The 288,358-nt window shown below is 48.3% G+C and overlaps 1 protein-coding gene across 1 annotated transcript; it reads right to left on the reverse strand.

Annotated features, from left to right (window-relative positions):
- Positions 1-3,906: 3,906 nt before the first annotated feature.
- On the reverse strand, positions 3,907-138,110 carry SHB (SH2 domain containing adaptor protein B). Its single transcript, XM_032418301.1, has 6 exons — positions 136,828-138,110; positions 89,094-89,214; positions 51,393-51,608; positions 34,062-34,233; positions 28,532-28,651; positions 3,907-4,746 (listed from the first exon to the last, which is right to left on the reverse strand). The coding sequence occupies exons 1-6, from the start codon at positions 137,539-137,541 to the stop codon at positions 4,563-4,565; spliced, it is 1,527 nt and encodes a 508-aa protein (XP_032274192.1). The 5' UTR covers positions 137,542-138,110; the 3' UTR covers positions 3,907-4,562.
- Positions 138,111-288,358: the final 150,248 nt, after the last annotated feature.

Below are 288,358 nucleotides of genomic sequence, written 5' to 3' on the forward strand. Positions count from 1 at the left end.
CCCCCTCAGCTCCTGGCCCCATCCTATTACACCATGTGTAGCTACCTGTTTTTCCCCCACAATGGAAACTTCCTGAGGGTAGGGTCTGGGTCTCATTCTCCTGTGTATCCACCAGGTCCAAGTACTAGCAGGGACTCAACAAATGTTTGCTGAACAAATTAATTTGTTTTCATTTAACGAGCTCATTAGGGCTCTATCTTCCTCTTAATTAGGAAGCAGGAGGTTCTGTTTTTCCTATAACAATTCACCTTTGGGGGATGATGGCAGAACCTCAGCTTCTGCAAGCAGAAGGCAATCAAACTAGATTTCTAGGGCACACGGTTGCATTACAAAGAAATAACACACGTGTGCTCAATGAGGTCCATTTAAACAAGACAACTGTATGTTAAAACTTCACATTAAATATACACATTATTATACAGCTTATCACACAGAATTAGAGCTTTACAGGACACTTTTTTAGCAGTAGGTGGCTGGCACAGGCTCTTGGCAGTGACCCACAGCCCTGAAGAGAGGGGAAGGATAGGCTGAGGGCTGCTACCCGTGCCCCAGGGGCACCTGAGTGGATCTCCATGGGGTTCTGGAAGGTGCTCCGACAGCTAAGGTTCTGGGCTGAGCTGGCTCCTTCTGGACATCTTGGTCCATTCGGTCTGTGCTGGTAACTAAATCTGGAAGGGTGAAGAGACAGACATGGCAGCTTGCTGGATGGCCGCCCGATCCAGCCGGGATGCTTCATGGGCATCTATGGGCCAATTCCAATGTCAGCCTGCTCCATCTGCCAGGTCTCCCTAGGGTCTGTGAGAGCAAATGGCAAGCCTGGCCGTCTGTCCCTGCTAGGCCCTTGGACAAGAGACATCAACCGCTTTTGAGAGAGTGTCCTGGAGAGCTTGCCAGAGCTTGAGGTTAAAATCTTAAAAAGGGAATCTCCAGGTCCTGTGACCGCAGTAGAAGCAGAATGCTTGCCAAGGGCTCTACCTGTTGACATGAGGCCCTTGCTAGAAGCTAGATAAGGATTCCTCTTTGCTCGCTCACTGGCCACAGAGGGGCACCAGCCCTGAGCTGCCCTGGGAGGGGATGCATAGCTCAGCTCCTTTTGGCCCCACCTTCCTGAAACCCCAGACCCTTTTCACCATTTTCCTTAGAAAGGTTGCTCCATGAAGCTCTCTCCTGACAGGCAGGTGGGCCCTTTCTCCCCACAAAGCGTCCTTTCTTTCTGTGGCCACCATCTTATGGTGGGGGGTTGCTAAAAAGGCCCTTGACTCCTCAGGGCTCAAGGATAGAGCTGCTGAAGTGGTAAGGGCATTATGGTCAATAATGAGGCCAGCAAAGAAGGCAAGGAAAGAAAAAAACAAAACAAAACAACCCAGTCCTGTGGCTCTGAGCAACGCGGCCTGTTAGTGGCTGGAGGTTGTGTTCTGAGACAAAATGCTGAGGGCGAGATATTGTGTGGCAGGGAGGCTTTTTTTTTCCCCTCAAAGAAATCCAGCTCATTTTTTCCATTAATTGGCAGCAGATGAAAAAAAAAAAAGAAAGCCAAAACCAAAACCAAAGCAATGCCAGTAACCTGAATGTGAGTGTTTCTGAAAGGGAAAAGCCGTTTCAATTGTTAGATATCCAAGAAAACATGAATACACACCGACAGAGGAAATGGTCACAATTAGAGGAAGAAGAGGGAGAGGTTCGTAAAATTAAGGCAAAAATTCCTTTTGGCAGCTCCCATCCTGTAAGCTGGCTCCTCTGCCGGCCTCTGTCCCTAAGGCTACTGGAGGTTGGGCCTCCCAGGGAAACTTCAGGAAGATGAGGGGGGGGCCAGGGGGGGGGGGGGCGGGAGGACCCAGGAATCCCTTAAAAGAGCAAAGTCAACAGCAAAGCAACCTAGCTCCTCCTCAGACAGGCACAGAGCCTTTTCTGACGAGGAATTTGTTGTGGAAGAATGTCTACCGAGAAGGTTCCCACAGCTCCTGTACTGCCGCAGCCTGCAGCCTCGGGGTGCCCCGGGGGCATCTGGGCCTGTGGGTGGGGGAGAAAGCTAATGCTGGCTCACCCCACCTCAGCTTGAGGGGCTGCTCCCATGTCCCCAGCCTCTAAGTGAATCCTTGGGATCCAGTCTCCTTTGGCACTTGTTTGGACAAGTGCCAATTCCTCACTCATTTTCTCATTCACTAAAAAAGAGAGAGAAAGAGGGGGGGAGAGAAATGTGAATCACTCCAGGTACTCTCTTGCCTCAAAGGATGTCTGGGAAAATGCAAAACAGACAAAAGTCGGGATGGCGTCTTTGGAGACCAGACCCAGGCCTTGGCCTAAGTGGTAATCATGAGGCAGCTCGGCCTGTGGGATCCGCAGGCGGGAGGGGCTGCCGAGACCCACAGCCCCGGGGAGGATGACCCAAGGGCTGGACTGGGAGGAAAGACTGGTTGCCAAGGAAACAGCTTTGGCCACAAACCTTGGCAATCCACGGCAGCCCCCTAAAGGGGCATGGCTCTCAGTCCTGCTCTGCCTGGTTTGACAGGCGACTGCAGCGAGTCCTTTCTCTTCGCTGGGCCTCCGAGGCTGCATGTGAACAGTGTGCCAGAAGCATCTCTGAAGCCCGGGCGGTACTGAATGTCTAGAACTGCTGGTGATGTTCGAACTCAGCCCCTCGTGCTGGGGACTATGGTCACCAAGCTTCCATTCCATTCAGATCAGCTGGGCAGGTAGAAAGACGTGGCCTGTTAGTGGCTGGAGGTTGTGTTCTGAGACAAAATGCTGAGGGCGAGATATTGTGTGGCAGGGAGGCAGGTAGAAAGACACTGCAACTCATGCTGTTATTTGGACCCTTGTACCTCCGTCGGTAGATGGAAGCTGTGTCTGTCATGCTGCTGGGTGGGACTCTTCTATTTCTTTCTCTTTTTAAAAGATTTTATTTATTTGAGAGAGCACACACACAAGCAGGGGGGAGAAGCAGAGGAAGAAGGACAAGCAGACTCTATGCTGAGTGCAGAGCCTCACACAGGGCTCGATCTCACGACCCTGAGACCGTGAGCTGAGCCGAAACTGAGTCAGATGCTTAACCGACTGAGCCACCCAGGCACCCCGGATTCTTCTATTTCTTCCACCAGCATTTAACCACAGCGTGGAGGTGCGTGAGTGGGAGCGGACGGAGTGGGAGCTAAGAGCCAGCAATCTCACTGCCTTAGGAGGGTCTGCCCTGAAGAATGTGGGAAGACCCTGAAGGTGTGGGAAGAACCCCTGCTCCAGTCAAGGACAGAGGTAAGATAGAGATGGGGTGTGGCAATGTGTGTGTTTGTATCTGTGGGAAGCAGTGTAGATGAGCAAGAGAACTCCAGGTCCCCCGAGAGGTCAGGATTTGTCTTCCCCCAGGAGCAGGGTAACAGCAAGGCCGTGGAGAGCCAAGCACTGGCCTTGGAGCCTGCCAGTCTGGGCTCAAGGGCCTCTTCTGCTTATGAGCTATGTGACCTTGCGCAGGTTACTTTCCCTCTCGGTGCCACCCTTTCCCCACATTAAATGCCTCACAGGGTGGCAGTGACCAGATGATGGAGGAGCCCTTTGTGGACTGCTGGGTGCTGTGCAGACCTGCCATCACTGGTCTGTGGTAGGCAGAAGGGAGAGCTTGGCTGGTGGGTCAGCACCCGAGGCTACCTCTACTGGAGCCTGAATGCAGGGCATGGCTGCACCTTCCCGCAGGTTGGCTCTCAGGGGGCAAAGAAAACCCCTCTGCTCCACTGACTACCTCAGCCCTGAGCTGAGGGCTCTGCCCCCCACCCCCACGGCCTGTCATACCACACGTGCCCAGAGACATACCTTGCTCTGGGAACGAAACCAGCAGTGCTCCCCCTCAGACCCTCTGTGGTGTATTTAAAAAAAAAAAAAAAAAAGGATAAGAATATATATTAAATGACTATTTTATTTACACACCCTATTCATAAATAATTGAATCCTCTTTGTGACTGCACAATGATTCCTTGAAGATCTCCTAATGATTACACTGAAGTGACTAAAAGTGGATTAGTGGGCTTACTCACATCTGTGTGTGATCATGTTCTCTCACGTATGTGCTCATACTCACACGTACACACACACCAGAGGGGAGGTGGGACTCCTGGGGTCTTCTGGGCTCTCAGAGCACCCACATTTGTCACCCAGCACCAGCAGGGCCCTGGTGGGAAACCGTGCCCCCTCCCACAGGTGTGAATTCGTGACAGCTGGAGAACAAAGAGCTGCAACCCAGGGAGCTCCCGCCCCGCCCCTCGCCCCTCTGGAGCTGCTCTCCTTTGTTCATCCTGGAAGGCATCTCTTTGGATTTGCAAATATTTTAATTCACAGAAACTCAAGGAGGGGGTGGGGGTGGGGGCTGGGGTGGCGCATTGACTGTCCTTCTGTCTTTATCCAGGCTTTCTCCAGCCCCCATGAGTGGCAACAGCATTCTAGAGACATGCAGTGGTGTGCTAGTACCATACACACGACAAATCGGACGCGGCCCACAACTGGCCGGGCTGGTGGGCGGGGGCCTCTGGCTCCTCCAAGTCTGGGCCCTGTCACAGAGCTGCGTGGGGCCGGTCCGCTCAGAGGGTCCGCACAGCCACCGGGTAGAGGAGGGACAAGTGCTCGGCCCCTTTGATGGGCAGCTTTCTGGTGGTATAGTAGTGGATGACTTCCGGGACACTGTCGAACGGGGGGCTGTTCTGACCCAGAACGTACTTCTCTTTGGTTTTGGCCAGTTTCATGTGCATAAAGCCCTGGTTGCTCCTGTGAATAAAACACAGAGGTTATTAGGATCTGCAGAGTGACAAAGGCTGAAACAGCCATGCTGCTCAAGCCCAGATGAAATGTAGCTGCACCTCAGCTCCCCCAAGCCCAGCATGGACTAGGAACCAGCAACAAACACTGCTGGAGAGTCTTCTGGACCTCGAGAGCTTCCTCAGGAAAACAAACCCCCAGACTCGGCTCCTCTTCCTATTGCTGATACACAGAAGTATTTAAGGCTTGCATGACAGGCGCAAAGTATGTGTAAGTCCCCAATTCCCTGACAAGCGTGCAGGACAGGTTATCACCCCCAGTTTACAGATGAGGAAACAGTGTCGCAGGGATGACAGGTGAGCTGTTTTCCAAAAATTGATGCTCCCCTTTCCATAGTACTCTATTGTCACTAGGAAGGGGTGGCCCAGCCAGGGACTACATTTCCCAGCCTCCCTTGCAGCCATTGCAAACATGTAACTAGTTTTAGCCAATGGAACGTGGTGAGAACCTGTGTTCTTCCCCCAGCTTTGCCCCTATGCAGGCACTCTCTTCTCTGGGCTTCCTCCATCTGCTCAGTGAACTCGGCCTCCTCCTCCAAGGCCCAACCTGAGTGTTTCCTCTGCCAGGAAGTCTTCCAGGCTCCCACAAGTAGGGCTCCTTTCTTCCTCTGACTGCATTGAGCATACTCATGCCTCCATCAGCACTTACTTGGTTGAACTGCAATTACTTATCTTCCCAATTCCTGAGAGTTCCCCAGAGCAGGCCCAGTCCCTGTGCCCCATGCAGCCTGCTAGCTCTATCAGCACACTGGGGTGGCACAGTTCTCGGATGGCAATGGCCAACACTGCTTCCGCCTGGCCGGAGCAGACCCCTCCCACCTCCCACCCAGGTCTCTGGCCACATCGGATCACTCACTCCTCTGTCAATCTGCCTTTGTCCGAGCCGCCTTTTCCCTGCCCACTCAGCTCCAAGCCTGGCCTTTTATGATGTTGCTGCCACATCTGCTGATGCTTGGTTTCCAAAGCACAGTCCAATTTACCTCATGTTTGTCACTTAGTGAGAGAGCTGGGACTCTGACCTCCTGCTGCCTTCTCTAGACCCTGTCCCTTGGCACTGAGAACTTGGGACCAGCCCTGGGGGCCTGGCTTCCGGGACACCAAGGCCGAGAGGCTGGCGAGGCCGAGCTCCATGTGGACACAAGTTTGCAGGCTTCTCAGCTCCAGCTCTCTTGCTCCGGCAGCCCCCATAGGGGCAGTGGAGGGCTCACACACATCTTTTCCAGGCAGGACTGGGCTCCCCACGCTCACCAGCGCCTGCTCTATTAATCCGTCAATTTGGACTCCAGGACCATTTTCAAATGGCAGAGCAAATGCTTAATGAAGTGCGGGCACTGAGCAATACATCTGCTCATAATAATGTATTTAGAGATGTCACCCTCAGCTTAAAGGAAATCGTTCCGAGAGCAATTATGTTTCAAGAGAGAATAATTCCTGTAAAGAACTAAAATTTAAATCAAGATTTTTTAAGGCTGACAATGTTCTAATTACAGAGCCTGTGGCAAGTTCTGCTCCTCAGCGAAGGGTCATTTCATTGGAGAATTGCCTCGACACGTCTGCGAAGCAGGAGGCGCGCTTGCTTCGGCTGTTAAAAGGAAGCGGTGTGCACCACATGAAAAAGGTACAACCCCACTTAGGCGAAGACTAGCTACCCACCACACTGGAGAGAGCACAGGGCTGGGCCAGCCTGGAAAGCACGGGAATTGCTTGAACGGAGTGCTGAAATTGTGTGGCGAAGGAAACTGGGACTAGTTACAAAGCACTCAGCTCCTTCACCTGGAGAAGGGGTGTGACGGGCAGAGCGCGGGCTGGAGCAGGTGAGCGGTGGAGCGGAGCGATGTTTTGGGTGCCAGACCACTGGGCTTTAACGACTGTCACACATCTAGAGCTGGGGTGCAAAGCGTAGGATGTGTTCGCCGCAGGCCCAGTCAGAATGTCACAGCTGTGCCCGCAACACAGGTAGGAAGTTGCAGGCGGAGCGGATTTAATTTTTAAGGAGGTTAAGGGAAGTAACTCATATGGTTTAATGGGACGTTTTTACAGTGGCCGTTCTTAAAACATGCAGCAAGGGAAGTGGGCAGGAATGGTGAGAACAGCTGACAGAATCAGAGGCAGAAGAAGCCGCATGGTTCGCTGGACCTGAGGCAGTCCTTTGGGGGTGCTGGGCTCTGTCCCTGCATCCACTGATCTGTGGGAGAGGCTAACTGGATGACCTCTGAGGGTGCTTCTGGGCCTAAGGTCCTGGATCCCACGTGTATAAGCATAATTTGTTGCCCACTCTGTGAAGGCGTCCTGCAGGAAGGGGCCTGGAGGCAGTCTCATGCCCCATTCCACTGCTGCCCATGGCCCCATCTTATTCTCACGGGACACTGGCCCGAATGGTCAGCACAGTCAATGTTTCTTGAGCACTCCTGTGATCCAGGCTGTATGCTGAGCCCCGAGGCTCAGACAGAAAGTGGCCAACCCAGCCTCACACAGCAATCAGCAGTGGGGCTGCTCCCCTCCCTGCTGGGCCTTTCCCAGGGGCCATGCTCCTGACCTCAGTACCACCCGGCTCTAAGCAAGAATCCTACTTAGCCCTCTACACTCCACATGAGGCCAGGAAGGTGGTAGGGGAGAGACATTAGACCCTGCACAAGAGACTCCTTGACTCTGGCCTCAGTCCCCAGGTGCTTACCCCACAGAACTGATGGTGGGCCAGACAGGACAGGGTTGGCACGGAAAGGTCATCCCAAGCATTGGGGATGGCCTGTCCTGACTGCTGAAGCTCCCAGCTATGGGGACAGGGTGGTGACCCATTACATGGGGTTGGCAGGCCCTGAGGGGTGAGCAGGCTTGCTTTTTGAGACAATCTGTCAAACTCTGACTCACGAAAAGGTCAGGTAAAACCTTGTCAACACACACCTAAGAGATGTGTTATAGTAATACATCCTGATCGGTGAGCCACAAGGTCCCCCTGAGTGAGATGTTACCCAGCAATAGCTAAAGTTTTAAAAACAGCTGGGAAGGGATGGCTTTAATGACTCCCAACTCAGCACAGAAGACGTCTAGCATGAGAAGAGAAAAAAATGAGAATTTCTAGGGAGAACATAATGTGCATCAGATGACCAGCATGCCCGGGGATGCTGTGCCTGCTCTGGACAGAGCTTCTGGAGCTAGAAGCTGCCTGGGGACCATCTCCTCTCACCCTCTTGGGGAACTTGGGAGGAAGCTGAGGTTGGAGAGAGCAACACTCTGGCCCAAGGCACAGAGCAAGGTGGGCTGTAGCTGCAGCCAGAACCCGGAGCCCTTGCATCCAGGGAGCTTGGACAGGCTGCTGCCGCCCGCCAGGCTCCTGCATCCGTCCTGCCTCCTTTGATAGGACATCTTCCGATAGCAAAGTCACAATTAGGGGTGTCTCCGGTGGCTGACCTGTCTAATGAGTCATGTATGGCTGGCGGAGGCTAGGGGTGCTGGGGCTGTCACCGCGTTTAGATCGCTCATTAACATCACAAAAAGCACCTCCTCATCACCAGGATTATCAAACGTGCCTGGTGTGCCGGGCCTAATAACAGGCCCCACCTCGTCTCATAATCACGGGCTTTAATAAAACATCACTCAGCCCGCAGCTGCCGGCCCGAGCAGGGTACAAGGCCTCACCTCTCGCTTTTAGACCTAATTGCTTGATGCATATTTCATGAAGAATTCTGAGTAATAGTTATGTTAAATCGCTTCTTTTCATGATGAAATGACTTAAAAATACTTGCATATAATATTTATGCAGGAGAAGGCAAGGAAATTGCCTTTTGGGACTAGCATGTAGGACCTGGTTACAGGAATCTACACACAGCGAGGAGCTCTGGTTGCCTTCTGCTGAAAGGTGGTTGGGGAACCGCTCCCTTGACAGAGATGCTCAGAACACTGTCCCTCGGCTCAGAGCCAACCATGGCTCCCCAGTGCCACCGCATAAGGAAGGCGACCCACGCCGCTCACACTCCCAGTGTGCAGCAGGCATGGAGCTGAGCTGGTGCTACGTGTTAGCTCATGTAAGCCCACAGCAACGCGAAGTTGGTGTAACTACCACTGTTTACAGATGGGAAAACCGATGCCAAGTTCCACAGGACATGGTGGGGCTGGGATTTCACTATGGCTATCCAACTCTAAAGCCGATGTTCTCTTCTTAGCCTGAGGCAAGCGTTCAGGGATCTGAAGCTACCACTGCAGCCTCATCTTCCCCTGCTCAGCCACCAAACCAGATGGATCCAGGTGTCTACGTGGGCCTTTGGACTCCTTCTGCCTTGAGACGTGGGTTCCCTGCAGCTCTGTGAGCTCCTGAGGTCAAGAATCCTGTCTGTTCATTGTGACGTTCCTCAGTAGGCCAAGCTTTACTTCCCTCCGGGCCCTCGGCACCTACCTGGCCCACAGCTGGGTACTTGGTCCATCCGTCCATTATCCATCCAGCCATCAGCTATCTAGTGAGGGTCTGTCCTGAGCCAGCAACGAGGCCCTACATATCCTCCCCTCTGGACTGTAAGCTTCTGAGGGCAGGCCAGTGGCTGTCCTGCCCTGTCCCTCAGTGTGGCCCAGCCAGGGTAGAAACCACCGCCCCCAAGGCCGGATACAGTAGCTGCTCTGTTGGGAAAGCTAGGACAGCCAGTGAGGACCAGCTGAGCAAGCTTAGTGAGGGGCAGAGCCATGAGCGGCACCCAGAGGTCAGAAAGAGAAGTCTTGCCTGAGGGAGGTCACAAGGAAGAATGGGTCAAACCCCTCTTTCCCCCAGTTTCTATAAGAAATCCTTCCGGAGGCGACTGAGCCAGCCAGTGCCCCCTGCCCAGGCCTCAAGAAATAGAAGACACAAATAGGAGACAAGTTCCCTCCTAAAGTCATGGTCTTCCTGGGCATTTGAAATACCCTCAACAATTGGTTGCAGGATGATTCTCAGGGGATGAAGTGTTGCAGTTCCCCTGCCCTCTGTGAGCACAACGCCAACCAGTGTTCACCCGCAGAGCCCAGGCCTCTGTTGGGGCAGAGACGGACACAGATGTTTGTGCTGAATCAATGCGGGGCAGGTGGGACACCTGGGTGGCTCAGCTGGTTAAACGTCTGCCTTCAGCTCGGGTCATGACCCCAGGGTCCTGGGATCGAGCCCCACGTCTGGCTCCCTGCTCAGCGGCGAGTCTGCTTCTCCCTCTGTGATCTCTCTCACTCTCTCTCTCAAATAAATAAAAATCTTTTAAAAAAAACCCCCAAAACAAAACACCTGGCCCCTAACGCTGATCTGTTGTGACCCTGGGTGAGGGAGCCGGCCTGGAGGGTGACCATGGCAAGGTACCTCCTACCATCGTGGCCTCCGAGGGGCCTGCGAGAAGGCTGTTCCTGCCCTACCTCCGCCCGGCAGCTGGCGATGCTGCCCCTGCAAGCAGATGGATGGCTCTGTGATTCAGAACGTCTGCTCCCCGCCTAGCTTCTCTTTGACCTCCAGCAAGACTGGATCTGTTGCTGGGTATGTGTCTACACAGAAATTCTTGTCACCATACCTGTGAGCAGTGTGTAGCCACTCCAGAGAAACACGTTGTGAGAGGCCCGGGCCAGGTGGGAGAGAAATACTCAGAACTCAAGTGCCTCAGGGGACAGGAACCTGGCTGCCATCTCCCGAGGGCCTACTGTGTGCAGGCTAGCATCCGCAGATGCTGGGACCTTCCAGCAAAGGGCCCAGAGCCGGGCACACAGATGTACGACCGTGTTAGCAGTCCCCCTCGGTCCACAACTGGACCAACCCGTGGCTTCAGCAAGATGCTGCGAGGGCTGGCATTACCTGCATGACAGCCACGGCACAGATGAGAGGACCAAGGGCTGGAGGGAGAAGCAAGCTGTCCGGGTCACAGCAACAGGACATCAGGGTGTTCTGAGCCCAAGGGCCAGGACGCTTGCCTCTTCTACCCGTGTGATGGGGGTCTCCAACTGCAGTGCATGGAGCTGGAGGACCGGAGGCTCCCTCCAGCTGACATGGTCTAGGAGTCAAGGGAGCTGGGGGAAGGGGCTTAAAAGGTCACCTGGCAAATACCTGCATATACCGCCCACTGCCTTCGGAAACAGCCTTCACAGTGATAAGCCTAAGATGCACGTGCCAAGTTATGGCGAACAAACGTCTAAATGTAAATGCTGCTGAGCCCAACGACTTGATTTACAACCAAATAATTAGACTTTCAATAAATGCATCAGCAGCGATTAGCCTTCCTGGGCCGCCTGGGCATTTCTCAAGCTCTAAGCGGGTGGCTCAGGGTGAGGCCCTTCCGTAAATCATGACAAAGAGCCATCTGCAAGCAGGAGAGGTGGCAGGTGCCTCTCCCAGCAAACATGGAGAGGCATAACGTTTGCTTTGTGTCACACAAAGCAGCAGGTAGGCCAAAATGAATCCATTTTGGGCAATTTTCTCAGAAGACTAACAAAGTTTAGACAGGAGGATCTGAAGGATCAAGGCTGACAAGAGAGTGAGCCTCCTGTTACTGGAGGTGTGAAAGCAGGAGGGTAATGATGCCTGGGGGTCAGGCCAGGTGACTTTTGCAGGCCCCTTGTTGGGTATTCCCAGCGGTCCTCAGGCTCAGCCAAGCATACATGAAGACTGCAGGAGGAGGGGTGGAGGCAGGGGTGGGGGTGACATGTATGAAATGTGAGAGCTTTGGGAAGGGGCAAGACGGTCTAGCCTGTTCTGTTCGGTTTCCCCTTTTACTTCTAAGTGAGGACTTTTCTAGGAACTCGAATGCCTTTCTGTGTTTAGGACAGGTGGGGTTGGCGGGGTGGCTGGACCAAAGTCAGACCGGCCTGAGTTCAAACTCTGATCCCACTGATGTCATTGGCTGGGCAAGTCCCAGTGTCCCCATTTGGAAAAGGGGACTAAAGTTCTCTCTGGCATTAAAGTTCTCAAGCCAGTGAGGGACATCTCTAGGTGGTGGGGGCCACCCCAGCAGCAGGCAGGAGGACTAAGGCAGGGCAGGATGGCTACCCTCATGTAGGAAGAAAGGCCAGTAGAGCGCTGGGCACAGCAGATCCTCAGGCTTAGGGACGGCACGATGACAAAAGCAGTCCTAACGCCTGTGCCCACAGATGGACAGAATGCATTCGGCCCAGAGTGGTCTCCATCTGCCGGGACAACCCCTCCCCAGCCCACACTCTGCTCGGAGCAGTGCTTCTCCACCGAGGTGAGTTTACCCCTTCTGGGGGGGTATCCAGCAATGCCCGGAAACTCAGGTGCTGCTGGCATCTAGGTGGAAGCCCAGGGTGCTGCTCAAAACCCTACAACACAGAGGACAGCCCCTACAACAAAGAATCGTCCAGCCCCAACTTCCGCGGCAAGAGGTTAAAGCCCACACTCACTGTTTTCCAGTGCCTAAAAATCTGCATCTATGAAATGGGAATAACAGGAGTCCCCCCCACAGTAGTTATGAGGGTAAGTGAGAACGTCCTTGTAAGTGAAGTGTGAATGCCTGATAAAAAAGGTTACGTTGTCTGGCTCCACATTTGAGGGCTTGAGACACAACACAGAACTGGCCAAACAGCTTGGCTGCAAAGGGCTCCAAGCTGTTTCAAGGCCCAACCCCCCCCCCCCCACAACCAGCAGATCAGGGGGACATGCCAGCCTGAAGGAAGCTCTGGAACAGGGACCAGGCAGGTGGTGGGCAAAGGCAGCTGTGAGCACCAGCGGCTGAGAGGACTCAGAGGGGCACAAGGAAAGCAGGAGAGCTCCTGAAGGAACCACCGCTTGTGGACTCAGGGTCCCCCAGACCTGGGTCTGAGTCCCTCTCCTGCCACACCGAGCTGTGGTTCCCTTGGCCTCAGCTTCTGTATCTGTGGAATGGAGCTTTCATCCCCCAGCCCCCCGCAAGGGCTGTCTGAGGTCTGAGCTGGGCAGTGCATGAGCAAGTTTGGCAGGTGCTGAGGCTCGGGGTTCTGACATGGCTTTGTTTCCACCCGCTCTGTAGGAGCTGCGTACAAGTCACTGCCCATCTGGTTTGTCTTGCTGGCTCCACGCGGTCTGGGCTGAGCAGTGAACGTGTCTTCCCGTCTGTCTGGTCTACCGTTCATCGCCATGTCGGCAGCCTAGAAGCCATGGATGGCCAGGCAGACTCCTGGCTGCAGGACCACCTCCTCCAGCTGGGCAGCCCACCCGGCTGGGGTAGGAGGCCTAGGTTCTGGCCCCGGCTCTGTCACTAGGTGACACTGGGAAGGGTATACTTCCCTGACATCAATTTCCCCAAACATCAGGTGGTATTTCATAGCACTCTCAAAAGCACATTGTTACACACAGGGCTCCACATGAAAACAGAATAGGAAAGATGAGGAAAGAAATTTCTGTGCTTAAAAAATACTGGTCTGGGGCACCTGGGTGGCTCAGTCGTTAAGCGTCTGCCTTCGGCTCAGGTCATGATCCCAGAGTCCTGGGATCGGGCCCCACACTGGGCTCCCTGCTCAGCGGGGAGTCTGCTTTTCCCTCTCTCTCTGCCCCTCCCCCCGCTTGTGCTCTTTAGCGCTCTCTCTAAAATAAATAAAATCTTAAAAAAAAAAATACTGGTCATACATGATCTGTGGTATTTATTAAGTACCTATGATGTGTATTGCTCTGTATTCACCATTTCTGAGGCAGACAGATACCAAGCAGAGGCTTTTGAGACTATTTGGTTCTCTGCCCTCATTTTACAGATGATTTAGAGGCCCAGAGGGGGTGGAGGTTTGCTCTAAGTCCCCAGTGAATCAGGGGCTGGAATTCCCCCATACCCACCCCCATGCCATCAGGTGTAGGGGATGCTTGGCCACCACCAGTAGCCTTTATAGGCTCTCGTCAGCAGGGAAGGGGTATGGCAAAGTGGAGGGTGAGGATTTGGGAGGCGTCAGAGAGGAGGAGGGAAGCAGCAATCATCCACACCCTGAATCTCATCCTTCTCCTTAAATCATGGGGCTGGCCCCTACTAACCTCCCAACCCAACTCCTGTCCTGGTGGGGGCTTCCCTTGCTTACTGACAGAGGGCATCCATTAGCACAGCAAGGGAAGGGACTTGCCCACAAATCACCTGATCCAACCTACAGTTTTGCTTCAAAAAAGAAAAAAAAAGTAAAGAAAGAAAATCCAGAGGGTTCTTTAAAGACTACAAGTTAAAACAGATCCATCTGCTCAGTGACCCTGCACCTAACCTGAGAGTAGTTTTCTCCTCTCTGGAATTTCAAAGGCACACGGCTGACTGCAAGCCACCCAAACATCCTGGCCAAGGGCCTTTGCAAATCATATAAATGATAGTGCTTCTCAGTGGAAAAACTCCCAACAGTCCTTGGAATCTGGGCCTCAGTTTCTTCATCTGTGAAATGGGGAGTAGTTTTCAATGTTCCCTGAAGTCCACTGAAAGCAAGTGAAAAGAGCTCGGTACTAGACATCAGGAACCTGGTCCCAGCCCTGGCTCCTGCCCTCTCAGGCCTCAGGTTCCCCATCTCTACAATGAAGGGACAGGACTAGAGGACCCCTGAGGTCCTGCAAACCTGTAAACCTTTGAAGCTTGGCACGTAGGAGATGCTCACACCTCATGATGAAGAAGGAATGACTACTTGGATATTAAACAAAAGGACTCACCTTCCTTATAGAAGCCCCAGAGTCCCAGGGCTGGAAGAGGAGTGCATGTTTCTCAAACATAGTTTCTTCAAATGTGCCTCAGAATGCCCACATCACAGTCCCTCGAGACTTGTTAAACCTGAGGCTCCCTGGGCCTCTTTGGAACCAGATCTGTCTTTTTTTTTTTTTAAGATTTACTTATTTGTTTTGATGGGGGGAGGGGCAGAGGGAGAGACTCTTTCAAGGAGACTCCCCACTGAGCATGAAGCCTGATGTGGGGCTCGATCCCATGACCCATGAGATCATGACCTGATCCAAAAGTCAGATGCTTGACCGACTGAGCCACCCAGGCGTCCCTAGAACCAGATCTGCTTTTAATATGCTAAGAGATTCTGATGTACATTCAGGTTTCAGCACCCCATTCTAGTTCTATCCCATGATGGAAACACCTTTATAATATTCACAACATTTAGTGTCCAGCTTTTGTCCCTTACCCTCAGCACTGGGGAGCTTACTCCCTACCGAGACAACCCCTTCCAAACTTTGATGGCTCTGACCATGGGAAAGTCTTTCTTGGACTTAGTGCAGCTCATTGACCGTAGCCTCAGCTCCAAGCTCCGGTTCCTGCAGGCCACAGCCATTCCTTCCGCCCCAGGAAAGCCCCTAAGAGACCAGAAGACAGAAGAAGCACGAACAGACCCGGGGCTGCTCTCTCTCTCCAGTTGTCCTCACAGGGCAGAATCTCCTGTCCTTTCCCATCTGGTCACACCTGCTCTTCACTATCTCTCATGCACTGGGGTCTTGCAACTGGGCATTGTCCCTGGTGGGTCTTTCCAGCTTTGCCCTCAGCCCTGCTGTCTGAATATGACCCCACCATCAATGTGGACACCCCAGGTCTTTGCTAATCTCCTTTCTGGTGTCTGCTGACCTCCTGAGGCCACGTCCTCCAAGTTCCAAAGGAAAGGATCTTATAGACATGCAAGTGTTATCAGGTGAAGATAACATTCACTTCCTGACCAAAACCAAAAGGAGCACCAGGTCCAAGAACATTAAGAAGCAAAAGCCCACTGGCTTTGGCTACACTCGGAAGGTTTGCAAATGCAATTTTGAAAGGTCAGTCAGCCCTCAGTAATCTGGGCTCTGGAGGGTGAGTCCTCTGGTGTTGGGCATTCATTCTGGCAGCTTCTTGACAACCTCTGCCCACAGGGTGGAGAATTTTCTCAAAATTAAATCTCCAGCTCTTTGCTCCCTAATGAAATTGATTTCTGCCTTGATACACAACAAAGCTTTCATTTTATTATTTGGCTAGGATTTGACCACATTAATTACAGTTTTTTTCAGCATGGCTGCAAGTAATTGGGTTCCAAAAAGTTACTTACTATATGGAACTGATTGCTTTTTAAAAGCACAACTCCCACAAAAGTAAAACAGTCCACCCTATTTCTTCATAAATACTTTTTGGTTAAGATTAGAACAATTCAAGACAGAAAAGGTATTTTTCTGGCCCAAAAGTATGAAGTCCAAGCAGGATTATGCTAACATTTGAAGACTGTGGGTCTGAAATCTGGGTGTGCCCAGATCGCTGGCTCTCATGGTGTCAGAACTCCTACCCCGCCCCGCATTTTTCATCAGTTATTGGTATAATCCTGCCTGCCTCAGAGGACACTCTGCAGAGGCCCGTTCCAATCAGCTTCTCCTAGGTCCCTGGGGCTGCAAAGAGCCTGCTGGGCACTGTGTAAACGCATTCCTCCCTGGGACGCTACGTCCAGCTTGGGTGCGGTATACACCTTCAGTGTCAAGTGCGGAGGACAGGCACACGGCCTGCCCTTTGGCAAAGTGGGAGATCAAAAGAACGAAGACCTGGGAATGCGGAACGCTGGCGTGGCCACAGGGAAGTGCCGCATCTGGCTGAGCCCGTTTCCTTGAGGGCGAAGTGGGGATGCTGTGACTAGCCGGAGAGAGCTGACGGGACTTCAGAGTTTCTAAGGCATGTCTCTGTCCATAATAGTGCTGGTCACCTGGGCGGGGGTTGGGGAGTCCGAGGGCTCACATGGTAGGGACAACCGAAAACTCCAGCTGGGACCAGAGGAAGAAGGGATACTGCAGAGACCTCTCCTCCAATCCCAAACTTAATTAACCATCCTTCTACCTTCTGTTACTTCTCAATAAAAAATCATCCTCCACAGCCCTGATCCAATGCCAACTCCTCCAGGAAGCCTTCCAAGATGCCCCTAGTCAAACTTAACTTCCTTCCTCCTCCACTTATTATCTGCCACATCTCCCTATATCGCAGCACTCACCTGCCTGCTTGTCCCCTTGCCCAGACTACCAGCTTAGAGTCTGACGTGCCTTTGTCTCCCTGCCCAGTTAAAGGCCTGGCACACAGTGGGATCACAGCATTGACAGCCCTAGCTGACTTGTTTGTTGGCCCTGCCCTGAAAGTCTGCTGAAACGTGGCAGGCTGGTTCCCACACTGCCTGGGACCACGAGCAGCGTATGCATGTTCAAAAGGAAAATAGGAAAAAAAAAAAAGTTCTAATTAAAGCATTTCTAATAAGCTGGCTTTGCCAAACCAACTGTTTCTGATATTCCTCCTGGGTGAAGTAGTATTAAAAAAAGTTAAAAAGGCATTAAAAGTGGCAGAAATCACCCCTGGCTGGAAAGTAGACAGTGGCCGCTCACTCGGGAAGCTCCCAGGACAAAGGTTTGAGGCACTAAGAACCAGGGTGGGGAGGCCTCCGCCCCAGCAAAGTGGAAGGGTGTGCATGTGTGTGAGTGTGACACCGCACACACTCGTACACAGCAAAACATCATTTTTATAGTTTTAGCCTTTCACTGTGGGAGCAAAGACGAGAGCTATAAAATCTGACACCCGCTTTTATAAATCTGCCTCAAATACCAAGAACGCTTATGCAGAAAATGGGAGAAGAAAATACAGCGCTGTGGGTCTCAGAGGGTGACAGCACCTGGGCTCTGCCAGCGACTTGCCACAGGACTCTGGGGAGGTCTTTTTCCCTTCCTGGGCCTGTTTCTCCCATCCCAAAGCCAGGGTCTTGACCCTGATGATTCAAGACCCTTCTGACTTTAAGGGCCTGAAGGTCTAGGGAACAGCCACCCCACATCTTGGGATTTTACTGTACGAAGCTATTTGCTTCAAGCCCTGCCAAATGCCTCTAAGTGGGGGCTAATCGTTATTTCCTCAGGGGGCCTTTGAGTTATTTACCTAGCTAGAAGCAAAGTAAGACCACAATCCTTTCCTGGGGCAAACACAGAAGCTCTGCAAATAATCCCACCTGCATTAGCACAGCCTCTGAGTTGACAGAGAGCTTGCCTTCCTCCCACTGTGTTCCTGAGCCTCCGGGATCAGGAGGCTGGGAGCCGTGAAGCCACCTGCTGGGTGACCCTCATGCAAGGGGCAGCAGTGGCGGATTCAGGCCCAGGGCTTCTGGGCCCCCGCTGTATCCTTCTCCATGCTGCTGCCCCTTCACTGACGGCAGATGCGAGGTCTGTATCTGTCACCACGGATGGTCCCCGCAGCACCCATATGCCCTCCCCAAGTCCCCAACCAAGCCATTCCCAGATGGCTTTTGCAAAAATATTATTAAACAAGTCATATTAACAAGATGTCAGAAATATGATTGGAAAGAAATGTTTTTCTCATTTGGAGAGACCACCCAGTGCCTCAGAGAAGCTGTCCTGGGGCATGAGAGGTTTCCTGGCGACCGACGGGCAGTTGGAAAGCCTCCCCTGGCGGGCGAGCCACACGGGCAGATTTATGTGGGCTGATATGAGATAATTAAAAACCAGCTAGAAATGGAATCGGGGGACCAGGGAGCTCTCAGGGGAGCAAAAACTGCACGCGTGGCTGGGGCCGGGGGGACACCCAGCCTGTCAGTGGGCGTGCTCGGCACTGGCAGGCCAGCAGCCGCGCTGGAGAACGGGCTGGAGGTGTGAATGCAGGTGCCTCTCGCTCTGGGTTCTGGGCAGCAGTGCAGAGTGCGGCTGAGTTAGGGGGGCGTGTTTTCCAGGGTCTTTTAAAAACTGGCCACCCCAAGTCCATGTTGCAACTGGTGACACCGCTGCTCGTCAGTCATTCAGCAAGCTGGATGAGGTCCTGACTCTGCCCTCTCTCACCCCCATCAGTCCCACCACGACACGTGCTCCCCTCTCCTCCTGCTGCCGTAGTCCTTTACTGCAGCCCCCTATTAGCAGCCAGCCTGCACCCTGATCTGCCTTCCAGACACATCCATGGTCAGATGGGGCTTCTGAAAACCTGTCTCGCCAGCTACGGAGGCCACCATTGTCCCTTGAGAGCTGGCCTCAACAACTTCCCTCTCTGCCACCAGATCCCCAGATGCCCCCAGCTTCTGCTGCTTGAGAGTGGACCCAGAGAAGAAAGTGGACTCCAAAGTTGGGTCATGTATCCTGACACTGTGACTTCAGAGTCAGAAAACCCCAATGTTTTCAGATTCTCACAAGCCGAGGGAAGGAGCCATCTACACGTCACCCTGGGGAAGCTACCAGGCAATGGCTTTGTGGCCCAGGTCCTGCTCAGAAACTCCAGCTGTGGTCCTGGGGCTACAGATACCTGCCCGGGGCCCTGGCTGGGCTACTTGGGCCCAGATGGAGGGGGAAGGGTTGGGGGTTTCTGCTCAGAGAGGGTCCCAGAGGACAGAAAGAGGGCACTGGGATGGATTAAAGCCCAGCTCTTCACTTGCAGCGACAGAGTGAGCCCGTTTCTGCATGTGTAAGATGAAGGTAATCCTTCCTGCCCTTCTCACCTCACGCTAACTACAGGGCGGGAGGGTTTGATATGTAGAACTCGGAGGTTTACTGTTGTCGGTGTGTCCCCTGCAAGGAGCGTTTGAGGAGCCTCTGTCCGGCCTACAGTAGCAGCTCCTAACTGTGGCATTTCCTTTAAACCTTCTAGAAGGAGAAAGCACACTGCATGCTAATTGAGTAGAAAGTTCCTTTTTCCTCCATCAGCCCAGAAAGGAAGTGAAATCTTCTATATAGTGAGAGCAAAGACACAGACCTCCCCCAACTCCAGCCCTGTCCCTGCTGCCCTCTGTCTCAGCCTGACGCAAATGCTGCCAGAAAACAGGGTCTGGTCGGGAAGCCAGGAGGTGGGCAACTCCTTCCCCTTTCTGGGTCCCAGTTTCTCCATCTACACAGGGCATTGGGCCAGGTGATCTCAAACATCTTCTGGAGGCACCTGGGTGGCTCAGTCGGCTGGGTGTCTGACTCTTAACTTTGGCTTGTGAGACTGTGAGATTGGCCCGTGTGGGCCTGCATGCTCAGTGGGGGGTCGGCTTGGGATGTGCCCCCTTCTACCCCCATGCACTCTAAAATAAATACATAAGCCTAAGTTAAAAAAAACCCTCTTTCTGTTCCCCAAATCCCAAGATTTCCGCTTAGTGTACTCAGTGTACCAGAGCTGCTGCCCTGGCTTGCCACAAAAATGCTTTCCCATGAGAAAATGAGGAAATGCCTGTTGAGGTGCTCAACATCTTCAGCCGGGAGAGCAGAGAGGTTAAGTGACCTACCCAAGGTCACACAGCCAGGCTTTGACTCTAGCTCTGTGTGATTTGAAGTCTCAGTCACAGCAATGCAGGGTTTCGAGTTGCAGCCTGCATAAACTCTAAAATCCCACCCTAATAAAGGGAAGTGGATGTGGGCGTGGACAGAGACTTCTAGGCCAGACCCAGATAATCCACAAGGCTTTGAACCACACTGAGCTCTTTCCTCAACAACCTATAGCTCTCCAAAGTCTATAACAAAGACTGTGAGTTACCACTCACTGACTGACTGAGCACTTACTACATGCTAGGCACATGCTAAGCGTCTCACACATACTGTCTTTTCATTAATATATCTGTAATACCCACTTTACAGATGAGGAAACTGAGGCTCAGATATGTTAAGACCCTTATGCCCAAGACCACCTTGCTATTAAGAGGCAGAGCTGGTGGGGTGCCTGGGTGCCTCAGTCGATTAAACATCTGACCCGTGATCTCAACTCACGTCTTGATCTCAGGGTCATGAGTTCAAGCCCCATGTTGGGCTCTGCACTGGGTGTGGAGTCTACTTAAAAAAAAAAAAGAAAAAAGAGGCAGAGCTGGGGTTCAAGAGCCCATGTCTTCTGCTGCACAGAGCGTCATCTCACGGGGGCAGGAGAGGGTGCTTGCTGGTGGACAGGATATATTAGTAACTGTGCATTGAAAAGTAGGAAGCTTTTTCTCCTGTGCTGCTGTTTCCCCAGCAAGGGTAGGGCCTTACCCTGCCCACCCACAACTGCCTGAATCCTCCTTGGACCAGGTCAAAGCCCCCCTTCCCTCCCACCCTCCCACCCCCACCCCCCCGGCCCAGCACCTCCTGGGGTCACTATCTGCCTGACCACCTCTCTTTCTTCTGTAGGCCCCTCCTCCTCCAGCCCTCACACCCACCTGGCAGCTTGGAGAGGTGCAGAGTCAGAGGGTCCCTCTCATTAGAGCCGGGCCGTCCTCTGGGTGCACAACCCTGCCTTCCTTTAGGCCTTGGCCTCAGGGGCAGGGCTGGGAAAAGGGCACTGATGAAGTAAGTCCAGGCATTCTGGGGCTGGAGGTCATGCAGTGCAGAGAGCTCAACAACCACTGGGGAGGCCCTGGTGTGGTCGGAGGGACTGTTCTGGGGCTCTCCCTTGGGAGCAGGCAGCTACCCTGAAGTATTTGGAGCCTCAGTTGTTGAGCCAACAAGGGATGCTTCCATGGTAGAGGGAAGTGAAGTCTGTGCTCCTCGCTGAAGGCCAAGGACTGAGCAGCCTTTTCTCACCCCCCGCCCCCTCCTCACCCTGCAAACCTTTACTATTTCTTGCTCCTGGCTGTCAGCAGCAACAAACTAAGATTAATCACTCGCTTGCCTGCCCAGACCCAGACATGCCTTCTGCTTGAAAACTCTCTCCTTTACTATATAAATCAATGAAGGGAGAGAAGGAAGAAAAACAACTCTAACAGCAGTGTGCCCCCAGCACCCCTGGAATGCAACCCATCTGCTCCTCCTGGCTGGGCTACACCCACCACCCACTGCTGGAGCCCCGGGAAGCCTTTGTTGATGGCGACTGGCTGGCCAGCACGCAGCACAAACCTGCAGCTCCGAGCAGACCACGAACCAGAACCAGCCAGGTGTCCTTAAGCAATCAGAGCAGGAGACATGTTCTGGATAAATGGTCTGGCCCCCTCCTCCCCTACTTGGAGGAGGAGATGGGGCCCTAGTGTTCCCACCATCCTTGGAACCTAGGGGAAAGGCACCTCATCCTAACTGTGTGAAGCCCGTAACCTGGAAGCAAATTTACCGATCAAACCCCAGGCCTTCATTCTGTGGACGCAGGAGGCAGGCACCAGCCCAAGCACCCAGGAGCAGATACAGCCAGGCCACGCTCCCAGGGCTTCTGACCTGGCCCAGCACTCTGCCCAGTCTGCCTCCAATGTCTAATAAGCTCTGGGAAAACTGGGAGGAGCAGACACCGGCATTACACTGAGCACCTGCTGTGGGCCATGCATCGGGCCAACCCGCAGAGCCACATTACTTCTTACAACAGCTTTATGAGAGTGGCCCATTGTTTTCCAGGCAATGATCAGGGAAGCAAAGTCACCTGCCTAGCATAACACAGCAGGTAAAAGACGGAGCCAGGATTCAAACTCAGGTTATCTCTGACTGCAGAGCCCATGTTCTTCCCTTTACATCTCAAACAGGGCTGCCCTGGAACTGCCCGCCCCTGGGATGCCTGCCCACAGGCTGCCTGCCTCCCAGGCTCTTGGACTGTGCTAGCTTGAGTGGCTGTTTGTGGGCATGGGGGAGGGAAGGGGGCTCGGGAAGGCAGAAGCGGTGGTTTTTTCCTGGATAATACTCATGGTGCACCCTGGCTCACTAATGGCTCTAGAATCCAGCTCTGAGGACATGACTGCACCTTGCTCAAAACCTTCAGGGACCCCTGCTACCTTAGAGGAGAGGGCCCCAAGTCCTTAGCCTGGACAGTAGGGCCGCACCTCTCCTCAGTTCCCGTGGAAGTGTTATTTGTTGTTCTTACACAACAAATAGGGTCTGCACTTCCCTGCCTCCATGCATTCCTCTGCTTGGGCTGCCCTGTCTATAGGATGACCTGCTCACCCTCCAAATACCCCCTCTTCGGATGCCTTCCCTCTTTCACAGCCCTGAGCCCTTTCTGCCTTGGGTAACCCTACAGCACTCCTGCGAGTATATGAGTTCTGGTGTACATATGCTCTCCCCTTGGGCTGTGAACTCCTGGAGGGCTGGAATCCAGTACACAAAGGGTACTGAATGGGGCAGAGCTTATGGGAGGGGATCCTGAATGATCAAGACTGAGTTGCAACTTGAAGGAAACAGGCCAGACCCCAGAAGCATCTCCTGAGGTCAGAATCTGGGCCACATTTGCAAGGGTGCTGTGCAGTTTGCCTCTGGGGATTTGAAAGCTGAAGGCCCCTTTGTGGGGGTTCCTGGGGCCATGGCCCCCACTGGGGTTGGGACTCTCACTGCCTAAAGAAAGCTGGACCTGGGCTCTTGTCAAAGGAGTATTGGTGTCCCTGCGAGGACTTTTTTTTTTTTTCTTGAGAGAGGGGCAGAGGCAGAGGGAGAGAATCTTAAGCAGGCTCCACGCCCACCACAGAGTCCAGAGTGGGGCTCGATCTCACGATCCTGAGATTAGGACCTGAGCTGAAATCAAAGAGCTGGACGCTTAACTGACTGCACCACCTGGGAGCCCCCCTGCGAGGCCTTTAAGTGCCACTCTGTCTGCCTGCTCCCAGGGATGGGCCCAATGCAGGCAGAGCCTGCCCCGCATCTGGGGAGGGGAGCCCTGGCACTCACCCTGCCTCCCTGCCCCCACCAGCTGCAAACCCTTGTCTTTGAAGTCCTATTTCCCTCGTGTCCAGATTCCTTTGCAAAAACTCATGAAACTGGAACTTGCAAAAAGTCATTCGTAGTCCAAACTGCCTGAAGAACCCTTTTAATGAGATTTTTCAAGACTTTTCATCCCTTTCCCCTACTGCCTGCCTTTCCAGACAGGAAGCTGTTAGAGTGTGGTGTTTTCTTGCCAATATTTAAATGCTCAAACCCTTGCTTCCCTGAGGCTGGAGTGAGTGTTCTGAAGGCCAACGTGTCTGTTAGCAGCTGAGAGGGAGCGTAGTCAGGCTGGAGAATGGGAAGAGGGAGAGCTCTGTAGGGAGGAGGGGATAAGGGCAGTGTTCCAAAGCAGCTAGTCAGGATCTCTGTAAGACTGCTCCATAGGTGGGGGTGTCTGCCAGGGAGGGGATCTAGAGGCAGGGGGGTGGGGAGTGCAGGCACCATCTTGGATTGCCATGAGTGCAGAGGGCTTTTGGTGGCAGATGGCTGGCAGCGTGGGCCTGTCCCCCCACAGTGGGAAGCAGTCGCCATCTCTTGTCAGTGTGGTCTGGGTCTTAGTCTCCCCATCCATGAAGCAAAGGCTGGATTAGATGGGCCTCTAAGGTCGCTTCCAGATGACCTCTGACCTGGTATAATTGGGAGGGGTGGGAAGAGACCAGGCTGGGAGTCTATGGCCTCCACTCCAGTCTTGGAAGTTCATTCAGCTGCCTATACCCTAAAATGAAGAAGAGGATGATGCTTTTTGTCCTAGCCACCTGGTGGGGCTATCCTGGGGCAAACACATCGGCCTTCTAAAATGTAAGGTGCTGCAGATACGCAGGGAGACAGGGTCAGGAAGTGGGGCTTAAGCATAAAGGCAGGTCCCTGAGAGTGCACTTTAGTGGCTCCATCACTAAAAATGGAGTCTCAGCTCCTTTGTGAGGCACAGGACCCACCAATGTCTCTTCTGTATCTCCAGGGCTTTGCCTGGGTTGTCCCCTTCACCTGAGATTCCCCCCACCTGGTCCCTGCCTGAGACCACTTACCCTCTCTTTAAGGCTCAAGTGCACCAGGAGCTTCTCCTAACCCTCCAGGGCAGGGACTGGGCCCACCCCTGTGCCAACTCCGGGTCCCCAAGGCCGCCCGTGCAGACCTGCGTGTAAGACCAGGCTGAACGGGCCAGGCTGTGAGCTCCTGTGGCCTGAGCTGAGCTGTTCTCATTTCAGCTCCCTATGCTGCCCTGCGCAGTGCCTGGTACGGGAGGCTCTGATAAATATCTGCTGAGAGAAGCACAGACGGGGTGGAGGGCCCGTCCTCTGAGGCCAGATTCCCCCAAATCCTTTCTCCACTCTAGGACATCCTCACAGCAGGACCCAGGGTTCATATGAAAACATAGCTGGAATTCCAATGTCAATTTGCACCACGCTCCTGACAACACCATGCGTGGAGAATGCCAATCCTACCCTGCCCCCACCGCGTAGGCCTCGGGGATCTGAGAGACTTCGCACCTCCCATGGTGGCTGGCAAAGTTGGCACTCGGTCCAAGCAGCCGTGACGTTCAGTACCAGGGCCATTCCCTTTGTGGTCAAGGTGATTAATGCCAGGTATCACTCCCTGGCTGGCACCTGATCATCATGAACTAGGGCCACTCTGGGAAGCCAGCTCACCTCCCCCTAACAGACTGCCCTGCCCAGCCATAGGATGGCCTAGCCCACCTCCTCAATTCCGGGCTTCTTCAAGGGAAATCTGACTACGTGAGACCACTCATCTGGTCTTTGGGATCTCATGGCTTTAGACAAACATGCAAAACTAAACTTCCAGCACCCGTGGGCAGAGACCAGTCATCCAAACTCAGGCCTGATGGCAGATGTTCTTATCTGGGGTTCCGGCACAGGCTGCTGGCCCTGGCCCTCAGTCTCCTCCACCTCCTCCCTGGCTTGGGAGGTGCAGGGGATCTGGCCAGAGTGCTCCACAGACAGGGGGGGGGCTGAGTCCAAGGACACGGGAAATCCAGGGAGTCAGAGGCACCTTGATGTCAGAGGTGGAGGAATCCTTAGCAGTCATCAAAGTCCCCATGAACAGATGTGGATGCTGAGTCCCAGAAGGAAGGAACTTGCCAAGGTCACACAGCGAGCAGTGATTAATAGGTCAGGACTCTTGTCCAGAACTCTGGTCAACAGGTCCTCTCTGCTGCCCTTAAAAATGGCCTTTAATGAACCATTACCGTTTCCCAGGTTGGGAAACTGGGAAAGCAGGTTGGGACTGATATAAGACAGTGTTTACACTGCACTGGTTGGGCTAAAAGTGCTTTCCCTCTGGAAGAAGAGCATTGTCACCCCCTATGCACAGAAAAGGCTCCAAAAGGTGCTGTGACTGCCAAGGCCATAAGGCCATGGAGTGGGGAGGCCTGTCCCTTACTTTCTCCACTGCATGCATCCCCGACTCCTAGACTCCAAGCCCGTTACTGTGAAAACAGAATCAAGGTGCTGTCCGTCCCTCAAGAGCAGTCCAACCCAGGGAATGTGGCACACCCGGGATGAAAAGGAATTGCACTCTCGGGGCTGTGATGGAAATACTCTCCTGAAGACCCATCTCAGGTGGACTTTAGGCCCGTTTGCATCACAAAGGGCACGTTTCACAGGAAACTGGGAAATGGATCCCGCAGGTATCGTGGTATGGTCACTTCTGCAACTGGCTGGAGAATTCCGTATATGGTCCCATGTTGCTGCTTCAGCGGTGACACATCCTGGGTACTCAGGAGGCCAAGTTCCCTTGCAGGCAGAGCTGTGTTGGGGTCACCGTGGGGCCCCAGTGTCCAGCCAGGTCTGCCCAGCAAATAAATAGGAAACTTAGTGGGGCCCGGGCCCTCATGGAGGATCGCCGGGCCTGGTATGGGGTGCTCTATCCCTACTTCCTTGGTGCACCCAATTAGCCATTTTGGGAACACTCCTCTGGCCAGGCCCCAGACAACAGGATTCCAGGAGGAAAGAGTCACAGAGCAACTCCTAGAGTACCAGCACGAGGAGGGCCGCTCTGAGGAAGCCTAGGGGGTGGGCAGGCTGCCTCAGTCAGCGTGGAAGGGCAGTGACGCGGGAATCCTGTCTCTGATGTCACCTGCTTCCTTTAACCTCTCCCAGCCTGGACAGCACACTGCACCTTGAAGCTCGGGAAGAATCGCTCAAGAGCTCCTGGGTTGCTAGGTTACCTTGGACAGTGAGGGAGGAGGCAGGGCTGCATGGAGCAGTGAGCTGTGAGCCGCTGAGGACCCGCTGGTCTCTGTCAGCATGGCCCGCAGTGTGCACCTGTCCCCCACGGCCGCCCTCTCCTCCATCCATGATGGGCTTCTAACTCTGCTCACTTCCAGCCCAGCCTCCCAGCCCAGCTGCAGTTCAGTATTGAATTCTTCTCAGCTGAGATAACTGAACTGACTCTTCAAGCCAACGGTCTGACAGTGAACAACGAAGCACAGGTGCTGCTTGTCCTGAGTGCACTCCCAGCTGGTTAGAAATCCCCTCCGAGGGGCGCCTGGGTGGCTCAGTTGGTTAAGTGACTGCCTTCGGCTCGGGTCATGATCCTGGAGTCCCGGGATCGAGTCCCGCATCGGGCTCCCTGCTCAGCGGGGAGTCTGCTCCTCCCTCTCCCGCTCCCCTCTCTTGTGCTCTCTCTCTCTCAAATAAATAAATAAAATCTTTAAAAAAAAAAAAAAAAAAAAAAAGAAAAAGAAATCCCCTCCGTGTTCTCGCTGACGAGAGCCATCCAGCCCCAGTTGTACACCCCCAGCGATGAGACACTCACTACCTCCTGAGGCAGCTTTGGATGGCTCTAATTCCGGATCAGTTCTGCTTGTTAAAAAACTTTTGTTCTCACTGAGCTGGAATCTGCCCGCCCATAACTCCCACCTGGGGACCCCCAACCATAGCTGCTCCTTCTGCCCTGATCGTCCTGGAGCAATCTGTGGCTTCCACCATGTCTCCACATGTCCTCTGTTCTCCAGGCAGACTTCAGTGCCTCTGTTTGCTGCCCATGCACTGCAACTTGTCACGGTCCCTCTCAGGGCAGAGCCCAGCAGACAGGGTGGGGCCAGTCCTGAGCAGAGAGAGCAGGCCAGTCTCTCCTTCCGTGGCTGCACTGCTGCTACGGTCTACACGGCCGGCAGCCACATCCCAGCAGGCCCCTTCTCTATCACATGGCCTCTAGGAACGGTGATAGAGCAGGGAGGAAGCCAGGCAGAGGGCTTCATTGCTCCTGCTGGTCTGTGCTGGCCAAAGGGCCTGGGGTCCTTAAACCCCAATTCTGTCACTAACTTTGTGTCCTTGGGAAATCGCTCCTCTCTAGGCCTCAGTCTTCCTATCTGTAAAATGGGTTTTAGACAATCTGTTGGGTCCCATTCAGTAACAGCACTGAATGATGAAGCACTCAAGCAAAAAACCCTCTTATTTCAGGGCTGCCTATCAACAGCGATGTTTCATGGGTCAGAAAGACCCAAGAGTTTACAAAGCAGCCACAGATGACACCAGCAGGATTCTTCCTGGCTCTTCGCAGTGCTCCTCACAACCTCTGCGACACACATAAAAATCAGACCTGCCCCAAAAGCAGCCTGGGACACAGGGGAAGGGTTGTTCCCACAGAGGCAGTGGGCTGCCGTGGAGAGTCAAACAGCTGGTCCTGAGTCCTGGCCCTGCCCCTTGGGCCTGCCAATCCCCCCTGTGAGCCTCAGTTTCCTCACCTGCAAAATGGGGACAATATGTTTCTCATCAGAGGACTGTTGTGAGGTTTGAGAGAGGGATGAGGTATGCTCAGAGCTTCATTTGCGTCCTGCCTCACAGCAGATATGAAAGCTATTCTTGGGACGCCTGGGTGGCTCAGTTGGTTAAGCGGCTGCCTTCGGCCCAGGTCATGATCCCAGGGTCCTGGGATCGAGTCCCACATCGGGCTCCTTGCTCAGCAGGGAGCCTGCTTCTCCCTCTCTCTCCCTCTGCTTGTGCTCTCTCTGTCAAATAAATAAAATCTTTAAAAAAAAAAAAAAAAAAAGAAAGCTATTCTTGGGTATTTAATATTAAATCCTAGGAAAATGCCCCTCCTCTTCTGGGGCAGAGAACATTAAAAACCTCCTCTGTCTCCCAGGAGAGTAAGTTCAAATTGAAAAACTGAGGCTTGAAATAACTCATGCCGCATGTTCCCGGGGGAGGGGACACTGGCGATCTTGCTGCCACAGACACAAGAGCCAGGCAGCGCTTCACTTGAGGCTGCCGAGGAGGACTGAGAGGGTAGATGAGGCTGTACTCACTTCAGGGAGAGGGAATAGTCGTGCTTGCTGGTCTGGCTGTTCCGGACAAGGTAGCTGCACTCCTTGCAGAGCCGCAGAAGGTTCTCGGCGTCTCCTCGGCTGATGGCTCCATGATACCAGCTGGGGAGAAGGGAGAGGGTCAGAACCCAGCACAGACCTGACCCCCACAGCACTCGATACCCTTGCAAACTCCTTGGGGAGGCTCGGCTCCCTTGGAGGGCAGCTGGCCTGTCCCAGTGTCCTCGTCATGAGGCAAGGGCACGTGTGTGTGGGTGTGCATGTATTCAGTTCTTCAATATAGAATTATATGTCTGCTCACGTGCGATCCTGGGGAGAGCACAGTGAACAAACCGGCAGCCTCCTCCCTCACAGGGCTTACATCCCAGGTGCTACGGAGGAGACGAAGCAGGGTGGGGTGTGGTTTGGAGCTCGTGGTAGTGACTGCTATTTTAAGCAGTAGCCAGGGAAGCCTTCTTGAAGGAGTGACATTTCAGTGTGGACCCGCAGGAGGTGAGGGAAGCCACAAAGGCCGGTAGCTGGGACAGAGCGTTCCGGCAGAGGGAGGGGCAGCCAAGGCCCGAGGCAGGAGGGAGTGCCTGATGAGCCTGGGAAACAGCTAGGAGGCCAGCACAGTGGCAGAGAGCCCAAGGGGGTGGGGGGTGGGCAGTGCGACCCATGCAGCCACCAGGCAGGGCTGGGTCAGGGTGCCTCGTGCGCAGGGAGAGGACCCTGGCTTTCTCCGTCTGAGTGACACGGAGGCCATCAGAGGGTGCTGACAGGAGGGACACGTGCTGCCTCTCTGTGACATCTGCGGGACAAGTGGGTGGTGCTCATCACTCAGGAAAGCAGGCAATTGGGTGGGAAAGCCAACCAATGCTCCTGTCAAGCAAATCTGGCATCGGCTGGGAAGGCGGGAAGCCCGGCATCACTGTTCTCGGATACCACGCGGTCAGCGGCAGAATCCGAAGGAAGGGGTGCAGTGGCAGATGACCTGACTAAGGCCCCTGGCTGCAGGACAAAAGAGGAACACTGATCTTCGAGATTGGGAGAGCTGAAGGTAGAATTTTGGAGGAAGACTGAAGATCACAAGATGCGAGTCAGGATGCATTTTTGTTTACATTACGGTGCAGGGGCAGTGGGACGGTGGCAAGACGGGGCCAGGAAGAGAACCATAGGCGCTGGATGGCCACAGAGGCACAGACCACTCTGCCACACTCGCCAACCGGGCGGTCACGGGCAAGCAGCAGAACCTGACTGCACCTCGGTTCTCTCTCGAGTTAGGGTCACTCCACCCCCATTTTAGGGTGTGAGGATTAAATGGGAGGATGCATAGCAGGGCTTATGCAGAGCCTGGGATGGGTGAGTTTCAACAAACGGCAGCTCCAAGCATCGAGAGAGTGAATTTGCTGATGGCCATGGGTAACTCCCCCAACTGTCATTATTCAGGCTGCTGGCCACCCGTAGGCTGCATTTCAAATTCCCAGGTGTAAGCAGGGGTGCAGCCGCCTCCTAGCCCCGGCCCAGGAGGGCCCTGCAGACAGGGCCTCTGAGAGTTCTGTGATAGACATTCTGCGTGGGGACAAACAGGGCACTCCTTACCCTGCACCCTTTCTGCCATTTACAAGGCAGCGTTCTGAACAGTTAGCAGCAGTGGTGATGACATAATGATAACCTCAGAACCCAACCTGCTTCAGGAAAGCAAGGACTAGGGAGTAGATATGAGTGTCCCTGCCCACTGAGCATGGGAGTGAGTCGCTGACTGCCCGGGAGGTGATCGCTCACAGCAGGTGAGCCCTGGGGCTGGACATCTGGAGGGGAGACTCACCAAGGGAAAGGGTAGGAGGAGTGTAGACCCGCCTTCCTTTCTAAATGTACGCAGAAATGAAGAGGAATATGAAGTTAGGGATTGCAAGGGATCCCATAGTGAAAGCACTTCCAGAGATGTGAGGGCTGAAGTCACACGTTAGAAGGTATACACGACTGGAGTTTGGAGAAACAGCTAGACAAGGATGGAATGGACTTCAGAACTAAGAGTTAACAGATTTGGCAAGGTTGTTTTCTGGGAAATTTCACCCGTGTAACGCATACCCAGTGAGCTGACAAACATGTTGTTTTATTAGGAAAACAAGTTCCAGCCATTTGAAGCAGAGCCATCCTCAGGGAAAGGCCTAGAAGAGGTCTCCAGGGAAGTGCTGTCTGCCCTGCGCCTCTCGCTGAGCACAGGAGCTGAGCTGGTGGCAGATGGCCTCCAGAGGCTCGGGATCCTGGTGGAAGGTAATGCCTGGAGGGTCAACAGGATAAGCTGCTGGCTCCTTGCCTACTGCCCCAGCTACTGCACACAGAAAGTCAGGGACTTGGGTTGAGATTCACAGGAGACCCAAGCTAGTTTGGGAGAAAAGGGCCAAAGGACATGATCAGGGGACTGGGGCCAGCCACTGGCCAGATGGTTGGCATGAGGTTGGGCACCAGGAGACAGGGTGGGCCTGGGTGGTCCCGTGGGGGGCTGAGGGCCAACTGCTGGGCCCCAGCAGGCTCTACCTAGACTGAAAACAGAATCTAAGCAGGAGGCACTCTGGGGATGTGCTGGATTTTGCAGAGCTGGCCAGTCAGGCCAGAATTGTGGGGATTGAGAAGACCCAACCATTGCCATCCAGCCTATGCAGTACCCATTAGCTCACCCAGTATTTCCTCACCACTGACTACATCCTTGATCTCATGGGGCTGATGCAGGGAAGAGGGAGAGTCAATAAACAGATTTAGGACACAATTTCAGAAAGTGACAAGTGCTATGTAGGAATCCTGAGTTTGTGCTAGGCAGTGACCGGGGCAGGGAAAGTGCCTATGTTAGAACGAACAGACAGGGGAGCCTGCAAGGAGATGACATTTGACCTGAGAATCTGCATCGTGAGAAGGAGCCAATCATGTAAAGAGCCCAAGAAAACACGTTCTCTGCAGAACTAACAACTGCAAAGGATCTGAAGTAGAATGCACCGGGGGTGTTCACAGAGCAGAAAGGCAGCAACAATGGTCCAGCTCTGTGAGCACGGGGAGTGCTACAGGATGAGGGTGGAATGGGAGGCAGAGCCCAATTCCCTGAGGCCTGTGAGCAAGGGAAGAAGTCTGATTTCATTCTAAGCATAGCAGAGGGCAATGTGTTTTAAAAAGAGGATGTTACTTGCTCTCGATGGTCTTGCCAAAGGCCAACCAGGTTCTCCTGAAGAGGGGCCAGAGGGGAAGTAAAGTGGGAGACGAGCTAGGGGGCTTCTGTGGTGGTACAGATGGGAGCTGGTTCGGGGACAAGAGGAACAGATGGACTCAGCCTATATTCTGGGTGGAAAACTAGCAGAAGTTGCTAGTTTAGATGCATTAGATGCTAGTATAAGGTAAAAAAAGGGAATCCAGAGGACTCCAGATTGGTGGCTTTAGCAAGTAGGTACATGTGATGCCATTTATGGAGGTGGGGAAGCTGGAGGAGGAGCGAGTGTCCGGAGATCAGGAGCCCAGTTTTAAACACACTAAATTTGAGATGTCCATTCGTCAGCCAAGTGCAGATGCCAAGACAGCAGCTGGATGTAGGAGTTGGGGGTTCTAGGAGAGGTGGGGGCCGGGGATGTGCACTGGTGACTCACCACCAGGATCCTGAGGAGACTACCCAGTGAGAGCATGTAGCTGGAACCTGAGCCCCACACAGTCCAACTTTCAGGTAAAGCTGAGGTGAGGAGCCAGGAGGGGAGACAGAAGAGGTGGCCAAGGAGGCAGAGGAAAAACCAGGAGCAGAGTGTGTCTCCAAAGGAGTGAGCTGTCTACTGCGCTCGGCGAGAGAGAATGGGAGGTAATGGAAGGAAGACAGTGTTGACAGCTCTTTGGGGACTTCATCCATTTCCTGGACAGCACCTATTACATGCCAGGCACCATTCTAAAGCACCAAGGATTCAGTGGTGACCCAGAGAAGGTTCTGCCCTCACAGAGCTTATGTTCCAACAAGGGCAGGATGCACGCTGGATCCAGCCATTTCTGGATCATTATTTTGTTTGTTGATTAAAAAGGACATAGTGATCAGAAACAAGCAACACCTACCACCCAGTCTGGGTAGCTGTGACAGAAGGTTAGCAAAGACGCCCGCTGGGAGCACTCCCCCACGTGCTCAGTACAGCAGGCACGCGCTGTCACGAAGGAGGCTGAGGCCCTCCCCAGATGATAGCACATGCTGAAAGGGGGCACATAGCACATGACATCATTCGGAAAACCCTGCATCCTGCTCACCGAGTGAGCATTTCCTGTGAGGGATGCACTGCCGGCTATGCTGAGGCCAGAATCCCCCGCTGGAGATTAATATAGTACATGACACACATGGGACAGTCTCAGGAGGGATCGGCTTGCTGTCAGCTCATCTCCTGTCTTTATGGCGTGCCTACTCTGTGTCAGGCGTGTGTGAAGACTCAGGGAGAAGAGTGTGTATGGGGAGGGGGAGGAAGGGGAGAGTGTGGGGCCAAGTCACAGGGCTGGAGTTCCAATCCTACCTCTGCACTGGGAGCTGTGACATTCTGGCCAAGGCTCTGTGTCCCTTGGAGTCCCGACTTCTCATCTAAGTGACGGGGATGATAACCCCATTTATCGCCTATTTGCTTATTAAGAAGATGTTACACCTGAAGGTATCAGCACAAGATCTAGGACCTGCTTCATCAAGTCTCTAGACAAGCTGGCTGTAGTCCAGGTGTAGGGAATGGTGAGAAATTGAAAAAGCAGTGTGGGGGCAATTCACAGAGCAAGTGGCAGGCTGGGGAGATGAGACTTTATCCTGGAGGTGATGGGGAGCCACTGAAGGTTTCAGAGCTGAGCAGGGACCTGCGCACAGTGAGAAGGGAGGTCAAGGGGTGGGGTGGTAAAGGGCCTGACTGACAGTGTTGGGGAAGAGCAGGGAGGGAAGGAGGCAGCAGGGATGGGACTGGGCCACCGACTAGAGGTGGGAAATCTCAGGGGAAAGGGGCTGAGAAAACCCAAATGAAGAGCATCAAAGCCAGGAGCGTCTGGGTGGCTCAGCTGGTTAAGCAGCTGCCTTCAGCTCAGGTCATGATCCTGGAGTCCTGGGATCAAGCCCCATGTCGGGCTCTGTGTTCAGAGCGGAGCCTGTTTCTCCCTCTCCCTCTGCCCCTCCCTACTCATAGTCTCTCTCTATCTCTCATGCTCTCTCAAATAAATAAATTTTAAAAAAATCTTAAAAAACCCCAGAACATTTGAGTTAAGAAAACTCTCCCTCTGCCCCCCTCTTCTCTCAAATAAATAAATCTTAAAAAAAAAAAAGTGTCAAAGCCTTGCTCAACAAATACCAAGCAGATGTGAGGCAAAACTATCACTGTGGCTAACAAATCTAATTTATAGCAGTCAAAAGTAGGGGCGGCAATACGGCATGGAGGGAGAAAGCCCAGGGGTAGGAATCAGGAGACTTGACGGTGGCCTTGACATTCTCTCAGGCTTAACAGTGACTGTACAGACTGGAGCTGAGGCTGGGCCTTGATCCCTTAGAACTTACATTTGCTTTTCCAGTGGGACAGCAGGATCCACTCTTTCTCCCAAGATCCCACAGAACTCAGGGCTCCCATGCTTGATGGGCTTGAAGCCCCCTCCCGGAGCTCGAAGCTGGCGCCGCCGGTCCCGGGAAGGTGAGGGGGAGGATTGCCGTTTCTCGTTGCCGTTAAACTGGGCTGTGGGGGAGAGAAAAAGCACACGGTCACCAGAGCTCAGCCCGACGGATTACTGGGTGGTGCAGAGTGGGGTAATAGCCGATTGCTCCCCTTGGGGCTTTACGATTCAGAGGGGGAAGAGCTCCTGGCAATTAATGAACATGGCTCAAAACGCTTGAGTTTCCTACAGCAGGTGCTCTCAGAGCCAGATGGTGCATTCAAGGGGCTGGCTGAGTCTCCCTCCAGAGGCCACTGAGCTCGGCCTTATCCCCAAAGGATGCCCCCTGCAATCTCCAGCAAGGGGGGGGCACGGCACTCCCACTGGGGCTCAGTCCCCTGGACAGTTCTCAGGGAAGCAGCTGTTCCCCATCTTCTGCCTCCAAGTGGCTCCTCTCCTCCCATTCTCCCCACCGCCCCCCAGGGCATACTGGCCACATCTGCCCCCTTTCTCTTGGGATGACCCTACAGAGTTCCAATCAAGGGCCATGCTGCATCCCCCACATCTGCTCCTCTTCATTCAGTGCCCTCTGCATGGGCCCCACACGCAGCGAGCCCGGTCCCAGCACCAGGTGAGGCTGAAGCAGTGCGCAGCACAGTGGGCAGGCCCTGCCATGTGCCTCCGCCCCGCCCTGCGCCTGTGAGAGCATCGTTTACCTCCACAGGTTTGGGGAGGATACCTCTCGAGGGCAGGACCTCAAAGATAGCCCACAAAGAGCAGAAAATACTGAGCTGAACCTGGAGTTGCCAGAAGCATTCCTAGAGACCAGTTAGTCTACCTTGCAAGTTATCTCTCTGATGACTGTACCCACCTCATGGGGTTGTTGTGAGGATTCAATCAGGTGATGTCACCCAGATCTTAGCAGAGTGCCTGGCATGCAGTCGCTGCTCAACTCATGTTATTATAAATATTTACTTTTATTATCATCTCTGTTCAATGAGGACACGGTACTAGGTACTTCACATAAGCTTCCGAACCAACCTGAGTTCCTCTTCCAAGCTTGCCAGTAACTTGCTGTGTGCCTTGGCTAAGCTACTCAACCTCTCTGAGGCTCCATTTCCTACCTCACCACGTAACTGCGAAGATCAGATGAGAGAACACATCGTAAGGGCCCAGCACACAGAGTGCCGAGTGAATGGGCCAGGCCCTGCGGAACAAGGCTCTCAAAGCCAGGTCCGGTTGCAGGCCCACAGACACACACTGGCAGGAATCTCCTCTCCAAAGAGCAAGCACAGATGTGGTGAGCTGTCCTCTACCCTGGCCAGACACACGCCAATCAACCTCCCATTCACGAAGAGGGCGGGAAACCCCAGCCCGGACTGTGGTGGTGTGCTGTCTATGGGACTATGGAATGTGGATGAACTTGTCCTATGTCTCAGCTGCTGAGCAAGATCATCCATCAGGACCGCAAAGCATTTCCATCCCTCCAAGACACTCTTCTCCATTAACCACTATGGAAAGCAATGGGAAGGGAGGTTCCTGCCAACGGAAGGCTCTAGACATGCTGGACTCATGTGTGTGCGCTCACTCTCACGACTGAGGCAGAGGCCGGCGGCCTGTCCATGCACCTGCCCCACTCAACACTCCCTCACATGTGCCAGGCAAGCTAGGACTGGAGAAACAGAGAAATCCCTGCCTGTGAAGCTCCGAGTCTGAGTGGGGACAGACACAATAAATGCACACCAGCTGCAGTAACTGCCGTGGACAAACCTGCGGGAAGGACATTCCAGGCAGAGGGAAGAGCAAGTTCAAGGGCCCTGAGGTGGGAACGTGCCTCAGGTGACAGAAACAACACAGCCCAGGGGGAATGGAGGGCAGTGGGAGGAAACAGTACCAGGTCATCGGGCGCTGTGTCTTGCAAAGGACTTTGATTTTATTCTGAGAGAAATGGGGAGCCACGCTGAGGTTTTGATGGGGAGGGTTTTGACCCGGCATTTTCGAACAGGACTGCTGTGCTGAAAAGGGATGGGAGGACAGGGGTAGATGGGAACTCTCTGCACTTTCTGCTCAATTTCGCCGTGAACCTACAAATGCTCTTTAAAAAGTTTATTAATTAAAAGAGAGAGAGAGAGATGCACAAGAGCAGTGAGGATGGTCGTGCAGGCTTTGTCTGTGCATTGGGAAAGAGGATGGAGAGGCTATAGGCCTATGGCCTGAGCACTGGATGGATGGGGCTGGCATTCTTCAGGAGGTGAAGGTTCATAGAAAACTGTACTTAAAATTTGTGAGGAAGCAGGAGGGAGGCCAAACTCCAACCTAGAGACACCCCCAGCCTGTGAGGCCAGGACCAGCAGTATAGAGCAGGGACAGAGTGAGGACTCGCTGGGGACTCTGCCCTCTTCTCGGGCTACAGTTCTTTCCTGGGTCCCAACCACAGGGACACACAGCAATGACAAGGCCCTTCTAACATACAGGTCCTGGGGTTGGGTGTCTGAGAGAACCCTCTTCCATCTGGTCAATAACCTGGGCTTGCATGGTAGTAGTGAGAGAGTGAAGCCTAGAGCTGGGGCCCCAGCACACGTCACTGTGGGCCCCTGCCTGGCTTCCCAGCATCCCGGCTCTCCCACCAGGGCTCCTCCTGCTGAACCACACCAGCCCTGGGCTTCACCCAGGCAACTAGTAGCCCCACGGCAACTAGTCAAATGGCATATATGTTCTTGGGTAGGGGGGTTAGGAAGAGGTGAGCCATCTGTCTTGCAGAGTCCTAGATGGGTACCTTGGGCAGGGGTGAGCACTGGGATCAGGTGGACAGGTAAGGGCCCGGTCACACAGCCCTTTTCTAAAGAGCTGGGTCTTGATCCAATGGATGGGTCAGTCAGGGAATGTCATTCTCAGATTGGGTTTTAGAGAGGTCTCTGACTACTGATGGAGATGGGATGTGGGGGGCAACCAGGGAGGCAGGGAAACCAGTTAGGGAAGGTAACAGAGGCTGAATCCCTCCGTGATGGGAGGGATGTAGGAGGTGATGCCAACAGGACTCGACTACTCACGGCCTGAGCCAGGGAAGGCCCGTGTGATGCTCCACCGAGAGGAGATCTGGGGTGCAGCAGGAGAGGGGGGCCAGGGACCATGGGAACAGCGTGCACTTTTCCTCGGTCCCTCTCTCCGCTAACTTTCTGTCAGGAATGGAGGGAGGCTGCTGAGCAAGCCCCTGGCTCCTGGGGTCTATGAGTCCTGAGATGGGCAGTGAAGAGGCATGATGTGGGAAGGGGCTGGAGGGAGACGAGGTTCTAGGCTCGGTTTTGCCACAGGCTAAGGAAAGGGAGAGACGAAATGAATTGTAAGACATGTTCACCTCTAACTAAAATCAGAATTCGGAGAGTTCTGCCAATATAAAACCCCACACATACCTCCTGGCACAGAAGAGGGAGGACAGACACGAAACATGGAACACCATCTATAGAAGGAACCCAAGCTCTTCAGCACAGCCCATGACCCAGCTGCCTGTCCAGCCTCAGGCCTCACCACGGCCACTTCAAGGCAACGTCTTCTGCCTGAACTACCACCACCCCATCCCCTTCTACCAGTCTCCTCACCTAACTGACTCCACTTGCCCTTCAGGGGCCACCTCTTCCAGGAAGCCTTCCCTGACTTCACCCCCTCCCCAGACTCACCTTGATCTCGGTCTATGGCCTCCTAATGGCTAGTTTCCTGGTCTGGAGCGCCATGAGCCCCTCAAGACAGGGGCCGTACCACATATGCCTTTGCGCCCCTTGCCTAGCACATGCCTACAACCTACCAGGTACCCAATGAATGACTGAATGAAGAAAATTAATGAGCTGTTGTTTCACTTTATTGGAAAAAAATATCGGTTTTCATACCAGATAAACTCGATAAAACCTAATAACATCCCAGTCAACACTGTAATTCCCCACTGAATTAATTTATACATTCGCTTGCAAGCTTAATAATATAGCCATATATTTCAGAGGGAACAGGTGGTGATGAATGACAGGCTTAATTAGGCAAATCATTTCACCTAAAATAAAATACAAACTCCAAGTGCAGTGATTCAGCAGCAAAAGAAAAAAAAAAATTTAAGAACAAAAGCTCCAAACACAACTGCTTTCATTCCTTCTAATTAAGTTTCTCTTTAATCTGCAGTTTAAAATGGCAATTCTTTTAATTTAGTGATTTTCTGCAAAAGATAAAGACACAAACCCTCAAAAGAATATCTGCATTTAGAGAAAAAATATGCCACCCCTGTGAGTCATTAGAATGACAGAACCTAATTAATTGCACCTATAGGCAATTACAAATGGAATCAGAGCTGTGCAGGAGGGAGGGGAGGCTCAGGGGGCGGGACCAGGCCCTGGGAGACAGTGGGAGACATGGCCCCACTGATGTACCACCAGCCTGTCTCCAGGGCAGGTGAGGAGGCCCCTTCTCCATGCCCCAAATGTCCTTCCAAAAATTCCGGTCTAATGACAGGCCTCAGCCTTTAAAGGCCCAGCTCAGGTGCCCCCACTGCTGTCCTTCCAGGCCTTTTTTCCATCCACATTAGCATCCAACTTTGGTGGTCCCCTTCCTACTTGTAGGATAGATTTTATACCAATCGGTTCTGACGTTCAGTCACTGCCAATAATGGATGACAGCATCCCAGGTACCCACGTTGGCTCGGACTCTCACAATAGCCCCGCCACCCTGTGGGTGATGGGTGAGAGATGGGGACTCAGAGGTGAGAAAGAACTTACCTCAAAGGGTCTCAAAGCTAAGGGGTGGGGGAGACCAGGCTTGAGCCCAGGCCGTGGGTCACCAGGGTCAGCTCCCCCTCGGCCCCCTCAGGTCCCTGTGGTCAGGCAGGGGCTGTGCACCCCTCATTCAGTCTATGGTGTGCTTCCCACCTCTAGGCCTGGAATGACCACCCTCCCGCTCCATCCATAGGACATCTAGAAGCTTCCAAGACCTGGCAAAAAGCCACCTCTCCACAAAGCCTCCCCTATCCTGCCTGCTGAGAGCCCCTTCCTCCTCAGAAGCACTTGGCACTTGGCTTGCAGCTCCATGGCACCGCCTCCTACTCCTCCCCAGCCAGCCTGGGTGTTCTGTGGGGGCGGTGCCTGCGACTGATTTTCTTTCTCTTCCCCTCTCCAATCTGTTTGCCCCTAAACCTAATGCAGTGCTTGTTATGGAGACGGGTGTTCAGTAAATGTTTGCTTAGATGAAATAAATGTGTTCCTTCAGGGTCCAGCTCCTTCTTGTTTATCGTTCAGGGCTGGCCAGAGAAAACAAGTTCCAAAAGGCCAATGGGCCTCTAAAGCACAGCTTTGCTGGGCTCACAAACTCTTGCTGGCTCCCAGTGCCCCTGGATGGAGGGCAAACTCCTCACTCTAGTGTTCAAGATCCTCAGTGACTTGGCACCAACCCAACTTTCTGAATGCATCTTCCCTCACAAAATCCCTCTGGGGTCCACACCCAGCCTTAGGCTCCAGTCGCAAAGAATGGCCAGGCCCCAAATCCACAATCTGCCCCTAGGGCTCTGCTTTGCTTTGCCTGCCCCCCTGGAATCTCCTTCATTATCGCTGGGTGCCTGCCCTCTGGAATCCTTCTTCACTATCTCTGGGTGCACAAATCCTTGCTATTCTTTAAGGTTCAGCTCCAATGTTACCTCCTAGGGGAAGTTTTGCCCTAGATCCCCAGGTAGAATTCCCTTCTCTTCTGTGCCCTGCATCCCCTGGTCTATGCCATCGTCTGATCCCACCCCAGTCTCCAGCAGCGTGGTAGGTAGGTCTTTTCAGAACTGGATGGAAATGGGGCCTTGTACCTCAGCCTCCACTGAACCTCTCCTCATGGCCAACATGCAGCCGACAAGAAGAGCCTATGGGCTGCAATAAGACCAGGGAATGGAGGAACCACAGCAGCTTGGCATCATGGAAAGGGTATGGACTCTGGACTTAGAAAAACCCATGTTTGAGTCCTGCCTCTGCCATTACTGTGTGACTTTGGGCAAGTTTCTAAACCTCTCTGAATCTTAGCTACCTCTTCTGTAAAACAGGGTTGTCTATTCTTATATCATAAAGGACTATGGAGGTAGTTAGTGATAGATGACGTATCAAAGTCCAGGCAGGTCCCTGTAAGTGGTGACTCCCTCCCCACGGTCACACCCAGTGCTCTGAATACTCCCCTCTCATGTACTGAGGAGGATAAAGTGCCTTGCATCAGAAACCACATTCTTTTTCCGTAGCCTCTGCTGGGATTCCTGATTAAGCTGGAAGGTCCAAAGGCACGACATAGTCTGCTTTGTTCAGAGCTGAATGGGTGCTGAGAACAGTGCCTGACTTATAGTAGATGCTCAGTATCTACCGAGTGAGTAAATCTCCACCTGGGTCAGCAGGACCATAGAACCTCTATGCATCAATCAAGAAAGGAAACTTGGGAGCTGGACTATCTCTTCAAATTATTTTAAAACATTTTGTAGATGGCTTAACCTTCACTGAATGCTTCCTGTGCACGGGGAGGCATCCATGAGACCTGATGGGACATTCTCCTCTGACCCCCACAGCAAGCCTAGGAGACGTCAGGGCAATTTGTCCAGGTTTTACAAACAAGGCCTGATGCAGTCAAGTAACCTGCCCAAGCTGATAGGAGTGGCCTGCCACATCAGGCAGCCAGTCTCAGCCCCTACCCGTTCCCCTTCTGCTTTGGGATTTAAGCCCTGGAAGGCCTCCTCTCACCTGGGGGTGGGGGGTACCCTAGGAATACCTTTGCCTGGGGAGGGGCAGGGAAAGAAGTCAGTGACCTGGCAAACATCCTTCAGTCCTCCCAGCTGACCAAGGGTGTGGATGGTGGCCCCAGAGGACAGGGCCCATTCAAAGCCAGCTGGAAAGGAGCAAAGGGGGCCCAGGGGCTTTGGGCCCCAGGCGAGACCTGTGATGTGTTCCAAGCTCAGTGGCTGCAGCTTTCTGGCTGGCCTGGAGTCTCTGACCCACCAGTTATCCCCACAGGACAGGGTCCTTTAAGCAGAGGCAAGAAGGATTAGACAACTGAAAGCAGGACGCATGCAAGGAGCTCTCAGCCCACTGAAGAGGCTTCTTTAGGCCTTTTGCGGGTGAAGCAGAAATGAATATGGGGCACCTTTGCAAACCACATGGGGCTCACAGGAGGGGCATGCCCTATACTCTGAGAACACAAGGGCACAGAGAACAAAATGAAGGTGCCAAAGGCACCCCTTCTGCACAGTCCTCGGCACTGATCCCTCCGTCTGTGTGTGTGTGTGTGTGTGTGTGTGTGTGTGTGTGTGTGTGTGTGTGTGTGGAAGGGAGCAGGGAGGGCAGGGGTGGAGGGGCACATAAGGGGCTGCTGCCTAGGCAGTTGTGAGCCCCCAAGGGGAGCAAGGAGGGAGACAGTGCAGTGGTCTGGGAAGCTGGGGTGGACCACGTGATCCCTGGAGTCTTTGGAAACACCACAGACTTTCACGATAATGTGCAAACACCTGCAACTGACTGAAACTGTTCCCATGACAACGGCTTTGCTGCTTCGACTTTCTAAACATACATTCTGAGTTACCTCATCTGCTCCTCAATGCAAGATCAATATTAGAATTCCCATTTTACAGATGGAGAAACAAGCCCAGAGAGGTGAGGCCCCTTTCCCTTCCAGTTCAAAAGCAGGCCTCACTCTCCGCCTCCCCCTACCCGTCCCGTGCGTGAGAGCTGCACCTCCAGGTATTGTAAGACAACAGGCGGCTCAGCAAATGTTTGGTCTGTGTTCCAGGACTGCCAACAAGAGGCCTCTGTGTTCACCTCCCAGACACATGCAAGCCCCAGGGCACCACGCTGCCATATCTCGTGGGCAGTGCCGAGAACAGAAGTCTTCATTGTGAAAGGAGGCAACGGTGACTCCCCGAGAAGCAGGGCATTGGACAGGCTGTGAGGCAGGCGTCGGGATGCCGCTGGGGTTCCAGGAACACCATCTGGATTCCAGGAACAGCGTCCATGCATGTACACCCAAGCCTGGGCTGGGGAAGGAGGCCCTGGAACAAGGCTGGGGGCGGGGGTGTGTGTGTGTGTCTTCGTCCCCTTATTCTGCACCCACCATAGGAAACAGGCACCACTGTCTGGTGCAAAGACCCCACCCCAAGGGCTGTTGCTCCGCTATGGGAAATTGAAGGATAAATCCTGATGAAAATCGTGAAATGACCCAGATGCAGAGACCTTTACAGCTGCTGAAGCAAGCCATCTTTATTAACATAATTCATTTTACAGATGAGAATCAGAGGGCTGGAAATGGGACTGATTTGCCCCAAGTCAATAGCTAGATTTGAACTTGGACTTCAACCCAAGTCTTCTGCCTCCCAGAGGCCTTTAACAAGTTCAGCACAAATCCTGTCTATAGTGCAATATGTTGTCAAAAAAACAGTAGTTCACAACGACAGTGGTACCAAAAGCCGGTGTCCACTGAGCACTCACTGTCCCGACTCTCAGATCAATTTCCACCTCATTTTAAGATGAGGAAACAGAGGCAATTTGCCCCAGGTCACCCTGTTAGTAAATGGCAGCACAAGGCTTTAAATACAGATCCTGTGGCTCTGGCATCTGAGTTCATGTGTACTCTGGTAGTTCTGGGCCGGGCTCACCTGTCAGGTGGAGAATGCCTGCTCACGTCTGATGCAGCGTGTTTCCTGATGCTTACACCTACAGACACCCACAGACAATCACTTAGAATCCTAGGGCTAGACTCTTCCCCCATCCACAAGCCTCAGAGGACCTGCATGGTGGGCATCTGTGGAAACGCGTCTCCCCATCCAGGAGCCCCAAAGCCCCAGCCAAGCTGTGTATAGGTTTCTGCTGCCATCCCTCTGCAGAGGGCAGCGAGGGAAAGGAAGAGTGACAGGAGGGGACAAGCCAGGTAGATGGCTCTCAGGGGGCTGCATGCCACCCGCTAGCACACCACTCTCTCCACCTACAACATAGCATCTGGACGCCTGGGCCAATCCTCAGACAGGCGGGGACGTACTCGCAGCTTCTTCCTAGGAATTCAGACCAGAGGTGGCAACTGTGGCAGTTAACAGCTGTGCAAAAAATGCCCCTCCAGCTGCAGGTCCCTCAGCTTCCTTTGGAGAGAAGACAGGTGTATGGCATGAAAGAATGATATGAAAATAAACTATCCCTGTGTGAGTAGGCTGCATCATTACCTAGGTATTCTAGTGTCCTGAAGAAATCATGGGGTTGGTTTTCCTGAGACAGGATTTACTCAACGATTTAACACATATCTGCATGTTCATTATGTGCCAGACACGGATCTAGGTATAGGCCCAGGGGTGAACTAGGCAGGCAGAGTCTCTGACCTCACAGAGCTTAACCAATCTCTATCCACATGAAGATTTCTGCCCTGCCAAATGGAACAGCAAAGATTCTATCAAATCTTTGTGTTTTTTTTCATACAGGAAACAAAGGCACTAGAAGGAACATTTCTGTCTATCAATATAATTAGTAGACAAACCAAAGCTATTAAACACTAGTGTTTTTCTTTCTCTTTTCTTCTTTTTTTTGAGGGGGGGGCTACTAAATGAATTCATTCATATGTCAAGTAGAAAAACCGACTGGAAAAACCTGTCCCTCAGTAACATATTAGCCAAAGGAAGCGAGTGATCCCGGTTCTCTTCGTAGTCACTTAAACCCCCCTTTTCTCTGCAGACCTGCTGTTCGTATGTGTTAAACATTAATTACAACTGTTACTCATTACATAGCAAAAAGCTCCCCATACAAACAAAATTGTTATTTCCTCGCAGACCCAAGGCATTCTGGGAAGCTGTGCAAGGGACAGGAAGCATCACAGGAGCCCCACTGGGGCCAATGGGGAGGGCAGGGGGTGTCTGGGTGCGCCAGGTGATGGTGGCAGGTCTAAGACTCCCTGAGGAACCTTCCGCAGAGGCTGAGCCTGTTTGTTCTGAGGGCACGAGGATGAGTCATGGGGCTCGGTGGGAACAGCAAGCCCAGAGAAAGTGCCTGGTGCACAGAACATCAGCGCTCCCAGCTCCAGAGCATTTGCATTTGACAGTGACAAGTCATGAGGTCAGCACGGAGTGAGCGCCACTGCTTCTGCCTTCACAGTGACCAAAGGCACATGGCACCAGCACAAGGTAAAGGCAATGTTCCGACCTGCCCTTTCCTCACTTGAGATGACAAGGCAGCAGTGGAAAGAGCAAAGATTTTGCAGTCAGCCTGACCTGGGCTCATTAGCTGGGTGACTGTGGGCAAGGGGCTCATCCTCTTGGAGCCCGAGTAGTGGCATCTGTGTGATGACAATGAAAGCACACCCACCTTGCAGGACTTCATAAGTGGTGCTCACTAAATGTTAATTTCCTGTCCTTTCCCCATTTCCCCCCTTACCTTAATAGGATTATTTTAAATTAGCCAATTGAGCTGCTTTGGAGATGACTCACAATTGTTTAGGAAATAGACATACCTAGGACCTTACTTGCCCTCTCTCTGCCCTTTCGGCTTTACTTGATGAGGCTGGGAAGGTGTCAGAACTCAAGAGGGTGCCTGGCTAAGGGGGGACCGACACAGCATTAGCATCTCCCCTGCTAGTGTGTATCTGGCTGTTCCATTTAAACCAACACACCCCCCATACAGGGTGTGACAGGAGCACAGAGGGGTCCCAGCCCAACCTGGGATGAGGGTGGGGAAGGGACTGCACGTGTCCAGGAAGGGCTTCCTGGAGGAGGTGGTGTTGCTACCACTGAGCTGAGCTGTGACATCCCCTCTCTCTACCTCCTGACCCTAATACCTAACACATAACGTGTACAAGGTACACAGTAGGTGCTCAATGTAAAGTCCTCAGGTCAGCAGCATCAGCAATGCTTGGGACCCTGTTAAAAATGCAAATTCTCATGCCTCATCCCCAGAACCTACTGCATCAGGAACTCTGAGGAGTGGGACCCAACAATCTAATGTTTCCTTTGGGTGATTTCCCTACTCGCTCTGGGCCAGCAACCAATCCACGAGTGTGTCATGGCTAGAATGGGGAGGGCGACAGAGGGGACCCTCTCACACCCAGGGACCAGAGGCCCAATCTTGGGAAGGACTGAACAAAGAATGGGAGAACTCGGTGGCTCACAGAACTACTGCAGGAACGGAGACTAGGACCCCCTATGTAAGTACTGCTTCCCACGGCATCCATGCAGCTCGGTGCCAGGCGCAATGAGGAATGAACTCTCTAAGTGGGGCCTCTGTGCCTTCCAGGTACCTCTTCAGGGAGTACTGTTTTCATATTAAATTAAATTTTATTTAATACAGTAAGCCTTCCCTGAACACCAATAACCATTCTCTCATGTGTGACCCTTTAGGGCTTATAAAGTCTTTTCATCCAGGTCTTTTCCCTTGATCATTGTGGAGATACAGCGTGACAAGAGTCGTGAGTATCCCCCTTTTATAGATGGGAAAACGAAGGCTCAGGGAGACAGAACAGCCTGTCTGCGGCCCCACGGCTGGTGAGTGGTGAAGCCGGCATGTGGACTTAGGATTGTCTGACTCCTTCTACTGCGCCACGGACTCCCGGCACGCACAACACTGACCAGGGCTTTCGAGGGCAGAGCGCCTCGCTGAGGGGCTAGTGGGGAAGACGGACAAATTCCCAAAATAACTATGTTTAGCATTGAGTCATAGGTCTGTCTTCTATCTTTGCTGGGAGGTAGACCTGTTGCCGGCTGAATCCAGGACCTTGCCTGAAAAGTAGCTTCAATGGAGATGAATCTTCAGTGAGTGGAAAATGAAAAATGAGAAGACTTTGCTCCTTTGAAAGATTTCAAGGATGCCCTGCCGCCTGGCTGGGCAAGCACTCTGATCATTTGCTTCTCAGAGGCAATTACAAATCATTAAGGATGCGGCTGTTTACTCATTGGATTAAGAGGGAACGTTGATCTATCCTCTGTGTGTGGCCTGACTAGCTCTGCTATGAGGTCCCCGGGCAGTTCTCCTCGCCTCTCTGGGCCTCGGTTTCCCCAGCTGGACAAGGAGAGTGGGATGCCATGGTGTGGGAGCCCCTCCCTGTGCTGAATGGTGGCAGAGCATGACTAACCGTGGGATGGCTATGGTCACCCCCCCATCCTGGTGCGAACTTCCAGAACTTAGGCTCCTCCTGGATCCTCTGCTGGAACCATTCTAGGTGGGCACACACATCCCAGTAAGGTAGCCTCCCAGAGGGAGAAAGCTGTACAAGGGCAAATGAAAGGCATGTGACATTTCCCATGGACTCCACCCATATTTTGTGCAGCATGTTTGACAGCAGCAGGGAGCCCGGACATCCAGGGTTCGGGCTTGGATCTGGAGTTGGACTTCTCAAGTTCAAATCTTGGCTCTGTGGCTGACTAGCCATGGGCCCCTTCTCTTTGGACCTCAGTCTTTTTTAATCAGTAAAATGAGGAAACTCATTTCCCAGCGGGTTGCCGTGGGATTCGGTGAGACAATGCAGGCGGAAAGTACTTAGCCAATGGCCAGCACTTTCGTGATGCGGTTCCCTTAAGCCTCACTGGGACCATCTGCAGTGGGCACATTTCCCAGGCGAGAAAACTGAGGTTCCTACGACAGGTTCAATCCCTGTCCTCCCAGTGGCCCCTCAGAGATGTGAAGACACCTAATCCATGCCACTCTGAGCCCATGTCTGCTTCTCCAGGTTATGCTCCTAGCTCCTCTGCCCTTCCCTGTGTGGCCACCTCCTGTGCAGGCTCCTTTTGTCCATGTCACAGACCCTGCCACAACGCCCAGGGCTGATTAGACCCTCTAGACCCACCCATGCCTCCCCAAGACAGTGTGGAATCACCCGAGGCCGCTTTTCCTGCCCCACTACTGGGCAGAGAGTTCCAAAGAGCCATTGTGTGGGCTCAGAGCTGCATCTGGGGGCTTAGGGCTAGGCGGGAAGGCCATTTCTAGACCCACCTGCCACCTTGCAATTTGTTGCTGTAAAGACTCCCAGGGGGTGAGTCGAAGCAAGCCAGGACCTAAAACCACCAGCTCTGAAGGCAGGTGTCTCTGCCAGGGGGGAAAGGGGCTGATAGCTTGATGGAAGCCACACCACCTCTCCGTGCATGGCCCAGCTGCAGCCTGCCTGTTCCTGGTAGTCGGCGGTGCCAGAAACCTGACCAGGGGGCTGGGATCAACAGAGGCCACGTGTGTGGGAAGGGACTCCAGTGCTGGGTGACTGGAGGTTCTGGCTAAGGCCACAGTCGGCTTCCTGGAGGAAGAGCAGGCAATGAAGGCCCAAGGCTTTTTGGAGACCTTGTGGTATTTCTCACTCACCTGGCCATAGAATTCTAGGAGGTGGGAAGACTTTCATTCCTAAGAAGCCAGAACCACCTCACACCATGCAATAGCTGTTCTCACGACAACCAGGGAGTGATAATCAAGCCTTCCCGAGGCAGCAGCCCCCAGACCCTCAGAGTATGGCTGAGCTGGGAAGGGTCTGACTTCCATAAAGGCTGGTCTGGAGCCACTGGCTGGGAAGGGTGACTTCTATGGAGATGCCAAAGCCCGCCTTTGAGAAATGCCTCTTGCCATGAATGCAATAACTGAATCATGGAGATAATTCAGAGGCCTTCCCTTCTCCCACTCTATGATCAGCATGGTGGGGTGCTGAAACATGGAAGCAATCCTGGAGGTGACAGGCCACCCCCACACTTCTGGGCAAAGCCTCTACCAGCAATCCTGCCTCAACTGAGCTTCTGCTTGCAAATTCCCAATGAGGGGAAGCTCATATACTTCCAGGTATAAATGACATTCTTACCGCTCACCTGGATCCTAAATCCCCGTGGCTCCTTCTTGGTGGGCCCAGCTCTGCCCTTTGGGGCTCCCTCACAATCCACACCCTTTGGACATTTGAAAACACTGCCCAGGTTCCCTCATCCAGGCTAAAAATGCAGAACCAGAGAACATAAGGGGTGGAAAGAGAGAGTAATGATTTTGCCCAGCCAATTTTATCCCATACAGATGCTCCCCAGCTACAGATCCTGCACCCCAGACTCCCCAGGGCCTAACAGAGAGCTCCTAAAAGTCTAGAAAAACCATGTGGCACATTTCAAACAGGTACTGCATGGAGGACAGGGCCTAGCCAAGCACTGCCTTGCTCCCTGACAACACCAATGACAAAGCACGTGCGTTCGGACATAGCCATGCGTGTGCACAAACACTACAGATGCACGTGGGACATTGTCCTTCATTCCCGGGCAGCCACATTTCTGGGTTTACAAACAAGCCCATGGCAGCACTCGAGCTATCCAACTGCGCTGTTTCAACTCATCCTCCTTACCTGGAAGGTGGCCCATCCACCTCTCACTCCATTTTCACTCTGGGCTAGGATACTGAAGGGTGCTCCTCGCCTACTAACACTACATCAACAGGCTCTGTCCACAGACACGGGGAGGCATCCGGTCATGACTAAAGACTGGTGCTTACAGCATCCCTCCAGCCCGAGTGAAAGAGCTTCCTTCTATGTCCCAGAAACCAGAACCAAACCAAAAGCTTCTTGGGAAGAGGACAGCCAGTATATACTTGGGAGCAGGCCACACAGAACCAAGTGACCTGATGAGACACAGACGGGGACCTGATTCTGAGTCTGTCTTCTATCGGCAGCCTAAGAAGCAGATCTACAATGACACCTGTGACAGCAACACAGTGACATGAAGCCAAGTCCAGAATGGATATCTGTGGCCGAGAAACTTACAAGGAGACTGTTCTAGCTGAGACCTTGTGATCCTTTGTAAAGAATGTACAGGAGTTCTAAAACCCCCTTTGGGCAGAAGCGGGCAGGTTCTGGTCCGAGAGCCTTTTGAACAGTTAAGGTCCTATAGGTTAAGTGCATTTCACTTTAACATGCATGTGAATCACCTGGGGGCCTTGTTAAAACAGATTGACTCCGTAGGTCTGGGGTGGGGCCCAAGACCCTGCATTTCCTACCAGCTCGTAGGTGATGCAACGCTGTTGGTCCAGGGACCACGTTCTGAGCAGCATGGCACCAGACCAAACTAGAGCATCAAAGGTAACATCACCCTTGATTGACCTGCAGGTGGTCAGTCCAATGTGAGGCCCCATCACACTATCTCATGCCAAGGGCTCTAGATGTCTGGGAGAGCTGCCACATGAGCCCTTTAATCAAAATGGTGTTTGCAAAGAGTAAGCTCTTGGATGGCACTGGCCCCATTCCAGCTCCTCTCAAGCCCAGGAGGAGTAAAGCCCCTTATCAGCCATGCCAGGGGACAGGGGCAGTCCTTGGATTCCCTTGTGCCAGGGCAAGACAGGAGGCTATAAAATGCACAGGGGCAACCTGACCTTCAACCACACAACTATGTTTGTCTCTGGCTCTTGGCCAGGTGCTCACAGCTTGGCAGGCAGAGACCAGCACCTAACAGAATTAACCATATGATGAAAGAAACGTTCTACCAGAGTTGAGTGCAAGAAGCTCAACAGGCCCAGAGAGGCAGTAAAAAAGCTCTTGGGACACACGGCTGTGTCTCAGGGAGGGCTCACAGAGATGACAATATTTAAGCTGAGTCTGGAAGGAGGTACAGGACTTTTGCCATGGCAGGGAAGGACATTTAGGCAGAAGGAATGGGATTTGCACACTGCATACTACGTCCAGGGAACTGTGAGTAGTATGTGGCTGGAACATCAACTGAGGGGATCAGGATGGAGGTAGGGCAGAGGCCTCACTGCTGGGGGCTAGAAAGGAAGGGTCTAATTGTGCACGAAAAGGGGAGACCTCAGGCAAAAATGAATCTTAAATTAAAAATAAAAACTCCCCTATGGACCTGGGTGGCTCAGTTGGTTAAGCATCTGACTCCTGATTTCAGCTCAGCTCATGATCTCTGGGTCATGGGATTGAGCCCCGTGTCAGGCTCTGTGCACTCAGCATGGAGTCTTGCTTGGGATTCTCTCTCTCCCTCCCCCTTTGCTGCTCCCCCTGCATGCGTGCACTAAATAAATAAAATCTTAAAAAAAAGAAAAGAAAAACTCGCCCTTTTGGACCTTCAATGTGGCAAGAATTAAATGAGTCATTCAACGTCTCTTTTTTCATATGCCTTAACTCTTAGATCTGAGTTTTGCATCGGGCTTTTCACTTTTTTTTTTTTTTTTTAAGATTTTATTTATTTATTTGAGAGAGAGAATGAGAGACAGAGCACGAGAGGGAAGAGGGTCAGAGGGAGAAACAGACCCCCCGCTGAGCAGGGAGCCCGATGTGGGACTCAATCCCGGGACTCCAGGATCATGACCTGAGCCGAAGGCAGTCGCTTAACCAATTGAGCCACCCAGGCGCCCCGGGCTTTTCACCTCTTAACATTAAACAGAAGCATTTTCCTCAGTTATTATAAACTCTTTGTCAACATCACCTATTAGTGGCTGTATGGTATTCCATTTAACTAATCCCTGTCTACTGGACATTCAGGTTGTTCCCCACCTTTCATGATCATAAATAATGCCTTTTCTGAGTTTTCCATCAAAACCCTGGCATGGATGCTAAAGGCTGGGCTTAGAATCAAAGGGTGTGCACATCAGCTTAAGACCTGTAACACATGTGGCAGGCAGCTTTCCAAAAGGCTGTGTGAGAGGAGTTTTAGTGCTGGGACAGATATCCAGATTCTGCAGAACCAGTCTCAGAGCAAGGCAGAGGGGGGCACCTCAGTCATTCTTGGCCAGGGCAAGAGCCAGCTTGAGGTCAGGATGCGCCCATGCCTATGCTCCGTGAATGGCTTCATGCCCGAGCTGGGACAGGAGACGTGGTGGCCCTGGGTGCATGCAGGCCTATCACAGCTGTACAGCTAGATGGAAGCACTGGGCTCCCTCATGCCCAGCACGAGCTGCTTTGCAGATTGGTCTTCTTTTAGTCTGTAAGAAAATTCCTTCTGAAATCGGCTTCAGTGAATTAGAGCATTACCAACAGGACCAAGACAGAGTCAGACAATGAGATCATCTGGGCCGTCTGTGAAGACTAGGGAGACTGGAACTGAGGCCCTAGGGGCCAGACCCTGGATTTCCCCTTGGCCTGACTTGGCCTCCCTTCCTTCCAGGACCCTCATCATCTTTGAGGGGCCCAGCTGGACTAGAGGAGAGGACAGCCCAGCCCAAATGGATTATCAAACGAAGTCCTGTGGTTTACCTGAGCAGGAGGGACGGTGCATGTACGCCCTTTACCGAAGATGAGTATGGAGTGTGGGGTCAATAGCCCCCTCTGAGGGGGGCCACTGGCTCCTTACCTGCCAGAGCTGGGATGGTGACCCGGTTCCACTCCCATGGCTGGTCGTACTCGTCGGCAGGCCTGTCGTCATCCTGGGGCAGCTTGCTCTCCCGCAGTCGGGGGCTGACCGTGCTCTCGGAGTCCGAGTCGACGCTTTGGCCCTCAGGTTCATAAGGGGTGTCGTATAATTGGATGCCTTTGTGCTGGGACCGGACACTTTCTTGCCTCTGAAATTCTGCAGGCCAAAAGGAAGGAAGCAGAGATATAACAGATGAGCAGCATGTACTTCCTCACCTGGGATCTGCCAGGTGACACCCACAGGAGTTGTCACCAGCCAAAGAGGGGAGAACTGCACAAGAACAGAACCCTGTTTCTGAGCTTGAACTGCCCCTCCCCATCCCCTGAAGGCAGCGTCTCTGCTCTCACAGGGCAAGGCTTCCTCACACAGATCTCAGGTTCTTGGACCTAATGAGAGAACCAGAGGCTCGCCGCCACCACCATCTGCTCATTCATTGTAGTCTGCAAGGGCAGGGCCCAGATGTGCACATGATCTTCCAGGTGTGTTCTGACATCAGCTTGGGACACAAAGAGCCCTCACCCCTTTGCTTTATAGATGAATAGGGTCTTCCCCACTAGGACTATTCCCCATCCTCTGGACTTCCATTCTCTACCTGAAAAATGAAATTAGGCCAAACGATCCTCAAGTTTTCCTTCAGCTAACAAGTCAAGAGCCTTCCCAGGGCCACCATCTTCTCCCCTACAAAGCCCCATGAGCACCCCCTTCCCTGTGTTTCTGCCTCCCCGAGAGCCTGCCTGTCTTCTAACACACGGAGCACATCCGAGGGACTTGAGAGCACGTGTCCAGTTTCACTGCTGAATAAGGGGGGGAAACTCTTAATCCTCTGGAGAGGATGCCAAGGCCTGGCCCTCTGTGGGCTGAGGGGTGACCGCCTGTCTAGACCAGGCCCCAGACAGGGGGCATCCATGTCAGCTGCTGCTCATTTCTGAGAGGCCAGTGGTGGCTCAAAGATGGATGCCAGGGGGCGCCTGGGTGGCTCAGTCGTTAAGCGTCTGCCTTCGGCTCAGGTCATGATCCCAGGGTCCTGGGATCGAGCCCCGCATCGGGCTCCCTGCTCGGCGGAGAGCCTGCTTCTCCCTCTCCCTCTGTCCGCTGCTCTGCCTACTTGTGTTCTCTCTCTCTGTGTTAAACAAATAAATAAAAATCTTAAAAAAAAAAAAAAAATGGATGCCAGGATACTAGAATCAGGTGCTTCTGAGTCAAACAGTGACACTTCACCTGCTTGACTTTGTGAAGGGCCTGCGTGGGACACATGGAAGGGAGGGTTCACTGGAGCGGCTGCCCTCAGGAAGCCCACTGCTTCCAGAAGAGGTATAACAGGCACCTAAATCACCGTAATTCCCCTGGCAAAGGGGCTCAGTGCAGGGCCTGTAAGGGATGAGGCAGGGGGAGAGTGACGACACGTGAACTCCGACAAGTGAACATAGGAGGGTTGGCATTCTCTATGGTGGGACTGAGGCGAGCCAAGGCGGTGTGGCTGGAGTGGACAGACAGGCTCACTGCCTTTCAGTTTCACTGTGGTAATGTACATAACATCACTTCGTCATTTTAAGCATTTTTAATTATACAGTTCAGTGGTATTAAGTACATTCACACTGTTGTGCACCCATCATCACAACCCATCTCCAGAACTTTTTCATCTTCCCAAACTGAAACTCTGTACCTATTAAACACTAACTCCCCATTTTCCCCCTCCCCCAGCCCCTGGCAGCCACCAGGCTACTTTCTGTCTCCATGAATCTGACACCTTATATAAGGAGAATCATATGGTACTTGTCCTTCTGTTACAGGCTTATTTCACTTAGCATAATGTTTGTAAGGTTCTTCCATGTTGTAGCATGTGTCAGAATTTTGTTTCTTTTTGAGGCGGAATAAAACTGTAGGTCTATTCACTGTCCACTTTTGCTGGAGCACTGGGTCCAAGGAGGTGAGAGGGGAGAGGTAAGGTTTGACATTAAAGGGGTGAGGGTCGTTGAGAGTGAGCTTTTAAAAAAAAAAAGAGGGCGCCTGGGTGGCTCAGTCGGTTGAGCGACTGCCTTCGGCTCAGGTCATGATCCCGGAGTCCTGGGATCGAGCCCCACATCGGGCTCCCGGCTCGGCGGGGAGCCTGCTTCTCCCTCTGACCCTCCCCCCTCTCATGCTGTTTCTCTCTCGCTCGCTCTCTAATAAATAAATAAATAAAATCTTTAAAAAATAAATAAATAAATAAATAAATTAAAAAAAAAAGATTTTATTTATTTGACAGAGAGAGAGAGAGTGAGCAAGCATGAGCAGGGGGGAGCGACAGGCAGAGGGAGAGGGAGAAGCAGGCTTCCCACCGAGCAGGGAGCCTCATGTGGGGCTCCATCCCAGGACCCTGGGATCATGACCTGAGCCGGAGGCAGACGCTAACTGACTGAGCCACCCAGGCACCCCCTAAAAGGACTCTTGAGGCATTCTCCAAATCAGAGTTCCAACGGCATAAAGACATGGCAGAAGCCCACGGGACTTATGTGCCTTGAAGAGCAGCTGACAAAACACCCGGTGACGTCAGCCCATCTGAGCAAGAACATTGTTTTCAGGCTGGGCTTCACGTTCCAGGGCCAGCTCACGGGGATGACAAAAATCCCCACGCATACGCCCTGATACCACAGAAGCCAGCTGACGCTGTGCCAGTGCTTAGTGTTGACATTGACTAACATTACGGTAGTGTTTCCCAGACCTCATTAACTCACACAGCAACTTCATGATTTTGCTGTTTTCAACTACCGCTTGGGTTATTCTTTTCTATTTTTACTTATGTTGCCTCACTTTTTAGACTTAATAAATTTATGATAAAAATTTTATTATCACCACCCACGAGTTGTTATTATCCTTTACTACAAACAGTTGATAAGCGTAAAAAGAATGAATGAGAACAAAACCAAGCAGGTAGGTCCTCCGGCCCGCTGGGGAGCTAGCGCAAGGCCCGCTTTCCCTCCGCTGAGAAGGGACACGCGCAAGTGCTAGTGAGCCGGTGGGGGTGCAAGCAGCACACAGAGATACTTTCTTTGGCAAACAGTCACTTTCTCTTTTTAGAAAGAGAGAGGAACAAAATGGAAAAAGCCTTCTCGCTATATGGTTCTCAGGGCTCCTAAAATCCCATCCCCTCCGAGAAGATGTCCCATACTTTGGCAAAACATGGCTTTACTGGGTCCCCTGAGTAAACTGGGATCATTTATTAGTTTTAAGGATGATGTTTCCCTTTTTATGGGGGAGGGAGAAGAAAAGAGAAAAGCTGTAAATGGTAGGACTTGGTCACTTCAAAGTGAGTACCAACTGTAAGACACCATAGATGACTCTGTAACTCACTAAACCGACCAAACTAACTATCTGTTCTGTGGGGTTGTCATCCGCGTTACTCTCACTGGTTCTACGAGTGCAGTCTAGCCTCCTGTCCTTGGAAAATTCCAATGTCTGAGGACAGTGGGGCTGCAGCTGATGGGCACTGACTGACCCAGGCAGCCATTAAAATGATAAATCGGAAGATTATCCTTGGATAATCTGTCCTTGGAAAATTCCAACGTCTGAGGACAGTGGGGCTGCAGCTGATGGGCACTGACTGACCTAAGCAACCATTAAAATGATAAATCGGAAGATTATGTAGCTACATGGAAAAGCGTGCATGAAATTATGCTAAGTTAAAAAGTAAAATACAATACCTTCCTCTTCACCCTACTTTACAAGCAGGCCCAGCGACCAGTAATGCGCTCTACAGTTTACAAAGCACTTTGCGTGAGAATCACCATTTAATCTTGGGTACCATAAAGCAATTCACAGATGCACATCTGTGGGCTGCCAATAATCAGGTGTGCCCTTGCTCTCTCCCTCATCGAGCCTGGCTGCAAGCAGATATTCAATGAGTGTGGGTGGGAAAAATGAACGACAACTGACAGCCAGAAACTCACTCTTTACCCCCGAATTCCTGTTAATTTTTGGAAGTCCCTGAGAGCAGTGATAAAGTATGTGGAGCAATATGCCAAATGCATATAGTTTAGTATTACAGAATATGCAGAAGAGATGGATAGTCTATATAAACACCAGCATAAAAGGAAAACATGTGCAGTGAACAGATTAGCTATTAAATCAGAGGGACTTGTGCCTACACCTCTCATACAGAATTTATTGTTCCAAAGGCATCTGTGCCTTCCTAAAGCTGGGTTAGTAATGGCATGCAGTTAGGGCAAGGGATGTTATAATGGTAATCATTAAAATGAGCTTCCCCCTGTAGTACATGGTGAATTCAAATTTTCATTAAGGCTGCAACAATAGGGAACAGTTAAGTAAATTATGGCACGCTAACTAGATGGAATATTAAGCAGCCATTAAAATGATAAATCGGAAGATTATGTAGCTACATGGAAAAGCGTGCATGAAATTATGCTAAGTTAAAAAGTAAAATACAAGATTGTTTATGTGTTGAGCAAACTGCATAATGTGGGCTTTCTAAACAAGTCCTGGCCACTGCGGAGGAGGCCCCAAAGGGAATGCTACTCCTTGTTTAGGAATTACTGAGCACTGTCATCACACACTTTGCCCACAATACGCAGACTCTGATGACAGCAATGTTGTCAGTACAGCTACGCATGAATAAAGAGCCGACAACCTGACACAGGTAAGCAGCTACTGTGCACGGGGGAAGGAATTATTGCGCAATTATTTTTGAAAGTTGTTTTAAATAATGAATTGGGACGCCAGGAAAGAAAAAATGTAATTAAGACAGGAGACCGTGAAAGTAAATATGGTTTGAAGCAAGACTGGGCTTCCAGGAGCTATGTGCATTTCGGAAGCAGCTGCCCTTCCCTGAGAAAATGCTCATTTTGGGAGCATCTTCTGTCCCCAGAGAGGCTCGCCCAGGGCCCCAGGAAGTCAAGGGCCGCTGCACCAGGCCAGCTCACCAGACGTCACTGTCTCCTGCCTAATGACTGGGCCCACCCTCCTTATTACCCAGACTGATCTGTGAGGGTCGAGAGACTAATTTAATAGGGGAGCTGGTGACCATATGTTTTAAGTCACAAGTTATCTGGACATTACCATCTATAAATTCATGGAAAATGACCTTTAATATCAGTGGCAGGCTGTGATTTCATGCCTCTTCGGCAGGGAGCAGAAACATTAAATTGACAGGGTGGGGATTTCTGTTGACCTCTGGAATAGAAAGGTTGTCAAGTGGAATTACATATAGAGAAAGAAAAAAAATAATCACTCAATCAATTAATCAATTAATCAGCACTTTCTCTAGAATCAGAGTATGTTAGATCTGGAAGGGACCCTGGGAGCACTCACCAAAGGCATTGAGCCAGGAGGTGAGGCAGATGTGCTGACAAAGGGCTGCGGCGGGTGGAGAGGCAAGGGCCAGGGGATTGTCTGAGTGAGGGGCCCAGGACAGAGCTTGGTGCAAACTCCAAGGGACTGGATGAGGGTTTACAGTTCTCTAAGTCCACAGCAACAAGCGACACTTTACTCCAGGGTTCACCAGCTCTGTGCCACTGCGTTCCCACCCTCCTTTTCTTTGCTTTGGCTGCCAGGAAGCTCAGGGTTAATTTTGCTTAACTTCAGTGAGTATGTTGTCTTAGATACTGTATAGATTTATTCGCCCTTCCTTCTATATGGACTTTGATTTCTATTATAATGGCCTCATTATAGACATTTAAAAAAATGATGGACAACCTCAAATCTCTATTTTGGAAGCAGATAGATATACATCTAAATGAAAAAATGTGTAACACACTTCATGGTAAATATCTTTTAATAGTAAAAAAACTAGAAGAAAAGAAACCTTTACTTCTTTACCTTCCCTTGAGGAACAGGAAAAGGAGGTCTCTGGGAGATGGAGGCTGAGGAAATCCGTGTGCATCCCTGGTGCACCCAGCCTCCTCCAGCAGTGCTGGTATCCACCCCTCCTCACACCCAGCCAGGCATCTACCGAATGCCTGGCATAAGAGCCAGAGGGAGACACGATCCTGGTCTTCAAGAAGCCCTTGGCAAGGGAGGGCCAGAGCAGATGTGATTACTATCACTCAGCTGGGAGAAGCCTGGGAGGGACTTCTAAGGAATCTGGACATGAGGTCATAGCACAGTGGTGCGGCAGGGAAAGTGGACATTTGCTGGGGGAAGGACTGAAGCAAAGGCACAGGAGCTGGAAGCACAAGGTGTATGTGGGGGAGGGGACCGTCCAGGGGGCCTGGTGGGAGAGGAAGCTGGAGGCAGGTGGAGGTGTGTTCTGGATGCTCTTGGCTGCCATGGGATGGCACCCCCAAGAGTGTCTAAGGAGAGGTGCCTCAGACCCTCCAGGCAGGGTGGAGCTGGGCAGGGAGAGGCAGGCACAGGCGTGCAGAAGCCTAACTGGAAACGAGAGACGCTGGCCGTCAGGCCCCTCACCTCTCATTTTCTTCGCTGGGCTTGCTTGAGAACTGACACTCGATCCCAAAGCATAAGGGCGGCAGAGCTCAGTAGGGACGTGTGGCCCACGAGGCCTCCATTCCCAGGCCAAAAAAACCTCTACTCAGCCAGTGGTGGGCGTGCCTGGCTGTGCCACCAGACCTCTCCCACATCACGGCGTGGAAGCCACCAGGACCCAGGCCTGAGATGCCAGGGATGGGGGCAGACTAGACTCAGAAGTTCGGGGCTGCATTACTAGAACGATGAACCTTCCACTGACTGCCTGTACCATCCACCTGGAGGGAGGCAAAGTCCTGTCCGGGTGAGTGACAGGTTCCACAGCACAGTGTAGTGGCTGAAAACACAGATTCCGCCAGACTGCTTGGGGCCAAGGCCTGGCTCCAGCGGGAGGACCCAGGGCAAGGCGCCCCTGTTTCCACATCTCTGGAGGGCGGGGAATCCACCTTGGAAGGATGTTATGAGAGTTAAATGAATTCATGTGCATTCGGTGTCTAGAATGGGGCCTGGCGCACAGAAAGCACTCTGGAGATGTGGCTGTTATTCAAGTTACTACTACTGGGCTTCCTTGGAACACCAGCCCAAGACCCCTCCTCCTCGGAGATTGCTCTTCATCCCCCAAAACCATGGAAGGTCTGCTCCCTGAAATCAGACAGGCCAACCGTGCACTCGAAATGGAAGGGTTTTAACACCAACCTCCAAACCTACTTCCATTTCTGGATCCAAAACTTCTGATTTTCGCTGCTGCTTTGGCAATCTCATGCCTCCACGGGGTACCCCTGCTCCGGATCGACTCTCGTGCATCACATGAAGCACACAGGGGAGGTCTCAACAATCAACAGTCTAATCACTACATTTTACAGATGGGGAAATTGAGACCTGGGATGGGAAGAAAGTACCAGGGATGAGGTCAGGGGTCCTCTAAATCCTGGACCAGGACTCCTCCTCCTGCCTTTCCCAGACGCTTCCTGACATCTCTTTTATCAGACTGTCTAGTTCTTAATCTTCTGGAGGCAGGGGCATCTATTTCAGTCGGGTCTGAGGTGTTAAAATCACACCCAGCACCACAGACCGAGCGAGGAGCTACACAGGAGTGGCGGGGGGCTGTTCCTAATTAGGCATGCAGCTGAAAATCAGCCAAGTTCCAGGGCACCACATCAAAGGGAAGACAGGGGACGTTCATCCCCATCTGAACTGTTAAAACATTTGCTGGAGAAAGGCCCGACTCCCGACTGAGGTGCTTCAACGGATGTCGGAGTTCAGGTAGCCCTTTGAGGCTGAGGTGGTGGAATGGGGCAGCAGGAGTCGTCCTGCTGCAGGCCAGCAAGGGTGGGGCAGGGAGGCTCGGAGATGGAGCCTGGAGATAAACCCAGCACAACACACGCAGGAGGCCCCACCTCCTCCTCCTCTATCTAGTCTGGTTTCCGGAGCTGTCTAGAAGCCAGGAGGCTGACTAACTGGAGTTCTCTTACCATCTTTTCCAGACCTGCACAGAAACACCCAAGACGCGGAGGATGCGCTTTGCGGACGCAGGGGGCGGGGCAAAAGAACAATGGTCATGTTGGAGGGAGCAGAGAGGGCCTGTCGCTGCCCGCTGCCCGCCAGGACCTGCACCACTTGCTCTTTTATGCTCAGCCCAAGGGCGAGGGCAAGGCCCTGGTCTGAGCCAGGGTGCCCAGTTTGCTCCCTTCCCTCGGTCAGCTGCAGTGATGGGGTCTTCCCTTGAGGCCCTCTGTTGTGTGGCACCAGCGGGCAGACAAGCACGTGCACCTGGTAACACCACATATGCTTCCCTCATGATTTCAAAAGCCACGTGGGCCTCCTCCCAGAGCTCTCAGGCCCTCTCTGCAATAATGGCTGAGTCCTTCAGCCCTGCCTGTCACTCTGCGCTCTTCCAGGGACGGTTTTGGCGTGCCGAGGCCTCGGAGAGGCTGTAGGCCAGAGTTCTGTCGCCATCCCCTGTGGAGACTCACTGAGGCGAACTTGCTGCTCCAGGATCTTGGCTGCTCCTGGGCTCAAAGCAGTGCATAAACAAGTCACCATTTAGAGCGGCAACTTCCTCAAGAGACAGCTTTCTGACTCCATGTTAACTGCAAGACCCAAATTCACAGGCAATCAAGGAAGCCTGCCTGCTTTTCTTTCTCTAGCATCCACTGAGCCCTTACTGTGCACTAAGGTGGGCCCCAGGCCAAATGCTGAACACTCACAGGGTGTGAGACAAGGCTCCTTCCCGCCCCCCACCAGACCTCATGGTTTAGCAGGAGAATCAGGATGCCAACATCCATAAGCACTGAGTGATGAACAGTTATGAGTTACTGAGCACCTGCCTAGGCCAGGCACGGACCGGGGCATTGGCTGTATATCATTCCTCATTCCCACGGCAGAGAGAGGCAAGGGCTACCATATTTTACAATGCAGAAACCCAATTCCAACGGGCCCCAAGTACCCTAAACTGGTACAGACAGTGGCAGCTTCGTGGAGGCAGAAAGCAAATGCTGTCCCAGGGACTTTGTAAACCTTCAGGGAGATGGCATTTCAAGTCTTAGTGCAAGAAGGCCCCTCAAGGGCCAGGGATCTGCCTGGTCTCACAGACAGTGAATGGTGAGCCCTGGGTAGAGTCAAGGAAAGGACAGACAGGTAAAGATGAGGGGCACCAGGAGAAGGGCATCCCAGGCATGTCAAGCACCAGCAGTCGTGGACAGAGGAAAGCTCGAGGGGTTCTGAGGTAGAGCCACATATTGTGAGCTGCCTTGGGCTCGGTGCTCACGAGGAAGAAGGGACAGGGAGTGGCTAGATAAAGAGACTGGAGCTGGGCTATGGAGGGCCCTAAATGCCAGGAGGGGTGCATACTTGAAAGGGCAGGAAACTGGAAAAAGTGGATCAGGCGCCCTGAGCAGGTTTGCACTTTTACCCAAAAAGCCTTTTTCAGAAGCTGACAGGAAATACCAGGGTGAGGCAATCAGCTGCTGATGATCTGAGGGTCTGACCCTGCAAACAATTAGGGCTCCGCCCTTTCAAGAAGTGGTTAGAGGATGCCCAGTGCTCCAGAAAGACAGACATGCTTCTGGCAAACAACCCAAACGCAAGCATTTCCACCAGATGAGGGGCAGAGGTGAGGGTGGCACCAGCATTCTCAAGTCAATCCTGAGAGGGGCAGGTTTCCCTTGACCCTTGTGCTGCAGACAGAGGCCAGGGCCCTGCAGGGACCACCTGGGGCCTCAGCAAATGGAGGCAGACACAAGCCCCATCTTACGTCCTCTGGGTATTGAAGGATGGTACTTATAAAGAGGGCCCGTCACCCCCACCTCCACCGTGCAATCTTCCAGTCTGCTGGGTGCAGTGAGGTCCCAGCTTCCACAGAGGCCTCCAGCCACACACTAATGTGATAAAGCCACAGGGGACAGACTTTCACGCCAGACCAGTCATGGCTACATCCCTCAGCTGAGCAGTGTCTCCGGCCCATTTTCATGGAACCTCAGAGAGCAAGTCTTGGAAGGGCCATGACCAAACCCAAGCTCCCTCCCCACCTGACTGGTAAGAAATCTGCAGGTCAGGCGAGCTGACCGGTTCATCCTCGGTCTCAAAGGCTCCACTCTTTACAACGCATTCTAAGAATGACTGAGTGCTGGGAGCAGGCTGTGCGGAGGTGCGTGCTGTGTGGGGGGTCTGTGCTAGGTGTACTGCAGCCGGCTCCTCGTTTCATTCCCACAAGAGCTCTACCGGGGGGTGCTGCTGACATCACCATCTTAAAGGCTGTCACATAGCAAGCCAGTGATGGAGGCAGTCTGGGTCCAAAGTCCATGTTCTGAGCTGTGCCAACTGTTTACACTGCTTTTCCAAGCCAAGCCGGGGCTCCCTGCACTCCTCTGGGTCCACAATCGCATGAATGAGTTCAGGTCAGCAAGGGAAGCAAGCAGCAGAAGAGTGGAGTCCTGGCTCCACTGTGGCCGAGTGATGCCAGCAGGCCACTTCCTCCCTCTGGTCATTGGTTTGCTCACTAAGAAGGGTACCTGGGTCATCTCAGGGTTTATCTGACTAGGACCACACACAGGTCCCTAAAGTAATCATTGTGGTCAGGCACTTTAAGCAGAAAGCACAGGGCGGGGGCGCCTGCGTGGCTCAGTTAAGCGTCTGCCTTTGGCTCAGGTCATGATCCCAGGGTCCTGGAATGGAGCCCTGTATCAGGCTCCCTGCTCAGTGGGGAGCCTGCTTCTCCCTTTTCCGTCGCACCCCCCACCCCACCGCTCCTGCTCTCTCTCTTAAAATCTTTAAAAAAGAAAAGAAAAGAAAGCACAGAGAGGTGTCATGAGGAAGAAGAATGCCCATTAAAGAGGTATTCAAGTGCATCCTCATCTTTAGAGGGGTGGCCAAACACAGGCTGCTGGCTCCAGTCCGGTTGGTCCTAAGCAAGGTACAGGGTGCCGGCCTCCCAGGGCAGAGCCAGAGACTTCTTCCAGGCACAACCCTTCTCTCCACCTTTACCTGACAGCCCCCCTCGCCACATGCCAGGTTGGTAGCCAAATTGGTCAAACCTCACCCATACCCATCTGGTGGTGGTGGCAGCCCTGAAGCCAGCCATGGGGGTCACTGCCTCATGCTGAGGGGTGTTGCTGGCATTGTGCCCCGTGCCCGGTGCAGCTGCCTGGCCGGAAGCAACTTGCTGAGATCTGGCAAGCTCTCTGCCTTCGTCAATCTGGAACTGCTTCAAGAGGAACTAATCCCCCTGGGGACTTAGACAACCTCAGCCTTCTGGATGGTGATGATAAGGCGGCCGGCCTGGGACCAGCCTGGCCTCCGCTCACCAACTGTGTGACCCTGGCCAGCTGCCTGATCCATAGGGGCTAAGATTCCTACAGGTGAGGTGGGAGGGGATGATGCAGAGATCCTGGAGGCCTTTCTGGCTCCAGAGTCCCTCGGTCTTTTTCTGTAAGCGTGGATGTTCACACATGCTTCTTGTTCCAGTGCTGTGGCTTCAGCATGCCAAGAAGGGGACATAAACGAGAGTACCCATCGTACCAGTGTGTGGGGTCCCTGACCTTGGCATCCTAACTAACTTCCAGCAAACTCCTCCAAAATTCAACCACAATAGGCAATGAGAATCCTGCCACCGTGAGACCAGGAATTTTGGCAGGGATCCCTACCCGGCCCAGGAGTCAACCCAAATTCAATTTAAAAAAAACCAACAGCAAGACTCCCTCCTTCCATATAGCACTTTCTGGCTGTCCAAGCCCTTTGTTATTTGGTTCATATAACCACTGAACTGCAGACAGATCCTGGTAGGCAGAGCCAGAGCCCCCATTTAACAGGGCAAAGGGAGACCCAGGACGGAAGGGACTTGCCAAAGTCAGAGTGAGAAATCAGCATGATTCCCACCTGACTGGTCTTCACAACTTTACTGTCACATCTTGTATTTCTTGGTGTCACAGCACAGCAACCCAAGGAGGTGTTTTTTGTTTTGTTTGAAAGAAGAATGGGCAAGGGGAAGGTGTGTGGGTGCTGCTACACACAAGACTTAGCGACCTGAAAACCGCCACTGTGCAGAATTACTTCCAAGCACTGATTTCCACTGAGCGGCTACCACAGACTACACCATCCATACAGCCATCCCAAGAAGTATTTGGAAAGAAACGTCTGCAGAATGAATGTTTTTGTGCTGGGAAGCACAAGAACAGCCCCTCCTCAGGACCCGAAAAAGGTGTCCCCAGAGACTCCATACCGTGTTCACACAGGTGCCATCGACGCGGAGAACACGAGAGCAAAGGCACCTTGAGATGCTTGGTGGAGACAGCCACCTCACCCCTGGTGCCTCTCCCACCTGGCTCCCTCCGGGGTGCCCAGGCCTGCAACGGCTGCCTCACAGCCCCAAGTCCCAGGTGTCTGCTCAGTTTGGGGCACTAGGTACTGAACCCCCTCAGTGTGCTAGTGGCGGCGCAGCAGCTAAAACGTGCACCCAACCCTCTCGCTAGCACTTCCCTTCAAGAAGCTGGGAAGGGGTCCCTGAGGTCTCTTACCACTCCCCCCGCCCCTGCCGCCCCGCATCCTCAACGTCAGCAGTCAGCCCAGGGACGCTGGCACTCTCTACCATGGTTCTAGCCATTTGCATGCTCGGCTCCCATGCCCGCCCCAGCTGCTGAGGGCCAAGTTCAACTCCAATCCCTCTAGACACATCCCCTGCAATTCCTAGCACAGAATCTGGCTCTGCAGATGCTCTGTAAATACTGCTTGAAGGAACAGAAACAAAGCGCCTTTTGCAAATTCATGATTTAGCACAGAAAAAAAAATTTTTTTAAATATTTGTCTACCTGAGGAAAGGAACGTTATTCATAGACCGGTGGAGGGAGCAGAAACTGGAAATGGCCTTCTCAGAGATAAAATTGGTGGACATAACAAAAATTAAAGATCCCATGGCTTGAAGTTCCACTTCTGGAAATCGATCCTACAGAAATACCCAGACGCTCGTGCAGAAGTATATATACATGGGTGTTTGCTTCAGAATATAAGAACAAAAAACTGGAAATAAGTTAAAAGTCTACAAGTAGGGGAATGATGGAATACACTGTGCCACAGTCACAATAGAAATGCACTCAAAAGAAAGGACGACCTCATGGGCTCTTGGGTGGTGCAGTCTGTTAGGCATCCAACTCCTGGTTTCAGCTCAGGTCGTGATCTCAGGGTCGTGAGATCGAGCCCCAAGTCCAGCTCCACACTCAGTGTGGCATCTGCTTGAGATTCTCCCTGCCCCTCCCGCTCATGCCCTTTCTTGCTCAAATAAATAAATAAATGTTAAAAAAAGACAAAAACAACGGATGACCTTGGACAAGGTCTGTGACACAGAACCATGTTTAGTAGGAGAGCATTTATGTAGAAAACATGCTTGTAATATGCAGAGATGTGTAGTTCTGGAAGCGAATGGGCGAAGGCCAAACGAATACACAGGTTACTAACAACAATCTTTGTCTCTGGAGAGAGATTTCACCTTTTACTTCCTCTTTGCCTGTATGCTGAATCTTCTCACACAGAGCACATTATTTTTTTAATGTAATAAAATTTTTTTAATTTAAAGTTTTTTAAAAATTGAAGACATTTAAAAAGGAAGTTTCATGGGCCGATGTGGCACGTGAAACCGTCCTCTTTATTGTTAGTGGTGATGGGGATGACACTTGTTGAGGTCTGCTTTGCACCGGGCACTGTGCCAGGAGTTTTCCAGGACAGATGAGGAAACGGGGGGCATCGGGATGAGCAGGTAACTCGGGCTGCTCGGGGAGCTGGGATCTGCCACATCTGCTTTCATCAGAGCCCCTGCACGCGGTCCTTATCACTCGCTCCCTGCTGCTTTCGGGAAGCACCGGCTGTGGGACTCCCTCATCTTCTACTTAACATTCCGGTGGAACAGGCTTTAGATCAACAGCTTCTGCTTTTGTGACTGTTTCTAAACAATTTCCATTTCATGTCATGTTTACATACTTGAAGTTTAGGAAATACAGTTCAGAGGAAGTTCTGTCTCGGTTTTTCACTCTAAGATGTGCGTTTTAATTATAACATGACCCCCAAACGGAGCCCTGGTTGTCCACGGAGGCACTTGAGTTTTAAAGACGCAGGAAAGATCTGCAGTTACAGTCTGGGCATCACAAAAGATAAAAGCTTTCCCAAGACACACAGCTGCGAAAGTAGGTCTGATCGCTTTTTGGGGCCCATGGTTTCACTGCAAAGGGTCCCCACTCTCCCAGGAGTTTGTTATCCATCCTTCTAGGGCACGAGTCAAGGTAATTCCCGTCAACCAATGTTGTGATCAGCAAGCTGTGAATCCGAATCAACCCGATGGGTGATAAGCATACAGGTTGCCCTTTGGGGAGGGGGGTGTGCTCAGGGATGAATGGGGTTTACACCTTGATGCCCAGTTACAGAAGTGGTTGCTTCCTGAAAGATGGCTCCTTGCCGAGGGCATCAGAAGGGATTACAAGCAGTACAAGAGTTCTTATCCACAGGATTCCAGGTTCCAACACAAGAAACGTACTTTGGGAAATGGACTGAGAGCTGAGACTCTGGAAATCCCCGGGGCTAGAGGGCACGAGGGAGGAGGACCAGATATAGCAACTAGTTTAACTAGTTCGTTCTTTTACTCCCTTACCCTCCTGAGCACTTGTGTTGCCGGTTGATGGGGAAATGTTGGTCAATCAACCCTGGTGGCTGCCCTAAAGAAGCTCACAGCCTAAAACACAACCTTTTCAAAGTACTCCTAGCCTAAGAGGCTCACATTTTAGTGGTGAGGCAACAGGGCGCCGTCAAAGGCTTGGGAGACACCAAGTGGTGTGCAGAGGCCCCAGGTCTTTATCTCATGCCTGGGGCTGGGCTAGTCTGGTCTCCCTGGGCCTATTTCCTCAAGTTTTAAACTGGATTCTCAGTGCTGCCTTGCCACTGCACGCGGGCCAGGGCAGCGTAAATGAAGGAAACTGAGGCAATGTGATGTAACAACCACGGGTCCTATGGCAAGGGAAGTGGCCGTGAGCCAGAGTCAAATGTTACTGGTTCGAGAATGCAGACAGGGCCTAAGAAGCACCAGAGTATATAAAGGTATGTGTATGGCTGTGTGTACATTTATGTACGTACACGCACGCACAGAATTACACGCTCACATGTGAGGTGCTCTAGCAGCTTAATGCCGGAGCCCCTCGGACCCACCCCCTTCACTCTGGTCAGTAGGTTTTTCTGTGGAGGTGGGGTGGGGGTGGGTGGGATGCAGGGGCCGGAAGCATTTTTTCTCAGGTGCATACACATGTAGGGAGTCAGGGACACATGGGGTGCGTGACAGGTGAAGCAGCTTTCATAAAGTGATAAGCAGCAAGCCCAGGTCACAAGCAGCTACTCAGGGCTTGCTGAAGATTCTTCCTCTTGCTTTTGCCTACAGTGAGATGAGGCTGAGCACTTGCCTTTTGGATTAGGTTCTGTGACCCAGTGAATGAGAACTGGGGAAGGTAGGGTGGGAAAGGAAGCCTATTTGAGTGTGTACTAAATTGGAAGAGAAAGGAAATCACGGGAAGAAAAACAAAGCTAAAAATAAGGCAGTTCCAAATTATTGCTAGACAGAAAATATAACCCCAGCTAGGCGGGAAAACAAAGTGGGACAGAACAGAAAATATCAAGTTCCCGTCTAAAAATAACTGGGAGTCCTAATGCGGACTCACCATTGAGAAATATGGAACTTTTGATATGAGCTTGAGATTGCAGTCTCACTTGGTAGGGAGGGTTGCTGCAGTATGGAATGGAAGGTTCTCTTCCAACTGTGAAGCTGGCGATAGAGAACAGGATCAACCTCCGGAGCATGCCTACCTGCCAGCTCAAAGACCTACAGAAAACTCAGCACCCAAAGGTTTGTCTGAAGCCGAGACCCAGGAGCAACAGGTCCAACTTGGGGCGGGGGGGGGCCGCGCGGGGCAGGTAGGAGCCTGTCTCAAGCTCACTGCTAGCAGACCCCAAGCGGGCCTCTCCTCACTGCTTTCTCATCTGGAAAATGGCCCACTGATCTCAGTTCATTTATTTACTGAATCACCCCCTTTCCATTTTGTTTCTTCATATAAAATGTATTTCCATTTTATACTTCTATATGGTTGTGGCAACCCAGTACCACGGAAGAGTACAGTGTCCATGGGATCGGATGTCTACTTCTGACCTGGGTGACCTCAGTGAGTCCTCCAACCCCTCCGGGCCTCCAGCTTCTCAATAGCCAAATGATGTACTTAGACCTCACCAAGTAAGAATAACAAATGAAGAGCACTGTGCAAGCGTCTTCTGCCCCACCCCTCACTCTAGTATGTTTCACACCTTGACCATCTTGGAATAAATGCAAATGTAATGCAAATGATTAACTTCTTACGTTGCCCGAGAACACAGTGTGCTTCAATCCCAGGTACCGAATACATCAGCAACTCTGTATACTGGTATGCACATTCTGGAACTGGACTTGGGAGATTTCACTTCGAGCCTGGGCCCTGCCATTTACCAGCTCACACCCTGTGGGGAGTGACTTGTCCCAGCAGAGCCTCGGCGGCCTCAGCTGTGCGGTGGGGAGAATACTAATACCAACTCCATGGGGCTGTTATAAAATAAAACCAGACAAAGGATATAAAAGAGCCTTGTAAACCATAAAACCCTATGCAGATGTTACAGATTAGAGCAGCATACACATACATGTGCACAGATAGATACACGACCTGATTTTGAGCTGACATCTGGTATAAATGACTCGCTATTCAATTGGTTTATGTCCACAAGGAGACGTCTCATTTCATTTTTCTTTTGTAGTATCAGTCGTACACTGTGCCTTTCACTGAGGCTGAACAAATAGAATCAACTTCCATTTCGCTATTCAATATTTTCAATGTTTGCCCCCCAAAAGGAAGGACCCCGCAATGTGTGACAGGGTTCTGAGAAGGCACGATCGGATTCCAGGGTTCAGAAACATGACCCAGTTTTTGTACAGCACCTACCACAAACAATTCGCAAAGGCTCTGGGAAAAGGAGTGCCTTTATATCATGTGTAAACCCCCTAATAACTGGAACTGAAGCTTTCTTCCTGAGCGTTTCATTAAGTAGATCATCTGCTCGCGTTTGGCACTCTCCCACTAGCTGGGAACCTACAAAAACTGATGTGGTATGACAGCTGAGTTGGTGCTGCCAGACAGGCTTCCTTGCTCGGAAATGGGGTGGGGGCGGCAAGAGCCGGGAAGGAGTGGGGGGAGGGCGGCAGCTGTCACGTTACAGCCGCGCCACGCAGACACGCACTTCAGATTTCACTCACGTCCCCCTGACGAGGCACCAGCGACAGGCCGCATGACTGGGGACTCCACACGCTCGTCCTCCTAGTGAGACAAAGAGGCTGTGCCTCCCCAGAGAGGTCCCAGCCTCTCAAGGAATCTCTCGACTCCCCGTTAGTGCAAGCTCTCCTCTGGTGTTTAAACCTGTTGGCCTCTGGGCCGGATGTGTCAGCCACCTGCCCCCCGCTGCCTGGGAGAAGGCTCTGCTGTGCTGAGTCTCACTACCAACTCAGAGGGCTGGGGGCTGGCCGCGGTCTGGGAGAAGGCTCCTCCAAAGGCAGCGGTCAGAGTGTGCTCCAAGCCTGAGGCAGGACAGGACCTCAGGGAGCCTGCTGAGGAGATTCCACTCACCAAAGTCCACTAAAATCTCATTCATCTCCACTAGAAAGAAGGCTTCCTCGGCCTATCTTGCTTTCCTCAGGGATAATGTCGAGTACAATTAATGGTCAGAATAATAGAGTGGGGGGACAGGGCAGGAGTAGCAGAGAGAAGAGGGGCGCTCAAATCAAGAGGAGAACAAATGTACTGAGAAAACCCACAAGCACAGGCAGGGGCTCTAGTTATACACCGAAAGGGAGCCGGCTAATTTCCTGTCATTCTTATCTACTCTGTGGAGAAGGTCGCTGTTGTCAGGACCCTCAGTTGCACTCCCTTACATCTACCAGAGGGAACGGCTTAAGATCAATTACTCTAAGAGCCAAATCATCATCTTAGGCAGATGTCTTTCAACATCTAATTGGCTCACATCCAACAGTTCTATACAATAGGTCAAATCATTCTGTTTCCTGGGGGGTTTAATTTGCAACTAATTCTCTTTACAGGGTTCACCAGGAAGCTCCTGCTGTTTTAAATACGTACTGGGGTGCTTTATGAAGATTTTTCTTTCTGGTGGACAACCTGAAATGGCTGTTTTGAAAAGTGTCCAAGCTAGAATTGACTGCTGCCATTCTGTGTGCCCAAGGCCAGCCATGGTTTCCCAGTGGGAGCAGACACAGGGTGACCTCCCAACCACAGGCTTGGTTGAGCATCTCGATTTTCAGAATGCTCTGAAGCCCACCTCTGTCCCAGGCTCTCACCTCTGGTTCTCCTCACAACCTCTGAGCCCTGTTGAGGCTCCCAGGGGAAGCCTGCTCAAGGCAGAGCAGCAGTACGTGGACGATGGCCTTGCAGCCTGGCCAGCCCGGGATGGAGGGTCCCTAAACCAGATCCCAAGGCCTGGGTTGTGTGCAGAGTCTGTGATTAATGCATACAGTGTCCTGACTGCATAACCTTATTTTAAGTACTGCAATAGTTCTTTAATTCAACTAACACCTGGGTGGCTCAGTCGGTTAAGCATCTGCCTTCCGCTCGGGTTGTGATCTCGGGACCCTGGGATCAAGCCCCACGTCAGGCTCCCTGCTCAGTAGGGAGTCTGCTTCTCCCTCTCCCTCTGCCCCACCCCCAGCTCATGCTCTCTCTCTCTCTCTCAAATAAATAAATATTAAAAAAAATAAATAAAACTCTCATCTCTTCAACACTGGCTAGCTCCGCATCCCTTGAATGCTATACAGATTTGGAATCACAAACATCAGCACGTCACTCTGTGCCAGGCCCTGGGCCAAGGGCAGAGCCCTTTCCCCACCCCTCTGACCAGCAATGACCTTTCTTTTCAGCTCCTCCTTTCAATACCAAAGGCCTTCAGGGCTAGGCTTTGCCCCTTTGCTGCCCACTCTAGCAATGATTATTCGTCCAATTCATATGTCAATTAATCATACGAGGCCTTAAGACATTTCTTTCAGTGCTGGCTTTAACCTCCATGTGACTCTATGTCTCCAACCTCATTACCTGGACTAACTTTCTGACCTGACCTCAGTTTTAAAACAGAGGCTCTATGGAATCCATCTGTGTGCCCCAAGTGGCCCAGCGCTTACATGGTACCAGTGGGGTCTCAATGAGCTCGATGATTTGATTTAGCGAAAAGATAAGTTGATGGATGGGAAGTGGGTGGGGGCCGTTTACAGTTCAAAAACTCCCAACGGTCCCTGGGGTAAAGCTCAAACTCCTTCCAGGGGCTAGCACAGCCCTCCATGAATGGACGGTCAAACAACCTGGCAGCTGCACCCCTCCCCATGTGCCTTGACGCTGCAGGCACATTGGCTACTTGGGTGGCCCTCTTCAGAGAGACTTCTGGGCATGGCACAAGCTGTCTCCCTCTCCCCCGGCAAGGCCGTCCCCCCTTCTCCCCCTCCCCCCCCCCCCCAGAGCACCTGCCTCTGGGAAACCTGCTGCTGGGTCCCCAGGGCCACCATGTTGGTCCCCTCCTCCCCGCCTGCTTGTCTTTCAAGACTTAGGTCAAGCTTCAACTCCTGGGAAGCCTTTCCTGCCTTCTCCCTTGGAGCCTATATGATCACGCCATCTCTGGGTGGGGACCTGCACCTGACAAAATGAAGTCTGAGACACTTCGGTGCCTGACCTGGTCCACGGCTACCTCCCAGGGTCCCGTTTATGTTAGTGCCCTTGGTGCCTGGCACATGGGGGCTGCAAAATGATCACTGAATGGACCAGGCTCTCCTGGAGTACTGCCATGACACCCCCCAAATCATCTGTCTTTGTGGCTGACCTGAGAAGCCCCAGCAGTGATGTCCAGCTCCATCCTCCTCTTGTCTAGTGCCCGGAGTCCTGTGCCTTTCATGCCACACACAGAAACAGAGGCATCTCTGCTCCTTCACCCCAAAGCTGATAGTCAGTTTGTCCACAGTGGACAGAAGCTTCTCACTGTGACAAGGGCAAGTGGGAGAACAGACAACAGGGCCTTAGGGACCCCAGGTCACAGCAGGAGACCCTGCTGAGGAACAGAGGGTCCTGAAACAAGGGTGAGGACGAATATGAGCTATGCCTCTTCCTGGCTCATGGTGCCCACTGAATTCAACAAAGCAAGGAGAAACAGCAGGCGGGAAAGCTGTGAGACAGGCACTTCGTATTTTGCTGTGGCAGAGCTTCTTTCCCTTGTAAAGCAACACCCTGCTCACCTGCCTTCTCGTAAAGGGGAAGGCGATGGGGATTTACAGCATTCCTACTACTCTAAGATCTCAGATTTATAATTCCAAGGCACCACTGACCAACTAAGAGGGAGGAGGAAGGAGGGAAGAAGGGAAGGTGGGGGGGAGGAGAAGCACTAGGGACAGGGCCAGACCAGACCATTACCCTGCTGGCCTGAGCTTCCCAACCACGAATAGCTCCATAAACTGTAAACTTCCCAGAACCACAGGCGCCCTAGAGACTCACATTTCCCCCCAGAGCGAGACAAACCATCTCTGCATTGCCTGTTTTCAAATTCAGGAGAGCATGTGCTCTGATAGCTTCAACATCATTCCTTTTTCTGTGTGTGTGGCTCATTGTTCAGGGACAAACAGGAGATCCAAAAGTCCAACTGTTTAATATGTTTGCAGCCATTAAATCAACTTCAAAGGCAAGGCTAAGATGGATGCATTTTCACCCCATTTCAACGAGCTCTGCCCAAGTGTCAGGCCCCGTGCTGGGCTCCGAGGAACCAACTGACTCAGGCCCTGCCCATGCTGCTGGGGGAGACAGAGGCTGGCTCGGGACTTAGAAGAACAGGAATGAGAGAGAGGGAGGGTAAGTATTCAGTGAGCCGTGGGAGCGAGGAGCCTGGGGAAGGCTCCTGGAAGGAGGCGACATTGAGAATTGACACAGAGAGCAGAGAGCTATTGGAGGTGCTGCCTGGTACCCTGGGGCCCCGTGAGGGGGGGATACAGAGGGAGGTGTGGCTTGAGCAAGGCCTAGGAAGTCTGCACTTGGATCTGTGGGACCCAATGAACATCTCTGAGCAGGAGAATAATGCAGGCCATGCCTGGGAAAATCATCTGGTGACAATGAGGGGGAGCAATGGCACACGGCCCCTTCCTTGGTCCTTGAACCCCCCATCTGGCTTTGCTCCCCTCTCCGAGAGCCGCCCCCCATGAAGATGAGAGACAGTGGTATACATATGGGGTACTCAGGAGCTCAAGGGCTGCTCCTGTTGACAAGGATGATGCACGTGCAGAATGACAGCTCTTTAAAATACATAAGAAAAAAAAATTTTGTTAAGTAGGCACAGCGAAATTATGCTCCATTTGGAAGCAGTCTTCTGTGGAAAGGCATCCCCCAGGGAGTCTAGTGTGACTTTAGCTCAGAAACAGGTTTCCAGGGTGCTGGGGGGAAGCTGCCAACACCAAGTGTCACGTGCTGTGCAGAGGTCTGATTAGAAAGGCACCCAGGGACTTACCCAGACCCAACGGTCAGCACACGAAAGGCTTTTGTTTGTGGGAGTTCCTGTCTCTGAGCCGAGTAGGATCTGTGTGCTTCAGCGTGTCTCGTTGCCACTGGAACAGGTTAGCGCTAAAGTCACCTTAGGATCAGGTCAGAGCCTTGACGTTAGAAATGGGGACATTGAGGCCCAAGAGGGGAAATGCCTTATCCACGCTCAAATCAGGAATCAATGGATGAGCTGGGATGACCTGCTGAGATCGTGAGATTCTTCACCCTAACCATACCACAGCCTGCACCCAGGCCGCTCTGTTTGGCCGTTCAAAGATTTACAAGGTTCTAGCTATAAGATCACAGCTCTGAGAAGCTAACAAGGTGATCTTGCAAAGCTGGGCCCTCACTCCCACACTGCCAGGATGGGGGTTTCTGCTCCTCTCCAAAGGCCCAGGTGCTCAGGACGTGCATGGGGAATGTCAAGGAGACACCAGAATGCATGTCCATGCCCCTGCAATGGAGGCAGAAAGAGAATGAGCCAAGAAGTCAGGGAGAAGATGTAGCTGGCAGACCAGACCAGGGCATCAGGAATTTAAGGAGACCCTAGGTTAAAGCAGGGCCCCTTAAACCATGAGACCATCAGCCCCATAATCATGGAGTCCTGTATTAAAATGCAGATCCCGGGGCGCCTGGGTGGCTCAGTCGTTAAGCGTCTGCCTTCGGCTCAGGTCATGATCCCAGGGTCCTGGGATCGAGTCCCGCATCGGGCTCCCTGCTCTGCGGGGAGCCTGCTTCTCCCTCTCCCTCTGCCTGCTTCTCTGCCTACTTGTGTTCTCTCTCTATCTGTCAAATAAATAAATAAAATCTTTAAAAAAAATAAAAAATAAAAAAAATAAAATGCAGATCCCTAGGCTCCACTGAGAGCCTGTAAGGGGCAGAGCTAGGGACTCGTATTCTCCACATTGCCCACCTACCTCACCCTCGCTTCTCCATATGACTATGGTACAAATGGGTGTTGGAAGACCCTGCACTCATGGATCTTCAGGGCAGTTTGACCCTCACCCTGACTCAGGGTGGTGGACAGGGTGCCAGACTGACACTCCTTAAGTTTTAGAGACTGGCTGGGGTGAGGGGCCTCTGAGAGAGCGGAAGAGGGCAGATGGCAAAGGCAGGTGTCCCCCTGAGCCTCCACACCCCTGCACTGTGTACTCCTGCTCTGAAGCTGAGCAGACCACTTCTGCCTGTAACTTGCAGCTAACGTGTACCGTCCATCTGGGGACACAGGCACCACTTGCCTTCCAAACTTTACTCACCATACTCGAGGCCCAGAGTAAGTCGGGGGTACAGCTCACAAAAGGAACCACACAAAACTGCCCTGTGAGTGTGGAAGCCTGGCTTATGGGGACTAAAGGGGGGTCCCTTACCCTCTCTGAGCCTTCCTCTTCCCGCTATGGAACAGGGATGGACCGCATGCCAGGCCTACCTCCTGGCGGGGGGTGGGTGTGGGGTGAAAATCAAAGGAGAGCAGATTTACTCAGTGTATCAACGTGAAGACAATATTACTATTACACAGATTTTTTTTTTTTTTTAAAGATTTTGTTTGGGAGAGAGAGAGTGAGAGAGAGAGAGTGTATGAGATGGGGGAGGGTCAGAGGGAGAAGCAGGCTCCCCACTGAGCAGGGAGCCGATGCAGGATTCAATCCTGGGACTCTGGGACCATGACCTGAGCCAGAGGCAGATGCTTAACTGACTGAGCCACCCAGGCGCCCTATTACAGAGATTTTTGCTCTCCTTACGTATTTTTTTTTAAGCTTCAGGAGAAGGTTTATTCTTTTCTTCCAGTTTTAGAGATCAAGTCAACTCAGAGGTAATTATTTTCCCTCAGTAGGCAAGAAGGCACCTGCGTGGCTCACTGGCTTGCCCATTTCTCCTGGAAAAGAAGCCAGGGGTCCTCAGTAGGCAACTCTGAATGGCCCTTTATAATTCTGAAATCTCAAGTGAGCATGTATGTTTATGACAGTACTTATAAAGGCAGACAGAACCACCCATGTCAGGAGAGGAGATAATCGTCAAGCACGTTTCCCTGGCAGAGGCACTGTCATGTAATTAAAGATGATAATTATAGCTCTGCGTCTAGTGTCAAACCCAGGGCTCTTTCCAGACACGACTGCGGCTTTCTCACCCTGTGTTCGAAAACACACAAGGCTCTTTGTGGATGGGGAGAGTCTGCACAGCTCCACCCTGCAGCCAAGGGCTTCTAGGGGCCAAGCCCTTTGGATGCTTTTACCTGGAAGTCTCATCCAGGAGAGTTGGGCTAGATACGCTCTGAGCTGGGTCCTCTGCAGTCCTCCCTTGCTGGGGACACAGAGGCGACAGGCAATCCCTGACCTGAGAATAGGAAAAAGGACTAGCCAGCTCCAGAGGGTTGTTAGCTCCACTGAACACCACATGCTCACCGGCACACAGGGCTCTCTCTCCCCCAGCATCCACCAAGGACTCAAGCAACTCAACAGGTCCCCACACAGAGCTACTGAAGCCTCTGTAGATAAGAGGACCCCTTCCCATCCATTCTGTGAGTTCTGGAGGGCAGGAGTTTCTGTGACTGTCTTTAATCCCCCCTGAACCCTCCCCAAAAGACCTGGCTCAGAGACTGATGTGATACAGCAAAACGAGCACTGGACTTGGTGGGGGGGGTGTCACACCCCAGTCCTGCTGCTGGGTGACCTTGGGCGGGCTGCTGCCAGGGTTCTGAGGATGAAATGAGTTAATGTCTAAGAAAGCACCCTGCCATCAGTAAAAGGAAAAGTCAATATCAACTGTAATGACAATAACCCTACACATATAACCGATAGAAGAGGTCCTGAAAAAAATTAGAGAGAGGCCAACTAATCTGACAGCATTAATTAGAAATATACATAGACCGACAGATTTGCTGAAACAAAGATGCTTTCCTCCGACCCTCAAGCCCTGGAAGAGGAAAAAGACATCACTCCCTGCAGACCAGAAGGGGCTCTGGTAGCAGAGCGATGGACCCACCTAGATGGGGTTCCCAGAAGGGGACGGAGTGGGGGAAGGGCCTGCTTCATTCTCTCCCATGACTGGACAGAGGTGACAACTCCCAAGGGTCTGAGCATGGCAAAGTCCCAGGTGCATGAAGGAGAGAAGACAAGTGGTTTATAGGTAACAAACTCCCCAGAAGCAAGGGGACACTGGCTGCAGGAGGCCTTGACCAGTTACGGAACCACATGGTGGGGACCAGAGGGAGGCCTGGGCTAGGACTTCCCCTCTCCACTGCTCACCCGGCAGCCCCGGGCAGCCCCCACCACGCCCTCAGGCCTTCTGTTTCTTCATGATAAGACAAGGGGGTGACCACACAGTCCCAGCTCCACAACCCCCCCTCTCTGCAGGAAGATTTCTGGAGTGGAAAGGTCTCACCACCTGAGTACAAGCTTTCCAAACAGCGCCACAGGCAGTGTGGGCCACAGTCAGCAGCACCAGCTCCCAGGCCTCTAGGACACGGCATCAAGTCCCCCCATGGAGGCTGTGAGGCCTGAGAGCTTGAGGGAACCAAAGGCAACCCCACCTCAGCGTTAGTCCCAGAGACTCACCACCTCTGCCAATGTTTGGGACCGAGCGCAGGGCATGGGGCTGGGGCCCATAAAGGCAGCCCAGGGCTTTTCATTAGCACCGGGAGCCTTGGGAATTTATAGCAAATCTTGGTCCAGATGAAAACTAATTTCAAGGCTAGGGGGTAAACAGGCTTAGTACATTAGTAACAAACAAACCTTTCCTCCTAATCTCTGGGTATAAATCATGAAAATAAAGGAAACATGGCCTAGTTTCCTCTGAGGCTCCATTCAACAAGGCTCCTTTCCTTGAGCTGGGGCTGGGGCTGGGATGGGGCAGAGGTGGGTGAGCCAACAGTCGAAGCACCTGTCCTGGGGGAAAATTTTCTCAATGATAAGGCCCCCTCAGCACAACACAAGGGCCTCCCTGGGTCCTACTGAGGACAGTCCATCAGCTCTTCCTTCCAGGTCTACCCTTAGATCATGGGGCTAGGCCACCCCCTTTGCCGCCTCTGCTCTTACCACCCCTGCCAGCCCAGTCTCCAGATGAAGTCTGTTCTAACCTACATCCCCCAACCCAAGTGGACCAGACCATCCCCTCCCCTTCAGCCCCCAGGTACAGGCTTCCATGCCCACACCTGACCTACCTCAAAGACTGACTACCATTACACATCACATGGCCACCTCCCACTAGAATGACCCTCCTGGGGGCAAGGCCCAGGTGGGCTCCAGCTCCCAGCACAGCAGGGCCTCAACAGACGCTAGGCAAAGCTACCTCCTCAGCTTCACCTTGAAGGGCGGGGAGAGGAACTTGGGGTGGGCTGCCCCTTCTCTATTTGACTAGGCTCTGACATGGTCTCCAACCAGTCCCATCCCCTTCCCCCAGTGGTAGCTCAGCATTAACTCTTCCTTAGCAAAGACTCAGCAGAAGCAGCTGAGCAAGGGAACTGGAATAAAGCTGTAGAAGAGGCCGAGGAAGCTGGGGCTGTCACCCACTGGCTGTTTTTCAGTTTGGCTGGATTGTGAAGTTGCTGCTAGTGTGGTCCCTTGTCCCACTTCAGGGTTTTGCTTTTTGTTACTGGGGAGGGCAGGACTGGCCCCCATGGATCTAGCCCATCTGAGCCCACAGCTGCCTGTCCCTGTCACCACCATGCTCAGATCCACAGAGTTCCCTCAGCCTGGGATCCTCCTCCTACCCCACTGACCGCCTGACCTGCTCCTGCTTGGCTTTCAGAACACAGTTCCCAGGATGCCAGAAATCCTCCCTCATGACCAGAGCAGTTGCTCAAGCCTCTACTCCTGCTTTCTCATCAATGAAATGGAAACAGTCCTACAAATGGCCTCCTCTGGGCCTCAGGGAAGCGGAGGACAGGTGCTATGAAGGCAGGGTTCCTGAATGAATGCGAACTGGGCTGGTTCTGGTTGGAGTTGCAGGAGTGTGGGGAAACAGGGCAGGAGGACAGAAGCATGCAGAAGAACTTCAAAGGAAGGTGACCCTGAGCTGGCAGGCCAGGTGGGTTTTAGAAGGGAAAGGCAGAACGTGAGCAAAGATACGGGGATGGAGCCAAGTGAGGAAGACATCAACAGGGGAAACTCTCCCCGTGACCCCACGATGTGCCACGATTGTTGGCTGGGAAAGCCAGGTGGGGTCAGGGCAGAGGCTGTTCCAGCTTTGGCAGGCAAGATGCTAGTCTGAAGAAAGGCCTGGTGAAAGCTGAGGATGAGCAGGGCTCAGGCACTCGGCTAGAAGGGGACAGGAAGGGGAAGGTGGCGACACTGAGGGCCACAGGAGGGCAGTGAGGACAGTGCCAAGACTTGAAAGGACCCCCAGGCTGGTAACGGGATGCTAGAGACGGTGGCTTCATGGAGGGCTCAGTGGTTGGGGCTCAGGGACATGAGTGTCAGGTGCCAGTCCCTTCATGGGGACTCAAGGTGACAGGTGTGAACCTACAGAGGCACAGGCCAGCGGGCGTGAGGCCAGGACCCAAGAGAGGAACATGTGGAGTTGCTGGCAAGGACTGAGAGGTGAGCAGGCTAGGGAGACAATGAGACCCAGTTCAAGTCCCTGAGAGCCTTTAATCTTCAGGGAAGAGTTTACGATCATTTGCACAACACTCCACCAGAACCAGCAAGTTCTGACCTGGGGACATTCTTTGCTGGAAAGGTCCGGGCCAATATCTCAAACACTGGGCGCCGACAGTCTGGGGGCAAGAGTTCTAAGCCCTGTGGTCCTTGCCCTCCAGGGGCCCCCAGTCTGGCAGATGAATGATGCCGCCGCACAGTTTAAGTGCTGTATCAGCGTGATTGTACAAAGAGTGATCGTGGCAGCTAAAACAGGGAGGACCCACAACGATGCGTGGGCCCTAGGAGATGACCTTCTTCCAGTGCATCATTTTTTAGGTTGCCAGGTATAATTACAAGCCCGGGTTCTGGAAGGCAGAGAAGTGGCATTTTCTTTATTTATGCTCATGCTGCCTGTTTGGGGAAAGAACCTGAGGCAGTATACCACATTAAAACACCTGGACCAAGCCAGGTGAAAGAAGCTGAAAGGCAGGGCTACGGGGGGGGGGCGGGCGGGGAGCTAAAACAGCTGACCCCCCGCATCCCTCCCTCACACAGCCAGGCAGAGGCCCTGCAGGGAGAGGGGGTGCTCAGAATGGGGCACAGTTCCAGTCTGCATCCATGACTCAGCTTTCTCATCTGCAAAATGGAAATAATCACAGTTTCCTCCCAGAGCCTTAGGGAGATTCTTGGCATAATCTACAAAAGGTGCCCTTAAATACAGCCCTCTGTCATCTCTATAAGCTTCCAGAAAGCCGGCCTGAGCCCAAGTTAGAGGAGGGTACTAATTAATCAGCCAAATAATAGGGTGTGGGGCAAATCACTGAATCTCTTTCTTCAAGACTTCTGGAGGGACAGGAACCAGGGCCGGTGGTCTCCTTGGACAGCCCTTGCCAACCAGCTCCTCTCCTCAGGCCACTGGAGCACTTCAGGGCCCCTCTCTGACCTGACTCCGGGACCTCTTGAATACCTGAATGCACAAGTACCCACATCTGAATGCACTGACTTCTCCCCAAGAACTGTCCTCCCCCTTCTGGGGTAACCGACTCTCTCATCACTCACCAGGATCCCGGCCCCTCCCTTACCCACTGCACCCCAATGGCTGGCAAGCTCTTTCACCCCACCCCTTGGCCTAGATGACTGTTGTAGCCACACAACCACAGAACCAGTCCCTCTGCCTCTTGCTTGTCTCGGCTCTAATCCACCCTACGCACCCAGGGAGGCATGACTTCCTGAACAACTTCCTAACGCTTTTACACCTCTGCTCAGGAACAGGCAAGTGCTTCCCCATAGCCTCCACAGTCTGCCCCACACACGGGGTGCTGCTGGGGGAAAGGGTGCCAGGAGCTTGGCTGCCGACCCACATGAGTCTCCCTGAATCCATTTCTGGACAGGCATTACCAACAGTTTCTGTGCCTTCAGATCTTTTAATGTCTCTCTGGGATTCTGAAAGGCAAAGGGCAGGGGTGGGGAGGTAAGCTCCTCTATTTCAGGTTCCTTCTCCTTTTTTTCTTCCTGTGGGAGAATGTTGGCTTTTTTCTGAGCTTCCAGGAGAGAAAAGGGGTTATGGGCTATTTTCCTGGGGGTCTGGGCCCTTGTTGCCAAGTCCCCAGGAGGATATTAGGGGCCCTCACACCTATGAGGGTGGGTGCCAGCAGCATAGGACGACACTCACTGCTCTGGAAAAATCCATGGCAACCCCTAAAGTCCTGGCCTGCACCAAAGCCAGTAAGAGAAGAATACAGTTGCGAGCCATTGGGCCAAAGCGGAGCCCCTCATCCATGGAGACCATCCTGCCTCCTGAAGGTGGCCAGGGCCCTGGGGACAATCTCCACTCTGCTCTTGACTTTGAGCAAGCCTCTAACTTCTAGGCCTCAGTAACCTACAGCTGCTGTGACCAGAGGCAGCAGTGCCTTAGAAACAGACCTTCCCATATCAGCCATTTCCAGAAATGAGTTTATGGGAATAACAATTTGCTAACACTTCCCCCTTGATTCTCAAGTGTAAGCTTTATGAAAACAGGGACTTTGTTTTGTTCACAACCCCTAGAACACAGAACATGTACCCAGAAACACATAGCAGATGTCCACAAACACCCATTCAATGATTAAATGCATCACACCTTGTTCACTAAGGGCCTGTGACTTCATGCAAGTGATTCTTGGCAAAATGGGAAAAGTTGTTAACAGCGAGTAGTTTTTTACTGTTTGTTCCTTTTCTTTTCTTTATATATTCTTTATTCTCCATATAGACTTTTATTCCTACACTCAGTCATTCTGTTGATGAATATTTACTGGGCCCAGAGGAGATATGAAGATGGGTGAGACCCAGTCCTTTCTTCCAAGGAGCTCTCAGCCCAGGGAGGGAGGCGGGGAGAAGAGGCACTACCAGACACCCCCATGCAGTCCCCCAGCATGGAGACAGAGTTGGTCTCTAAGACAGAGCAGTGCCTGACTCCCACCCAAAGGCCAAATGAGTTCCTTTCCCAACTCCCCACCCATTTAGCAACTGGTTAAACTCAGACTTTCCAGATCTGGCAATCTTCCGAGGAGGGTGGGAGTTCCCTGGGATCCTGAGGGGGCCCCAGCATTGTCTGTACACCAGCCCTGGGCCCCTGGCATTGATGAACACACTCATGCACTCAACAACTATTTACTGAGCACCAACTTTGTGCCAGGCACTACTTTAGGTGCTGAGGTTCCAGCAGGGAGCAATGTTTTGCCCTTGTTAAACCCACATCTTAGTGGTAGAGAGACTATAAACAAGATAAAGGATAAGTAAATACAGAGTGTGCTAAATAGCGACCAGTGTTAAGGAACAAAATTAAACAGGGAAAGGGGGTGGGAAGTGTTGAGGATGGGTTGAAATTTAAGACAAGTGGCCAGGGAAGGACTTGGTGGAAAGGCCATTTTGAGTCAAGACCTTAAGTGTGGCCTTGCTCAGTGCCACCTCTCGGTGCCATCTACACTGGTCTTCGGGAGACAGTACTACCCCTTCCTCTGTCTCCCAGCAGGGACACTCCTCTTTGCCTGTTTTATACCACAGACATCAGTCCTTGTCAACCTCCCCCACATGACAGGGGGCACCAGGGACAATGTCTGGCACACGGCAGGTGTGCTGTCAGTAACTGTTAGCTTTCTGAGGCCTGTGCCAGTCCTGTTGCCAATTTTCCTAAAAAGGTGGGCAAGCTGAGTGTGTGTGTTCTGGGCGCGGCGGCGGCGGGGGGGGGGGGGGGGGGGGGGGGGGGGCGGTCAAAGGGAGAGGTGCGTGTGGAGTGAGAGAATAGGGAAGGGGCTGCCAAAGTGGGCCCAGTGGTCACCATGGAAACCCAGGCTTCAGGGTCCTCGATCCCCGCTCCCCACCGGGAAGCTCAGCAGGTGAGCACCCCTGGGCTGGGTGTGTGAGCCCTGCTGTTTCTCAAGAACAGGAAAGTCATCAGGTGACTAATACAAAATCTATTTACACTTGATTATCTCCTTCCTGTCCAGTAGGTAAGTCATTCTGGTAAATGATAGACCAGCTAGGGAACTCTGCATAATCCATGACAAGCCAGGCGAGAGGGTGGAAGGGCAGGTTTCAAAACATTTCAAAACAAGGCCCAGAAGCCCTAGGTTAGAAGTCGGGAGACCCATTCTATAGCTTGCTGATGTGTGACCTTGACCAGCTCGAGCTCCTCTGGGCCTCAAGCAGGAAAATGATTCTGGGTGGAAAAAAGGACTGCTCTTCAAGGACAGTTCTATCCTGACAACTCTCAACTCTGGGAGAGCTGCTGCAACCACCAGGGCAGGCTGAAGCCTGAGACAACATGGGGAGAGGGCAGAAGGGCTGGGGGTGGGGGGGTGAAGGGCCTGCAGAGGGTGAGAGGCGGGTGGGAGGGAGTAATTGTTTGGGGAGCAGAGCTGTGCAGAGCAGGCTAGGCGAAGAAGAGACAAGTGCATGGACATTCTGGGAGCAGAGTCCACAGGTACTGCAGAGCTGGGAAGGGCCTAGACTCAGGGGCCCAGCAGAAAGGCCCTTTACTTTCATAGCTATCAGGAGAAGAGGGAGAATAGTGCTGCCCAGAATCAGGGGGGCAGAGATGACGTCAAACACACGAGGAAGGTGGAAATCTGAGGTAGGGTAGCCAGAATCGGCCTCTCTGACACCAATCAAAACTCAAAAGCCCCCTTCTCTGAGGAGTGTTTGCGGGTCTTTCAGAGTACAGACCTGTAGCTCCCACCCCTGTCTGTCCTGAGAGTAGAGAGGACAGCATGCATGTTCCTGGGAGGCTGCTAGCACCAGCTCTTCCTCCCATCTGGCAAGGCCTGGGCTGGTGCCACATGGAAGTAATGGGAGTGGGGTGAGAGGACGTACAGTTCTGACCAGGATGGAGAAGCCCAATATGACCACAGCAGCAGGGAATAGAAGGGTTTATAAAGGCCCTCATGGCACCCAGGGAAGAAGGCAAAATCTGATTTTTCAGAGGAGGTAATGGAGGCCCAGAGAGGGGAAGCAACCTGCCTCAGGTCACACAGCAGACCAGGGCAGAGGCAGACCCCACTGCCCACCTCCTTCCTCCGGAAAACAGGTCACAGCTGGAACACAGAGACTTGAACATGGTACATACCCCCATTCTCAGAAAGCACACTGCCACTAGAAGAGGCTGTACCAGAGGATGAGAAGATACGGAAGGCTATCCCCACCTTGCCTTTAAAATCCGTGACTGGTTTTACCTGGGCGTACCTGCTAGCACATAGGAGAAGAAAGAGGAGCAGGCAAGTTGTGAGCAAGGAAAATGGCCATGTCAAGGAGGCAGGGTTCTGTGTGAAATGGCTTTCTTTTAAATTCCTCTTATTATGCTATAAAGTTGATTTAATAATAAAAACATGCTAAAGACTTTTTAATGTGTAATTGCTTATAATAATAAAAATTATGGGAAAATGCTTTCAATTAATGTTTATGTGATTCATCCTGTGAAATGATACTTTGCACATTTTATAAAGGATGATGGGGGAATCATACCTAAAAGGGGGGCCTAAGTGAGTGTACAATCCCCAGTTATTTCTGCAGACCCTTTGGGAGTACAGGATAGATGTATGTGTTTTATCTGCAGCTAAGAGCATTACTTCTGCCACTTACTTAACCTTTCTGAGACTCCGTAGACTTGTCTGTAAAATGGGGATGACAGAAGTACCTCTACCTTACAGGCTCCTTATGAGGAGTAAATGAACTAATCACGGTTGCGTCCTTGGAGCAGTGCCTGGCACCCAGACCTTCCATACAGATGAATGACCACCATCCCAGTCGCCACCCCTGCCTTGGGTACTTCTGAGAGCGCCTGGGCTGAAGGCCTGGGGAGAAAGGGTCCCGGTTGAGAAATATTCTGTGCCTTTAGGTCCACTAGGGCCTCATGATCCAATCAGTCTTTACAAGCTGTTGCCCCATGTGTTTTTTCAATCATTATCCTATCAAAAGCCTCATTTCCTGCCACTCCTCTCCAGCAGAAAGCACCCACGCCTCCATATGCCTTTGCTCCGGCCCTTCCCTCTGCCTGGGCTGCCAGCCCCGGCTCTCATCACCACCACCTACCACCTCTCCCCCCACCCACCTCACACAGAAGCCCTCGTCCCTCCTCTGAGCTCCTGGAGATTCACCCACTCATCTCCTCCGTGCACCCACCACTGACCACCCGGGTCCAGGCCCGGCTCCTTGCTTCATGGATGGGTGGAGGCGGTGGCAATATCTGCCTAGGTGACAAGGTCAAGTCCTCGGCACAATAGGGCGGGGCAAGGGCTCCAGGCTGGACGACCAAGTGCACTGCAGAGGGCCCGATTTCCACCTGCCCCACTGTCCTGCTGCTTTGGCCGCCCACCTCCAGGTGCGCAGGGGCCCCTACAGAGAACGGCCAGAGAACTCAACAGCACAGAACGCCCCAGTAACAATCTCCCGCACACATGCAAAGCTGTTCTTCCACCCAAGACTCACATCAGTGTTGCGTGCCCTATTTTACAAAGAGGATGCTGTGGCCCTTAAGAGGCTAAGCAAAAGTCAGCCTGACTGGGAGCCCAGAGCCCTTCTCACCAAATCAGCAGCCTCCAAGCACCTCCGGCCCTCAAACCTGAGATGAAGACTCAGGGAAGAGGGTAAGAATGGGCTGTGAGGTAGGGCTTTGGAGGGAGGGTTAACCTGGGGACACGAAAGATACTAGAAGTCCTCTGATTCTTCCGCTTCAATTGACACAGGAGGAATCTGAGGCCCAGGTAGTGTGGAAAAGGCCAAGGCCAGAATGTGACCTCAAGGGAGGGGCCAAGCAAGATGAAAAGGGGAACTAGGGCTGAACAATTAGCACAAGCCAGGTTGGTCTGAGAAGGGAAGCTGCCAGCCCCAACCAGATCCTCTCCTATTCAAAGTTGGTCTCAGGTACTCCCTTTTGTGGGCTGGTCTTGGGTGTCTAATGATGACGCAATGCACAGTGACTAAACTTCAGAGGTGGCTTGAGCCAACCACCCATGTGTAACCTAACTACCTTTGTCATCTCCTAATGCAGGCTGTCTTGCCTTGGCTTGGATACCTCTAGGGATGGGCAACACATGGCCTCATGGGCCAGCTTCATATTTAATCAGTGGGTTAAAAAAACATCTCAGGGATGCCTGGGTGGCTCAGTCTGTTAAGTGTCTGCCTTTGGCTCAGGTCATGATCCCAGGGTCCTGGGATCGAGTCCCGCATCGGGCTCCCTGCTCAGCAGGGAGTCTGCTTCTCCCTCTGTTCCTCTTTCTGGCCCTTCCTCTCCTCCCCTTGCTCCTGCTCTCTCTAAGATAAATAAAATCTTTGAAAAAATAAAAAAATAAAAAGCATCTCTACAGGATTATGACTTTTTTGAGTCCCTGTTTCTCTACCTATAAAATGGAAAGCTTGAACTGGGTCGCTAGCTTCCCCACTGGGTTCCATAAAGCCCTGGGGTTTTCAGGAGCTACTCTGAAGCTACTTTTGGGATGAGAGAGGCAATGGGGGCAGAGAATGAGGTCCAGGCAATCCATGGGCATCTGGGTTGTGAGTTTCTATGGACAGCTATACCTCCATCTTGGAGCTAGAACCTAATTCCTGTGGGTGACACAAATGGGCATCTGTGGAGAGGGAAACTGAGGCAGGCAGAGGGAAGAGATGAGAGGAGCCCCTGAGAAAATGGGCACGCTTCTCCCCACCCTCCTTTGTAGCCACAGCCTATGGGGCTGGGCTGAGTTCTCTGTTCACAAAAGCACACCTCCCCAAGCACTCCCTCTACGCCCCACCTGCTGCATGGAACCAAGGACACAAGAACAAAACCTTATCAGTTAATCACAGACCAGGTCAGCCACCCGGGGCGGGTGGGGGGGGGGGGAGAGTCTGAAAATCAAGCTGGGGCACCCCAGGGCTCAGTGCAGAAACACCACCTTGGCAATCAGCCCCACAATTCACGACCCAGCTCGGTTGCCTTGGGCTACTTACTTCTCTGTGCCTTAGTTTCTGCATCAGTAAAAAGGCACTACACTTTAAAGGGTGACAGTGAGGATACAAAAAGAATTCACATCAAGTGCTGCCAACGGGTGCGGGAGCCTAGCAATGGCCCCCACTGCTGTTGCTGTCATTACTGACCCATCATGCCACACGTAGGGAAAAACAGAGGCACGAACTACGCTGCCCAAGGTCACACAGCCAGTTTGCAGCCCAAAGTAGCTAGAATTATGACCAACTGCCTGCCCTAAGGCTACTGCTTTGTAAGGGAAACTGAGGCCCAGGATCATTCAGGTGGCAAGTGGCCCTCTCAGATCTGCTTGACTCCAGCCTGGGCCCCTTCCGCACCATACACAGAGGCATGCCATCTCGGGCAGAGAGGGCATGCTCTTCCCAGCAGGGTTATTCTTATCTACCAAAGATGCCTGCCCTGTTCCTAGAAGTTACGTGCACACATAAATGTTACGGCATCAAATAAAGGTCACCCTAAAGATGGAACGTAACTTGTTCTGTGCCGCCCCCGTGCTCCACTGCCCCCCTTCTCCCCGAGGACCTTCATGGCAGCTCAGTGAGCTGCTTCCTGGAACATTTACACGGCGCTGGCTCACCCCAGCCCCCCAGCCCTGCCATCAGTCACCGCAGTGACGTTACACACAAAGAATTTTGAGTCAAAGAGAGCTGTAGTGAGGTCGTTACAGCCAGAAAACGTTCTGTTTAACCACCTATTTCCTGAGAAACAGAAAATGTGAGTAAATTTGGGCATAGCCTCTAAGCTCAGAAGAAAGTCCAGAACAGCAAACGTAAGGATGCCTCTTTGGAGACAGAATGCATGAGATCTTAACAGATCTCTATTTAAATCAATCTGCCTTGGGCCTGGCCACTGTGGGTGTGTCTCATTAAAAAGCCAAAGTCCCACAGGACAGTTCTATCCAGCTAAGTGGCTAATCAGCTACTCAACACTGAGATCCATGGCAGCACCCAGGAGGAACCAGCTGCATTCTGAAGACACCAGGTGGTGTCCACAAAATCTGGGTTCCCAGAGGTCCCCTTCCCCCCTGGTCCCACGTTCTGCAGATGCAGGTCTGAGCCCCTCACTTCTACTTGTGTGACCCCAGAAGTGACTTGTCCTGTTTCTCTCACGTGGAAAATGAGACACCACTTCCTTTGCAGGGACATGGTGAGGCTTCAAAAGTATGTCTGTTAAAGGGCCCAGTACAGAGCCTGGAACCTGGCAAGAGCTCCAGCCTCAGATGGCTCCTGCATTTCCTCGTGTCCCGGATCTCCCAGCGTCAAGCACAAACATACACTTCCCCCGGTGCTCCACCCCACAGACTGCCCTGCCAGGCACAGGCCACCTTGCCTTTCTGCCAACTTACTATGTGTCTTCAGGGAAGTCCCTCTCCCTCCATAGACTCAGTTTCCCCATCTATCACACAAGGCTGTTGGGTTCGAATGACCTTGAAGATCCTTTGCTGCCTGACGTCTGAACGTGCCAGAGGGCCCCAAAGGCACTCTTGTAACCACCAGTCCTTTAACCCCAGGCCAACACCTGCCGACTGCAAGACTGGATGGAGCAGGGCCCCGGGCTGGCACCCCCCAGCACTCCCACAGAGCTGATGTTTCACCAAGCCTGGAAGAGGTGATGGGATGTGGCAGCGGGGGTGGGTGTCACTACAGTCCTGAGGTGAAGAACATCCCACCAGCAGACTTGCTTCCCTAAGTCACTGGAGGAGCACTGACCCCAGCCCCGGCTCTCTGCCTCTTGCTGCCCACAGAGGCCACTCTGCCAGGAGAGATCAGGAGAGAGCATGAGGCCCTACAGAAGTGTGGCCTCATCTCTCCCTGCCTCGGCCCCTTACAAAGTGGCCAAGCATTCTGGAGGCCACACTGGTGGTCAGACAATCAACCTCCAGGAACAGGAGAGCACAAGACAGAGTCCTAGAGGCAGGGTCTGAATGTGTACCCATATCCTTCAGCAAGTGTCCTATGAGGTCTCTGTAGCCCCATGAGCTAGCACTTAGCACGGGCCCAGCATACACTAAGCACTCAGTCAATCTTGCTTCCTTTCTTCTAATTCAAGATGAATCAAGAGAATGTACTCAAAGACATGAACACCAAGTGAAGAGTAAAAGGGCCACAGAAAGTGGCATCTGTACCCCAAGTCCCAAGACACACACAGGGCACCAATTCACTAAGCCTCAAAATTCAGAGGGGCTCCCAATCTACTCCTGGCCACCTTCCTGCACTCTAGACCCATGTGGTGCCCCTGTTCATGTGCCTGTCTTGTGTGGGGTCAGAGGGGACCAACCCACACAACTGTTCTTCTGTCTCTGGACTGTCTTCCTGAGTCAGGAGGACCCACATGGGTGGTTTCTCCCCACTGCCCTGCTCATGCCCAGGGTCTGTCTGAGATGGCAGATAACCTAATAACCATTCACTCCTTAAAGATGCTCCAGGCATTATCCTGATGAAAACAGACCCTCAGGATACTGCACGCATGGCCACTTTCTTCTGGATCCCATACAATTGCTTGGACAAGGTTTTGTCCTCAGGGGCCAATAGGAAAACGGCCACAGGGGTAAAGTCTCTGTATTTTCTATAAACCTGCCACATAGTCTAAGGGACTTTACGCTGCTTCCAGCCACATGCCAAAGATTTCCTGGTAAGGGGAGAGGGATAATTCTGTCCCCAGGGATCTAACCCACCTCCTTCTACTAGATACTGAAAGCAAGGTGACCCTGCATGCTTCTTTTATTGCCCTGGCTGCTAGGAAGCTCCAGGGAAGTTTTCTATCTTAAATGCTGTATTTTTCTTCAGTAGAAATTCCCCCTTTTTTGGGGGGGGGGGGCATGACTTGGTTAACTGTACTTGGTACCGTGTACATGGACCTCCACTGTGCCCTGCCAGGTACTTCCTGATGTAGGTGAAACATGAACTGGTGAACTGGGGTGAAGATTCAACACAGCACTGCCCTCCAAGCACCACGATGAAAGCACAAACCTTCCCCTGCTGATGCTGGCTGGGGACCACCCAAGAGTGTCCCCTCTGCCTCCCTGCTGAGTTGCGAGTCTGCTTACCTGTCATGATCCTCTGGGCCTCGTAGGGCTCCATGTAACCAGCACTCTCTCCCTTTCCTGCTTTGCTCCTGAGATCATTCTTGGCATCAAAGGGATCCGAATAGTCATCAGCGATGGTCACCTGCAAGGAGCAAGACGGCAGGAGTATGAGTCCACCTCTGGCTTTCTGCTTCACTTCTTTCATAGCCAGGCTTCGCTCCAACAAACATAAATGGAGCCTGCATCATACCAGCAAGGAGCAGGGGTTGGAGACAGGAAACAGAGCTGGTGCCCTTCCTTGGGGAGCTCCCATGCTCGGAGGGGTAAGAGAGAGACCCACACCGGCAGAGCTCCTTGTCTCTGAGCCTATGCCTGCAGCCTGGCTGCTCCAGGCACAGCCCTGTGAGAACAGAAGGGCATCTGGGTAGAGAAGCACAAAGGCAAGAACCTGGAGGGTGTCTTTGGGGAATGTGAGTTGCTCAATTTAAAGGAATGGAAATGGAGGAAAGTTGGAAATGAGATAGCAGAAAGCCTAGAGATGCTGACAGGCTCCTGGTGCTGGCTGAGTCCTACTAGTCTGTCTAGAGATAATTATGTTCAGCGTTCCATCTTCCCTGAATCTGGAACACAAGCATGCCTTGGGTAATCGGACAACAATTTGGTGAGATCAGCACACTGCAAACATGACCATGGCCGCAGGCAGACCCAATGAAAACACAAAAAGCAGCTCAGGGAAGGATAGACTGCCATGGCCAGAAAGGGCCTTCTATAACAGATGGGGAAACTGAGTTCCAGAGAGAGAAGGGGCTTGACTAAGACCCTCAGGCAGATCCTCTGCCTCCCAGGGTCATTCTCCTGGCCTCCTCACTTGTCCATATTTAAGAATACAGCAAAGTCCCATGGCAAACAGACAGACAGGGTCACCTCGGGGTAGGCAGTCAGGCAGGGAGGGGAGTCCTAGGACTATGCCAGAATCTGAGATTTGAACGTTGCAGAGACAAAGTTCCACATTTTCCCTGGAGGAGGGTAAAAATTCTTGGGCTAAGAGTAAACATGGCAGTTTTTCCTCCCATTTCTTACTTCCTAAGCTTCATGAAGGGCACACTTACCAGTGGGGATAGGACAGGAACCCATCCAACCCTTTCCCTGCCACAGCACCCTAGCTCCACCGCAAACTCGCTGTGACCTCTGTTGAGTTCTTTGCCCCCTTGGTCACATCTGGCAAAGGGCAAGTCCTCAGCCTCTCAGCCTGGGCCACCCAGCTGCCTCTCTTGGAAGGGGATAGGTTAGCATTTCTCTCAACCCTTGGGGTTACATGAATTGTTATTTAAATTGTAGGTTTAATTAGAAACCACAGGAGCCTCCTCTCTCTCCCAGCTCCTGGAATGTAAGGCATTTGAGGGGCCTATAAACCCAGGGGAAGGGAAAATCCCCCTTTGTCTGCCTGGTAAATGGCAGCTTGTGGCGGCAGCCCTGGCAGGGTGAGCCAGTGACCTTCAGCTGCCAGGAATGTGATGCCCGCGGAGGGACAGCGGGCAGGAGCCCCGTCACGGGAGTGTGGCCGGGGGCTGATGGGAGGCGTGGCACAAGCCGCCACCGCTCCCCGAACAAGAGCAAGCTTATCAGTGAACGACCCGGGGCCAGAGCGCCTGCCACCGCCTGCCACTGCTTCATCATGGCTGTGGGTCAGGCTCGGAGTCCCAGAGGGGACACTTCCAGATGCTGACATTGTCATCGTGGCCTTTCTGAGACTCACTGAGCTCAAATGACACCAGGCAGGGGAAAGATGGGGGTGGGGGAGCACTGGGTCTGGCAATGTCTTTCATTTGATATTTCTACTCTACCATTTGCAGAATACATTAGGGAGCAAATTATACACATGAACCACCGTCAGAAGAGCTCAGAGGCTGATCTGATCTAGGGTTTTGTGTCTCAGAGTTCAAGGAACCAGAAGTCCAAATGGAGAAAACGATGAGCCCACTGGAGATGACCTCTACTCTCATTTCTCTCATCCTGGATTTCCTTACACTCTCTTTTCAACACGAACGGCTTCCGTCTATTCTAGGAAGGGAGCAAATATTTCTCCAAGAAAAGCAAATCATTTTGGGGGGATTAGCTGAGGAAGGGGAGGACAGGGGAGGGAGTGGGCTGCAGTCTCCATAATCTAGAAATCAACATTCCAGCTCCTCTCGGAAATGCTCTGTAATTTGCAAACAGGGAAGGCTTGCAGGATATAAACCAAATCTTTGTTCGCCCTGGGACAGGAGCTCTGGGAGCCCTTTGGTTCAGCAGACACTATCTGTATTTTCTAATTAAAATGAGATCTGAGCTCAGGTTGTCAAGGGGGACCCCAGCTGCCTGCCCTGCTTACTTCCGTTTCAATAAGAATTTACAAATCCTAAAACCAGGAAATGCCCCTGGTCCCTGCGGACATATGGTTCCAGTTATACCTGCTGACAGTTGAAAATCCTTCCATTAAAAAAAAAAAAAAGAAGTTTACAATTCTGTTAGTTTAAGAAGCAAATCGGAAGGTTCCTAAAATGTATATTTAATCAATTTGCTTTCCAGCTTCAAAGCGAGGTTGGTGGAGGGGAGGGAATTTGAGGTTTGAGCAACCTGAAACTTGGCAAACACTCATTGAGCTGTCTGACCTTTCCGCAAAATCATGTCCTGGTTTTTGGAGTAAAAGTTTAACCAGGTGCTAAGAGAGTGGAGCAGGCAGTTAACCAGAGCGCCGAGCGGCTTGCCACAGGCCCCAGCCACCAGCACTGGGCAGGGTGACGGCTGTCCAAGCTGCCCAGGGCTCACTGCCAGTCAGGAGGGCTGGCAGGCGGCTTGAGTGGAGGCTGCTGATTTTCTGAGTTAAAAGAAAGGGAATGAGTTTCCCCAGATGTGGGTTTGGGTTCCTGCTGGGGCTGACTCCGCTGTACTTTAAAATGCCCTCCGATCTAACTGAACAATTCAACCAAAAGGGAGCCAGTCATCAGGCTGCGGGTCAGGCCACATAGGCACAAAAGAAGCTTTCCTTGATTTCAAACTTGGATTGACAGGCATCGGACCCCTTCAACGTGGCCTGCTCATGGTCCCACGGGGCAGGCGCAGAGCTGAGAGGAGGTCCCAGGCCACTAGTCTCACCACTCCACTAAGGAGCTAGGTAGCAGCAGAAAGGCAGGCTGTTGGAGCCTGTTAAGCCAGTGAGTCAGGTTCGCTTTCCTGGCTTCCTGGGATGGGTGCAATGGTCCATCTCCGAAAAAGGAGAGTTATGGCTAAACCCTAGGCAAGGCTTTTCTTGCTTTCAAATAAAACTGGAGACCTTGGGTCAGCCCAGTGCCCCAAAGGACTTTCACAGGCTTAAAGAGCTGTGAAACTGGGGGTCCTTGAGAGCCCTGCTCCAAACACTCCTTTCATAATGGCCCACCATGGCCCAGAGGGTTCTAGAATGCCACCATGTCTGCTGCCTTTCTGACAAGGCTCTGTGAGCTAGCTGCAGACTGGGAGTGGGCTCCACAGCCTCCTTTCTGGTTTGCACACACTGCTCTGTGAAACTGGTTCCTCCCTTCCAGTACTCTGAGGCCTGGGTGTTTTTATCTTGGGAACTTAGCTTTGTGATAGGAAGCAGTCTTCCTGTTCAGGCCCAAAGGGAAGCACTAGAGGAAGATGGGTGTTGCCACTTGACCACACAGGGCCATTTGCTTTTGTGAGACAGCTGCCCCTGTGGGGAGAACGGGTCCTCTCCACACGCTCTCAGCGGAAAGGTAAATTGGCAGAGCCACTTTGAAGGCCAGCTTTTGGCAAAACCCATGAAAATCCAAAAATGCACGTGGATTGACCCAGCAATTTCACTTCTCAGTATTTATTCCCAAATGTGCGCAAGGAGACAGGCAAGAATGCTCATTGGAGCACGTAATAATGAGAAACTGTAAGCACCTGCTATATCCATCAATAGGAGAACTGCTAAATAAAACGTGCTAGCTCCACACTATGAAATATTATTCAGGAGATTAAAAAAAAAAAAAAAAAAGCAGTTGCTCTCTATGCACTCACATGTCTCCACAACATAGCTTTGAATGGAAAAGAAGCAGGCTGTGGAATGATAAATATACCTCTTCATGAAAAATAAAACAGAAACCTTTATTTAATGTAAAGAAAAGGTCTAGGGACATAGAAACTACTTTTTTTTTAATTTTTAAGGTTGGATCAAGAGTTGCACGTTCTACCGAATGAGCAAGCCAGGAATCCCTAGGGAGATACAAACTAACAGATACCTCCTCTGGGACGAGGGAAGGACTGAGATCGGGTGGTTAGAGGAAATCAAAGGAGACTTGTCTGTAATGTTAACACATTTTTCAAATAAGGAAAACTTATTAATGTATTTACACGCAAAACTAAACTTTTAAAAAAGCACTCCTCCTCATAGGCTATTTTTGGTACAGTAGATAAACTGTTTCCCAAATTTGCCTGAAGACAGGAATGGCCTGGAACGCTTGTTAAAAAAACAGATTCTTAGCCCAATAATCTGTGTATTTAATAAGTAACCCAGGTGATTCTTACCAGGAAAGTTTGAGAAGCTTTAAATGAGAGCCAGCACCCTCCCCCACCAATCTGAAGCTAAGCCTCCAGATATCACTCTGGAATTTCACTTTCCCCAGGTATTTCTCAGCCATATTCATTAAACTGAGGCAAGAAGTCGATGTTAAATGCAGTTCTCGCTTGCTTTCTTCCCTGGGGATTAAGTGGAGTAAGAGATGACCCAACACGCCTTGGTCCATCTCCAGAATCTAAGACGTGGAGGTCATGGCATCCCTGTGCAATTCTGAGGGCTGGCCCCAGATGAAGCAACACAGCCTGGGCAGCGGGGAGAGGGTCACCAGGGAAGACCCTGCCCTGCCCCACCCCGCCTCAGGAGGGGAACCTGGGCCCGACGACAGTCCTGGCCATGAGCATGTGCCAGGCTCTCTGTTCTGAAGCATAGACGCTTTTGGGCTCTTGGCACAGGAAGATGGCACAGCCCCAGAAAGGGCTGACAGGACGGTGCAGAGCAGTCACTGCTGAAATGCAGGGAGCATCCCCGATAAAATCACTCCAACCCTGCTGTAAAGAAAAAAAAATGACAAGAGGGGGGACAGCCATCACCTTCCAGGAGTGGGTGACCCGCACTGTCCCCACTGCCCCATGGGCACATCCTGAGTCATAAGGTCACTTCCATGTGCTCTGCTGCCTGTGGGAACCAGCGGCATCGAACTGGTCCTGCTCAACCACTTGTTGGATGAGGCAAAATAAGTCTCCCCCATTGTAAGCTGCTCTGTCCTCCCTGGGAAGTGAGGGGGCAGCACCCCATGAGGTCCTGGGTCCTTTCCAGGCCCATGACTTCCTTCTGCTCTACCCCAGAGCAAACTGCATATGAACACACCCGGGAATGTTTTACATGGTCCCAGCCAGACCATTTCCTCGTCAGTTTTGGCAGTAAGACCATATGTTACTTTTCTTAACAGTTTGGGGGTCACTTGACACAGATCACTTCAGAAATCTGCTAAGTGATGAAGCTGTGGCTCTCTCCACCACTTTTATATATGCCTGCAAAGTGAGGGCACATTTCAGAAAGGTCAGGAGCACTATGTTAAGACCCAGCCCACATGCATTTGAGCTCCTCTAAGGAATAGCTAAGACGAGATGTCCTCTCTAGGCCTTACAGTGGCAGTGGGTGCAACTATCATAATTCAACACACACCACTCACCTGGCTGAAGATACAGTGTGGTGCATGCCTGGCCCGTCATTTGTCTGCGGAGTGTGGGGGCACAGAAAAGAACGGCCTGAGGTGATGCGTCGTGGCTTACAGCCACACAGCACTCGAGGCAACCTGGCCCTTTCTCCCACTCTGGAGGTCAAGAGGGCTCCCTGAAGGTGATCAAACGGCATGCAGGGCATGAGGTGGCAGCGGGAGCCAGAGGCTCCATGCCTCTGTCCCCCACCAGGGGATTAGACAGACTGGAGTCCTGGTCCTCCTTTGAGATCCACCATGACACGGGCCCTGCAGGCATGATATCCCCACGATGGAGGCTCTGTTGCCATGCCAACTAAGAGCTGACCTTAAAGAAACAGGGATTTGGGGGTCTGGAGAGGGCTTTAAATGACCAGCACGCTGCCCAGGAAAGAGGCAGTGGACAAATGTTCTGCATAGACCCAGAAACTATACAGAAGCAAGCTCAGTGAGTCAGAAAGGACATTAACAGCCGCTAAAGGGACACGCTGCCTGGAATCCAGAGTTCTTATCACTTCAGTGTCCGAGCAGAGGTGCCAAGGTGGGTGTCTGCTTTGGGCAGAAGTCAGCTATCGCTTCTCGGCCTTTTGGCTAAGATCAAGTGTGGGCAGAAGTCAGCTAACTGGATATCACCTGTCTGTGCGGTTTTCTTAGCACAGATTCAGCTGCCCCACAGCAGAAGGTCAGCTTTGAGAAACGCCTCGGTGGGTGGCTGTCTGCAGAAACCCCAACGTGACCAAGGCAGGCGGTATTTCCAAAGCTCCGAGGCTGACCAGTGGTGGGTGTGCTGCGGCAGCTGCCTGGGGCCACACCAATACACAGAAAAGGCAGAGGCACCACAGAAAGGACGCCAGCAAGCAGGGACAGCCCAGACAAGCAGAGTTCTGGAGTGCAGCTGCCTCGGCCCCAGCCTTGCCGGGTAACTGGGCAACCTGCTTCATCTCTGTTTCAGCAACTCACCTGCACCATGGAACAAGACCGTTGGCCGTCTCAGCTTCACATGAATGTTGTGAGGAGCAAACACTAAGATGGTTCGGGGATGCGTCAGCAGTTTATAAAGAAAAGGCTACGGTGGCACCTTCTGGGTGCCCAGGACGGAGCTAAGTCCTGGGGAGGGCCTCTGCCCACAAGCAGCAGAAATTTAGTGAAGACAAAACAAAGACCTGACAAGAATCTGTCAAGGCCCCAGTGGTGACAGAGGAAATGCATTTGGGCATGACAACAGCTGTCATTGTTCTCAAGCACAAATAAGAAAAATGTTTGTGGGAAACAACCCTTTTCTGTCCTTTTATGCTTTGGGAAAGGTGTACCTCCTAGTCGGGGGCATCTGCTAAGAAGAAGAGAACCTCTTGGGACGCTCAGGGCTGCCCCACCTGTGTGCTGGGAGACAGTAGTGTGCTCCTGGTCCCTAGGGCTCGAGCGGCTCAGGGAACCAGGCTGTAACACACACGGGGTTGTGGGGATGCCCCAAGTGGGGATACTAGCAAGCACCACCTGCTCGCCTCTCCCTGTCCCTGGCTTTGACCATCACAGACCAGCTCTCCTTACAGGCGTGCCAATAAATCATTTCTGACGTGCTAAGGAAATTAATTTGGGGAAGATTAATTAGCTACATTCATGCATTCAGCATAACTCCTGGAAACCAGATGGTGGGGGTCGGCAGCACTTTTCCACACCGACCTAGGTCTGGTTTCCTTTCTCTCCTCTGAGGTCTGACTCAGCCATGCGGAGTTACCTCAAAGTTCTAAACCCCTCTTTCATGCATGGAGGTCAAGTGCTTCTAGTGATGGGGAGTTCATAACTTGCTAATTCAGTTATTTGGGACAGTTTTCCTCCAGCAGGCGTCATTCATTTCTTTGTGCAGACCTTGGGTGCTCTATTGTATATGCCTCTTTAAAGACCAGCCAGTTGCCTGCCCCCCACCCCATGTCAGGAGGAAAGGGGTGTTTCAAGTGGTCTCCACTGGTCTTTCCAGTCCTGCCCCTCCCACGGCCACAGCTGTTTGCCTAGACACCTGCAGGCTCCAACTTGTTAGGAAAAACGCATTTCAAATTATAGCCTCTGTCAGCTCCTCTTAGGCCCTGCTTGCTCAGCCCCTCTATCTCTCACACACACAGTCACACACACATCTCACCCTCCCTCGGTTTAACCCTGTGGAAAAGGCTCTGGGTCCTGGGTGGGAGGCTGCTGGAGTGGAGCCCGGCCCAGCCCTCTGTTTACTCCAGAAGCTTGCTGTTAAGTGGTAGGGACTAGCTTCTCAGCATCTCTCAAGCAGTGGAAGGTTCTATTTTGAACTCAAAAATAGCTCAGTCCTAGAATTTCTTAATTGCTTTCAGCTAAGGCCAGAGCCAGAATTCAGTGCATCCCTCCTGAGGACAGAAGCTCCCAGGGGTCTGCAGAGTCATTTCATGTGAGGTCAGAACAGAAAGAGCCCTGGGAGATAATGTAGTCCAGTGGGTTTCAGAATTCCACGTGTGTAACTGTGTAAAGGAAATCTCACATGGAACCCTAACATGTGCCACACTGCCCACAGTCTCAAAATCATGAATTCACTGGGGAGCAGGAGGCCCTGGGTGGGTGGGTGGTAAAGGTCAATGCCCAAAACAGGTAACTCAATGTTTCCTAACACCCAGGCCCACGCTGTTTCTGCAGTACCTGTATCGCTATCTAATTTTTCTCTTAAAATCATTCCTAACATGGGGTACCTGGCTAGCTCAGCAGGAAGAGCATATGACTCTTGATCTCGGGGTCCTGAGTTCGAGTCCCATTTTGAGTATAAGAATTACCAAAAAAAAAAAAAAAAAATCAATAAACTTAAAAAAAATCATTCCTAACATTGTCAATTTGCACAATCACTCTCCCCACCCCCAGGAAAAGACCCTTAGCGCCTCCTGCAAGGACCACCACCCATATCATCCATCCCTGGGCTCTGGCTCAGCGCTGCCCAGCCCTCTGACAAACCCCATCAACCTCCACCCAGCTTCCCAGATAGTCCTTTCTTGCAAGCTTCTTGCTCAAGTGGGACAAGTGTTCCTCCTGGGGTTTGGGGTCACTGCCTAGAAAATGCTCTCAGACCAGCCCTGGATCAAGAAGGGTAAGATCGGGGTGGCTGGGTGGCTCAGTTAGTTAAGCATCTGCTTTCGGCTCAGGTCATGATCCCAGGGTCCTGGGATCAAGTCCTGAGTCATCAGGCTCCTTGCTCAGTAGGGAGTCAGCTTCTCCCTCTCCCTCTGCCCCTCTCCCCACGTGTGCACGCTCTCTCTCAAATAAATAAATAAAATCTTAAAAAAAAAAAAAAAAAGAAGGATAAGATCAAGATCAGGATTTTCTTCTTTGCAGGACACTTAGGGCTGGAAGGGTAGGAGAATTATCATCTGGAGCAGGGACACGGGATGGCCCTGAAAGCCCTTTACTTCTCCATGCCTCAGCTGCCTTGTTTATAAAATGACAACAGGATGAAGGCAAAATGAACCAATACTAAGTGAGGCAGAACAGGCCCGGCACACAGCAAGCACTCAGGACCCGTCAGGTGTGACGATCATCATCTCAACCCATCATCCAGACTGACGGATTCCCCCGTCTTACGGGGGAAGCAACTGAGGCCTGGAAAAGGGAAAGGGCTTGTGGAGGTCGTCTGGAAATCCAGGAAGAGAATGAGTCACTGGGGTGACAAAACCAAACTCCCAGCAAATCCAAACCATAGAAGAACCTGTCATTTGGTAACCTATCCTGCCTGCTTCCAAAATTGGTTTTGGACAACTGAATTCAAGTCATTTTTCCACTCCTGGTAGGCCCGGCCCTTCTGCCGCTCCCTTCCCGAGAAAGGATCAGAATGCCCGTGAGGCTTTCTCACGGTGATAGAAGACTCTGTACAGTAAGAACAACTTCTCCAGTGTTCTCACAGGAAAAGTATGTAAAGCAAAACAGCAGAGCCTAGAAGCCAAAGGCCGTCCAGAGGGCTCCGGTACCTTTAAAGCCAGGCCTCCATGCAGGCCATGGAGATGAGCAGGAGTGGCTGGGTGATGGGGTCTCTCCAGCCTGTATGAGCTCTGTGCCCAGAGCTGACACTAAGGGGAGAAGGGGCTCAACCCAGGTGCAGCCCGTGTGATTGGCGACAGTGGCCCAGGATCCGTACTAAGGGAAGGGGCGCTTCTCTCTGAGTGGGTCCCATTAGGATGATGTGTGCACATTTCTAACACAAGAGCAGCAAGGCAGGCCGGAGCATCTTTAAAACACAAGCAGCAATAAACAGCTGCCCTCCCCCAAGAGTTACTGCCTCTTTATTGAGGACACACAGCATCGGCCATAATTACCACCACCGTATTTGAGGGTTCCCAATTATATATATTCCGCTTAATGGTAGGTGCTCGGTAAATGGTGACTCACTTTTTTAAAATGATGCCATCTTCTGAAGTCCTCAAGCAACCAAGCCTCACTTAACTCTCACATGCAGACCTCTAGGCCAAGAAACTGTCCCTGAACCCCCAAGCACTTCTCATATGGACTCAGCACTTTCCAATGTACGGGAAAATTACTGGGCACAGAGCTTTGCAACAACATACCTGTCTGTACCGGTGTCAGCGGCTTGTTCAACCGCCTGCACCCCCTCCTCACAACATGCCAGCCAAAGAGGCCTGCCTCCTGGAGCTTCCGGTCTCCTGGGGAGCGCAGTGTTAATCAGTTCCCCTCCCTGGGGAGGGCAGGAGAGACGCAGCCAGCATGTGCCAGGCAGAGGAGGAAGTGAGGCCCCTTCATACCCTGTCCTGAATTGCAGCTATGTGGACACCTGTCTGCTTCACCAAACCTGGGAGGCAGGTTCCAGAGCCGGTTCCCTGCATACCACAGTCAGCTCCAGCGTGCAGCAGGGCCCCTGCAAGGTGTGCTGGGAGGAGCCAGGGCAGGCAGGGATGTTGAGGGTGGTATTGCATTCAGAGGTCTGAGCTTCAGTGCTTCCTGGCTTCTCACCAGCTGTGGAGCTCTGGTAGGATGTCTCCTACCTTTTCTGAAACTGAGTTCGCCCACCTTCACTGGGAGAACATCTTCCTCCCGGGGTAGGAGGAAACTGAGTCAATGGACCAAAGGATAACATAATGGCTGGCACACTGTACTGGTAAGAGTGAGAAGCACCGGAAAACACGGAAAAGATGCTATTCTCATCTTTGAGATGCCACAGGTCACATATACCTTAGTTTGGGTTCCCCCACACACAGACCCTGAAGACAGGACTCAGGTACAAACCCTTTATTTGGGACCCAAAACTTACGAGGGGTGTGGAAATGAGCCAGGGAAGGGAAGGCAGCAGAAAAGCTGGGTAATCAAGCCAGCTACCAAGGTGGGCAAGTAGAACTTCATCCAACAGGGAAACTGGGAAATCATGCACAAGGCACCCATCAGAATTACTTTACCAAGGGCAAAGGAGCTGGGAAGGCCAGACGTCAACTAAATCTTGGAGTCACCACTGGAGGCTGCTCGTGGGGCCCTGCCCCTGGCCTCTCTACTGTGTGTGTGTAGGGTGGCTATCCCCACCCCAGGTTCTGCATGAAGCCCTGGGCCAGATATGGGTTCAAGCCAGCTGGAGAAGGTCAAACTGGTAGGGCTGGAGGGACTCTGTGGGGCCTGACAGCATCAACTGCCCAGGGCTGGGAAGAGCCTCAGGGAGAGAGAGGGAGGGAGCTGAGAAGTCCCACCTGGCAAGTCTACCCAAGTGAAGCAATAGCACCTGGGCTCCTGCGCTACTTGGCCCCTAACCTGCCCAGCTCACCGGTCTCCTCTGAGTTTCAGTTTCCACATCTGTGCGGAAATCGCATCTCCCTCCTGGGATTTCCAGCAGACAATGGCTTTGCAAATGCAACAGGGACTGTACAGAATCTAAGAAACAGGCCATCCCCAGACGCCACCCTCCCCAGTGCGGGGACTAGTAGACACAGGACCACTGAGCTTTCCAGGCTCAGGGAACATTGTTCCACAGCTACACTCTGGCCTCAAGAGCCTCCCCTCCGTGGTCCCGGCCCCCTTGCTGTATCCTACCCAGAGATGCCTAGTTGGTAAACATGTGATGATTTCAGACCACTGTAGCCTTTGCCCTAAAAACCCCAGAGCGCCGCCACAGCGCCCGAAGCTTTCGACACCAGGGCGGTCTGATTGGCTCTGTCCATCTCCACCCCCCATGTCTACTCACAGCATAAAGGGGTACAAGCAAATGCTGGATGAGTCAGTGAGTTAATGAATCCAGGGAGGGTCTGTTGGGCCATTTCTCTCTGCACAGAAGCCCAATGTCCATGCGCATAAGGGGCCTCTCACGGTAGGGCACTATAAACAAGCACATTTTTACCTAAGCACTTGTATACTTCTTGGCTTGGCCACTTCCTGGCTTGCATGACTTAGGCAAGCCACATGACTTACTTGACCTCTCTGTCCTTAGTTTCCCTCATTGATAAAGTTTGAATAATACTAAGATTTCCCTTATGAGGTCATTATGAGACTTGTTTTAATATTTGTCAAATGCTTAGAACCATGCACAGACCAAACAAAGGTAAGCATCACTAAAGTAAACATCTACATACATGCCTAGCAGGTGCACTTGCAGCCACACACGCATGCACACGGATGTCCACAAAAGCACATCTGCCCACACTCACACGTGCTCCTACAGAGCAGGGACCTTGATTTGCTTTTTCCTGATGTGTTGTGAGGTCAGATACGTGCACTCTGCACAGCCAATGGGCAAACAGAAAAGGGCCACAGTCTGCCTTAAACAAAAATAACCCACTGAGCCAAGTCCAGCCAGTGCACTGACTGACAGCCATGGCTGCCGAACCCTGGTCATTCGCACCATTCCAGTTATCTGCCCAGCCTGGGCTTTTCTCTGCCAGCCTGCTGCTCTAGTCAGAGAACACCCGCCCCCCGCCCAACCCGGGGACAGGCGGCCCCAGACCCACTGGACCTCAGTGATGCACGATTACCTCTCCCTGGAGATACGGAGCTACCAAAGCAAACACGGGCAGGTGAAACCGCAGAGAAAGCCAGATAAATACCTTACCTCCTTCCTGCAGGTTCTACGAGACCTCGCCTCTAGAATCCCTCCACGGGCTTTCTTCTCTGACCTCAAGCTTCCAAGCAGAGGGCTGGGGAGAGCGGAGGAGATGCTCTAGGCGGGGATTCCAGGGCCCAGTCAAAACACTCTATTTGTTGGGCTTAGTACGACAGGTTCTTATTTTTACAGGCCAGTCCTTCAGGAGTCTGACGTTTATGGTGCCTAGCGCCAGCTATGTAGGCATGTGGCCTCTGCACTTGGTTTCCTGCTCTGTTGTCATTCTTGAAATTATTCATAATTTTTGAACAAGGGGCCACATGCATTCTTATTTTGCACTGGTGGGCCCCACAAATTACGTTGCTGATCCTGATGGTCTTTCACATCCAGAAGTTTCCATGGGGAACTTGAGGCCCAAACTCTAATCCCTTCCTCTCTCCACATGGGCACCACTGGTTAAGTCACACTCCCTGTCGGGACCTTAGTTTCCCGATCTGTAAAACTGGAAGGGTAGAGTGACCCTCGGGGCCAGAATTCTGGATTTCATAGACCACTATAATTACCAACAAAGGGAGGGGGAAAAGACACAGGATCACAACACTAAAAGAAACCCAACTACCATCTGTCCTCACTGACATTTTTGAAAGGAAAGAAAAATAACATTAAATAGTAAAAAGGAAATTGAGAATAAAGCACAATCCTTTAAGGAATGAATCTAACTTCACAAAAAACTCCCTAACTTTTCACTTTTCTAATTGCAGTGGAGTCACTATGCTTTTGGGGAAAGCACTGGACCACAGCGGCATTTCAGTCCTTCCATCATTATTTTGAAAGTCAGGCCCTCCTTAAGGTTGATGTACACCTATGACTTAGGGCGCTGGCTTTTCCGGCTCCCCTCCCCTCCTCTCCCTGCTCATTCCAAGGGCATATTCTAGACCACCACTGAGGACTGGCCTCTAGGAAACACCAACACAGTACTTGACAGTAGCCTCATGAATCAGGCACGAACTGGCCCTAATTTATTAGTTCACATGGTAAAATTACCTTCCAAAGGGAATGTCATAAATCACCCACTACCGGAAATGTTCTATCCTTAAAGGGAGGCAAAAGTATCTGGAACTGAATCCCAGACTTATCAATTTCAAGAGCAAACTTTGATCCACTGCTGCTGTGTTAATCAAGTGATCAGGGAGGCCCAGCCCCTCGCTGATAGCATAGCTGCCACAAGACATCCCAGCCCTCCACCGGCTTCCTCTCTTCACACATCTCTCCGTGGAGTCATGCTGAAGCCATGCATGGCTCACGGGACTGACTCCTGGAGGCAAGGGTCCTAAGAACCTCAGACTAGCCCCTCCACGAGCCTGAGCGAATCCTCTAATCTGGAGGATCAGAACTGGCAAGAGGCTTATAGAGGGGATGCTGCTGATGAAGAAAGTACCTACTATGTGCCAGGCACTTGACTATGTGCTTTCACATACATGGTCTTACTTCATCTTGCTAATTACATCATTTCCAGATGACAAAATCAAAGCTCTGAGAGGTTCAGTCGTTTCCGCAAGGCCACAGAGCACACAAGGCAGTGCAGGCCTCACTCCAAAACTTTGGCTCTTCTATGCCACCCACGGCCTATTGCATGAGTTTCTAATATCCTGGATTCCTTCTCGACAGCAGGAGGAAATCTCTGAAGAGAGGTTTGAAAGGAAGAGGAGGAAGCTCTGCCAATTTGGCTCTGATGTGCCAACCTCGGGCAAGGGCCACCCCGACACTCCCTCAGTCAGCTGGAAGGCTCCCTTCCTCTTCCTCAGCCACCCAGTGACTGCAGCACACCTGCAACCTGCCTGGGCCACACCTGGGGAAGCAGCCGCTTCCGCCCGCAGCCTGTAACCCTGTGTTCCGCTTCCAGTAATTTCCTCCTCCATCCCCTACTGCCTCATCCTCATCCTTCCTGCCAGAAAGATCCCACCTTCTCCTTCTCCCTACAACCACCACCAAAAATAGCGCAGAACTGCACAGGCGGAGTCCTTACATTAGAGGGAATGAGGCAGTGGGGAGGCCCGGGGCCTCTCTCCCCACATCCCAAACCTTTGCACATGGAAGCATCACTCAGCGCAGGAGAGGAAGGAGAGCTGGAAGGTGACCATGACCTCGCCTCTTGCTTCATTAATAAGAGTTAATACTTGGACAGTGCCCAGCATGCGCTAAGTTACTGTTATTTTCAAGAAGGCCTGTGAAGTAAGTCTCATTTTTCTCATGGTAAAGTGGGAGGGAATTTTATGGTAGAGTTGGTTCATTTTTCATCTTGTTAGTGTTAAGTCCAGTTGGATTTGAAAACACCAAGTGTCCACACATGGAGGCACTGGAGGTGTTCCGTCTATGGAAGAGGAGGCCTTGGGTCAGGGCAGCCAGCCTGAAATCCCTACGGGCCCTCGAAGCCCAGAGGTGCTGGTGGTGATGGTGCCTGAAAGGGGATTCAGGAATAACTCAAAGCGGCACTCTCCTGGGATAAAAGTGGACACCCCATCGTCTTTATGGGTGCCCCATCATGCCCATTTCTTGGGGATAACACAGGTAATGTGGGCCACCTGCCTGGGGGGGAGGGAAGGGTCCTTTCAATGCCCCCCCCCCCAAGAAGAATGCACTCCCTAGAGACATTTAAACTAATGCCCCAGCTGACCAGGACTGGGTCCACCTAAGTGGTCTGGCTATACTCCCCGTCTCTCCACATTTCTGTCATGCCCATCCTCCAACCAATCTGTGGGCAACAGGTCCAAACAGATGGTGGTCCTGAGCTCCCCATCCACCCTGGACCCCATAACTGGAGCCATCAGAGCTCAGGCGTCTTGGGCTTATGGACTGGCTCGGTCAGGCTGAACAGCTCCCACCACCTTCCCCAGACCCTTGGCTGGGAGAGTTGGCATGGTGAGTAAGGCAGGGAGGGTCCTCCAAGGCTGCCCCCAACCTTTTCCACCCAAGACAAATTTTCTGTAAAATACCATCACCCTCCCCAGAACCACCTCCCAGATTTAAGAAGGGGAGAGGAAGCTTGGGTTTTAAAGAGAAACTGGATTCCCATTCATGAACTCCCCATACCAAGGGCATCTAACAGGTAAAACGGGTTCTGGCATTGATTAATGAGCTGGAGTAATAATGGGGTTCACCCTTCGTCATTAAAAATATTAACCTCATTCCTGGCCCAATGATAAACCCATAAACCCAGGGCCCACAAAGCGCTCTCATGACCACACTTCCCATCTGCCAGGTGATGGGGGTGGGTACACCCCAGGGGTAGGCCAGGAAAGGAGAGAGCCCTTTGGAAAGGCCAATGACACTCCACAGAGCCAAGTGCGGGGGGGCAGGAGGGAGATACAATGCCATAACTTGCCACAGGTATGCAAGAGCCCAGGGGTCTCAGTTGCCTGGAGCCTTTATTAAAGTGATGCTGTCACATGGGTTAACCCAGCTTCCCAAAAGCCAAACCTGCCCACTGACTGTGTCAACAGTGGTGTGACATTATGACTTCTGCTACTAGAGACGAAGACGGTCTCCCTCAATCTGAACAAACCGAGGGCCACTCAACATCACGTACAGCTCTGGGCCCTGCACTTTAGATCAAGAGCTGCCACCAAGGTTGACAAAGAGCCCGGCCTCCATGTCTCATGAACACAGTTGAAGAGACCAAGGAGTACATATGTTTTAGAGAATATTCAGGGGCATGTGTGCACGGTGCAGGATGGGTGGTTAATCCCTAGAACAGGATGGAGATATGTTCTGTGGGGTCAGAGAGGACAAAATGAGGACCAAGCAGTAGAAGTTATGGAAAAGATTTCAACTCACTTTTAGGAACAACGTTTGATCAGACAGAGCTCATCAAAATAGAACAGGATATTTTGGGGCACCTGGGTGGCTCAGTCGGTTGAGCATCTGGCTCTTGATTTCGGCTCAGGTCATGATCTCAGGGTGTCTGTCCTCAAGGAGGGGAAAGTCTAGTAAGAGATCAAGCCCTGCATTGGGCTCCATGCTGAGCAAGGAGAACGCTTGAGATTCTCTCTCTCCCTCTCCCTCTGCTCCTCCCCTGTTTGTGTGTGCGCTCTCTCTCATTCTCTAAAATAAATAAATAAATCTTAAAAAAAAAAATTAGAACAGGATCTTTTGAGACATAGTGAGCTCCCAGCCACAGGAATCTCCAGGCAGAACTTGGTTGAGCACTCAGCCAGCAGAAGGACCTAGATTAAGATTCTTTGCCATTGGAAACTCTATGCTTCTCCTGGGATTTTTACGGTACCCCAAAGCATGAGACCCAGGACATGGGAATCAGTGTTGAAGGAGCTGGTCCAAACTTAGAAAAGTGCATTTCTCTTACTTCCACAAGAAGCCCCTAAGACTTCTTGGCTTTAGTGCCCAAAGGGTGCCGCTCTACAGTACAACTTGCTCATTCCCCAAAAGCGTGTGAGGGTGGGAGGCTAGATAAGCCTGCCTTAGGAGAGGCAGCATCACCATCTAGGTGAAGATGAGACACAGGAAGTGAGTGTGAGCCCCAGCATCTCCAGCACCTCCAAGGTGGGGGACCCTGGGCCACTCAGGGGAGGGAAGGTTTCAGCCCATCCCTAGACAGGGCCTCCCAACAGCATCTGACAGGTTGGGTACTGTGGGAGAAGCAGCACGGAATCACATTCGGCAATGCCCATGCTGGGCCAGGTACCAGGGACAGAAGAACCAATATAGCTCAGTGTCTGTCCTCAAGGAGGGGAAAGTCTAGTAAGAGAAGTCAGCAAATTTCTTCTATAAAGAACCAAACAGTAAATATTTTGGCTTGCAGTCTCTATGGCAACCACTCAACTGCCACTGTAATGCAAAAGCAGCCTTACTGCACAACTAAATAAATGGGTGTGGCTGTGTGGCAATAAAACTTTATTTACAAAAATAGGCAACAGCTGGATTTGGCCCAAAGGCCACAGTTTGCCCACCTCTGATTTAGTCCAATGGTTCTCAACAGGCTGCACATTAGAGTTAGCAATGCCTGAGCTCCACCCCAAATTCCAATTTAAGTGGTCAGAGGTAAGGGCCTGGAATCTGTGTTTTCTAAAACCTCCCCAGGTGATTGTACTGTGGAGCCAAGACTGAGAATCACTGGTCTCCAGCAGAAGAGAGGCACTTACAATCCCACTATTATCTCACAATAATCCACAGGATTTCACAAACCAAGCCCAGGGGAAGTGACTCGCTCAAGGTCGTACGGTGAGTCAAGAGGCAAGGATTCCCAGCCAATGAGCATTCCCTTGCACCACAGCAGACATACAGATGGGCTCACACTCCCATCCCAGAGCTTGGGATGCAGGTGCCTTCTAGCTCATGCCCTCTTGTTCCAGGACGACAAGGACCCCGGAAAAATACCAACCACATTCACCCAACCCACTCTAATACACAGGACCTAGCCTCTCCCTAGACTGAACCTCAGTGACCTCATACTAACACGGGAACAGAATCCCAAAACATCTCCCTTACTTTGGAGAAACAGCATTTTAACCAAAGTTTAAACAGTTTATTGGCATCTGGGAGGAACAAAAGAGGACTGTAAAAACTGTATTTCCTCAGTCCTAAGAAGTGCAGCCACAGGAAACTCTTTACCAATGACACCACTAAAGACCTGCCAAAACGTGCCGCCTGCCCGGAGCTCTGCCCACACAGGACTTGGGCACAAGGAACCCCCCAGAGCCCTGGGGAATGTTGCAAGAGCTTGGCTGAGGCTGGGCAGCCACTGGCAGTGATGATCTCAACGTCTACAGAGCAAACGCACTCAGGCAGACAGGGCAAACCCAGGCATCCCTGAGCTCTGAGGGTGGCCAGAGAGCCTCTGAGCCCCAGATCCTCCCTCCTCTCCATGGAGCCACAGGATAGTCAGGGGATCAAGAGAGCAAGGACTTGGACCAATTATTATTGTACTAATACAAAAAAAGGAGCTACCAAGGGCTATGTGCGGTTCTTTTAGTACTCCGTAACAACGCTATGGAGTGAGTTCTTATATTGTCCCCATTTTACAGATGAACAAACTGAGGCACAGGGTGGCTGGGTAACTTGCCCAGGGTCACCAAGGTGGTGAGTCAGAGTGAGGACTCAAGCTCAGCTGCTCTGTCCCAGACTGTGGCTCAATGCAGTGAATCTACCAATGCAACACCCCTGCAGGGATGGTGAAACAGACCCAGAGAGAGTAAGGGGCTGGGCAAAACCAATTCTATGTGCCACCCCTCACAGAGCCCTCTCTCTTCACTGAGAAGGGCCGTGCCAGCTCCTATGACACAGAACAACAGGTTCACGCAAGGTGCTGAGGGCCTGCTTTACTGGAAGGCGAGCCACCTCTGTCTGCCAGCCTGTCTAGGAGACCCCATCTCATTCAGGAACTTCCTGCCTCATCTCTGGGGTGGGGAAGGCTGCATGCTTGTTTCCAGTGTGATCCCCTCACTGCCTGCCCCCCCCCCATATGCAGAGTTGATGGCCCTCAGCTTACCCCACCATGGGTCTTTGCCCAGCTGTGCCCTCCTGGGGTGCTCCCTTCTCTTCACTGCACATTCAAGTTCTACCCAGTCTCCAAGGGACAGTGCTTGAGAACATGAGCTCTGGAGTTAGATCTGAGTTCACATTCTAGCTCTGCCACCTTGGGAAGCTTGCTCAACCTCTCTGTGCTTCAATGTCTATATTCATCTATAAAGTAGGGATAGTAACAGAGCCCACCTCAGTGCCTGGCAACAGTAGGGGCTCAGCTGTATTATCCTCCACTCAGCCTCCCTGGACCACCCTTGGGGCAGATCCCATGCTGGGCTCTGGGACACGGAGCAGAACCAGACACTCCTGCGATCCTGCAGGAGTTCCAGGCTAGTCAGGGGGAGCCGCGGGTTCACAAATAGCTGCGAGGGGCTAAGAAGTGACATTTCACATCCTGTCACACTCTAACAAGATTTTTTTAAAAATCTGGCTCTTGTCCCACTGACTAAAGTTAGTTTCACTAACTCCTGACAAGTTGTTTAAGAGTTTTAAAAAATCGGGTCAAACCACATTTGGAGAGCTCCAAACGGCTCCCAGAATTTTCTCCCTCCCTTACTCTGCAGTCTGGGTTTGGCTGTCCGGCTCCCACTCGCTCCTGCCCTGTGCCCCCATAGATGTGTGCTCCCGCCCATGCATTCCAAGCACGCCAGAGCTCAGCAGCCACAGAACGGGGTGGGTGCACAGGCACCAGGCTGGAAGGGATAGCCAGACTGAAGAGCACCTCGAGGCAGGCCTTGTTCTGTTGTCAAAGCAACGGACCCAAGAGCCCCAGTAACCAACACTCTTTCCAGGTCAGAGGTCTCTTACTCTTCCCAAAGATCCAAGAAGTCATCATGCCATGATTATGAACTCTTTCTAAACTGGGGTTCCAGGGCAGGGCCTACGTCCATGCATCTTTCTAGTACCTGTGTCTAATGCAGGGCCCAACACACAAAAAGTTGCTCAGTAAGTGAGAAAGTACATTTTACAAGTGAGAAAACTGGCCCAGAAAGATTAAGAAACTTGCCCAAGGTCACACAGTGAAGGGAAACAGCAGGCGTGCCTGGGGACAAGAAGAAGCTGGGTGTAGAGAGTGACAGTGGGCAGGGACCATGGGCAGTGGGGACTGGAAGGTGACAAGAAGAGGGGGGCAAGGCAGATGAAGCCCCAGGGAGGAAGTGCCTGACCAAGAGAGAACAAAGCCAGGCATAGGGAGAAGGGCCAGAGGGAGGGAGAAGATGGGAGTTTTTGAGACAGACTGTCAGCTGTGAAGAACAGGTTTCTAAACTCCTGAAGCTTATCGGGCAGGGCTGGCGGGAAGGCGCAACAGCCCAGGACAATGCAGCGCGGGAAAGGGTTTGCACAGACGGTTTGCTTCCCTCGAAAAATGTAGATCGTTTGTTGTTAGAATGATGAAAAGCATCCTTAAGATAAAGTGCTCTCTCAAATGCTGCTGTCGGGTCTTCATGCCTGCAAGACTGTCCCCAAACCAGGTGACTGGAGTCTTAAAAAAAAATTCAAAACTCTACTCTGATTTGTCATTGCATCTCAATCAGAAGAAAACTGAGAAAATGGGCTCTTTTACAAAAAAAGTCACTTTGAATGATAAGCCCAAGAGAAAGCGGAGTGTAAGACTTTATTACTCCGTCACTCGCCTGTTTGTGCTACAGCAGATTTCAAGGTTGCTAGACCCAAAGAAAACGGGTCATGGCCCGGGGCCAAGGACTGCATCCTATTTTGTGGCAAAGCAGTGTGTGAATGAATGGATTCCATGCTTCTTGGCTCAAGCCCTCTGATTTTACAACCCTCTGCCCCTCCCTGCCGGCGCCCTCCCCCATCTACAGAGCAGAGGTCACAAAGCCACGAGGTCCCCTTGTAATCCCTACTTCCTGTAGATGCCAGTCTGGCTTTCTGAGCAACCTCTTTAATTTGACCACACAACCCACAGTTGTCCGGAAACAACTCTGGTGTAACGAATAGCTCAGGGAAGCTCAACTACCTTGTTAAGTCTGAGACATCCCCTACCAGCCTGGGGCCTGCCTGCCATCGACCGCCAGCCCTGGCAGGGGCCGTGCACAGGGACACGGTTCTGATAGGGCAAACCCTCTCCAAGATGGCTTACAAGTGAAAGGAGAGGGGAGAGCAGGAGGAATTCCTGCCCTCCGCAAATCCCCAGAGCTACAGTTCTATTTTAAGCCAGAACTGTTGGTTCGGGTTCTGAGGCCACACTCTAGAGCTGTACCACAGACAGCAGTGTTGATTAGCAGCCCCGTTCTTACCGTGCAATTGTTCCTTGAAGACTTGTGATTTGTCCTCAGAAATTCGCAAACCACCCCCACAGTTCCTCCCCAGAGCCTCAGTTCCCTCAGAGAAATGCAAACAGCGGCTGAACTTCCAGCTTCAGGCACGAAGAGCCAGGAAAGGCTAGGTCATGGTCCTGCCCGGGCCGCCGGCTGGCTGCGTATCTGACCCTGGGCAAATCTCAGCAGCCTCATGGGGTAAACAGAGAGACTGTCACCTGAAGGCTGTTGGGAGGGAATGAGACCATGTGTGTGAAACCACACAAAGGTGGATGAGGCCGTTACCACCGAAGCCAGGTTGCAGAGAAGGGACAGGTCCAGGGCTCTGACCACTCTGGGGTCCTGGCCACTGTGCTCTATACCAGTGAGAGTGGCCAAGGCGGGCAGCTCTCCCCTGGGCTCTGGTGGGAACAAGAGTGGAAGGCACCTGGAGGCCGGCGTGGAAGTGAGGGATGGAGCGGTAAAGAGACCAGGCTAGAGTGCTGGAGAGATTGTGTGGTGGGTGTACAGCCAAGATATGTAGAAATGGAGTTGGGGGTGGATTTTGAGGGCTCTGCTTTGGGGCTTTACTGGAAATGGAGAACATGTGAGTGTTTTCAAGTGGAGGGGTAACACGTGCTCAGCAAGACAAGGGGTGATGGAATGGGGGGGGAGTTGTGGGGGGGATGGGAATGCAGCCATACTGGGGAAAGGGGACAGGGCTGATACAGAGACACCTGCCCCAGAGATGTTTATAGGGAAGTTACTTCAAAGACCTGGTACCGGGTGGGACTAGAACAGATGAGGTCTTAGGACACTTGTCCTGATTCAAGTCCTCTCCTCCCTGGGCTAAAAGGCCACAGCTTCATTTCTTCCAGCCAGGAATAGAGGGCCAAAGTGCAGTCACCACTGGGTGCTCTGTTCTTTTTCTACACAATTAGAAACTGGCTCTTCATGCCTGATACCTAGAAGGCCATTTCTACTAATCACTTTACCTTTGCCTGGAAGGGCTCTGCTTGAGCTGCCTTTCCCACCATCATGCACACACACAGATGGATCTACCACCCAGCAAGGCGCTCCCATCATGCACACATACAGATGGGTCTACCACGCAGCAAGGAGCTCTGTATGGGGGTGGGACAAAGTCATGACACCACACCACTACACATGAGGTGGGGCAGGCAGACACAAGCAAGGCCCAAAAGCAATACCCACAGATGGGGAGCAGAAGAAAGAGACTGAGTTTTGCTGAGGGACAGGATCTGGCTGAACCTGCGTTGGCAAGGCAGGACGAGGTGGCGGGAGGGAGGACAGGCATGCCAGCCTTAGGAATGAGCATGGACAAAGCTGCAGAGCAGTAAAAATTCAGTGAGTTTAGGGAAGAATGGCAAGAAAAGGAGACAGGGACCACCTTGAATGCCAGGTTACAGCCAGGTTATAGCAACTCAACATTACTCCAGAAGGTAGTGGGAAGTCACCGAAGACTCTGAGAAGCCAAGGAACCAGATCAGAGTTGTGCTTCTGCTGGAGGCATGTAATGTCGGCTGTCCTTCATAACAGGGTTGTAGGTGGGGCCACACAAAGCACAGCAGAGGAGAAAGTTAACGGTAGGAGCCTATGGATTGCCAAAACATAGCCAGCCGCAGTAAGCTTTCAAACACACTTTTTATGAATAGTGCTTTGGGTCTCAGTGGAAACAACCTCATTCTCTACCTATTTCCTTTCTCATTCTTCAATTTTCTCCTGAGTTTCTGAGTATGGATCTCATGAGGAAGTCATTAGCAGGAGCTGCAGTCTGTTCTAATTATAAAGCATGCTAGGAGTGCTGAGGCAGACGAGGGGATCGTGCCCACGTCTGGCCTCACAAAGGCAGCAGGGTGTTGGGTTAAAGCAGGCCACTGGTGGGACCACATGGGCTCAAATGCCACATCTGTCCTGTGCTGGGGTGTTGCACAAATTACTTACACTCCTGTGCCTGGGTCTCCTCACCGGGGATAATGAAAGTACAACAACGCACAAGGGTTGTTGCCAGAATGAAGCAAAGAAGAGCTTAGCACAGCACCTGGCACAAAGTAGGAGCTTAGTATGATGTATTAGGGAAATCACCCATTATCTTCACTTGTCATTTAACTGCAAACCTCAACTTCAAACTGTGCACATGCCCTTTAATTACTGAGGGACTGTGCTGTGTGATGACTAATATACTCCGTTGGGAATAGGGGAGGCCCAGCCCTGCTCAGGGGGGCTCCCTGATTTTGGGTGACTTCCAACAATTCTCTTCTCTACCCAGGAGGCCCACTCTCTCTGCCTCCTGGAGCAGCTGAGACAATACCAACGTGAGGGCCCAGGGCAAACTATAAAGTACCCATGTGAGGGGTCAGTGCTTCCCTGTCTCCAGCTTCAGCTGGGAGTGAAGAAAGGATCTGCCTCAGCGGGAGAGGCATTTCCAACGTGCCCATCTGTTGGCTTCCCTCAGAAATCGCTGTGACAGGCTCTTCCAAGGCCAGCCCAAGGAAGCAGATGCCACCGCCAGAACAGCAGGGGCTCATTTCCAGCCTGGCCAAGCATGGGCTTTCCTGGGGTGACACAGCCCAGCCTAGAAATCAAATTCCTGTTAATTCCCATTATGGGCCAGGCCCTAGCTTTTCCCTGCATCCCTGTGATAACAGAGGCCCAACCAGGAGCTCCTCAGACCCATTACGAATGTTATAGAACCATACCACTCTTTGGCCAGGCCCTTGGGGCCCCTCCAATGCCTCCCTCTGCCAGATCACCCACAGCCCCCTGTTCTCATTATGAGCTCCAACCCCACATCTTTCCCATCAGTTCCATGATTTGCGCCAAGCTGTGCCCTCTGCCTGGAGTACTCATTCTTTTCCCAGCCACTTTTCAGGGACAGACTGAAACCTACTCCCACCTCCTCAGAGGAGCCTGCCCAGATCCCACTCCAAGAATCAATCAGATGCCCCCTAACCCTGACCATTTTGCCATGCAGTGGAAAGACTTGTGTCTGCCGCCCTGCCTCCCAGCTTCTTCCTCTCCACCTACTCCACAATGCCCTGTTCTACAGGCCCCACTGTGCCCGTGCCAGGGGGCTCACCCAGTACACGTGCAGGGAACTCAGCTGCTGATCCTCCCCCCTCCCCCCACCCCCACGAACAAGTTAATTGTTCTACATACTTTGACTCCAGGGACTGACATCTTAACTGTGCATTTCTCCATCTGAAAACAGTGAGTTCTGTCCTCCCTGGAAAAGTGGTCTCTGGGGGCAGAGGGGCAAAACCACTTAGCCGAGAGGCCAGCTGCCTTTAGGCAGGAGAAGCCCAAGGTGACCGAGGCTGGGACTGTGTAGTGGGAATGGTGGTGGGGACAGAAACGGAAGGTTGATGGTACTCCCCCCTCCCCTACCATAGGAACCATCAACTGAGTCAGCAAGTCCTGGGAAGAGCTGGGGCAGGTGCCTTTAATCCTCCCCGAACACACTGGCAGCAGGGAAAGCTCACAGGGGCAGGCCTCACGTCAGGGCCACGGCCCCCACGCTGGAGCCAGCAAGCTGAGGCGGCGACCCAGAGAGGCGGGCAAGCCCTGGCTCTGCCTGGCAGCCCACTCCAACCTGCCACTGCACATAAATTATAGGGAGGAGGCCGATGGCCAACTGGCTTCAAGGCCAGCCCTGCCTTCTCTCCGGCACAAGGAAGCTTTGTGCAGCTCAACACCTCATTATCTGGCATCTCAGCCACACCGGAAAGGGGAGATGATGGGGTAAACGCGACACACGTGCAGACATCCCTCCCTGCACAAGCCTGTCCTCGAGTCCCCCACTCCCGATGGGGTGAAGGCGCAACTAACTCCTTTGTATGGCATTTGTGCCCTTCAATCGGGCCACAAATCTTTCCAGGAAAACCTCCTTCTGGTCTAATTCATTTATTCATTCAAGAAATCTTTGTTGAGCACCTACTATATATATGCTGGGCATGATGCTGAAGGAGCTGAAGGATCCCCAGGTCCCACCACCCGGAAGCCTGTCCCTAGCTTAGAGCTCTGCATACAGGAGGTGCTGCTCAATACTTGGTAGCTGTTATTGCTCCCACCTGCCCCCGAAGTGGGAGGAAGCTGCTCTTCCCAGAGGCCCACCTGCCCACTCACCTGTAAATCTCACCACCACACTAGAAAGGTGGGCACCAAAGTCACTCTGCCTGTTGGGAGGTCCCCCACAGGCCTATCATTTAGAGTGTGCTGGCTGCTCCAGAGGGCACTGGGATTTGGGGTGTTGCCCTACGCTGGAGTTAGTGGAGGTCTGGGGACCTGGGGTTTCCTGATACACTGGATCCTCAATCAGCTTCTGTGAGGCTACTCATCTGACACACATTCCTGGGCCCACTCCAGGCTTCATGAGGTGTTCTCACTGCTGCTCTCCTGGAGCCGTGACATGTGTGACTGCTCCTGCCAGGGGCATGGACATGGGTACATAAAGGAAGGAAGCGTGGGAGATCAGAACGCCTCCTCAAAGGCATGACAGCTGAGCTGGTTGGGGAAGGATGAAGAGGATAAAGGTACAATACATGTAAAGATAGAGGGGCACATAGGTAAAATTCTGGTGGAAGGCAAGAGGCTTCCAACTGGCAGGCCAGGAAACATGGAGCAATGGGAAGCCTTTCAGGGAGGTAAGGGTCAGCCTGAACTTCATGCTATGAGTCTAGACATGATAGAAGCCAATGCAGAGTGTTTAAGTAATGACATGTCCTGAGTCACTTTTGAAAGACAGGAGATGGAAGGATCAACCAGAAGAGTCAAGACTTAAGCACTGTGGGATGTCAGGTATGGGGTTTTTCTTCTGATAGCATTTGAAAAAGCTGTAACAGTAAGCAATCTGACAATGTATTAATTTCCTAAACCTTAATAATGAGCCAGACTATACAAAAAGAGATCCTACAAAGGACAACACAGTTGTAGGAAAACATGGTGCATCTTTAAAAGACTTCTATTTATTTATTTATTTATTTGACAGAGAGAGAGAAAGAGCACAAGCAGGTGGAGTAGCAGGCAGAGGGAGAAGGAGAAGCAGGCTCCCTGATGAGCAAGGAGCCCGATGTGGGGCTCGATCCCAGGACCCTGGGATCATGACCCGAGCCAAAGGCAGTCGCTTAACCAACTGAGCCACCCAGGCACCCCCAAAAGTTGACATGAGAATGCAGACAACTTCTGTGCAACGAAGTAATGATCAAAGACCTCATGGTGTGTCTAGGTCAGAGACAGCTTGCAAGAGCAAAGCGGTGGGAGGGGACTTCCATACAATCAGGAGGTCAAAACAGGTTTGTATCAAACACAGAATAAGTGAACATGGGCCGTGATTATGAAGAGATGTCCCTAAGAATTTTTTTTTTTTTTAAGATTTTATTGTTAAGGAATCTCTACACCCAATGTGGGGCTCGAAGTCACAAGATCAAGAGTCACATGCTCTACTGACTGAGCCAGCCGGGCATCCAGTGCCTAAGGTTTTAGACCAGAGGTCTGCAAAGTTTTATTTCTGTAGTCAAGTTTTTTTTTTTTTTTTTAAGAATTTATTTATTTATTTGACAGAGAGAGACACAGCGAGAGAGGGAACACAAGCAGGGGGAGTGGGAGAGGGAGAAGCAGGCTTCCCGCTGAGCCAGGAGCCCAATGCTGGGCTCCATCCCAGGATTCTGGGATCATGACCTGAGCCGAAGGCAGACGCTTAATGACTGAGCCACCCAGGTGCCCCTTGTAGTCAAGTTTTATTAGAACACAGCCACACCTGGCCATTTATCCACTGTCTCTGGCCATTTGTACACTACCAGGCCAGAAATGAGCAGATGCAACAGAAACTGTGTTGCCCCAAAGCCTGAAATACTTACCGGCTGGCCCCCTACAGAAAGTTCACTGGCTCCTACATGAGACACATGGGAACTTATACACCCAAGAACAAGTGACCACCATGGGAGGCAACATACTTATTCCCAAAGCTGCTCTGGGCTCCTCTCTGAGTGGGGCCCTCACAGGAGACCACACATTTCTTTGAACATCCTGGGGTGGTGAACCTTCCATCCTCTAGATTTAATTTCTGGAAACTGCCCAAGGCTTTTCCAAACCAATTCAGGTGAAAAGGTGGGTCATCGTGCCAAGGAATGAAACATGCGAGCTTGCCAGGAGCAGGACGCGTGCCTTAAATGCTGGATGAATTGAAACTCCAGTGAGAAATGTGGTTTCATTATAAAGTTGCGCAACTTTATTTCTTGTGTCTTATTAATTGGGGACAACAGTCATCTGATGGTTGGGCCTCAGCCTGAGAGTAAAAAAGCCTCAGTTGCTTGTGACTACCTCTTACAAGACCAACCGCATTCCACAGGAACCTGCGGGGGGGGGGGGGGGGCCAGGAGGGGGATGGCTGTCCTGGCAAGTTTTTGAAAAATACAGGGCCTTGTGACAGAAGAGAATACCTGGTTACTTTATACATGGAGACACTATGGCCCAGAGAGGGGCTGGGACTTATCCAAAGTCACTCAGCCATGGACCCTTGATATTCAATTCATCCAGAGCAGCTAGTGTTCCAGGTTCTGAGCCAGGAGCTTCAGGGGTCTATCAAAAATGAGTACATGTTCTCAAGTAGTAGAGTCCCTGGTATCCAGTAAGATGGGAATGTCTGTTTCCTTATGTGAAAAGTGGACAACATCCTCCTTGTGAGCTCCTGGGAGGATTAGTGATTTGATGTACCTAAAGCACCCAGCAGAGTACAGCATACAATGGGTGCTCAATAAAAAGCAGCTTGGGGCGCCTGGCTGGCCCAGCTGGTAGAGCCTTCAACTCTTGATTTTGGGGTGTGAGTTCAAACCTCACACTGGGTTAGAGATTACTTAAAAATAAAAAATAAAAATCTTAAAAAAAAAAAGCAGCTCATAATCTTAAGGCATGAAAGCGAGATGTTTTCTTGTTGCAATATTCCATGATCCTTACCCACAAGCACGGACACACACCCACCCTTCCATACAGGAAACCCTTCAAGATTGCAAGGCTTCACTGGGCACCTGTCATGTGCAAGGCCCAGTTCTGCCTGCCTCCTACAGGGAGATTAACAGAGGGGAAAAACTGCAATCTGCCTTTGGAGCAGCAATATTCCCAGCCCGAGGGAACAGTCCCCTCTCCTGGCTAACTCCTTCAGCTGACCACAGTTGTAAACACAGCACAGACAAATAGGAAGGGAGAAGCAGAAGCAGACGAAAAGCAGGTTCTGGCTTTTAGAGGCAGTCAGGGTAGATTTCCTCCAAAGGGGCAAGGGAAAATCCCCACACCTTCCCGAGTTGGGAATAATGCCAGTAAATCCCTCCACAATGGCCCTTCTCCTTTCATGGAATAGCCCTGTGTAGCAGCGCGAGTTAAGTGAGAGAAGGTGTGCAGCTGTGGCTTCCTGTGCCTGGCAACACAGTCCGGTAGCAGGTCCCTGCCCGGGCTAAGGCTGTGACCACGGGCACAGACGATCTCCCGATGGAACACCAAGGGCCAGCTCTGGCACCGAGCAAGCCTGGTGAGCTTACAGAACAAAGGGCTTGTCACCACTTCCTGTGATCCTCATCGCCCACATTCCAACACAATGAGACACTCTCAGCCCTGGCTTTGACGTTCAGCAACTCATTCAGACGAGAGGCTGAGCGGCAGAGAGCCTGCGTTGGCTTACCTTCCCATTCTCCTTTGTGCTTGACATAGCATTAGCTTGTTAAAAAAAAAAAAAGGTCCTCTGTAATTAAATAAGGTTTTGTTTTTAAAAACTGAAAAATACTCAGTCTTCCAGTGACGACCACTGTTCACATTTGGATCTATTTACTTACAGCCTTTTTTCTACAGATGTATGTGGGAATGGGGTAGTGGGAAAATACAAATACTTAGTTTTTTCTCTCTGAGCCTTTCCCCGCTTGACTATTCCGCAGAGGAGTTACTCAACTCAGCTTTGGTTGGCTGCGTCCCTTTCCACTACGTGCATGGGCCCCAAGCTAGCCATTTCTTGTGGTTGGATATTTAGGGGATTTCCAGTTTTTCGCTTTCCCAATTGCTGTAGGTTACTGGTAATTAAATCACTGTGACTCTCTTCACTTTATCCTTAGGATCAATTCCTATGAGGGGAAACACTGGGTCACAGAGCAGCAACTTTTCAGCTTCTCCGTGTTGTTCCCTCACTGTTTGCTGTCACTTTCTGACCTGGAACCAAGTCAACAACATTTTTAGGGCAACTCTATATTGAGTCCTTTCACAGCAGCTTTAAGAGCTAACCTCATGATAAGGATAAGCGCTCTCACTTTAAAGATGGGAAGATAGACTCAGAGAGGTTAAGCGACTTGCCCAAGGTCACAGGCCCTCAACTTTGAATCCAGACTAAGCCTGAGCAGTGCTCCTTCACTGCCCTATACTGCTTCTCTCATAGCAGTGTTTGAGCAGGTACTATGCAGGTATTTTAAAATCGAGGCGTGAGGGGTGCCTGGGTGGTGCAGTTGGTTGAGTGACTCTTGATTACAGCTCAGGTCATGATCTCAGGGTCGTGGGACTGAGCCCCACATCGGGCTTCGAAGGGAATCTGCTTCTCTCCCTCTGCCCCTCCCCCTGCTCGTGCTCACTTTCGCTCTCTCCAAAATAAATAAATCTTTAAAAAAATAAAAATAAAATCGATGCATGACAATCTGTAACACACACAGCTTGCTATAAATCCCCAAGACACGCCCTATATGGGCACCTGGGTGGCTCAGTCAGTTAAGTGTCTGCCTTTGGCTCGGGTCATGATCTTGGGGTCCTGGGACTGAGCCCCAGGTTGGGCTCCCTGCTCAGCAGGGAGTCTGCTTCTCCCTCTCCTTCTGCCCTCCCCCTGCTGTGCACGCGCAAGCACGCACTCTCTCTCTCAAATAAATAAAATCTTAAAAAAAAAAATAAAATCTTAAAAAAAAAAAAAGACACACCCTATAATTTTGGTTGGATCCACCTGTCAATGCCTGTCAATGTTTTGACCACCCAGCCGCAGACCAATGCAGGGAAATGCCACAGACCTTCAGCAAAAGGGCTCTTTCTTTTATTCAGCAATGGGGACGATTCTCTTCTACCACTAAAGAACTAAGGAGTAAACATGCCATGCCCCTGATGGCTATCGGAATAAACTTTATAATGACAATCTAACTAACTTGTCTCTGATTTTTAGACTGTGAAGGCAAGATGTCCTTAGATTTCACATTCAAACAAGCCTCTGAAATGCAAATACACGTATCTTCTAAGGAAGCCTGGCTTCTTCCTACAAGCAAAGACCCAATTTCCCTTTTTGAATTTTTAAAGAAAAGGCTGGGGAAGACAAGAATGCATAAACTTCTTGTTTTGTTTCAGTACCCTTTAGGTATCCAGAGTCCCTTTCCCATCCATAACTATAAGGTGGCCATCAGGAATGTCTAAAATAAAATGAATGAAAGTGTGCAACTGAAATTTACCTTCAGAGTAAGAAATGTTTGAGTGCAAACAGAACCTCAAACTGTTGAAGGAACGCAATACTCTGAAGTGCTTACAAGGTTGTGGAGAAAAAGGTAAAACCAGAAGAAACCATCAAGAGCAAAGGGTTATGGGGCGCCTGGGTGGCTCAGTTGGTTGACTCTTGATTTTCACTCAGGTCACGATCTCAGGGTTGTGAGATCGAGCCCCACATCGGGCTCCACACTCAGCATGTAGTGTGCTTGTCCCTCTCCCTCTGCTCCTCTCCCTGCTCACACACTCTCTCTAAATAAATAAAATCTTTAAAAAATAAAAAAAAGAGCACAGGGTTACTAGATTTTCTGGGATAACCATTCCCCAAAGGATCAAACAGGAATAAAAAGGGCATTTCTAATTTGAGGAGAGGAACTTCTCTGAATAGGACATAAACAAAAACAAACAAGAAAACAAAGAAACAAAGACACACAGAAAAAAAACTCACAAGAATGAGTCCTCACCCCTATCCATTGACTGCAACTTCTTACTTCCAAACTGCTTAATCAGCATCCCTCTGTGAGCTGTCACATTCAGCAATTTCTGCTTCCTCTGTAGGCTTCATGTCTAATAATCTCTAAGGCCTCCTCAAAACAAAGGATAGAGAGAAGTTCCTCAGCTTTTTCAAAACGAGGCCCACTTCTATCCTAGTGTGTGGGTGATAAAGAATCAGAATCAAGGGTGCAGACAAAAATCAGGATGGGGTAGGACAAAGGGAAGGAAGGCAAGACTCCAGAAGCATGCCTGGGTTTGGTGTCTGCACTCTGACAACATTCAGGCCCAAGGCCTGTGTGTGTGTGATCTGAGCCTTGACAATGTTCTCAGCCATCCTGTGGGTGACTAGGAAGTGATGACACCAGTTCCCACCATCTTGTCACTTTGCAGTCACACCACAGATGGCTTTCAGATGGATCCCGAGCCCCACAGAAGCTCAGCAAGCAGGAGTTGACTGACAGTCCAATTCCCCAAGCATGTGCCCCATGCGTGCAGCACGAGCCCCCTGAGCTGGACTGATGGCACATTATTCCTGGATCTTTATTTACAAAGCATCTCTTCTGGGCTCGGGAAGCACGCTTTGCTGGCCAGGGGGGCTCTCTGACTCAGTACTGAATGTGGAAGGAATTGGTCAGGGATCCTCAGGGGGCCCTTCGACTGAGCCCAGCAAACATCTTCATCAGGGCTAATGCTTCTTCCCCTCTGGGGACCTGATGGCTCCTGAGCACTTACTGCTTCTCAAAGAGCTTCTCCTGTGGAGGACGTCCTCCGAAGGTCAGCATCCCAGCAGCGTCCAGAGCCCCAGCGTTCCCTTCTTCTGAAGGCTCTAGCCACACCACCAGCAGCTCTACTGTAGCTTCCTTCTGCCTTCTGACTGACTGCCCCAATGTCCCAGAATGCCTCCAACTCTGTGAGGTGCTGCCATCCAACGGCAGAGCTGAGCCTCAGTCCCAGGCTGGGGGGCTAGCTCTGTGGACCCTCAGAGCAAACACTGCCCACTCCCCCCCCCCGCCCCCACCTGCACAGCTTCCCTCATGGACAGGCTGCCCATGTGGTGGCTCTGCCCTTGCCTGCTCCACGTTTCTGCAGAAACAACCAGCTGAGGTGCTGTCGGACTCACACGAGGCCTCCTTGCCTGACTCGCTCACCAGTAGGACCACGCGTGGAGATATACCTCCATTCCCAGCCCAGGCCCAGGGACCCCAGGCACAAGATCTGTCTGACTGACAAGAGTGTGGACAGATGCTCCGGCGGCCCAGGTAACTCACAAACTCCCGCACAAGGCATCTCAGCTGTGACGAGGTGATCCAGGAAGACCTGTCCCCTTGGCAAGGGCTCAGTTTTCCTCCATTGACCAGTGTCATTGCAAGCTGCCTGAGCATTCAGTCACAGTATTTCATGGCTTAAGGACGCAGACGGGGGTTAGGCTCTCAACTGCCTCTGCCTAAGGCATTCCAGGTCTCCTAACTGGGGTCCCCACTTGCAGGCTCTGCTTAGGCATCCCCCTCCCCACTCTCTCTAACCAGTCCTCTTAAGCTGCTGACACACAGTTTTTCTTAAAGCACAGATCTGACCCTGTTATTCCCCTGCTCTACCACTTCTCATTACCCACAGAATAAAGACCAAATTCTGTGGTCTGGCCCTCAGGACTCCTGACACTTGGCCTTGGCTCCCATTTGCAGCATCTTTCCCCTTGTACCTTCTCACAGCCTCTCCTTCAGTCACCTGAGACCCCTCACAGTGCCCCTCCAAAGACACTCTCCTCACATCTGCCAATGTCTAAATATCCAAGTGCTCCGTTCCCATGAAGGCCCCGCTCCTGCCACCTCCTTCATAGAGCCTTCTCACTGTTCCTTCGGCAGCATCATCTTGAGAACACATATAGAAGAGTGCCTGGCCCAAACCAGACGCTTTATCAACTTTATGGGTTTTAAATGGCTCTGGCATCACAGTTTTGAGACCACCAGGTTATATGGAAGTGACCTCTTTCACTGTTCCCTATAGCTGTGTAGCAGAGAGGTTAAGGGTAGACAGAAGCTAGACTATGTAGCCCCCATCTGCAGCTTGATTAGCTGTGTCACCTACGATCTACAACAATGTACCAAAAACAAAAACAACAAAACCCTGCTTGTCTCAGTTTCCCCATCTGTAAAATAAGACTCTTAATAGAACTTACTTCCTAGCAGTGGAGTGCTATGGGGTTCAGTGAATTAATATACATAAAGCACTTAGAACTGGGTGATGGTCCAGGGAGTTTTTATTCTCCCACTGCAGGGAATCATGGGGTCAACACAAAGTGACCATCAAGATAAGGGCAGGGCCACTTTTTTGAGGACGCCCTTCAGGCTAGAAAGGGCAGCTCCACTGGCTTGACTGTGACTACAGGAAGCCCAGAGTTCTGGGCTGGGCTGAGGCCCAGGATAGACTGTGGCCAAAAGAATATAAAAACATTCATAAAGTCCTTCCTACACGCCAGGCATTGTGCTCAGCCACTTAAACAAATGATTTCGTTAAAGCTTCACAATGACCCTATATACTACCCCTGGACCTCATCCCCAGAATATTTCACATTTAAAAAGGGGATTCTAACAGGGCCACAGCAAAGACCTGCCATGAGGAACATACACGGAAAGTGGTATACAGCTACAAGGCACAGACTGAGCGGTCAGGACGCCATTCTACTGCTGTTAAACCCAGCATTCCAGGCCTAGAAGTTAATCACTTGTCCCAAGTTACTAAGCTTCCAAGCACCAGGGCCAGGGTTTGAATCCAGACTTCTGACCCCAAAGTGGATGCTCATTTCACACCACCAAGGTTGGACACCATTAGGATTCCACAGTGTTTAAATCAACAGCTCTGGGCATCTGTGGTGGCTAGCCCCCACAAAGGGCAAAGAACCAGGACAGAGAATGCCTGGCCCCCTATACCATGCTACTCTCAGCTGGGCAACTTCTACTCTACTTCCTGCCTGCTCAGGACCTGAGGTCCTGGGTGGCAAGATCCTACATCCTCCCCTGGAATCTACTCCTCCACTCTCTTTGCTTTGAGACCCCCCCCCCAATCCACCTGGGAATCCAACCTTGCTCCCCACTGGGTCATGCATTGGCACAGTTAACTCTTCAGTGCTAACCTCAGCCCACCTGCTCAGAACCTGGTCTAGCCTGCCACTTCCTGCCCACAAATCTCCCAGACTTGGGATCCATCAGTGCCCTCCACACTCGTGATACTGGAGGGTCCTTGCCCTTAGCAGTTGGTGTCCTGGCTGGGATTCTGGCTCTATGGGGAACTGTTAAAACCTGCAGCTTCCCTCTGCCTTTGAAAATACAATCACACATCTGAGGGTCTCACACATCGGAGGGTCATCATGTGGAAGAACTAAGATTAGACTGGTTCTACTTGACCTCAAAGAGTCCAACTAAACCAGAAGCAGAGCAGAGCAGAGGTCCCATAACACCAAGTACTCAACAAACCTGTGCTAAACTGGAGCGAACAGCAAAAAGACCTTGCAAGCCCAGCTGTGCGAAGGAGTGGGTAGGCTATGTGGCCTGGGAGGTGACTAATCCCCTTATCACTTAAAGTTTTCAGGCGTGGATGCCAGAGGGTTGGACTGAGTGACCTCCAGACTCCCCTGGAACGCCAAACTAACGTCCAGGACAGCAGCTCTCAACCTTGTCTGTATATCAGAATAGCTGGGGACCTTCCCAAAACACTGATGCCCAAAGAGCCATGGTGGTAGTTAGTCCGGGGAATTGAAACTTTTCAAAAACGCTCCCTAGGTGATTCTAATGCATTATGAGGGCTGGGCTAGGGTTCAGTGATGTGGTGTGACACACAGTACAGTGAATTAGGTAGATAACCTCAGCCTCTTAGAATCATAAAAATGTTCAGTGTTCAAAAATCTGCATTTTTCTTGATTTATTCCCTGTGAATACTCCTGGACTTAATTTGTACCATTAATACCAATTCATTAATGTCACCTCACAGCAGACACTGCAAGATGGATTACCCTGACACGGCCTGAGCCAGAAAAAGGGGAACATGCAGCAAGGGTTCAGAAAGGGTCTCTTGCTGATTAAAGACACAGGACACCTGGACTGAAGGGGACAGGAAAGGTCGGGGGTGTGGGGAGAACTCTGTCAATTCATACCGCTTGAAATGGATTTTGGCAGGTATGAAAAACACGCAAGTGACCAAAATAATGTAGTCCTCACATGCCACACCTTCAAGTCTTAGCCTTCCCCCAAGACTGAGCTCTCTTACTCACAGCAAGCTCCACTAGTGCCTACGCCCATTGTGGGCTCATTACACCTGCCTCTCTATCCTCACACCTGAACTCTGTCTTGCACTGGAGGGAGCCCTGGCCTTTCCAATATCCCTCCTGGGCTCTGAGGGAGAGCACCAGGGCTTACTCATCTCTGAATGTCGGCGGGGCTCAGCTCAGCGCTGGAGCATGGTAGGTATCTGAAAAATGTTTGCTGCACGGATGAAACGTCGCATCCCTTTCTCCACAAGTCACTGCGTGAATGCTGAAGCAGACACACCCAGATAAGGTCACACACGCAGGGCAGAACACAGAAAGTGGTCACCCCGAATACATACAAATATCCAGCCCCCTGATCCTGGATGGGGCCGCTGCCTCCATCAGAGGTGAGCTGGGGCTCTCCTGGCCTCACCCCACCCACGGCGTCACGCTTGGCATCCAAAGATGAAGTGCTAATACTCAGTTACTTCCCTCAGGTGTCAGGAATTGAATGTGTAATAAGCGCATGGGTATCTGCAGACGGAAGGTGTCATTTTTATAAAGACAAGGTGAAATCATCATTATCATAATAACTGATAAAACCTAAATGCAGTCATGGCGAGACAGTCAAAATATTTAAGCCTAAACAGGCACCTGGAGAAACATAGATCACAGAGCAAGAAACGAGGAGAGGATGTCCAGACACAGACTGGTCATTCAGAAAAGCAAAATTAAAACCCTACCTCATACCCTGAAATCAAACTCCAGACAGATTAAGATTCCTACATTAAAAAAAAAAAAAGAAAAATCAAAGTATTAAAAGAAAATACAGGGGGCGCCTGGGTGGCTCAGTCGTTAAGCGTCTGCCTTCCGCTCAGGTCATGATCCCAGGGTCCTGGGATGGAGCCCCATATTGGGCTTCCCTTCCCGGCAGGAAGCCTGCTTCTCCCTCTCCCACTCCCCCTGCTTGTGTTCCCTCTCTTGCTGTCTCTCTCTCTGTCAAACAAATAAATGAAATCTTTAAAAAAAAAAAAAAAAAGAGGAATAAAATACAGGTAAACATTGGAGTAAGGAAGACTTTTCTAAGCAGCATACTCAAGAAATCATGAAGAACACTGAGAGCTGTTTAACAACAGAAAACAATTCATTGTAAGCAACAACAATCACCAAACACAAAACCGAAATGCAAATTATACATCTCTAAGAAATATTCTGTATCCCACAATGGCAGGTAAAGGGGCTACCATCCTTAATCTACAAAAAGCCCTTACAATTCAATAAAAAGATAAATCCTGCAGTTGGATAGAAGATTTAAGTATACAATTTTAGAAAAGAAACAGAAATGGTCAAAGCACATAGGCACCAGCAACCCAAGAAATTGCAAATGAAACTAAATTGGATTAGAGTAAAACAGGCGCCAATGTGTGAAGTCTTTCTAGGATACAATTTGAAAGCACGTACCAAAATTTTTCCCTTCTTACCCGACAATCCTCCTTCTGGGACTCAGTCCCAGGGAAACCATCACAGACTTCGGCTAAGAATTCAGTTAACAAAGATGTTCATTAGAGCAATGTTAAATTAGGGACAACTACGGAAAGCTTAAATGTACGAACAGAACACTACACAGACATGAAATTACTGTTGTTGAATGTTTAAGATAATGGAGACATTTTTCCATGTCTTTAAACAAAAAGAGAATAAATACATGCAATATTATTAATTTTTGTGGGAAAAATGTATATATATGCATTGAAAAAAGGCTAAAGGAAAAACAGTGAAATGTTAACGATGGTTTCTTTGAATTATAGAATTAAAGTTGGTTTCTATTTTAGTTTTGCTTATCTGCATTTTCTATACCAAACTTGTCTTAGTTTTGTTAAGGGGGGGGTAGTTCACAGATATAAACATTGAAACATATCAAAAAATCCAAGCTTGCGGTTCTGAGGAACTACCTGAGAACACAGCCAACTCACAAGTGCCCCCCACAGAAGGGCAGGTAGAGGCTGCACCGTTCCCCAAATGCCACCCAGGCTCCAAATCACATGCATGGCTTTGGAATGCACCAGAGGGATTATGGGGCTGTCTGGCTTTCTGGGAGTGCACATCCAAAAAACAGTGAAGCTTCACTGTAAAGAACTTTCTGGACATTTTCATTTTCAGAATTTAGTCATGGCCTGGAGAAACCAGGAAAGTCCCATTCCTCCTACTTCTGTTTGTCTCCTCCCTGTAGCCCACATACTGCTGGGCCCCATGTAAGGGAGAACTTTCCTAACAATCACAAGTGCTCAGCAATGAAACGCTCTGCTTCGCAAAGCAGGCAGGCTCCAGCCCTGTCCCTGGAGACTTAACCTTGGCACTCATCTTTACCCTCCTGTCATGCCCAGCTCAGGCATGCAACATAGCAGGTGGCCTCTTTTAAATTTGGAGAACTGGGGCAATTTCAGACCCGTGGCAGCCAAGGCCCTTCACACACAATCCCCGCCACCGTCTTCCATCACCAGCAGTCACACCAAGGCGAGCCCCAGGCTCTGGCCACACCTGCGGGCATCCAGCAGCAGTGCTCCCCTTCTGATCTCAACCACTGTGGACAGGATGCCCCATCTGCACCTTCCTCTGAACCCACCTCCCGTAGGGTGGTTTTCCCCAGCTGGGACAGAGGTCCCCCATGCCTCCTTCAGGTTCTCAGGAACCTCATAGCCCTGGAGGGCAGAGTGTGTCCTGCTCTTAGCCCCAGGACTACGGAGCTGCTGGGTCAACCCCACCGGCTGAACTATATGACTGCTCCTCTGTTGTCCTCCCATCTTGGCTCATGACGAGTTATCCTCCCTATTGCTTAGGCCAAGACTTTGGGGTCACCCTCGACCACCCCTCAACACCTCACATTGCATCCATCTGTCAGGAAAGCCTGCAGCTCTACCCAGAACACGTCCTGAGCTCGGTGTCTTCTCTTCACCCCCCACTAGTGCCCCTGTTCCAGCAGCCACACGTGCCCCAGCTGGCCTCCCCGCTCACCCCCTTCAGGCTGTTCTCCACTAGGCAGCCAGAGTCATCCTCTCAAAACCCAAGTCAGAGCCGGTCATTCCTCTGCTCAGAACCCTCCACTGACTTCTCATCTCACTGTCTCACCCAGACTTCAAGTGAGAGACCCTTCCAGTGCCCCCAAGGCCCACTACACTCAGCCTCCCTGGCCCACTTCCCACCTGCTCCGCCCAGTCATGCTCATTTCCCTGAAGCACCTGGGCCTGCTCCTGCCTCAGGCTTTTGCCCTGACTGCTCCTTCTGTGTGGAATGCCCTTCCCTTGGAGCCATGGGAATCCTGCTGTCACATCCTCAGCAAAGCCCTCTGAGAACCCATCTAAAACAGCACCACGCTCCAAACTCATGCCCACCCTAGCCTCTTTATCCTGCTTTACCTTTCTTCATACTCTCTATCCAACACACTACATTTGCTTGACTCCTCTCATGAGGGGGCAAACTCAGGAGAGCACAAACTTATGACCCCAAGCTCAAGAGTCACATGCTCTACTGAATGAGCCAGCCAGGTGCCCCTAGGGAGCACAAATTTGTATTGGTTTTGTTCACTGCTGTATCCCCAGCACCTCAATAGAATACCCGGCACCACAGCAGTGCTCAGTAATGTCTGCTGAATGAATGAGTGGGGAAAAGGTCTTGGTATAAGCTCTTATGGCCCAGCTGAAGACTCAGGGTCCGGACTGCAAGTGAAGGCCCAGCCGTGGGCCAGCAATATCCACTTCTCCCCACTCCACCCGTCAAGTCACTTCTCCCCTCATGGACCTTGGGAAGCCCCTTTCTGACCATTACTCTTAAGTCCTGCTTGGAAAACACAGGGCGTGAGTCATTCCCCAGGGCCCTGACTAATTCTCTCTCCATTCCTTGGATCCACCTCCAGGATCCTTCCTCTACAGCATAATGGGAAATCCAGAGAGGGCTCCCCTTGGAGAAAATGGAAAGGAACTGAATGATTTAGAGGAAAATTCAATTCTTCCTGGCTCAGCAGTTGAGAAAGCGAAAAACTCTCAGGAAGCTAGTGCCTCTGAAAGTGAAACATTAATAGAAATATTACTGGAAAATACCAAACAGGAAGAGAAGGAAAATTCCATTGTGGAAGCAAGGTCCTCTGTCGATGCTCCTTAATGGTCTCAGTAAAGTATTTCAGAATCAAAACATGGAAAGAACCGGAAATCAATCAGGCTGTCACCCTTCCTGTGGACTGGAGCTTTGGCCAAGCTACCTCCACAGCCGCAGCACAAAGGGCACCGGGCTCAGAACAGAAGGTCCACAGTCTGGCCACTCGATCAGCCAGTACCTGCTGTGAAGCAGGGCAGGCTCCATTCCTCCCCAGAGCCTCAGTTTCTCCATCTGCAAAATGGGGGTTATAGCACCTTCCTTACAGACTGACTCTAAGAAGCAAATTAACTAGGGGTATAAAAATGCCCTCAAGTTACAAAATACTTACATAAATGTAGGAATCAGTTGCTCCTACAAGGCTATATAAAGAGTAAGTCTTGCCACAAGTAAGGCAGAGGAAATTCAGGCATGAGCCTGGAGACTGTGCAGCCTGAGGGGGGGATGGTACAGTGGCCAAAAACAAAGCTCTGGATCCAGTTTTGAATCTCACCTCTGCCACTTACTGGTGGTATGACCTTAGACAAGTTACTTAACAGCACTGTGCCTCAGTTTTCTCGTATGTAAAATGGGAATGACAGCAGCACCTACCTCCAAGGATTTGGTGTGGAGTAAGAGTTAATGCATATATAAAGCACAATGAATAGTGCCTGGCTGAGTACGTGTAATGGAAGCACTGGCTAATATTACTATGTGGAAAGCTCCCTCAATTGAAATGACGATATTTTTTTTTACTCAAATGCCTCCTCCTCCAAGAAGACTTCTCTGCTTCTCTGTTAAAAACAAAACAAAACAACAAACCTCCACCCTCCTCCTCCTCACCCTGCTTCTCCTTTGGATCCATGGAACCAAGGTTCTGCCCAGAACAGCCTCTGTGCCAGGATGGCTCTCAGCCCACCTACACCACTTTGTTTATTAATAAATTCTGCCATACAGATCTCTGTTCTCACCTGCTTCCTGTATCCTCACCAATAAGCTCCTTATGGGCAGGCACTACAGACCCCCTGGCTCATCCCTGTACCCACACACCTCCTGAGAGTGGCCTGTATATGGCAATTCCTCAGTCAACACAGGCCAAACAGAAGTTACAAAGTCAGGGCGGCAGAGACCACAGCACCCTCTGTCTCCATCCTACAGGAAACCCATGGCCACCATTCAGAATGCCGACAGGTGCTACCATCAAGCCAGCCAGCATCCCAGCTCTCCGCTTCAAAGCTATAAATCCCAATTTATTTTCTAGGGCCAAGCCTGACCTCCCCCTTCTCCCATAGGCCACTACCTCTTGGCTCTCCCAGCACAAGATGTAAAAGTCAGCTCCAAGATAAACTGCCCAGGGGAGTATTTCACACAGGCTAAGTTGAGCTTTGCTAAATGACCAGAGGAAGCCACACCTGTTTCAGATTTGCCCTTTAACACCTATTTTATGGGTCAGAAATGCTTTAGGGGTGGGGAGAGGACGAGGTCAAGTCTTGGGGGTTAAGTTGGGGGAAATCAGTCCTGTTCCGAGATTGTCAGATTAGAAGACAGTCACCTGATCTCCTTTAAGGAAACTTAGGTTCCTTGTTGATAAGTCCAAGGTGCCATTAGTTTTTTCGTTTTTTCTTAAAACAGCATGCACAGCCTCACCAATCCTTGGAGGGAGGGAATGCTTGGTGTTACAATGAGAAGACGTGAGTTACAAGACACACGTTTTGTGCAGCTGTCCCTTGGGAAGCGCCAACTCTGCATGCAGAATTTCTCTATAAAATAATTCAAGGGCTGCATTAACATCTCATTTATGGAACTCAGAGGCAGATGGGGGAGGGAGAGAGAAAAGCCAGCTCTGGTGCTTCTTCTGGGGACCACCAAAACCCAGACTGAAAGGGGTGGGAATTCAGGCAGAGGGGTGCAAGAAGAGGAACATTAAGTGAAGGGAGGAGACACATAACGCACATTCCAGTAAATATCAGAGCCTTACTATCTCCATTTAAATCATGGAAAATAGAACAAATTGATAAAAAAAAAAGCCTATAAACTTGGAATTCAGATCGCACAGATGTGATCCTGGTTCTGTCACTTGGTAGCTGTGGGACATCAAGCAAATCATTAACCTTAAAACCTCAGTTTCTTTATCTATAAAGTAAGGGCAATACTACCTGTGGTAGATGGGATCTCACTGAAGGCCTTGATTAATGGCCTGCCTGTATCCCTGCCCTTTGCCATGCGACTCTGCAACTCTTCCTCTCTCCCTGAATCCTCGTTGGCCTTGTGACTTGCTTGGGTCAACACAAAGGGAGCAGAAGGGACAGTGTGCCAGTTTCCAGCCTCAAGAAACCTTATGGGCTTCTGTTCTTTTAAAACACTGCCATGATCATATGAACAAGGCTAGCCTGCTGGAGACTGAGAGACCATATGGAACAGAATCCAATTGTCTCAGTCAAGACCATCCTAACCCAGCTACCCGCAAACATGTAAGAGAGCCCAGCAAGGATCAGCAGGGCTGCACATCCACCCTGAATGGACCACAGATGCATGTGTGAGCCCAGCTGAGACTAGAAAAACCAGAAAACTGAGATGCGTGGGCTTGTGGACAATAATAAAGGCTTATCATTTTAAGCAGGGGTTGGAAACTACAGACCATAGGTTGGCTGCCTGTTTTTGTAAATAAAGTTTTATTCAGACACAGCTATGCCCTTTATTTAATATATTGTCTATGGCTGCTTTCCAGCTGCAAGGGCAAAGTTGAACAGTTGTGATGAAGACTGTCTGGCTTTCAAGCCTAAAATCATTCATTATCTGGCCCTTTAAGAAAAGTTTCCCAACCCCTAGTTTAAAATCACTGAGTTTGAGGTGATTTGTTATGCAGCAATAGCTAACGGATACAGTATCTAAACCTCTTCTAGAGTGACTGTGAGGATTAAATGACCAATTAAGTGGTTAGCATGAAGCCTAGAGAATATTTCTCTACTGGGGAATCAATGGAAAAAACCGGGTTTGATAGGCAGCATTTCTCTCGCACAACTTTCAAGGGACAGGACTTCAAAGGAGAAAGTATCCCAAGCCAAACCACAGATACCAACTTTGGCTCTTACCTTTTCCATCAATTACTTTCTAAGAACTGGAGAATATGCCCATTAACCAAATGGAAATTGACAACTCATGTTTGACTCGGGCTTCAATCAAACCATACATCAATGATTGCATGTGAAAAGGCCCAAAAGACCAGTTACAACTTCCCAGCAAGGCACATAAGACACTCTCTTCCCTTTCTGACTCCAACCTCCCTCTGTAATGCCCCCACCACACCTACTCTGCTGAGCCTCCAGCCATTCCCTCCAAGCCTCCAGGCCCTGGCACAAGCTGTTCTATCCCTTTTGCATGGACAGCCCTCCCCCCTCATCCCTGCCTAGGAAATTCCCACTCATCCTTCCAGAGTCAGCTCAAATGTCGCCTCCTCCTGAAAGCTCTCTTGGACTTCCCAGAGTCGAGGCCTTACCAGCCCCTTGCACACACTTCTGTTTTGGCATTCCTTAGGTCTCCTTGGCTGTTATCTGTCTCCCAGACTAGACCTTGAGAAGCTAGTGTTCAACTGCAAAAGAGAATCTTCCTTCTTGGAAAGCTGAAGCTGGCCACCATTTATTCTCTGAATATCCCCTGTCTAGCAGGCTGCTCAGAAACTGTTTGCTGAATGTTTAAAAAAAAAAAAAAAAAAAAAAAGGTTAGACATGATATTATTCTTTAGGAAACATGTTATTTAACTCAACCCTGTGGATGCTGACAAAATATAAAGTGTTGGTACACATTAGCATGTATTTAAAACTCGGGAAACTGATGTCATCATGCATCTTGACTTTCTCAATTGTGGTGGAAACATTTACTTAATTATGATAAAGAAACAATACTTCAGCAGAAACCGTAACGGGATGAGACCTGTTCGGCTGCACAAAGGGAGACCAACCAAGTAAGTTACTGGCTTCTTCTGTCATGGTTACTTTTTTATAAAGACAACCGAAGGAATGATATTTCTACTGACTAGTTTTGTTCTCTCTTCCTGGGAGCTCAGGTCCTCACAGTCTCTCACCTGGACTCTAATTATCCCCTAACACTGACCCCATCCCCCACCCCCCATTGTGGCAGCTCAATCATGGCTGAGTCCGTCCCTTTCTCGGCTCACCAGTTTCAAGGACTCCCTGTGGGGTCCAAACTCAGCCCCCCACCTATTTGATGTCATCTCTCATTCCCCAATGGAGGCCCACTGCAAGAAAGCTCTGGTTTCCAAGAACACACTCCATACTGAAGTTCTGCATGTACACGTACACACATATATACCCACACACGTACATGCACGCAAACTTACATCCGCACATGTACACAGAGCCCGTGCTGCTGCAGGCTGTAGCGGCCCCTTCCCCGGCACTGAAATTCCATTTCCATCTCTAGATCCAGCTCAAAGCTGCCTCCTAGGTAAAGACCTCACAAAATTCCCCAAGACAAAACCCTGGGGAAACAAATGATGAAGATAGTGTGTGACAATCTCCTCCAGAGACTTAGGCCAGAGATTACTGACTAGTCTTCTGCAGCCTTCATTCCTTCCCCCTCTTTCACATGATTCTGAAAGGGATAATGCCCAAGACTGGATGCTTGGGAGGAGGGGGCGTGCCAGAGAACTCACTGGGAGAATAAAATGATGCCTCAGTGTGACATAGGGAGGCACGAGGCAGGGCCCCCAAAGATAAACCATAGTGGGAGGTGGCACTGGAGGCAGTGAAAAGATGATCTGTGGACCAACAGCTTCTACCCCACACCACAGTAACTCCCAACTCAGGCCTGATGTTAAAAACAAACACAGGGCCTGGCACATAGAGTGGGAGTGTAGGGGAGGCATTCATCAGCCTTATGGGTTCTTGTCTTATCTCTGACAATTGACAAAAGGAAGCTGGGCCTGAGATTAAGCGGGGTACTAGAAGTGGGTTTTCCTGGATCCATGGGTGAGGGGTAGAAGGAAGGCTCCGAGGTGTTCAGGCCTGGATCTATACAGTATGCCTGGCCTTCCAAAAGCTGTCTGGCTGAAAATAATGTGAAAACCAGGCTGCTTTCAGACTGCCTGACCAGGAATGGGGGGTGGGTGTTGGCCCCAGATGAGGAGACAGCCCCACACAGAGGGCAGAGAGGAGAGGATCTAGAGTCTCTGCATCCCAAAGCAGTTCCAACCAGAAGACCCAGGGGAAGGGTTAAGGAGAAGTCACTTACATAATGGCCCTCAAAAGTGTGATAGCAGAATCAGCAGCAAAAGATCACCTAGGAACTTGTTAGAAATGCACATTTTCAGGACCCACAGCAGGCTTGATGAATCAGTTTTAAAGAGCCCTCCAAGTTCTGGTTTGAGAACCACTGCACAGTGTGACCCTCTGTGGCTGCCTCCCCTCTTCCTCTTTAGAAAGAACATCTGGTAGCTGAAACTCCTGTCTCTGGATCAGAACAATTTCTCAAAAGATCAAAGGGCTCAAAGTCACAACCCAGTAAGTGAAATGCAGCCAAGAGAGATAAAAAAAAAAAAAAAAAAAAAAACCCTCATAAATCCCTTCATTTGCCCTCATTGTGCTTAGCTTATAAGGTCCTCCCTAACCTGGGCCCTGCTGTTCCCCTGGGGTCCTGCACAACTCTAACCTCTCAATGCCAGCCACAGGCACTTTATCTGCATCCCCTCAAGTGCCAGGCTTTCTTTCGGGAGCCAACCACAGTCACCGCCCCTCCCCCACAATAATAGCCCTCCTGTAACAGCACCCCCATCACAGCACTCATCATCCACACTGCAGACTGGGCCACAAAATTCACCAGGGACTGCTCCAGCACCCAGCAGGGGAGGGCACAGGAAAGACCCATAAAAAATACTTGATGGTGAGGGGCGCCTGGCTGGCTAAGTCAGTGGAGCATGCAACTCTTGATCTTGGGGTTGTAGGTTTGAGCCCCACACTGGGTGTAGAGATTATTTAAAAATAAAATCTTAAAAAACTTGATGGTGAACAAAGCCAACTCTTAAATACACTTGACATTCTAGCTATGACATTTTATCCCTCAGTATTTGAAATAGTCTTAATTGTAATTGGAAAAAAAAAAAAAGTCTACTAAAGTTTTGAAAGCCAGAAAAGAAAACTTTACAAAGCAGTGGGAGGGAAAGATTTGCCCACCAGGAAGGTAGCTGTGGAGTAACAAGGGGGGCCCAGGAGTCTAGCACCATTTGCTGGGAATCTCTCCATCTTCAGAGGCAGGGCCTTGCTCAAACCAACCATACGCAGGAACTTCAGATTCTCCCAAGCCAGCACCTAGCCAAACCTGAGCCACATATAAGGCAGCAGGGAGCCTCTTTGGTGTTTCCCTCACAGATCAACCACAAGCCCTTGATCCTGGGGGCTCCCAGAGAAATCTCCTTCTCCTCCAAGGCAGCAAGCACCTGGGTGGCCACCTGGCTCCCAGGTTCTTGTAGGAAGCCCTGAGTCCATGCTTCCAAGGTGTGCCCCCAAACTGCCTCCAGGGACCGCCCACCTTGCCTTTAGCAGATCCAGAGAGGAGGGGATACTCTTGGGTGGGACCTCAGAGAGAAAAATCCAGGCAGAAAAATTAAAAAGAAGGGCATCCCCTTACTTCTCCTGCCTAGAAAATAAAACATCCCTTTCCAAGCACCAGCCGGCAGGTAGGAGCCTGTCTGTCTCCTGTCTGGACATCCAGTCCTAAAGGGAGCTCAGACTCTCAGTCTTCCCCAGCCCACGCCTGGGCAAAAGTTTACCTTTGGGAAAAGGTGGGGGTGATGGGGAGAACAAGAGGGACATGAGCCTGACAGGGCGCTGGGCCTCAGATGTAATCAAAACACTGCCTTCCACCATAAGTAGACAGAACAAGTATTATTTTATGGGGGAAGGGAGGGTGCGACAGGAGTGTGAAGGGGGAAGAGAGGGGTCCAGTCTGGCTGTAATTGGTGTGCTTCAAAGAGGGGGATCAAAATGGCCTAATATGTTAGGGGGGATTGTCACAAAGTGGTCCCCCTCATTCCTGGGACTGTATGGGGTGGGGGTGGGATCAGGAAGAGGTGAGGATTGGAGGCGTGAGTCTCCTTCCAGCTGATGGACTGGCGGACCCCCTTGTGCGCGCGGCGGTAGGAACTGACTTGTCGAAGTGGAAAGCTCCTGGAGGCAGCGTATTTCAACCGGAAAAGCACGCGTGGGGGTTCCCAGGGCAGCTCCAGTACAAAAGGCCGCTCGGATTTGGAAACCTGGCGCGAGGGGTGGGGCAGGGCAGGGCTTTTAGAGGGATTTACATATATACGTTTAAAGACAGCCGGTCCGGATCTGCCACTGAGAATGCTGTGTAATACCGGGCGAGTCCCTTCCCAGCTCTGGACCTCAGTTTCCCATCTATAGCATGGTGGGAGGGAGAAAACAAAAAACAAAACACGCTCCTCTAAATCCCTGCCAGCTCTGACTTTCAGACTTTAGGTCTTGGGGGACGGAAGGGCTGGCTGGGTCTTTCTTGGACAAGGTTGGTAGGACGCTCTCGTCAGGTTACTTCCGAAGGAGGCACCTGGCTGTGGGCTCAGAGAAAGGACGTTTTAGGAGCAGCAGGTAAAAGAGTCTGTGTCAGAGGCCGAGGATCCAGAGGAAAGAGCGTGCGAAAGGGAAGAACTGGGAAGCAGCGTGGGAGCCCTTACCCCAGGGTCCTAGCCCGAAGCTAATGAAGAAACCAGAGCGTTGCCTCAGTTTCCCCGTGCGCACAGTGGCTCAGGAACCTGGGGTGAGAACAAGGGGTGCCTTACCTTGTCCTTTTTGCCGGCCCCGCTCTCCTCCGCGGCCGAGGCGGCACACTTGTTGAGCAGTTTCTTGCCACCGCAGGCCGTCGGGCTCCAGGTGCGGCCGCCCGAGCAGGCACCCCCCGGGAGGTCTCCCGCACCGCCCGCGGCGCTCTCCACCTTGATGAGGCGGTGCTTCGGGGAGATGTAGCGCACCTCGGCCGGGGTGGCTGGCCGCCGCTCGCTGCTGCTGCGGTAGAGGTGCGGGGAGCCGGACGACGACGACGAGGACGCGGCGGCGCCTGCACCGGAGGAGGCACAGCAGCAGCCGGCGGCGCCCGACGCGGACGAGGCTGAGAAGGCGCGCTGGCCCCCGCCCGGCTCCCCGCCGCCGCCGCAGTAGTCCAGGCGGCACATGGCGCGCAGTTTGCGCAGCGACGAACCGGGCCCGTTGTAGGGGTCCTCAAAGTCGCGCTCCTTCTGTGCGCGGTAGGCGCGGATGAGGTCGCTGGTGCTGCCGCTGTCGTCGGGCAGCGATCCCGACGACGTTGAGAAGCAGGAGGCAGCAGCCGGACCGCAGGACGCCGAGGCGCCCGCCGGGGCCTGCGGCACAGCCTGGGGGGGCTGCGAGGGCCGCTCGCCCCGGCGCCGCTGCTCGCGGTAGTCCGGCCGCGGCGGCTGCGGGGGGCTCTTGGTCTTGCTGTTGCCCAAGCTGAAGTACTTGTTCAGCCACTTGGCCATGGCGAGAGGCCGCCTAGGGCCGCGGCGCGGAAGCCCGGTCCGCCGCCGCGGCCATTCGGGGAGCAGCGCTGCGGCCCAGGTCTCTCGGCGCCCCGGCCCCGGCGGGGGGCGTCCGGGGCGCCCGCTCTCGACGCCAAGTTCAAGTTCTCTCCGCCGCCTCCTGCCGGCCGATCCCGGCTTCCAGCAGTTGCAGCACCGCCCTCCGCCTCTGCCTCTCGCCGCCCGGGCTTTGGATCTCTCGCCCCTCACGGGCGCGTCTCATGGGATCCCGGACCGCGGCCCCGCGGAGAGCGAAAGGCCCGGGCGCCCCCCGCCTGGGACGCTCTGGCCGTGCGCTCCGCCGCGGAGCGCTCTCCTGCCCCGTCTGAACCGCAGCCTCCGCCTGGGCCGGGATCTGCTGCTGCTGCGGGAACTTGTCGGCGTCTTTGGCCCCCCTTCTTCCTTCCCGAGAGCGCTGGGAGAGAGCCCGGCCCCGCAGCCGGCGAGCAAGCAGGAGGGAGAGCGAGCGAGCGACGGAGGGAGGCAGCCGGCGCCCGCCCGAGCCGCGCGCCCGTGCCCGTCCCGGCGGCGCCTGCCGCTGCCGCTGCCGCCGCCTCCCGAACCGCCGCGTGTGTGACACCCGGGCCGCCAGAACCCGCCCCGCGCCGCGGCCCCGCCCTCCCTGGGCTCGCGCGCGCGCCCCGCCCCCAACCCGCCCCCGCAGGCCCCGCCCCGCCCCCCACGAGCCCGGCCGCCAGACCGCGGCCTAAGCCCCGCCCTCCTCGTGCCTGGGTCTTCAGCTGGCGCAACTCCCCACCTCAGCACGCGCCACCACCCGCGGCCACCTCGGCGCCAGCCCCGGGGTGGCGCCTGAGGGCACCGGGGTCCGGCGGCACTCCTGGCCCCGCCTCGCTCGAAGCCCGCCGGCGCCTGGGGCGTGAGGTTGCCAGCGTGAGCCCGCCGCGCGCAGAGGCCAGACCCGTGCGCATCTCCTGGTGCCCGCGCGCTGTGCACCTCAGGGACCCACTGTTGGGGGCGGGGCGCGGGGGTGAATTATCCCGGGACATTTCTAGTTTACAGTGTGACTCGCGCGAAGAAAGTGCGGCCCTGGGACCCCTCCGGGACAGGGTGCCTTATCCCCTTCTTGAAGGGACGGAGACTCCGGTTCAGCCCCCGCGTGCCTGATCTTCGGAGGAGTCTCTATGCTAATGAGCGTGTTAGCAGTCCGGATGACGGAAGCGGCCTGGAGGGGCGGCGGGGCGGGCCGGCCCGGCACCAGTCTCAGCGCCCGGCTGAGGGGAGGCAGGACGTTGGCTCACCTTCTCACCTCTGAGGAAGTCGGGGCTTTAACCCCGCGCACCGCCGACCTGAGGCCCAAAGGAGGGCCGGCCACGCAGGTGGGCCGGGCTGCCACTTCCCGGTCAGGTGGAGCCGAAATGATGTCATTTCCACCAGTCTCTACTTTGCAATTTAAGATCGTGCTTTGATTATTGACCAAAGCTGAGGAAACTGAGGCCGAGGCAGGGGCGCAGCTTACCCAGTGAAGCTTTTCCTGGGAGGCGTAAGGCTCCAGGTGGAGCCGGAAGAGCTGCCTGGAAAAGAGGTAACTGCCACTAGAGCCGGTCCTCCTTTGAGTTTGGCCGCCAAGCCCCAGAATATGCTTTACCCTAAGGTGTGAGAACTGAGACCCGAAGTCGCAGGAATTCTCTAGGAAGGCTGACTTATTAGGACGATAGGCCGCGTCCTTAATTATCTCCACTTGCTACCTGTGTCTTAAGAGATGGGCTTTGGCGGGAGTCTATCTTTTTCTCTATCCCCCGTAGGAAAAGTGGGACCTGTTAGGGCAGGCAGAAGGCCAGAGGCTCTCTTGGAGGGGACACAGCTCTAGCCTCGCTGGTGGTGGAGGTCACATTCTCAGTCTGAGAGCCATACAAGAAGTGCCTGAGAGCTGTCGCCTCTTCACTGCCTGAGGCCACAGTGGGGAAGGGGCAGAACCCAGACTCCAACTTGGGTCTTCCTCTGAAGGTTGTGCTCCGTCCACTCAGCCGCACACACTGATGTAATGGAATTGACTGCAAATTGTCCTTTTAGGATCAAGCCATTTGCTCTTTCCCTCTTTGGTCAGACAGGACTGTCATCCTCTATGAGCAAGTTAAGTTTTTTAAACCCACCATTATAAGCCCCACAGTCACAGACACCATCTACGCAGCCCCTTCATTGCCTGAGATCTACGTACTTGGCATTTCTCAGGAAATAATCTAGGGTGTGTGTGTGTGTGTGTGCGTGCGTGCGTGTGAGTGTGAGTGATGTGTCTGGGGAATGCTGGAAGAACCAGAAATTGACTTGGGCTAAGGTGTTTATTTTGGGTAACCTTAAACTTAAATATCTCAAATTACCCTTTAAATCACTCCTCTGCTGTATAAACAATTATTCTGCAAGTAAGGGAGGCCCAAATAGAAGAAAACCCAAAAGGCAAGTACATCCTCATTGTAAGCCCCATTTCTCAACCAACCACAAATCCTCTCTGGCTCCCTCCCTTCCCATTTCTGCTTGTAGGCCCAGTAAGGAGGAGCAGCCAGACACTGGCCACAGGCCAGGCCACTCAGGACAAGAAAGTCCTCTCAAGGGTCTGGAAACTTGTTCCCTGCATGTGGGTTGCACATGGAAGAATTATCTCTGCCTTTTCCAAAGGTTTAGGAAGAGAAGTTATATTTCACAACTTATTTTTTCCATTTCACTTTCAGCAGACTATGGGGTTAGACCCACTTTTCCATGTGATGCCTCTGCTGGGGTATAATTTGCAAGCCAAAATTATTGTAATGCTATAGTATTATGCCAAGAACTTCCAGAGCACTTGTGTGTCTGCTCAACCCCAACACATTCTGTATATTATTAACCCTACTCATCAGCCCTGCAAGTTGGTGTTATTCCCAGTTTACAGATGGGGTAACTGGACTAAGGTAGTATTTACATCAAGCAGGCAAAAACACACGGGTGTTTTCCTCTGGGAGCTAGTGGAGACACACCTTACAAGACAGATTCAGAAATAATCATTCTGAAAGGAAACAAAAGTTTCCTAAAGACAATATTGGAAAAGTAGTATGTCAAATGGTTGAAGAAGACAGGAACTTGTAGGGAAAGGATCAGAGCACTACAGGCAGTCAGAGCTGAACAGACTGTCCTTTCACAGAGCCAGTCACCCCACTTCACAGAGGGAAAATGGATGACTGAAAGGAAGAGATTAAATCAAGAGGCACAGCTGGGATTGGTACCCGGTCTCTTGATACCACAAATCCAACATTATGCCCATCACTGCCATTTTTACTTTTAGCTCCACACCCCCCTGTTGCCCCGGCACTTGTCCCTGATTTTCTTATTGGAAGGGTTCCATATGGCCCTGTTTCTGTTTCTGCCCTGTCTCAACTTCTCACTTTAGACCAAGGTGGGGACATGGCAGCTCTTTCTCCTGCATCCTCCTTCCAGTATCTGGAGGTAGGCTATGTCATTGATAGAGGCCTGGAGAAACAACAGACTCCTCTACTTCTTTCAGTTCAGGTCATCAAATGGTAATGTCAGTCTCCTGCTGTGTGCTGGGCCCCAGGGCAGGAATCTGGACTGGAATCATAGATTTGGGAGTCCTTAGTGCTCTAAGAAGATCTGAGGCAAAACTCTCAGTCATCCTTGACATCCTTCTTCCATTCCTGCTCCATCCAACGCTTCAGCAAGGAATAAGCAAAATCTTACCACTTCTCACCACCTCCACTGCTTCCACGCCAGCCAAACACTCCTTCATCTCTTGCCTGGATCATCACAGGCATCTGTTACCCATTTTCCTGCTTCTGTCTCAACACAGCAGCCAGTGATCCTATTAAAACTCAATCTGATTATGTCCCTCTTCTGCTCAAATCTCCCATTAAATCCCCATGTCCCTAATAATAAATGCCAAAATTCTTATAGAGGCCCATAACGCCTTATATGACCTAGTCCCCTCAAATTCCTAACTTCATTTTGTATTGTCCTCTCTCCTGCTCTAGCCAGGCTGCCTCTTCCTGGTATTCCTTGAACACTCTTGCCTTGGAGCCTTTGCACTGTATTTCCTCTGCCTGGAATGCTTTCCCTCAGCTGTGCCCATGGCTCATCCTTCACTCCCTTCAGGTCTGTATTTATTCATTTATTTTTTTTTTTAAGATTTTACACAGGGGGAGGGGCAGAGGGAGAGGGAAAGGGACAAGAAGACTCCCCCCTGAGCAGGGAACCCTACATGGGCTCGATCCCAGGACCCTGAGATCATGACCTGATCTGAAGTCAGACATTTAACCGACTGAGCCACCTAGGTGCCCCAGGTCTGTATTTAAATGTTACATGCTTAGTGAGGCCTCCCCTGGCCACCATATCTAGGATTGTTGTTCCCACTCAACACTTCCTATCCTTCCCAGCTTTATTTTTCTGAATGTTACCCAGACCCATTTCATGCACAGCATATTTTACTTATTTTTCTTGTTTATTGTCTTGCCCCACAATGGGAAAGAGATCTTTGCTTTTGTTCACTGCATATCTCCAGTGTTCAGCACACTGCCTGACACCTAGTAGGCACACGATAAGTATTTGTCAAATGAACAAGTCTACGTGAATGGTTAATCATGGAGGGCAGAATGGCAGAGGGCTAAAGCTTGGCATCTCTGCCTTGGACCTGGTGCTAGTGGCTATTAACTTTGGTCTGGAGGTGGGAACATAGCAGACTTGCTGAGTTTTTGAAGCAGATGTGTTCTGGTGTTCTGTTCCCAGGCTGTTCTCTTAAGCAGAGGAAGCCGAATGAGGTTTATGCATGTCTTCCCAGCATCCAGAGTGGGTTCCAGGAAGGTTGTGGCATCCAGGTAGCCCTTTCACAAGAGTCCTGGTCATGCTGATATTCGAGGCTATCTGTGCGTCACTGAGCCAGCTCTGTTCTCTCCACCTCAGGTACAACTAATCTTAATCTCATTATGGGTCCAAAGATAATCCTCTATATCTAGATTAAAGGCTGTGTTTTGACCATTACCGCACATTGAGCATTGAGCCGACAGTTTAATTGAACTGTTTATGCCGCTGCCTTGATCTCTTCCCAGAGAATTTACAACTAATTCCGAGTGTCTCTGCGAATTAAGTGGGCCTCTCCCAACATGCTTTGCTTGTGGTTTGCCTGTGCCAAATCCCACCTGTCCTTGTGTTACCCAATTATGGGCTCTCGCTCACAGCTGTCTCTGACCAGTGCCACTTCCAGTCCACTTCCTCCCTGAGGTGGCCATTAAGATATGGCTCTGAGAATGGCCATATCCTAGGACAACCTCTGTGATACCTGCAACAGTAGAAAGGGGGGTGGAGGTGAGGATTGGCACAGGAGCAGAGAGGATGTAAATCATACTGACTCCTTTGAAGTCACCTCCAGGCAACTGACAATAACCCCCTAACAAGAAAAGGGTACAAGTGTCTTTAGCACAGTTAAGTGTGATGGAAGGAAAAGAGCTCTGGACTGAGGTCAAGACTCCTGAGTTCTTATCCCGGCCCTCTTCTGACTTCCTATGTGACTTGGTGTTACTATTTATAAAATAGGAGCTGGCAGATCATTGTTTCCCATTCTGTGTTATGGAAGTGTCTAAGGGTAGGGTTGCCAGATCTAGAAAAAACAAAACAATAGCAAAAAAGGACATCCATGCAATAATTGGGACATACTTACACTGAAATATTATTCGTTGTTTATCTGAAATTCAAATTTAACTGGGTGTCCTATATTTATGTGTCCATGTGGGAGATAAAAAAGGCTCCCAACCCCTAAACCAGACTCTGCTAATGAAATGGACAAGAGCAGATGTTCTTAACCCTGGCTGAACATTATAATCACCTACAGAACTTATACAGTACCCAGTGACCAGTCTGAATTCCAGACCAGTTAAATCAGAATTTCTGATGGATTCAGGCATTGTATTTTTTTTTTTTAATAAAAAAAAAACTCCCAGGGGTGCCTGGGTGGCTCAGTTGGTTGGGCTTCTGACTCAGGTCATGATCTCAGGGTCGTGAGATTGAGCCCTGCATCAGACTCTGCGCTCAGTGGGGAGTCTGCTTGGGATTCTCTCCTCCCTCTCCCTCTGCCCCTCCCCTGCTCATGCAAGCGCTGTAAATAAATAAATAAAACCTTATTTTTTTTAAGGTTATTTATTTATTTATTTGAGACAGAGAGAGAGCGAGAGAGAGCGTGTGCACCAGTGGTGGGGGGGCAGGAGCGGCAGAGGAAGAGGGGACATAGACTCCCCTCTGAGCAGGGAACTAGACTCAGGGCTCGATACCAGGACTCTAGGATCATGACGTGAGCCTAAAGCAGACGCCTAACTGACTGAGCCACCCAGCACCCCAGATCAATCTTTAAAGAAAAACAATCTCCCTAGGTGAGTCCAATGTGCAGCCAAACTTGAAAACCACTGGACTAGAGCAGAGATTCTCAAAGTGAGGTCCCTGGGCCAGAGCATCAGCCTCACCTGAGAACTTGTTAGAAATACAAATTGTCATTCTGACTTCCTGACCTTCAGAATTAGAAACTGGGCATTGTGGCCCAGCAAGCCTGTTTCCAGGTAATTCTGCTATAGCTGAAGTTTGAAAGCCAGTTTGAAACTTCTTTAGAAAATTTTCAACTAATTTGCTTTCCAGCTAATTGCTTTGCAGTGATGCAAATCACCTGTCCTGTGGTGATTGCAGCATGAGTTATGGAGGTTGCGAACCTACTGGGTGCAGTAACTTTTTCAGTCCCAACTATCAGTCTGACGGCAGTCTTGAAGGCTACCATTGGCACCTGGAGCTTATTGCCAGTAGGACAAGTTAGGCCAGGAAGGGCCAGATGTGGACCAGAAGTGTCTGAGGGCATAAAGTTCTGGGTCAGGCAACGTAAAGGCCCAGCCGAAGAGGCTGTGGAGCCCATGGGCAAGGGGAAAGTGGAAAGTGTGGCAGGAAGAAACCACAGGTAGGTGGTACATTAGGTCAGTCCAGGTCCCAGCGAGGCTGGGGGCAGTGAGAAATAGGGATACCTCCAGGGTTAGTTAGGCCAAGTCACACTGCTTCTGTGAGGAACCGGGACCAGGGCAGGCCAGAGCTGATGTAGACTGGAGGAGGCGGGTGTCAGAGATGGAGAAGGGAGTCTATCCTTGCTTTGTTTTGTAAGAGGCAAGTAGTGTTCAAGAACAGAGCATCATTTTTCTGCAATTGAGGAGGACTTAAATGCAAACCTACTAGCACCACCAGGTTTTCTCTGGGGGTCTCACAGTCAGGTTTATTTGTTTCTTGGATGCCAGGTACCCAGGATATGTGACTGTCTTGTCCTTGAGAGACATCTGGAGGGCAGGTAGCAGAGGCTGTGCATTATTCATTTCTGTCCAGCCCCAGGCTTTGCTCAGTGCCTGCCAAATGCTAGGCCCTGAGTGACTGTGTGTGGAATCGAATCCAATAGAGATCCCACAAATCACCGTTCTTAAGTATGAGTTATCACCTCAGACCCTAATAAAGCACACCACTGAGAAAGTCCAGACATTCTATATGCAAAACGGCACTTGTCACCCTTTGAGAATCATTCCAGACTCTCTCCTTCCTGTCTTTCTTTCTCCCTTCCTTCCACTGAACACCTCTCCTGTGCAAGGCTGAATATTAGACTGACCAGCTCTGCCATGAGAGCTTTGCGCTCTGTAGGGAAGAACTGAAAAAGAAGGCGTAGAGGCAGCAAACATTGAAACCTCCAAGATCTCACTTACCTGGGTTCTAATGTGAATGACTTTGTGCTAGTGTGTAAAACTGTAAATCTGAAGAGTTTAATCTGATTCTCCTCATCTCCAAAATAAACTTCGGAGTTCCTGAAAAGGTAAAATATTACTTTAAGCCCTATGGTTGGGAAAGTGATTTAGAACCTACACAAAAAATGTTCTTTTGATGCAATTTCCATCCTCTCACTTTGGCTGTAACATTTAAAGACAATTTTTAAAAGTCACTTTCCATGCATAATTTTCTCCCACTACAATTTTTTTCTTGAATTAAAATGGTCACCATGCTGTCATCTGAGGCTTTCCTGAGTGGATGCATTGGTCTTAGCCAAAGCCAGGAAAGAGTTAAAGTTGCAAATGGCCGTCCTTCTTCTGTCTAGGTTTGGGGGTGGGGTTGGGGTGGAGACTGCCCAATTGTCTGTCCATTTCTTCCCTTCCCTAGGGCTGAGTGCAGGATGTTAAGTCTCCCAAAATAACTCAGACCCTGAGGGTAAATGCTTGCTGGGAGCTGGTTTGGAATAGAGGATTCTCTAGATCAGAGGGGAACTTTTGAGGCCAAAAGATCTGATCTCCTGGGCTGAAAGAGAGAGGAGCCCAGCCACCTTCTAAACTCTAAACATCCACTAACCAGTCCTCACCAGGTCACAGGGAAACCAGGTGCCAGCTTCTTTCACCCACGTAGCATCCTACAGAACTATCATACCCAGACAGAGTCCTGTAAGGCCTGTGGGCACAGCTTGGAGAGGCACTGGCAGAATGGGGGCAGAATCTAAGTGAGCCCCAGGTCACTAGAATTTCTGGAGTTCTTGGAGTTTACAAGATGCTGTAGAATCATTGCTTATTGTACTTGTGCAGAGGAGGGAACTGTTGGTTTTTCAGCTTCCCTGAGTCATGGTGAATGAAAGAGATCCTTCTGACCAGTCCTCAGAGCTCACTCTGATCCCTTTGGTCCTGAAGTTAAGACAGTGATGAATTCGGGGGCTCTGGACTGTGGGTTTACTTCACCTCCAAGGCTGGAGCAGCATTTCATTCATATTCTTGGGGTCTGGACCTAGCAAAACCCAGAGAGAATCGTTGCTTTCTTCACGAGTTTCCCGCTTTTATCTCTATGTATAATTCTATTTGTATTTCCATTTGCTCCCATTTGTGGACTTAGGCTCTAAACACAAGAATTCACTTCTCCAGCGGACCACTTTTGCTGTAAAGTAGCACATCCACCATGGCCACTGTGTGGGTCGTGGTGCTCAGAATTGAGAATCACTTAGAAAACAGTGTTTAGAATGTACACTGCCAACACCACTGCAGAGAAGCTGACTTAGAGCCTAGCGGTGGGGCCCAGGAATTTGCATTTTTACATGAACCACAGCTGATTCGGCTGAGATGGGCCAGGGGCCCCACTTTGAGAAGCTCTGGCTCATCTCTGAGCTCCAATCTGTGGCATGAGCCAACAAGTTGTGGTGGCGGCATTTCTGACTTTTGTTCCTGTGGTCTGATGTTCAGAGGGTCAGCCAGCCTGGATCTCCGGCAGGTAGGCAGGCTGGCTGTGGTGTGTCCCTGCAGGGCGTCCTGTAGCCTCAGTTGTGCACTCAGCAGCACACGTGGTTGTTCTTATTTATCCTGAGCAAATCTACTGGGTTCTGAGAAGTGGAGATTAGGCAGAAGAAAGGGGGGGAGAACAAATGTGAACACTAACAGTGCACTGGCCACTGTGCTCTGGGCATCACACCAATGGTATCTGCCAGTGTCCTGCAGAAACGCTCACGATAGGCGGTGACTGCCATTTTCCAGCTGAGAAGATGAGAACTCGGAGGTCACACAGCTAGTTGTGGTAGACTCAGGTCTTTTCAACTTAAAGGCCTTCCTCTTTACTTGTCTTCTTGGGGGTTGGGAGGAGTGACTGCATTTATAATTTTTCCCTTTTTGTTTTTGAAAAATTTCATAACTACAGAAAAATTGCAAGAATAATACAATCAACCTTATAGACTCTTTGTTAACATTTTGCCACCTCTGCACCCTTATCTGATTTTACTAATCCATTTGAGAATTTTGAAGCATTGTGTTGAATTACTCCTAAATATTTCAGCCCATCTCTAAAGGACATTCTTCATAAAACCACAATAAAATTATCATACTTGGGAAGTTTAACGTTAAAACACTGTAGAGGCCGCTTTTAGACAACAGGCTTGAGCAATGGAAACTCGATCAAGGCAGAAGGGCCCACAGCGACCACCTGGCTGAAGACAGGCCCATCATGCGACCCACATCAAAATATCCATAGGCCCTAACTAACCAATGGGCTACTTACAACCAGGCACAGTTACCGAAAAAGGGAGAATTCCATCCCCATACCTCCTCACCTTCCCTCTTTATTTATTTATTTATTTTTATTTTTAAAAAATATTTTATTTCTTTATTTGAGAGAGAGAGAGAGAGAATACAAGCAGGGGGAGGGGCAGAGGGAGAGGGAGAAGCAGACTGCCCGCTGAGCAGGGAGTCCAAAGCGGGGCTTGATCCCAGAACCCCGAGATCACAACCTGAGCCCAAGGCAGACGCTCAACTGACTGAGCCACCCAGATGCCCCACTCACCTTCCCTCTTTAAATATAGCCCCCACCCACAGCCCCATTGCAGACAGTCTCTCCTCTGCTGTCCTGCCCCCACTCCCTTACAGTGCATTCAGTAAACTTCTATCTCCTTTGTTCTGCCTTGGGTAAATCATTTTACCGCACTCACCACTGGCTTCCACCTGATCATCACCCCACATTTTACCACATACATTATTATGTAATATCTGGTTTACTGTAACAATTGTTCTTTTAATAAAGATTTTATTCATTTATTTGAGAGACAGAGAGAGCACAAGAAGCTCTGGCTCATCTCTGAGCTCCAATCTGTGGCATGAGCCAACATGGAGAGGCAGAGGGAGAGGGAGAAGCAGGCTCCCTGCTGAGCAGGGAGCCCAAAGCAGGGCTCAATCCCAGGACCCTGGGATCGTGACCCAAACCGAAGGCAGATGCTTAATTGACTGAGCCACCCGGGCACCCTGTACCAATTGTTTATACAATGTCTGTTATAGCTTTTTTTTTTTCAGCATCCAATCCAGATCACTCACTGCATTTACTTATCACATCTCTTTAGTGTCTTTTCATCTAGAATGGTATTCCAGTTTTTTGTTTTTTGTCTTTCATAACATTGACATTTTTTTAAGAGACCCGGCCTATTGTTTTGCAGAATATCCCTCAATTTGGATTTGTCGAATTGTTTCTTTCCTTTTTTTTTTTTTTTTTTCCACTTTTCTAATGAGTATTACTATGTCAGATTGTTTCCTCATGACTGTATTCTTCTCAGGGCTTCATGTCAGAGGGACAAAAGATATGCCATTTGGTTGTCCTCTACTGTCTCTTGCCGGGTAAGAGGATACAGTTTGACCATTTGACTTGTTAAAAGGACTAGTGGTAGGAAGAAAAGCAGCATAACTTTGAGGAATGAATGCAGGTTTTGAAGAGCAAGAGAAGCAAGTTGAAGTCCTGACTCTGATCTCTAGCTGATTGACCTTAAATACAATCTACCAAAATACCTTAAATGTAACTCAAAATATCCTGTTTTTTTTCCAGCACATCTCTGAGATGCACCTTTTTCCATGCTTTCACATTTCTTTCATTCTAGGGCACTTCTATGGTTACTGCTTCCTTTCTGTTGCCCACCCCCTAATCTGTCCCATACATACTACCTACTACTGGTTGCCCTAAAATGTGTTCCTTGCTATCATATTCACCTGGCCTCCTTCCTCAATACATCAAGGCTGAATGCCTGATATTCAACACCTTCCATAGTCTGATCTCATCCCACCTACCTGAACTTAGCATCCCACTGTTTTCCATGGGGAAGTGTGATTGCTTTTGATTTGGCTGCTAGCACATCTTTTCTTTTCCCTCATTAGAGTGGTGACCCTTCCCTCTCCTCCACTGCTGGGTATATACGCATGTATCAGTTAGGGTAGGGTCACAAACAGGAACCACTGGAATTTAAAGTAGGGAGGTATTTAATAAAGGGAATTAAGGGGCACCTGGCTGGCTCAGAAGAGCATGCAACTCCTGATCTCAGGGTTGTAAGTTGGAGCCCCATATTGTATGTAGAGATTACTTGTAAATAAAATCTTACCAAACAGGGGCGCCTGGGTGGCTCAGTCGTTAAGCGTCTGCCTGCCTTCGGCTCAGGTCATGATCCCAGGGTCCTGGGATCGAGCCCCACATCGGGCTCCCTGCTCGGCGGGAAGCCTGCTTCTCCCTCTCCCACTCCCCCTGCTTGTGTTCCCTCTCTCGCTGTGTCTCTCTCTGTCAAATAAATAAAATCTTTAAAAAAAAAAAAAAAATCTTACCAAACAAAATAAAGGGAATTACATACTTACAAAATCATTGGAAAATCTGGACAAAGATCAAGGAAGATCACCAGATTTGTCACTAGCTTTCATAGATAGGAATTTGAAGAAACTCGGGAAACCAGTAGAGATGATCACAGCTGCCTTCAATCCCAAGGTCCAGGATTTTCAGGAAAATACTCAGAAGCCACTGCAAAATGTCACGTCTGCCTAAGCTTAAAGTTTGACATTGCCAGAGGGGCAAAAATCTGGCTTTTGCCTTATTCTGCCTTCCACATCTTGGCAAGTGTTTCTTATTCAAGTGTTCTACTCTAGGATCTGTAGATAGGGATTCTGGGACATGTACTTCCCAGGGTTCTAAACCCTGCGATATAGGAAAGAGCGTAGAAGGAATGCTGGGTTGGTGAATGTCTTTCCTTGGGACTCTTCTGATGGAGCTAGTGAGGAGAACTCTCTGGTTTCTGTGGTCACAGCTGGAAGTATATGAAACTGCTTACTGTAGAGGCCATCTTTCCTGACTTGGAGGAAACTCAGATACGGCAGGAGAGAATGAGGACCTCAAAAGATGAGAACAGAGTGAAAAACAGAGCTGGAGATGGAGAAGGAGACAGAGAGATAGCAAGCTGATGATAAGATTGTGTCAGCCCTGGATTTGGTTATATGACCTTTTGCCAGTACTATCCATGTCTTTCTCAGCTATTTTAATCCATACATTTCTTTTTTTGCTTAAGCCAATTTAAGTTGATTTGTGTTAAAACCAAAAGGGTCCTAATGAATAGCAGGGGGAGACATGTGAACATTACACACTCAGAATGTGGTATGAGCTATACAAAGAGGACTAACAAAGTGGTACGCGTACCCAGAGATGACGTAAGAAAGGAGTGCATCTCCATTTTGTCTCAGAAATATTATTTTAGCCATAACTTTTATCTTAGTTTGTTATTTCTCATGTCCTTTGCTTCCTTCTAGAATACTCCTCTTCCTTTTCTTCTTGTGGTATTGTGATTTATAATAAGAAATATATGCTTGGTCTTCATCCTGTTCCTAGCACAGAGCTCCCAAGAGCCTTGGAATTTCTTAAGTGTTCAGAGCATAAAAGTGCAGTGTTGTCTTTTGTTATTCACAGTGAGCTCTTTTCAACCACACCTGTTTATGTTAATGAGGTGCTTTTGGAAAGCCCCTAAAAATGGGAGTTGGTTGCCAGGGGAACCAACCTGGTGATTAGAGCCCTGAAACCGTCGGGATCCACCCTCCCTCCTGGAAGGGGAGAGGGGCTGGAGTTGAATTAGTCACCAATGGCCAATGATTTAATCAATCATGCCTAAGTAATGAAGCTTCCATAAAAGCCCAAAAAGATGGAATTCAGAGAGCTTCCAGGTTGGTGAACATGGAAATGTGGGGAGAGAGGCATGAAAGCCCCTCACCCATTCCCACTTACTTTGCCTTAAGCATGTCTTCTATGTGGCTGTTCCTGAATTATATCCTTTTGTAATAAACCTGTAATCTAATAAATTAGCTTTTTCTGAGTTCTGTGAGCTGCTCTAGCAAATTAATCAAACCTGAGGAGGGGGTTGTGGGAACCTCCAAGTTATAGCTGGTGAGTCAGAAGCACAGGTAACTTGGACTTGGAATTGGCATCCGAAGTGGGGCAGGGGAGGCAGTCTTGTGGGATTGAACACTTAACCTGTGAGATCTGATGCTATCTCCAGGTAGTGTCAGAATTGAGTTAAATTGTGGGATATCCAGCTGGTGTCACAGAATTGCTTGATATGTGGAAAACCCACACATCTCGTGTCAGAAGTCGTGTGGTAGTACAATGAGAGTAAAGAAGATATAGGAATTTTTTTTTTTTTAAGATTTTATTTATTTTCTTGACAGAGAAAGACACAGCGAGAGAGGGAACACAAGCAGGGGGAGACAAGCAGGGGGAATGGGACAGGGAGAAGCAGGCTTCCCGCTGAGCAGGGAGCCTGATGCAGGGCTCTATCCCAGGACCCTGGCATCATGACCTGAGCCAAAGGCAGACACTTAACGACTGAGCCACCCAGGCGCCCCTATACTTTCTGTTTTCAAGATACTTCCTGTCTTCCAAATACCAGTTCAAATCTGCTCTTTCCAGGGGCCTCCATAACTACTTCACCCCATTTCTGAATTCTTCAAGTTCTTGGCACAGAACAGTTGAACATAAAATTATTTTTAATTTTTTTTGTGTGTGTTTTGACTCCTTTTATTAACTGCAAACTAATTCCTCAAGGCCATGGATTACATCTTAGATCCTCTCTGCATCCCCCATCCCCAGGTTTATCACCCTATGGTGCTCAGTTGATACTTGGGAATTGATGGATTGATTTGCTCAGTGGAGAGGCTGAAGTTGCTATGGGCAGTTAACTGGAGGAGTAGGAGGGGAGGAGAGGAATGCTGTCCAGGTACTAGCCATCCAGGAATAAGGAAGCCTTTCCAGAAAGAGTAATCAAGCTGGCTCAAATTGCTTGGCACAAAAGGATGGACCTTGAGTCCCAAGCAGTGCACCTCTCCTAGTGGCCACAGGAGGGCGGCAGAGGGTACGGCCCAGGTGTCAAGCTATAGATATGGCAGCTCGATTAGCCAACCAGTCAGCTGGCTGAGCCCCGCTGGAAAGGAGCTCTTGGTCTAAGTAACTTGCACAGGATGAGGTGGGCCCCCCAGCAGGGGTCCTGGAAAGGAGGGTGCCTGGACCAGAGATGGGAAAGCCAAGAGATGAACAGGTGGATGGTGGACATCAACAGGCATCTAAGAATGATCAGAACCTCCAAAATCAAAGCAGTGAGTGAAATTTTAAGAGATCTAGATATTCTCTTAACGACAAGGGGGTGCCTCAGTGCCTTGGCAAAGGAAGCAGGAAATCCAAACATGGTATAGTGGTAAGGGCAAAGTCTGGAAAGAAGGAGTCTTGGAGTTCCATCTCTAAGGTTGTAGGTCCTCAGCCCTGATAAATGCTTTTGCTGCATGACTAGGGGATGACTTTCTCCTCTCTGAGCCTTGGGTGTCTCATCTTATACAAAGAGAATTGGTATCTGGAGACTCAGAGACCAACCCTGTCTTTGTAGTGGGCTCCATGGAGGCCAGGAATCCTTCCAGCTTGAATGGTCTCTTGGGTTATGTGAACAAAGCAGCTCAGTTGCCCATAAAGACACTTCATTTACTCCTGTTTGTGTACACCTGCTCTCTTTAAAACTTTTGATGGGTCCTGACCCGTGGGACCAGGGCTGTTCAAAGACCTTTGTAAGAGCTAAACAGGCTAACTTTGGGATGTACCCCCCCATGTCATAGCACACATTCCACTGTAAATGCAATATTTTTTGCTTTAAAATAATCTTAAGGGTGTTTTTATAATTTTGCTAATTTAATTTTCAGTGGCTATGATTTCTCAGAAATCATAGTACATAGTTAGGAATTCCTTGAAGTGAAAGGACCCACTAATTGTTTTTAAATATAATAAACTTTTTATGGCTACCAAATTGAACAATTTAGGGAGTTGACATAATACTGTATTTTGTGGGCATTTAGTTAAATTTTGATTTTGGAATTTTCATTTTGTATCTTGGAGTCAACAAGAATGTATGCGAGGTGCGAGCATTTTTCTAGGCTCTTGAAAGGCTTGTATATCCTCAGTCCTGTGTGTGTGGTACCTGATGAATAAAACCCTCCTGCCTGAGGCAGCTGAGACAGAGTTGCAGGGGGGGGTGGTGTGTGTTTCTTTCAGTTATTATATTTTGTTTCATGTCTCCTGGTCTGGGAGCCTGAGCAAGCTTTGAGTGCATCAATAAGAAAAAGATGCCCCCTCCAACTTTCCTTTAATCTCCGAAAATTCACTGTAGCCATATCTGGAAGCCAAGTCATACAGGCAGGCACTGAGGTGGCAGAATCCTCCTGCTCCGGACATTTTGTAAGGACGGGCTCCTCCCAGCCCTCTCAGGCATACCACATTCAAGCCAGACACCATCCCCATTGTCAATGTTTCCACAGAAACAGGTATCTCACAAAGGGCAATATCTCACCGGAGAATTTGTTTTCTCTTGCTGATAATTTCTCTCCATAAACATTTTTGAGAGAGATGAATAGGTGTACTTTTCTGGAACAGCAGGCAGATGCTGGGGCGTGAAATGACTTTGTGCGGCATGTTTTATGGATGAGGGGAGGGGCCTGAGGACCGCCTTTTATTTCCCCAGCCTCTGACCTGGGTGCAGATCGCCAGGTTCCTCTTCTGCAGGGGACCATCCGCTTCACTCACTGCTGCTCACCTGAAGCTTTAAAGGCCCCACTTGGGCAGAAGCTACAGAGAGAGACTCCCAAAGAGTTGGCACAAATTGCCACTAGCCTGTAACACTCTGGGCCCACCATGAAGACCTAGGTCCCCCAGGTGCATTTCACAGCTAGTGCCACAGTCTTCAGATACTTCATTAGGCTGGCATTTTTTTATTTCTCTATCTTTACAACAACTATGAAGGGAATGAATTCCTTTCCATCATGAATCTCAAAAGAAAAAAAAAAAAGAGATGTGATCTCAGAAAAATAAAGAAGAGAACATAAGAACGGCAGACACAGTGACCTTCAACAAAATGAACAAATGTGGGATTTTTCCATTCATCTCTGTCTGGGGGATGGGGAGGTTGATTGTTAATAACAAAGTGGTACTGAATGGCTTGCTGACAGTTCATCAGGGCCCCTCTAAAGCCTGGAGTCAACAATAACAAATGAGTCATGAAGGTGGTGGGCCATACATGAGTGACGGGAGGGGGTGGTAGGTGACGCAGAGCTCAGGCCCAGGGCATAGGGTTTGGAAAAGGTTTATTCCCACCCCAAGGTAGGGATGCCAGATTCAGCAAATAAAACTGTAGGACCCCAAGTTAATATTTGAATTTCAGATAGCAAATAAATTTTTGGTATATTTAGGACATACTTGTACTAAAAATTTAGATATGTTGTTTATTTGAAATTCAAATTTAACAGGGTGTCCTGTATTTTCTCTGGCACCCCTACCCCAGAGACACCAGCACTTCTCTTCATTTCCCAAGTACTTACACATTTCTAGGTTCAAGCTGCACCAGAAAGAGCCTCCCTCCAGTCTCACCTTTTGAATCCTACACTGTCTTACGGGTCCAGTTCAAATGCCACATTTTTAGAAGACTTTCCCTTTCAATCAGTTCCTCCTTCCTTTCTGTCCCCTTGCCCCTTACATTTTATTTACCATTTTGGTTTATATTTAGTTGCTTATGAGCCTGATTCCCCCTCCAGGCTGGGGGCAACTCAAGGGCAGTATCTAGATTATTTTTCCCATGGCCCACAGTATAGTTTCGCCTGCACTCATGTATAGTATGTATTCTGAATGTTTGCTGAATGAATGAGCGAATGAATGATCATAGGTAACTTGCTTTGAGTCCTGACTATGTGCCAGACATGGTTCTCAGCACTTTTCATGGATTTAATCTTTGACTAACCATCTGAGGTAGGCACCATTTTTATTTCCATTTCAGAGATGGAGAAATGGAGGCACAGAGAAGCTAAGTAACTTGCCTATGATCACACACCAAGTAAGGGGCAAAGCTGGGATTTGAACCCAGGCAGTATGGCTCTTCATCTCTGTAATACATTGAACGAATAGATGAAGAGAAGAAAGAGTAGAGAAGCAAATGGAGGAATGCATGAGCAGAGGTAGCAAACAGGTATTATGATAGGAGGACATAAGAAGGGGAACCCAAGGTAGATGTTAGGAGAGCAGAAGCTGGAGGAGTCAGGGAGATATTAAGGAGGCAAGCTGAGAGACGCACCTAGGCACATCAGTGACTTAAAAACAAAAGGCAGCTCAGCAGTGGAAGGGACTGATTTCTCCTGGTTTCTGCTTTGGAAATCAATCCTTATGTTGCAAACCCTCTACATTTCTGCAGGGGCTTCACTATAACTCTCTTCCTAGCTTCCTGCCCCCACAGCCCTCCTCTTCCAGGGGCAGAACCCACCCTCTGCTCTCTTAAGAGGCTCAGACTAGTGGGACTCTAAGGCCAGTCCTGTCTTTTCCCCAGGGCTCTCAGCTAGGAGTCAGTGGGCTGGGTGCCAGTATCCTCTTTGTTCCTGGGCTCCCGTTCTTCTGTGGTGCACTTCTGCCTGGCTCTTGCCATGGCTGTGTGACACGTGTGTTGCACAAAGGAACCAATGTGCTCCATGGGAGGGTGATTATAGACCCAAGTCGGAGCACTGCCAAGATTATTATAGTAACATAATACTTCCTCTTCAAGTCTGTGGAAGCAGCAGACAGTGGCCTGCTCATACCATCAACCTAGTCTTCTTCTTCTTTTTTTAATTGTGGTAGGAAACACATAAAATTTACCATCATAACCATTTTTAAGTGTACAGTTCATTAGTGTTGAGTATATTCACATTATTGTGAAACAGATCTCCAGAACTTTTTCATCTTGTAAAACTGAAACTCTGTGTCTCCCTTTCCCTCTCCCCAGTCTCTGGTCACCACCTTTCTATTTCTCTATGAATTTTACTTCTCTGGGTACCTCATGTAAGTGGAATCATACAGAATTTTTCTGTGACTGGCTTATTTCACTTAGCATAATGTCCTCAAGTTTCATCCGTTGTTGCAACATGTGGCAGAATTTCTTTCCTTTTTAAGACTGAAGAATATTCCATTGTATGTATATACCACGTTTTGTTTACCCATTGTTGTCAACGGACATTTGGGTTGCTTCATATTTTGGCTTTTGTGAATACTAATGAATAATGAGTGGTCAAATATTCCTTCAAGTCTCTGCTTTCATTTCTTTGGGATATATACCTAGAGGTTGGATTGCTGGATCATGTGGTATTTCTGTCTTTAATTATTTGAAGACTCTACTTTTTTTTTTTTTTTTTGAAGATTTTATTTATTTATTTAACAGAGGAAGACACAGCGAGAGAGGGAACACAAGCAGGGGGAGTGGGAGAGGGAGAAGCAGGCTTCCCGCGGAGCAGGGAGCCCGATGCAGGGCTCGACCCCAGGACCCCGGGATCATGACCTGAGCCAAAGGCAGACGCTTAACAACTGAACCACCCAGGTGCACTAAGACTACTGTTTTTCATAGCCATGGCACCATTTTGCAATCCCAGCAAGTTTCTCCACATTCTCATCAGTACACATTATTTTCTGTTATTTATTTATTTTTTATCATAGCCATTCTAATGGGTGTGAGGGTGCCTCAAACCTGTTGCTTATGAGGAAGCTGTGGTTTTGGAATGGTTTAACGTAATCTCTAATCATTCACTGGAATCAAGCAATGGGGAAAGTACACCACTACGCTGTGGGCAGATAACCTGATAACCTAGAGACTGAGAACTCTTCTAATTTTGCCAATGATTTTGTGACTCTGGCCAAGTTGTGCAACTTCCGAGTTTCCATCAGCTCACTGGGGACAAGGCCTTCTTGGTGACATACCCTCCTCCCTGCTCCATCCTGACATCTTCTCCGGGAAAAGACAGGAAATGAGAGCCGAGGAATGACTTGTTAAGTATGCCTGCCCCTCAGCAGTCATCACACTGAGTGTGTTTTTCCTTTTTTTTTTTTTTGTTATTAAAACAAATCATGCTTTAAAAAAAAAAAAATGAGAAAGCTCAGAAAAGCATTAGAAGTAAGGAAGTATTTATCCCTTATTCCATCACCCGGAGGCAACCACTGATAACATTTTGGTCTGTTTCTTGTAGTTTTCCCCTTATGTGAGGTAAACTTTAATACTTGAGAGTCCCTCTTTTTCTGAAGAAGAGCTATTCATTTCCACAACAATCAGTAGCAGAGTTAACTGAACTCTCAATTTCTTAAATATATCTTTTTTTGTGCTAGTTCACTTCTTAGATGTGTCACTTTGAGTGAAAAGCAGTTAATTACAATGGAAACGCTGCTTAGAGACGTCTTATGAAATTATGTTAATATGTATAGAGACACAAAAAGGAAGGGGAAAGGGAGCTGATGGGTGAAACAACTGGTCTATTTAAATGGATAATTTCCTTTCCTTTCAAGTTCCCTAGTTGAGGGTCTCTATATTTATGAAAGAACTAGAAAGCTATTATTGTGGTTCCAATTTGTCAAAATCAGTAAAACTCAACTCAAAAGCAAAGTTGATAAACCAGCAAAAGGCAACAAAAGAATGACTTTGGTAAATGTCCTATAATTAAAAAAAAAAACCCCACTGTTATATCAGTTCAGGAAAAAAAAAATCTAAATGATAATCTGAAGATTAAAGAAAGGTGGAGTGTGGGAGAGCAGTGAATGTAAAGGCACCCTCTCAGTAATTTCCGGGCTCAGCAAGAGATGCCTGGGGATGTTTGGGGCCGGTCTTGTCTAAAGGAACTGGACTTTGGGGCTGTGGAGACTAGTTTAGTCTTTATAGCTCCCCCTCATCTGGACCCCTGAGGATGGCCTGACCTGGCTTCTGTGCTGGTGGAATAACGCATGAAAGGTGTTTAGCACAACACCTGGTACAGAGGAAGTGCTCAATAATTGTTCAGAATAATTGCTTTATCTGGGGTGGAGAAGGGAGTGGGCTCTTGGCTCTTCTTGGTAGTGTGGTGGGGGTTGGGAGTCCCACTTGGAATGGGGGCAGTGGTGGCGAGTGGATTGGTCCCTTTATATACTTCCTAATTCCTACTTAATCTAGGCTTCCAAGGCCCTGGTTGGGAAAGGCACAAATATGCATGTGTCCGTACGTGAGTGTGTGTGTGTGTGTGTGTGTGTGTGTGTGTGTGTGTGTGTTGGGGCACATAGGGTGGGGAAGGCTCAGGGAGGAGGAAGAATCCACAATATTTATTACGCACCTGCTATATACCAGATACCATGTTGAGCATTTAAAAAGCAAAACAAAACCAATCACGCGAAAGAGGTTAGGAAACTTGACCAAACATCTGGACCACATTTATCTGCCTATCCTAAAGCCTTAGCAGGGACATCCCCCTGCATTTTCTGTGGACCTATAGGGAGATTTCATCCATCAAGTTTCAAGAGTTCAAGTCCAACCTTACTTCAGGTAGGGCTTCAAGAGGCAGAGTTTTCCCAATTTAAGAAAAATCATAGATTCTCCCTTTTGGGTGTTAAAGGGTTTTCTGCCAGTGACAGGAACCACATCATCACTGGTTCCCCATTATCAGTCAGGGCCTCTCCTCAAAGGGACTGAGGGTGCTGGCATGGGCTTGCCAGAAACTTTCTCTAAGGCCACAGGGGAAGCCAGGAGGCCTCATGGTCCCTTCCTGGTGTGACCTAAACACTAGGTAGAAGGGAAGCAAGCTCCAACCTTCAGGCCAAGCCTGGCACACAGTGGGGCAGTGGGCAAATTGCCATCCTTGGCACCACTGGGGCCAAATTTCTTGCCAAACGGGCTTGGGTTTCAACACGTTGACAGAGCCCAGGAGCCTGGGAGCATAACTTTGCTATCAACCCTGGAGCTGGGCCAAAGAAGACCCTAGAGAGTCTAGCGGTGCCACAGCTGGAAGGGGACAGGTATAGGCACTGGGCTCCTAGAACACGGCCCTCCATGGGGGAATGCCGAGTACCATCTCACCTTAGTGGGCTGGGGTGGGACAGGGCATATCACAAGCCATCCCAGGATGGAGGTGAGCTTTCTTCAGGTATTTTACATGTGAGATCTTAGAACTTAGACTAGAAAGGTCTTGAGAAGTGAGCTAGTCTACAAATGATCTATTTTTGCTGAGCCTGTGTCAAGAGAGGAGATGAAACATAATTAATAGATACTGTTTAAGAAAGCAAAATATTTTAAAGTGTATTTTAGAAAGATTTACATTGAAAATTACTGTAGTTCTTAATTTATATCCAAAATAATTATAGTTTTTAACATTTTGGCCCAGGGAAAGCTTCAGTTATCAGTAAATTTTACTTAAGTGGAATGAAGAGTACCAGATTTTGCTGGGTAATGATAAGAATCACACTTAGTGGGGGCGCCTGGGTGGCTCAGTTGTTAAGCGGCTGCCTTCGGCTCAGGTCATGATCCCAGAGTCCTGGGATCGAGCCCCGCATTGGGCTCCCTGCTCGGTGGGAAGCCTGCTTCTCCCTCTCCCACTCCTCCTGCTTGTGTTCCCTCTCTTGCTATGTCTCTGTCAAATAAACAAATAAAATCTTTAAAAAAAAAAAAAGAATCACACTTAATGAATGTTTTCTCTATTTCAGGCCCTAGTCTAAGTGCTTTACTTATATTAACTCCTTTTATCTGCGTTAACAACCTTATGCAATGGTACAAATACTATTTTTGCTTTAAATATGGGAAAACTGATACACAGAGGGGTTTATTAGTAACTTATGCAAGGTCACGCAGATATGACAAAACTTAGATTTGAACCCAGGGAGGGCAAAACTTAGATTTGAATCCAGGGATCTGGCTTCTGAGCCTATGTTCTTAAGCACTGTGTTCTAAGGTGTCCCAAATAGTGAGAATTTACTTTCTTTAGATATTTTGCTAAGTGATTGTTCATTCATGTAAGGTATTTGTGGGAACTGTCACAGTGAGAGTTTGGGGGTCAGTCAGAACAAATTGGGAAGACTGGAAGCTTGACATCTTGACCCTACCCTCTCCCCACACAATGAGAAAATTAAAGCCCAGAGAGGTATAGTGACTCCTCTAAGGTTATAGTGTGAAAACCTAACTGGAAGTCAGAAGTTAATGTCCACACTGGGCTTTTCCCAACATATCATTCTTTGTTCTTTTTTTTTTAAATTAAAAAAAATTTATTTGTGAGAGAGAGAGAACACGCAGATGGGGTGAGGGGCAGAGGGAAAGGGAGAGGAAGAGAATCTCAAGCAGACTCTGCACTGAGCACGGAGCCTGTCGCAGGGCTCGATCCCGTGACCCTGAGATCATGACCTGAGCTGAAATCAAGAGTCGGCCACTTAACCCACTGAGCCACCCCGGTGGCCCCATTCTTTCTTCCTGATGAACTCTATATCCGATTCTCAGAGTTCTGAATCCCAACCCTCACCCCCTTTTCTCTCTCTGTTTGTTTCACAGCCCCAGTTCTTCTCAACTGGAAAGTGTTTGCACTTTCCTCTGTGATACACATAATCCCTGGTCCTGATTCCATCAGAAATACTCCCTGGACTTCCCCATCCCTGTTTTGCCTGCTTTGCTGGGGCTGTGCATGGAGGCAAGAATACAGGATTTGTATTTGCTCTTCATCAGAGCAGAGGGACTAGGAAAGGAATGTTGAGCCGGAGATCCAGACCACATGATTGGGGTGATGGAAATTGGGGCCTGACCACAGTGGGTTATGGGAGCCACACCCACCACCCCAGGAGCTCCTCCCTCAGCCATTTAACAAATCACCAGCAACGCTGAGATGCCCCTGATTTATTTATTTATTTATTTAATTTTTTTTTACACTAATACATTTCTTTTTTTTATTATGTTAAGTTAGCCCCCATACAGTAGATCATTAGTCTTTGATGTAGTGTTCAATGATTCATTAGTTGTGTATAATACCCAGTGCTCATCACAACTTGTGCCCTCCTTAATACCCATCACTCAGATACCCCATCCCCCCACCCTCCTGATGCTGTTGATTTAAAAAGTGCTATATGACGCAAACAAAGATTTGGAAATACTGAAAGAGCTCTGGACTAGGAATCAGGAGGCCTGGCTTCCAGGCTTGGCTCTTCCACTGACCAGCTTTGTGGCCTTAGGCAAATTGACACACCTCTGTGTTTCTCATGCATAAAATGGATTGATCAGCTGCTTTCCTGTCTTCACAGGATTCATGTGAGGCTGAAACAAGAGAACAAAAGTGAATGTGCTTTGGAAATGACAATGCAGTGTAAAGATGCAAGGGATTACTGTTATTGCACTGAGCTAGATCCAAACCCACGCAGCTCTGGCTTCCCTGCCTTGGTGATAAATGGTGGTATGAATGCCTTTCTTTGCTCCCTCCTACCAAAGCAAGACTTGTTCCTGAAAGGGATTTGGGTGGTAGGAAAATAGATCCCAGCCTGGGGTTGCTTCCAACCCTACGTGTTAGCTCTTTGGAGCACTGTGTCAAGGATCAGGAGCCTGGGCTCTGGAGCCCATGCTCCCACCAACAAACCGTGTACCCTGTGTGCCTCTTAGCCTCTCTGCACCGCAGCTGGCTCTAATGCTGATGCCACATCGGCAGCTTAAGTGCAGGGAGCTGGATCAGCTCTGAGATCTGGGAAAGGAGGGAAATGGGGAATATGCCTACTAAGTGCCAGGCCCATCCCGTGCCATTTATTTCCTTTCATTCATTCAGCTCGTGATTGTACCAAGCTCTGTGCCAGATGCTGGGACCAGGCATAATCAAGATAGACCTGGCTTTCTGGAGATTCTAGTGAAGCAGGAAAGAGAAACATAACGCAAATGTTCACACAAATACAGAATGACAATTGTGGAAAAGGGCAAGAAGGAAAAGAAGAAAGTGCTATTAGGAGGGACCAAACCAGCCTGTTATAGAGTTGAAGCTTGCCAGGTAACAAGCAGGTGGCTGGTTAGAAGGGGACAAAGCTTTCATGCAAAGGGAGTAGGTGTGAAGGCCCTGAAGTTGGAAGTTGGTGTGGCCCAGAGACTGAGGAAGACAGCAAGTGTGTACAAGGAGTGGTGAGCAACGGCTGGCCTGTTGTTGGTACAGATGCCCAGAGGCTGGCTGAGCCCTTTTTATAGGCCAAGGTGAGAAGCACAGGTCTTGACCCTAATCTTGGCATCTTTTTATCTTGGAGTATGAACTCCAGTGGCCTCGATCTTCTGAATCCAATTAGAATTTCTTATTTTATGGATAATCTGATGTGATCACATTCAACAAATACAATAAACATTCACTGTGCCTGGCCCTAGAAAAACAGGACCTAAAAAGAGACTTTGTCCGTGTCCCTCTGCTCCCCATCTGGAAGACAAGCTGGGGAGAGGGCAGCAGGTGAGCACTTTATTAAGTAATTCTAAAGCAAGACAGACTGAGATGAGTCTGCAAAAGAAATGCAAGGGCTAAGGTTCAGTGACCAGATCTGATAGTTACAGGAACTTGTCATGTTAAGAGCCACATCTTTGAAACACTTGTCACATCCATTGGGAGTGTTTCCAGAAAAAAGTATAATTTAAGCTGAGCCTTGGACAATGATAGGATTTTTTATTTTTAATATTTTTTCCAATTTAAAAATAATGTATTCTCGGGGCACCTGGGTGGCTCAGTCATTGGGTGTCTGCCTTCGGCTCAGGTCATGATCCCAGGGTCCTGGGATCGAGCCCCGCATCAGGCTCCCTGCTCCGTGGGAAGCCTGCTTCTCCCTCTCCCACTCCCCCTGCTTGTGTTCCCTCTCTCGCTGTGTCTCTCTCTGTCAAATAAATAAATAAAATGTTTTAAAAAAATAATGTATTCTCCTAAAAGAAAATTTGGTAAATACACAAAAAGATAAGGAAGATAATTATAGCCACACTTAATCCAGAGAAACCACTGTGAACATTTTAGTGAGTAACCTTCCTGGCTTCTTACCTAAGTTTAATGACACTGAAATCATTGTATAGATGCAATTTGGCAGCGCTCTCTTCTTTTCCTTTCATATGTTAAGAGTTTTTTCCCATATCATTAAATATTCTTCAAAAACATAATAATGAATGGCTGTTCAGTTTTCTGTTCTTCAGATTTGTTCTTCTTCAGACCACTTCACTATCATCAGATATCTTGGTAGTTTGCAGATTTGTTGCTACGATGAATAACGCTAGGGTGAGCATCTTTGTATGTATGTGTCTTCCCTGAGGGCAGATTCTGAGGAGTGTAATTCCTGGGGAAAGAGTGTAAACACTGCTATGGCTTTGGATACCCGTTGACCCATCACACTCCCACTAGCACCAGAGCAGCTCTCCTATCTTGCCAACACTATTTTCTTTTTTAAATCTTGGCCATTTTGATGCAGAAGAGCAATACTCTCTTGTTGCTTGAGTCCGCCTTTGATTAAGGATGAACCCAATTTTAACCACAGAGCCGGGGGCGTGGGGAGGTGGGGAAGGACACAGAGAGAACAGTTGGAAGAAAGACGTGGCATGACTCCTCCCCAGACAGCTCTGTGGAGGAGTCTGGAATGTTTAAGGGGATTGCACAAAGGCTGCCTCATGTCAGTGGGAATGCCTCCCCTCTCTCGTGGACACTTGGAGTAGCCGTGCATGACTCAGGATACTTCCACCCCTGGGGAGGGCCCCTGAGATACGGTTCTGTATACCCCAGGATGTGCCTGGGAGGTGAGAACCCTTAGTCTCACCCACTCTGCTACTCTCCGGGACAGATCCTCCTCCACTAAATTTCCCTAGTGAGAGAGGGAGTCTACTTTCAATACCCATGAAAAGAGAAATATGGGGAAGTAGGAATTGGAAATAAAAAATTCTTGAGAAATGTCTTCAAAAATAAGACCTTTTATACACTAGAAGGAGCATAAATTGGTTCAACCTTTTTGGAGGGCAACTGGGCAATATGTCTTAAATTGTAAAGTATGACTACTCTTTAATTCAGTACTTTATTTAAAAAATGTATCAGAGGAAATAAATAAGAATGCAAAAAATGTGCCTTGGGAGGTGTATAGAAAGAAGTATTTTTGATATTAGTGAAAAAATATGGAAATAATCTAAGTGGGTATCTTCTACGTGCTTGAGAAATAGACATTTGTATAGAAATTTCATGGAATTTTGGGTTGAGGAAGGGGCCAATTCCAGCTAAGAAAAAACTCTTTGGAGACTGTCTGGGAGGATTTCCCTGACCAGCACACAGCAGAAGCCCTTCCTCCCAGCCCACGTTCGGTATCGGCAGCCTGCAAGGCAAAGCATGGCTTGTGCCCAACCCGGGCATCCAGCAATGTGGGAAGGGTCCCAGGCCTACTCACTTCAATCTGTGCCACTCACATGAAAAATAAGTCATTCTGCCAGGAAGGTGAGGGTCCTGTCAAACAGCAGCCCCTCCTGGTGCCTCGCAAGCTGCTAATATGGCCGGTAGGACAGCAGTTACTGAGACATTCCAATAGAGAATCAGTATCTTTCATGTGATTCAGAAAATAGATAAAGGGGATTAAGAGTACACTTACCTTGATGAACGCTGAGTAATGTATAGAATTGTTGAATCATTATGTTGTACACCTGAAACTAGTATAACACTGCATGTTAATTATACTTCAATAAAAAAAAAATCCTAGTCAAGGGACCAGTCGGACTAAATTTCTCTCTCAGAAAGAGATATATTGCTAAGAATAAAAGAAATATTAGAAAATATTTAATTCCAAATGACAATGAGCTTTTAGAGGACATGTCACTTATTTATTATAAATAGCATGTAGTGAGTGCCCACCTGTGGTGTGGTGAATGAGGCAGGCAAAGTCCCTCATGGAGTTTGTCTTTTAGGCTGGGTAGAAAGATCACAAACAAGGAAGCAAGTCGTAAATGGTGGGTATGGATTAACCCGAAGGCTGTGGAGTAGGCAAACAGGCTGATGAGGCAGTGACGAGGGAGGGAAGGTCTCTTGGTGGAGGGGATTGTGAGCTGAGGCCTGATGACTGAGAATGAGTAGCCCTGCCGGGAAGAATGCTCTGGGTAGAGGGCACAAGTACCAGAACAGAACAGGGGTGGCTTTAGTTCATAGCAGGGAGACTGATGTGGGCTGAGGGTCATTAGGGTCTGATTCAATCTAAGTGCAACTGGGAATTATTGAAGAGTTTTGAGTAATCTTTATGCCCAACATAGGACTCACCCCAAGATCAAGTGTTGCATGCTCCACCGACTGAGCCAGCCAAGCACTCCTATTAAAGAGTTTTAAACAGAAGAGGAACGCATATACTTTGTTTTCTATTGTTGATGTTTATTGTTTGCTTGTATTTCTAGTTTACTGGGTATTTTTAAAGATGGAGGTATTATTGATATAACATAAAATTCACCCTTTAAAAGTGTACAAGTCAGTGGTTTTTATTAAATTCAAAAGATTATATAGCCATCATCACGATCTATTTCTAGCACATCTTTATCACCCTAAAAAGAAACTCCATACCCATTGGCATCACTCCCCATTTCCCAGACTCCTCAGCCCCTAGCAACCACGAATCCACTTTTTGTCCCTATGAATTTGCCTATTCTGGATATTTCATAGAAGTGGAATCATATACCATGTGGCCTTTGTGACTAGCTTCTTGCACTTAAGATGTTTTCAACTCCATCCTTTTGTGGCATGTATCATTCCTCTTTAAGGCCAAATAATATTATGTTGTATGGATTTACCACATTTTATTTATCTTTTCCTCAGTTGATGGACATTTGGGTTGTTTCCACATTTGGGTTATTATGAGGAATACTGCTATGAGCACTCATGTACAAGTCTTTGAATGGACATATGTTTTCTTGGATACATACTCCCTGGATTGCTGCAAGCCTTTGGCTAATTGCCGGAGTACAGAAAAAGTTGATTCTGACAATTTTTGCCAGTATTTTCATTGCTTATATGGAGAGGATTTTTGGAGATCCTTACTGTGTCGTTTTGCTAATGTCACTCTGGATCACTTTATTTATTTATTTTTTAAGATTTTATTTATTTATTTGAGAGAGAGAGAGACTGATAGTGACAAAGAGCACAGGCAAGGTGGAGAAGGAGAAGCAGGCTCCCGCCGAGCAGGGAGCCTGACATGGGGCTTGATCCCAGGACCCTGGGATCATGACCTGAGCCGAAGGCAGACGCTTAACCGACTGAGCCACCCAGGCACCCCTGGATCACTTTATTTTAAACTCTGTATTTGGTATTTGGTGAATCAGAATGAATTGAATTTTAAAGAAAAATAACCCTGAGATTTGTCTTCTAGATCACTGCTATGGTCAGCAACATCACCTGCCTCTGTTTTTAGAATTTATTTTTCCGGTGGGCCAAATGTTAAATAAAATAAGGGGCCAACTAAGCAAGTTAGACCTTTAATCATCTTCTGGATAGGGCTTTGGGGCTGTGAACAGTGCAATTGTGTTTCTTAGAGAGATGGCAGAGTTTCTACAGAGCAAGCTGCTGAGATGGGGGAAGACTTTGAGGTGTTGCAGGTGGGAGGTGGCCAGTTTGTGTCTCTGACTGGCTCAGGGATCTTCTTCCAGGCCTTGAATCCCCAGGTTTATAATTTGTCATGGCCAGAGTTCCCCAGCAGCCACCAGGGTGCTCTGCCCTGAGAAGGCCATAGAGCCATGTGATGGAGATGCTTGCACATCATAGCTTCTGCAGGATTTTCCATTCAGATAGGTTGGGGAAGGTGTCGTCCAACAGCAGAGGGATGTATGAGTTGATGTCTCAGAGTCTGTCGCTCCTGAGGCATGAGGTATGACACCTTCTTCAGGGTTGGCAGGAAGCAGATATTAATCATGCCCATATGGAAGGTAGAGGAGCTGAGGCTAGAGCGGGGCCAGAACCATCTCAGCTCCCCTTTACCTGCCTCTAAATTCTCAGAAGGACTTGGCTGGAGCTCTTTGCATTCCAGTTTCCAACTGGTTTGTCTTCTAGATGGCCCCGTAGCAGGGTAGGTTTTATCCAGGTTCAATTTCAAGTCTTGCTCTTGGAGCTAAAAATCCAAGTGCAGAACCCTGGCTCAAGAGAGGTAAATGAAAGGAGGGCTCAGGGGACTGAGTTGATGGCAATGGATGAGAAGCATGAGGGGCCACCCTCGGTGGATCTCAAGCTGAGAGGATCTTAGGCTGCACTAATGGTGGAGCAATGTCTGGATGGAGGGAGGTGAGTGCTCCATGCACCCTGGACTGCACCAGACCCTCCTGGGGTTTTGTGTCCTGGAGTATGTCTGGGTTGGGAGGGCAGCCTGGAAACTTGTGTTAGAACAAGTGAAGGATTTGGGGGCTGTTCAGCCGAAGAAGGACAGACTCAAGGGACATGGGTTGTCTGCAAGCAGAGAGAGCAGGTCTGTGAGTCCTTCAAAGGAAGAGCTGGGCCCATTGGGGGAAGCTACAAGGAGGTAGCCTTCAGCTCAGCATTGACAAAACCTCTATAATAGGCTGAGTGTCCATGTAGGCAAGCTTGGGCCCATGTCTATAGGTAGTGATTCCCCACTCAGTCCTAAAGGGCCAGGTAGGGAGAATTCCAAAGTGTTTTGCACAACATCCAAAATGATGTTCTCTCAAAAATATGTTGGAGCTGGCAAGGTCTCCTGTCTTCAGATCTAGCCCTCCTTTATTTCAACCTCTGCAGGGAAGGCCCTGCCCCGATCTAGCATAAATTTGAACACAGGTTTTCTCCTAGACTCCTCCCCTTACCTTGTTAAGCCAATCAAATCAATCAATCAATTAGTCAATCACCAGGTCCTGTCCAAGAAAACCTCAGGATAACTCTCACATGTGTACTATGGTACACACATGGGTACTATGTCAATCCTGTATTCTGTATACCAACTCTGCTGGATAGATTTTAACTTACAGATGAAGAAACAGAGGCTCATTTATTCAAATGACTTACCAAAGGCTACACAACTAGCAAGCTTGAAAACTGAGATGTGATCCAAGGTCTGTCTGCCTCCAAATCTTCCCAGAGCCCTTTTGTTAAGACCTTGACCTCTTTCACTGTCTGCTTTCCCCTCTAGACTGAGAACTTGAGGTAGGCACCATTTTCAATTCATCTCTGGGTCTTTAGAACCCAGCACAGGATCTAAAACAGATCAGGAGTTCAAGATAAATGTGAATGGATTGAAAAATATTTCGTTCTTTGAAATTCTTATAAACTACTAGCTGGAAGTGCTGAAGATAAAAAGCAGGATTCTTTGGACTGTCTGCAGGAAAAGATATTTGCCCCATATGCTCCAGCAGACCCTCTGAGCCAGGCCTGTTGAGCAAACTTGTTAATTCCAGTGACAATGACCTGGAGTGTATGTGCGTGTGCCTGCTAGTGTGGGAGATCTAGTGTGGGACCACAACTAGGACACTGTAGAGGGAAATGGGCTCCTTTTTAATCTCAGCCTGGAGAGGGCTGGAGAGGCCCAGCCTTCCTGTTGGGCTCTGCTGGATATGGGCCAGGCCTCTAGTGTGCTCACGTGTGTGCACTTGAGCTCCAGAGCCTTCTCTTCTTCATAGATCACACCACCAGACGCATAGTTCTCCTCTCCACTAATGCAATTTATATGTCTGAGCATGAACAGAGGATTTGTGAGCCTTCAAGGCTGGGGCTTTGGAAATTACCTCGGCAGGCTGGGGCTGCTAGGTAGAGACTTGGGGTTTTAGGAGACTTTGGGAGAATTATTTTCAAAGGTGGTGAGGCTCCTCCTGGCAGAAGGAAGAGCCATCCCCACCCCGCGAGCTCCACTTCCCCCCAGCCCTTCTTAGGGTCCCTTTTAAAGCACAACCAATAAGACTTTCTGGTTTAACATTGAACAGGATGAGAGCTACACAAAGTGGCAGAACAAAGGCTCATTTAACAGATCAGCTGGGTAGGGCGGTGAGGGAGAATGAGAGCATTTCCAAAACTGGGCACTCACCAGCTGGGAGTGTTAGTCAATTTTTAAATCTTAAACTCGGCTCCTACCCGTGAAGCTGAGATAGATAAATACTGTATCCCAGGAGGTGGTATCTTAAATTGAAAACAACACAGGCTTTTGTGTCCGAGAGACCTGTGTGGCTTCAGGCAAGCTACAAACTCTCTGAGTCTCCTGTCATTTGTAAATTGGGAAATAATAACAGCAACTACAGCTACCCTGCAGGATTGTTTGAGGACCTAAGTGAAATAATGTACAGAAAGTGCCCAGTGTAGTACCTGGCGCCCAGTCAGGACTCAGTGATCAGTGGCTCCTTCCTATCTCCTCCTTAGCACATGCCGGTCACTCTCTCCTGCCCCATTTCAGGGCCTTAGCAACCACCTCTGTCTTGATGGCTCCTCACTCATATTCCACTCCAACCCCCATCATCTCTCTTGACTGACAATCATGAGTTTGCAGACTTTTTTCCCTGCTTGCAGGGACTTCACTGCCTTCCATGCCCACCTAGAAAAGTCTCTTTCTTTTTTTAAAAGTTTTATTTGTTTAATCTCTACCCCCACCATGGGGCTCGAACTCATGACCCCATGATTAAGAGTCTCATGCTCTTCCCGACTGAGCCAGGACCCCTAGAAAAGGCTCTTTCTGAACCATATTGACCATGTCATTTTCTTGCTTAAAAAACCTCTTATGACTACCCTTTGCCTATAAGATCAAACCTAAACTGCTTATTGCCTTCTATCTTTCCTGTCTTACTTTCTCTTTCTTTAAGAAGGCTGGAGTATCAGATTTGATGACCATGGCTCCTGGTTTTAGGCATTTGTTGTCGATATTTCTTGTATATCATTACTGATCTTTCTTCCTCCCACGATGAGGGTGGTTTTCATAGTGAATTTTGAAAATGATGATCTAGTTTAAGATCTTGATCTAGTTTAAGAAATAATTCTACGGACAAACACAATAGCAGTTTTTTTCTTTATGCCTTGAAACCACCTGAGTTTTGCCACAGATTTATTCACTGTTTTCCTATGAGCCAGCTGTAGCTGTAGAATGAACAGAACATTCTATTTCTTTGTAATTTCTCTGTGCTGGGTTGCTGGCCTGGAAAATGATAGATGCCTAAAATTGATCAGGGTAATCGATGCTACGTGAAGTATTTACACATGATGGATGTATCATCTACCAGATGTGAGTGTTGGCAATGGCTCACTTGTTTATAAAACCCCTGAGATCCCATTTGTATTAGTGACTAATGTTTGCACACGGGGCTATTTGCAGTGTTTCAGAAATGACTATTTATTCGACATGACCACCTTTCTCCCTTACTTCCCCATTTATCACAAGCCTTGCTGCTCTTCCCTACATAACAAAACCAGGGTTTTATTCAATCTTCTCTCTCCTTGACCTCTGTGATATATGGGGGTTGTTTTGTTTTGCATTTCCAACTGGCCTCCTGTCTCCTCTCTCCCTCTAATTCAAAACTTACGTGTTGCTGGTGTTTTCTCATGAGTCTCTGACTACCCATTACTGTATCTACAGTGTAAACTCCAACCCCCCTTGTATAATACTTGAATCCTTCTTAATTTGGCCTTAGCTAATCTTTCCAGCTGTATGTATTGCTGAGGACTCCAGCACTGAACAGAGAAACTCCTGTGACAGAAACCCAACCTAATTAGCTTATACCCACAAAGATATTTACTGAAAGATCCCAGGATAGGACACATAATGAAGAAAGACCTGCCTGGACCAGGCTAGCTCTAGGTATCTTAAGGACTGGAACCAGGGTCTCCAAAACCATCAGTAACTCCCATCACATCATTTTTGCTTTCCACCCATTCCTGCTTGTCTGGTGTGATGGCTTCATTCTCTCCTGCAGACAGGTTTTCTCTCCATGGTGAAGAATACGGGCACTGTCAGCTTAACCCCCCAATGGAGAAAGTGTGCCTCCTCCTGACTGCACTGGGGAAGGGCCCTGATTGGTCTGGCTTGGGCCACCTGCATCCTTGGTATCTGGGGCATGGTGAGTGATAAATGGCCCAGCTGCCATCGCTGCCCCAACTCCGTGGCCAGGAGGGCAGGGTGGGCTCCTAGAAGAAGAGCGTGGGGGAGTGTGCTGGGCACACGGAGCTATGCCTCTCATCCCTGCTTCCCAGACTAGCTACAGCGTGTGCTCCATTCAGTTAAGTGCTTACTGAGCACTAGTGCTCTGCCCCAGGCTCCCAGCCCCTCCTTCACCTGAGCTCACAGTCTGGTGAAGGAAACAAATACCCAACAGATCATTACAATGCAGGGTACAGAGTGTGACAATAGAGACAGACTCAGAATGCTGTCAGAGCACAGGCAGGAGGCCTTGAACTCAGCCTGCTCAGTCTAGGAGAATTCTTGGAAGAGTGACAGGAACAGGAGGCTCAGAATAGCAGGAGTGAGGGAGAGAGGGGCATTCCAGGTGAACGACAGCACAAAGGTGTGAAACTGTGGGCCTGTGCCCAGAAGTAGCAGCTCAGGAAGGCTAGGGCAAGGAAGGTGAGGTGGAGGGGGATGAAAAGGGGGGCAGGGCTCACAAGTGCCTCCTTTGCCTTTGCACGTGCCCCTTCCTCCTTTCTTCCACACAGTGAAATCCAACTTAGCTTCAAGACCAAACTCCAAAGCTGTCCTGTCTTTTTGAATCCCTCAATGGCGAATCACAGCTTCCTTGGGGATTGTGCAGCGTCTTGCAGGTGCCTCTGTGCTAGACTTCTGTTCTGCCTTGCTTTCAGTTATTTATTTACACATCTGAGATCCTTTGCTACATCAAAAGAACCTTGAACGTAGGAACTGTGCCCTAAATGTCCTTCTCTTTCACACAGCATGGCTTACTTAGCACAGGACCCTGTTCAGTGTTCAAAAAATAACTGTTGAATTGTGATCACTTGGCTAATTGGACATTTTTCCCCCCTTGGGAGCAACTAGCAAAATGATATTGGTTTCATGTAAGCAGAAAAAATTTAAGAAATTATTTATCAGCATTTTCTCAACATAGCCTGGTTTTTTTGTTTTGTTTTGTTTTATTTTTTGCCAAAAAAAAAGCTTTATGGATTTTACTGATTATAAAGTTGATAAATATGTATGTAGAAAATGTGATACATAAAAGCATAAGAATAAATTTAAAACAACATAAGACACCATCCCCAAGAGGCCAACCACTGTTAACATTTCAGATAACAACCTTCCAGACATTTCACTTATAAATCCAGCTATAATTAATATATAACTTTATAAGAAAGTACTACGAAATGCAACACAAGCTGGGCTTCAGAATAATAAATTCAAAAGAATTTAACAGCTGAGGGGCACCCGGGTGGCTCAGTCGGTTAAGCATCTGCCTTCGGCTCAGGTATGATCCCAGGGTCCTGGGATCGAGCCCTGCATCGGGCTCACTGCTCAGCGGGGAGTCTGTTTCTCTCTCTGTGCAACTCCTGCCCCCGCTTATTCTCTCTCTCTCTCAAATTAAAAAAAACCAAAAACCATATATATATATAAAATATAGAAACAAAAGAATTTAACACACAAGACACTCTGGATTGACTTCAAGGCTCACCTTGACATGTGACTAGAAACTTTCTCCACCTTTGACTTCTGTGACAAGGACTCTATTCTCCCTCTGCCTCCATTTGCTCCTGACTCCTTACTGGGCTTATCATATAGCTCAGGGGTTGCCACACTCTCACTTTTCTCTCTCTCTTCTTTGAATGCTTCAAAGGTGAGGATAGCTGTTGCTCTCCTTGAGTTCTCTGAGGCTTATAGGATGACTTGGCCCCAGAGGCCTTTGTCCCAAGACTTCTTTCTGGGAGCTGGGGCTTCAGCTTTTCAGGTGGTGTATGGGCTACAGCAGCTATGTGTATAGGAGGAGGGATTTGAGAAAGTGTTGAGGTTGATCTGGTAGTTTCATCCAGGTTTCCTGGGGCTGCAGGAACTCTAGCCCTGGTTTGGGGGGTTGTGCCCAACCCCCCAGCTGCCTGGTTAGGGGTCTTGAGCAGGTTTTCATGCCAGGGTTTGGATCATATGATCCCCGAGTCCCTTCTAGTTTTGAACTTCATGACCAATGGAGCAATTGGACCTAAAGATAAAGGTTTCTATCCCTTTTTCTTTGATGTTCACTCCCAATCCTTACTTTGGTTTTTTTTTTTTTTTTTTTTTTTAAAGATTTCATTTATTTATTTGACAGAGAGAGTGAGAGAGCACAAGCAGGTGGAGCAGTAGAGGGAGAAGCAGGCTCCCCGCCAAGCAGGGAGCCCGATGTGGGGCTCGATCCCAGGGCCCTGGGATCATGACCTGAGCCCAAGGCAGATGCTTAATGACTGAGCCACGCAGGCACCCCCCCAATCTTACTTTGGTATGTCTGCTGTCAAGGATGTGAATAGAAAGGGATTATCCATCAAGAGAATAACTCCACCTATTGATTTGTCCAGCAAAGAAACCTTCTTGGTAGAAATGTTTAATCACAGACCATCAAAACCGGAGGGACACCAGACACATTTTTCCTAAGTTCCTCATTGCTCAAATGGGGAGACAGAGATCCAGAAAGTCATTGCTAGAACAGGAGCTAGAAGGTAGAACCAAGATTTTCTGGCTTCTGGCAATGTCCTGGGGCATCAGGCTGCATGCTGAGTGGCAGGGAGGGAAGTTGGGAAGACAAGACTGAGGTTTCTTAGCCAGTGAGAATAACTAATGCCCCAGAAGCATCCCCAGAATTTGATTTTGGATGATACTGCTTCTCTCTTCTTCTCCCCCACTTTTTAATTTAATTTAATTTTTTAATTTTTATTTTTTATTTTTTTTAAAAAATATGTCTGCTTTTCTCCTGTGAATCTTAGGTCAGTTTAATTTTTTTTTTTTAATGATTTTATTTGACAGACAGAGACAGCACGAGAGAGGGAACACAAGCAGGGGGAGTGAGAGAGGGAGAAGCAGGCTTCCCGCGGAGCAGGGAGCCCGATGTGGGGCTCGATCCCAGGACCCTGGGATCATGACCTGAGCCAAAGGCAGACGCTTAACGACTGAGCCACCCAAGTGCCCCTAATTTTTTTATTTTTAAAAAAGATTTTATTTATTTGGGGGGGAGCACACCATGTGAATGGGAGAGGGGCAGAGGGAGAGGGTTAGAGAGAATCTCAAGCAGACTCTGCACTGAGTGTGAAGCCCGATGCAGGGCTTGATCCCATGACCCCAGGATCATGACCTGAGCCGAAATCAAGAGTCAGATGCTCAACCAACTGAGCCACCCAGGTGCCCCCCCCTGCTTTAAATTAGGCTGTTATCCAGAGCTACTTGGACAGCCCCACCTCATCACCCCAGGAGCTGAGAGGCAGCTGGTGACACATTTTATCACCATCTTCCCATGGTGGCGATGGTGGTGCACACTTCACTTCATTCACCAGGAACTCAGACATTAAGCTCCTTTGTCTCAAAGCCTTGACAGCCACCTGAGAACTATCTTAGATGAGGCTGCCCCATGCCTGGGCTTTAGAAGATACTGGACAGTGGCTGAAGAAGGTAGCAGAGAGGGGCAAATCAGGGAGATGAAAGGGATGTTAAAAAGACAAAGCTGAGACGTATAAATCTACCTACATTACATACCACAAATCACCAAATGGTCCTTTCATGAACATTCTGAGGCTGTCTTTTCTTTATCCCTTTACTTATTCATTCATATACACACTTGTTCAGTTCACTCATGTAACCAACCAACCATTCATGGTGCACATGCTTAGGAGCGGTCATGGTAGTAGAGGTGGGGGGCATTGATGGTGGTAGTTGGGGGTATGTTTGTTTGTGGTGGTTGGTGTTGATGAGTGCTGGTGATGATGGTGCTATAATGGTCATGGGTGGTGGTGATGAGTTGGTAGTATTGGTGGTGATAGGTGGTGGTGGTAGATGGGTGTTTTTGTTTTTGTTGGGTGGTATTGGTGGACAGTAGTGATTGTGATGTTGATGGAGTAATAGTGGTAGTGATGGTGATGGTGGAGTTGTGCTGCTGGTGGTATTGATGATGGTGGTGGTGATGACTGGTGATGGGTGGTGATGGTTATGTTAGTGATGGTGAGTGTAGTGATGGTGGTGGAAGTAGTGGTGATAATGTTGATGGATGGTGGTGGGTGGTGATAGTTGTGTTGTTGAAAGGGGAAATGGTGTGGGGTTGATGGAGGGATTGGAGGTAGGGAGTTGGGCAGTGGAGACAAATCACTCAATTTGGTCCTCAGTGCACTTACAGTCTGGTTGGGAAGGAGGTATGATCTGGATTCAACACTAAAGCTGCAGACAGACAATGCTCAGGGATGTGGAAGAAGAAAGTCAAGAGCTCTGGGGGTTCGGAAGAGATAGAAGTTCTCCTTGGCCGGGGATTAGCAACCTCTTCCTGAACCCTGTAGGTAGATAGTGATAAGAAACAAAATCTACATAAAATTAATAGTTTTATTGCTTTTGTATTTGCAATGCCTCCTAATTAAACAGAACCAAGAAGTACAGAAAAGTACAAAGAAGAAAAGATTTAAATTAGCCCAATCTTAAGTCTTAGACATAAACATGGGAGAGTAAGGTCATCTTTATACTCAGAGATAGCAATTGAGAGGATTCCAGCTCAGAAGGACAGTTCCTTCCAGATGGAGGAAGCCATTTGAGGATGGAATGAAGGTGCCTCAGGGTGGAGATTGTTTCATCAGCAGAGATGAGGGCCCTGCCCTCTCTGGGAGGAAGGGAAGTGGCACCTGGGGTGGGGTGAGGTGGGGTGGAGCAGAATGGGCTCGCCCTCTGCCTGCCCTTGTCCTGTGACTCTCCTGGGTGGGCAGATAAGCTTTGCTGGATCTTTGTGTTCTGTATGTAATTCCTGAGCAGAGCTATTGAAGTGTATCATGCAGCCTGCTGTGGAATCTCAATGAGTAAGAGAGATCTGGAGAGGAACAAGATCAGGTTCCTTTTCTCTGCTCGCTCTGGCTCCACCCCTTCTCTCCTCCCAGAAACCCAGCATTTCTGCTTACTTGAGGATGATCTATGTGAGGCAGAAGGAGCATAGTTAGCAGTGACCTTGGGCGAAAAGACCTCTTTGGGTCCCACTGAAACTGAGGGTTACCTGGAAGGTTTCAGCACAGTTTGGGGGCCAAAAATGTCATAATTTTAAGACCCCTTTTAAGATAATCAAGCCTAGGTCTTGTCAGTTCTTCCTTCCTTGTTTACTTTTTAAACTAGGCATCCTTTTGTCAAGCAGCATCTTCAAAGAAAGTCCAATATTGACACCAACAAAAAGGAGGCTGTTCTGATTGAAACAAGGGAAGAAAATTCACCTGTTGAGCCTTTGGTCAACTTGCCCCTGGGCCTTGGATTGAGGTGAAAAGGGGATGGTCATACTTGTCATTCAGGACTATTAGGACCAAATGTGGTGATACATGTAAAGCTCTTGGGACTCCATAAACCTGGGAGGCCCTGAGGGCTTCTTAGAGGCTTAGGGTTCACTCTGGGCTCTGCTGAGGAGGAGGGGAGCAGGAGTTGGAGCTTGGACGATGACCCTGGGGAGTGCCCAGGCAGGCAGGTTGCCATTCTGACACAGTCCTGTAACCAAACTAAGGTGAGTTACAGATAAAAACTATACTAGGTGGAATTGTCACACTAAGTAAACTTTATTTATAGTTTATATATATAATAAGGAAATCATGGAGAATAACTTCCACAGCTATGACCCCCGAGCAAGGGTGAATGGGTTCCTTTTATTTAGGATTAGTGTTACAGGATTTTTTTCTCTGTTGGTGCCCACGGTTCTTGGTCACGCCACTTCGAAGAATGAAGAGGTAGACCAGACAGAGTGGTGGGCAGCAAAGCAAGGTTTATTGAGCCATAGCAAAGTGATAGTACAAAGCTCCTGAGGAGGGAAGGGACCCCAGGGGGTTGCCACCAGAGTTTCTAAATCTAGGGGGTTTTATGGGCTTGTCGGGCTGTTTTAATCTGATTAACCCTCCATGCACCTGTCATCCAATCAGGTTTTTGTCACCTACCTATCACATGGGAAGGGGTGGAAGGCTCCTTCCAGGGTGGTGTAAAATCCTTTTAAGGGTGGTTTCCTCTTAAGGCAGGGAGCCCCTTGTCCCTGCCTGCCTGCCTTCCAACTATCCTTCATCATTAGGATGAATATTTAGATAGGGAAGCCCTGTCATTTTATGAAGAGGTGGGCATAGGGTCACTCACACACCTTAAGGAATCATGCCTACATATACATTGTATGTTATGTAAATGAAGCTTGTTTAATGAGGTAAAGGTAATGTTGGTAATGTTGGAAGAGATAGAAGGTCACTCCATGGTCCATCTACACAGGCGTGAGTCACGGGTTTAGCTCAAACTGGTCTAGATGGTCTGGGCCATCAGAGCTCTTCCTTCAGGCTGTAATTGCTTGAGGGGTAGTTTCAATTTTCATCACAGGATGTCATGCCCATAGGGTCTTTTGCCTGAGTTAAAAGATGAGCTGGAAAGAAGAGCTTTAAGGAAAAATGTGGGACAAATGAAAATGGGTACAAGCAGATGTTCAGTAAAGGTCAGGTCTTGAGGTCTAGCTGGTGATAGTCTTAGCCAACTCCCGCCTCTGGCAGGCAACACTCAATTCAATACTCAATACTCTTACTCTCCAACTAACTCCCACCACCATCCTAGGTGACCTCAGTGTCCCCGGATTTACACTCCACTTCAGCCACACAGTACCAGGATCATCTTTTATTTTATGTATGTGTGTATGTATGTATGTAAGTAATCTCTACTCCCAACGTGGGGCTCGAACTCAGAATCTGGAGGTCAAGAGTCATATGTTCTTCCAACTGAGCCAACCAGGCACCCCTGGGATCATCTTTTATAACAATAGGAGCAGCTAGTGTTTAGGGCACATTTGCCTCACGCCAAGCACTGTTCTAAGGCCTCCACACATGTTATCTCATTTGATGCTCCAGCAAGCCTTCTGAGGGAACACTCTTCTACCATTTTGTACTCAGGGAAACTAGCACAGGTTGGGTAGATTATTTGCCTGCCAGAGGCAGGAGTCGGCGAGGGCTGTCACCAGCTAAACCCCAAGGTCGTGCAGGTCCTAAGTAGCAGAGCTAGGATCTGATGCAGGTGCCTGTGTGCTGGGACCTACACTCACCAGTGCTTTCCCCACCCCTGAAATCTTAGCTGTGACATCTCACTCACTCCCCAACCACAACTTCCCTCTGCCCCTGCTCTTCCACCTTACAGAGACGTCTAGATGTCTTTTTGTAACCTCCCATTTGCACTCGGTCCCTTTGATCCTCCTGTCTTTATTTCCTTATCATCCCAAATCCTTGGGCTTGTACTAACAAACTCACCAGCTCTCTGAAGCCATAGACCTGCAACTATGTCTGATGAAAACCCAGCTTCACCTATTGGGAATGAAAAGAAAAATTGCTCTTTTGAAAGCTGGAAACTTCTGGAGGTCTGTCAAAGTCTTCTAAAGAAAATTGTTCCTTTGTTTAGAGAAGCTCCTTCTAGAGCCTTTAGGTGAGACACAGAGGTGCGTGGGGCTAAGGCAGGAGAGCGGGAGTGGTGAGGGGAGATTACTCCCAGGTCACAGCCTCACACACCTCTGGGTGTCCACCCACATTGTTACTAGTGAGCCTTCTGTGGCTTAGCATGTTGTGAAGACTTTCCATCCCTCCCACCCAGGAAGGGTCTCAGCAGGGCGGATCACGAAGGACATTGTTCAACACTCCCCCTGGAGTATGAGAGGGAGTAGTTATAGTCCCACCTTAAAATCCTCCCCCACCTGTACAATGCAATCCAGAATACTTACCTTGGATTCTCCCATAGCTCTTCACCCATCAGGATCACACTGCTCCACACACACTAGCTTCCCACTCGCCTCAAACACCAAGTACAGTGCAGCTTCAACACCTGCCTTTGCACTTATGTTCCCCCTGCGGCAACACACACCCCTAGATCTCCAAGCAGCCTGCTCCTTCATTTCACTCAGTCTTTGTTCAAATGTCACCTCCGCAGAAGGCCTCCCCTGACCTGCCTAGCTAAAATTGCACACTGTTGCTCTCTATCTCCTCACTCTGCTTTTTTTCTTCGAGCCCTAATTGTTACCTGGTATCAAACAAAGTATAATTTACAGAGTCAAAAACCTGGCTCTCACACAAGCAAACATCCAGTGGGATGTGTCAGTGATTTATTTAACTCATTAGTGAGGGTATCAGCAGGATGACAAAGCTGGTTCAAAGGGGGTATGAGAAACTGATACATATAATCAATGGAAAAAGAGTGACAGAATAAGATTGCAGAGTTCGATACCAAATTGGTTAATGTCCCATAGCAAAATAAAACTAGCCTTTGGGGTTATCTTTTCTTCCAGACAGAAATTGTTTGCATCTCTGCTGGACAAAAATCATTTGCAGCTTATCCATCTTCTTTAAGTCAACATTTCACTTCTTAGAGTCTGGGCCCTAATCAATAGCAAATAGTCAAACAAAAGTTACTCTCTTAGAACAGCGCTGTCCAAAAGAACTTTCTACAGTGAAGGAAATGTTCTATATTTGGGCCATCCACCATGATAGCCCCTAGCCTCATGTGGCTAGGAAGTTCTTGAAATATGGTCAGTGTGACTGGGAAATAGAATTTTTTTTTTTTTTAAGATTTATTTTAGAGAGAAAGAGAGCACTTGAAGGGGAGGGGAGCAGAGGGAGAGGGAGAGAAAGAATCCTCAAGCAGACTCCCTGCTGAGCATGGAGCCCAACTTGGGGCTTGATCCCACAACCCTGAGATCATGACCCGAGCCGAAACCAAGAATCAAACACTCAACTGACTGGGCCACCCAGACACCCCCAGAATTTTAATATTTATTTAAATTAAGTTTCAATAAATATAATTGAAATATTAGATATATATTATATTTCTGTATATACTAATATACTATGTAATAGAATAGAAATAAATGAAATATAATTTAATATGACATAAATATGTTATTTGTAAATATATAATTTTTATATTAAATATATTTCATTAATTCATATCAAGTTAATAAGTGAACTTTTCAATTTATTTTTTTTTATTTTTTTATTTTTTTAAATTTTTTTTTTTTTTTTTTTAAGATTTTATTTATTTATTTGAGAGAGAGAATGAGATAGAGAGAGAGCATGAGAAGGGGGAGGGTCAGAGGGAGAAGCAGACTCCCCGCCGAGCAGGGAGTCCGATGCGGGACTCGATCCCGGGACTCCAGGATCATGACCTGAGCCGAAGGCAGTCGCTTAACCGACTGAGCCACCCAGGCGCCCAGTGAACTTTTCAATTTAAATGGCCACCATAAATTTTAGCAGCTACCCTATTGGACAACACGTCCTCGGAAGTTAGAGGACATTAGGCAGCTCGTTAGACGATGCTATAGTGGAAAAGGACTTACTTTCGTGTTTTGAATAATTTTTCTTAATTCTGACATCATATTATATGTTTATTTGTTTGCTTGTTGTCTTTTGTCCCTACTAAAAAGGCAGCTTTGTAATGGCAAGGACTTTTCATTATTTTCTGCATCTCCCAGCACTTCAAAGGGGTGCCTGGGGCATGGCAGGTGCACAGTCAATAACTGTTGAATGAATAAATAAGCACAGGGAGGCTGGAGTCTTACCAAAAACCAAAGCAATAAGGCTCTCCCCATGGTTAAGTCTGGCTGATGAGCTTTAGCTAGAGTGAAACCTGATATTTCATTTTAAATGGTTTTCTTATTCTGTAAGGTAATTCCCTGCTGTGACCTTCAGACTTTCAGTGAATGTACATGGCTCTAGTTAATGGTTCAGGGGTGGGGGTGGGGGTGAAGAGTTGCAGAGGGAAGACTGGGCCTGGAGGATGGTGATGAAATGCTGGGGGTGAGGGAGGATTATGCTGGGTATAGACATGTATGGCCAGAGTGGACAGAGAACTTCCTAGAGGAGTGGGACCTCAAAATACCAGGGAGAACCTCAGGCCCCCCAAAGTTAAGCAAAGATGGATCTACTTGTTTGCTTTGGTAATGTATTAGGGTAGACAACTTGCAGTAACAGTTTGTCCTATAATCTTGGTGGTTGAACATAGTAAATTCCCAGGCAGGGTCACAGTCTTAGAGGACAGGGCCTAGTGGGGGTAAAACCAACTCTTCATCTATTTATATAGAGTGAAGGTGCAGTAGAGACAATCCACAAACCATTTTCATCTGTGTGTGGGCTGCCTTGGGGCCTATGTTTAAATGTGGGGTTGTTTACTCAGAGAATTTACATGGGGTCCACCAGGAAGCTCTCCTGCTCTGGGTCCAGAGAAGCCAGGAGACCACAAGCAAACATCCAGTGGGATGTGTCAGTGATTTATTTTACTCCTCTTCTTTATGCCCCCCTCTTCCTGACCCCAAGTATTCCTTTATCCCTGGGTGCCACACGGCTGACTCTTAGTTCCCAGCATCTTTCCACAGCACAGGTGCCTCCTCTGTTGGGTCACACCTTCCCAGGGGCAGAGAGGTGGTTATTTTTGCCCAAAGGCCTCTGAGCCCACTTTTCCAGGCCCTATAAAGGATGTGGCCTGTCTCCTAAAGATAGGAATGGTGGCAGGGTTGGCATTGGGAAGAGGCCAGGGTTTCATCTGTAAGGCTCCTTGGCTACCCTTGGATGGCTAAAGATTCTAAGTTGAGTGTAAAGGACTGTTTCTGTCTCTACTCAGGCTGGTCATCAAATGCCCCTGGTAAATGAGATTATGAGCTTATTGAGCTGCACCATTCCTGGGAGGATGAGGACCCAGAATCATTACTAGAGTAGCAGCTCCCAAAAAGACAAAATGTCAGATATTAAGGGTCCTTAGCAGTCACATGGTCTCACCCCTTGTGCAGAGGACAGACCTGGGCTTGGAGAAAAAGGGACTGTCTGGGACACACAGAACAGTGGCAGACCTGGGCCTTGAACCAGGGTCTCCTGACTCACAGACAAGGATTCTGCCCCCTCCCCCATTCCCAAACCTCCCTCAAGGGTGCTTGTTCTTGGACTTGTCCCCTGTCATCCTGCCCTTTTCTCTACCATCAAAGGGGCCAAGATGACGTAGGAGGAGGAGAGATGGTGGGATGTGAAAAGATGCCTTTTTAGGTTGCAGGGACCCGCATTCTGTGGCTGGAGCTAGAGAACTTGTCCATGAGTCCTCATCTCTGGGTGTCATCTCATCCCATGGCACTCTGCTGTCTGAGCTGAGGGGCTTGGGCAGGGTGGCAGGTGCAGGTCTCAGGCTGTGCCTAGGATGGGGGTCCCAGGCTGCCATTAGTCTACACACCCCTGATATTTGTACTGCACTCTCTTCTTCCACCCCTGGGGATTCCCTGTACCCTCTCCCTTTCCATCTAACAGGGCGTCCACCAACATCAGATTTGGAAGTGTCCTTAGAAATTGCCCAACCCCCTCATTTTACAGCCTGGAGAGAGAGGTCCAGGGAGGGGAAGAAGCTTGGTCACACAGCCGGTCAGCCAGTCGGTACAGAGCTGGGACTAGAGGCTGAGGCTTCTGAACCAGCCAGGGGTTTTCCAGGGCTTCAGGCTATCTCTTGGCCATTATCTTATCTTGTCTAATCTCATTAAGGATAAGGGGCTAGAGAGGCAGCCCTGAGATGGAATCCTCAAATCGACTTTAGAGCAGTTCTTGGCTTGTACAGTGTATCTTCTGAGACAAAGCTTTCCCCAAAGCCATAACCCTCACCCAAGCTCAGGCATGGAAACCACCCCAGGCCTCCCTCCCAGTTGCCCTTCTGCGGGTCAGGCTGTCTGTGCGAGGTCCCAAGACAAAGTCTGGGCAGGGAAGGAGTGAGTAGTAGTGAGTACACCACCCCTTTGGGCTTGTGCTCCTGGAACCAAGGAGGATGGACAGGCAGCCCCCTGTCAGTACGGATCCTTTGGGATTTCATGGAAGTCTCTAGAAGGGAAGGTGGAGAGAGATTGGAACAGGGGCAATGGCTGGGGCCTCTTGTTGCCCCAGGCAGTTGAGGGGGTATAATGGGGCCTCATCCTACAGGGAGCCTACCAAGCTTGACTTCAGGATTCCTTACAGCAAGAGGTAATATCAGACAGCATTTGGTTCATTCAATTAGGATGCTTTTGGTTATCACAGAAACTCAACTTAAACAAGCTAAGGCCAAAGGGGAAAGGAGGTTATTGGGAAGACACTGGGCTTTTCCATGTCACTAAATTGTGGAGAGACCTTTCTCATGTCAACAAATCATGTCCCCATTGAATTCAGGAATATGGGGACTTGAATACAGCCAAGAACCTCCTTCATCTTTCATCTCTGCTTATCTATGTGTCAGCCCCACTGTTTAATGGCTTCTTTCTTATTAGTGGACACAGTGCTGACCACTACTGAGTGTCCCACAGCTCAAAGCTTTGCTCCAAGAGATGTGATGGTTCCCCTTTCTCCAGGTTCAATTGGGGACATCCCTAGAAGGATTCCATATGGCCTGAGTTGGGTCAGGTGCCCACCCATGGCCCAGATTACAGGGTGTTGGGAATTATCTCCAGAAAACAGTGAGCCAGGGACTTCTTTAGAATGCGCATTGATGTTTCCTGCATGCCTTGGCCTGTGAGGGCTGAGCTGCGAGCAGCCTGGGAGTTTGGGCAATCACAGTTGAACAGGGGAGCAAAGCACAAGGCAGAAGTGTTCTAGGACTAAAAGAGAGAGACATTGCACTGGGATGAGAGTGGTTTTAGGATCAGCTAGAGAGAACAGAATGCACAAAAGCTTGGAGGGAACTGTGAACTTCTAGTGCATGAGGCAGGTAGCAGGTGGCAAGACTTATGACAAGGCTCTGGAGCCTCAGAGTCCACATTCTAGCTTGGTTTTTTGCTTTGGTCACTTAATATTATAAACATTTCTCATCTGGCTGTAGTATTTATACTTATCTTTTAAAATTAGTTTTTAAATTACAAAAGTGACACATGTATATAGTAAAACAAAATGCAAACAACTCAAAAAGGAATAAAAGATGAAAAGTAAATCTCCATCTTCCCCCAGGCTGCCTTCCTTGATGTAACTGCTTTTTACAGTTTTCTTGGGAATTCTTCCAAAAACTTGTAATGCATATATAATTGTGTATATGCATATATTTTTAAATAGACACGTGGGATGGTACAGTGCATATTGTTCTATACCTTGCTTTTTTCACTCGAGGCTGTATCTCGGAGATACTTTTTTATTAGCATATGTAGAGATTGCTCATTCTGTTTCAAGAGCAGGATGGAGTTCTGTAGGGGAGATGGGGTGGGGTTTGTTCAACCACTTCTCTACTCTGTGGACTTAACTGCTATTTCCAATCTATTATCGTTAGAAAGAATAGTTCAGTGTACCTTTTAGTACATTCATCTGTGCACAGGTGGAACTATTTTTGTACATTAAATTCCTAGCAATGGAATTCTTGGTGTATACCACAGAATATACATTTAAAGAGGATACATAGTATTAAATCAAATTATTATGGTATATCTTCAAAGAAGTCCCCTAAATGTTAATATTTCAGAACTTGGGTAGGAGATACACAGATATTTATTTTATTACTGCCCATATTTTTCTGTATGCTTGGATAGCTAACACACATGCACAAGAGGTTACAATATTTACACTCCCATGAACAGTAAATAGCATGCCCCACACCAACAGGACATTAATGTATTTTATTTTATTATTATTATTATTTTTTTATTTTTTTAAAGATTTTTATTTATTTATTTGACAGAGAGAGAGAGCACAAGCAGGGGGAATGTCAGGCAGAGGCAGAGGGAGAGGCAGGCTCCCCGCAGAGCAGGGGGAGCCCAATGCGGGACTCGATCCCAGGACTCCGGGACCACGACCCGAGCCGAAGGCAGTCGCTCAACCAACTGAGCCACCCAGGCGCCCCACTAATGTAATTTTAAATCTTTGCCAATCTGGATGGTAAAAAATGGTGTATCTCTATTGCTCTAATTGCGTTTATTTAATCATGAGGATGGCTGATCATTTTGTTGGTGAATTGCTTTTTCCATTTTGATTGAGTCACACTTCTTTAAAGCCTACAGGATATTTCATCTTATGTGTGTGCCCTAATTACTTAACTATATTCTTATGGATTATTTATGCTGCTTCCAAATGACTGTGAACATCTTTGTACATAGATCCTTTTTCTCTTCTTCTTTTAGACTTTTTTTTTTCATGTTCCCTTTCAGAAGATGAATTGCTAGGTCAGTAGTGTGGATGTTTTTATGACTTGATGCATACTGTCAAATTGCTTTCTCAAAGGACAGTACAATATATAGTACCCCCAATTTCATTATACTCTTACCAGCATTGGGTATTGTTAATAAAAACTACTTTTTGCTAACTTTATAGGTTAAAAAATAGGGCCTTAATTTGTATTTTTTATTAGCAGTGACATTGAATGTTTTAATATATGTTTGTTAATTAACTGCATTTCTACCTTTCTGGACTGCCTGTTCCTCTCTTCCACTCATTTGACAGCACATTCTTACACAAAGAAAATAAGGCGATGTTTTATCAGAATAACCCCTATTTTCTAAGGTACTGGGAATTTCTGGGAAGTTCCTGACTGATACCAGATTATCAAGTCAATCTCTTACATGAGAATGTGGGGTGGCAGTGAGAGAGTAGTGTAGACGGGAGAACTAAACGAATAGGATTCTAGGTAATGACAGTGGGTTGCAGAGATGAGAGAGGTGGGAAAGAAATTGTGTCAGGATGAAAATGCATTGTAGCATAGAGGACGTGCTGGGCCCAGAGTTCTCCATCTCTGAGCTTCCAAATGGAACTCTGGGTGACCCGTGCAACCATGGCTGCATTTCAGAATTCCAACCCGTGTGTTGTCCTTTCTTCTAGGGGAGTCATCTTCCAGGGCCAGTGCTGCAGAGTAGAGAATGGGTTGGGATGAGGGAAGATTATTGTTATTCTTATCAGTTATTGAGCATCCTACCCCTTCTTTATCCAGATAGCCACTTAGTTTCAGCATTTTATAATGAACCAAATTTTTATTAATCAAGTTGATATATCTAGAGTTATTGTTTTAATTTGTATTTCTTTTACTACTACTTTTCATATAGAGATTTCTTTTATCATATTTTATATTGAGGTATTATGTATGCACATATGTATGTATGTATGGTATATATCCATGTCATTTTATTACTGCTTTTCGTGTGCGTGTTTCATCTTTTGGAGGGACTTGACTGTTTATGTTCATGTTTTTTTTCCCTTTGGGATGTTAATTTTTACTGATTTCCAAATAATCTTTATATATTAAAGTTACAAAACTTTGTCATATTTTTCACAAATATTATTTCTAATTTGTCATTTATCTTCTAATTTTGTTTATCTTTTATCTTTTGTTATAGAGATGCACAGAGTGTGTTAAGTTTGATGAATTTTGACAAAAGCATATACCTATTTGACCCACATTTCTATCAAAATAGAGAATATTTCTGTTACCCTAGAAAGTTTTTTTTTTTAAGTTTATTTTTTAGTAATCTCTGCACCCAACATGGGACTCAAACTCACAACACCAAGATCAGGAGTCGCATGCTCTTCTGATTGAGCCAGCCAGGCACACCGTGTCCCCTCCCCCCACCCCCCAAAAGTTTTCTTGTGTCCCTTCTTAGTCAATCCTCAGCCCCTACCTGCTCTGCCAGAGGCAACCACTGCTCTGATTTCTATCATCATAGATCAGTCTTGCTTGTTCTAGCATTTCATGCAAATGGAATTATGATGTACATACCTTTCTGTATCTGGCTTCTTTCACAATATATTGTGTTTGAGATTTAGCCATGTTATTACTGTTGATGCACTTTGTTCCTTTTTATTGCTTAGTGGTATTCCTTTGTATGAATATAGCGCAGTTTGTTTCATTCTCCTGTCCGATGACATTTGGGTTGTATCTAGTATTTAGCTATTATGAATAATGCATTCTTGTATGAGTCTTTTTGTAGACATGCTTTTATTTTTCTGAGATTAATATCTAAGAATGGCATTGCTGGATTATAGAATAAGTGTATGTTTACTTTTTTTTTTAGAAACTGCCTAACTATTTTCTCAAGTGATTATACCATTTTACACTCCCATCAGCAATTTCTCCATATTCTTGCCAACATTTAATGTTGCAAGTTTTATAAATTTTAGTCATTCTAGTGGTTTGTAGTGGTATCTCATAATAATAACTTTCATTTTCCTGATGACTTAGTACATCAAAAACTTTTTCATGTGTTTATTGGCTATTCATATAATAGTATATTTGACTTAGAGACTAAATTTTATGTAGTCAAATTCATTAATCTTTTAGGAATTTTATTCTTTTTATACTGAAAAATCCTTTCTAATACTGAAAGCTAGTAAATATCTTCTGTTTATATTTCCTTCTACTACTTTATTTGGTTGAACTCTTAAACGTTACACTCTTTTTTTTTTTTTTAAGATTTATTTACTGGGGCTCCTGAGTGGCTCAGCTGGTTAAGTGTCTGCCTTCAGCTCAGGTCATGATCCCAGGGTCCTGGGATGGAGCCCCATGGCGGGCTCCCAGTTCAGCGGGGATTCTGCTTCTCTCTCTCACTCTGCGCCCTCCCCCATACTCTCTCTCTCTGTCTCTCTCTCAAATAAATAAATAAAATCTTTAAGAAAAAAGATTTATTTATTTGAGAGAGAGAGAGATAGACTGTGCATGCTGTGTGTGCTGGGGGAGGGGTAAAGGGAAGGGGTGAGAGAGACTCTCCAGCAGACTCCCCCCGAGCACAGAGTCCACATGGGGTGCAATTCCAGGACCCTGCAGTCATGACCTGACCAAAATCAAGAGTCAGACACCCAATTGACTGAGCCACCCAGGTGTCCTTATACTCTTTAATCTACCTTCAGTTTAAGTTATAAGGAAACCATCTGTCCTCCCGTAATTAACCAACTGAACTATATAGTTAATAATCACTTCTTTCTTTTTCCACTTGATTTACCATATTTTTCTTAAACCAACCTTTAACATATTTAGATTTGTTTCTATATCACTATATTACTATTGGTTTTTCTACCAATGGTATACTGTTTTAATTATTAGAGTTTTATAGTTTATCAAGTAAGCAAGTTTACCTTCATTACTTGTTATTTCTTCAAAAGTTTCTTAGCAATTCTGATTCATCTGTTTGTCTAATCTAACAGTGGTAAGCTGAATAATGTACCCCCATCCCCCAAGTCCATGTCCTAATCCCTGGAACCTGTGAATGTTACCTGCCTGACGAAAGGATTTTGCAGTTGTGATAAAGTTAAGGATTTTGAGATGGGGAGATTATCCTGGATTATCCAGATGGGCCCAATGTAATCATGAGGCTCCCTATAAGAGGGAGGCAGGAATAGCAGAGAGAGAAGATGGTGGTAGCAGAGATTGGGGCCATGGAGCCACAAATCAAGGAATACAGGCAGCCTCTAGAAATTGGAGGAGGCAAAGAGCAAATTATCTCCTGGAGACTTCAGAAAGAAGAAGCCCTGCCAACACCTTGATTTTAGCTCCTTAAGACTCATCTCAGACTTCTGACCCTCCAGAACCATAGGAGAATAAATTCGTGCTGTTTTAAGCCATTAAGTTTGTGGTAATTTGTTATAGCAGCAACAAGAAACTGATACACTGGTTTAAAAATTCCTTTTTAAAATTAAGTTCCAAATGTCCCACATGTTTGTGATTGGATTGTATTAAGCAGAGCATTTAATTTGGGAAGAACTGACATTTTTATATTATTCAGTCTTGCTATCTAGACTTCTTCAGAAAAGTGCCCCCCTCTCACCTCTCTGACCATTTCTGCCCCTTGCCTGCTTTCTTAGTTTGGGGTCTCCAGAGGTTGACCTGGGGCAAGGGTTTGAGTGCAAGTAGTTTATTTGGAAGGTGATCCCAGCAAACACATGTAGCAGGGTGAGAAAGTAAGGTAGGGAAGAGAAGGCAGCCAATAAAGGTGCATCATGAAGCATGCATCTCTGGCTTCCCCCAAATCTTCTTGAGGGAGCAAATGTATCACCTCAGTATTGGGAACGAAAGGGCAGCCAGGTGGAGAAAGACCATCAGACCTGGTGTCATCAGCAGGCGAGTCCTGTCTCTGTAGCCACTGGCTGTGAGGGCACTCACTTCCTTCCCTGGGGCCCAGTGTCCACATGTTCCCTGCCTCTTCACAGGAAGGCAAGGTTACAAAAGGGGATAAAGCTGGTCTAACTCTGCCCAGGATGCAGCGGCCAGCACAGCTTCCTAGAGGAGGTGAGCTGCCTGCCAACTGAGTAGCTATAGCAGCTGTATCACCTCTAGCAGCTGTAGTAGCTGTATCACCCTTCCCATTGCGATGAACACCTGGTCTCCAAGGGTCAGTATCTGCATCTCTTTGCCCAAAGGCTTATCCTGCTGGCCAGAGCCCACGGCAGGCCAGAAGTGCCAGAGAACTAAAAGTGTCCTCCCCAGCAACCTCCAACCAGTGACCAATAATGTGTGCATACCCCAGCAACCTTGCCCAGGGCAGAGGAGGATGGAGAACTGTGAGCCCCAGAGTTCCCCAGTGGGTTGAAGCTTGACCACACACCTTTATTGGCTGCTTTCCCTTCTCTGCCTTACCTCCTGCTCTTCAACAGGTGTTTCCTGGGGTCACCTTCCAAATGTATATATTTTTTTTTTTTTTAAAGATTTTATTTATTTATTTGAGAGAGAGAGAATGAGAGAGAGCACATGAGAGGGGGGAGGGTCAGAGGGAGAAGCAGACTCCCCGCCGAGCAGGGAGCCCGATGTGGGACTCGATCCAGGGACTCCAGGATCATGACCTGAGCCGAAGGTAGTCGCTTAACCAACTGAGCCACCCAGGCGCCCCAAATGTATATTTACACCTGAATCCTTGTCTCAGGGTCTACATCTAGAAAAACCCAAATAAGACAGTAGGCAATGGACCTAAATGGCCAGAGGAGTGAGATGGAGGCATTCCAGGCATGGGGATCAATAGCAGGCCTCACTGAGCTGAGAGACAAAGATTTTTGAGCCTAGGTAGGGGTGACCTGAGATTTTGGCCTTCTTTATACTTTATGTTTTTATGGCTCCACCATTATAGTGCTTGGCTGGTTGGGGTCTGGCTCTGAGACTGGGATCCTAATAGGGATTCTGGCTGCTGGGCAAGCCCCTTTGAGATCCTAAGAGGATTAGAAGTGAGGCTTTTCACAAGTCTGGAAAGTGGCTTGTTCAGTTTCATTGAGGATTCAGGATCCACGAGCCACCTAGACCTCATTTTGGCAGGAGAGCTGACAACAAAGGCTTCTGGTGGAAAGAACTCTCCATTCAGGAGAATTTAGTATGTTCCTGGGAGGGGAGAAACATCAGTGGAGATTGAGCTAGTGCTCCAAGGAAGACGTTCTGTTGGGCCCTCCTTGGTAACCATGGGGATGGAGGAGAGCCCGAGCCTGGCAGGATCCATATCCCATAAAAATGTTGGCAGCTGGATTGGAAGATGAAGGGCCTGCAGATACCCTCTGACACCATGTAATTTATGGGGTAATCAGAACTCCTCTTGAAGGGCTGTGAGGGAGGAGGAGCTGTGGTTCAGAGCCTCTGGGGCTTGGACGTTTAATGAGGCACTGGGAGCCCATAAAGATTTAGATCAGAATGCTTTCCCCATTTAGGATGCCTAATCTATCTTAGCAACGCCCCTGAAGGATGCTGCTTCTCTGAAATGCTTGGAAATCTGGATGCAGAAATCAATGACCCAGCATTTGAGGGTTACCATATAAGGACCTGGCCAAGGAGTCAATCTGGAGGCTGAAAATCTCTATCTTGTCACTTTCCCCTGGCTATTGCCAAGGAACTGAGAGGCTAAGAATCTCAAGCTGGAAAAGCTCTTACAGAGGGAGGAGCTGAAGCCTAGAGAGGTCAAGTGACTTGTTCAAAGTCACACAGTGTACCAGGGACCATTAGCACCCGTCATAAGGTCAGCTAGAAGAAAAAAGAACCGTTAGGTCTATGCAGGGGACAAAACTAACATGATTCCTTCTTAGAAGGCAATGGACAATCTATAGAGTGCAAAAGAAATAAATAGTACCTTCTGGGGTTTTAAAGCTTGAACATTTAAATCGCTTTTCTAAATGCACAATATGTATTACAACATTTTCAGAATTTCTAATAACTGGTTCAGCAATTAAGAAGGATCCTATTAATACATGATGACTGCCTCGTGAAATGGATTAAAAATGGCATCTGTGTGCTTTAAAGCTGAGACGTTTCTATTGTCTGGAAACACAACGGTCTGAAACAAAATGTTGAGTGGTATTTGTGAATCAAAGGATGAGAGTCTGGCCCTTGGTCAGAGAATCTTAATTTTTTTTTTTCCTTTCAGATTTTAAGGGTAAAATGTATTTATTACAGAAAATTTGTTAGGTACAGAAAAATATGTAGAAGAGGGAAAAAAATCACCCATTAACCACCCCTTTAACATCCCTAGAAATAACCATTCTTAGTATTAGGATATATATTCTGACAAGCCTTTTTCCCCCCTGAATATATATATTTTTTAAAATTGGTGTCAGCTGTATTTAGAGGACTGTATTTTGCCTGGATTCTAACTTACCATTTACCAGTCTCCAAAGAGATGAATTTAGCTGCATTATATTCCATTAAAAGGTTGTAGCATAATTTATTAACCTGTTTCTAGGTCATTTCCAATTTTCCAATATTATAAATAACAGTGATAAACATCCTGGTGCATAAATCTTGGGCACCACCTCTGACTGCATTTGAGGTCTGTTCCCAGTAGCGGGAGCGATCAGAGGAGCCTCACCCTCCCTGCATTTCTGGCACCAGGCAGCCGGAGGCTGCAGCTCCAGCAGAGCCCAGCCCAGCCCCTCTCTTGGCTCCATAGTCTCAGGATCCTGGAAGATGATCTAACAGCATGGAGAAGAAAGCTCGAGTCTGTGGGAACTCGATTGTACCGCTGAGCTCTGTACCTTTGGGCAAGTCCCTCTGCCTTTCTGTGCCTCGGTTTCCCCTTCTATAAAAGGAGGAGCATGAACTAGGTCATTGGATTTCAATTCTATTTTTAAAAAACCTTTTTTGTTCAAAGGAAAACCTACATAGAAGCCAGTGATGTAGACCAGAAAAGAGAGGAGCTCCTTTGGCTGGGGTCAGAGCCCTGCCTGATTGTACTTTTTCATCCAGCAAAATTATTGAGGGCCTACCATGTGGCTAGTTCTGTGCTAGGTGCTGGATATAGAGAATGAGCAAAAATATTTGGCATTTCCCTACACTCAGACCCCTTAGACCCTTTGCATGGGGGTGGGTATTTAGAATACCATGGGGGACAGCTGACTGAATTGATATTGACATAATCAAAGAACCACCTTTTTATGACATTCACTAAGTATATGCTTGTTAGGATGGTCCCTGCGTTAGCTGAATTGCTCCAGACTCTGCTCTGTTCTAGGGATAGCCTGCCTGATTCCACCATGTCTAGTGGCCCCTGAGCCCTGAGGTAGCTCCCCAGAGCCCCAGGGCTTTCAGGTTCAGTCTGAAACCTGAAGCCTCTGTCCATTCCAGTGATACCACTGTTTATACTGCTCATGCTGTTACTACTATCAGCAGCTGTCATTCACTTGGAGAAGGAAACCTGGCCATGATTTATGGAATGAAGCTATAGGAAATGGTATTCACAAATGGACTGTGAGTCCTACAGGCCCTATTGGTGGTGCCGAATGCCCTTCTGCCTTCCAGAGCTTGGTGATTGGCCAGGAGTGACTCTTGCAGACCCTCTTTGACTTGGTTTCCTTGTCTGAAAGATAGGTCATCCTACCTTCCCAGACAGGAGTTGTAGGGATGAATTGAGAACACTTGGGAAGGTGTTAGTGCTACCCCTGGTACCCAGTAGGTGCTCGGCAATTAGGAGTCCCCTTCTCCTCCTCCTTCCCTCTCCTCCCCTTTCCCTCTTCTTTCTCCCCCCCACTCCCTGCCCTGGACAAAAGTGCCTCACAATCCCAGCTTCTCTGGGCCTACCCCAGAGGTTTGAACTGCAGCCCAGGGGCTTAGGCAAGCAGTGTGGGTTGGGGGCAGTCAGCACCCAAGCAGATGGCAAGCCTCTGGGGCTCTGGGAGCAGGATGTGATTCCCCAGACACGGCCCGGTCTAAGCTGGGTATGAGAGCAGCAATACACCAGGAGTGTGTCCACTGTCCCTGTGGGCTAAGGGGGTGGGTGTGGGGAATGGGAGCATTGAATTCTTTTGTCTGTTGTTCCAAAATCTCAGCAACTGCTGGGGAGAGCATGTATTGAGTCGTTAAGAATTCTACTTTCCAAACTGGAGAAAAGGGTGGGGTGTGAAGAGAGAATGCGTGGACTCCTGTCCCCTTCTGTCACTGACCACTGTGTGACTGCGGACAAGCCCCTTCCCCAGTTTGACCTTCAGTGTCTATCTCTGTAAAATCAAGGTTTGGTTCAGTGCATGCTTAACAGTTGTGATCTGCCAGTCCGTGACCCCCACCTAGCACCTGGAGGTGCTTTGCCTGTGTCTGAGTCCTGTGTGTTAGTAGGATGGTTATGTGTCTGCAGCTCACCATGCCCACTGGCCCATGAAGTCCTCAAGGGCAGGGACCGTGTCTGATCTATCTCATCTGAGCCCTCCAGGACCAGCTCTGGCTCTGCTCAGCCTGCGTCTGGCTGAATGGAGGAATGAAGGGCCCTTTGGGTGGAGGCTGCTGGCCAGCGTAGCCATCTACCTGCCCTCCCCCACGACTAGCCGGGCTCCGGGTCTGGGGAGAAGGCTGGCTGTCAGGGGCACAGGCAGGTTTCCTGTGATCTCGTTATTATTTTCGCCAGTGAAATGCAGGGTTTGTCTGGGTGACGCTAGACAATAGTATACAGGGCCTCTGTTATCAGCTTCTGGATCTGTCTGCTTGGCCAGGCTGGGCTTCCGGAGGTCAGGGGCCCAGTCAGATTCCTCTTTGTGTCCACAGGGTCTGGCACAGAGATGGTGCCCAGTGAGTGGGCAGAGGAGCCACTTCATTGCTGGGCTTTCTCCTTCCCTATTTAAATCTTCATTTGGACAGCCTCTCAGTAGTGGTCACCAAGAGCCAAGCCTATGGGGCCAGGCTGTGTGCTCTGGGGGGACAGAGATAAACCTGACTCAGTCCTGAACTTCAACTTGCTCCCAGTGTGCCCTGGAAGAGTCTGACAGGGTTACCACAGGGGCGATGGAGGACAAACCAGGGGACTGTGGGAGCACAGAGGAGGGAGAGAATAACTGGGGACGTGAAGCAAGCTTCTGAAACCACAGGCCCTGGAGTCAAACTGTGTGGGCTTAAATCCCAGCTCTGTCCTCTGGGAGCACTGCAACCTCAAACAAGCCATTTTAGCTCTTTGTGACTCAGTTTCCTCATCTGTAAAATAAGTAATACAGATAGGAACTTAGAACAGTGCTTGGCAGATAGTGAGGGGTCAGTAAATGTCAGCTGAAGGAAGAAAACAAAATATTATCACATTTGACCAGCCCCTCCAGGAGTCAGGAGAGGGACCCCCTACCCACTCCCAGGCCTCTATGGCCCCTAGGCACCTCTTCAGAATTCCAGAGCTCTGCCACCCATTTGAACACTGCTGACCTAGGAGAAGACATGCCCAGAGAGGGGCAAGTACTTGTCTGAAGCCACACAGCTAATGAAAATAGCCAGGACTGAACCCAGGAGTTCCTGCCTTCCAGCCTCAAGGATCTTTCTCTTTACCAGGCCACCTCCCTTATAAAAGCCCCACATCTGTGTCCCACTTGCATTGATCACACAAAGGCCCCATGTGAAATGCTTCTCAAAATTTGGCTCAAAGGGAGTGTGCAAGCTGGCTTTCACTGATCATGGCACCAACCAGAGTTGCACTGGTCTTTTTGGAATTTAAAAGACTTTCTCTTTGTAAGTGAATAATTTGGTTGATTTTTGCCATTTAAAAATACATGCAGGGAGGTGTGATCAAATGCCTTCCTTTTCTTGTATTTGTCATCCAAACCAGACAGAACCTGGATTGTCCTTTTTGAAAATGACCTGCCCCCTCTACCTCCCTTCTTATAAAAGCCACTCTTCTCTTCTCTGCCAGGGTCTAAGGCCTTCATGAGTGTCCCTTCACCTGACCTGCCATCCTCCTCTCTTTCCTGTGTGACAGAAACAGTTGCTTCTCTGTGTCTTGGCTTATAATTTTGCTGCTTCCCATTTCTTTCTTTACGGAGCTAAGGTATATTTAAAAAAAAAAATCTGGGGATGCCTGGGTGGCTCAATCAGTTAAGTGTCTGCCTTCGGTTTGGGTCATGATCTCAGGGTCCTGGGATGGAGCCCCACATCAGGTTCCTTGCTCAGCGGGGAGCCTGCTTCTCCGTCTCCCTCTGTCTGCTGCTCCCTGTTTATGCTCTGTCTCTCTCTCTCTGACAAATAAATAAATAAAATCTTTAAAAAAATTTTTTAAAAATCTGCTCACACCTTTCCCCTATTCCAGACCTTCTCTTGCTTTACAGAATTTGGGGGTAAGCCAAGGTCCTTAACTTGTCATTTAAGGTCTTTCATGATCTGACCTCCGTTTACCTATTCAGTTTCACATCCTTCCTTCTTCCAAGACACAAATTATTTATACCCTACAGAAAAGTCAGGGGGCACCCAATTATTCAAGTCTCTTAGGCAAAGAAGGTTGCTGCCAATGAAGTCATAGTGTCCTGGCTTGTATTAGTTTCATATAGCTGCTCTAATAAACTTAGCGGCTCAAGACAACAGAAATTTATTCTCTTAAATTTCTGGAGGTCAGAAATTCAAACTGAGTCTTAGAGGGCTAAGTCACATTCCCTAGAATGGTCCAGGGGAGGCCCCAGCTCTCGGCCTCTTTCAACTTCTGGTGGCTGTGTACATCTCTTGGCCTGTGGCTGCATCATTGCAAGCTCACCTCCACAGTCACATTGCCTTCCCCTCTTCTGTGCCAAGTCTGCCTCGGCCTCCCTCCTATAAGGACACTTGTGATCACGTTGAGGGCCCACCCAGATAATCCAGGATAGCCTCCCTGGTGTATATGCAAAGCCTCATTTGCCCTATCAAGTGACATTCCCCGGTTCCAGGGATTAGGACCTGGATATCTTTGGGGTCATTCCTGAGCCAACCACAGGACTCAAAACAAAACCCTGTGATGCATTTCAACAGCTCTCTCACTGATGAGACAGACTTCTTCCGGCCACCCTGAAGATCATTACTTACCTGCTGTGTGCAGATTTCTATCCTTTTAGTTTGCATTTAAGCAATGGGGAGATAAGACTTATTCTTTTAAAGCAGGCTAGATTGGATTTAGCTAAAACTGGATATCTAACAGACTATATTATTGAAAAATTAATTGGTGTCTTGTTTTGTTGGCTCCTGTGGACTTTCCAGAAGGAAGAAAAGCATTTTCTTCCCAGGCTTCACTATAGCCTGCATAGCTCCCTACCTAGGGAGGAACCTGCCTGTGTTTCTAAAGGCACACTTTTGTTTAATTTTTCATTAGGGAAAGGAAGCAGATTTTCTGGAATCCTCTGGCAGTAAACTGAGGCCCTCCTTGAGCAGCGATGGTTATTCTGAGTGGCCGGAGGGGAGGGCATGCGGCTTTGTGCTCTGGGGTCCGGGGGTTGAAGAGGGGAGTGTCCAGCATTGTCTGTACTGTTCCCCTTTCCACATCTCCTGCTATGGGAAGGATATTTTGCTATCATGAATAATGCCACTGTGAACATCCTCAGGCATGTCTCCCAATGCACATGGGTTTCTCAAAGACATACCTTGGAGTGGGAGTGCTGGATCACATGGTATGTGAACAGTCAACCTTATAAGTTAAAGCTAAATCAGTGACTGCTCCCACCTGTGGTGTGTGTATCCCTTACTTCTCCACCATGTGGTCTTTCTTTAGCGCCCCCTATCGGCAGGGCCTTCGAAGGTGCCAACTGGCCAAGCCAAATAGGCATCCTAGGTCCGGCATCACAAAGCAGAACTTAGAGGAGTTGGGTTAGAGATGAGAGGCATAGCAACTAATTTAGAAACGCATGATCACTGTTGACCGAATAAAAAACAACTGGGCCGATGTGGGCTGAAGGTCACCCCTTTAAAACTTATGCACTGTAGCTTGATTTCCTACTGATCTTGGCTTTGGCTTGCTCTTGCCGTAGAGATTGGTACATCTTTCCCCAAACGAGGTGCTCTCCGCCTCCAAGCTTTCAATTCTACTTTCTCTCCATCTCAATTTTCCTTCTCACCTAAAAGCCCATTTCACATACGGCTTCCTTCATGGTGTTTTCTCTGATCTCTCAGTGGAGATAATAAAAATATCCTTCCCTTGGTTTCCAAGGCCCCATATCTGCCCTCTGTCCAGGCAACAAGCACTGTTCAGTCAACATCGCAGTTGTGTTGGTCTATGACTCATCTCCTCAGAATTTGTTTGAAGTTTAGGAAAAGCAATATAGCAGTATGAGAATAGAGAAAATAATCACTTCTATCCCACTGCTGGCAAACTTTTATCATGTTAATGTATTCCTTTCTACCTTTTCGGTCCACAAATTTTGAGTTTGCGACACATTTGTAATGTAAACGATTTATTTTTTAACCCTTATTAAGTCAAAATGCTTTTCTCCCATGTTGCATCTATAGTCTTCACTGCAATTTTTAATATTGACATACAGAAACTTAACCTAAAGTAGCTTAAGCAGAAAAAAGATCTTTGTGCAGAGGGTATTGGGGCATCTCACAGAAGCCAACGGTAGGCAAGTGGCTCGGCTTTGGGGACCCCTGGGACAGGGATGCAAATGCTATAAGGTGTATCTTGTGTCTGTGTGAACTTCATTCTTTCCTTCCTCCCTCAGCTGACCAGCCTCCTCTGCTTTTCCGTCCATGTGGCAGAAAACACCCAGTGACCGTGCCCAAACTTTACCTGGGATAGTCCAGCCACCCACGAGACACTGGTCCCTCTTTCTCAGGAGGAGACTCCTCTTGTGTTTCTAGGGACAGGGTCCTATTCTACTAATGTGAGTCATCCTTAAATAGTCACGTAGCTGGCATAGAAAAGGGACCCAGGGAAGAGAATTCCATCGTGAGGTTTTATATTGCTTCCGAATAACTGCTAAGATAGTAGTCTCATATATTAGCATATAAAGTTTTCCTTATTTTGAATTATTTTCTTTGGTCCAATTGTTAGAAATGGGATGTCTGGATCATAAAGTTTATACATTTTTATATTTGATATTATTACCAAATTGATTTCGAAGAGTTATTCAATTTTACCCCTGCCTCATAGCAGTGTGTGAGAGTTGTTTCATTGTACCATTGAGAGCACTGGGCATTATGACTTGAAATAGATATTTTACTATTTTAATAATCATAAAAAGAGATCTCATTGTACTTTTTATTAGTATTTTTCTGGTTACTAGTAATGCTGAAGATTTTCCCATATATTTGTTTTATTAGAATGTATTCCCTTTTGTGAATTCTCTTTTCCTTGTTTTTTGCCCATTTATCTAGTAGAGTGTTAATTCCTGTCCAGATATAAATTGCCTCTCCCTTTTGTGTGTGCATTTCACTTTCTCTAACTTTCTTCTGGGGCATGAATCATGGTCTAGCTTGTATTATAGTTATTTGTGTCCATGTCTGATTTTTCTTATGAGATTGTAAGCTCCTGGTGGAAAGAGCCAGGCCTGGGCACCAACCTAGTATGGAACCTTGTCCTAGTAAAGCCCTCAGTGATGGTTAATTGGATAAAATAAGCTTATGGTTCCGGTCTACGTTATGCAAAAGTAATTGTGCAGGTTAAGTGGTGCTGTGTATAGGTTATAGGGATGCGAGAAACACGGGCTTCATTCAGACTGAAGATCTGTTACATGCCGGGGCCTAGGAGTGCCCTGGAGTAAGCCTTCCTGGAGCTACAGGACTGCGGAGGAGAGAGTATTAAACAATGATTTCATAGCCAGTGAGAAATCCTGGCTTATCCCAAAGAGTTTCAGAGAGTTCTATGAACTCTAATGGGGCAGGAGCACAGATCCAAAATTATCCAGATCAAGAATCAGCACACTTTCTGTAAAAGGCTAGATAATAAGTATTTTCAGCCTTGCCCACCACATACAGTCCCTGTCACATAGCTTTCCTTGCAATTTTCTATTCTTCTTATAGCCCTTTAATAATGTAAAAACAATTCTGAGCTCACCGACTATGCAGAAATGGCTGTGGGCCTGATTTGGTGTGCAGGCTGTAGTTTGTCAGCCCCAGACTAGATTCCAGAGTCACAGAACACGTTGGCTGAAAGGGTCAACAACCTCATTATTATACAGATGGAGGAACTGAGTCCCAGGGGGCAGAGCTATGTGTTGGGTCCCCTTGCTGATACCTTTGCTGAGCTGGGCAGCTGAGGGCTTTTCCTGGACCTTGGCATGGTCCCTTCTGCCTTTCTTCTGGGATAACCTGCTCCCTTCCTCCTGTTTGTGCTACTGCTGGTGCTGCCCCAGGTTAGCCGGTGGTTTGATACCAGAGCACAGGGCTCCCTCCCCAAGGGGTATTTCCTGTTTCTCCCACCTTGGGAATTCTTTGACCCTATGTCTTGTTGAATAGGGGTTAGCGGTGATAGAAAAGATGGAGCAGCAGCATTATTAATTAATGCTTGCCCATCCCAAGGATTTTGTTGAATGTAGAAGTGTTTTCCTTATTACAATTGATTTTTACAGCAAAGGTGACATTCTTTATTCAACTGAATCATGTATGGGGCAGAAAATACTAAATATAATTGCTTCCTCTCTCTTGAGAGAACTCTCCTGATAAGTACACACTCAGCAGGACCTGAAGCTGCTTGTTCTGTCTCCAGAGGCTTCGTCTAGCTCAGTGTCTGACCTAGTCTCAGAGCTGGAGGGCCTGTGGGGTCTCCCCTCACTATGCAAAAGGGAGGCAGGCCAGAGGAGGTGTCCTACTGAAGCTGCTCCTGGTGGCATGTTACCCCAGGGTCACAGGGCTCCTTGCAGATGCCTGGGCATTCAAGGCATCCAGCCCCCACCTGGTCATGCAACATCTGCTTAGCTGTCAGTCTCTCTGGGCCCCCATCTCTGCTTTTGTCAGGCTCTTTCCAGCAAGAAAATCTTCCCCCACAACCTTGTGTCTTTACTACTCTCTCTAGGAATGTTTTGATACCCAAGCTTGGGATGGGCAGAACTTGCAAGCAACGAGGAAGGATTTGACCTAATAATCAGATTGTTAGTTAAGGGGTTGAGTTCCTGGCATTCATACTGCTTCTGCCCACAATGTGATTTTGGCTGTCTCCACCTCTCTTTGGTCCTCAGTTTCCCCTTTGGTTCTAAGAGGACTGGTCATGCATGTTTCTTAGTGTGTTTTGTTTCGGCAGCCTGAGTACCTCTAGATGGCTCCTGGGACCCAGGCTGCCCTTACTCAGTGCTGCCCTCCTCCTGCCGGGATGGTCCCTGTGGTCTTTTCTTCTGACCCCTCTTTTTGCATTTCTGCCCCACTCATGCTAAATGATGGATCAAAGCACTCTCCCCTACAGGCCTTTGTGCCTACTCTCCCTCTTTCTAGAATGCCCCTCCTCCTGGGGCTAACTCTGCCAGACTTACTTGGGTATCCACTACTTTGGAAATCCCCCCCCCCCGCCATGAGTTCTGTCAGCTCTTCCCACACTGGGTTGCAGTGGTGGGTTTGGGAGGTTGTGGTAGCCTCAGGTCTGATTCCTTTTGGTACCCCTCTGCCTGTCATGGATCTGAACACCAGGCAGAGAGAATGAGACCTGGCAGGAGACAGTAGGCATGAGGAGAAAAGAAGATATTTATGGAATGACTGAGCCATATTTACTTTCTAGAAAAAGGAGTTGCTGGGGCTCTAACTGCCTCGCCTGTCTATCCCTCTCCTCTCCTGTCTCCTTTCCCTGACCTCCAGGGGATCTAGGAATGTTGATTCATTTGAAGGGCCTGCATGGGGAAATGAGGGCAATGGGGTGGGAGCATTTCTCACAGGCTGGGCAGAAGCACCTCTTGGCCCCTCTTAACTATGTGGCCAACGTGTCACTGGGTGCTCATGGCCACTTATAGCCACTATCTTGTGCTGTTCCTGACCTAGTTTGCCAGGAAGGACCGGTAGTAAGATCAGGGCTTGGGAAGAGGGGGGCATAGGGTAGAAGGGGCCCTGGCCCTAGATTAGGGTTCAAGCTCAGCTCTGCCTCTAATTTGTGGGTGGCCTTGAGCAAATCCCTATCCTTCTCTGGGCGTCAGTCTCCTGTACATTAAGGAGGTCAGAAGGGATGATCTTTAAGACACCTTTCAAGTCAAAAAGGAGGTCCTACGACTCACATGCTGGGAGATAGGGTAGAGACAGAAGCCATCCCATGGCAAGATGATAAACATTGCGGCGATTCACTCATCCCGAGGCTGTTCTGGAAATGGGTTGTTACAGATAGAGACAGAGCTCATCACAATTCCAGCAATCTGGACAGAAGGATCTGGAGATAGCCACATACCAGCCAGGGTGCCAACATGTGGCACACTATCACACCTGAGAAATGGACCGGTGAGTAGCTCCACCGTCACTGTTACCCCAGGCCTGGGTGTGTGTGTGAATGCACGTGAACATGTACATGCAGGTGAGTGGGCAGGTGTGCCTGGGACCGTGTGCCTGCGTATGAATGTATGCTACTGCATGCATGTGAGAATGTTGTGGTATGTAAATGAATGAATGAGAAAGTATTTACATGTGTATTGAGGACAAAGCATTTTATTTAGCTTGGCTGTTTCAGGCAAATCAAGACCTGGTGTTTCTTTGTTTATTTCACATACCTGTGTGCAGGCACACACGTTTGCACACACACACATACATACACAGAGCTTCCAGGAATCAGCTTCAAGAAACATTCCTGCCTAATGCACCCCTACCCCGTGCTTGTGATCAACCCCATTCTTAAATCCCTCCTTTCCTTGAACAGTGCTTCTCAAATTTTAATGTGCACATGAACCATGTTGGGGTTCTAAAATGCAGATTCTGATTTAGCAGGTCTGGGGTAGGAACTGAGGGCAATGCTGACATGAATTCAGGTGTCTGGTTTGGGCCACAGAGGACAATGGGGTCATTTTATCATCAAAGGTCATCTTTGGCCTTTTCCTAGAGCAGTGGACCTCAACTCCATTCAGGGATGGAGTGTCTGGACATCATTATACCTTTTGTAGTTCACTGGGAATTCTCAACATGCAAATGAGAACCAGAGAAACAGTTTACCTGAGGGAAACATGGCTCTTTTCTCCATGCAAAATAGAGTAAAAACCATATGCTCATGGAAAAGTTGTTGAACTTGCAATTTTATTCTCTTTCTTATTAATATTCATTTCACCATTTGCCATTTGTTCACTTATTTTGTAAACATCTCCACTCAAAAGTAGATAAGCAGTTACAAGCACTAGAGTTTTAAGGAAAATGTATCAAATAAGATTTAAATTCAGAAAATTCTTTCCATGAATTTAATGTTATTACATTATTTGGAAATTGAGAAATGACTGGCACCATTGAGTGGGATGACCCCATCCAATTCCCAAAGCACCCGAGTTGGAGAACTTTCCAACTCCTTCATTCTCTCTGATTCTAGAAACAAGTGTAACCTGAATTTCCTGGTCCTCATTCATTGTGGGTACAAAGGAGGTTATATTAACAATAATAACTTAAATTCTGCTAGGTTTTCAGCCACCTTTCACATTCTCTCCAAGTTGTTCCTTGAGAGTGTCCCTCATGTATTCACACAATGGAATGTAAATAGAGATGGTGTATAAACCTTAAGGAAGTGCCTTTACTTTTGTTATTATTTCTTTTAACATATTGTTTTTAAGTAATCTCTGTACACAACATGGGGCTTGAACTCACAACTCTGAGATCAAGAGTCACATGCTCTACTGACTGAGCCAGCCAGGTGCCCCGGAAGTGTCTTTAAAAGTAGGAAGAAATGCTCCTCTTTCTCTATCCTGCTTGCTGGAATGCAGCTGTGGTGGCTGGAGGCCCTGGAGCCATGTTGGACCGTGAGCTGACTTTTGGAATGCATGGTAGAGTAACAAGATAGAAGGAAAATGGGTCTTTGATCTTGCGGTATGCCATAGCAGCCCAGTATTTCCCATTGCTGGACTTCTCAAAAGTAAGAGAAGAATAAATTTTTATCTTATGTAAGTCCCTGTTACTTCGGGTTTTTCTTTTCCTCAAAGTGGAACCCCACCTTAGCCAATACTGATGCCAAAATAGAATTGTGTCCTCCTTAGTCTTCCTGTCCAGAGCCTTGCTGTGTCCATTCTGAAGTGAGGACAATGTGCCCCTCCTTAATTCTGCTGCCACTATTGTACTTGGACTCCACAGTAAAAGGCCTCCAGCTTTCTCTCTACTTGTGTTCTTTTTCGCTCCTAACAATGCATGACACCAGGGCTTCTCATACTTTAACTTCATGAACATCACTGGGGAACTTGTTAAAATGCAGATTCTGATTCTGCGGTTCTGGCGGTGGGGCTAGAGAGTCTGCATTTCTAACAAGTTTTCAGTTGGTTTTGCAGCTACTGGCCTAGACCACGATTTGAGTAGTAAGGTGTTGGAATGCTCAGCTGTGAGCTTCTTGTAGGCATGGACCATGTGGAAATCTCACCTGTTTCCACAACACTTTGTACACAATAGATGCTCAGTGTATGCAGGATGAGTGACTGAATAATAAGCAATTAGTATGCACGACGCCAAGAAGTCCTGCAGAAAGGAAACTGCTACTGTTTACTATGCATATCTCAAATTTATTTTCACCGGAACCCTATTTTCAGAAATACCTATTAACATTCTGTGGAAATAGTGCTCTGAAAAACCCACTTTGTCAGACCCTGATTTACAATGGAGTTTTCGTCAACCCTGGAACCAGAGTGAGCCAATCTCCATATGGGAATCTCAAATCCAGGATTCTATTTGGGTGTCTGCTTCAGCAATTAAGAGAAATTGTTTCAGCTCAGACTCCCTGTACCCCGGAGGGCCTGCAAACTCCTTGAGGGGACATATTTGAATACATTAAAAGACAGGAGCCAGTGCTATTGCTAAGTTGTTCATTTCTCCTCTTCCCCTGGCAGTACTCAACAAGCCTATGACCCCCTCAGGGCAACAGGAACCTGGCCTGTCTGTCAATTAGCATGTTCCTGTGGATTTGTTCAAATGTCTTTGTTCCTAGGCTGAGACAAGGAAGACGTGCTGGGGAGGAAGAGGAAACGGGAGGAGTTTGAAGCTGGGGAAAAGGCTGAGTTCCCCTCCAGGGACAGTGTTGACTAGGTGAAGCCCTAGAGCTTTTTCCTATAAAAGGAGCCTCCTGGGCTCTGGACAGGTCTGCTTTTGCCAGGCTCAAGGGAAGGGGGGAAGCTGGGAGTTGGGGCTTTGTCATTCCTCTGTAGGAGCATTCTCAGGAATGCAGGCCCAGCTGTCTGCTCAGGAACCCTAGGAGTGGCCTGTAGCCCCCAAACTGTCAAATTCACAGGATCAAATCATGAGGTTTATGTGGGCCACATCCCTTGAACTAGAACATGGGCACCTAGCCCTTTGTCCTAAAATGGGTCTTCACATCAACTTTGGATCAATAGGGAAAATCCTACTCAACATTCATATATGTCAGAATATACAGCCCCTATGAAATAAAGGCAGAAAGCCACAGGAGTAGAGGGACAGACATTGTTTAAAAAGCCACAGAATGAGACTAAAAAAAAAAAAAAAGATTAAATGAAAAGAGAATTAATGAGAAAAGGAAACATTGTAAGAGAAACTAAAAATGTAATCACAAAATTCAAACTCACCATTAATCCCTTAGTGAGATTAAAGAATAGAATTGATGCTGTAAAATATTAAATCAGTGCTATAGAGGTCAAGGTCGAAACATCTCATCAAAAACGCAGGGAAAAGGGGAAATTAAAATGACAAGAGGAAAGTTTATAGGTATGGAGACCAGAGAATAAAGAGGCACCGTGCAGATACTCCATGCTTCTGAGAGTGGTACCAGAGAGAGCCATCATCCAATAGATAAGAGAATACTACACAATCCAGAGAGTGCCACTTGGAAGAGATCAATATGTGCCCGGCAAAAATCGCTGAAAACGGACTTATACCTGACACCTCACAAAAATATTTGAATTGGGATTTTTAAAATCCTGCAAGTATACACACAGACTAAAAAGGAAACCTACAAAGGAAGAGAAATCAGACTGACCTCCAATTCTTGTTGCCCTCGATTTCAATAGAGAATGTTTACAGAGTTTCCAGAAGAATAAAGAAAAAGATTGTAATCCAATAATCCGATGTCCCACAAAGTTACACTGAATGTTTGAAGTTTCAAAAAGATACCCTCAAATATGCAAGGGTTTAAAAACATACCACCTATTACCCTTTTGAATAAGGAACTTGGAGAAGTATTCAAGATTGTCACGAGATGAAGCAAACTTAGGAACTGAGTGGGGAAGCCCTGGTACCAAAGGACAGGGGGCAAGTACCTGTTAAACAGAGAAAAATCTTAGAAGTTGTAGAAGTGGTCCAAAACAATGAAAAGTTAAAAATATTCTCAAAGAAGAGGCAAAGAGGACTCAGGAAGTACTGATTTACTCTTGACTGATATTAGAAAAAATGTGAGTTAATACTTTTAAAAAATTAAATATAACTGGGGTGCCTGGGTGGCTCAGTCGGTTAGGCGTCTGCCTTTGGCTCAGGTCATGATCTCAGGGTCCTGGGATCGAGCCCCGTGTTGGGTTCCCTGTTCAGCAGGGAGTCTGCTTCTCCCTCTCCCTCTGCCCCTTCCTCTGCTTGCTCTCTCTGTCTCTGTCTCTCTCTCTCAAATAAAATCTTTAAAAAAATTAAATAAAACCTGGAGTCAGCTATTTCTCCAAGGAGTCTTATTCCTTTCAGCAGAGAATAGTATTTAGAAGCCAAGATCCGGACGCTAGGTATGCTCATTGCTATTGGGGTATTGCTGCTCCCAGGCCTTTTAGGACTAGGGAATTAGCCTGGCCTCTTAACAGTAGGGTCTGCAGTGGGGCTGAATGTGATAGAAATGGAAGGACAGGAGAAGACTAAAACCTCCTAGATCACCATTGGCTATTAAAAACATCATTTGAGGGGTGCCTGGGTGGCTAAGTCAGTTAAGTGTACGACTCTTGATTTTGGCTCAGGTCATGATCTCAGGGTCATGAGATTCAGCCGAACGTTGGGCTTTGTGCTCAGCGGCAGTCTGCTTGAGATTGTCTCCCTCTCCCTCTACTCTTATCCCCATGGTCTCACTCTCTCTCTAAAATAGATAAATAAATATTTTTTAAAAACCCATCATTTGACTATTCTACTCACACTATTTTACTCTTCCAGCAGTGACCTTATTCTTGTATTGGATAAACTCTTTTCTCTTGTAATTGCCATTCATAGGACTAAAACATGGCAGGACCCAGGCCTCCTCCCAGTGGGCATAGGGAAGTGGAGCAAGGGTGAGGGTCACCAGGGACCTCATGTTCCTCAGCAAGTCTCCATTCCAACCAGGGACAAAGAAAAGAAAGAAATTCCAGCTCTGAAGTTTTGGGTACTCACTCCCAGTGCAGAGAAACTGCTGGAGTCTGGGGGCCTGCAGCACAGCCAAGACTGGGAAGAAGCTCTGATATTGAAAATCCTCAAAAAAGCATGACTTCAGAGTCCTTTTCTAAGAAAGGGCCCTTTTGTTACCACAGGGAGTTACTTGCAGACAAGGTTACTGGTTTTTATAGAAACGGTCAGTCCTTCTGTCTCCCTTCCTTGTCCCCAGAGCAGAACAAAGTAAGTTCTTCCCACAGAGAAGAGGACAGAAAGAGAAAGCCTGTCACCTGGGGTGAGGGGGTGTCTTCATGCATGAGTGCCCCAGGAGTTATCCCCTCCTCCCATATTTTTGAGGATTTGGTTGTGCTTCTTGTCTATGGCCATTGATTCAAACCTTCCCATCTGTGCCTGCTGCATGGATCTGATGGCCATTTTGAATTCAGACATCTCACCTAAGGAACTACAAATAGGGGCCTGTTGCACCTAACGCATTGCGTTTCTTGCACAGTCTGGTTGGCAGTCTCTCTCTCCCTTTCTCTCTTTCTTTTAATAGCTTTAATGACATATTATTTACATGTCATCCACTTCACCCATTTAAAGCATGTACAATCCAGTGGTTTTTAGTAAATTCACAGATATGTGTAACCCTCACCATAGGAAATATTAGAACATTTTTGTCACCTCAAAAAAAGAAACCCTGTACCCTTTACCTCTCATTCCTCTTTTTTCCCCTATCCCCTTGTCCCCCAGCCCTAAGCAACCACTAACCTACTCTTTGTTGCTATAGATTTTTCTATTCTGGACTCTCATTTGAATGGAATCATATAATATGTAGTCTTTTGTGACTGGTTTCTTTCACTTAGTATGTTTTCAAGGATGGTCCTTGCTATAAACATGTAGGAGTATTTCTTTTCTTTGTCACCTCTCTGGAGGGCTGAGCAGGCCAAATATGTTTCCATGGAGTGGAGACCCCCAAGTCCAGGCTCATGGTGAATACTTTTGCTTTGTTTCCAGCCAGGGCATGGATTATTTCAGAGCATATCACTTGCTTCCTCCTTAGGTGGTTGGTGGACTAGAGAGACCTGTAACTTCTGATAACTTCTTGCTGGCCTGGTGTGGATTGTCCTTGTACTCTATAGATAGGCACCTACCCAAGGCCACCGTCACCACCTTGTTCTTGACAGAGGACATCTGCTGTTTCTAGGCATTCTGGATGGGCTCAGCTTTCTGTAACTCACGCTGAGAGGATCAAAAGGTATTTGTAGGTGTCTGCACATTTCTGAAGATTTTCTGTGGGGTTTTATCTAAATTTTGCATTTTTCTTAGCTTGGTTAAGAAAATGTTCTAGACATGCTTTGACCTGCACATGTAGAGTACCCATGCTGCAACTGGAGTTTAAAACTGGTAATAGGTTGGCCTGGACTTTTTGGTAACTGTAAGTGACCAGAAAGCCATGTGGTCTGTTCAAATGTCATTATGGGGCAGAAAGGAGAGATTTAACAGAATTTGTTTGAAGGTAAGCAACTGGACCAAAACATAAAACCATTTTTTAAATAATTTTTTAAATAGATTTGATTTATTTATTTGACAGAGGGAGAGAGATAGTGAGAGTGAGAGCACAAGCAGGGGGAGGGGCAGAGGGAGAGGGAGAAGCAGGCTGCCCGCTGAGCAAGGAGCCTGAAGCGGGTCTTGATCCCGGGATGCTGGGATCATGACCTGAGCCAAAGGCAGGCGCTTAACCGAATGAGCCACCCAGGTGCCCAACATAAAACCATTTTATGTTTATACTCTGCTGACTTTAGACTGTTCAAAAAACTGGTTACACACTTAAGAACATAGAGGCAGAAGTCTCAAATGAAATAGTGTTCAATCCAGTAATATGTTAAAAGAATAATGTATTATGACCAAGTTGGTTTTTTATTTCAGGAATATAAAGATGGCTCAGATTAGTAAATGTGTTAATGTAATTTATCACAGCAACAGGTCAAAATAAAAATCATTCTGTAGCAGCAGAGGAATTTCAGCCCTGGGGGAGCAATTTCTTGAGTGTATAAGAGAGTCCTGAAGTTCAAGGTGACAAGACTTGCATTTGAGAAACTCTTTAGGCTTCATTTGTAGTTCTTAATGGGGCCTATCAAGGTGCTCCAAAGACCTAGAAAAGGAAATTGCTAAAAACTGGAGCAGCAAGGGGCGCTTGGGTGGCTGAGTCAGTTGAGTGTCTGACTCTTGATTTCGGCTTGGGTCCTGATCTCAGGGTCCTGGGATTGAGTCCCACATCAGGCTCTATGCTCTGGGGAGTCTGCTTGGGATTCTCTCCCTCGCTCTCTGCTCCTCCCTCTGCTTGCACTCTCTCAATTAAATAAATAAATCTTTAAAAAAAACCTGGAGCAGCAAAATATGTAGTCCAATGAAGATGAGATCAGAGATTCATAGGGCATCAGGGCAAACACTGGACTCGGCTTCTAAACTTCTCAAAATCACAAGCGATTTTGTTGTTTGATTCTTCAAGATGACTCTCAGTCATGTATTTTTTTAAACAGTTCTATTGAGATTAATTTACATACAATATCACCAATTTTAAGTGTACAATTTAATGGGTTTTGACAAATGTTTTCAGTTGGCAGTCACCACCACAATCAAGATACAGAACTTTTCCATTGCCCAGAAGTTTCCTTGTGTTTCTTTATAGCCAATTCCCTTTGCACACCCTCAGTCACAGGCAGCCCCTGATCTGTCTTCTGGATGTATTTACTGTGGGTCTCTGGAGCTCCCTCTGTGTGGCTCGCTCATCTTTGGTTTTCTGTACTGCAGATTCTAGTTGTCTCTGCCTCCTTGAACTCTGATCTATTCCTCAACTCCGAAGTCAGCTAGTCTCAGTGTGGGTCCTCCTCCCTATGCTGTGGCCTGGGAACTCCCTCTAGGCAGCCAGGTAGGATAGCTATAGGCCTCACCTCTGGTTTTTCCTGTAATCACAGTCCTGTTTTTCCTTGAGTCCAGTATCTTTAAACAATATTTTACTCATTTTAGGAGTTTTTAGTTGTTTAGGTTAGGAGGGCAGTTTCTGTAGCAGTTAATCCTTACGAACAGAAGTGGAAGTGTTCTCACTCATATTTTGCAGTTTGTCTGATGATCTCATGTTACCTGGAGTCCCCAGAAGAAAGTGCTTCAGGTATGTGGAGGCTGGTGGTCACTCCCTTGAGGGAATTGTACATTAACCCATTGCCTCCTCAAGGCATGAAGAAATATGCAGACACCTTTTAATGACAATAATTGACTTTGAAATAATTTTAGATTCAGTGAAAAGTTGCAAGACTAGTTGCACAAAGAACTCCCATTGTTGTCAACTGACCCAACAGAGTCTCTGTTCCCTCTCTGGTCCAGGACCAATCCAGGCTGACATGTTGCATTTAGTCTCCTTCAGTCTAGAGCAGTTCCCCCAGTCCTTACTATTCATGCATGTCTCTGACAGTTTTAGAGGGGACAGGCCTTTCTTTCTGGGGTGGATTTCTTAGTCTGGGTCAGTCCAATGTTTCCTTGTGTCCAGACTCAGGCCCTTTGCCCTATAGAATAACAACAATATAACAATAGCTGTCATCTTTCTTTTTTTTTTTTAAGATTATTTATTTATTTATTTGACAGAGAGAGACACAGCGAGAGAGAGGGAACACAAGCAGGGGGAGTGGGAGAGGGAGAAGCAGGGTTCCCGCCAAGCAGGGAGCCTGATGCTGGGCTCAATCCCAGGACCCCTGGATCATGACCGAAGGCAGATGCTTAACGCCTGAGCCACCCAGGCACCCCAACAATAGCTGTCATCTTAATGAGCATTTATGTACCAGGCACCATGCTAAGCACTTTACATATCTTAATATAATTCTCAAACACTGTGCATTAGGTGCCATTATTAGTCCCTTTTACAGATGAAGAAACTGAATATCTCTGGTGATAGTTTTGGAGTAGGACAATTAGATCCACCTATTCAGTCTTCTTAAATACTGAAAATCTTTTATAGTTAGCGCAAAAGAACTATAAAAGACATTAATCAAGGAAGAGTTAAAAGCAGTGAACAGAAGTGGTTTGTATTTTTCTTTTGCAGCTCAAATGATTCTGTTGTGGCAACTAATGACCCAGTGGTTCCATTTGATGCTTTAGTAGATAATGCACCTTAAAATCTGCAACCATTTTAAATTAGGTCAAAGACACTTATTTAAAGCCACCAAAGTTGTCAAAAATAAACTCCACTAAACCTCATTATTTCTACCCATGTTAGGTCAGGTCATGAAAGGAAAATGAAAAGTAGTGACTAAAAATGTCAACCCAAAAGCCATCTGAAAATTTGCCAGTGTGAGGACCAACCCCAAAGAGACCTAGAATATGATCTCTGTGTATAAAGAAAAACCTACCACAGGCATTACTAAAATATGAGCACTAATGGAACAATTTTGATACTGGCCAAAAATTATGAGACTAAAATATTTTCAAATACCCTTGAGAAAGACCATAATTTTCTCATGTATTAATTATAAATTAAGCACTGTCTATCAGTCTGTTTCAATCTTAATGAGTATTTTTATCTGAGTTCCTTTTTATTAAATCTCCCTTGGGAGAGGACTGGTGGATTTACAGATATTTTACTAGGGCCCATTTATTATGGGCCATTTGCTATGGTCATAAATTTTGCGGTTGAATGATGAGTGAGGAAGGAGTGAAGCAAGAAGTGGATTGAGGCTGAGAAATCGGGTGGGATTAAAGGTGGGCTTGCACCGAAAACAAACAGCTTTTACATCTTGATATAGCTCAGAATGAGCTGGTAAAAATACCACATTAAAAAGTCCTTTTAATGAAAATAGGAACATTAAAATGGACTGTTTCACTCGTTCACTTATCATTACGCTCACCTCAGTTCACAGGATTTGTGGCACTCATAGGCATAACACTCACTGTGTTGGCTTTTTCTGAAGACCATGAAAGCCACGGATTGGAATCCTGAGTTGTGAGGGCCAGCATGCTGAACCAAGATACTGAGCTAGTGAGTGAACCTAGCAGACTGCCTGCTGTCCAATTGTCCCTGAAGTTTGGTGTTCTCAATTCGTCACATCGGGAATGCCTCTACTTAAGTGATAGAAACTCTTATTTTTGAGGCGCCTGGGTTGCTCAGTCGGTTAAGCATCCAACTCTTGATTTCAGCTCAGGTCATGATCTCAGGGTTGTGAAATCAAGCCCTGCGCCCCCCCCCCCCCACAGGCATGCTCTTTCTCTCTTTCAAAAAAACCCCCAAAAAACAAAAACCGTCTTATTTTTTGCCTGTTGTGTGTGTATGTGTGCGCACTCTTGGTGTAATAAATGCAGATAAACAAAACTTTAATGAAATCTTCAAAAGACAGTTAAATAGTAGTAGTGGGGAGTGAGTAGAGGAAATACCAGTGTATTATTGGGAATGTGATTCCAGAAGTCACAAGCCTACCTGTTTGAGTTCATCATTTTTGTGGTTTGGCACCATTTTGGAAAGTATGGCAGAAATGGCTGATTTCCCTTTATTCCATATAATAAAAACCTGAGTTTTTTCTGAGCACATGGCTGCCCAGAAGCAAGACTATATTTCCCAGACCTCCCTGCAACTAGTTATGGCTGTGTAATAAAGTTCTGCCCAATGGGGTATAAGGGATGTGTGCATCTTGGAGGTTGTACCCTTAAAGGGTAGGGGCATGTTCTCCCCTACCCCTTCCAGCTGGCTAGCATATGGGCAGGTGGTTAGGCATCTTGGACCAGGTGCACGAGGGAACCCCATGACAGCAGAACAATAAGAAAGAGGAAGCCTGGGCCCCTGACAGCTTCACAGCCTGAGCTGCCATACCAGCCTGGACTTTTATGTACAAGAGAAATAAACTTCTTTTTTGTTTAGGCCATCGTTAGTCTGGGCTTCTGATGTGTGTATGTGGACCTATGTCTTAACGAATACTGTAGGTAAGTCAAGGATCCATTGTAATTATTTCCATGCTTAGCTCCATCACCAAGCTGTGAATTCCTTATGATGATCTCTCCCTGTATTACCCTCCAGTTCCTTATGGTAGCCCAGAACTACTCTGGGCACTGGCACAGAATAGGTGCTTGTAAATGCTTATTGAATGAATGAATGAATGAGTGAATGAATGTGCTGTGCTTCAAACCAGCCTGTGGTGGGATCTGTGATGGATGCATCAGAAAAGCTGTGGAGGGAGAGTTGCCTCCCAGTTGGGATTTATGTCTTTGGAATTTGTGTTTGGCTGCTTGTAACAGAAACCCAAATAATAGTGATTTAACCACATAGTGATTGGTTTTCTTCACATGGTGAGGGTCTGGGGATGGGTAATTTCTGAACTGAGTTTGGTGGTTCAGTGGTGTCAGGCCTAAGCTTCTTTCTTTCTTTCTTTCTTTTTTTTTTTTTTTTTAAGATTTTATTTATTTATTTGATAGAGAGAGAGACAGCAAGAGAGGGAACACAAGCAGGGGGAGTGGGAGAGGGAGAAGCAGGCTTCCCGCTGAGCAGAGAGCCCGATGTGGGGCTCGATCCCAGGACCCTGGGATCATGACCTGAGCCGAAGGCAGACACTTGATGACTGAGCCACCCAGGCGCCCCTAGGCCTAAGTTTCTACCATTACTTAGCCTCTTCCTCATGGTCACAAGATGGTAGCCAAACTCTCAGTATCATGTCTATGTTTCAGGGAAGCAGGAAGGTCAAAATGGTGAAAGGGAAAGCCAGCCAAGCTTGTACCTTCCTGAAGGGCTCAGGCTACTCCCAGTTGTTGCAGAGTCCAGGACATGAGTACAAAGGGAGACCCAGCTACCATATGTTTATCTGTTTAAAAGTTGTAATTCAAGCCAACGTACTATTAAATGACATATATTCATCTTCCCGCCTTGATGGGAATACACCTTTGAAATGACAAAATCAAGAATATATGTCAAGCTATAATTTTTATATGACTGAAAATCAACAAATCACTGAAAAAAATTGACTTTAATTATGACTAAATATATCTGGGTATACTGCTGATGAGCTGGCAAAGTCTGAATGAATAATAAAATCAAAGTGTACATAATTCATAAGTTATGTATTTCATAAAATTTATTTTTCTTGCTTTCATCTCAGCGAAATTCAATAATTATGTTATCAAGATTTTCACAAATTTGGATTCTATTGACAGTAATGATTTGAAGCAGAGTTTGGCAAACTATGACCTACAGGCCCACTGCCTGTTTTTGTAAATAAAGCTTTATTCGCACATAGCCATGCACATTTTTTTACATATTGTCCATGACTGTTTTAATGTTAGAGCATCAGGGTGGAGTACTTGTGACAGAAATTGTATGACCTACAAGCCTAAAATATTTACTCTGGCCCTTTAAAGATTTATTTATTCATTTGAGAGAGAGAGAGAGAGAAAGTGTTCGTGTGAGTGTGGAGGAGGGGCAGAGGGAGAGGAGGAGAGAGAGAATCCTCAAGCAGACTTCCCGCTAAGTGTGGAGCCCAAAGTGAAGCTTGATCCCAGGACCCTGAGATCATGACCTGAACCAAAATCAAGAGCCAGCCGCTCAACTGACTAGGCTACCCAGGCGCCCCCTCTCTGGCCCTTTAAAGATTTTATTTATTTATTTATTTATTTATTTATTTATTTATTTATTTATTTATTTATTTATTTATTTAAGAGGGAGAGAGAGAGAGAGATTGTGGGGAGGAGCAGAGGGAGAGGAACAAGCTGACTGTGCTTAGTACAGAGCCCAACAGACCCTGAGATCATGGCCTGAGCCAAAATCGAGAGTCAGACACTCAAACTACTGAGCCACCCAGGCACCCCTCTGGCCCTTTAAGTAAAAGTTTGTCAACCCCACTCTAAAGAATTAAAACATGAAATGTAATTGTAGTGAAAGTATACAGGATTTGAATATATTTCCTTCCAACAGTGTAAGTTAAAAATAAGCATAAGTTAAAGTGAACATAAAAACCAAAGAATTAAAAACATTTTTCAAATACATTTTCTAGAAAAGTTATTTTTCTTCTAAAGAAGTCATAATTATCTAACAAAATGAAAGATAAAATACAAATTATAACCCATGTATAGTAACACCATTTAAATAAATGTATTTTATTTTATTTTAAAAAATTTAATTAAATCTTACTAAACATTTCTATGAAAATAAAACTTGGCATGCTATCACTGAACATCCACATGATTGCCAAGGTAAATACTTCATATCATGCTTCATGCACATTCTGTGTAGATCTACATATATGCAGATTTGAGAGTAATACGAAGTGTTGAGTATGGCATCATGTGCTTCAGCCACCATGTACAGTGGTTGTGAATGGCCTGCTAATAGTGAGTACCTCCAGGAACGGGACTGGAGCTAGAAGAGAAGCAGAAAGTTGGATGCTTGGCTCAGTAGGGAAATGATATTTTGTTGTGTAAGAATATAACATTCATGCTTTGTGCTGTAAAGGAATTAACAAGGTAACATGCTTTTTCCATCACCTAAGCTCTTCTGCCATTCAGTCTTTCCTGATTTCTGTAACAGTGTCCATTTCCAGCATCATCAGGTACAGAAATACAACATTTCCAGACTGAGTGTTTCAAGGAAATAGGGCAATGTGATAGTGTATTTCCCTGGGGCCTGAATGGTGTTTGTAATAAGAACGGATGTTTAGGGTTTAGATTGCAGCGTGTCAATGTTGAGCACTTAATCCCCCAAAATAGGAGCCATCTTTGTGTTTATTAACTGTGTGTGTGTGTGTGTCTATAAACGTGTGTTGGTAGACATGCCCAAGTGTGAGTGTGCATGTATGTGTGGGTGTCTGGGTGCAGTCAACCCTCCTGTCTTCCTTGTGACTGGCCTCTATTGACTTCATCTCTGGCTCTGAATGCACAGGTGTGAGAACCAGGGACCCTGAAAGGACACCACTCAAAAAATTAGCAGCACCCCAAGGAGAAGCCTCAGAGAAGCAGCTTTGCAAGCTGAACATACTGCAGAAAAATAAGCCACAGAGCTCATGCCAGCCAGGGGTTGGTACTCACTCTCTGGGGCCACATCTTCCAGAGGTCATTGATGAAGGTCAGTGACAAGCACAGAGTGGCCAGACCCCAAGGACTCGGGGTGGAGGTGAAATGAGCTCGTTGGAGAGGCAATGCGGGGGCAGACTGCTCTTCTGTGCAGTATCTCATACAAATGTGCTATATCTCACACAAAGAAAAGCCAAAGAAAGTCTTGCTATTTCCATGGGAAAATGGTGTGGTATGTATACATCTATGTATGTGTGTGCATCCATGTAAGTTTGATGCATGTGCACACATAGCACAAATAAGTAGGTATAGGCACACATGTGTACAAGCACACATGTGTGCACATGTATGCACATGTGCCTGTGGGTGCACACACTAATGTACCTGTGATAAATGTCATAGGTGGGGACCCACATTATCCCTTTGGGCCAAGAGTCATAACCAGGGTTCATGCTTGGGTGCCCATGAATCCCCTGAGATTACATGCCAAAATTTTTTAGCCTGTGTATTTTTCTCTGATTTTTCTCAGATTCTCCCAAGTTTCCAAATGGTCAAGGACTGTGATAGGCAGAGTAATGGCCTCCCTAATTCCCAGAACCTGTGAACATGTTATGCTACAAGGCAAAGGAGAATTAAGGTTGCAGATCAGTTGCTAGTCAGCTGACCGTGAGATGGCGTCCTGAATCATTCAGGTGGGCCCAATGTAATCACAAGAGTCCGAAGTGAAAGAGGGAGGCAGGGGAGGAGGAGGACCAGAGTGATACTGGCCAGTACTGGCTTTGAAGATGGAGGGGACCATGGGCCAAGAAATGTGGGTGGCCTCTAGAAGCTAGAAAGGGCCAGAAAACAGATGCCCTGCGTTTCCCCTCCCCTTCCCCTGCCAGAGCCTCCAGAAAGGAATACAGCCATGCTGACATTCTAATTTTACCCCACTGACACCCATTTCAGACTTCTGACCTCCTGAACTGTAAGATAAGAAATTTGGGTTGTTTTAAGCCACAGTTGGTGGCAATTTGTTATAGCAGCCACAGGAAACTGATGCAAGGGCTGTTTCCTTAGTCATGTTACTTCACACTCCCAGGCCCGCACTGGCTCCCCTAGTCCTCACCATGACTCGGGAGGTGGGACTTGCTCCTCCCCTCTGAGCAGTAAGGAAACCGAGGCTCAGACAGATGAAATGGTTTGCTGAAACTCATTCAATTGTTCACTGGGAGAGGTCTTTACATGTTGAAGGTGGGCGAGGGATGGGTTTAGCAAAGAGGCAGTATGGGGAAGGGGCCAGAATTGCACTGGGAGTGGGGAGACCTCTGTTTAGCCATGGCTCCATACCAACTTGCTGTAGGACTTCAGGCAAGTCACCACACCTCTCTGGGCCTCAGTTTCCCCATTGTTAAGTGAGACAATTGTATGAGGTACTTTCAGTCCCAATGTTCTTCAGGCAAGAAGAGACATATATAAGCTCAAGTGGTTTATTAAGACTCCAGGAACAACCAAGAAGGCAGGAGGCACCACCCTCCCCCACCCCTTGCCCCTACTTCCAAGCCTTCATGCTACATTTTGCCTGGGGCCATAATGGCTGGAGGGAGGCCCAACTTTGTCAGCAATGCTGAGGGGGAGAAAAGAGTCAAGTAATTAGCTAGGATGTGAAATTAGAGCATGAGAGAGTGCAGGGGAAGGGAAGACCCCGGGGGGAGTACAGTGTCTTCCCACCTCCAACATCCCTGAGATGCCACGTGGGATTGTTCTAGCTGTGCAATTTTGATGGCGAGGTTGGTTTTCACTGGCAGTCATATGTACTCAGGAAACAACCTGATTTCCTTCTAATGCCTGCTCCCAGGGTTCTGGTGGGTTCCTCACAGCAGTAAGCAGACAAAGGGCCTGGACTTAGAGTCAAGAGGCCCAAATCTTCCAACCTGCCTAGTCACTGCCTCTCTGGGCTGCTAGGAGAACCCTGGAGCTAATGAGGTGAGACTGAGATGTCCTTCCTGTAAACCTATTTCCCTCAATCTGGAGAACCGAAGCTCCTGTTGTACTTTGCTCAAGTGGCAAAGAAGACTCCATACAGCTAATGTAGCTTCCATCTACCCTTAGTCCTGAGCCTCGTGCTGTAGCCCCTTGCTACTCCTACTGTGGTCTATGGCCCAGGAGCTTCTGCGTCCTTTGGGAGCTCATTATAAATGCAGAATCTTCTGATTCTTGTGCACACTCATGTATGAGAAGCCCTACTGCAGAGGCCATAGTTCCACCCTCCTTCAGCTGCATCCTCCCCACAGGGCTGAGGACCCCCCAGAGCCAGGCCCCTTCTAGACCTCCCTCTGGCCCTCTCCACCTTGTGATCTCCTGCCCAAATGGACCAAGCCTGCTTCCAAACCTGTACTGGCCTCTTCTGCAAGGCTGTGAACCTCTGGCCTCAAGGGATGGTCAAAAGGTGACTGTGGGAATGGCACAGGAGCTGTTGGGGTGAGGTAGACCTTGGGCATGAAGACTTAAAAGTCCACACTTATGTGCACATACCCTTACAGTACAGGATGGAATCAGGGGACAGGGGAGGGTAGAAAGAAAGGGAGCAGGTGCTGTGGGCTGTAAGACTCCTCTTTTATTTGTCCTCGGTTCTTCAATTGTCAGGGATAGGCCTGTGTGATTTTATAAAATAATTTTTCTAATTATAGGTTGGGTACATATCTGTCTATGGCAGTCTATGATTCCACCCCCTCCTTTTTTTGGTTGTAATATGATCCTTTATTGAAATATTTTCCTTTGTAGTTTTTAACTAGCTGGGCATTCCACTGTACCACTGTTGATGTCATCTATGATGTCATGAGGGTGGTGGCCACCAACATTGCAGCCCACAGATTGGGCAGGCCCCAGGATCTCTTTAATGGTTCCAGAGAGTTCTCTGGCTAAAGATTAGTGCTGTATCTGCTGGGCAATGTTGACAATCTCATCAAAAGTGACATTTCCACTGTGTTCAATGTTTTTCTGCTTCTTTCCGTCTCCTAGTGGTTCCATGAGGGTTTTGATAATCAGGGCAGAGGCAGAAGTACCACTTCAACCTGGGCCTATCTGTTCTGAATGGTCAGTTTCACTGTAATCCTCAGACCCTTCCAATCACTTGTTGCCGTGGTGATGTCATGACCAACTTTTTTGGAGACAGGCCCAGGGGGCTGATCTTCAGGGCCAAGGCAGACGTGGCACTAGTGCACCTCGGGTATATAACTTTGATTTCATTGGGGTCGAACTCAGGCTGCATGGTGGAAGCGGCTGGTGTTGGATGAACCCGGATTCGAGACGGCTGAAGACAGTTGCAACTTCCCCTACTCTGAGCCAAAAGCCAAAAGTATGATTCCACTCTTAAGGTAGGTGTAGGTAGGGCGCCTGGGTGGCTCAGTCGTTAAGCGTCTGCCTTCAGCTCAGGTCATGACCCCAGGGTCCTGGGATCAAGCCCCGCGTCGGGCTCCCTGCTCAGCAGGGAGCCTGCTTCTCCCTCTGTCTCTCACCCCACTTGTGCTCTCTTTCTCTCTCACAAATAAATAAATAAAATCTTAAAAAAAAAAAAAGGTGGGCGTAGGTAAAAGGTTTCTTAGAGGAAGGGAGAATTGGAGCTGGGCTTTGACAGATGAGTAGGAGTTCAATTGGTAGAGACTGAGGGGGGATAGAACGTGTGAGCAAAGATGTGGAGGAAGAAAAGTGTGAGGCATTTGTAGAGAAAGATGTACTGTATGCTGGAGTATTTTCAATGTGGGGCCAGATCATGCAGGTGAGGACTTTGGTCACAGGGAGCCCTCGAAGGTTGTGAGAAGGGAAGCTGCAAGTGAGGGCAGTATTTTAGGAGGAGTTTCAGATGGAAGTATGGGGAGTAAGTTGGAGGAGGGGAGATTAGCAGTGTGGAGACCTGTGTTTGACCTGAACTGAAACAGAAACAGTGGAGGTAGAAGTGGATTCCACGGACATCAGGCAAATGTCTGCCTGGACTTGGTGACCAATTGGATAGAGGCACAGTGTGAGTGAGCAGAGATGCCCTAAGTCTCTAAGCTGCCCTGACAAAGGGAGGTGCCCTCAAAGATGTAGAAGATGTGGATGGAGGTTGAGGTGCCTGGCACAGAGGTTGGGGTGCATCCAGGTGGGGAGCTCCAGAGAAGCCTGGCTGGAAATAGACTTGGAAGCCATCAGCAGACAGATGGCCAAAGGAGGGATGATAACGTGAGAGGAGAGGGGGTAGGGGAAACCCTGAGAGAGCAGAGGACAAGACTGTCCTTTAGTCTGCACTGACAGGTGCTCAGAAACGAGAGCCTGGTAGGTTGTCAGCAAAACCTGACCTCTCATGTATTAGGGCACTAAAGAGGCCTCCAGTGCCACTATGACAACCCTCACGTCCCTGGGGAGGATACCAGACTGGTCACAGGGCTCCTGTGGTCTCTCAAGGCGCGGGCTGGGGAGAGGGTGACTTGGAGGCACAGGGGCAGTGAACAGCCTCCCCCTGGCCCAGAAACTGTCAGGGTTCTTTTGGCTACAAGCCACTGGAAACCCACCTAAAGTGAATGTATCAGCTCCTATAGCTGGACATAGGGCTCAAATAATGTTGTCAGGATGCACGTCTTTCTTTCTCTGCCTCTCATTTCTTCCTCCTCAAGGTTGACTCATTTTCAGACAGGCTTTCCCCTTTGGTTCACAAGATGACTTTTTGCAGTGTTTGGGCCCACATCCTTACACATTCAAACCCAGTAGAAAGGGATAAGAATCTTTGCTCGGCATTCCCAGCAGAAGTTCTGATGTTCACTCTGATTGAACCACCTTAGGTTAAAGGGCACTCCAACCCAATCACTGTGGCCCAAGGAGTTCAATGCCCATCCCTGGGCCAGAGGGTAGAGGTCTACCCAGACAACCTGAACTAAGAATGGAGGCCCATGGGTTGTGTCTTTTGAAGAATGAATACTGCGGAGGCAAAAATAAATGTCCATGACATCTTCCTTTCCCAAGAGAATTCTCCTATAAGAAAGAAAGAAGGAAAATTTTCAACACTGTAAGCAAGTTTGCAGGGCAAAAGAAGTAATTCATAGTTTTTTTTTTTAAAGGAACACACATGATATAATAGTTAAAAATATTTATTTAAAATGAGGTGAGAGGGGCGCCTGGGTGGCTCAGTCGTTAAGTGTCTGCCTTCGGCTCAGGTCATGATCCCAGGGTCCTGGGATCGAGCCCCGCATAGCATCGGGCTCCCTGTTCGGCGGGAAGCCTGCTTCTCCCTCTCCCACTCCCCCTGCTTGTGTTCCTGCTCTCGCTATCTCTCTCTCTCTCTGTCAAATAAATAAATAAAATCTTTAAAAATAAAAAAATGAGGTGAGAAACCACTCTGTGCAGGAAAGCACCTGCCTCTAGAACCATGGAACTATATTTAGCTTTGAGCTTCCTGGTGGCAAGGCAAAAGAAACCCCACTAACTCAGAAAAATCTTGTCTGCTGAGAGAAAGAGATACACTGAGCACTCATTCTGCACTCAAATAAGGGACACTGCGTAACAAAATGACAGCATATCTCATTAATTTTTAGGTAAGATGCTGAATGTTCTTCTGTGGCTCCTGCTTATAGATTTCCTCTTGCTAAGTGGACAGCATAGCATAGATCAAAGTTCAGGGAGATTTTGCAGACCCCACACCTGCTTTCTGCTGATTTATTTAGATCTGGGAATTAGGCTGAGAGAATCAGATGACTGGCTGGGTCATCACCAGATTCTCAGAGCTACTTGGGCCATTGGGGGTTGCTCTGTCTGTATTGGAACATTAATGCAAAGGGAAAAGTCTCATTTGTAATTAATCAAGTGGTAGTGAGAGTAAGTGCAGGGAGCTTGCATTGATTCCTAACACATCAAACAAAATGGCGCCCAGCAGCCAGCGATCACAGCCTTGGAGAGGCTTGCCAAATTGGATTAGCAAGCCAAATGTCGGTTTTAATGCCTGAGAGATGGACGAGGCACTTATTAAATGGTCCACAGGCAGGGATGTTTCGAGTACTTAATCAACCCTTCATTTTCCTCCTCCAGGGAAGAGGGAAGCTTCGGTGCCACCCATTGTGAAAAATTACCAATCCCTGCATGATCTCTCTTTGCCATTTTCACTGCAGAATGTGCATGCATTATAGCAAGAGCCCAAGGAAGACAATGTTAGGATACTCGGCCAGGGCGGTAGAAACTGCATGGGTCTAGGCACAGGAAACCTGGCTGTGAGTCCTGCTTCTCCCACCTCTCACTGTGAGGCCCTGGGTCTGTCATTCCCCTCTCTGGGTCTTAGTGCTCCCTTCAAGGCCTCCCCACTGTGATGAGCCTAAAACAGTTTTTTGAGGATGCTTACAGGAGGCAGTGGGCAAAGTGGCTTTGTGTAGCCAGTGCTTTTCCTAAGGTGAAGACTTGCTCCATAGGGGAGAGAGGTGGGGTGCCATTCAGTTTTCTCTTTGAGGTTTTAATTCAATCTCGGCCTTCAGAGTGGAAAGCTCCCTTCCATCCTCTCATCCCTTTCCCTTCCTCTTTTCTCACTTGAGAGCCTTAAATGTAGCGTGAGAGAGCACCAAAGAGGTATCAGGGACCCCTCTGTTGGAGTCTTGGAGGCATCCCTCTGTATTCTCTGGTAAGATCTCTTCCAGGGTAGCTTTTGAGGTGGGATTCCTCTCCCTTGCTTCCATTTCTCTTGCCCAAGGATGATGTTCTTGATGAAGTTCACTTTTCCCCTTAAGGAGAAGCAAGGGTTAGGGGGAAATGGTCCTGTGTTAGACTTTGCATCAAGGTCCATTACTGCTAGTTACATGGTGACTTTGACCTCAGTTGGCCCAGACCTTTCCTTTATAGAGTTTGGAGAACTGAGGCCCAGACACAGGAAGGGCTTTGCCCAAGATCTCAGGGTGAGTTTGCAGGAGAGCCAGGGCTGATTCTTCAGTCACTCCTCCCTTGCTTACTTGCCTTACCCCTGCCAACCTATACCAGGGGTGGGACCACCACTAGGCCTGGTCAACAGGGGACACAGTCCAGTCCAAGGTGGAGCCTACCATTCCCAGGCCTGAGGCCCGAGAACCTTTTTTGGTCACATGGACGATCCCTTTGCAGGATTCTGTGTGTACCAGGAAAGCATCCTTGTTTCCTATAATCAGAGCAAGCACCCACCCCCATCCCCATCCCCAGCGTCAGACTTTGTAGTGGGACCTACCAGATTGCAGGTGGGTCTCCTTTACTTCAGGAAGGCCTAGTAAGCCTTCCCATGCCAATCCTTATTAAGACAGCCAAATATAAACATTAAAGAAAGTAAGATAAAGTCCTTAGAAAAAACCCAGCCAAACAAATCCTATAAACTTCTCGTTAAAATGTGACCCTCATCACTCTAATCCTTCTATTACCCATCCGTGCTGACTCTAATCCCAATCTTATCACCACACTTCAGTAGAACACTTCTTTCAAGCTGGCCAGAACACTGTTCTCAGGGTCCAACATTTTACTTTTGATGTTCCTGCTAACAGGGCCCTTCTCATTCTCATGGATGAGATACCAGGCACTGGCTTTCACTATCAAGCCTCTCTGACTTTGCAAGGATGGGGGACAAAATAGTTGGAAAGGGGAGTGAGGTAGCGCTCCCCTTGGGCTCCAGCTGCCCCTCCCTCCCCATCAGAGGATCAAAGGGAGGGATGAGTTATCACCCCAGCTGGGGTGGGGTGGCCCTGCCCTTCCTGGTAGGAGCCTATTTCTTAACTGATTTATTTACTTCCCTGGCCCTTTCCTCATCTTTCTGATTAATAGTTTAGTTAGGGGTTCTGGAAAATTTATATCCAGTTGTTACCATAGCAACCAGCTCTCTTGCACAGGATACCGTAGAAAATGCATTTGGGGTCTTCTGAAGGAGCTGGGTTTACAAGGATCTCAGCATATACCAGGGCACAATGGACAAGATGATGTTCGACTGATAGGAGTAAGAATTATGAGCAAGGATACGAAATGGTCTCACCACATTGTAAATTGGGAAGGACAGTTTTAGTGTCTTCCTTCTCTCCTTTTCTTGTCTCTCTTTCCTGGGACATCTCCCCCTCTCAGTGTTTTCTCCTAGGTCCCCAGAAAGTTAGTTCCCCGCAGTACAAGGGCAGAGAGTCTCAGAGAGCCTCATTTCCTTTCGGTAAAAGGAAGAATTTGTAGCAGGCAGAACCATCCCAAGATGGAATTGTGGAGCCTTGGGAGGTAATGATCTCTCCATCACTGGAGGTGTGTGAATGGGGCCCTGTCAGAGGGCTCTAGAGAGGACTGCACAAAAGATGGAGTGAGCGGTGGTATGTGTGGAATCTCTGGGTCCCTCCCAGCCCTGGGATGGGAGAGTTGAACTGAGCCTGCTTATGAACCAATCTCACCTTACCCCAACTAAGCAGAATATCAGAGTTGGGCATTTCAGCTCCCCGGGTGCCTGGGATGTCCTTTGTGTCCCCATAAACTCAATGCCCAGCATCTTGCCTGGCCCATGGGTGAATGAATGAATTCCTTAGGGTTTTATTAAGTGCAGTGGGCACAATCTACTGCTTGTGTTCTTTTATTATGATAATAAAAACCTGCTCTTTAAAACATGGCCAAATAACAACTTGAACTGGAAGCAGGAAAAAAATGCCGCTGCTTGTAAAAACCGCCTCCCATGTACTGGAATCATTCCCTGAATTACAGTTGAGGCATAAAAGTGTTTGTTCTCTACAACCACACGGAGGCCATGTGGCATAGGGAAAGCTCTCCATGGACAAGTCCCCTGTTCTCCCTGTGTCTCAATTTTCTCCTCTGTGAAATGGGAGTAATGGAAGTCATTAGGAATGAGCAGCTGATGGGTAGAGATTGCCTACAGTGCTGTGTCCAGCAGGATTCAGAAGTTGTTTCTAGGCTCAGTTGAAGAGTGTATGGTAATAGATTAGCAATGTCTGCCCTGGGCACCAGACAGGAGGTGGGGGCCTATGTGTTGTGTATTTGTCATCCCTGGCCTAGGTGGTCCTGAGGGGCCCAGATGGTTCTAGATGCCAAGACTGAAGGTCACCCCAGCCATTCTAGGTCTCCTCAATCATTCCTCTTTGCTGATTTTGGCTGAGCTGTCTCACATGCTTTGGGCCTTTGCTGAGACAACTGGGTTGACTCATTACCTCACCCTCCAATAGCCTTGCCTGGGCTTGTTCACATGGTGGGGACAAGGGTCCCAAGAGAGTAAGTGGCAGGGTACAAGGCCTCTTGAGGCTTAGGGTTGGAAGTAGGATAATACTGCCATGGTCTATTGGTCAGAGTTAGTCATGGTGTCCAAGGTGGGGAAAGAGACAGGGGTCTTGGGAAGAGCTGCAAAATCACATCTGCAAAACAACATCGATACAGGAAGAGAAATAATTGGGACCATTTTTGCAAACAATCTACCTCAGTTCCCCCTTTTTAAACAAAAACCAGAGCCTTGAGTTTATTACCCGTGAGCAAGTGGGGATGAATTCTGTTCTTTTCCACTGTCTGATTCAAGCCTATTTTTAGATGTAGTCTAATGAAATGAATTTCACACCTGGGTTACTCACCCACTAACAAACACTCTGTTCTTATCAATGCCTGGGACAAACACCTAGGCAGCCTGGATTTGTAGTTCCATTACCTCCCAGCACAATAATTGTTAATTACTTGCTTTATTTGGTTCTGTTGCGTTTGCCAATAGTCAATTACCTATGTTAGGTTTTCTTGTGATCAGTGGGGCTTATCCAATATTGCAGCTCAGCTCTGTTTTTGTCTCAGAGATGTCTTTTCCAAGAGAGTTAAAGAAAACCCTTGTTCACTAGTTTATTGAATATTAGCCTTTATCTGCTTATTTCAAAGGCTCCTTATTCACTGCTGCAAGCACCAAAGTGCTCAGGCTGAGCTCTTAGAATCGAACAAAAGACTAGAGATAAGCCCCCCTTTGCCTGATCTGGCTAAATCCCAGTACGTGGAATAGAGGAAAGAACAAATTGTGGGGTCCAGGGGCATTCGTTTAGTTCATGCCTGAATCTCTGAAACTGCCTTATCCCCTTTAATCCACCCTCCACATTGCGGCCAAGAGACCTAACACAGAGATCTGATCACGTTACCCATGTTAGAGTGCATTGATGGACCCAGTTCTTCAGTCCTGCTTCTACTCATGTTCTGTGTCATATGACTTTGCAGGTGCATGTCTTTGAATCTGGACCAGGCCATGGGACTTCTTTTGGCCAACAGAATGAGGTGGAAGCAGCAATGTGCCATTTCTGAGCCCAGGCCTTCAGACATCCTGCAGGTCTCCCTTTGTACTCTGTGCCTCTGCCATTGCCATTATCAAGGCACACGCACGTTGGCCCCTGGTCCCAGGAGGAAGAAAAGAGACTCATGAAGAGCCAAACCACTGCAGCAAAGCCCAGCCAGAACCAGCCAAACTCCGGTTGACCCCAGATTCGTAACTCATGAACACAATTTTAAACCATTGAGATATGGACTGGTTTATTATGTGGCAAAAGTTGATTCATCATTCTTGTGTGTAATCCCAGCACTGGTCCCTTATAGCTTGAGGCATAAGGTCCAGGCAAAACCTTCCAGTGTCTGGACTCAGTTACTTCTTCTGTCTTGGTGCCTCCAGATCTCCCTTTTCACATTACATTTCAGCAGTTCTTCAAATGCATCATGCTAGCTCACATTTCTATGCCTCTGCACCGGATGTGCCCTCTGCCTGGAATGCCATTCTCCTCTCCATTGTCTGCCCAGAAAACTCCTATTCATCTGTCAGAACCCACCTCAGGCATTATCTTTTCCAAGGAAACCCACTGTATTCTCTTCTCCCCTGTGATAAATCATTCTTACTTCTGTGAAAGGTCTGGACTCATTTATATGTCCATTGTTACCATGTGACATGGTGTTATGATGTGGGTTCTTTTGATGGTTTTTTTTGCCCATTTTTGCTTGAGGTCAAGGACAGCTTTTATTCATCAATGTATCCTTAGTGCCTAGAGCAGTGCCTGGTTCCAACAATGTTTGATGACTAAATGAGGTATTGGGATCCTTTCTTGCTGGGGGATTTGCCCGCAATGGGAAGATGGTCATTTCTTACTTCCTTTCTTCCCCCGAAACTCAGATGGCGGATTTGCTTATGTTCTATCATTGTACTTACTGGCTGATTCCACTGTAGGGGGCGCTCAAGTGCGGAGTAAACAAATGAATCCTGGGTCCTGTGGGTGCCCCTGCTGGGCTATGAGCCTCTCCAAGGCTGAATCTGGGTTTGTTCACCTCTGTACCCATGGTGCTGGCACCAAACCTGTACGTGGGCAGTTTCAGAAAGTCCATTCATTCAAAATATTTGTTATTTCTGGAATGTCCACCTAAGTGCCAGGCACTGTTCCAGGTGCTGTGGATAGGTGGTGACCAGATAGACATGGGTCCCTGCCCTCCCAAAGCTTGCATCCCAACTGGGGAGACAGGAAAGACAGTAAACAACTCAGTTAAATAAAATGTTGTTCCTGTTTGTTCCTATGGCTGGAGGAATTCTCTTTGCATTTGGAAGTTATGTTTGTTGAGTGTCCAACTTAAAAATTAGCCATTTGTGAAGAGTGCTCAGGAAGCTGGGGCATCTCAGAGAGAGAACAGTTAGTTGTTCTCCAGAAGAGTGAACCCAGAGACACAACTAGAAGTCAGTGACGGTGACCCTACACCTCACACCAGCCAGGGTATACCATGCGTGGGCAGGGAAGTTTTGAATATGAGTCCTATTCCCAATGGCTCTAGGGAAATGCAAATCATTGGTGATTTGCAGTCGAGCTGTTTTTCAGTTGGACAAGTTTATATATTGTGCTCCAGGGTGAGTGGTAACAGAAATGTATTTAATTAATGATGTGGGGGAGGCCAACCAGTAAATAAATAATTACAAAGCGTGACAAGCACTTTATGAAGGGACCCGAGATGAAGTTGGGAGGAAGGCAGGGGCTTTGAGACTGCTAAGGGTGTTGGCTTTTATTGTGAGTGCATCAGAGACCAGGGGAGAGATGGGATCTGATTTGCGTTTAAAAAATATCACTTCTGCTGCCATGTGGAGTACATATTTATTTAATTGAATCAAATATTTCTGGAGAGCGTCCCAACAAATTGGCTTCTAGTTCTTGAAACCATCACCTCCCCATGCTGAATTTCACAACCACCTTACAGAACTTAGGGCCCTAATTTTCCAAGGAGACAAACATTCAATTTCTGGTTTAGATTTGCATGAGAAAGAGACCTTAATTACTCTGATCTCTAACACCTCTGAGGAGCTGATTTGAGCTTTTTCAGATGCAAAGAGTGTTAATTGGCTAAGGGGCCCAGCTGAGCTTACCTCTCCACCTCCAAGTGGGTAGGGGGTGGGGATGGGTGTTGGAGAGGAGGGGATGGAGAAGGGGGTTAGAGAGGAGGGGGCACTTCACATTGTTAGTTTCCTGGAGGTCTGCAGAAGGCAAGGAGGAGATCAACACACGGCAGTTTTGCCTACTTTCCTCCCTTCAAGTCTCCTCCCATTTGCCCTTCAAGATCCAGCTCACCCCCACTTATTCTAGAAGATTCCCCCAGCCCCACTCCTACCCCAGGATCTCCCCAACTGCTTCCTGGGCTGCCAGTGCCTGGGATCCTGGTTTCTAATTACAGCACTTCCACACTGCGCTGGATGGTCCCTTCCACTTGGAGGACAAAGACCCATCTCATGCAGCTTTGCCTCCTTGCACAGCCAAAAGTGGGCACCCAGGAAATGTGAAACAAATGAATAATACAACAAATAGTAATAATGATAATATAGTTGTAGAAGCTGTCACTTATATAGGGCTTCCTGTGATTCTATGCTGTTTGGTCTCAGAGTTAGAAAACATTTAATCCTGTTCTCGAATTCCTGCCAGAGCAGATGTACTGAATGATCCATTACTGATAGTCATAGATTTATTTGTGGGATTATTTAATATTTACCACCTCATGAGGACAAGAAATCTACTTTAATCACTGCACTATCCACAGTGCCTAGCTCAGTGTCTGGCATATAAGGGATCAACAAATATTTGTTGAATGAGTGAATGCTTGCATACCTTCAGTGATGGGGAGTTCACTGTCTCCTGAGGAAGTGTTGCTCATTTTTAGCAGCTTTTCCTGTTAGTTGTTCCTTTTATTGAAGCTACATTTGTTTTCATGGAGTGTCTGTCTAATCCTGACTCCTGGCCTCTCTCAAAGGCAACTTCCCTTCCTCCCCTGAGGCTGGAAGGCTATGACCTGTAAATGTCTCTTGTTAACTCCCCCTGTTCTTTCTTGGGTACAGCACAGCCAATTCCTTCCTCATAATCTCCTAGCATCCACTCACTGCCTTATCCTGGTCACTCTCTGTGCAACAGTCCAGATTGTCCAGTTCCTTCTCACAGTAAAGGCCTGATATATATGTGAGGATGGGACTCTCACTCCCCACATTTTGGGAATTACATTGCTATTCATGCAATTCTTTTAGTGCACCTACCTCTACTCTATTTAAATCCGAGAGACAGGGTAGGTGGACCAAATGAGGTCTTTCCTTTTCTATGCGTATAGAAACTGTTGATGGTGGATATATGGGTGTTCACTGAAAATTTTTTTCAACATTTTGGTACATTTGAGGGGCGCCTGGGTGGCTCAGTCGTTAAGCATCTGCCTTCGGCTCAGGTCATGATCCCAGGGGCCTGGGATCGAGCCCCGCATCGGGCTCCCTGCTCCGCGAGAAGCCTGCTTCTTCCTCTCCCCCTGCTTGTGTTCCCTCTCTAGCTTGTGTCCCTCTCTAGTGTTTCTCTCTGTCAAATAATAAATAAAAAATCTTTTAAGAAACATTTTAGTACATTTGAAATGTTTCAAAATAAAATGTTGGGAAGAGGGAAAAACCCCAATAGAGTAATTAAAATGAAATACTAAAAAAAATGTTTAACTCAAAAGAAGACAAAAGAAGAAAGAGAGAAAGAAAACAGGATGAATAGAAAACAAATAACAGGGGCGCCTGGGTGGCTCAGTCGTTAAGCATCTGCCTTCAGCTCAGGTCATGATTCCAGGGTCCTGGGATCGAGCCCCGCATTGGGCTCCTGCTTCTCCCTCTCCCACTCCCCCTGCTTGTGTTCCCTCTCTCTCTGTCAAATAAATAAATAAAATCTTAAAAAAAAAAAAGAAAAGAAAACAAATATCAAAATGGCCATCCTAAAAGCAGCCATATCAAGAATAATATTAAATGTAAATGAACTAAACATTTTAATTAAAGGTATAAATTCTCAGATTGGTTAAAAGAGCAAGAGCTAATTATCTGCTGTCTACAACTGTCTATTTTCTGTAGACCCTGCTGTACACACTATGCAGAAACACTAATCATAAGAAAACTAGAGTGGCTATATTAATATCAGATAGTATAAACTTCAAAAGAGGTATTATCAGAGACAAAGAAGTAAGATTCATAATGAAAAGTGGGTCCATTCATTGGGAGGACAAAACAGCTATAATTGTGAATATGTGCAATAGCAGAGCATCAAAATACATGATGTAAAAACTGACAGAACTAAATGGGGAAATAGATAAATCTATAACCATAGTTTTACTCTTGTGGTAGTTGGTAGAATTATTAGAACAAAAATAGTAAAGACATTAAAGAGCTCAACAACATTATCACGCACTTTGACACCTAGCAACTATAGGATACTTACGTTTTTCAAGTGCCCATGGAATGTTCACCAGGATAGACCATATACTGGGCAAAAAATAAAACAAATGTTTTAAATGTTTAAAGTTTAAATGTTGAAAACATGCAGAGTATGTTCCCTCATGACAAATAATGATGAATATAAAGCTACAGATTTAAGTTCAATGAGCCTGAAGAACAAGAAACATGAAGAAAAGGGTATCAAGGCATATGATAATAGTAATTGCCCAAAAGCACTGATAAAGAGAAACTTCAAAAAGTTGCAAGAAGCAAAAAAGACATGTACAGAGGAACAAGGATGAAGATAACAGTAGATTTCTCGTCAGAAACAGTACAAGCAAGAAGACCATGAAGCCATGCCTTTGATGTACTGAAAGATAAAAAAGCCTGTCAACCTAGAATTTTATTTTATTTTATTATGTTGTTAATCTCCATACATTACATCATTAGTTTTTGATGTAGTGTTCCATGATTCATTGTTTGCATATAACACCCAGTGCTCCATGCAGAACGTGCCCTCTTTAATACCCATCACCAGGCTAACCCATCCTCCCACCCACCCCCCCCAGAACCCTCAGTTTGTTTTTCAGAGTCCATAGTCTCTCATGGTTCGTCTCCCCCTCCGATTTCCCCCCTTCATTCTTCCCCTCCTGCTATCTTCTTCTTTTTTTTTTTTCTTAACATATTTTGCATTATTTGTTTCAGAGGTACAGATCTGTGATTCAACAGTCTAGCACAATTCACAGCGCTCACCATAGCACATACCCTCCCCAATGTCTATCACCCAGCCACCCCATCCCTCCCATCCCCCACCACTCCAGCAACCCTCAGTTTGTTTCCTGAGATTAAGAATTCCTCATATCAGTGAGGTCATTTGATACACGTCTTTCTTTGATTGACTTATTTCGCTCAGCATAATACCCTCCAGTTCCATCCACGTTGTTGCAAATGGCAAGATTTCATTCTTTTTGATGGCTGCATAATATTCCATTGTATATATATACCACATCTTCTTTATCCATTCATCTGCTGATGGACATCTTGGCTCTTTCCACAGTTTGGCTATTGTGGACATTGCTGCTATAAACATCGGGGTGCACGTACCCCTTCAGATCCCTACATTTGTATCTTTGGGGTAAATACCCAGGAGTGCAATTGCTGGATCGTATGGTAGCTCTATTTTCAACTTTTTGAAGAACCTCCATACTGTTTTCCAAAGTGGCTGCACCAGCTTGCAGTCCCACCAACAGTGTAGGAGGGTTCCCCTTTCTCCGCATCCCCGCCAACATCTGTCATTTCCTGACTTGTTAATTTTAGCCATTCTGACTGGTGTGAGGTGATATCTCATTGAGGTTTTGATTTGGATTTTCCTGATGCCGAGTGATGTTGAGCCCTTTTTCATGTGTCTGTTGGCCATTTGGATGTCTTCTTTGGAAAAATGTCTGTTCATGTCTTCTGCCCATTTCTTGATTGGATCATTTGTTCTTTGGGTGTTGACTTTAAGAAGTTCTTTATAGATTTTGGATACTAGCCCTTTATCTGATACGTAATTTGCAAATATCTTCTCCCATTCTGTTGGTTGTCTTTTGGTTTTGTTGACTGTTTCCTTTGCTTTGCAAAAGCTTTTTATCTTGATGAAGTCCCAATAACCTAGAATTTTATATTCAGCAAAAATATTGTTTAAAACAAAAGACAAAAAACTTTTTTAGACATAAAAACGAAGGGAATTCATCATTAATACATCCACACGAAAAGAAATGCTAAAGGAATTTGAACAGACAGAAGGATAAAGGACCAGATGGAATTCTAAATGCACAGGAAGTAATGAAAAGTATTAGAGATGGTAAACTATAAATACATATATGAACATATATATATAATTTAAAATTCTGTAACTGATATTTAAATATTAAAAAATTAAGTGTGATGTGGGATTTATAAAATATGTAAATGTAGAATGTATATCAACAGCACAAATGTTGGTAGTGGAAAAATGTGTGTGTACTATTGTAAGGTTCTTATGCTATCCATGAAGTGGCACAATATCACTTGAAGGTAGACTATGATAAATATGTATTCTGTAGACTCTACTACAATAACAAAACAAAGAGAAAGCAGTGATAAAAGGTGATATAGATATTCATCATTATAAAGTAATCAAAAGAAGCAAGGGAGGGGCGCCTGGCTGGCTCAGTTGGTAGAGCATGTGACTCTTGATCTTGGGATCGTAAATCTGAGGCCCACATTGGGCATAGAGTTTACTTAAAAAAATAATAAAAAATTAAATCTTTAAAAAAAAAGAAGCAAAGGAAAAAGGAAAAGGGGAACAAAGAATAGCAGGGTTAATTAGAAAATAAATATCTAGATGATAGATTTAAACCTAACCATATCTACAAGCTCATTAAATGTACAGGGTCTAGGGGCACTTGGGTGGCTCAGTCAGTTAAGCACCCAACTCTTGGTTTTAGCTCAGGTCCTGATCTCAGGGTTGTGAGATAGAGCCCTGCGTTGGGGCTCTGTGCTTTGTGTGGAGTCTGCTTGAGATTCTCCCTCTTCCTCTGACCCTCCTGTTCATGCTCATACTCTCTAAAAAATAAATAAATCTTTTAAAAAATGTACAGGGTCTAAATGCCCAAATTACAGGGCAGAGATTGCCAGATTGCATAAAAAAGCAAGTCCCAACTATATGCTGCCTATGGAAAACACATTTTAAATATAAAGACACAGATAGGTTACAGTGGATGGATGGAAAGAAATATACCATGCTAACAGTAGTCAAAGAAAATGGAATGCTATATTAATGGAATTAATGCTGGAATGCTATATTAGCATCAAAGTATATTTCAGAGCAAAGAATATTACCAGAGATAAAGGTCATTTCATGATGTGATAAGGGGGCAGGGGTCAAGTAATCAAGATAATATAATCCTAAATATTATGTGCCTAATAATAAAGCTTGAAGCAAAACTCATAGAACTAAAAGAACTAGAAGGGCGCCTGGGTGGCTCAGTTGGTTAAGCAACTGCCTTTGGCTCAGGTCATGATTCTGGAGTCCCGGGATCGAGTCCCGCATCGGGCTCCCTGCTCAGCAGGGAGTCTGCTTCTTCCTCTGACCCTCCCCCCTCTCATGCTCTCTCTCCCATTCTCTCTCTCAGATAAATAAAATCTTAAAAAAAAAAAAAAAAGAACTAGAAAAATCCACAATTATCATTAGGGATTTCAGTAATCATCTCTCAAAAATTGATAGAATAAGTAGACAGAAAATCAGTGAGAATATAGAAGACTTGAACAATACTATCAAGCAATTTGTCCCAGCTAGCATTTATTGAATACTTCTCACACCAGCAAAATATGCATTCTTACCATGTGCATATGACACATTTACCAAGATAGATTATATTTGGGGCCATAAAACAAGTCTCAAAAAATTTCAAACAATTCACCTCATAGAAATTTTTTTCTCAGATCACACTGGAGTTAAATTCTAAATCAGTAACAGAAAGATCTCTGTAAAATCCTTAAATGTTTGGGAACTAAATAGCATACTTCACTTCTAAGGAGCCCATGGATCAAATAAATAGTGAAAAATGATTAGAAGATATTTAGAACAGAATGAAATGAAAATACAACATCAGATTTTGTAGGATGCTGCTAAAGCAGTATTTATGAGGAAATTTATAGCACTAAATGGCTATATTAGAAAAAAAGAGAAAAGTCTCAAATCAATGACCTCAACATTCACCTTAAGAAACTAGAAAGGAGAGAACAAATGAAATCCAAGTAAGCTGAAGAAAAGAGATAGTAAAGATCAAGGTGGGGGTGCCTGGGTGGCTCAGTCGTTAAGCATCTGCCTTCAGCTCAGATCATGATCCCAGGGTTCTGGGATTGAGCCCCGTATCAGGCTCCCTGCTCAGCGGGAAGTCTGCTTCTCCCTCTCCCACTCCCACTCCCCCTGCTTGTGTTCCCTCTCTAGCTGTCTCTCTTTCTGTCAAATAAATAAATAAAATCTTTAAAAAAAAAAAGATCAAGGTGAAAAGCAATGAAATAGAATATAGAAAACAGTAGAGAAAATCAATGAAACCAAAAGCTGTTTTTTTTAAGAAGATCAATAAGAATGATAAGCCTCTAGTTAGACTGACCAGGGATAAAAGAGAGAAGACACAGTTTCAATATTAGGAATAACAGAAGTGGTATCATTATAGATTCTCCAGATAATAAAAGGATAATAAGGGAACATTATGAACAGGTTTATGCCAATAAATCCAACAACTTAAATGAATTGGACAAGTCTTTTGAAGAACGCAAATTACCAAAGCTTACTCCAGGAGAAGGAGTTAACCTGAATAACCCTTTATTAGAGAAACTGAATTTGTAAGCTATATATATATATATATATATACATATATACATATATATATATACATATATATATACCCACACATACATATATATATATACATACGTACATACATATATATATGTATACACCTTCCCACACTGATGAATCCTACAAACATTTAAGAAAGATATGATATGTATTCAACACAAATTCCTCCAAAAAGTTTTAAGGAGTAGAGAACAGGGGGAGGGAATATTTCCTAATTCATTCTAGGAGGTCAGCATTACCCTGATACCCAAAGCAGACAAAGGCATTACACAAAAAAGAGAACTACAGTCCAATAAATCCTTATGAACACAGATTGAGTTCAACAATAGATTGAGTTCAACAATAGATTAAAAGGATAATGCATCATGACCAAGAGGGGCTTTCCCCAGAAATGCAGGGTTAGTTTAACATTCAAAAATCAATTAATGTGATTCACCATATTAACAAAGTAAAAGAGAAAAAAAACATCATCATCTTAATTAAATAGAAAACATATTTGACACAATTCAACATTCATTCCTGATAAAAACTGTCAGCAAGCTAGTAATGAAAGGAACTTACTCATCCTGATTAAGGACAGCTACAAAATCTTGATAGCTAAGATCATACTTAATTATGAAAGGCTGGGGGCGGCCGGGTGGCTCAGTCGTTAAGCGTCTGCCTTCAGCTCAGGTCATGATCCCAGGGTCCTGGGATCGAGCCCCACATCAGGCCCCCTGCTCAGCGGGAAGCCTGCTTCTCCCTCTCCCACTCCCCCTGCTTGTGTTCCCTCTCTTGCTGTGTCTCTCTCTATCAAATAAATAAATAAAATATTTTAAAAAATTATGAAAGGCTGAATGCTTTCCCATTAAGATCAAGAATGAGACAGGGATATCCATCCTTGCCACTTCTATTCAACACGGTACTGGAGGTCTTAGCCAGTGCAATCAGGCAAGAAAAAGAAAGGGGATGCCCAGATTGGAAAGTAAAAAGTAAAACTGTCTTTGTTCACATACAACATGCTCATCTGCATAGAAAATCTAATAGCATCTACAAGAAAACTACTAGAATAAGTATGTTTTGCAAAGTTGTAAGATACAAGATCAATTTCTAAAAATCCAGTATATTTCATATACTAGCAACAACAAAAAAAATAGAAATTTAAAAATTACCACTTACTATAGTATCAAAAGATATAAAATACTTGGGGATAAATCTGAGGAAAGTTGTGAGAGACCAGTACCCTAAAACTATAAAATGTTGCTGAGGGAAATTAAAGAAAACCTTAAAAAATGAAGTTGCTAGGATCAACATTGTTAAGATGTCAGTTTACCCCAGATTGATCTATAGATGCAATGCAATCCCAATCAAATTCCCAATTGGCCTTTTTAGTAGAAATCAACATGTTGATTCTAATATTCCTATTAAATATACAGAGTCTAGATTAGCCAAAATGATTTTGAGAAAGAAGAACAAAATCAGGGCACTTACACTACATAATGGCAAATATGAATGTAAAAAATGTTCATCATCAGTTATGAGAGAAATGCAAATTAAAAACCACAGTGAGATATACCACTCATTGCCATTGAATATAATACCTGCTGGTTTGAATATAAAATGGTACTACTATCTTGGAAAATAATTTGGCATTTCTTTAAAAATTAAACTTACACCTATCATATGATCCAGCCATCCTACTCCTAGGTATTTACCCAAAACAAATGAAAGCATATACCTATTAGAAGACTTGTACACAAATGTTCACAGAAGCATTATTTGTCCATCAGTAGGTAATGGATAAACAAAATACTGTATATCCATATAATGGAATACTATTCTGCAATAAAAAGGAACAGATCATTGATATGAACTACATGTCTATCTCAAAATGAATCTCAAAATAAGTGAAAGAAGCCAGACCGAAAAGTATATGTAGTATGATTCCATTTATAAAATTCTAGAAAATGCAAGTTGATCTATAATAACAGATCAATGAGGAATGGGAGTGGAAGGGAGAGATTATGAAGAACAGAGGAAACCATTGAGGGTGCTGGATATACTCTCTCTCTCCTGACTGTGGTGGTGCTTTCATGGGTATATACATACACCAAACCTTATCAGATTGTATACTCTAAATATTATAGTTTAATGTGTCAGTTATATCTTGTAAAGCTGTTTGAGCTTTAATAAAGTACACACAAACACACACATTTCTGAGCCCTATCATAAATCTGCTGATTCAGATTATGTGGGGAGGTCTAGGATCACTTTTGCAATTCTGATGCACTCAGTTTGAGAGCTATGGCCCTGTGCCCCAGTGACATTGAAATTCCTTCCTGTGGCCTATGAGGCTCCTCTCCTCGCTTCCCTTGAAAGCTTCCCCTCACCTACTCCCCATTTCATTCTCTGACCTCTAGCCAGCCTAGCCTATCTGGAGTTCCCTGATAGTACATTGCTATTTTGACCCTGAGCCTTTGCAGACACTGTGCCCTTTCCCTGGAATACCTTCGTGCTCTTCTTCAGTTGACTAAATCTACCGGTGCTTCAAACCCCTGCTCAGGTGGCACCTCCTCTGGGAAGCATTCCAGGACACACTGCTCTCTGAGGCTCCCCTACATATATGTTTCATTCCTTGGGGACCTCTTTGAACTTTGGCTTCCTAATCTGTAAAATGAGGTTTAAGAATAATACCTCAGAGGACTGTTTTGAAGACGCAGTGGGATAATAGATAAACTAGTACAGTTCTTGGTGCATATTAGAATTCAACAAAGGGTGGCCATTGTCGTTGTGGCTGTTACTATTATTTCTCGTCACTGTCTTAAGAGCCTATGAGCATACGGCATACCAAATCCAGCACACTGGTAGCTGCTGTTTGATCTTCTTCCCCTAGATTGTGACTTCCCTAAGCGTGCCACAGGCATTCAGTTAGTTCAGCCACAAACATTTGTTGAGTACTCTTTGGGTATTAGATCCCATCCCAGGTGCTGGGAATGCAAAGATTAGGAGGAAAGGAATGGATATCAGAGATGGGAGCAGCAGAGAGGTACCAGAGGGGAATGTGAGGAGCACAGACTTCTGAGCCATCTGCTCTATCATATGTGGCTGTGTGACCTTGGGCAAGTTACTTAAACTCTGTTCCTCAGTTTCCTCAAGCTTAAAATGGGGATAATAGAATACCTATCTTAGTAGGCTGATGTATCATTTTACTTTAACAACACCTAAAGTGTTTCACTCAAATGAGCTGATATCTATAAAACAGTCAAAACAAAGGACACTGAGTATCCACTGGATTTGGCAGTCAGTGGGCTATCGGAGATGTGGGGAGAGCTGCTTTAGAGGAGGCAGAAGCCATAGTGCAGGGATGAAGAAGTGAGTGGCTGGAAAGCTGAGAAAGGGAAGTGGAGATAGCTCCTGAGAGTTATTTGGATGGGAACAGGACCACCGGGCAGGTGGTAGCTCCAAGGGGAGGTGTGCAAGGGTTCTGAGAGACCAGGCAGGTGCCAGTAGGGTGGGAGTGACTGCAGATAAGGGAGAGAGCAAGGAGGACAAAAGGCCAGAGGGAGGAGGAGGGACTACATGCAGGCAGGTCCAAAGGGAAGTGAGAAGTGGTCAGGCAGGTGGGAGCGGCTTCATTGTCATTGTTTGCTGCCCTCCAGGCAAACTCTTCTTGGGGAGAGAGGGTGGTGTTGGGAGGAGTGTTGGGGAGGACGGAGGAAGTGTGAAATAGCTCTTGTGGGAGAGGGAGAATGCTATAAAAGACTGTAGGTGGTGCTAACCAAGATTAGAGTTTGGAAGGGTGCCAGGTGCCAGTCTGTGGGGGTGGGGGTTGACTCACCTGTACTGGTAGCCACTGAGGTCATGCGGAGTGAAAGTGGAGGGTAGCATTGCTTCAGGATTGGGCTAGCTCCCCATTAGAACCAGTTTGTCTCTGTTTGCCTGGACTGCCCTGGTTTTATGTTTTATTTTTTTAAAGATTTTATTTATTTGAGAGAGAGAGTGTGCACAAGCAGGGGGAGGGGCAGTGGGAGTGGGAGAAGCAGACTTCCCACTGAGCAGGGAGCCCGATGCTGGGCTCGATCCCAAGACCCTGAGATCATGACCTGAGCTGAAGGCAGACGCTTAACTGACTGAGCCACTCAGGTGCCCCCCGTCCCGGTTTTAAAACTGAAAGTCCCATGTCCCAGGAACTCCCTCTGGACGGTTGGTCACCCCACTGGGCAGAGTAGTGACAACATGGGGATCCAAGGGCTTCTCATAGAAGGGCTGGTTCCCATGATTGGCGACAAGATGGGGGTGGCATGCAAGAGTCATAAGGGTGGCCTGGACACTCACTCAGGATATGGGAGTGGGGGCGTGGTAAGGACCTAAAGGTGTTACACACCTGTCTCCCCAGTACCTGAATAGCACCTGGTCCTCTACTGAGGCACAACAGATTTCTCCAGAGACTGCAAAACTGGACATTTACATGCTACTTTTAATTTTTGCCCTAGCCGCACAACTTCTGCATTAACTTAATATTCTTTAAAATCAGCTCCTTCATAAATATGTCTTAAAAGGAAACAGTCTCTACCCTATATGGAGAAAAACAAAGAAAGCACACACACCACCACAGATACTGGATTTTAACTGGGTCTGCTGCCTGACAAAGGAGCTGAGCCTGAGGCCGCTCCTTCTCTTGTTAAGCTGGGAGAGGGGCCAGAGTTAAAGAGGCACTTCAGATGTGCGGCACCAAACAGCCCTTGTGCAGCTGCTCAGGGGGACGGAGCCTGGAACCCGGGTCACTGATTCTGTTCCTTTACTACCGAAAATCGCCTTGCCTTCCTCATTTTGGAAAATGCTGCAGTAAAGTACTGAGACTGTAGGTTCTCTTAGTGTTCTCAAGAGTCGGTAACAGCCGTGCATTTAAATACCAACATGTCATTTTGGTGGCATTTTTCTGAGAGGTCATATATAGGCTCAGGGAATGTTACAGCTGAAAAGGTCCCTGAGGACAACCCATCTAATCCCCCATTCTTCCTGCTTCCTTCCTGCCTGCCTTTAAACACACGTACACACAGGTAGAAGCAAGCCCAGAGAGGGCAGGGACTTACCCAGGGCCACACAGCCAGAGCTGAGATTCGCCCCAGCCCTCCCAGCTCTGCCATCACCCCTAGTTGGCCGCTTTTTTCAATCCTTCCCCACTTTGCCTTCAGAGACAATTTTGCTTCTTGATTTCTGACTTCTTGTCAGCTGTGATTAATGAGGAATGCTCCTGCATACACGATTTTCAGCTGTACCCAGTTTACGACAAACAGATTAGACCATTTAAGTCAGAATAATGCTATTTAGCAAAGCCGGATTTAGAGCTGGTGGAAATTAAGAAGATTAATTTAAAGCTAAAACAAGAGTGACAATCATAGATCAACACCTGAAAAACCTCGCTGCCTGTACATAGCCCTAATTGAGAAGTATGTGGAAGACTCCATCCGTGAAATTCAATTATCATGAGAGCCAGAGGAAGCAGCTTCCCTGAGGACGAAACTAGGCAGCCCAAATCAAAATGACTCCACCTGTCTGTCTTCGTGTCAAAGGAGTGAGAAAACCTGTCTTGGTGATGATGAAATATGGACGGTATGCATCAGTGTAATGAAACTTTCCAGGGGTGCCTTTCCATAATGGGATTACCTCTGGAGCACCTCCATCAGAGGTCAGCCCCCAAAAGCCCCTGAGGCTCCATAAAATCCCTGGATATGGAAGTCAGAAGGCCCCGGTACCCCACGGCTGACACCCTTTCCCCCAGCTTCCAGCGGGACTAGGCTGGGGCTCAGAGACAAAAGGCGCTTTTGAGCCCCCGGGCCCCTTCCACTGATTAGGGCCTTCTTAACCCAAGCAATCAGCACAGACAACTGTAATGATTACAAATGAGCCTTTGGTAATTGACCCGCCTTTTAACTATGGGGACGGACGCGGGGGTGGTAGATTCATCAGCATTTGCTTTGTCTCTCCTGTTCAGCTGAGGTTTACAAACCAGGAGCACACAGCAACCCCTGATCTGCAGAAGAGCTGGATGGAGTTCCTTTTTGGTAAATTGCTTCGGATGGTCCTGGTGGTAAATTAAGGGCATATTCCGTACTGATGCTTAGAGGTTTACAGTTTGCAAAGTGTGTTCACAAGCATCAACTCAGAAAATTCAACTCGGGAAACCCTGAGATAATGTCTCCCATTACACAGATGAAGAGATTGAGGTTAAGTGATTGGCCTCATCTGTTTGAAAGATTGTTGTTGGATTCTGATTTCCTGTGTTTGGCGCCACGCCGGTTAATGTAGAGGGAGGCACACTCTTTCAGCAGCTCGTGTTCTGGTGTGGAGGACTAGACACACAAGAGATTGTCACTGAAGGTCAAATGCGATAGGATCATCAGAGCAGGTGCTCAGGGCGAGGTCGAAGAAGGAAGAGACTGCATGATGAAGAAAACCTCCAGGAGCAGAGGTCAAATCTGTCTTCATCATTGTTGTAGCTCCAGTGCCCAGCAATATGCTCTGTGTAAAGCACGTTTCAAAAATATCTGTTGAAAAAAAAAATCTGTTGAATAAATGAATGAATGATGAGATAAACCTTGAAGGATGTAAAGTATTTTGGGGATTTGGGGGAAAGCAAGTGTGTCAGGAATATATTGACCAGGAGAATAGAACATGCAAATGATAAGATATCAAAATTGCAGCTCTGGCTGATGTTAACAAGGTGGTTTTGCTAATCTATTAAAATCCAACAAATCTTTGCAGCATTATCTCACGGAGGGCGATGGGTCTCTCCTTCACACACATCCGCCCCTTCTCTCAAAGTCACTGGGAGCATTGCTTCCAGAACCATCCATGCCTCTTCCAGTGACTTAGAGGTTCTGAGTTAGATTCTCTCTCCAAAAAGGATTTTTGAGTTCTAGTGGCTAATCCCAGGTTGGAGCAGGACTTGGAGGAGAGGAAAAAACTCAGTGGGGAGGGTAAAAGTGTGTGTTTAATTGGAGACTCGTGTAATTTTCAGTGTGCAGTGAAAAATCAATGAAGGGGGCTCTTCATGCTGACTGTGCTTTGAGTCCTCAGCAACACTGTTAGGAAGGTCCCAGTCTGAAGGGAGGGTCTAGTGTCACTGCAGACTCTGTGGCCCTACCTGGGAGGAGTCCTCTCAGCCACTCTCCCCAAGCTGGAAGGGATGGAGAACATGGCCTCACCTCCCGCCTGAACTGCAGTCTTCACATTGTGGTCTGAGGCTGTGGCCTGGATCTGATCAGGGTCAAGTCAACATGAAAGTCAGTAATTTCATAAAAGGGTGGAAGCAGTGAAGAAAATCTGCGTGTTCCTAACTGTAGAATTCGCATTTCCAACATGTGACCTAAAAATAACTGGGTTTGTTAAGCCCTGGTCAGGAGGGGTTTGTTGGAGAAATTGGATGGTCACATTCTGGGACTGGTTCTTCTCCATTGTCATTCACTTCCGTTCCAGTCTTTGACTTTCCTGGCCTGCCCTGTGCCCCAGGGATCACACCATCTTCTTTGCCCTCGGACATCTGGTTAGGTTCAGCCCAGGGGAGGTGCCACGGCAGACTGGAGAGCTGTAGGAGGGAGAGGTCAGAGGTCCAGACTCCTCTTCTGCCCTGGCATCATGTTTCTGGCAGGGCCTGCCTCCCTCTGTGATCAGAGTGAGTGAGGGAGCTCACTCTACATATAGCTTTAGCCCTCACGAAGCTCTTAGAACATGGTGTCTTCCCCTTGCCCCCTTAGGCTACAGGTGGAATGACTCCCAATATGGCTACTCTCTGGGTGCCTCGTCATCCTGTTCACGTCTCTGCAAATGGTTCCTTCACCGAGTGGATTTGTATTTCCTGCCAAGATGCTAACTGAGAGATTTCAGGTTCCTGCCTTGTTCACCTCTGGATACCCCTGGTCTGATTGCAGAGCCTGGCTTTAGAACCCTCAATCAATTGGTGCAGAAGTCTTTATCCTCCAGGAACCCACACACAGTTTGAGGGAATCCTTCTCCGCCCACTTCTCCCTCATCTCTCACACTGTTGGGATGGTTCTCCTCCTGGGCTTCTCTGTAACAGGAGCCTGGGCCCATCAGGATAGGAGTTGGGCCCTGTGGTCTTGGTTGCTGGTCTGAGTATGCTGTGCCTCTGTGTTTCCCCACCAGGAGCCCAGCCCTAGGGTCTCTAGAAATGACAGGTATGCCATGTGGCTCACATGGGGGCAGGTGAGGAAAGCTATGGTGAGGGAGGAGAAAAACCTTGCCCTACCTTCAGGTTTAGCATATCCTAGTGGAACTGACTTTTAGAGTTGGGTAGACCTGAGGTAGAATCCTGGATCCTCCTCTCACTTGCTGGGTGACCATGGGCAAGTCGCTTAATCATTGTCCCTTTCCCTACATCTAAAACAGGATTGTAATGCTGGTCTCTGAGGTGTGCTCGTGGAGTGGTGGGAAGAGCTGGGCACAGCCGCCCCTGTGCTCATCCTCAGATGCTCCCCACTCTTGAGGGGGGCACTCGTGGAGAAAGCTGCTTCCCCATCTCCACCTTCCTCTCTCTCCTACAAAATCACCTTCATAATACGGTATCCCAGATGCAGTCTCTTATGTTACAACAGATTTAAACTTTTAATCCCTGTCTGAGAAAAATCCGGTGCTCCCCAAGATTTCTGTAACTTCCGAGGGGAGTTCTTTTCCCATGGTCACCTTTGCCTCTGGGTTCATTCCATTTCCGGCTCATCTTTTTATCTCACTAATGTTTCTTTTCTAAACTCGAATGACATAAAATCCAGCCCATTTTACAAATTTTGTGAAAACAAACCAACCTCTCCCAGAAGGGAACAAAGCTTGCACTTTGCCACAGCAGGCTCTAGGCTTGCTCTCCCGGTTCCATGCGCTCCCTCGCTCCCTCCTGCCTCCTCTGTCCTGGGAACGCAGATTCTCACTCTGTTGTGCTGAGCTCTGCAGCCTGGTCCCATCCTGCTCTCTGGTTCTGCTGCGGGCCACCTGTGTCTGCCTGCTTGAATCTCACGAGTGTGCCAGGAGACAAAAGGGCCTTTTCCTCTCCCACTCCTCTCCCCTTTGAATGCAGCCGCCCACGTAAGCAGTACTGTTTTCCCTGCATGACACAACCAGGGCGGAGCACCGTGGGAAGCCCTAAAGCTCTGCCACCAGTGACACCCCATGTCCTATCTCTTTCTGCCACCTGTGCTCCTTCTCAGGGAGTCAGGACAGAAGTGGCATGGGAGCTGCCTTCTCCAAGCCCCCAGAGCTGAGTTGGAGCCCTGCTGCTGCCACTCATATGCTAGAGACCTTGGGATGTTCTAGGCATGAAACACTCTATTGAGAGCTTGCCTTGAGTCTTTAGCACAGGCGAGCTGAGGCTGATGGTAAAATTCTATAAAAATGTTTGGTGGGGCTGGTAAGGTGAGACAGTCCCCAGGGAGCTCGTTCACAGGCCTCACCCCCCACACTGACGATACAGTGCAGATGGGGCCCTGTGGAGTCAGGTGTCTTTGAGTGGCTGACCAGGTGACTCTGGGCAGGCTGCAGCCCCTCTCTGGGCCCTGGTATCTTCACTGTCAGGTGAAGGTGTGGGGCTGGGCAAACTAGAGCCCCAGCCCTGAGAGTTCCAGCCTAGCACCCAGGGGCCTGGCGAGCTGGCCACATCCCAGATGCCCTAGCACAGGAGACTGTGTGCACGAGTTCTCACACGGAGCCTGGGTTTTCTCCTGATCACGCGTTCTCTCACCTTGTCCTTGTGTCACTGGATAGGAGCCCATCTGTCACGCTGAGCCATCTGCTTCCTCTCCTGCCATCTCTGCTACCCCACTCTAAGTAAATTAAAAAACAAAGAGGCAGGAAGCCGCTGACAGCCACATTTATCCTCATTTCTGTGGCTGGCAACAGGACCTGAAGGGTTGGCTTCATGGGTCTGAATTAAAGATTAGTTAGTGCTGGTGAGAAGGTGAACAGTCCCATAGCTGTGGCATCCTGACCACAGGTGGCAGTGAATGGGGGTCGGGGCTGGGGAGGAGGGGATTTGAGCCAGCATGAGTGGCAGTGGCAGCTGGGGAGTTGGACAAACCTGGTTTGCTGCCTTCTGTGGGTGTGACCTTGGGCAAGTCATTCACCCTTAAGCTTCAGTTTCCTCCCCTGTGAAAGGGCATGCATAATCAGTGTTACTGACCTCACAGAGTGGTTGGGAGACTCTGGGAGGAACATATAGGTTGATAGCAGGTGTGCAGCAGGCGCTCCATAGAGAACAGTTCCGAGGGACTTAGAGTAGGCAAGGAGGAGGGTGGAATGGACAGGGAGCTCCTGGTCCAGGGAAGGTCAACAGGAAGGAGTTTGTGGTCTGGGTCTTCTTGGTGGGGCCTCAGTCTCTGCATCTTCAAAATGGGACTAGAACTGTGGGGCCGCATCCTAGGGACAGTGTGGAAGGAGCAGAGGAATGGGATGGACCAGCCTGGGGGGGGGGCGTGGTGAGCCTGGAGGACATGCAGATCAGAGGGGCAGGAGCCCCAGAAGGGGGCTGCCATGGTGGCTTCCCCATGGGATGGCTCCATGCTGGATTGTGTTACTGTTCCCCTTCTTTTCTGCCCTCCTTGTGAGAAGACTATAATTGCCCCACCTCACTGATGTCAGATAAAGCCACATGACCTGCTTTGGCCCATGGAAGTGAAAGAAAGTACCATAAGCCAGATCTGAGTAGGGGCATTAAGAGCCAGCAGGTACTTCCATGATTGCTCTTTCCCTTCTTCCATGGGACTGAAATACGGTGTTCTCATCCGTTTTCTTATCTAGTCTGGGTCTTGAAATGAAGATGGAGTGGAACAGAGCCAGAGCCGACCCGCAGTGGATATGGATGTGAGCCAGAAATAAGTGTTCATTTTGAGTCACTGATATCTTAGGCTGTTAGCAAAAGATGACTGATTCAGGCCCCTTTGACTCCAAGTGGGTTCCGACCTGAATCTTGGAAAAGGGATGCAGCTGCTCCCACCTGGATCCCTGCAATTTCTGGGGTTTGCCAGGCAAGGTGGCTTCTGTGACCCTCTCTGGGCTTTAGTAATTTTGTCTGCAAAATGATTGGGTTGTGGACAAGTGAAAATCAACAAGGAGGAGGAGGGTGGAGGCCATACAACCATGTCACCCCCACCCTAGGATCCTAAAGGCTGGCAGGTGTGTGGTACAGTGGTCGCATCCTCTTCCTGCTGTCAGCCACACAGCTGTCCTATCTTCTTATGGATCGCATTGCTGCAATTGCTGATTGCTGGGTTGCAGGCTCCCCTCTTCCCATGATGGGGCCATACAATTCGAGAGAGGCCTTCACAACTCATTCCAGGGATTTGAGCTTAGATCTCTCTGCTTACAAGAGTCTAAGTAGTTCCTTCCTGACCTGACCCAACGGAACTCATGGTCAGAGAATGGTCAGGCTCTAACTGAGTCCTGGAGGTACCCCAGGCAGGTGGGTACTTTAACTCAGCTTCAAAACAAAAGCCTTGACATTTATTTAGAGAGGAAATAATCTATTAGAGGAAATAGGAATGTCATCACAAATCCTGTTTCTATTGTCCTGATATATTTACTTCTTATTCTTCTTATTCTTATTCTTTTCCATTCTGTTCCATTCTAAAGACCAGAGCCCTATAGGTAGCCAGGTCTTTCTGGAGTGGACTTTTGTCTGTTGGGAAGTATCCTGGCATCTGAACGTCCTGCCTAGGTTTGGGCCTGATTCTCATCGTAGAAGTGGAAAAGGCTGGAAGGTCACTTTCTAGGTCTCCTTGCAATAGGCTGCAGTTACTCAGACCCTCCTGCTCCAGTGACATGAGGAGACAGTGGAGACTCCCTCCTGATGCAGCAGCCCCCAGCCTGCCTGCAGGGGCCGCAGCAGCCCCGGGGCTGCTGGTGGCACCTAGGGCCCATACCAGCAGCACTGCCCTCCGAGTCATTGCCAGTGGGATTTGGGGCCGGGAGTGGGTTCCTTGATACTCTGGCTGTGTGGTGGTATTTTGGCTGTGGTTCTGGCCCCTGCCCATTTTCTAATACTGGTTCTGCATCTGTCCCAACCATTCTTTGAGTTGCTCCTTGTGCTTTCACTGAATTTACTGTCTGCTTATTATCAGCTAGAGCCTATTTCTGTTGCTTACCAGCAGGAGCCCTGAAACAAATACCACCCTCCCTCCTGAGAGGGCAGGTTGGCATCTTGGTCCCAGGATGTTAAGGGATGTTTTCCAGGCATGCGTGGCTCCATCTTTGAGGGGTGTTTTGGGAAATACATTTTGTTTTGTCTCCTAGAATATTTTAGTTCTCCTTAAAAATCACCACTCCAGAGAGCGGTCCTGCTGGTCAATTCCTAGCACAGCTGACGCCATCCTCAGGAGGAAGGCATGTTGGGGCATCACATAGTTGTGGTTTGTAGTGGTCCCAGTCACACATAAGAGCCAGCTCCTATTCTGAGCATTGGAGAGGAGTGGTTGTCTGTCAGTCCCAGAAGGACCCCTTGAAATGTTCTAGTCGGGTACTTTTCACCATGGTGCTGGCAAACCAACTGCCTCAGGATCACTTGGGAAGCCTGTTGAAAATGCACATTCCAGGGACCCACTACTAAGTCAGTGAGGTCCAAGGATCTGCATTCTGAGTCTCTGTCTGACTCCCTGACCCCCTTGCACAGATGGGGAGCAAAGAACCCAGCTTGCCTGATCCCCAGGCACTTAATAGCCCCCTGGCAGCCCTTCAAGTAGATTCTACCCCTTCTTGGCAAGAAAGCATGATCCAAGTTGGCTGCCAACAAGGCCAACCTGGTGGGGAGGGGCTGTTGCCTCTGGAAAAAAAACTGTGATGAGTATGGAATTTATAATCTGGCTATTTCAGCAAATATTTGTGTGCTTTGCTGAAAGGTGCACTTTCAGATCAATTCTGCACTGTGTCTTTTTCAAATTATTATTCTAAGCTTGCAAAATTGAGTTTATTACTGATGTAAAAATAATAAACTCAGGAATCATTCATTATTCTCCACCCTCTGGAGTCAGCTGAGTTTTTTAAAGAATCAGGGAAGTCCAGGATGACCCTAGGTTTCTTGACTAAGGGAACTTAGGGATGAGATGAGAACTCGGTGGAGGGACAGGTTTGGGGGAAGTAGGACATCTTGATTTTGTGGTGCATGTGGAATCATTGAAATATTGGTGAGCAAAGGCCAAACACATCTAGAGCTTAGAGGAAAGGTCTAGTTTGAAATAAAAAAATTAGAACCTTTTAGCACAAGTAAGATAGTTCAGAGATAGTGTTTTCTGTGAGGAGTAAGAACAGACTGCATCAACCCCTTTGTCCTTCAGCAGAAAATGGAGGTAGGGTACAGAAGGAAGGGTGAGTGGTAGAGGCTGGGGCTAAATACCATTTATAAATTTTATCTAGCACCAACATTCTGCTGCTCTGTGTCAAAAACATTTGTGAATTCTATTCAATTCATTTCATTTCAATTCAATTCATCTCAACTCAATTCATTCCATTCAACAATCCTAGTCACTGCACTGAGCACAATTCAATCTATCAACTATTTTTTGAACACCTACTATGTTTTAGGGCCTGAGGTTCACCAGTAAACCTGAGATGGTCCTCATCCTAAGTGAACTTCCTACTTGTCATGTTGGGCAATGGGTCAGGGTGTGATGTTTAAGGTCAGGACTGAAGTCCAGAGAGAGGAGACAGCATTCCCAAGGCCATAAAGAAAGATGGTCAGAGAGGCCAAACCATGATTCCTGACTTCCAGCAGAGTGAGGGATTTCTCCGAAGCATGGTACAGTCAGAACAAGGTGGTAGGATATGAAGGGACAGTGTGAAAATATGAATAGCATTTTATTATTTGCACAGTGGATTGACAACTCAGTTGGCTCTGGGATCCTATTGTGGGTTTCTGGGCTCACCGCAGTTATTACCGTCTCTTGAGCTGGTAAGTGGATGAGAGAATCTCAGGACTTAGGGATCAAAATTCAATCTTCTACTGTTTAAAACAGTCTTGTCCATCTCTAGTGATGAGGAGCTCACTACCATCCAAGGTAGCTCATCCCTTATTCAGACAGCTCTGATTGTTGGAAATTTTCTTTTTTTTTAATAATGAAAGAGATCTCTCCTGCTATGGTTCCAATCCATTGACTAGTTTTAGCTCAGCTCCTGGGTACCACAGACCATATCTGCTCACTTTGTCCTGTGATAGCCCCTTAGATACTTGGAGGTGACTATGTCCCATTGAGCCTGTCTTCTCCAGGTTGAGTGCCCCAGATCCCTCAGTCATTGGGTCCTCTCCCCATCCTGTCCTCTCACTCCTGACATACTATGGTTGACTATTGTTCCTTTCACAGAGCTGAGCACAGCACTCCAGAAGTGTGGGCTAGACATACCCTGTGATGAATGTGTCCTTTTAAGCTTATTGCAGGACCAGGAGCTGCCTGTATATCAACCTGAGACACATGACCTTGTGACCTACTGTTCATCTACCAGTCACCCCTTGCTTCCACTTAAAGACATGGGCACCTTTTGATTCATCCATGTACGCAAGGGAATGGCGCGACCAGCAGGGCCCAGGGAAAATGGTTTCAGTCCTTGGCAAGTGAAAACCTGAGAATACAGAAGGTGTTCTATGAATTCATAGCACTCACTAGGGACTGGGCTAGCAAATAAGTTTCATTCCCTTGCTACCCAAGGTGTGGTCCATGGACCTGCACTATCAGCACTACAGAGGAGCTTTTTGGGGTATGCACAATCACAGGCCCCATTCCAGACCTACTGAATCAGAAGCTGTGTTTTAAAAAGATCCTCAGTGACCCATATGTCCTTTATTTGCCTTTTATGAACCCTCAATCAGGTAGCTTGGCTCAGTCTCCAGGGCACGTGGATCACGCCAGGATGACCTTCCTAAAACTCCAATCTGTGTCTAGGGATTAAAGGATCCCTATTGCCTTCAGGATAGTCTAACCTCTCGGGCATCATAATCTGGCTTGTACCAGTCTCTAGGGCCTCCTGCCCTACTCATAACTGAATGCTCCAGTCACACAACACAATCCATATCTCCCCAGAAAGGCCAGGCTGTTTCACTCCTCCATGCCTTTGTCCAAACTCTTTCCTGTTTCCTCTGCCTGGAATTCCATCCCTAGACCCCCAGCCCCCCAACCAAGAAGCTTTTCCTCAGCCTTCATCTCAGCTTCGGTGTCACTGCTTGATGCTGCCTGATGTGTGTCCGCATCAAATCTAGCCTTTCCCTCTGGTCAGCATTTAATATAAACACTGGGCTATTGTCACTGAGCCACATGTGTCTTCCTCACCAGACTGCGGATTGCTTGGGGCAGAGTCTGTGTCTGGTTTATTTCAGGGCCTAGCGCACAGTAGGTGCTCATTAAAGGCTAAGTTGCTGAGGCAGTTAACAAAAGCCCCAGTGTCCCCAGGAGAGCTCAGGTGGAGGGGAAGGCTTATTTAGAAAGTTTACGCCTCGTGGTTACCTGTCTCTCTGCTTCCTAACACGGGGGCCCTCTCTGCCCAGGAAGGGCCCTCAGAGAATGAGCCCCTTATCATTCTAACACTTCCAAGTTAAACAGCAGCTAGTGCCACCACCAAGAAATACCATGGTCCTCAGAGAGTTTCCTGGATCTTAGGCCTTTCTTAATTCATCCCACTTTTCTGAGTCCATTGTGGGCTAGGCTTGACTGCTAGGAAGCTGAGATGGAACAGATCTATTCTGTGTCTTAGAGAGTTCACAGCCTGGTTAGGAGTCAGGCTCAAATGACTTCTAAACATGCTGTGGAGGTTTGGGGGAGGGAGTGCCCCTAGGATGTCACTAGGCAGGGGCAGGTCAGGGTTGGCATCCAAAGCAGAGGGAACAGCAAAAGCAAAGACCTGGTATAGGGAATGTTTACTGGCTAGAGCAGAGGTATGTGAAGTGAAAAGCTGTTAAGGTAGGTTGGGGCCAAGTTATGGGAAGAGGGGTCTAAAATGCTAACAAGACACATTGCTCCCATGTGCGGCTGTTCATGTTGTATACTGCCCAAAGTTGTCATGTCTCAGGATGCCATTTGTTTTGCAAGCAACCTCCTCGTTTAGAAAATTAGAAAATATTTTTACTATAAATTTTTTCACTCTAAAGATGGGTAACATAAACATTTATCATGATGATTTTCTGGCAGAGGGAAGTAAAATGTCTTGTTCTAACCAGGTTGATACTTATTGTTCTATTTCTACTTTGGAAGAAGGAGTACATTTTATAATCAAAAGACCTAGTTTATGAAAATATGGACTGCAGAATGCAAGCTGACACATACTTTCAAAAATATTTACTTTTGTATTAATTTTCTTAATACCAATTTGTTACGATATTTTATGTAAAATTAGTAGTGTGAGTATAAACAGGAACCAAAACTAATATACCAAATGCTTTGAAAGCATCAAAAGAATTGAAGCATTCTCTAAAGAGAAATTAAATGATAGTACTTAAGAATAATTATTCTTAATGCTAAACAAATTGGAGATCATTGATGTGAGCTTCTATTTTTTTAAAAAAGATTTATTTATTTGAGAGAACAAGAGCAAGCTAGCACAAGATGGAGGGAAGGGTAGAGGGAGATGGAGAGACAGAATCTCAAGCAGACTCCGTGCTGAGTAGAGCCCAACACGGGGCTTGATCTCATGACCCTGAGATCATGACCTGAACCAAGAGTCAGACACTTAACTGGCTGAACCACCCAGGCACCCCCATGTCAGCTTCTCTTAAGAAGGAAATATAAGGCAAAAAGTCAGAAGAAAACTCATTTGACTATGAATTCTATGATCAGCCCATTTGTGACCCACATAAAATTTCAAAATCAATTTCTGTTTAAAAATATTGGGTACAACAATATTATTTTTATAAGAAAGGTTTGTAATGCTGAAAAATATCCTGGTCTTTCATTCTTCTAAATGACGTGTAATTTGAAGAATTGGGATGAACTTGAACAACTGTAATTATGTGAAAATTTACAACTGAGGGGCGCCTGGGTGGCTCAGTCGGTTGACCGTCTGCCTTTGGCTTGGGTCATGATCTCAGAGTCCTTGGATCGAGCCCCACGGGCTCCCCACTCAGTGGGGAGCCTGCTTCTCTCTCTCCCTCTGCCTGCCACTCCCCCTGTTTGTACTCTCTCTCTCTGTCAAATAAACAAATAAAAAATCTTTAAAAAAAAAAATTTACAACTGGAATTGACTGCTGTGCTATTGACAAGGCATTGATCTGTGAACAACTAAAACCTTAAACTGTTTTCTGAACTCTCCTTTTGATGTTCAGCAATACACTTGCATCAATAATTTACTGGACGCCTTTCTGAATACTTTTGTAGCTCTCAGAATATATTTAACTTTGACAACATTGGTTGCCAATGGAGAGCCTAGCTTCTTGAAATTAAAATGTATTTAAAATTGCTTAAGATTGATGATCAGTCAAATCTAGCAATCTTTTCTAGAGAAAACAAGATATTGGAGCAAGTAAGCATTAAAATGATCATAAACATTTTGTTTCCACGAAAGTGAGAGGCATGTCTTAGTCTAGGTTCCACTAAAATGCAAAGGCTGGATCAGGGGTTTTCGTGAAGGTGGTTCATTTTGGGATACTGGCACCAAGGAACTAGGAAAAGTGAAACGGAGGAAAGTCAATCCATGTCCCTGTTATGCAGCTGGCCATGCTGTGAGCACCTGGGCTCCATCTGGCTGGGACCCAGAGGAGCCATATGGAATGCACCCCATGGGGCAGAAGAATGGAGCATGTCTCCACTGGAGCCCATCCCCCATGGGTCAGGGGTTGTTGTTCTCTGGGGAATTAACCCCCGTGTACTTCAAAGTTTGCACATTTGTCAGAATGTGGTATGTGACCCCAGCAGAAAAGCCCCAGAGCAGAAATCAGGAGATATGGGGAGGGGGGGAGCCAGGTGAGGTGAGGTGCTCTCAGGTTACCGTTGTAACACAGCTGAGTGCTTTAGAAACAGCTGGAGTAAAAAAGTGGCCTTGAGGATATGGTGTTGGGGGGGCATAAGAGGTGTCTGATACAACAGTTTAAAAATAAATAATTGTATTCCAGTACTAATTCTAGTGAGTAGAAGCTCAAATTTCCTATTTTATTTAAAACATTTTATTTTTGTTTAATATACATATGGTATACACATCTGTGTACAGCTCAATGAATTTCGAGTATTCTTTTATATTCTACAATTGATTTGTTTATTTTATACAAAATGACTTTGTTGTAATTATTATTATTAAGATGTAAATAATATACCCAGTTAAAATTTTACTTGGGAGAGGGGTGGCTTATTCTAATTTGCATTAAGATGCCATATGGATAGCACTTGGGCCTCTGAACAACAGTGCAGTGTGTCCTAGCAGGGCAGAGTTGGACACTCTTTCACCCAGTTGGCTGAGGCTTGGAAAAATTGTAGTAAAACTGACTTTGTAATCTGAGTATCTTTTTTGAAACCTCAACCAGGAGAATTTGCCATTTTAAAGGTCCTTACAATAATAAGGGGACCCCTTTAGAGCGGGGGAGCCTGTAGGCTTAACTTTGAGAACATTCAAATTCCTTCCTCCCTCCTTGACTTCCTTGAAGGTGTTCCTACTAGAGAACACTTGGAGTTGCAAGATCTAGACTAACACCAAAGTATGTACCAGAGCAAGGCTTCTCAACCTAGGTATGATTGAAATTTGGGGCCAGATAATCCTTTGTTGAGGGGTAGTTGGGAGGGCTGTCCTGTGCATTGCAAGAAGTTTAGCAGCTTTCCTAGCCTCTACTCACTAGCTGCCAGTAGCAACCAGCTCACCCCTGCCCCCGCACCCAGAATGACAACCAAAAATGTCTCCAGACATTGCCAGATGTTCCTAGGGGGCAAAATAGTCCCCATTTGAAAACCACTACTTTAGAGGGTGAAGGGTCCATTTGCACAGCTAATTACTTCTCTCCAATATTTCTTTTCATAAGCTCTGCAAGTTTTTAATACTTTTCTTTAAAGCAAAAATCAGATGGTATAATATTTCCCCCGTAGGGAGGATTCAGTGAAAATCACAACTCAGGGGCCTGATGACAAGGTGGCCATGCCAGTGTCTGAGACCTGGGGAGCGGAGGTCTGGAAGGGGAGTCAGGAGATTCCGTGACTAACCACTCCACACTGAAGATGGGGATGGGGGGAGGGGGGGCATATGGACCCAGCATATCTGACCACCAACGGGGAGCCGTAATGTGAGCATTCATGGGACCCCTCGGTGAAACCACCACATCTAACTGCTACCACAGCCACTGCCATGATGTCCTGAGAAAAATGGCTTCTGCTTCACTTCTGCCTTCCAAACCTCATATGAGTTCCCCTCTGACAGCTCTCATTCTACAAACCACACAGGGAAGGGGATTCTGGGAAATGCAGTTCCCAGCCTTATACAGGAGCTATTGTTCCAAGAAGATCCAGAGGAGTCCACCCCTTTGTCAACTTGGCATTCATGCAAATCCCTTCCACTAAGACTGACTTCTGGCTGGGTCACCCTGCCCTTTTTTTTTTTTTTTTTTGAGATTTATTTATTTATTTATTTTAGAGAGAGAGTGCGTGCGGCAGGGGGAGGGGCAGAGGGAGAGGAAGAGAGAGAATCTCAAGCAGAGTCCCTGCTGAGCATGGAGCCCGATGTGGGGCTTGGTCTCATGACCCTGAGATCATGACCTAAGCCTAAATCAAGAGTCAAAAGCTTAACCAACTGAGCCACCCAGGTGCCCCTCACTTCTCTTTTTTGTATCCTGTACCTTAAATACAGATATATAGAATTAACCACTATTAATATACTTCATATTAGCCAGCAAAAGAATGGGAGGGGGGAAACAGAAAAAAGAAGTTAATACTCATAAACATATCAAAGCAAGGAAACAAGAAAGCAAATGGTTCTCATTTTGGCAACTGGTCGTGTGGTTGTAGCTGGATTAGCTGGATTTGACTTCTTTCTTCTATTACCCATTCCTTAATCTGGTTTTGCTTTTAGCAAGCACTTTGGATAGTTATGTTTTCCTGTCTGGTGGGATAATTCAAACCTTCATTCCTGAAGAGTCTATGTCACTAGATTGTGCTGATATTTTCCATGCACTTTGACCACAGGACATGGGAGCATTAGGAAACATCCAGAAAGTCTCCTGGGTCCCAGAAAGACTCCTCTTTGCCCTTGTCTTAGTGTGTTCAGGCTGTTATAACAAAATACCAGAGACTGGGTGGGTGGCTTATAAATAGCATTTATTTTTCACAGCTCTGAAGGCTGGGAAGTTCAAGATCACAGCACCAGCAGATTTGGTGTCTGGTGAGAGCTCATTTACTCATTGATGGTGGAAGGGTACAGGGAGCTCTGGGGAGTCTCTTTTCTAAAGGCACTAATCCCATTCTTGAGAGCTCTGCCCTTAGGACCTAATCACCTCCCAATAGTCCCATCTGCTAATACCATCACTTTGGGTGATTAATTTCAACATATGAATTTGGAGAGGGGGGACACAAACATTTAATCTACAGCAGCCCCCATTGTATAGTAATCACTCCCGTGAGTACAGAATGAAGCATTTGTGTGTCCATTGATGGAAGCAATTTTCCCTTGGGAACAAAGATTTCTATGCCAGAGAGCCCAAAGCCACAGGGATGGAAACAAAAATATTGCTAGTGCATCATTAAGGGTAATAGTGATATGAGCCACTCCTGGCTGTGGGAGAAACAGTATCATATATTGGTTACTGAGTTAGAGCATATATCCCAATACCCCATTCTGTAGGATATTACTCCAGTCCTGCAAAGGCTTGTTATCCAGCTGGTGCCATAAATTAGTATTCAAAAGGCCATTCCACTGTTCTATCTGGCCTGCTATTTCACTGTGGTGGGAACATGATCAGATCAGCAAATTCTGTGATCTTGAAGAATTTTTCAGAGCAGTCACCTAAGCTTTATCTTTTCTTACTCAGGCCATGAGGGGAATGTAAAGCCTGAGCTCTCCGTTTTCTTTCTTTCAGATTCTTTAGCATAATTAGAAGTAGTCAACTAACTCCACTGTCCTTACGATCTTTACTTCCAATATAATGTTCTGTTGCAGCAGCTGTTTGGCTACCTGACTCTCTTTTTACAGATACTTCAGATGACTACAAGTAATAATAATTTAATATAATTTAGGTGTTTTGCCACTTTGTGCCATGGGCGACCATGATGTAGCAATGGAGATATTAACATCCTTAATTCTAATATTAGTGGAAGAATTTCACATTCCCGTTTTAAGGATATTCCCCTGAACTACTAGTGGTTTCAGTCAGGAACACAGAGCCTTTACAAGTATTACAGGAATAGAGGGTTTAACATAGGAGTTAGGGCTTACACAAATCTGGGAATAGACATGGGAGCCAGGTTCTAGAGGGAAAAGTTGAAGTGTTCAAAAAGCAGTTGCTAATCATTTCCATCTGAAGCATAGGTGGTGCAGGTGGCACAGGTGGGAAAGATGAGCTTGTGGGAAAGCCTGAAAAGCTGCATGCATCTGGCTACCAAAGTGAGGCCGTGGAGTGGGAGCTCATGGGGAGATCTGCCAAACTGCCTGGTGACGCTGTCATCATGGCTGACCGCCATGCCTTTCCAATAACTATGGCTTCCCTTTAGCTTCTCCCCCTCAAAAGTTGTATGGGTTCCTCTCATCAGCAGTCTCCACTGTTCTGGAACCATTCCAGAAACAGTAGACTGGGAAGGGCAGTTCCAGCCTGAAACAGGAGTGATAGTGCCAAGTTAACAGCAAGACCATCCAGCACAATGTCCAACAGTGAGGAATTGGTTAAATAAATTATGATATAGCCATATACTAAAATCCTATGCAGCCTGTATCAGGGTTCCACCAGAAAAACAGCACCAGTAAGAGATAGACGTATTAGGAGATTAATTGCAAGGCATTGGCTTACACAACTGTGGGGGCTGGTTAGGTAAGTGAAATCCATAGGGCAGGTTGGAACTCGGGCATGAGCGGAGGCCACTGTCCACAGGCAAAGTTTCTTCTCCAGGGAAGCTTCAGCTCTGCTCTTCAGGTTTCCAATTGGCTGAATCAGACCTGCGTAGATTATTTAGGATAATCTCCCTTACAGTCAACTGATTATGGACTTTAATTACATCTACTGAATACCTTCATGGCAATATCTAGATCAGAGTTTGACTGAATAACTGGGGCGATAGCCTAACCACGTTGATGCATCAAGCTGACCATCCCATGTCCATTTAAAAGAATGAAGTCGATTGGTATGTATAATGTGAAAGTTAATGACACTCTAGAAGAACATTTATTGATATAGAAAAGTGTTCACAAAATATGAAGTCAAAAATGAAGGTTTTAAAACGATATATAGAGTATGATTCTCTTTGTGTAAAAGGATGTCTATTTAAGCATAGAGAAAATAGACTAAAATAGCACATGAGAATGTTCAGAGTGTAATTACTGAGTACAGAGAGAATGAGCACTGAAAATGTTCTCCTTTTTGCTTATGTGTAGTTCCTAAATTATTTACAACAAATAAATGATGCTTTATTATAAGAAAAAATTGAATATTCTATTTTAGATGCATTAGGAAACCTTGCTAATCAAAGAACAGTAGGTTCCTCCCAAGGTGTGGGGGATGGGGAGGGAGGGCCTTCCTCTCTCCTCCCCACTCTCTCTGCCTTTCCTTCCCTATCTACTTACAGACACCAAAGTTATTTGCCAAATAGGAAGCTCTCAGGTCTTAGAATGAAATGTTTCCCTCTTATTCCTCTCTTTAACAAGTAGGAGGTGGATGCTGTGGGTAAGATTCGAAAGCAAGCGTTTAATTTAAAATACACAGTGGAGAGAACCTTTAATATAATATTAATTCCTCCTGCAAATTACTGAGGTTTAATAACCATGTGAGCCATCGGGAATCCTGGTGTGACTCAAAATGACATCTGCATTAATGGTCTAATTAATAATGTATATGTTAATAAGAATCTCATTAAAGCCAGGGTACAATTATCAATGTACGATGCAATTCCTTAGCATCTGTGGACCAATGTAGTGCTCTGGTGATTCTGGTTGCAATTTCCAATGATAAATGGCCTTTTAAGTCTCATTAATTGATTAAGGAGGCAGCAATTAGTGTAAAAACTCAGCTCCTTTGGAAGTACAAAAACCACTGGTAGGACAGTGATGATTACAAATCAGGAAGAGCTGGGCCAGCTCGTGGTAGGCAGCTGAGGGCACAGAGTAAGTAGTAAGAGACAGCAGACAGGTGAACCAAACCCACCCATCTGTGTCCCCATTGCACCCTAGGCCTGGGCATTTGGCTCTGCTGTTATCAATATTTTCATAAAAATTATATCAACACTGATTAATTTTTATGGGAAAAATATTTTTCAAGGCAAGCACCATAAAGTTCATTGATTCCTTTGGTCATTTTTCTTTTCAATTTAGTTGATCTCTTAGTCGTACTGACATTGTTTCAATCAAGGCTGTTGTTCACCAAGAAGACTTGTTTATCAGTCAGTTTTTTTTTCAATTGACTCATGATAACATCTGCCATTGTGGTTTTTCTTATATTGGCCAGTATTTAGATCAAGCCTGAGTTTCCTGGGCCATATTTAGCAAATCAATGTCAAGATTTGATGTTTTAGTCAATTTTTAGTCAATGAAAATTTCAATCATGTGGGGTTTTACCCTTGTCAACTGTATTGCATGCTGATTATTGTCACAAATCATCTTAGTCGTACATAAATGACTGAGAACTTATCTTTATTTCTAAGTTGACCCATGGAAAAAAAAATGTGAGCATGTTTATGAACTAGAGGCAGACACTGGGGGAGAGGAAAGGAAGGGGGGGGGGGGGAGGAAGAATGATAGATCCAGAGACGGAGACACAGAGAGATGGAGACAGACACCAACAGGTTGTAGCAGTTCTAGCTTTTGGCTGCTCTGCTTTCCATTGGGATCTTTTCCTTGGGGTCAAAACATTTGCTTCTCTGCTCACCTAATCCCATGTTCTCTGAGCTCCTGCTCTGAGCTGGACCCTGTGCCACAGAGAGTGGAGTAATATAGGGGGTCTGCCCTCAAGGATTCCCAATCAAGGGAGCCAGGCATGGAGGCCAAGAGTGCTAAGCACTGGTGGTGGTGATCTAGGGTGAGGGAGATGTGTCTCTGTACCCCCAGCACCTGGCACAGGGCCTGGCCAGAGAACATGATCATAAACGAAAGGAACTGGACTTCTATTAACATGCATTTTTTGAAACTTTACTATGATCCAGGCACTACATTATGATCTGAAAGCTGCTGAGCGAGTAGTGCAGCGGGACAAAGAAGAGGCTGAAAGGAAACAAGCATGTTGAACATACAAACTCTGATTAAAAAACAAAAAGTAGGCAGGAATCTAGTAATTAATTTTTAAGATTGAAGCCAGTGCTGCTACACTAAGGGCTCATTTGGAAGGCAAGGAGCGCCATGGCACAGGTGAGCAGAGTGCCTAGTGGGGTGATGTTTGACCCCATACTTGGGATGGTTTCTTCTTTCTCAGGCCTTGGGTCTGTGTGCCCAGAGCTGTTACTCCATCCTGCCTCCTGGTTTCCTCCCCTGGGAGGCAGTGAGTACCCAGGAAGGGCTCAGGAAATTTGGGTTCTGGCCCTGCCCCTGAGCGCTTTCCCCCAGTGGCTGTGGGCCTCAGTTCCCCTATTTGTAGCTTCACTCTACCCAGTGCCCCTCCTCATGGGGTCACCAGTCCTTGCCATTGGGAGGTGCCACCTGGGGGACCCTGCTCAGAGCCTGGGGTTCTGCCCCTTAGTCTTTGACCCGTGGAACCAGGTCCTGCCCACTTAGGGATCCAGATAATTGAGACAGCTCCTTGGACAGAACCCACTGAGACTCACAATCTCACATCCAGTGAGGGATTTCAGGTCCTCCACCACCTGATCCAGCTTCTCTTAAATTCTCCCTCCTGCATTCACCATCCTATGCCACTTGCCCTGCTGAGATGATTTCCCCAAAGCTGTATCAGGGTGGGGCTGGGGTCGTTCAGTTGAAGATAAAACCAGGTTTGGGGCGCCCTGGTGACTCAGTCGGTTGAGTGTCTGACTCTTGATTTTGGCTCAGTCGTTATCTTGGGGTGTTAGGACCGAGCCCCACATCAGTCTCCCCGTTCAGTGGGGAGTCTGCTTGAGGATTCTCTCACTCTCTCTCTCTCTCTCTGCCCCTCCCCCTTGTCTCTCTCTCTCCCTGCCCCCCTAAAATAAATAAATAAATCTTTAGGGGAAAAAACCCCACACAACAGGTTCTTGGAGTCTGCAGAACTGCCTAGGTCTGTGTCCAAAGACTGACCTGTTCATATCAAAGTGAGGCTCATGAGACAAAGAACTAACATTTATTAGGCACCTGCTATGTGCCAGGTCTGTGCTGGATTTTTAAATGTCATAATCTCAACTACCCAGAATTGGATTTATTGTTCATATCTTGCTCATGAAGAAACTGAGGCTCAAGGAGTTTTAGTGGCCTGTTCAAGGCCCTGCAGGTACTGACTCTCAGCCTTGCTTCTCACTGTCCCAGGAAGAGTCTCAGGGTCTGCCCAGTGGTCAGATCTCCATTGGCCCAGAGGCATTTTGAGACCCAGAGGACTTCACCAAGCGATCACCTCCAGGGAAAGTGGAAGCAGCTGTTCTACTGGGCTCTGGCAACAGCTCCTGGCCTTACCCTTCCCCTGTTGGAGCCTCATCAGAGAGAGACCACCAGAAAAGTCAGCCTCTGTAACCCCTAGATTTTGTTAACACTGTAAATCCCCTTGATTGCCACATAGATCTTATTATCTGAGATTATACAAAAGGAAGGGCCCTAGGAAGTGATCTGGTTCTGCCCATTACTATTCAGAAAGGGAAAAGACACCTACCCCATGTCACACCAGGGCATTTTGGGCCAGTTTGGCTCTGTCTTCCTTTTTCTGTGACTCAAAGGTCAATTCGGGCCTGGCTCTAGAGCTACAAGGACTTTTCTTCCTTTCTCATCCTTCCTTTAACTTTCCCTTTAAGAGTCACTCTCCGCTCTCCTCTTGATAAGAATTTCACAGCAATTCACACACCCTGAGGGGTGAATGCATAGCAGATTGCTAAAGCCAGGCTGTAATTATCCATCCTTCTGCTCCGACTGAGGAATTCACTTGCACAGGGATGAATGCTGCACGTTCTCTCACCCATGCTAGTGTTTCTTGAGCATATGCTCTGACCTGGCTCTTTAGGGGCCCTGCAGTGGGGGACCCCATGGTGGGTGGCACTGAGATGACCTAAACAGTGCCATCCCTAGGGGTTCCCAGTGCAGCAGAGGACTGGAGATGGTGCCACAAGAAGCTAAGAACAGAGGGAGCATCACAGGTGTTGAGGTTCACCCATAAAGCCTTGCATAGATTCCAGTGGGATTTGGACAATACCTGTGGCAGGGGTGGGGCTTGGGGCAGGTGTTTCATGTATGAAGTGGCAGGAGCTGAGGTGTGGAAGTGAGAGGTAAAGAGAGGGGTTTGGCTGTGTAAGAAGGCAAGTCAAGGCTGAAAACACGAGCTGGGTCTGACCATAAGCCCTAAATATCTGTGACTTTGGTCTTGCCCAGAGGTTATAAACAGGCTGCCCCAGAACAGACTAAGACCTCTCATAAGTTTGTTTGTATTTTTGTTTTGTTTTTATTTTTAATATTTTATATTTGTGGTCAACTTTGGAAACCAGGAGATTTCATATGAGAAATGGATTTCCAGCTTGTTAGAAACATCCAAAGACCTGGCAACCTTGGGCCTGTCCTTCTGCCTGGCGACATGACTGGTGTGTATTTGGGGATGTGCATTTTCTGGGGACAGGGTCTGTGTTTCCATTGGATCTTTGAGGGGTCCATGACCCCTCCAAAAATTAGAGCCACAGTTGAGGACGAATATGGAATGACATGGAAACTGTGCACAAAATAATAAGTGGGGAAAAGGTACAAAGGAATAACTATGAAGACATTTTAGAAAAACATATATTCATAGAAAACAGTAGTTATCTCTGGACAATGTGATTAAAAGTGATTTTAATTTCCTTTGCTTGCTTCCATTTTTTACAAGGAATATATACAGCAAGAAAATTATTTTTTGAATTTGTTTTTAAAGCAGATCTGAGCTATCTGATGGTGTTTAAAGACTCAAAGTTTCCCAGCCATATATAGGATGAGACTTTAGTTCTTAGTCTGCTGGCCTAATCCTTCCTGGTCTGGGTCAGTGACTCTCCAGCCTTGTCTTCTCTTCATCTCTGTCAGGGCACTTGGGAACCTCTGTCCTCTCCACATTCTCTGTGTGTTTGGTGGTAACATATCTCTGCCTCTTCTCCCATTTCTCTTTCTTACGAAGCTCCTACTCATCGTTCTAGAGTGAGACAATACCAACTCCTTCACGAAGCCCTACCCATCCCACCCTGACAGGGTCACTCACCTCTTCTTCCTAAGGGCTGTTTGTAAAGTATTTGTCTGACTCTGCCACTGGACTCTGGGCTTCTAGAGGGCAGGAGGCAGCATGACATTTTCATTTGTTGGCTGGTCCATTGGGCCCTGTGTGCAGTATGTGATCAGAAAAATGTTTGTTGAAGTCAACTAACTGGAAATGAAGAGAAAAAAATGAGGGTTTTAGTCAGAAAATATGATTCAAGTCCCTGCCCTGCCTCATAATGCCAGTGTGACCAACCATGGACAAGTCCTTAACCTAGTTGTCTACTTATCCATCTGTAAAATAGGCACACAGAGCTGCTCTGAAGACTAAACAGACTGATATATGTGAAAGTTCTTTGGAAACTGTGAAGTGTTAAATGAGTAATAGTTCTGCTGTCACCCATGTCCATTCTTTTAAGGCAGCTCTTCCAGAATGTTCTGGGTGGTGTGGACTTAGTCAAGATCACATACTAAGTCAGTGGTGGAGCTAAGACTGAAATCCTCTCCTTCTGTATTTATAGGCTATTAACTGCCCTGTTACAATGTGTTGGAAGAAGCTAGAAAATGCAGTCAGGAGCTCATCATTGACTACTCTGTCCAGATGTTGTGGTTTCTTTGCTGCTGGGGAATAAGAGAGGCATGGTTCTCACTCTGACCGAGCTGCCCCCAGCCATTACCATGTTGCAGCCACCATCTTCCCCGCCCAACTTAGAAGCAGGCGTGAAATGCCTGGTTTAGCCTCCTTTTGCTCTTTTCTTTGAGTCCTAGATAACCCTGTCAGGTACTGAGCTGAAGGCTGGAGTGGGATGGGGTGGGGAGACCCTTTTGCTCTGTGACTACAGTGGGATGGGCAATGAGGATTCTGCTCAGAGGTAGAGGAGAGTGAACTGGCACTGGGCACATTCCATCAGGCTTGCACATTGGCAAACCCACAGAAGCCAAAGACAGAGAAAACACTGGGCTGTGGGGAATGCACCCCCAGGACTTGCCAGGCTTAGATATTAGACACCATCACCCCATCCCTTGACAAGATATGGTAAGTAAGCAGAGAGACATAAAAAGTTTGCATACAAAATATGCATAAATTCAGGTTAGTTATGGCATGCCCAGGGGATCCCTCAGTTCTGAATCTCCAGCTTTGTAAACATGGGAGAAACTACCTGGCCTTCCTGAGCCTCCCTTTCCTTTATCTGTGAGACAAGAGATTCCTTCACAGAACACATACTGATTGAGCAACGACAGTGTGCCGAGGAAACCTCAGTGAGCAAAATAGATGGGATGCCTGCCCTTCGTCAGTTCAAGTTCAATGTGATGACCATAATTCCTGCACCACCATCCTCCCAATGGGGAGACAACATATGGGAAAGCTTTGTAAACTGTGGCGCATCTGGGAGATGCTGTGGTGGAGCTCTGCCTGGGCCTCTAACTCAGTTGATCTTCAGCCATCCAGAAAACGATGTTCCTCCAGCAGTTAGATAATTGAGGATAATGTCAGGAGGGAAGAGACCTAAATTAATGAGGTCTTCCTCACGCTTCAGTTCCCTTCTAAACTTTGAGTTGAATTAAATTGGTAAAGGCCACAAGTTTGGAGCAAGAATTAGCTATAGGTCCGTTGATCACAACCTCCTGCTGTCACTCATTCAATGTTCTGCACATATTTGGTGAACACCTACTGGGGATGCAAGGTGGATATGAAGGGTGCCCACAGGGCTATCACAGTCCAGTTGGGAATCAGACAACTATTTAGACAATTAGAATACCCTGTGACAGGGGCGCCTGGGTGGCTCAGTCGATTAAGTGTCTAACTCTTGATCTTGGCTCAGGTCTTGATCTCATGGTCATTAGTTCAAGCCCTGAATTGGGCTCCACCAGCGTGGAGCCTACTTAAAAAAAAAAAAAAATATATATATATATATATATAACATGTATAATATATATATCTTATGTGATAAAGGGCAGGAAGGGGTGGGAAAGTTCAGGTACTGTAGGGACCCTAACCTGGGCTTGGGAAGGGATGGTCGGGGAAGGCTCCCTGTAAGAAGTAAACTCTGAGCTGAAGCCTAAAATTTGAGTAGGTGAGGGTGGAGGGTGCAGGGGAGAGACCACCCTGAGCCATGCCTGGAGGAGGAAGGAGAGCGCTGAACTGAGAAAGAGCGAGCAGGTATTGCCGCCAGAAGGAACTATTGTGCAAAGGCAGAAACATGCACATGTTTTGGAGAAGGGTCCTTAGTGGCCAATGTCCAATTTAATAAGTGGAGAAACTGAGACCCAGAGAGGTCTTAAGCTTTCTCAATGGTAAAATTGAGGTTATGTGACCTAAATGTTAACCAAGACCCTTTGAACTCTAATAATCACAAATGTTTTGGTCCAGAGAGGTTGTTAATATTCCCGTTTACTTTGAGGGAATTGAGAGAGAAAGTGACCCGACCAAGGCCATATAGCTGGTTAGTGGCAGAGTCAGGATTAGAACTCATGCCCCAGACACTAAAATGCCTTAAGTTCTACTATGTATGTTGCCTTCAGCAGTAATTCTAAAGACCTGTGACACTGTCTACATCACTAGCCCTCAGACCACCTGGCAGATTTCAAAACCTCAGTGCCCGTGCAGAACCCAGGAGGATTATATCAAAGTCTCTGGTAGCAGGAGCCAGCCATCAGTATTTAAAAAAAAACTCCCAGGTGAGCCCCAGTGCTCCTGGGCTACGTCATTTGGGGATCTTGTTAAAATGCAGCTTCTGGAGTGTGGCCTGAGCTTCAGAGTTTTTTAAAGCTCCCCAGCAGGTGATGCTGCTAGTCCAGGAGGCACCTTTGAATTAACAAGGAGCCTGTGCAGGGCTGTATGCTCCTGCAGAGCCCTTTCTCTGCCACCTTCCCTGGTCTTATCTCTCTCTTTCTCAGACAGACAGACAGACAGACAGACAGACACACACACACACACACACACACACACACACTCCCCTTCCTGGCCTAAGCCTTTAAATGCCCTGCTTCTGAAAACAGGGGTGGCACTGCTGCTGGGCTATTATCTGGACAACAGGGGCCAAGCTGGGACTGGGGAGAAGCTAGCCAGACACTAGGGCACATTTAAAGAGACAGTCCCTCTCAAGCTGCTGATCCTGTACTTGCACAAACCTGAGAGGGAGTGTCTCCTTAAGTTTTGTTCCCTAGTCACCTTGCCTTGCTCCAGTCTGAACCTGCCCAGGACCCTGACCTCCTTCCCTACCCGCATGCTGCCCTCCCCTGAGGCCTGCCCATCATAGGATCTTTTTAGATTCTGTCCTGTTTCGTACCAGAAGGCAGTTGTTATCTCTCCCTCTTCAGCACCATATTCTTAGGCTCCATTCCCCCTTCTGAGGAACAAGGCAGTTTCCTAAAACAATGGTTTTCAAAGTGTGGTCCCCAGTCAGCAGCATTGGCATCATCTGGGAACTTGTTAAAATGCAAATGCTCAGACCTTACTCCAGACTTGGGAGTGGGGTCAATTGTTGATTAAACAAGCCCTCCAGGTGACTGTAATGCCCACTCAAGTGTGAGACCCACTGTGTTGTGTGGGGAGAGAGGGATGTTAACAGCACTAGATTCTGGGCCTGGCTGGGCCCTGACTCCCCATGACAGGGGCCTCTGGGCCAGTCTCCCCTCTCTCCATACAAGGAAGCAGCTGTGGGGAGACTGCAAAGGCCCCTCCAGCCCTGACTCAGGACTTGGGATGTGTCTGCCAGCCTTGCTCCACTCCGCTGTGAGGTGCCCCTGGCAAACTGCTCTCCCCGGACCCACTCCTGGGGCGAGGCTGTGCGTTTCAGCCTCCACTGTCTCCATGGGCTTCATTAACTGAGGAGTGTCTTGGCCGAGAAGGTCTGACTTCGGACAGAGTCTTAACAAAGAGAGGGATTTCTGTGGCTGGCCGCGAGAGGCACCGTGAACTGTGGAGAAACAGCTCCACAGAGGCCTGCAGCTCACCCTGCCAGGGTCAGGGCAACCGGGAAGGGGTTTGGGAAATGCTTGTTCATGTGGCTGCAGGCAGGGTAGCTCCAGTGTACCTCAGCTAGACCAGCCAGACTTGCCTCCAAGTCTTACATCCATAGAAGGCAAGACTTCCAATGACCTAAATGCATTTATGCATTCATTCGTATGGCAGTCTCTGAGCACTTTGCGTTCTTGCACCAGCTGTGTATGTGAGGGGCAGGGAAGGGAAAGAGGGAGGTACAGAGAGGAACTGGACACAGGGACACAGGCCAGTGTCTGTGGAACATCTGTTATCGGGTATTCTGTTTTACAGGTGTTTACCAATGTTTTACCTGTGTACCTTTAATTCTTACAGTGCCTTATAATAATAATAATGCTTCATTATTAACAATATTAAGGCCTCTCAGAATACTCATTTACAGATGAATAAACCAAAGCACAATGAGGTTAGGTAACTTGCCAGCATTAAGTACAAACTCAGGATGGAAACCCAGGCACTCTGGTTCCCAAACCCAGGCTTTTAGCCATCAGTCCTCACCCCCTCCACAGGTGAGAGTTCACCACAAATTACTGTGTTCAACAGCTGGACAAGCACATAGAGAGTCCCCGCCTGGGGATGTGACAGGTTGATCCCCTGCTTTCAGCCTCAGTTTCCTCCTCTGTAAAGGAGGAGGAAATTCCTGAGTGGCCACTCTCCTCCCAAAGCCCAAGTGAGGATTATAGATGATGACTGTGAATCTGGCACAAATTCAAGGGTAAGTGGATGGCCCTCAGTGATGGGAGGGGCTTCTTTTCACCTGGGCTTCCCCACCCCCCAGTGGCTTGCCCATGGCTCTTTTCAGATGAGAAACCTAAGGCTTAGTTGGAGGTATTTCATCCAGGGCATGAAACTCAGGTTGCCTAGAAGAGAAGGAGCTCAGCAGAGACTCCTCGCTCTGTTTTACAATGTATTTGAAATTTCTCAATAATATAATTATAGATGCAATAAGAAATGCCTGGAGAAGGACAGAGTCAGGACTGGAATTTGGGTGTCCATGTTTGATATCTGTGCTATAATATGCTCAGATGAAGGCTGACCCTCACCAAGCTGGAGAGCACTGGTAATCCCTTTGGTGACCCCTCGCAGTCAACATAGGAAGATGGGACCAGGGAGTTGGTTCTGAATGGCTCTGAGAAGAATGCAGTCTGGTGGCTATGGGTGGTTAGCCCTACTGATGGAACATTTGGACTCATTCGGGGCTTAGAATCAGCTTAGAGGCCAATATTATTGCCTGATTTTGGTCCTATCAGTTAGCACGGGGAGCCTAGAGGTTCCTGGGAGAGAGATAGGGACATTTATAAGGAAGTAGGGGCTCCTGGAACAAAAGGGATAGAGATCTAGCCCTTCCCCTTGAGTGTTACAATCACTGAAGCATACTTGGAGAGGTCCAGACCAGGCCGATGACAAGGATGAATGGTGAGGAGATCCCCCAAGAGAAAATTCACCATGAAGGGAGGGTGATGGCATCAGCAGGCTGGCATCTGCACTGGGATGAAGAATGGGAGGGGATACAAGCCTGATCATGGTGGGGTATGGGCGAAAGCAGTGCTCTGGGTCTTTCTATAAATCTGAACATTAACCTACCCTATAAACAACAAGTCCAGTCTTAGGTATTCACCCAAGAAAATATATGACCTCAAAAAGACTTGTTTTTAAAAAATTCATAGCAGGGGTGCCTGGGTGGCACAACTGGTTGAGCATCTGACTCTTGGTTTCGGTTCAGGCCATGATCTCAGGGTTGTGAGATTGAGCTCCACTTCAGGCTCTGTGCTCAGTGTGGAGTCTGCTTGAGATTCTCTCTCCCTCTCCCTCTGCCCCTCCTGATCGTGCTCTCTCTTTCTCCCTCTCTAAAATAAACAAATAAATATTTTTAAAAATTCATAGCAGCTTTATTCACAAATAGACAAAAATTGGAAATATCCCAAGTGTTCATCAACAGGATAGTGGTCATGCAAACAGTGGATTATCCATATCATAAATAGAATACTACTCAGCAAAAAGAAGAAACAAACCACAATGCATAATATGGGTGGGTCTTGAAAACAGACTGAAAGAGACCTTGCCCAGCAGGACTCGACTTATAGAATGTTCTAGAACAGACAAACTGAGGTCTACTGGAAAAAATTCAGAACAGTGTTTGCAGGTGGAGGTGGAGGCAGTGGGGACTGACTAGAAAAAAAAAAAAAAAAGTAATTTTAGCCCTGTCAGTTAGCATGGGGAGCCTGGAAGTTTTTGGAGTGAAGTTACCTATTATGTTGATGTTGTATATCTTGATGGGGGTTTGGATTACACAGGTGGATGAATTTGGCAAAACCCGTTGAATAGAAGACTTAAGATTTGTGATTTGTGTATCTGATTACATGAAAATTTACCTTAAAAAATCTGTAAACAAATATGGAACTTTAGTTAATGATGTACATGTTGAAGTGTCTCTGGGTAAAGCATATTGCTGTTTGCACCTTATTTTGAGATACATCAAAAAATAAGATGGATACACAGATGGTTAGAGGGATAGATATATATGATAAAGCAATTAAGGCCAAATGTTCATTTTAGTGGGTATATGGATATTCGCTTTACAATTTGTTAAAGATCTTTTTAAAAATTTATTTATTTTAGAGAGAGAGCACATGTGTGAGCGGGGTAAGGGGGGCGGTGGAGGGAGAGGGAGAGAATTGCAAGCAGACTCCCTGCCAAGCACAGAGCCCAACTCAGAGCTCAGTCTCACAACCCTGAAATCATGACCTGAGCCAAAATCAAGAGCTGGATGCTGAACCAACTGAGCCACCCAGGCGCCTCTCACTTTACAATTTTTTCAGTTTTCCTATATATTTGAAAATTTTCGTAACAGAATGTTGTGGGTGGAAAATGACTGGAGCAAATTCTACTTTTTGACTGTACCCTGACAGACACAGTCTCCGTGTGTGCTATGATTTATTCAAGGATGCTTCTGTTGATTGACATTGGGATGGACACTATTCACTATTCACTGTTACTAGCAAGGTTGCCATTATTTGGGTCTCTTGAGAGTATATTCAGACAAACACCTAGAAATGGCTTTGCTGGGTAAAGGGGTCTCCAACACTTTATAGGGGGGACAGGGAAACCAGGTCCAGAGAGGGAGATGGTTTATTCAGGCTTACAAAGATAGCCCAAGGTGGAGCTGGACTTGGGCTCCTGCTCTTTTCCCATGCTCTTGCTACAAAGGTCCTTTCCTTGCTTCTTTGACCTCCAATTGATGCCCATCTCTGCCTTAAGGGAGGCAGGAATAGGGCTCTGCCTTCCAAGAGTTCAGAGTTAGGTCAGGTGACAGGATCTTTAGAGGAAAGTGATCAGCCGGGGGAAGGCCCAGAGAAGGCAGCTGCTGTCACCCTCAACCTGTCCAGGGCTTCTACCCCAACTCAGAGGTGCAGCAGAAGCAGATGGGTAGAGAGGAGGCTGCACCTCTCCTAACACATATCCTAGCCAGTGACCATCAACAGTAGTCTTCAATAACTGGGCTCATGGAGATATACTGCCATTTTAGACGGGAAGCTGTGACTCAGATCTGGAAGGACCATCTGCTACTCAGGGGCAAGGTACTCAGAGAATGTCTCTCCACAGACTTCTGGAGCTGCCAGGGGGGCAGCAGATGTAAAGGTAGCCAGAGCCAGGCAGGCTGGGTCTCCCTACTTCTCTTAGCAGTGTCTTTGCAATTCTCAAAAGAAAAGAAAGAAGGGAGGAGACCAGAGGCAGGGAGGCCCCCTGAAGCAGATGAGTAACCTGGGAGGAGTGAAGCCTGAGGGGTAGGGGGAAACAGGAGGGTAGATCCCATGCCATGAAGGAAGTATAAGTAACAGGGAGCTATTTAGATGTGCAGAAGAAGGAAGGAAGTGCCAGGTGTGCCCAGGACCCTCATCTGGACACCTGAGTGCATGGTAGTGCTGTTCACCACTCAGGAACCAATGCTTCGGGTGGAGAACAATGATGGATTCCTTTTAGACATAGTGTCAGAAGGAGTTCTTGATGACCAGGATAATTTTTTTGATGCAGAAAAATAACAAATTTTAAAACCTAAGCCTTTAAGTTTAATTTCAAACTTTATTGTCCTCATTGTAAATCCAAATTCCCTTAAACTGTCTCATTTACAATTTATTTTATTCAATTCCTTTAAGCTTTTTGAAGTGTGTTCATAAATTTGATGCATCCTTTTTTCACTCAGAGCACTTTGTGTGCCTGATCTAATAAGCAAAACCTTTCCAAGCACCTAAATTACTCTTGTGAATTTAATAAATCAAAATCCTAAATATGGTGAATCTCAACTTCTCATAAACATTCCAATACTGTTTACAAAACTAATCAAATTCTCTTACAACTTTTAATTTAAAATCACAAGTCTAAAATCAATTACTCAATTACATACTTACAGTATAATCTCAGATATGCCAAATTCTCAAATCACAAACTCGGCAAATACCAAATACGTACAGATCTTTCCTAAATTTAAATACAAATGTATTAATATTATGGGTTTAATGGACTTCATTATTTCTGTATTTAATTTATACCTTCCAGAGGCTAAAAAGACTCCTTTCAACAAAGGGAACTGCTTTCTCATTCTAAGAGAATTGAGGTCTCCACTCCAGGAATACTTATTTCAATCGAGCTGAGGTTTCTGGCCACTTGTTCATGGCCATGCTCTAGTCACCACCTCGGAGGGAAGCCATTACTTGTTGTCCAGAGGTTGTGGCTGGCACTGGAGACTTAGAAACATAATCGTCCTGGGTGATACTTCTCATGTACTTTTTAATGTGACATCAGGGGATTCTAAGTTCATAATGTTCAAATAGAGTTGTACTCATAACCCAGGTCCCTTAGGTGCAAGTTATACCATTACCTAAATTACTTATCTGACTTGAGTCTGCAACACACACACCCCATCCCCACCAACCATGATGCATCTACTTTTACGCAATGAATCACTTTATTCAATACCTAAATGAATTCCCTTATTTTTTTCCCAATTTTCCTTTCTGACAGGGATGGCACTTGTAATAAAATTTAAAATAATGCTCAATTGGATTCTATCTGACCCCATGCCTTTGCCTGGCTCTATGGTCAGTAAACTAATTTTTGTGGCATTGCATTGAAGGTGGGACAAGCCAATGGAACTGTAGTGGTGGCCATGGAAGTTCCTTTAAGAGAAGTTTTTGGAAGGGCACAGGTGGCTGACAGTTCTCCATTGTACCACCTTTGAATCCATCATGGCAATCATGCTGAGGCCACACTTCCCCAGGGCTGTTTCTAGCCACAGATTGAACCCAACTGGGATATTGGTGTTGGCCCCTTTCTTCCCATGATGGGACACCTCTAACCTTTGCTTGGGAGCTCCCCATGGTACTGGCCAAGACCTTCTCAGAACTGCACTGGAGTCTGACACTCTTCCTTCCTGACAATCCTCCTTCCCTCTCTCCTTTCATGGGCGGCAGACCTGTGTCACAGTCTGCAGCCTCTGCCTACTCTCTATTCCATCCCCTTTTGTCCTTCTTAGGTGTTTTTTCTAATAATTCCCTTGCCCAACAAACCCTTTGTTGGTATCTACTTCTTAGAAGACTTGAACTAACAGAGGTGGGCTATGAGAAAACAGACAGTAAGATGATGGGATTTGGAGCCTGGCTCACTCACTGGCTGGCTGTATCAAGGAGGACCCATCCCAAGTGGCATTTGGGCTCTGTTACTCCTTGGCACAAGGTGGTAACCCAACCACTGAAGATTTTGCAAGAGGTGACTTGGGGACCTGCACAGAGATAATAGGAAACTGAGGGCAGTTAACAACAGTTAAAGGTTAAGTGTGAGAGCCAGGGCTCTCCTTGGTAAATTACAAAGAAATTCTTATCTTTGCAATGAAAGCAGTCAGGACTTGATGGAGTTGTGGAAGGCCATAGATGTTTAAATGCTCAGCCAAGGTCCGTCTGTTGTGCTGAAGGTCCTGGCTAGGAAAACCTCAGACTTTGAAACATGAGTGGAGACTTCTGGGTGATATCCCCAAGAGTTTTGACTGTTGACATACCTGAACTGCCAGAGCTTACAGAGGTGGCCAACTCCTCTGTAGTAGGAGCTAGCCCTTCTTCTTTTCAGGAAAACTTTTACTCTCCATACGCCCTGGCCCCGAGAAAACAAGAGTCCTGTCCTCAGGAGCTACCCCCACTTCGTCAGCTGGCTGCCATGTTGATAACTAGGGTTAAATCCTGCATAACTTGTTCTGGGACAGGGTGAGTCCCAAGGAGGAGGTAGAAAAATTAGCTAGCACATTCCAGGGGAAGCCAGGGGAGTAGCCCTGGGATTGGATTTTGAGGGTGCTTGGCAAGGAGGCTGGAACATGAGACTGAATAAGAGGGAATTTATTGACTTGGGGGCACTTTTCAGGATACTAAAATTTCACACTCTGGCAAGGACTCCAGGGTTTGAGGCAAACTCACTGCTGGGACAGCTCTTAAAGGCTTGGCAATAGGGGCACCTGGGTGGCACAGTCAGTTAAGTGTCCAACTCTTGGTTTCAGCTCAAATTGTGATCTCAAGGTCGTGATCTCAGGGTCATGAGATCGAGCCCCACATCAGGCTCTGGCTCAGCACGAAGTTGGTTTAAGACTGTCTCTCCATCTCCCTCTGCCCCTCCCCCCTCACTCTCTCACTCTCTCTCAAACAAAGAAAATCTTCATTTAAAAAAAAATGCCTGGCAATAGTAGTGGCCACTCAGACCAGGGTGGAAATGCCTGAGCTGCCCTGGGAGATGGTAGAGGAGGGATAGGAGGGCTCAGGAAAGTGGGCATGCTGGAATGGTATCTCATGTGAGGCCAGAAGACCCACCAGAGGATTACACTCCATGGGAGACCCAAGGACTCGCCATTCATCAAACCATCAGGTTTGTGCTGATAAGTAGGGTGGTGGCTCTCCTCTGCCAGCCAGAGCTGACAGTAGGAAAGGTGGTCACAAGTCTGGGTTTGTAGACAGCCACGGGGACCATGGGCCCTGAAGTAACAGAGGCCAGGTGGCTGTGCTATCCCCCACCCCACCACCACACGCCCCGCCACGGGAGGAGGGGCCCCAGTATGGTAACAGTCAGTCAAGTTGAAGAAGCAGCTAAGTGGGATTGATCCTCTGTAAGTTGTGGAGATGTTAATAGAGCAGTGAATCTCTTATGGACTTTATGTTTGTTTTCTCCCCAAATTCACATGTTGAAACCTGAACTCCCAATGTGATGGTATTAGGATGTGGGGCCTTTGGGAGGTAATGAGGTTTAGATAAGGTCAAGAGGGTGAAGCCTCCATGATGGGATCTGTGTCCTCATAAGAAGAGGAAGAGAGTAGAGCAGCTCCTTTCCCTACCCCCTGCCCCCAACTGTGTGATAATACAACAAGAAGACAGCTATCTGTAAGACAGGAAGAGGGCTCTCATCAGGAACCAAACCAGCTGGCCCCTTGATCTTGGACTTTCCACCCCAGAATTGTGAGAAATAAATGTCTATTGTTTAAGTCACCCAGTCTACAGCATCTTCTTATAGCAGCCTGAGCTAAGTCGGCATTCCTACAGGCAAAATAGACAGTCAGCCAACCAGGGCGCTGCTTGAAATCTATAATCAGAAGACAAGAACGGAGGGGCAGGAGGCCAAGGATGGACGGCTGCCCCAGTAATAAAAGGCATGCATATTTCTTAGCTCATAGACCTGAGCCAGTTTTCATACCTGGAACCCGCTGACAGAAGAGGAGGCTCTTAGGAGGAATGATCCCAAAACACCATAGCAAGTTTATAGGGTGATGAGTTCCCCATTCCTCCTCCAAGGGCTCTAAGCATGTTTACTGAGGTGATTGTACACTGGGCAGCAGTGCAGCCTCTGGCGCGGTTACTGGAGTCTGTGACTGTAGTACAGAATCAGCTGTAAACAGTGCGTAAACAAATGAGCGTGGCTGGGTTCCAAGAAAACTTTATGGACACTGAAAATCAAATTTTATATCATTTTCACATGTCACAAAATATTCTGTTTTTTCCCCAACCATTTAAAAATATAAAAACCATTTTTACCTTGTAGGCAGTAAAAAAATGAGCAGTGGGCTGGATTTGACCCACACCCATAATTTGGTGATTCCTGATCTAGTGTGTTGACATTTGTCAACTTAATATTTTTGAGAATCACTCCCTTGGTCCGTGCTGCTCAGATTCGCTCCTGTTTGAGGACAAAAACCTTTTCTTACGCTTTCTCTCCCATGTCTTAAGTCCCCCTCACCCTAAATCTTGTTTTTGAGCTTTCAAGAAATCTGGAACCAGTTAACTTTATAAACTCTCTACCAAAGTATGGCCTAGTTTTACTTTATTATGTGGAGCAGTTTTGTTTCCATTCATCCATCACAACCTTTACCACCGTCCCCTGCTCCCCCAAACCAAGCCCTGGGCCTTGCCTTTAGATAAAAAAGATCCGATAGTGTGTTTTCCCAAACAATCATCCACTAAGGTGAAGTTAGCTTTCATCTCTAAAATGCAATCACACTGGCAAGCAGCTTGTAGAAGAATACATTTAATCCCTACCACACACAGTCAACTTGAGCCTCACCACAATTCTATGTGGATGGAGAATAAGGAACTGGAGACTTTGTGAAATTGCCTGGAGACTCTAGCATCATGCCAAACACTTCAATAGATGGAAAAAACGGAAGCATAAAACAGGAGTGGCTATTATTGTCATCCCTGTTATTATCCTGTCCATAGAAAATGATTCAACCAGCCCCGGGGGCTGCACACTCAATAATCTTCAGAAGCCAGACTGGTCCCAAAAGAGACTAGGTATAGGAAAGTAGGGAATGGTGGGGATGGGGCCAAACTAAAACATGTACTTCCCATCTCAACACATTCAAAGTAAAAACCTATCCCTGCATAATAGTATGCTCATTAAATAAAACACATCCATGAAACAGATGTACCTCTCAGGCTATCAGCTTGCAACCTCTGCATCTGTGTTTACCATTTATCTAGCTCATTCTTGCACAAGGCTCTAAAGAGCAACATCCTGAAAAGTGCCCCCTTGCACTCCCTGAATCCAATCCTTTCACTGTAAAGACCAGCAAACTGAAGCTCGTGTCAGGGAAGGGACTTGTCCAAAGCCATGCAACCAAGCTGCTGTAGCAGAACTGGGATTCAAACCCAGTTCATCATAAGTCCCAAGCCATTGCTCCCCCATTCCCTACATCCATCTAAAGAGTCCAAAACAGGAGGATGCTAAGGCTGGCAGAGTGAAGGCTGTAGCTGTTTATTCTGGCTGTATCACTTAATTCATTCACCCACCAATTGGCTGAGCAAATGAAAAAAAATGAGTCAGCTGGCATTATGAGTAAGCGGCTCCGGCTGCCTCCCGCCGGCCAGAGCTGCCCTATATTTGAAGGTCAGACATCAGAGGGCCAGCTCTCCACATGGAATTTAACCACTGGGGCCCACATGATTAAGGAAGGGGTCCCAGGTGATCAGAGCCATGTAGCCACCTCCCAGAGTCCCAGACTCTGGGTCCCAGGCGATCATAGCCATGTAGCCACCTCCCTACCTGCCCACATAGGGCTCAGATGATTTAAATACCACAGCCACAGGAGCCAGACACTCTTTTCAATGTCACCCCAATTAGGGGGCTTGCGAGGTTGGACGGGCCCTTAAGGGAAGCACCAGGGACACCTGCTAGATGAGAGAATGAGAGCCCCATAGTTACTGAGATGCAGCACCCAAGCATTCTCCTAAGGAAAATGGGACACTTTGGAGTCTAGCTGTGCTATGCGATCTTGAGCAAATCCCGGCACTTCTGTTGGTTGCTGCTGTTAAATGGACTGATAGGATCCTTGCCGTGCATATTGGACAGTGTTCTCGTGAAGAGCAAGAGCCATAATGAAGGTGACAATATTATGTGAATAGGAAAGCAGTGAGGAATTTTGGCTTGTTAGTACGAACAGCCCGTAAGGTGGCAGTTGAGTGGGAAGGGCTAGTAGAAATCTTTTCTAAGGAGTAAGGTTGGGGTGGCTATTATTGCCCTCTAAAGGGCTCTATCCCAGGAGAGGGGAACAGTTGTGCCTCCTGGGGCCCCAGAGGCAGACTGAGGAAGTGGAGCAGCAGGCAGTTTGGGGAACAATAGGAGGAAGACGTTTGTTTGTTTGTTTGTTTTTTAAGATTTAATTTATTTATTTGACAGAGAGAGAGTTAGCGAGAGCAGGAACACAAGCAGGGGGAATGGGAGAGGGAGAAGCAGGCTTCCCGCAGAGCAGGGAGCCCAATGCGGGGCTCAATCCCAGGACCCTGGGATTATGACCTGAGCTGAAGGCAGGCTTAACGGCTGAGCCACCCAGGCGCCCCAGAGGAAGACTTTTGTAATTGAGCTGTGCAAAGACAGGAGGGACCACCACAAGAGGCAATGAACTCTCCGTGGCTGGGTGGGTCCAAGTTAAGGCTGGCTGAGCATTTGCTGTGAGAGCAGCCAGGTGCCTGATGGCAGGAGGAGGTGTGCAATGAATCACCTGTTGGGTCCCTTCCAGGCCTCATGCTCTGAATTTTGGATTAGGTGAGAGGTAGTTGGGAGTGGGGAGCAGTGGGGGCCAATGAAGGAGAGGAAATTAAACTAGGAATTAGGAGCTCTGGGTCCAGGCCCGGCTCTTGCCCAGCTTGCTGTACTCTCCCCTTCCCTCTGTCTAGGGGGCTCTGTAGCCTAAGAGGAATGGTTTTGCCAGGTCAGTGCACCTGGGACTCTACCATTTGCAGATAGCTTTTTAGATGGCCTCTAATGTGGAAGGCCATACTCAAGATTGGGGCAGGTTGCTAGTCCCTTCCCTCCTGGGGACCTTGGTGATCCTTTCTTGCCATGTCGGATTGGAGGAGCACTGTTTGGAAGCCATGGTTTGGAGACCAAGGGCCCTTCAGCTCTGGTAGTCCATGAGTTTTCCACAGGATTAGGATTGGGTTTTAGGATCAACTGGGAAGACAGAGAGCCCCCTCTTCACAGATTCTCAGGTTTGTCACCTAGCTGCAGCCCTCTCACAGCCCTATCCCCAGTTCCTCCCTAGTGTCCATCTCCACTGCCCTGACAACCAAAGGTGGGAGTGTGGATATGCACAGGAGATGACTTGATTAACATCCTGGCTCTGTCAGAGATGTAGGATGAAAGAGAATGTCAGAATGATGAAAACATGTCTGTGTCCCTGGGGAAATCAGTCCATTTTGATATCCTGGGCTTGCAATTAGTCTGTGGGGAGCCTGTGATTTCTGTGTTGTCTTTAACCATCCTGGGGCAACAGCACAGATAGCAGCCCCGACTTGGGGGTGGGAGTGAGAGATGCAAATCAGGCATGATAATGCAAGCTCAGTCACTTCCAGTGCAAAGCACACTTCAATTCCTAGTTTATAACTCCCCACTTTGCAGGTGATCTTCGGAAAAGTGGAGACAATTAATCACCCCAGATCACCTATGAATCTGAATTTACCTGTTGGCATATGCATTTTCCCCTCTGAAATCTCCTTGAAAACAGGGAATGGTGTAGTGTCTGAGGTGGAGGCTGGAGGGGCTCCACCCAGTGCCCCTCAGAGGCCCTTTACCGGTCTGTGTATTGCCCTCCTCCCCTGCCTCCTGTGTTCTTTTGCTTTCAGTGGTCTACACCAGTGACTCCCCTTCAGTAGCCTGCCCCAGGCTACCAGAAAACTCTTCCCAAAAGTGCAGCAGACTGAAGTGTCTGGGAATTTAGCTTCCTCTTAGCTAATGACTGGCAGGTGCCCAGCTCCCTGGTCTCGAGGGACAGGACAACCCAGAAGTGTGACTTACACTGCAGAGTGCCTGGTAGGATTAGGTCGAAGCTACTCTGTGTGGCACAGACATCAGCCTCCACTCCCCAATCCAGTGCTGCCATTAACCCTTCCTGTAGAAATTCTGGAGTTGGCACTATCGAGGTCCACTACCATGGATGGCTTCTGAGAAGCGGTGGCATAATGGGTAGGCCTTGCAAGATGAGGCGTGTGTGAGGGGAGTGGCGTTTGCAAAAGCCCGGGGCGGGGGGGGGGGGGGCGGGGGGGGGGGGGCATACCTTGGGGGCAGTGAGAAGACACAGGAAGGCAGGCCAAGAGGGGTGGAAAAGGCTGAAGACTACAAACGCCAGGGTAAAATGTTTTAGATTTATATTCTAAGCCGGTTTCTTGCCCTACATTCCTTAGCAGCCAAGTCCTTTAGAAAAAAGAACATCTTACATCAATGCCTGATTATAAAACAGATAATAATGGCTAAGAGTGATCGGCTAGTTTCTATGTGCCTTACATGGATTGATTCCCTAAGTTCTCCCAACAGCCCTACTGGGCGGGCAGTATTGCCATGCCCGGTTTACTTCAGTTAGAGGGGCAGGTGGGCTTTGAACCAGGCCTCCCAGTGTCAGAGCCCTCTGTGCTCAAGTACTGCGCTATGTTCCACTCACCGTCTTTGTTTGGAGTGGGGCTGGGGGCTGGTGCTTTGCTGCTCAGTCTCCCCTTTGCCTGACAGTGGGCCACCAGGCTCCCCCATGTGACATGGTGGCTCCAGGGAGAAAGGTTTGAAAGTGCTGTTCTAATCCACCCCAGGATTTGAAGGAGGGAATTTAGTCACAGCTTAGCACTGTGTGGAGAGGGATGGATGGGAGAGGGTCCCACTGAGAGAGAAGAGGGTGGACCAGGTGGAAAGGAGGCAGAGCTGGGCCTCTTTATAGCTGCAGGTCAGGGGATCCCTCTTATAAGCCCAGCCCTGCTGCTGACTCTGTAGTCCTGAGTGAACAAGCCTCTGCTCCTCTCTGGGGTCTGTTTCTTGATTGTACCACCACGGGGTTGGATTAGGTTAGCGGTTTCCAACCGTTTCAGCAGTAATATTCAAACACATTTGTCAGTGGAGGTCCATTATGTAAAACTGACAAGAATGACATTATAAATTTATGTTTCATTTCTAATGTATAAGCACTACTTATTATAAAGTCAACCAATGAGGATAATGAGGCCATTTCAGTAACCCAAATAATTTGAAATCGGGCATTATAAATAATAGTTGCAATCCGGTATCCGTATCAATATCCAATTTATTTCAGTATTTAGATTTGGTTTCACTGTATTATTAAGATCCTGTTCCACCATGAAAGGTAGTTGCAAATGGTAAAAGATTTTCAAAACACTTAACCTTCCAATCTCAGAACATTCTCCAATTAAATTGATCTAGGAACTTCAAGAGGAATAATAGGCAATTATTTTGTTTCAGGGTTGAATTATTAATAATACCTAAGCCCTGCTCTCGTTCCTTAAACAGTCAGTATTAAATCTGGAGAGAGATGATGAATAGGTTTCTTAGTTTAAATATTCATTGTTTGGTAGAAAAATACTTTTCAAATGCAGCTTGAAGGGTGTCCAGGGTTGTCATTTAAGAAAATCTCACACCTCAGTGCCCATCTCTGACAGCTCTTCACTCAAACTTTCCAAACAGTCAAATTCATCTTGTTTTGCATGTTAAATCCAAGCTTTAGGATTCATTTTTATCCAAAACACATTATCTAGAATAGTAAGCAGAGTAACCATGGGACCGTACTGAGCTCACTGAGTTAACAGATCGAATAAGAAGTGCTGAGGGGTGTCTGGGTGGCTCAGTCAGTTAAGCGGTTAAGCGTCTGCCTTCGGCTCAGGTCGTGATCCCAGGGTCCTGGGATTGAGCCCCACATCGGGCTCCCTGCTCAGTGGGGAGTCTGCTTCTCCCTCTGCCTCTCCCTCACCCCACTATGCTATCTCCCTCTTTCTCTCCCCCTCTCTCAAATGAATAAATAAAATTTTTTTTAAGAAGTGCCTAAACTTACACCCAGCAATAGTCTGACACAATAGTATCAGATTTCTGGCACTTTTACCTACTCCCCTGTTACTCCTCAGCCCATCTTCAGTGTCCAAGACAGGCCTCTAACTGTGCTGGACATATAATTGAGCTCTGTCCATGATTCACCTAGGACAATGTGACATGTGAACTCATGTCCAGGCCTGAATTACCCAAGGAGGGCAGTACAGTGAGACAGGTGAGCAACCTTCCCAAGCAATGGTGCATGTGCTTAGAATCCACATGGGAGCCCAGGCTCACCATGGAAGCTTTATCCTGAGGGTAATATAGAATCTCACTGTGCAGCATGTTGGCTAGCCCCCATGAACTAAAATTTGAAAGCATGCACAACATTTTTGCTTCAAGATTTAAAATAATTTAGGATATATATTTGGACAGTGCTTGGTGAAGTTAGTAAAGGTCTTCTTTTGGATCCTTGTGGGCACTAAAAATCCCAGTTTGGAAACCATAAGCCTTGGCAGTCTCTCAAAGGCCCTTCCCAGGCCAACATCTGAGGGCCATCCAGCCCTCACTGAGCACCAGCATTGTCAATAATTGATTCTATTTTATCCTCCCATCCCCCAACCCTGGATGTTTCCAGGAGTAGAAAACCAAGCCCTCCTGGTCCTCCCCACCCCCAGCCTGTGGGATTCCCTTCTAGGAAAGTCATTACTGCCTCTCTTGGTTGTCTGCCAGCTCTAAAGTGTCTTTTTAATTGCATCTAATTTGGCCTCATCTCATTAAATCCTTAATTTAAACCGGAGCGATCCCTCCAGCTCTGGCTGCCTAATGACAAAGGGGCCTGCACTCCCTTTCCCCTTCAGCACGGCTCCCCCGGTCAGGGCTGCTCTCATTTCCAGGTGGTCTCTCTGGGAGGCTTCTGACAAGTGGCTGTCGTCCTCACCATGCTGAGTGTGGAGCCGAGCCAAGAGGGCTTCCCAGGAGCAGTAATTACTGGTAAAGGCTCAACCCCCCACCCCACCGGTGCCCTGGCTCACAGGCCCAAAGTCACTGCAGCAACAGCATCCAATTCTAGTGGTACAAGAATAGGAGCACGGTGAGGAGAAGACACTGAAATTAAACAACAATAAACCCATGATAATTACAGTAGCTAGGACATCATGCTTTAGATACATTATCTCATCAGGGAAGATGTCAGCGGCTTCATGCAGCAGGTAAGGAAATTCAAGCTCAAAAATGGAAAACAACAGGCCTTAGGACATAAACACCACTCTGCCTGGCGTTGATGGGAGGCCATCCTCATTTCCCCAAGTCCCACCTCATCTCCTACTGGGCTCACCCTTGGTCACTCCTCTTTAGCCACCTAGCCAGCTCAATGCTCCTCAGTTGTGCTAGCACACTCCTGCCCCAGGACCTTTGCACTTGTTGTCTCTGCTGTCTGGAGTGCTCTTCCCCTATGTGTTTATCTGGCTCACTTCCTCTTTTCATCAGGTATCAGCTCAAACCTCCTCTCTTCAGAGAAACTTTTCTTGACCTCCACTATCACCCCTTCTTCACTCTCTATGTCCTTACCCTGTTTTGTTTTTGTTGTTATTTTTGTTTTGTTTGTTATTGCTGGTAACACTTATGATTAGTCCCTACTAAATTATATATTTATCTTTTAAAAATGAAGCACTGTGAAAGCAGAGAGATTTTCTGTCCTCTTTACTGCTTTATGCCTACTACCAGAACAATGTCTGGCACATGCTAGGTCTTCAATTTGTATTTACTTCTTGACTCCATCATGGCAATGTCTAACAATTTCAGGAGGATGTACACATTCTAGCACTTCTCAACTCCAATGGTTACCAGGGTTGAGGTCTCCCCTTTCTATCAATTGATTCTACCAAGGATAGGTCAGAATATTTCCCTGGGAATAACCTCCAAGACTGCAGCCTAGGGATCTTAGGGTCAGATTCAGGGTTGAGGCTTGCTGCATTGATGTGGACCTTGGGAAGCTGGTTGCCATAGAAACACCTATTGCTTCCTAGATTCTTACCACAGAGTGGGTTTCAAGGCCGCTCTGAGCTCTCTGCACTGCTAGGATCTGAGATAGAGGCACCAGGGCTGAATGAGAATAGATTGGGTCTCTAATTCAGTCCACCCTGGGCAAGTCCCCTCACTCTTCTGAGCTTCAGCTTCCTCATCTGTAAGATGGGGCTTATCACATATACTTCACAGGGCTGTAGGGAGGATTCTGTGAGATGATGAATGTAAAGGACTGGCACCCAGTTCAACAAATTCCAGCCTCATTCCCGGTTTTATAAAACTTCAAGAAAACTGGAAACATTTTATAAAATTCAGTATTTCCTTTGAATGTAAACCTGTCAAGGACTGTGAAGGTCTGAGATTTTCCCCTACTTGAAAGCTACCAAACCAGCCTGCCACAGTTACTTGGAGGGCGGCAGAAGACATGAGACTCTGGGTCAGAGACAAAAGACTTTATTGCTCATGGTATAGCCATTAGCTTGAGCTTCATGCTCACATCAGTTCCCTTCCTCCCTGAGTCCCACAGGGGGATCAGAGCAGCCTTGGTGGATAGTACATGCATAATGGGTGTATGCTAAATCTGAGGAACTCCAAGTTTAGATAATCCAACTATTTTACAAGGGCTCATACACAGATCTATCTTTGCCCCAGAGAGAGACATTACCTTTATTTCACTGGACAGCAAGCACACCTGCCCTAGAGGGAGAAATGATCTCTTTCTTCCAAGGCTGTTCCCTATATAGACATCCATAAAAAAGAAGAGTCTGGAGTGAAAGCTGACCGTGTTTCTGTTTGTAAGAGATGCAGGAACATGAGAAATCCATGAAGAATTATCTCCCATAAGGCCATGTGGAGAAGAGATCTATAAGAATGAGCAGTTGTGGAGAAGAGGTGTGCACTGGATAGGAGGAGTTCCTTGCATTTCCAGTTCTCTCCATGCTGTTTTGAGTAAGCCTGTGTGGCATACATTGCCGGCCTCCTCATACCCCACCTCACCTTCCTTGGGCAATCACATCTCTGGATTGCTAGGTGCGGTAGGGTCCAAGTGGAAGGAAAGCTGAGGATGGGAAGCAGAGTGCTTTGGAACTGAATTGCCTGCCAAGGGCTTGGTGCGTGACAGTGGCCATCTCTGAGGAACCTGAAGAATTTCTTTGAAGGTCATTGTAGCCTGATTCATAAAACTCCCTATCAGCACAGGGAGCAAAAGGGATGACAATACCCCAGAGACGAGCTGGCCTGTCACGTGTCCCCACTCCGGTCTTACCGTCTGCAGGCAAGTGTTGGGGGCACTGCACACCTCATCCCCGTCAGGGAGAGAAGGATCCCCGTACACAGAGAAAAGGACAACAGTTCCTCCACGGTTCATTCAGCAAGCATTTAATGAGCACCAACTGTGTGCCCAGGCCTGAGCCAGAGGCTGGGGACAGAAATTAATTAGACTTGGTCCCTGCCCTGTGGTACTCTTAGGCTGGCTGGGGAGATAGAAATGGACACAGGCACTACACTGTAGGATCATAGAGCCATAGTAGAAGTGGGTGAGGAGGAGATGGCTCCCCAGGGGTGGGCATTTCTGAGTTGAGTCTTGAAGGATGAATGGCCAGGAGAGGGGAGGCAGAGCACAGGAAGACACAATGGCTTAAAGGGAGGGGAAATTCCAGAAGCAGGAAACCCTTGAAAACTATGCCACGGGGTTTTTCACTTTTAGCCTGCAGGTAATGAGGGGCCACTAAAGGTGTGGTACATCAATTCTAGGTTTTTTCTTATTACTGAAGTAAAACATCCTATTAGAGAACATTTATAAAAGCTCTGTTACCAAAAGAACAGAATACCAATCCCCCTTAACTCCTATACCCAGGGAAAACTACTGTGAACATTTAGTGAATTTCCTTCCACTCATTTTCATATAGGCACCCAATCACCCAAGCCAGAGCCTGGGATGGCTTATCCTTTTGCTATCCCTCATAGCCTGTGTCTTCTTTCAAAAACCTGAATCAGGGAGCCTGGGTGGTGCAGTCAGTTAAGCATCCTATTCTTGGTTTCGGCTCAGGTCATGATCTCAGGGTTGTGAGATCGAGCCCCGCATCAGGCTCTACACTGAGTGCAGAGTCAGCTTAGGTTTCTCTCTCCTGCCCTGCTTGACCCCTCCCGCACCCCTCCACACATGTGTGCACACTCTCTCTCTCTCTCAAATAAATAAATAAATCTTAAAAAAAAACAAACCTGAATCAGTAAGACAAATCATATTACTTCACTTTTTCTAACTCACACTCACAGCCTCCACCTCTTCCCTACCCCTGCCAGGATGCTGGGACATTCAGACTCAGGCATTTCAGAAAGTGAGGGAGCACCTCACCCTCCCTGGGTCCCCAGATTGCAGGGAGAAGGGGATAATGGCTCCTAGCCCAGCCTGTCATGGCTGCCCCTACTGGCCTGCATGTGGTCACTGCCAGTTGCCCTGTGGTCTGAGCCTGGGCATTGTGCAGGCAGAGTCCAGCCTCCTTGCGGGCACTCAGCCATTCCCCTCCAAGGCCTGCCATCTCCCTTGGTGCTTCGGAAAAGTGGGTGTGGGCCCCAGCTCCTGAAAGCCCTGCTGGGACATCTCCCCTCTCACAGCCAGCTCCTCTCTCCCTGCCTCCCTTGTGTGAATCCTCCAACAACTCAGTGTTTTGGAAAACAAAGGCCAAGTGGGAACCGATGCCTGCAAGCAGCTCTTCCAGAGTCAATGGAGAGTAAAGGCCAGGTTCTTTCTTGGAACCAGGAGGGAAATGACAGAAGAAACACAGGCAAATATCTAAATGCATTATCTGCTAGAAACATGCACATATAATTAAAAAAAAACAACAACCCACAAACCTCTGCCTCATTCCTTTGACGGTGCAGAGTGAGTGCCTTTCCTTTCTGCAGGTGGATGAACACTCAGAAAATCCTCATCTTCCCTTGATCCTCCTGCTCTAGGGAGAGCCGGGATGGGGCTCTCCCTCCCCTACAGGCTGATGAAGAGGCAGGTAATGAGGCTCTGGGCAGCAGCCTCGCCTTCACACTTATTCCTGATAATTGGTCACCACTTTCAAGAGCAGGTGGGTCCTGATTCAGTAATTGGCAGGGGGCAGGGCCAGTCCTCCAGGGGATGGAAAGGTGTTAATTGCTCTTCCCCTTCCCCAGGTGGATCCCTACAAGGAGGGAGCTTTAAGTCCAAGTGATGTCCAGCAGAGGCCCCAGTGATGCCAAGGACAAAGGTTTAGTGCTTCCCTTGATACTGTAAAGTTAGTAAGGTTGACAGGCAGTCCTGAAGGACTTGCTGAGGTCCCTAGCTGGTGAGTGGGAGAGCGGGACATAGGAGCCAGGGCCATGAGACTCCCTGGCTTATGGCTTGACCGCCCTACTGTCCTGTTTCTTGCAGAATGGATTGAAGGGAGGGATCTAGCTCAGGTGACTCTCACAGTTCTTTCCAGTTGAGCTCTGCAAGTCTGCCAGCCTGAGGAACAGAAGCAGGATTGGGGTCTGAGTCCCTTTCATGCCAGGCTTCCTTGCAGGAAGTGTTTGTTCTCTCTTAATAACACTCCACACCCAACACATTTTATGCATTGGAAATTACCTTCAGTCCAACATTTTATCAGCCTGACCCACAGAGTAATTGGAAACAGGAGGATTTCCCTCCAACAATCAGTGCTAGAGAGAATAAATTATGCCCCCGTCAGAGGGCGTGGCGGCCTGGGTCTGCAGCATGTGGAAATGCCTAGGCAACATCCCAGCAGCAGCTGGGCATCGGTGTTCCATTCTGCAAGGGGGGCACCAGCCAGGTCTGGAGAGGGGCGGCAGGCCCTGCCTCAGTCACCGTGGGCGCTGCAACAGGTGGGTGCACAAACACGCATGCTCACAGCACCCTGATACCATGGCCGTGCTGAAGAAAGCACTTAGAGACAAGAGGTCTCTCTTAGTTAGGGGCTCTGGCTCTGCTGTCCACCATCACCCTAGCCAGAGACCTGGGGGTGGTCTTAGCCTTCTTTCCTTCACGTTCTTTTCCCAATCAGTGCCAGGTGCCGGCATCATACCTACAGCCTCTCAGAATTCTGTCCCCGTCAATATCTTAGTTCATCATCTCAGAATCTCCATAGCGGTCTCCTTGCTGGTGTCCCTGACCTCAGTTTACCCCCTCCTATCAATACTCCCTTTGTAACCAGAATGATCTTCATGAAATTCAAGTCTGAGCTGCCTGCTCCCTTATCTAAAACCCTCCTGTGGTTCCCCACACTTAAGTCTGGCATATAAGGCCTTTCGCGTGCTAGCCTCTCTTCTGCCTCACTGCTCATTTCCAGCCACTGTGTTCTCCAAACATACCACACCATCTTCCACCTCCAAGCCTTTGCTGCCCTTGTTCCTATTGCCTAGAACGGTCTTCCTCCTGCTCCTGAAGCCCAAATACTATTTATGCTTCAAGGACCACTTCTAATGGTACCTTCAGGCCTTCCTGGGAAGAGTGAATCCTAGTCTTTTTATTCCAGCTTTGGGACTTTTATGTCTGTAGTAAGTAGAATAAACCTGAAACCTTTGAATATATTACCTTACATGGCAAGAGGGACTTTGCAGATGTGATTAAGTTAAGGATATTGAGATGGGGGAGAATGGCCTGGATTATCCACGTGGGTCCAATTACTCTTATGAGTCCTTATAAGAAGGAGACAGGAATGTGAGAGACAGAAAAGGTATGTGACGGTGGATGCAGAGGTCAAGTGATGGTGGGGCAAGGAATGTAGGCAGCATCTAGAAGCTGGAAAAGGTAAATAATTGAATTCTTCCCTACAACCTCCAGAAAGGACCACAGTCCTCCTAAGTCCTTGATTTTAGCTTAATGAGACTCATGTTAGACTCTTGACCTCCAGAACCATAAGATAATATATTTGTATTGCTTTAAGTCACTAAGTTTGTGGTGACTTGTTACAGCAGCCATTGGAAACTAATACAACACCATATTGGAGGTGGTTGTTCATGTGTCTCAGTCCCTGGAGACAAAGGACAAAGGCTGGGGCTGGTCGTCCCCTGTATCTCTAGTTCCCAATACAAGGTCTGCCACAGAGATGATGCTTCACAAACACTGGATGAGTGAGTGAGTGAGACATTTCCTTCCCTTGGCCAGGCAGACCCACTGTGGACATCAGGCCTTTGAGGCTTCTCAGGCTGAAACGAAATGGAATCGATTTCATTTCACACCCAGAAAGCATGGTTCCCTGTGCTACTAACCCTATTCCCTACCCTGCCATATCCCAGAACATTATTATGTTGCCCCAAAGGCATCCTCCCTTGGCTATGAGATCACTTAGCCTTCCTGCCCTGGCTCACTTCTAGTAACCCCCATGTATATCGACAAGAACGTTAGGCTCAGAAACTTATGGAACATTAGGGCTGCAGGAGCCTGTGCAATCTCACTTCCCACCATTTACAGACAGGGAGACTGAGGCTGAGAGGGGGAAGGAGCCAAAGTGGTCAAACTGTGGCACTGCAGGACTAGGGGGAGAACCCAGGCCAGACCTCCTTCACTTGTCCCTCCCAAGAACCCACATGCTAGTATCAACATCCCCATTTGAGAGATGAAGAAACTGAGGCACAGAGAAGTTAAGTCACTCATCCATGGTCAGCTAGTCAGCAGTGCTGATTTGAACAGATCATTGCTCCAGAGTCTCTCCTCTCCGTCTCTGCACTGTACTGACAGATGGGTAAACTGAGGCCCAGAGTGGGTCCGGACAGTGGTGGCTGAAGAGAAATCAGGTTATGGCTAAAGTTCAAATCAGAGCTCTACAAATTCATGAGGTGGGATGTGCCTGGGCTAAAAGGAGGCCTTGGTGTTTGCCTTCTTCAATTAGGCTGTTTGCTTCTCTGAGTCCAGGGGATAATTTAACTAATGGTGCTGGTTTTCTGACATTATCGATTGGTGAAGATTAAATATGTTTGTCACAGTCAAGTGAACTAATCACTTTATTGTATTTCAAATACTAATTTCATCAGATAGATGTTGGGAGGTGCAGGGAGACTAGCACGTGCACAGACTGGGGCAGGCAACAGTGCAATCGATGCGGCCAATCTGCCTAGAGGTATCTGGGATATCAGGTTTTCTGGAGGCCTGCAGCTGTGCTGCTCAGACAAGAGGAATCTGCATTTTCCCTGGTGTCCTTCATCACTGTTCCAGGCCCTCGTGAAATTTCTCAAGAGAGGCAATTTCTCAAGCATTATTGGAAAATGGTAGATG

Source organism: Phoca vitulina, unplaced genomic scaffold (assembly GCF_004348235.1).
Source record: "Phoca vitulina isolate PV1807 unplaced genomic scaffold, GSC_HSeal_1.0 scaffold21, whole genome shotgun sequence".
NCBI classification, from domain to species: domain Eukaryota; kingdom Metazoa; phylum Chordata; class Mammalia; order Carnivora; family Phocidae; genus Phoca; species Phoca vitulina.

Bases quoted from the DNA above. Each gene is read 5' to 3' on its own strand.
- SHB (XM_032418301.1), bottom strand. From the start codon at position 137,541: ATGGCCAAGTGGCTGAACAAGTACTTCAGCTTGGGCAACAGCAAGACC. The intron at 51,609-89,093 runs GTAAGCAGACTC...TTTGGCCTGCAG, and splicing joins GGCCCAGAGGATCATGACAG to AATTTCAGAGGCAAGAAAGT. The intron at 34,234-51,392 runs GTAAGGAGCCAG...TCTCCCCCACAG, and splicing joins CACCATCCCAGCTCTGGCAG to CCCAGTTTAACGGCAACGAG.